At 41.2% G+C, this 288,358-nt stretch overlaps 2 protein-coding genes across 6 annotated transcripts in view; one reads left to right on the plus strand and one right to left on the minus strand.

The window, feature by feature from the left end:
- The window catches only part of LOC118821421 (transmembrane protein 114), a 22,701-nt gene extending 14,275 nt beyond the window's left edge, over positions 1–8,426 (plus strand). The window contains exons 3-4 of the mRNA XM_036590011.1: positions 3,539–3,676; positions 7,616–8,426. Coding sequence (XP_036445904.1) covers positions 3,539–3,676; positions 7,616–7,857 — 380 coding nt within the window. The 3' untranslated portion in view covers positions 7,858–8,426. The remainder of the gene's footprint in view (positions 1–3,538; positions 3,677–7,615) is intronic.
- Positions 8,427–40,000: 31,574 nt separating this feature from the next.
- On the minus strand, positions 40,001–173,013 carry rbfox1 (RNA binding fox-1 homolog 1). 5 transcript variants are annotated; one of them, XM_036589392.1, is made up of 13 exons: positions 136,769–136,912; positions 126,910–127,149; positions 108,314–108,457; positions 105,068–105,121; positions 102,475–102,567; positions 97,928–97,988; positions 95,909–95,962; positions 79,516–79,648; positions 75,714–75,753; positions 67,885–67,949; positions 51,905–51,957; positions 44,916–44,991; positions 40,001–42,141 (listed from the first exon to the last, which is right to left on the minus strand). In XM_036589392.1, coding segments are annotated over exons 1-13 (1,047 nt in total). In that variant the 5' UTR covers positions 136,802–136,912; the 3' UTR covers positions 40,001–42,140. The 5 variants fall into 5 exon arrangements, with proteins under 5 accessions (XP_036445285.1, XP_036445284.1, XP_036445283.1 ...); XM_036589391.1 differs by lacking the exons at positions 51,905–51,957; positions 136,769–136,912 and adding an exon at positions 172,860–173,013; XM_036589390.1 differs by lacking the exon at positions 51,905–51,957 and having other exon boundaries at positions 108,314–108,454.
- Positions 173,014–288,358: the final 115,345 nt, after the last annotated feature.

The raw sequence follows: 288,358 nt of genomic DNA on the forward strand, positions 1-288,358 counted from the left end.
TTGCAACTGCCTAGTAACAAAATAGCAACCATCTAGGATAACCTAGCAACACCAACCAGCAGGGATACCATAGCAATGGCCTGGCAACACCCTAGCAACCTCTGTGGATAACATAGCAACAGCCTAGCAACATATTAGCCACCATCTGGGATAACATAGCAATGCTCTAACAACACCTTAGCAACCACCTGGGATAACATAGTGATGCTCTAGCAACACCTTAACAACCGCCTGAGATACCACAGTAATGACATAACAACACTTTAGCGACCATCTGAGATACCACAATAATGGCTCAACAACACCTGAGCAACCACCTGGGATAACATAGCAAAGGCCTAGCAACACCTTAACGACCGCCTGAAATACCACAGTAATGGCCTAACAACACCTTAACAACCACCTGGGATGCCATTGACATGGCTTGGCAACAATTTAGCGACCACCTAGGATATCATAGCAAAGTTCAACCACCAAACCACTCTGAATCACTCTGTTTACATCTCAAACACTCAAACAACCACCTGGACATAACATAGCAACAGCCTAGCAACACCTTAACAACCACCTGGGATAACATAGCAACAGCCTAGCAACACCTTAGCAATCACCTAGGATACCACAGTAATGGCCTAATAACACCTTAGCAACCACCTGGGATACCATAGCAATGGCCTAGCAACACCTTAACAATCACCTAATATACCCCAGTAATGGTCTAACAACACCTTAGCAACCACCTGGGATACCATAGCAATGTTCTAGCAACACCTTAGCAGTCACCTAGGATACCATAGCAATGGTCTAGCAACACCTTAGCAACCACCTGGGATATCATAGCACTGTAAAGTATCATAGCAAAGTTCCTATCACCACCACTGTAAAGAAATCTAACCCATTTCACACCTAACCACTCTGAATCACTCTGTTTACATCTCAACCACTGAATTATGCAGAAATCTAGAGAAATCTGTCTCCCATGTCAGTAAGAGGGGAATTGGGAAGTTTGCTTTATAATTGCTTTATTTGCTCAGCCAGCTGCTGCAGAGCTGTGAGGGCGGCTGGGGAAATGTAAGTTTGCAGTGAGAGAGATGGAGGAGATAGATGTGAAGCTCCAGCTATGTGCATTCTCCTCCTGAAGCTTAGCAACTGTTGCTATCTGCCATTGAATCAGTTTGTTATCAGCGTACCACCAGTGTTTAAATTTGAAGCTCCAGTTGTACCTGGGGGACATGTAAAAGTGAGGCCCATGCCTGATAGGGTTATATTATGTTATTTTCTATCTGTTTCAAAAGACAAAAAAAAAATATTGAAAAAAAAATTAATTTGACATTTGTAGTGCTCTTTCGTTACGAAAGCTAAGAGTCAAAATGTCAAATCAAATATCTACTGCAATGCAACCAGTCATCAAAGGTAAGACATACATGATCCATACATTTTTCATGCCCGTCGAGGCAGTATGCTTTAGCCTAGGAAAAATTTGGAAAATGTATCTACCAAGTTGGCTTACTCATTTTTTACAGGCCTACTTACAAATTTCTATCTTTTGGAGCAACACATGAACAAAAGCCATCAGATCAAGAATTGTTCAACAGCCAAAGGATGCTCCTTTAAGATGTGAAGGATGTGGGGATGCAGGCATGTTAATATGGAAAACGAGTTCTTATAGATAGATGGATAGATAGATAGATAGATAGATAGATAGATCTGGAGCAGCCACACATGAGCCTAAGGCCACCACACCCGTCTAGAGGGGTATAAAGCCCCATTGGGCTGTGGAGCAGTGGAACTGCGTTCTCTGGAGTGATGGAGCTCCATCCAATACCTTTGGGATGAGTTGAAGCAATCCAGAACTGACCATCCAACATCAGTGCCTGACCTTACTAATGCTCTTGTAGCTGAATGCAATCAAATCCTCTTCCCAGCAATGTTCCAAAGTCCAGTGTTAAGCCTTCCCAGAAGAGTAGAGGCTGATAAGAGCGGGAGAAATTCACTATTAATAGCCAAGAAACGTTGAATAAACAGGTGTCTACAAACCTTTGGACATGATAGTGCAGATAAATAGGTAGATATGATATTGTTCACTGTGGAAATCTGTCTTTGGCTACTAATAGTATACAAAAACATATAAAAGCATGAAAGGTTTCCCTTTTAATAAGCAAACCTGTAGAAAGAGTAGTTGGATACACCCTGTTGACGTGGGTATCTGAGATGTTTTTGTGCAGGACTGATGTTGGAGTTTTCTGTTATTTTTCTAAGGTATTTCCTTTCAATTTGGTTTCCTCAGTGAAAGCAATCAGACATGTTGGGTGTTGTTAATAAACCTTTGAATGCATGGTCACAGTGTTTTGGGAATGCATTATGCACAGTATGATATGCAGATTTTTGTGCTGTAGCAGCCTAAAATTTTTGGTTAGTGGTGTCGGTGTGGTTAGAATCACTAATTGATGTGATATGATAGTATGTAGGCAGTTGAATTTACTTTAAGCAAGCTTTAAGTGCTGTTTATCTAATGGAGACAGTTTTGGAGTCTACCAGGTCTTCCAGGTGGTTGTTAGGAGACTCGTTTTCTCTGGAGCTTTTAATCAGTTTTTGAATTCCAGTTTGGAAACTCCTGTCTTTTTACATTTACTTTCTCCTTCCTTATGCAAATTAAATACAACCCCATTTCCAAAAAAGTTGGGACGCTGTGCAGCTTCAACATTTGATATGGTTCACATGATTCACATATCATTGCATTCTATTTTTATTTATATTCTTTATTTATATTCTGTCCCAACTTTTTTGTAAATGAATTTGCACAATGCGTTTTTTCTGTTATTTTAAAAAAGAGAGATCACATCAGTCCCGTTTTGAAAGAGCTGCACTGGCTGCCTGTATCATTCAGGATAGATTTCAAGGTTCTGCTACCAGTCTTTAAAGCTCACCTTAAACCTTAAAGCACCGCTTACATCACAGAGTGTCTGTCTGTTTATGTTCCAGCACGCAATCTAAGATCTGCAGATAGTGGCCTTCTACAGATACGCTCTGTAAAATACAGAAAACATGGAGAGGCTCTTTCAGTTATTCTGCTTCTAAACTGTGGAGCTCAGTTCACCTTTTATTAGACAGTCAAGCTCAGTGCTCACTTTTAAGAAGCACCTAAAAACGTCTCTCTTTAAATCAGCATTTAACTGAAACTGAATGTCTCGTGGTTTTTATCTTGTAATTTAATCTTCTTCATTTTCTTCTGATTCTAATTAAGTACTAATGATCTTTTCTATAACTATGTTTTATCACCTGTCTGTAAAGCACTTTGAGCTGCCACCGGCATGAAAAGTGCTATATAAATAAAATTATTATTATTATTGTTATTATTATTTTGCATGCCTCTTGTATATTTGCAGCATTATACTATCTAAATGTCTTAATTAATAAAATGCCGTTTGTGTTACCTGTGTATAAAAACAATGTTGTTTCGTAGAATGTACAAACAAAACCCTCCCATTTGTGGTCAGCTGGAGCTGGTAAGCCTAACCCTCACTGTGTCTCTCCACAGACATGCAGGGGGCATTCATGGTGCTGCTGCCCCTCAGCGTGATCGTGTTGTTTGTCGGGGGGATGCTGGGGGTCATGAGCATGCTGGCCCGGGCCCACCCGCTGCTACTAGCGACGGGACTGCTGCTGATGTGTGGCGGTGAGTCTCCTCACCCTCAGTAACTTAGACATGCACTCACACTCTTGCGTACTCTCAGAGACGCCTGCCTATTAGTCGCTCGATGGAAAAGATTCTCATCAAAACTTAACAAATTATACAAATTCAATACATTTTAAATGGTTGACGCCTTTAGAGGGCGGCGCTGAGCGACGTTTGTTTATTCGATGTTCGTTAATGACGCCTTTAGAGGGCGGCGCTGAGCGACGTTTGTTTATTCGATGTTCGTTAATGACGCCTTTAGAGGGCGGCGCTGAGCGACGTTTGTTTATTCGATGTTTGTTAATGACGCCTTTAGAGGGCGGCGCTGAGCGACGTTTGTTTATTCGATGTTCGTTGATGACGCCTTTAGAGGGCGGCGCTGAGCGACGTTTGTTTATTCGATGTTTGTTAATGACGCCTTTAGAGGGCGGCGCTGAGCGACGTTTGTTTATTTGGTGTTCGTTAATGACGCCTTTAGAGGGCGGCGCTGAGCGACGTTTGTTTATTTGATGTTCGTTGATGACGCCTTTAGAGGGCGGCGCTGAGCGACGTTTGTTTATTCGATGTTTGTTAATGACGCCTTTAGAGGGCGGCGCTGAGCGACGTTTGTTTATTTGGTGTTCATTAATGACGCCTTTAGAGGGCGGCGCTAAGCGACGTTTGTTTATTTGATGTTTGTTAGTGACGCCTTTAGAGGGCGGCGCTGAGCGACGTTTGTTTATTTGGTGTTTGTTATTTACGCCTTTAGAGGGCGGCGCTGAGCGACGTTTGTTTATTCGGTGTTTGTTATTTACGCCTTTAGAGGGCGGCGCTGAACGACGTTTGTTTATTCGGTGTTTGTTAATGACGCCTTTAGAGGGCGGCGCTGAGCGACGTTTGTTTATTCGATGTTTGTTAATGACGCCTTTAGAGGGCGGCGCTGAGCGACGTTTGTTTATTTGGTGTTTGTTAATGACGCCTTTAGAGGGCAGCGCTGAGCGACATTAGTTTATTCGATGTTTGTTAATGACGCCTTTAGACGTCGACGCTGAGCGACATTAGTTTATTCGATGTTTGTTAATGACGCCTTTAGACGTCGACGCTGAGCGACATTAGTTTATTCGATGTTTGTTAATGACGCCTTTAGAGGGCGGTATAAAGTTTATTTGCGCTTGAGCTGTTTCTGTCTTATTTAAAAGAAAAAGGTTGCTTTAAGGTGGAGCTGGCAACCACACCACATATTGATTTTAGCCACTCCACGCCTGAGAAAACCTCAATCCCCCCATCTCAACTGTGACTAGTGAAGCGAATTATTTACACATGGACATAAAGTGATAACAGCTTCAGTGGTGGTGGTGGGGGGGTGGAAAGATACAAATTGGCCATCAGTTTCTCAACTCATGGTGGGTGAGGGGTGCAAAACAACGACAGGCTGCCAATGACAATGTCAGTGTTCAAATTATTTATAGAGCACATTAAAAAACCACAGCTGTTGACCAAAGTGCTGTACAATCAATGTAGGAAAACTCACAAATTAGGCAATAAAACACAGAACCAGTTAAATCACAAAAAGACAATAAATACAAATGTAAAATTGTAACAACAACATGAAATACGAGCAACTCTCAACACTGAATCAGAAGCCGACAAATAAAAACGTGTTTTAAGACAGGGTTTAAAAACAGGCAGTATAGGGGCCGGCCTAACATGCAAAGACAACTCATTCCAGAGTTTGTGGGTGACTACTGAAAAAGCACTCTCCCCTGTGCTTAGCCTTGACTTAGGGACAATAAAAAGGAAATGATCAGCGGACCTAAGTGCCCTTGATGGAGCATATGGTTGTTATCACTCAGACTATAAGATAGATTGGAGCCAGCCCATTTCACAATTTATAAGCAAACAATAGAATCTTAAAATCAATCCTAAAACGTACAGGGCGCCAATGAAGAGAGGCCAGTGCAGGGGAAATATGCTCACACTTGTGTGTTCCTGTTAAAGATGAGCTGCATTCTAGACCAACTTTAAGTGTGAAAGGGAGGCCTGACTAACGCCAACATAAAGATTTCAGTTTTGTTCTCATTAAAGTTTAAAAAATGTAACGCCATCCAGACTTTAATGCCCTCAAGACAGTCCAGCAGTAGTTTTAAAGAGATTGTATTTTTCTGTTTCAAGGGCAAGTAAATTTAAGTATCATCTGCATATCTAAGGAAACGCCATATTTTATAAGGATATAGGGGAATAAAATTGGCCCGAACATAGAGCCCTGGGGAACTCCACAAGAGAGAGGCACTGAGGACGATACAAAATCTCCAAGGTTGACAGGAAAAGTTCTGTCAGACAAGTAAGATCATAACCACTCCAAAGCAGTACCTGTAATACCAACACAACCGATGTAAGTGTGCTATCAGCGCTGAGATGCAGAACCAATTCACCCGAAAAGCCTCTTCAGACAGGAGCTTCACACTGTTAGGGACGTTCTATACATCGTTACCATCCAAGGAGTCCTTTGATTTATAATGGTTAATATTAGTAGAACATGAATGAATGGTGGCATCATAAATGTAGCCATATTTTGTGTTTAGTCAGGTAAAAGCAAGTAAAATAAAATGAATATATGGGCCGACATCATATCAGCTATTTGTTGCTATGCTGTTTTTTCAGTTACTGTACGCTGGTCTGTCTTTTTTTATGAACAATGCAGTTGTTCAGTGTTGTGGAAGAACTGACCAAACACTGACCTTTCACCAAACACAGGATAAATCAGCCATGCGTCACAACAGAAACTTGCGTCCAAATGAGTAATGCTGGCAGTGCTGCTCTGGTACAAAAGGATTTTGTACTAATCCTGAGAATGATTAAACTGAGATACTGGAAAAACAGGAAACTTTCAGTGATCTCAAAATACCCCATCATTGCCTACGTCTAAATGTTTACAGTTTAAAAAACTAGATATTCCTAAAGTTGTTGTTGATATGTTGAAGCTTGTATGCTACTACAGCTGTTATGACCATATTTGGCTATGGTTTTTAAACTGATCTTCCCAGTTTGACAATTTCCTAATAAATACATACATCATCTAAACCGCTTATCCTTCTGGGTCGCGGTGGGGTGCTGGAGCCTATCCCAGCTGTCATTGGGCGAAAGGCAGGATACACCTTGGACAGGTCGCCAGTCTATCGCAGGGCAGACAGACAGACATACATACACATTCACACAGGGGCAATTTAGCGAGTCCAATTAGCTTAACTGCATGTTTTTGGACTGTGGGAGGAAACCGGAGTACCCGGAGGAAACCCACGCAGACACGGGGAGAACAGGCAGACTCCACACAGAAAGGACCCTGGACACCCGGCCGGGAATCGAACCCAAGCCATTCTTGCTGTGAGGCGACAGCGCTACCCACTGTGCCACCGTGCCGCCCAATTTCCTAATATTGTGTGATTAAATGAATTAAATGAATATTTCATTGGGTTTAATGAAGTAGCATTCACACACACACAAACACACACACACATTTTCTAAACCGCTTATCCTCCTGGGTCACGAGGGGGGGGGTGGAGCCTATCCCAGCGGTCACTGGGCGGAAGGCAGGACACACCCTGGACAGGTTATCAGTCCATCACAGGGCAGACATACAGACATATACACTCACACCTAGGGTCAATTTAGCATCTCCAGTTGGCTTGACTGCATGTCTTTGGACTGTGGGAGGAAACCCACACAGACACTGGGGAGAACATACAACCTCCACACAGAAAGGACCCTGGCCTCCTGGCCGGGAATCAAACCCAGGCCCTTCTTTACATCTGAGTAGACTTCCATACTGACTCCACCTAGGAGTCAACCTCAGAACAGAGTACTGTGATGTAATTTACCACAATAATGAAAACATTCTGTCCACCAACCTGCTCCATGCATTTGTAAGGCTACCAACTTTCTCTTTATCATGTGTTTGTCCAGCTGTCTTCACGCTGGCTGGCCTCTGCGTGTACGTGGCCTACTCCGCGGCGGCCTTCAAAGAAGCCGTGTGCATCTCTGGACACAAAACCCTGGAGGACATCAACATCTACTTCGGCTGGTCGCTGGTACTCGCTGCCATCTCCTTCATCAGCGAGCTCCTCACAGCCATCGCTTTCCTGGTGGCCTCGGCGCGTGTGGGTCAGCTCACGCAACAAGACGAGGACAGCTATCCGGGAGAGTGAGAAACGCTGGAGGAACCAGACTAAAACCATGTTAAAGCACATCTGCTTTCAGACCAGAACAGCTTTACAGCAGGTTTTTACTGTTTACATCTGATTGTGCAGTTAATCCTCTTCACACGGTCAGAGGTGAGGTGTTCTACTCGTGTTGTTGTATCGAATAACAGCACATTTTATCATCATACCTGTATCGTTCCACTGGCCAACAGTTGCTAAGTAACGACAATGGTCACTGTTTAAGCTGCTGGAACTACTTTCTTGGTGGAAAACATTGTAAATATTAAGAACGTACATTTGAAACAGAGCTTCTTTGCTGTATTGTCCTTACTTGTTAGTATAAAAGCTGTTGTGTAAATGCAAAAGAACACGAGGTTCTTTGTTATTGCAAATAACATCACAGCTGGGTGATGCGACCAAATCACAGCCAAGATGTTACTCTGCCTCGCGTGTTCTGTAGACCTCTGCATAATATTAAAGACTCTCTGTTTTTGCCTATGGAAAAAATGAACGATGTACATTTTAACCCTGAATCCTCTGAATTATAAGTAGTCAAAATACAGTAACACTTTACTGTAGGGTGCTGTTCATAAGGCTACATAAGCTTGTCATGAAAACTGACATAACCCTACATAAATGTCTATTAAAGCTTATTTCGATAGCCGTCATCCGTCATAAAGGCTACTTTAGCTAACTTTGATCAAAATTGGCAAATGTAACCTTTATAGCGAATGACGACTATTGGATTAAGCTTTTATAAACATTTGTGTAGGGCTATGTCAGTTGTCATGACAAGCTTATGTAGGTTTCATGTAGCCTTATGAACAGCACCCTACAGTAAAGTGTTACCCAAAACATGAATATCCTACATGTGGTACTGTGCAAAAGTCAAAGACCACCCTTTATTTATTCATTTTCCAGTCAAAACAGCCACTGAGTACACATTTTTCATTTTTCAGTGTCAGAAAAAAGCAGAGAAGCTTCAACAACTAAATATAACCACTTTTTTGATATTAAACCTCCAAAGGTTTCATCACGATCCAAGCAGCACAGTGGTGTTGAGGTCTGGACTCTGGGGTGGTCAGTCCATTGTTCAGCTTCTTTGTTTGATGTGTCCGTCTCCTTTTCTCAGTGAGGCTTCTTGACAGCTCCTTTAAGGCCTAACCCAGGTCTATCCTTTGTTTCAGTGGAGGTAACTTTTCAGCTACTTTACTCCATTCTCAGACTTTTTTTCTGCTTTTCCTACTTTTTTCTTTCTGACTGAGACTGCGTGAGGCTGGGCGGGGACTGGGTATGGAGTTATCACATTCCAGGCAATCAAATCTTTGCCTTTTAGGCCCTTTTCACATTTCTGCTGGAAGTTCTCATCGCAGGGTAACACTGCTTCCGCTAAAGCAACGACAATAATAACGAGGATGAGTAGAGCGTGTACAGCTTACTCAAGTGTTCGAGTTTGAGGCAAACTAATCTCAACTGATGATGAGCAGAGGAACAATGAGTTTGTGCAATTAATAAAGGAATAAACTTTGTCATATGGAGTAAAAGAACGTGAGCATAGCAATAGCGGAACGTGTTTTACCCAGCATTTACACACTTCCGTTTTTTGAGAAAAGGGCCTATTGGTGGCGTCAAACTCAAGGCGGTTTTACTCCCTTCTTACCAGAGACAGTTTAACATGACTTTTGAACAGTTTCAATTCCCTGATGCAAAGCTAACCAGTTGCTGTCACAACATTCGCCTCAAATTTTCCCATTCCACCTTAAGAGGTCCACGCACAATGCTGTGTGGGCGGTCACTGTCTGGGGAGGGCAAAACAAAACATGTGGAGGGCAAAGTTTTCACAGGGTGGGACTAACATGCAGAAGTTACCGGACCAGCTACGAAAACAAAAACAGAGAAGCTCAGATTACACACACACACACAGAGGGGGCGTGGCTTCATTCTCTGATCAGGATGTCGTTACTGCGCTACGTCTTTACATAGAAAACAGCTGTTTGCTGCTACATTCATGTTTAAAATGTTGTATATCTCACCTTAAATATAGACTCAGGATATAGCATTAAAAAAAACATAACAGAGAAAACAGATAATTTAAGAACAGAAAGAAGGAGGCAGTAAATAAAGGCTGTATGGAACTCTGCCTTGACATTATTATCTTCAGACATTATTTTTGATGTGGCAGCTGCACAAGTTCCATAATGGAACATAGATTTGTAAATAGATTTCATCAAACTTCAAAAAAAAGTTTCTCAAAGTTCATCAGGTCACTGAAAAGCCGACTCAGTGAAAAGAATGTTTGTGGGGGTTTTATGACTGATAGATAAGCAAAGAGAGGGTCTGGAAATCCCTTTGGGATTCATAAGTTATTTAAGGTCTCTAAAGAGGGAACCAGACTTAACCCTTTTAGTACACAAATGTCCATCACCCGTACGGTCTGAACGTAGGCTACTTAACTAAGGCTGGCTTTTGAGAAAAACCAGACAGCTGCAACATTTACTGCACTGTTCTCCACATCATCCACTTGGACTTATGAGGTTCTATTCGACATTTTTGTCAAAGTTGACTTATTCATATATTCTTATTCTGTGAGAACTTCTTAAAATTATGTGAGATGGTTTTTCAAGTTGCGTGCATTTTTGGACTCTTTATCTGAAAAACAAAAGGTTCTATCTCCAAAGTCAAACTCTAATTTGGGTCTATAAGGTTCTATTCGCGAGCCAATCAGCATTTCGAATACACACAAGCGGACCAATCAGGTTGTGCTTCTTTGTCATGTCGCCGCTCTGCTCAGTGACTGCGGGAAGAGTTTATAAAACTTTATGAAACATGAAACATAAAACTTCTTACAGCTCTTTAAAAAGTCTTATTGTCCTAAATATTATAAATATTAAGCCTTAAAGGCAATTAAATAGTGAACATTTGAATTGATGGGTTTTAATTACAACATACACATTAATTTCCTTCATTCGTCCATCTTTTCTTTTCTTCTTTCTCCCAAAATAAGACAATTTGGCTCATTAGAGTCTGATATAAAACAAAACCTCACACGATCTTTAGACTGACCTGTTGGGACAGTTTATAACAGTAGCTGGTTTCTGTCTAACCTAAAGAAAACTAATATAAACTCATAGTTCCTACCTAAAACTGACCTCTGCACTGGACTAAATATTTAGCACTGACCTTCAAACTTAATGTATCAATGAATTTTTTTTTGAATAGGAAAATGATTACTTGTCCAAAAACAATAGATAATTGTTATTAAAAGTAAATAAATAATAAAAATAAATGTCATAAAAATGTCAAAAAAACATTAAATTAACTTACTGATAATGTAGTCGCTCTGTTACACTAATTTTATGTTTTAAAACAAATTATGAGTATAAATCGTTTGTGTTTGTTGAAAATCGTTGTTTCTTCTCATGTTTTGTCAGACAGAACCTTATAACTCCAAGCAGAAAGTGAGAATTTGACCTGTTCTGAAAAAAACTCATTTACAAATCTGATAGGATTTTGATATCGTACATTTAGAATACATTTAGAGTGTCTGTCATTGTCATGTATGAAAGAAATGTGTTCCGCATATCAGCTCTGCTGTTTGAAATGCAAAATCTTTGAAGTTTAATATCTCAAAACTGCTCAGAACACAGATAGAACCGTATAATTCTAAGGGGACGACATATTCACTCACTCAAATGCCTACGTGTGAAGAATGGAGCAAAGTTATGTGTGAAAATATGAGCAAAAAAACTCTAGCTTTAGCATTAGCTTCTTAATTAGTTTGTATGCCACTTTATAGTGAACATTTTACAACATAATAATTCTAAAATAGCGATGATCACATTTTAGTTCACATTCTGGAGCTCTTATTGGGGATGTAATAGTTTTCAGTGACTTTATCTTCACCGGGGAGAGTAAATGATTCATTGTTAACTTCAGCTTCACAGAGGATCCCTCAGTGGGGTTAATACTGCTTATACCTGCTTTTAAAAGGTTGTTTTGACTGGAAATTCTAAATGTTAAATGAAGGGTGGTCTCTGAGTTCATATTGGACAAATATGCATAATATATGGATCATACATATATGTCTGATACATCCCAGTACTGTTATAATTGTGACTGTTATCTGTTTGCTTTTAAATATTAAATTGTTTAAATGTAAAAGGTTTTAATGATTTTATTGCATTATTATTATTATTATTATTATTAGCAATAGTAGTAGTAGCTGTAGTAGCTGTGCTTTGTGGTAACAAATTTTGCTCATAAACATTGACTAAGATGCACTTAAATGAGTGTATATGTTTTGTAGTTAAAATTCATATGTTGATAATGTTAGATAAACATTAGATGAAAAACTTTATGCAGTTATAATTCATATTTGAACAAAATAGGCCCTTTTATTCTCTGTATTTTTTCAATCAGCCCACCTTGAGAAGACCACCTGGCTAGTGGTCACCAGGTAACCACAGCATCAAAGCTACAAAGTCACTTTTCTACATTTAATCTTATCAAATTCCTCAGTAACTGTTCCCAGATCAGTCATGATAAGCTGAACTGATGACCTTGAACACTCCTGACATCTGTGTGTAAAAATCAGCCTGTTAGCTCATTCTCAGGATGTGATTACGTGCCTGTCGTGTTTTGACAGCCACTTGAAAACGCACTGCCTGGTTCCATCTTGATTAGAAGTACAGAAGTACCAGGTTTAGAAGCTACTTAAGATGAGTTCCCTATAGAACTGGAGTGGAACCTGTGAGCCCGTACAGCCTTCCTCAAATTAGCACCTGAAGGCGCCATTCTTCTCTTTGTATTTATTTTTGGTCTATAATAAAGCACTGAGATGAGAGGAGTGAGCAACAGTAAACCAGGCCAGGATCTGATCCAACACCACAGAATGAAATAAAACCCCAGAAAAAGGAATTAGGGATTAAACGTACAGCCCCTTTTCCAAAAAGGTTCTGTGCAAATTGTAAATAAAAAAAAGAATGCAATGATGAGCAAATCATCTAAATCCTATATTTAATTGAAAATAAAGTACAGGGTAAGTGCAAAAACATATCAAATGTATAAAACTAAGAAATTTTAAAATTTCAAAATTAAAAAAAAAAGTTTCTCAGTCTCAACCTTTGATATGTTGTCTTTGTACTTTTTTCACTTAAATATAGAGTATGAATGATTTACATTCTGTATTTATTTATATTTTATATACAGCATCCCAACTTTTTTGGAAACGAGGTCGTACATTTACACAATTGGCAAACACTCTTAACCAGAGTGGCTTACAATTTAATCATGTGACAGAGGAAGGCGAATGTAGTGTTAGGAGTCTTGTCCAAGGATTTTTTTATTGGCATAGCGTGGTGTTTTTGCCTAAGCAGGGAATTAAACCCACCTGACTACAGCTTGGGTTACCCTCACCGCTAAACTAACCACTATACCAGATATTAAGGTAAAAAAAAGTCCCAGGGAACAGGGTACTAATTACTAAAAATATTTGTGTAATACTAAAATTGAGTGTTATATTAAACATCTAGCAAAGTCTGATTGAAAAAAGAAGATACAACAGGCTTAAAAATCACTTATCAGTCCTACCTGAGAATCTAGAATCCTAGAGTCCTATGTTAGTCCTAATATTCTAATGAGCAGAAGTGACTGATAGCCCTCAGACTGTACAGCTTAAAAGGGAATACTGCACAAATGGTTTTCCTCCAGCGTTTAAAAATGATTTTTTTCCCATAGGAAGTGGATGGCGGAATGTTGAAAAAATTCCAATCTAACAATTGATGTCACAAAGGACATCCCTCACACTGACCCTCAAAGACGTTCCATACAGACTCACATACATACTAGCACATGTACACACACATTAGCAACCATCTGGGATACCACCGCAACAGTCGAACAACATCTTAGAAACCACCTGGGTGAACATAGCAATGACCTTAGCAACCACCTAGGATTCCATAGCAAAGGCCTAGCAACATCTCAGCAACCACCTTTTATAACACAGCAACATCTCAGCAACCACCTGGGATTCCATAGCAACAGCCTGGCAACATCATAGCAACCACCTGGGATTCCATAGCAACAGCCTGGCAACATCATAGCAGCCACCTGGGATTCCATAGCAACCGTCTAGCAAAAACTTAGCAACCACTTGGGATACCATAGCAGTTACTTTAGCGACCACCTAGGATTCCATAGCAAAGGCTTAGCAACATCTCAGCAGCCACCTTGGATAACATAGCAACACCTTAGCAACCACCTGGGATACCACAGAAATCACCTTAGCGACCACCTAGGATTCCATAGCAAAGGCCTAGCAACATCTCAGCAACCACCTTGTATAACATAGCAACATCTCAGCAACCACCTGGGATTTTATAGCAATAGCCTGGCAACATCATAGCAACCACCTGGGATTCCATAGCAACAGCCTCGCAACATCATAGCAACCACCTGGGATTCCATAGCAACCGTCTAGCAAAAACTTAGCAACCACCTGGGATACCATAGCAGTTACTTTAGCGACCACCTAGGATTCCATAGCAAAAGCCTAGCAACATCTCAGCAACCACCTTGGATAATATAGCAACACCTTAGCAACCACCTGGGATTTTATAGCAACAGCCTGGCAACATCATAGCAACCACCTGGGATTTTATAGCAATAGCCTGGCAACACCTTAGCAACCACCTGGGATTTTATAGCAATAGCCTGGCAACATCATAGCAACCACCTGGGATTTTATAGCAATAGCCTGGCAACATCATAGCAACCACCTGGGATTTTATAGCAACAGCCTGGCAACATCATAGCAACCACCTGGGATTTTATAGCAATAGCCTGGCAACATCATAGCAACCACCTGGGATTTCACAGCAACAGCTTTGCCGAGTAAACTTAAAGTTCACAAACTTTCCCCTTCTAGTTCACTTTATGTGTACCAAGGGCGAGGCTGAGTGACCGAACGAATGGACAAATGCTTGCTCGCTTAGTTACGTATACACTACTCAAGATTAGGACTTCCCAATTTACATCTGGAGAGAGGAGAACGTTATCAGAAATTAATGACCATTTGGTGGACATTGGAAAGTTATTCCCAGGGCATACTTTTTACAATATACATGCACATTGTGCACCAAGTAAGATGGACCTATGAGTTCATGAACCTATGTTCCATGAGGCTTTAAGCAAAAACTAGATTGTCCTTCTCACATACACACTTGAGCACAAGTGACAGTATCTGAAAATACTCAGGACAGTCCAAATCCACGCTAAATTTTACATGCGTACACGAAGCTCAGTAAATCGAACCAGTTATGACCCATTTCTGGTGCACCTTGGGGTCGATTTGCGTAAACCTGTAACATTAAAGCGAGGTCTAAACCTGCGAGGCTCCACACAGACCCGACTGAGTCTATAACTGACGAGCCGCAGCACCAGCAGCTCAGACACTTCCTCCCTGCAGATCACGACAGAAAGCATCCAGCCAATGGCTTCTCCTCTCTCTACAAAGAAACAAAGACAGATGACTCACTCGCTCAGCAGATGGCTAATAATCCTCCCTCATGAATTGCTTACTGCAAGTCTACTGATGCCGTTTAACAGGAAGGCCTCATTATTGTCGTTCTGAACTTCGAGCTCTGCTCTCAGAGACCTGACACTGCAGTCATTGTCCTTAAACCGTTTAGCAGTTTATTGCTCAGTGCAGAAATATTCAGTCAAACACTGAACTGACATGTCACACATACCGAAGTGATTACAGTCTGCGTGAGCGGCGAGGAAATCAAAATGCATAATTCATAACTTTCGTATTGTGACATGTGAGTGAATCATAGTATCAGGGAGGGTCTCTGAGCTCGATGATTGATAGGGGTGAGAGGGGGAGGTGAAACATGACATTACTGGTTAACCTCTTAAAATCCCAGGCTTATTACATACTAAGGCTTATTATTCAGTAACTACAGGGACTTCTATGCTATTTATAAACTGGCTCAGCTATTCTTAGATTATAGAAGCGTGTAATAAAACTTTGGGCCTGTCGGTGGGCCCTGGCCATTTAAGGGGTCAATATTATTTTGCCCCACCCTCTGGTGCGCAATGACGTCATAAAAAAGCAGATGTTTTTAGAAAACAAACAAAAAAAAAGATAGAAATGGTGTGATATGATGAATTGTGCTTAATATGCTTATGCTAAGGATGAATAAAACAATGCCTTTCAGCTTGATTTTATTTCAGCTGCTCTAAACTCCAACAGGTCGATCAGGTGGAAATTGCACTGGTTTGGAACCACAATCACCTTTTTTTCTCCAATTATGTTCTACATACAAGGAATTAATCTTGGTGAGTCACACATGTATGACATGTAACATACTGAACAGCAACAAGCATTAAGAGACAAATAAAAATACCATAAATACACTTTTAGAAATAAAGGTTCTGTTCAGGTACATTTTACGTTCATCAAGGTACAAACAGTGTAAATGTTCCCTCAAAGCTCCAACAGTGGTTTTAAGGTCTGATTGTGAACCTTAAATAAGTTTTTCCAGGTGAAAAGTTTGTATTTGTACCTTTTCATAACCGAATGTTTTAAACAGAACAGTAAAATAAAAGCCTGGAGACGAGACGGGGTGTGTGGAGTCAGTACAGCTTAGAACATATCATTTCAGTGGACTATGGTTCAGTTATGTTCCCTGACTAAAGGTACTGAGATGGACCCTTGAGGGAACCACCCCAGTGACAAGAGGGGTCCTGCACCAGTGACCGTTTACTCCCTTTATTTCTGAGTGTAGAATAAAGAATAATAGAGCCAAAGTGAAAGGAGCTTAAGAGATGTGTGAATATCTGTACATATGCAGATATGAATATCTATACATATGATGGTCTGAGAAGACATAATATAATATAATATATAATATAGTAAGGTATTATAGGATTGTATGAACATGTTCAAAACGTTATGTTACAGAGGAGTTATACTCCTGTTCTTTACACTCTGTAGGTTCTCTCACACCACAGCAGCCTCCCTGCTAATTGAAATCTATGGGTGGCAGAGCTTTCTCCTGTAGAGCGGCCTGATTATGAAGTGCCCTGCCTGATGTCATTAAGAATGCTTTAAAAAGATACTGAACACTCATCTTTTCAGATGAACTCTTACAGGCACTTGAGATTTTGATATATGAATGTATATGTATGTGCATGTGTAGATGTAGCTGTGTGTCTGTATGCATGTGTCGTCGCTGTCCAAACAATAACATGAATCTCCGTTTTTGGTGATTTTTAGCTTTCTGCATAATTTGAGCTCGACAGCTGTCCTTACACTGTGTGAACATTTCACGATTATTGGATCAAATGTAGTCATGGCGACCCCTGGTTCCTATCACCACCATTGTAAGGAAATCCGAACCATTTCACACCAAACCTCTCTGGATCACTCTGTTTACATCTCAGCCAGAAATTTTGAAAACTTAGTGGAATTCCCCTTTAAGCATCTTCACAGAAAATCGATCACAGCTTACCCCTCAAAGCTCCCAGCTAATTTCATCTGATTGGGTGAAGCAGGCTGCTAATGTCAAAATGTTTAAAGGCTGTACCGCTATACTCTTCACTCGAGCAGATGGTAGAATAATTGACCCCAAAGGCGATTTTACTGCAAGTGTGAAAACGGAGGTCAAATCAATACTTTCTACTTCTGTTTCAGGTCCTGACAATGATGGAGATTGATAGGTTTAACCAATGACATTATGACTGCTGATGGAGGGATATTGATTTTGCAGTGACACGTCCTGAGCAGAGAGAGAGAGAGAGAGAGAGAGAGAGAGAGAGAGAAAGAGAGAGAGAGAGACACACAGAGAGAGAGAGAGAGAGAGAGAGAGAGTACTTTCTACAATATAATTGTTAAGACACATGAATCAGGTCATTTAACTCATCATCAAACCCTATAATAAGCCATAAACCTACACCTGGCATGAAAACAGTATATCTTGGTGTGGTAGGTGCTGGTGTTGTTTTGGTAAAACATGACTGTGGATATACAAATATGAGTGGAAACAGTGCTGTACAACACCAAATAACCTCCTACATGTAAAGTTTGGCCTGCAGGCAGCATCTAAAACCAATAACATCACATATTCCACAGAGATAAACTCCATTCTGAAGTTAAGGATGGAGTAAGCCTGCCACCCAGTGGCTAAAGTGGGAACAACACCCTCAAAAGAGAAAGCACAGTGGACAAAAATATAAGTGCAATACTCAAATAGTTCAATATCTGTATTGAAAATAAATATAAATGGCAAATGAATTGATTAGGATCTTATCTACTGATTTCAGCTGATTTGATACACATATGCTTCTCTTGCTCACATACACCCCTAAATATCAGGGTGGGCTTTGCCAAATTCCCAAATTACTTATTACAAAAAAATAGGTTCAGGTGTAGGTTCAATGGTGGTTTTGATAGTAAATTAAATGTCTATATCTGTGTTGTAGTCATGGCGACCCCTGGTTCCTATCACCACCACTGTAAAGACGTCTGAACCATTTCACACCAAACCACTCTGAATCACTCTGTTTACATCTCACATACTTAACTGATCACAAATTTTGAAAAAATGGTGGGATTCCCCTTTAAGCTATTCTAACTTTTCTATCATGTCCTTGCTATTTAGATTTTTACTGTAATTTTTTCATATTTTTCCTTTTTTTTTAATTGCTTTAAAAAATTATTCTCTCTGTGTTCGTTTTTATATCGTTTACAATATGCAAGTGAGCCTAGCCAGACGAGGGGGCCCTCCAGTTTAGGACCCCCAAAAGGCTTGAGCCGACCTTGGTTGCCAGTAGGATGAGCCTGCCCAAACCATACCACGCCACCAACACTGACCCCTCTGTTCACAACGCTGATATCAGAGAAACGCTCACCCACACGACGGCGTACACACTGCCTGCCGTCAGCCAGGAAATCAGGATTCATCTATGCAGAGAACCGTTCTCCAACAGCATCTCCATCTCATCAGCTGTTTTTAGATGCTCTCAGACGAACCCGCAGGTGAAGCAGCCTGGTATGGCTGTCCTGATTGTGAGGCCTGAAGCACTGAAACAGCACAGAGGGCAGCTAAATGTAGAAAAGCTGACGTTTCTTCAGCAGGCATGCTGAAAAACTAGTCCAGGGGTCGCAACCCAAATGTTAACAAGAGCTGTTTTATCCTTTCAATAAAAATCAAACCACTTTGGGAGCCACATTTTACCATCTTGGCTGTAAATACATCTCTGTATGTGTTAATGAACTAGTATAGGCTGAAAAACATAATATAAACAAAAAGACAGACTTACTTTGCTCTGCTTTAAGCTTTAGCTCAGCTATAGCTGCTTTTCTCGCATCTCCATCAGGAAACTTTTCCTCAAAAGTAGAACAGCCTTGTGTTGCCGACCCCTGAACTACAGTCATCTGGAGCATTGCATTCCTCAGCACAACTGCACATCTGAGAGAGCCCTTTTAATGCCCCCTTAATTACTTAAAACACCTGTGCACTAATCTTGCCACCTAACAGACGTGCTGATATGGCACACCTGAGCAGTAGACGGTTGTCTTTCTAGAAAAATTCCTGTATTATTATCAAACTGCTGCAAAATGGAAGCAAAATTAGAAGCGTTTTTTTATTTTTGTTCAGTATAAATTCACATATTGAAGCTTTTTTGTACTGAAAGTGTTTATAATATGTATCTGATCCTTTGTTTCTTGTTTATTGAACTCCACTGTTGCAGAGGTGATGTAAATGATCATTATCCACAACGTGCAGCAGTGAGCCGCGTTTTCTGAACAGAGGCCTAATTGTCCGCAATGCGGAACTATTTTACGGTGGATTGTGAAAGTCCCACTGCAAACATCCTAACATAGCTCTAATGCAACAGCAAGACTCGTCTTCAATCTCCCAAAGTTCAGCCACGTCTCCCCACTGCTGCGCTCCCTTCACTGGCTTCCTGTAGCTGCACGCATCAGATTTAAAACCCTTATGCTTGCCTACAAAGCCAAAAATGGACCAGCCCCTCCCTACTTGATGGCAATGGTCAAATCTCGAACTGTACCACGAGCCCTTCGAGCTTTGAGTACAGCTCGGCTTGACCCGCCATCCTTCAAGGCGTGCGGAAGGCAAGCATCTAGACTGTTCTCTGTGCTGGAGCCCAGGTGGTGGAACGAACTCCCACTGGCTGTCCGTACAGCAGAGTCTCTCGCGGTCTTCAAACGCAGACTGAAGACACGTCTGTTTATTCAGCACTTAAATGAGCACTGAATTAAGTATTGATTGGAATGTATTGTACAGCACTTATGTATTGTATTGTATTGCACTGTTCTGTGTTTAACTCTGTTCCTTTTTCTCTAGGTGTCAATGACCTTCTGATTCTAGCAGTATCTGAGCTCAGGACTGGCTTTCTCTCTAACCTATTGGTAGCCAGCGAAGATTCTTTCACTACCATCACAAAACCTCTCTAAAATTGTAATTCTTCACAGAAGGAAAAACAGTCTTAACTTTCAATGTGAGTTAATGTAAAGAGATTTTTTCAAGTCATTTTAGAGCATTTCTTTTGGTCTACTACTAAAAAAGGGCAAATTATGTTTTCAAAAGAAGTCATGAATGGAGACACATGGCTCTATTCCAACATGGCCGATATGTCGAGAGAGAAAATTCCTGGATAACTGAGTGTTTGAGGTGTAATCAGAGTGATTCAGAGTGGTTTGGTGTGAAATGGTTCCGATGTCTTTACAGTGGTGGTGATAGGAACCAGGGGTCGCCATGACTACAACACAGATATAGACATTTTATTTACTATCCAGAACCACCAGTGAACCTACACGAGTCTTCTGAGTTTATATGGAATGTTGATGATGGGAAAATAGTGGAAAATCTCAACCCTTCTCAGAACGATCATAAAACAATATCTCAGATATCAGGCAGTGAATTCATAACCATTTCATGTAGTAACTTTCTGTGAGGGAGCTTTTAGAGGTGGACGTCTGGTTCCTATCACCACCACTGTGAACAATTCCACCTCTGGTCTTATATGAGGAAACACACAACACAATGACACAGAGAAACACAGAGACTTCCCTGTATATACAGAGAGTTCCCATTTCAAGTCCTGATGACTCTGCACAATTGTGTGGTTTCGCTCTATACAGCTGACCTGCCACATGAGAGCTTGTTAATTAGTTAATGAGTTGAAACAGATGAGTGTGGAGGCAGCAGGACTGAGATTGGGAACCTCTGATACAGTCATATTTCCACAATTTCAGTCATATTTTCCAAATGACATGTTTTACTGATTTTCAAAGTGGAAATAAGTTAAAATATCCTCTACAGAGAAAAGAGTTACATATGGCATTAGCAAATTCTGCAAATTTAAATGTACAATTTCTATTTATTTGATGAGTTTAACATACTGGAAAAAAGATAAAACATAATAAATATTTAAAATTTTAAACTTTCGCACATGTAAATGTTTCTCAATATGTTAAATTCAGTAAATAAACAGTAACTGTGTATTCAACTGCCAGAAGTGTGTCTCTGTAGAGGATGTGCTAATTTATAACTTAGAAAATCAACAAATCATGTAATTAGACCAGGGGTGCTGAAACTTTTGCATATGACTGTATATACGAATAAAAAAAAGACACAATTGAAACATTTATTTAATAAAGGACGGGGCAGTGCCAGGGCTTCTATTTGTTAAATAAAAATAATAATGACGTTTTATTTAAAGCTGCACTTTGTAAGATTGGGGGATTTGGAGGCCTCTCTGGTGGAAATGTGTAACTGCATGCAAACAAGTGGAAAAACATTCGGTTAGCATCTTTGGTTGGGTTTCCCAAAAGCATCTTAGCACAAAGATGATTCTTAAATGGTAGAGCGAGCATCACCCTAAACACTCTCTCTACCAGTTAAGATAATGTGAACACTTAAGAAGCTTTTCCACCGCATGGTACCGGCTCAAGTCAACTTGTTCCTACTCGCCTTTTTTGGTTTTCCATTAGGCAAACCTGGAACCTGGGATCTGGTACTGTTTTTGGTATCACAGACAGAGAATCACCCTAAACACATATGCTAACATTAGCTACCAGGTTAGCGTACCCTCTAGAGTTGCCTGTAAGCAACCAGAATTGTCTCGTCTGAGCTCTGATGTAGTTTTTCCCAAACTCTCCTGTTTTTTTCTCAGCTTGCTGCCATCAGCCTCTCATAAACAAAGTTTGTCTCCTTCACATCACAGCAGTTTCATGGGATGTCGCTATGACGACCAGCCACAATGAGTGAATAATATATTTGCGGAGGAAAACGAAGTAGCTGGTACCAAAAGTGAGTAGAGTCGAGTCGAGTTGATCCATACCATGCGGTGGACAAGCGCCAAAAGATGTTTTTTGTAAAAAGAGACCCTCTAGACCATCAATGTAGCACAGGGGTCGGCAACATGTGGCTCCAACAGTGCATGCAGCTCTTTCACTGCCCTGTTGTGGCTCCACAGCTGAATCAGATTTGTAGGTAAAAATAAAATAATCCTCCTTTACAGTAAAATAAAGCTCTGCTGATCATTCAACACAGTTTAACAATAAATGGTCTTAAACTCTGGAGTTAATGTAGAACTGCTAATTCACCCTTTAACCCTGAAGATCAGCTCAGACTGCTGGTCACCATAGCAACACAGACAACAGTCTCACCTAGCTAGTAGCTAACGAAACGGCAGAGAGAGATTTAAGACGAACATCGATAATTTAGAGACGAATGGCTGGTTTCTTGAAACTGACCAACACTAAAAAGTCGTGAAGCTGAAGTTAGCTTCTTGTTCGCCAGTGTCTTGTTCGAATTCTCCTGTTCCACCTGAAATGGTGCAGCAGTTACATTCCGGCGCCTCGGGCGCCATTTAAGGTGGAACGGGAAATTTCGGGAAAGAGGCTGGTGAATGAGAAGCGACTTCAGCCTTGTGACAAATCAAACGCTGAGAGACGTTTTACAAGAAACTGTTCTACTTTTGAGGAAAAGTTTCCTGCTGGAGATGTGAGAAAAGTGGCTATAGCTGAGCTAAAGCTTTAAACAGAGTTTTCGTTTATATTATAGTTTTTATCCTATACTAGTACATCAGCACATACTGAGACATATTTACAGCCAAGATGGTAAAATGGAAAATGTTGTGGCTCCTACGGTGGTTTGATTTTTGTTAAAAGGACAAAATGGCTGTTCTTAACATTTGGGTTGCGACCCCTGGTATAGCACAATGTGCACGTTTTATATTATGAATTATGTAATGTACTGTAAACTATAGCACTTTTTATTTCTTTTCTTGAGAGTCACAATAAAGAGCGCATGCATAACTTTCATGAGACCTTCATCAATCACTGTTTCACACAAACATAGAGGAGAATGCTGTGACAAAAGGAGAGGCAGCAAGTAAATGCTCCTATTTTAGAGGGCCTCATTCCATGAGCAAAATGATTTCCTCATTTCATGCCCAAATCCATAGCTGACCAAATAATTCCCCAAAAGACGGTGTAATTTCACATAAACACTATGATTAGAACTGAAACAGGCGTAAGATTAACCGTATCACTGAAAATAAGCCAAACAGCATTAGAGCGGTGGTTCTCAGGCCCAGGCTGCACTGTGCGTCTTTATGTTTTCCCTGCTGTCTGTGATTAAGCTCAGCAGGTAATGATCAAGGCCTTAGTGAGCTGAGTCAGGTGTTCGGTAAGTCAGGTGCAGCGTGAGGGGTTTCCAGCTGGGACCGAGAGCCGCTGTGTAAGATTACTGCATTAACAGAATGCTGCCGTTAAAGCAATACGTCAGTGAAAGATCAACATTTGACCTCTTTCACCAAATGCAGTCGGTCAGCCAAGATATGTTTGGGCTCTGAGGTTTGCACTACTTTCTTGGTTGTAGTGCTGGAGCTTGCAGGCTAATGCAGCTAAGAAGTGACATACACCAATCAGGCATAACATCATGACCACCTCCTTGTTTCTACACTCATTGTCCAATTTATCAGCTCCACTTACTATATAGGTGCACTTTGTAGTTCTACAGTTACAGACTGTAGTCCATCTGTTTCTCTGATACTTTGTTAGCCCCCTTTTACCCTGTTCTTCAGTGGTCAGGACCCCCATGGACCCTCACAGAGCAGGTACTGTTGTGTGGTGGTGGTGTGTTAGTGTGTGTTGTGCTGGTCTGAGTGGATCAGACACAGCAGTGCTGCTGGAGTTTTTAAACACCTCAGTGTCACTGCTGGACTGAGAAAAGTCCACCCATCAAAAATATCCAGCCAACAGCGTCCTGTGACCACTGATGAAGGACTAGAGGATGACCAACACAAACTGTGCAGCAGCAGATGAGCTATCGTCTCTGACTTTACATCTACAAGGTGGACTGACAAGGTAAGAGTGTCTAATAGAGTGGACAGTGAGTGGACAGTGTTTAAAACTCCAGCAGCACTGCTGTGTCTGATCCACTCAGACCAGCACAACACACACTAACACACCACCACCACACAACAGTACCTGCTCTGTGAGGGTCCATGGGGGTCCTGACCACTGAAGAACAGGGTAAAAGGGGGCTAACAAAGTATCAGAGAAACAGATGGACTACAGTCTGTAACTGTAGAACTACAAAGTGCACCTATATAGTAAGTGGAGCTGATAAAATGGACAATGAGCGTAGAAACAAGGAGGTGGTCAGAATGTTATGCCTGATCGGTGTTATAAGTTTATACCCAATTTTTTCCCCAGTTAGTCATCAATTTCACCCACCAGGTTGGTTCACTAGCTCTTCACAATGTGCTGCCAAGCTGGGAGGGTGAAGGTTGGCACATGCTTCCTCTGAGACATGAGAAGCTCAACCATGTTTTTAAACTGCCACTAAGAAACGACAGTGGGCAGCTTAGCACGCTTGGAGAGCAATAACTGCTAATTCTGTCACGTCAGCTTAGTGATGGGAGGAGAGGGGGTCCATCCTACCCACCCAGAGAGAATTTCTAGAAGTAAACTCACTCAACAGTGTCTTCCAGGTGTGTCAGACACTCCCAAGTGAGTCGAAAATGAATGGGTTCCTATAGAGCTTTTGTGCAAACTGTAGTTTATAAATGGTTCATCATGTTTATAGAACAACACACTAATTTTCTCAAACACAGAACAGCATAAAACATTTTAACCCTGCTATCATATTTTTGAGTGCTTTTAAACTCCAGTTGTAGAACTTTCTAAAAGTGTCTTATGTACATTCATGACATCAGTGAGTGCAAACCGCTCCATTCAGCCAATGAGCCGATCAGCTCACCAGCCAGTCAGCACTCAGTATCAGTAACATCAACCAGTCGGCACTCAGCAGCAGTAAAACAAAAACTTTTGTCAGTTTTCATGTTATCACTATCCAGCCACCTTGCTTATCTCAGCATAGCATACAAGTAATAATTAAGAGATGAGTAAGAAAAGAACAAGCTCCACTCCCGCCCTGCACTTAATTGAGAAACTGCTTTTGAATGCCCACAGCCGGTTTATGAGACTGGCCACGTCTTGTTTAACTCATTAGATCAAAAGCAGAGCTACAAAACAGCAGAGGGCGCCCGTGAGCGAGTCCTCAATGAATGGCAGTGAATGGAGCTCAACACTCTAAAAACAAAAAGTTTAAATAGCTTCTACTCACTTGCTGAGAACTTTCCTTTAATTTTAGAAAGTAGAAGGATGAGTTTCACTAAAAAAACAAAGTAAACTCACCTGTATGTTTCCTTTTTTCTACAGCAAGTAGGTTTTGGGCAGCAGAACGCTGGCATTTCTGCTAGTGAGTGCTGATTGGCTGGTGAGCGGATCAGCTCATTGGCTGTTCATCATCATTGACGGTATGAACATACATGAGGCGCCGTTTAAACCCCTATAACTCGACTTTAAAAGCTCACAAAAATATAACAACGATATTAAAATGTTTTATGCTGCTCTGTGTTCAGGAAATGAATGTACTCTTTTACATTAAAAATGTTTAAGCATTTATAAACTAAGATGTTGCTCAAATGATCCATCTTAACCCATTTTGGACTCGGGAGCGCCCTCTAGCGTTTAAGAAACCCTGAAGACATTACAGAGTGGAAATTCCAGAGCCGGTTTATGAGGAGCCTGACCACTTCCTATTTCCCTCGTTATATCAAAAGCATGACGACAAAACAGCAGAGGGCGCCTGCGAGCGAGTCCTTAATGAAAGGGGGTAAAAGGAGCTAAAAGGCTAAAAACGGAAAGTTTCACTTGTCCAGAACTTTCCTTTAATTTGAGAAAGTAGAAGGATGTATTTTATTAAAAAAGCAAAGAAAACTTCTTTTAAATGTTTCCTGTTTTCTTCAGGGTTTTAGGCAGCAGGACGCTGGCATTACTGCTACTGAGTGCTGATTGGTTAGCATTACTGCTACTGAGTGCTGATTGGTTGGCGAGCGAAGCAGCTCATTGGCTGTTCGGCTCACAGATGTCATAGATGTACATGAGGCGCCGTTTTAAACTCCTATAACTCGAGTTTAGAAGCTCTTAAAAATAAAACAGCGGTGTTAAAATGTTTAATGCTGTTCAATGTTCAGAATATGAATGTATTATTTTACATTAAAAATGTTTAAGCATTTATAAACTAAGATGTTGCTCACATGCTCCATCTTAACCCATTCAGTTTGGACTCGGGAGCGCCCTCTAGCGTTTGAGAAACCCAGAAGACCTTACAGAGTGGTACAAGTTCTCTGGAATGCATTCTGAGGTTGTAGTGCACCTTCAGCTCCACTAGATGACGCCGCAGCCGCCGTCACACACTCGGCCTGCCCTTTTCTCTGCATTCTGATCAGTCGGTGTGAACGTGTTCGGAGCGGCGGCGACTCCGCCTGTTAAACACGGCCGCGCGAGGGAGAGGGCGTGTTTACCGAGTCCCGCCGCTGCAGAGCTGCCGCTCACACTGCTCGCGAGCGCCGTCGTAAAAGGAGAAGAAGTGAGAAAAAAGGACGGAAAAGCGAAGAGTGTCTGCGCGCGAGGGCCGTAAGCGCCTTCTCTTCACGGCGGCATCAATTACGGAGAGTCGCGCGCAAATAAACAGCGGCGCTTCCAGCGCTCGTAAATCCCCTGCGTAATTACGCAGCGCAGAGGCGCGCGCGGGGAGGGCACGCGCACACAGACAGCCCTTATTTATCCCGCCAGGACTGTGGCGCTGCAGACAAGGTGGAGCTGATTAAATATTAAAGAGGAGCATATGGAGAGAGAGAGAGAGAGAGAGAAACAGAGAGAGAGAGACAAACAGAGAGAGAGAGAGAGAGAGAGAGAAAGAGAGAAACAGAGAGAGAGAGAGAGAGGGGAATAATGAGAAGAGAAAGGTAGAAAAAGGCAGAGAAAGAACAAAAAGAAGGAGGAAGAAGACAGTGGGAGACACACACACAGAGAGAGAGAGAGAGAGAGAGAGAGAGAGGTAGAAAAGAGATAAAGCAAAAAGAGGGAGAAAGGAGGAACAAACGAAGAAGAAAGACAGGAGAGAGAGCAAAAAGAGGGAGAGAATAAGAAAGAAAAGTGAAAGAGATGGGAGGGGAGAGAGAAGTGAGAAGAGAAAGACAGAGAGAGAGAGAGAGAGAGAGAGAGAGAGATAGGTGGGATGAAAGAGTGAGAGACAGAAAAGAGAAAGGAAGAGAGGAGAGAGAAACAGAAAAAGAGAGGTGGGTAGAGAGGAAGTGAGAGAGAAACAATGAGAGAGAGATAGAGATGGGAAGAAGGCAAAATAAGAGAAACAGAGAGAGAGAGAGAGAGCAAAAAGAGGAAAAAGATCAAAAACAGAGAGGTGGAAGAAAGATAAAGAGAAAAGAGAAAGAGTGGGAATGGTGAGAGACAGAAAAATGAGAAGAAAAAAAAGACAAACAGGTGGAGAAAAAGAGGGAGAGAAGAGGATGAAAACAGAAAAGAAAGGGAGAGATAGGTGAGAAGAAGAGAGATGGGGAGAAAAAGGGCAAGAGATAAAAAAGAAGAGAATGAGAGAGAAAGAGATAAGGAGAGAGACAGAGATGAAGAGAGGTGGGAAGAGAAAGAGAGAAGTAGAGATGAACAGGTGAAAGAGGAGGAGAAGAAACAGGAAAGATGCGGGAAGAGAGAGAAGGAGAAAAAAGTGAGAGGGAGGTGGGAAGAGAGACAGAGGAGAGAGAGAGAGAGAGAGAGAGAGAGATCTGGAGGCGCTTTAGACTGAGCAGTGAGTGTTCAGATGTACACTCTTAAAAAAGATGGAAAAGATGTTCTTTAAGGGTTCTTTAGTATTGAAAATGGTTCTATATAGAACCATGAACACTCAAAGAACCCCTTCTCGTCTCTCAAACCACAATTAAACACTACCTATACAACCACAAGCTGTTTGAGGAGGTTTCCAGAAAAAAGCCTGTGAAGGACCAACAAACTCAGGCTCCTCCAGTTTGCCAAACACCACTGGAAATCCTGTGGGACCGTGTTCTGTGGCCAAAATAGAGGTTTTGGCAACAAATGGCAGAGGTGAGTTTGGTGTGGACACAAAGACAGCCATGCAGAGAAGTACCCCATCCCCACGGTGAAGTATGGTGGTGGATCCGTAATACTGTGGAGCTGTTTTAAGTACCAGCAGAAAGAAAAACCCTGGCAGCCTCAGTCAGGAAGCTTAAACTGGGCCATAGTTGGGATCTTCCAGCAGGACAATGATCCAAGGCACGCCTCAAAATCAACACAAAAACGGTTCACTGACCACAGACTCAAGGTTTTGCCTTGGTCACCCCAGCCCCCTGACCTCAACCCCATAGAAGAACCTGTGGGATGAGCTGAAGAGGAGAGTCCACAGTGTGGAGCTTGGAATCTGAAGGATCTGGAGAGGTTCTGTTTGGAGGAATGATCTCAGATTCTTTGCCAGGTGTTCTCCAGTCTCATTTTGTGAGTTCAGACCATGCTTTCAACATGGTGGTGGTAGTATGAGGGAAGACGGATTGAGGGGGAGATCTCTGAGAACTCGGGCTGGAGTTCTGGGCATCATCTGCCTGTAGCTAGAAGGCCGGACCCCCTCAAAGCTGTAGTAGGACTGAGGACCAGGGAGGAGATGGGGTGGCGGTGGGGATTGCGAACACTTTGTCACGGGAACGGGAGGTGAGGTTGTGAATTTATAGGGTGTTGGATTGGAAGAAGGAGGGGTTTCAGACATGCTCCTCCCCCCAAACGTCAGTTATAACTACATTAAGCATTATAGAATACAAGAGCTGTTATCTTTGCAAGTGTTAAACGAAGGGGTGCCAATAATTGTGGCGCACACAGATTTGAGAAAAATGTTTCCTGATAAGTTTTAGGTTGTTTTCCATCATTGTACTTCAAAAAAAGGGTAGGATTTTGTTAATATTTTAAATAAAAGATCAAAAGGATAAGCAATAAAAGATTTTGTCTTTTCTGAATCCACTCTTTCTTGTATGTGCTCTGTTGAACCAGCAGGTGGAAGTACAACATCAGGAATGAAAGCCTTTATCGACCAATCAAAGGCGCAGGAGAATCCGCAGCGTGGAGCAGCGTATGCGGGGTTGCCTGGGAAATCCCTGCAAAAACAGCAAGCTTAAAAATACAGACTCCAGCAAAAGCAATAGACTCGTACTGCGGGTGCTAAAAATAATACAAATACAGAGCACAGACTGCGGCAAGTGCTGCAGCTCCGCTCGGTCTACACACAACAGCATTTCTCAAGCGTCTGATGGGTGAATTGTACAGCGTTGTGCTGCGGTGTGAAGCCGAAAGGTGCAGAGCGCAGAAACATACTGTAAAACAAACCGAGGCAAAATTATCCTCCTTATTTTATCAACACTGTCAACAGAAAGTGCCTCATAAATATCGCACCAACCGTAAAAGTGGGAAAAACATAAATCTCTGCTTTGTATCACGCTAAATGAACTGTTCACGTGAATCTTAATACGCATGACGTCTGTGTGGCTTTAAATACTCTGAATCAAACAATACAGACACGAATCTTCAACTGTGATTCTGCTTGCAGCAGAGCAGGCATGAGCACCACATTGCTGAGTCCGATCACATCTTAGAGGGTTCTGTAAAACTACTGCAGTGGTTTAAGCTTCAATCAGTGAATCGCTGCAGCTGGAAGACCAGTTTTCAGTCCAGAGGCTTCCAAATAACAGCCTGCACTCACTGGCCACTTTATTGGGTACACTGTCTACACTCTTCGTCCATTTTATCAGGTCTACTTGGCATATAGGTGCACCTTGTAGTTCTACAATTATAGATTGATAGCTTCATCAATGGTCAGGACCCCACAGGACACCCCACAGAGCAGGTATTATTTGGGTGGTGGGTCATTCTCAGCACTGCAGTGACACTGACGTGGTGGTGGATCAGACACAGCCGTGCAGCTGGAGATTTATCTTTATGAATTAGACGCAAAGCTTAGAGAGCTTCTGAATGAAAAGCAAGCCAGGTCTGTTTGGGTGAGGTTCTCTTCTTCAGGATGGAGATCTTTATCCATTTATCCAGGAAACTGATGTTTTTAAAAGCATCACACATAATTAAAGAGTAATTTGTAAGATTTTTTGTTTAACACATTCAAAATTTAACTAAAATTATCAACAGAATGTGGAGAAATAACATTTTTTTTGTTGTGTCACAGACATCTATGTAACATGTTGCAGAGATATCTACTGAAGTCAGCATGCTAACCTTCTAGCCCCAGCCTGTTCTGTCTCATAATACCACTTTGTACCTCAAGAGGCGATAGTGAGTCACTGGAGCGTTGAGTCTGCCATCAGTCCAACATGAGAGGATGAAGAAAGTAGCCTCTCCCAGCAAGAAACCACAAAGAAAAGAAGTGGCATCAATAGAAGAAAAACAAGAGCTAACATTAGCATTGCTTTCCACCACTGGAGCTCTTGGCGAGTAAAGGGATGAACTCTGATGCTGAACATGCAACATTTCTTCTGGACTGGTACATAAACAGAGGGAGTGAAGAGGGAAGAGGAGGGACTGTGTTGAGTATGAATTCGAGCAGGTCAACTTACATATTGCTCCTTTAACGTTGTTCTAAGGCAAGTAACCAAATAAAGCTGCACTGCGTTTGTTTCAGGGATTTGGAGACCTCTCTGGTGGAAATATGTAATTGCATGCAACATTTTTTAATGCCGGCTGTGCGTCGGATCCCTTTCCTTTCCTGAATCTGATGTTTGCAAGCGTGTTTGAAGAGAGTCAGAACTTGGTGAAGGCGTGTCTTATGAGGATGAGAGTGAATTATCTACTTTAAGACGTAAAGACGCACGACGTACGTGTGAAAAATGACAACTTTGACTTTCAAATGGATATTTCAGGCTTTGTAGGCCGACTTGCAGCAGCGCATGCTCACTGTATTTTAACTTCTTTCAATTTTAACCAAAAATATCTAACAAATAAATATATATCTAATATCTAACAGTATCTATCATATTAGTGGAGCTTTAAGTCAGTTACAGTGATACAGGTAGGTATACAGTAGTCAGGTACATTTACTATTTTGTCTACTAGTGAAATAATTAGTTGTTTGGAACAGTTTCTCAGTTATTTTCTACCAACGTGTTCCAATATAGCATACATGGCCAAAGTTATGGTCACTGCTGTCGTCTGCTTCCATTACAGGCAGGCAAATTCAAAGCTTACAGCCTGAACCAGCCCCAGAACTCTGGTCCTAGAGGGCTGGTGTCCTGCACAGTTTGGTGATTGTCCAGCTCAAACACACCTGCCTTAACTCATCTGTTAATTGCAATCTGAAATCACCAACCTGTGCTGGACTATGGGCCTCCAGGCCGCTGCTGTATACTAAACCTTACTATCCCACATCTTATCTACGCAATAAAACAGACACTACACGTTTTCTCCACCATCTTCTCAGTTGAGCACAATATATCACATAACATTTACGCTACCGTGTAGCTTTTATCGCCCACTCAGGATCTCATCACACAAGCACAGTTTCATAAGAGATGAGAATATTCCCCGGTATAAGAATGAAGCGCGCATCTCTGAGGGAAGCTTTCCGACAATCAGAAGCTCCTTATGGCAGTTAGTCTATTAAACAGTGCTGTGTTCTGTTCAGGCTTAGGAAAGCAGCTCCCATGCGAACAAACTTGGCCTCTTATTAACACTGCAAACTGAGCATAATAGTAAATAGTGCGGATGAAATACTGTCTCCATGGTACTTTTTCCCCTCCTTTCTGATTCATAATGCATTTCACTGCTTTCCTATATGCACAGTGTTACGCTGCATATATCAAGATACTCTTGAGTATGCGCCACTGAGCACTCTTGATTGGTGATTCTGCTAATCTAGTCGCATTATCGGCTGCTTTAATAGCGAGCGCTGGTATTATAATCTCATTTTCTCCATTACAGCTATAGGCCAACATTAGCATGTCCGCCCACAAATATTATGATTGGGCCTTAATTCATTCTCGGATCTTTTCTATACGTGCATTAAACACAGGAAGGTATCTCCCTAAAGGTGGTAACATTTTCACTGTGGGTCAGGTGCTCTTTAAGATATGTACCAATTACTAGAGCTCTTAAACTAGAAGAGGGGGCTGTAAAACATGGAGCTTTAACTGCTGCAGTGAAGCTCAGCTCTTTTCTTAAAGCTACAGGACTCTGGGTAACTCTGCTCTGAAGCACTCAGATCAAGAGTGTTATTTTTCCCAATATTCTGACAAGTCCTGACTCTTACGCCTCATCCTATGTTAGGATGGGTTAACAATGAGTGTGTTTACATGCACTGAATAATCCTCATCATAATCGGATTTCTGCATTTATCTGATTATTCAAACGGTCATGTAAACAGCACACTCTGATTTCTTAGATCAGAGTAAGGTCTAGAAAACCGATTAAGAAATCTGATAAAAAGAGCTGGATTTTAGCTCAGTAATCAGATTTCTCAGTGCATGTGGGCTCTTACTCTGATTTCTTTCGGACTTCTAAGTCTCGGTATCGGATAATAAGTGAGCAACGTTGTCGCGAGACGCAGCAAAACACTTTTGGAGCGACGCTGAAACCAAATACACGCTTAACGAAATGAAGGATTTAAATATTCTTCACCTTCTAGATGATGTATGTTCATATTTTCAGATGTTTTTTTAAAAAAGCTGCAGCATGAAGTTTGAGTTTTATGTTACGTTTACGTCACAGCATCTTCTGTTTATTGGCTGATTGTAAAGCAGAAATCTGACTCATGTATATCTGGAGTTTCCCCACTATCTGTTTACTCGAGTGCATGTAAATGTATTGATCAGATTACTGGCAAAATCTGCAGTTATCAGATTATTAAGTGCATGTAAACACACTCAGTATTTGGTCTCTGGGTTCTTGAATTGGGTGGTAGTTTGGTGTTGTGTTATGACTAACTAGTAAAATCCTGCCTCCTACACTGGGATTTGCAAGTAGTTTACATTCCTGCACTAGCATTGGTTAGTAGTGTCCAGGTTTGGGCAAAATACTTTGAAAAAGTAGTGGCTGAATACTGAATACACAGTCCTAAATGTGTAAAGTAATGCATTCTGTTACGTACCGTAAAAAAGTAACATATTCAGAATACATTTAGAGTACATATAAAAAATTACTCTGTTAATGTTTTACGGAAAATTTGTTTATCATTTAAATTCAGTCCGTGGCTGGTCCCACAATCCCCTGAGCAAGAATCCAGTACAACACCAATGCTACACTTACCACTCACGTCAATGCATGGGAGATTATCAGTTCGATCATCCCTCTAACGAGTTCATTAACACTGAGATTGATGACTCATCACACTGATTTATCAGTCTACTCAGGCTTTAGCAGGAGGCTGTTAATTGAGTTGAAATTTATTGAGGTTTATTTAGTGGGTAACTATTATAAAAGTATTCCAAAATGTCAAATTTAACTGTAAAAAGTAACTGTATTCTGAATATGTACTCCCAACACTTGTATTCTGTTACATCCCAACCCTGGTAGTATCCCACCTCCAGCGATAGGGCTGGCTAGCAGCTGGTGCATCTCAGCCTGTGTGTCTCTTCTAGGATTGGCTTGTAGTTCCCCCTGTGCCAGGACGAAGTCTTTAAAGGAAAGTCTGTCCACTTAGTGGCAGTTATTTCCAGTCATACAAGACCAGACTCCTGTCTCTTCGAATGGGAGGAGATCTATAAACCTGAAACTAAAAGACATGTTAAGGTTTCAAAAGTGTATCTGAAATCAAATAAATAGTTTGTTTTGTTTGGCTCAAATTAATGCATATGAAACATTATTTCATCTTGCTCTGACTAAGCACACATGTCCACTATGAGGGAGGGCTTTTTCTTGCTTGTGGCTTATCCAGCAAGTCGACTGGCATTACAAGCATTAAAAACTCCCCTTCATTTTTCAAACAGTGAACTTTGTGATGTCTCTGGCTTTGATTGGCTAATTGCATCCTGTCTTAATTTTTACCAGCCAATGCTAGAACAAGTGATGAGATAGCACTAGCCAGTCCTAGCACAGTGAAGTGAAATACCATTAGTCAATTCTGGTGCGTACTACTAGCCAATCACTGTGCAGGAAATATCAACAGCCATTCCATGTGTGTACCACTAGGCAAAGCAGGCACAAGAGATGAGATAGCACTAGTCAGTCCTAGTACAGGAGGTGAAATACCATTAGCCAATCACAGCGTACGAGATGGAATACCTTTTGCTATCTCAGGAGGTGAGAATTAGCCAATCTCAGCACAGGAAGTGAGACACCCATAGCCAGTACTAGCTACAGACTCAAAATATGGGTGAAAGAAAAATCATATTTAGACAGACAGCTACACTGTGAATATAATTCATCTGTTAGATGAAGGAAGACCAGATTTGGCCTGACTCAGGCCTCTATGAGTCACTCAGCAGCTTGGCAAAGGGCCATGCGGGAGGAAGAGGAGGCAAGGAAGCAGTGCGTTGGAGCAGCAGCGCTGGCAGCCGAGTGAGACACCCCCCCTTTGCTCCCTCCAGATCAGTGTTTAGAGGCCTGGTGCCTAATCTCTGATGAAACGTGTCCATTATCAGAGACTCAGCAGGAGAAAGTGGAGCAGAACAGATACGATGGAGAGCCGATTAGCTTCTGCCCCGCTGCCTCATGCTAACCCCTGCAGCTAGCATTAATGTGCACCTCCTATTGGACACGAGCACTGAAAAGTCCCCCCCCCAACCTCCGGGAAAAAAAAAAAAGTTTGCATGAAATCTTACTAACCCGTGAGAAAGTGAATGCAGAACTGCAGAGCTGGAATGAGATCAGCTGAAAGCAGCAGAGCTCTACAGCCTGCAGCAAGGTGCACTCCAAGACTCTCCGAGATGGCAGTGACTCATGAGAGCCATATTTGTGACAAATAAGTATGAAAACATGTCTAATGTCTGGATGTAAACAGCAGCAGCGCTGGAGTCTGCGGAAGGAGGGAAATAGGGCAGACTCAAAGCTCTTTCAGCCATCAGTGCTGACGTGATGCATTTTTTTATCCTAGATTTCTCTCTATATATGACTATAGTCATATTTAAAGGGGACTTCTGTTGTTTTTTATTCAAAATTCCTGCCTAATTAAATGGTTAAGATGTCATTCAGATTGGCTTGATGTAAAACATCTGATCTAGTGAAACCTGCTGAGTCAGAATTGTTCACAATGGCGGTGATAGGAACCAGACGTCTCCCTCAAAAAACTCCCTCATAGAAAGCCGTTATGTGAAGTTGCTGCCTGATGTCTGAGACATTGTTTTATGATAGTTCTGACATAAAGTTTTGGCCTAAAACAAATCCATTCATGACTGAGAGGGTGTTGTAATTCAAAATAGGCAAAATAGTCCCCAAACAAAATACATTTTTTCAGGTTTTCCACTATCAGCATTCCATATAAAAGCTCAGAAGACTCGTGTAGGTTCACTGGTGGTTTTGGATAGTAAATAAAACGGCCTTATTTGAGTAGAAGACATGGCGACCTCTGGTTCCTATCACCACCATTTGGCTAGTTGGCCATTTTATGGCTATCCACACAATAGAAAATGGGTCTTGGTCGATGTGACTGATGTGAAAGCGTGAAGGAACCCAGAAAATGAGAAATGTTTTGAGCTTTTGTGAACGTGAAGGCTAGTGACATGTCTGATTTGTAAGTGTGCGAGGCCCCGGAGGCAGAAAAGGCGACGGCTGGACAAGCACGAGAAAGCAACCGTCCACATACTCGCCGCAATTTCCATGATAATCAATCCAGCCTCATTCAGTGAATCAAACTGAGCAAAGAGACCCAAATTACTTCATTTAATACTTGATTTAATTCAGAAACATATATCATATTATTACTGACAGGTCTCGGGGAGCTGGAGGGAGGGAGGGAGGGAGCAGCGCAGAACATGTGAGCAGAGGGTGCATTAAGGACTGGAGAAGCAGAAAGAGAGGAGAGAAACTGAATTAAAGAACATCAGGCCTCTCCCCAAGGACCCGGCTGCAGAATCTGGAGAGAAAGTCCTTTTTTTTTCCCTTTCCTTATATAATGGAATTAATAACCAATTTTAAATTATGTCCCTGACATGTGACCCAAGATACGTTAATTATTGATCACCCATTTCTGTGAAGACGAGTTGTAATTACCTAGCATAATGTGACTCCTTCATCACATTTAAACATTTATATTGCTTATCTTTCCATGTAACCGCTGGCTAAGTTTTTCTAATTACGCTGATCAAATGGAGAATGTGAGGTAATTCGTCTTTTCTTCAGTTAGGACTATCTGCGGCGCGCATAATTTATGAAGTTCCAGTACACCTTGATGATATGAGAGCATGATAATAGTTACTATTCTTTATAGTTATGGGGGAAAGACATGTCCCTTCTTCGTCTTGGTTGTGCTGATTTTCTAAGCGTAAATAAGAGAACGCTTCCTCCACAGAGAACACGCTTCACATTTTAATGCACAGTTACTGTGTATTTGCTGAATTTAACATATTGGGGGAAAATATGGCCTGTGCAAGAGTTGGGCATATTTCATGATGTAGTTTTTTTTTCAATATGTAAGAAAATAAATGGACACTGTACACTAAAATTTGCAGAATAATGCTTCTGTAGACATGTCATTCCAGGGGAGCTCAAACTTTTGCACATGCCTGTATGCGCTGCAGGACACTACAGCTATGAGTATCCATATAGCCTTTCTTATGAGTGAATTCAGTACTTTAAGGTGCAGCCATTGAGCCTAATGTCACCATATTGAATTCAATGGGCTAGAGGGGTATAAAGCCCCCCAGCATTGGGCTGTGGAGCAGTGGAACTGTGCTCTCTGGAGTGATGGCGCTCCATCCAATACCTTTGGGATGAGTTGAAGTGATCCAGAACTGACCATCCAACACCAGTACCTGACCTCACTAATGCTCTTGTGGCTCAATGCAATCAAACCCTCACAGCGAATCCTGTTTTGACGGAACTGCAGCAAAAGGGGACAAAATCCATATCAGTACCTTTGATTTCAGAAGGTGAGCTGGTGTCTACAAACCTTTGCACAGACACTGACTGACCGACTCATTTAACAAACTTCTGCATAGTTAAATGTTTGAGTCATTCAGAGTGATTTGATATGAAATCGTTTGGGTGTTTGACCCCCCAGTTAAAGTACTGGGGCGATACCCCACTACTTTTCGCTTGAATTCAGGACATTTCCATCGAAAAAATCTCCACTCTTGGTATGGACCGCTGACCAATAGGCATGAACAGACTCAGCAGCAGGACCAATCCAAATCTCTGTATCAGCGGGGGGGCGGGGCATGTCCCAAACAGTGAAAACTTCATAATTTTGTGTTATTATCCAGTAAAAAAGTTTGGGACATTTAGTTCATATCCATGCAATCTGAATGCAATCACACACTCCGCTGTTCTGCGGTTGTCGAATTGATCCCTACTACAAAAGGGGGTGATGACTTATCTAATGTACTGTTATCGCTGCTGTCAGAACAAGACCTAGCATCTCCAAAATGGTAACTTTACAGGAGAAGCAAAAAACATACTTTACTTTTAATGTAAGTCAATGTAATCAGACTTTTTCCAAGTAATTTTGGGACGTTTCAACAAAAATGGAGATATGAGGTTTTGTTCAGACAGCGGCGATACATATATATACTAACTCCCTCGGTCACAGTTTAGGTTCCAACACAATGTGAAATGGAATATGTCTTATTTGCTAAATTAATATTTAATGTTTTTTTCTGAGATATTAGCTAGCACAGTTTGCTATCTGAGTGGAACCAAGTCAACTATAATATTATGGCCATGAATTTTTGCCCCACCGCTTTCAGAGGCTTTTTGGCACCACCCCTGGTGATAGGAACCAGACGTCTGAACAGTTAAGATAAACTTTATTGTTATTAAATTTACATAAAATGGAAATTTGGCACATAAATACATAGAAACATAGACAGATGCTTAAAACACTTACTGCAGCAATGCACACTGACTGTGGGGAGGTTATTTATTAAGTCCTTGTTCAGCATGGTCACATGATTTTTTGTACCCATTGTTTTACACTAGTGGTCAAGTCTTATTTGGGCTAGTTTAATGCAATGGTCTCCAACCCTGGTCCTGGAGAGCTGCCTTCCTGCAGGGCCTACTTCCACACACCTGCTCCAGCTAACCAACCTTTTCCCAATTCGCTGATTGGCTGGATCAGACGTATTTAGAGTTAAATAAGGGGTGGGGCAACTTATTGGATACAGGTTGGAACTAAAGCAAAGTAGCTCTCCAGGACCAGAGTTGGTGACCACTGGTGTAACGCCAGTGAATTCAATAAGGTCCAATTAGAGAAAATATCCTCAAGCAAAGGTCCAGAACATCATAATGTCTAACTTGCATCATGATTCAGTGCCATATACTGTTTACTGAAGTAGCCTAGTAGGTATATCAGCATCTTATACAGTCAACAACTGAATGTCAGATCAAATAAAGTACAATTCAGTCATATTTCAACAATATTTATTGTCGGTTTTCTCTTTTTAGAGCACGACGTGAAATAACTTCCCTCCGACTCACTTTCTTCTCCGACACCTCGTCCCTCCGCTGTGTGTGCATCACTCACTCGAGTCTCAGTGCTCATCGTAATGCACAGATCTGATTGGCTGAGTAGCGTCACGTGTGATATTTACAACGCATGCGATCGGTCTGTGAGCCTCCCTGGTTGCTAAAGCTACCGTAAAGGCTAGAAATGCTACACCGATTAAAATAGGACCACCCCGTCAAAATTAAATAATTCTCCATAGTTTATCGGTTATAGGGTTCAGCTCCGCATAGGACAGAGTCTGGGTCCGGACTTGGACCGCGGTCCGCCTATTAGTGACCTCTGCTCTAAAAGCTTCCTCACAGAAAGGTATTACATTAAATGGCTATGAATACTGCCTGTTAAGCTTATTCAGGTCATTGTAAGACAATTCTTTCTTTTTTTCCAGATTTATCACATTTTATCATCATCATCATTCCATATATAAACTCAGAAGACTCGTGTAGGTTCACTGGTGGTTCTGGATAGTAAATAAAATGTCTATATTTGTGTTGTAGTCATGGCGACCCCTGGTTCCTATCACCACCACTGTAAAGACATCGTAACCATTTCACACCAAACCACTCTGAATCTCTCTGTTTACATCTCACACACTGAATTATGCAAACATTTTGAAAAAACCTTTTCCACAAACGATCACAGTTCCGAGGCAGTATATTTCATTCACGTCACAAAAAAAATCCTCTCTATTTAAGTACTCAAATAGGCCGAAATCACATCCCACCCATCGGATGGCTGTTTTTATGAGCTTTCTCATTCTCAAACTATATCTGGCTGGAGATATGTTTCATAACCTTTGTGTGCTGGAAGTTTATCAGATTGTGGGGTTTCTTCTCGCCTCCACATCCTCGCCGTGGAGGCAGCGCGTTTGAACCTGAGGGATGAGCGCCTCAGTCCTGGAGGCATCAATTTTATTCCGGCTCCTCGGAGATGATCGCTTCCCCTTTGCCTCGTGCCTTTAAACGCAATTTAACTCAGGTAAATCAAATCAGAGGGAAAAACGCACTCCATCACTGGGAAACACGATCCACTCGGCAACATATACCACTTTATGAGAATAGCGAAGGAATTAAAATAGGCCACCACAATTTCTCCTTATCTTGAGAAACTTTATTGATGGTTACTGTTATGCGGATCATAGTGCATGCACATACAATGACAAGGAGAAGGCCTGTTCACAACACCTACTGGAAGCAGAAAGTATAGCAGAGTTACAGCAGTGGATACGATATTTTTGCCCAGTTGTGTGGTAGGACACACAGTACACAAGAGGATATTTGCAGCTGGATAAATTTAAGCTGCTGTTTTTGTTGTATTTTATGTATTTTAACATTTTTTATAAATACAAAAAAGGAACCCAAAAAAAAAAAGAAACAAAAATGAGATATGTGACAAACACCTCTAAGTAGGTATACTGTAAACAACATGAAGGGAAGTTCTTCGCGAATGCACAGCACAAGCCGCCACTCTTCAAGGACACCTGGACGGCTTGTTTGTGTAGCACTTGTAAATGACATATTTATCATTATTCATATTTACATATAGATATCTTTTTCACAAGTCCTATATTTCTCAGTTTCTCGATAATCAAACAGTTTCAAAGTGTAAAGGCTGTGTTTCTAGAAAATAATATTACAAAGGATGTCACATTAAAAATGATATCAAAACTAAAACGAGGCAAAGCAAATAAACAAAAAAACAAAACAAAACAAAACAAAACAAAAAAAAATCAAAAAAGCAAACAACAGACGATGTAATGTCCCACGAGCTGAGAAGTGATGAAAAAACTGCAGGTCGTGTGTGCAAAATAGTACAGTTGACAAAAATACTATGATCATATCTACATAATGATTGCATTACTTGTAAAGTGTTGATATAAATCTGAGTATGATTCCATAAAAAATGAGACACCTTTCTCTAACAGTTGGTCTACCACACTAATTCTAAAACATTACACAGCTGTGTATTTCGTATAAGAGAACATTTCCACTGAACAGATCAAATTTAATACACTGTTGGTTTATTATTATTATTTTTTTTTTTCACTTTCATCCGGTACAAATAATCATAGTTTTCATTACTTTCGAAAAAAAAAAATGAAATAAAAGAAAGGAAAACAAAAAAAACAGAAAATATAAACGGCGCCACTTTCGCCGTCTTTTTAATTTTTTTTATTTTTATTTTTTTACTTATTCATCTCTCCCGTAATATAAAAGTCAGCAATTATATCAATCGATATACTGGAAGTACCGTAATATAAAAAGAACATCTTGTGGTTGGCATCAACTAGTTAAGGGCCTGACCTACGTACTAGATAATAGGTAAACAGTAAAATACTGTCACGGTGAAGTTTTGTGGAGTTTTTCTAAGAGCCGCTATGTAAAATTCCGAACACGTAGAACATCCCAGGAACGTAAACTTTGGCTTTGAGTGATGACTGATATCAGACGGCTGAAATAATCAATGCCTCAGTGGTTTCTTTCCTGTCTTCGCACCACCACGGTGCGCTGGCTTCCCTCGGGCCCACCTCTGCTGCCCGCCGCTGAGATGCGGGCGTCTACACTCACCTACCGTCTACCTTCCTGTCCCTCTCTCTCTCTCTCTCTCTCTCTCTTTCTTTCTTTCAGGCATGGAAACCACAAACGACCCAAAAAAACCCCCAGAAATCAAAAAAGCACCAACAAAAAAAACGAACAAAAAAAGCACTTGTAGTCACTTACACTCTTACAAAATATGATAACCCCAAGGGACTTAATATTTATCATACATAATTCATTTACATGATAAAGCCCTAACAATTTGTATCTTTAAGTGTTTTTTTTTCTTCTTTTTAAAATCTAGCAGCTCTCTAGATCACCACAGAAACCTCTACAGCCAACAATCTATGTAATCTTTAGAAATTAAAAACCCACAATATTAAAATACACAGCACAAAATATCTGAGGTATAAGATGAAAAATATCCATTTTTGTCCTCTCTCTTAAGAGATGCCAAAATGATGCACTACTGCATGTATTGCAATACCCAGGCCTCTGAATTATTCTCTCTTTACCCCACAGGAAGATTCTCATTAGTGTTTTTTGTTGGTTTTGTGTTGTTTTTTTTCTTAGTATGGAGCGAAACGACTGTATCCACCTCGGTATATACTAGCCTGCAATGAAGAAAGAACAAGACCCACATCGTCCGCGTGACTCCTGGTCTTGGCATCGGTCAGGGGCGCGAAAGCGTTCTGCGGAGGGAGAGAAGTCACGGGTGCAAACGCTTTTAATCGTCGTAGTTCGAACGACACACGCTAACTTCCTTCTCATTTCCTGTACATACCCCCAGACGGAACCAATCACCATCCTCATGCAGCAAGCACACCAAGACGCCGCATGCCAGGAGAAATGAATTTAGCTACTTAAAAAAAAAAAGCAAAACAAGTGAGCGAGGAGGCAGAAGACAACACAGATGAGCTTTTTAACCCTTAGAAGTCGAGTTATTAGGGGCACTGATGGAGGGAAGGCTTTGGTGACCTGAAATAAAGCTGTGTTAACGCTGTAGCCACGGAAACCAAAGTCACTAAGCAACAGCTGTACCAGGAAGATGGAAATACCTTTGCTCACTTGATGACTTCAGAGAAAAAAATGGAAAAATGGAATAAATTCAGAGGAGAAGCTTCTTCAGAGAAGGCCTAACGATTTCTGAGACAGAGTCCTGCTCATATTTAAACTCGTCCCATTGTTAAGTTTTGGATAAAAATGAAAGGGTTAAATTCCTGAAATTCCCAGTAGAAAATTGGCCAACCAGGAATTGCTTTTGTCTGTGGTATCTAGATAGGTACAGCTCTCCTACTGGTTAGGGACTTCAGGAGCTGAAGAGAAGTCCTAACACATTAGATTAACTATCAGTGTAGTTTTGTAGTCACAGAAAATCAACCGATCACGTTTTGGATATAATTGGATCAATTTCCAGAGAGAAATCTATAGCAGAGATGGGTTTTTTCCTCATGTTTTCACCGATTTTTGATATTTATGGTCTGATTTGAAGCCCTAGCTAACAGTCACGGTTCACCACTGATTAAATTAAGTGTCTTTGAAAACTTTCCATTGTATTCACTGAAGGAATAGTGTTGTTATCTACTGTTAATAACATTTGAATGCAACACATAATAAAAACATGGAACTAACTGACTTAAGCCTCGCGTTTTAGTGACTATGGCGAGTAAGGGTAGCACTATAACAATTTATATGTAAACAATGACACATTTTATTATATAGTTATAATTATTTACATTTACATTTGATTTACACTATACTATTCAAACGTTTGTAACCGCTTAGTAATTGTTATTCAATGAATTCAGTAGACTGAAATGTTATAAACTAGATACCAAGATTTTGGTACAACTGTACCAAACAACTGTAAATATCTATTTACAGTAATTTCTTGCCATAAAACAACTATGAATAACTGTTTGGTCAGTGAGATTTGGTCACCGCTATTTAAATATGAGTCTAAATATTAATTTCATTTTAAGTTCTTAAGCCTGAAGCTCTACAGATTTCTGAAGTATTACAGCTTCACCTACAGCTCTGCGCATTTCATACGAAAATATCCCTTTTACAGATTCCCACAAACTGAAATCTATAGAACAGTACCGTGTTCCACGTTCAAAGTCATGCTGCATGGGCGATCGTGCTTTTAGTATATTGGGTCCATGATTAGGGAACGAGCTTTCTGAGTCTCTAAGAAATTCTGCTTCTTTATCTCCTTTTAAAAAGAATCTTAAGACTTTTCTTTTCAGACGTGTTTCTATAAATTCAGTCTTGTTTTTGTTTTAAGTAATTCTGGGTCTCTTATCATAATAAGAATTTTAAGACTTTTCTTTTTAGACGTGTTTTCATGAATTATTCTGCTTTGTTTGTGAACTCTGGATCTTTTATGTATAATTTTGTGAAATTTTCTTTTAAATGTGTTTTATGGATTTTGTTTTGTTTTAAGACATTCTGTGCCTTTTTAGGTAGAATCTTAAGTGTCTCCGTTTTAGATCTGTTTTATGAATTTTGTTTTATTTTTCTGTAAAGCACCATGAGTTGATGTTGTCATGAAAAGTGTGCTATATAAATAAAATGCATTATTATTATTATTATTAATATTAGTATTATTACCATCATATTAGAATCATTTTATACATGTACCCGAAAACAAAACTGGTTTAGTATTATTGAAAACAGTGATTCCAAACTTGAATAGTGATGTATGTCTGCACTTCTGACCTTTTTCTGTTTGCTTTGATATAAAAAAATGAACTTGCTCTAGATTCACATCTTCCATACTTTTTTTGCTTGTTTTAATGAGCTACAAGTATAATTAACACCAAATTACAACACACAGGCAATAACTGTGACTCCCAAGGGTTAAAGAGTACAAAAAGTCCCAGAGATCATTCTGCATTTCACATTTATTTATGGCATCCATGCATCACGATGGTCTGTGCTTAATAAAAGGCATTATAAATCTCCTCATGATGGACTTGCAGGCTGCTAGCTGGTACCGCTGCCACCGTTCGGAGCCTCTGGCCCTCAGCCGGCCTTCCTCGTGCTCCTTTCTCTCTACCCTCTCTCCTGCTCTTTCCCCCTTTTAGCTGTTGCTACAGCACCACTTAGGTGATGGATTTAATTATCAAAATGACTAATTATTCCATTAAGGGGAGCGCTCGGCTAGGTGATATTCACAAAATTAGAAATATAATAACTAACATGCACTACACTGCCAAGAAATTAAGACATTTATCACGTTTACTGGGAGGATTAATGTGGCATTTCAGCTGCCGTTAGCACAAGAGACAAATTCAATTACGTTTAACTGAGGAGATGTCAGCTGTGCTAAAAACCATGCGCAGGGAAAAGGAAGGCAGCACATGACGAGTGCACACAGGGACCGGGGAGGGATAAATAAGGGGATGCGACGGGAAGAGGCAGAGAAACAGACAGAGAAAGAAAAGAGGGTCCGTTTGCTCACCATGGCACCAACGCTGTATGTGGCTGCTGGAGCAAGTGCGTGGTTGTAGGGGTCGGCAGCATAAACTCGTCCGTAACTGTGGAAACAAAGAAAAACCGCGTCACGCTGGAGAAAACAATGCATCTCTGGCTGTTCTTTACATAAACAGAACACCCCCCACCCCCCCACCCCACCCCCCGAGCCATACAAAATCAATAGACCACCACAGAAACAGAAGCAAATACATGGTAATGATTTTAGTGTTTCAGAATGACATTCAGATGAAGTCACAGAAGAGGAAACCACAAGGCTTTTCGCTGTCATGCTGTAACAGGCGGAGGGGCACATTACTATTCGAGATCTGAAGGGTCGCTTGGGCTAAAAAAAATAAAATAAATAAAAAATTATAATAAATGATAAGATGCTCTGGAGCAAAAAAGAAAAAAAAAAGGTCACTGCTTGTTCTAATAATGTCCCAGTAATTGATGTGCAGTCGTTTGACTATGGGATGTAGTCACATTCATCTGTCTGTACAGGCTTTACTCAGTTAATGCCTTCCAAACATACTGCACACACACTAAACATACAGTTTACTACGAGGGGGTGGATGAACGAGTGGAGAAAATAAACTTGTGGGTTTTTGTAATTAATGGCTCATTAAAAAAGCAAAACTGTGCTTTACAGAAAAAATCAACAGTATTTCATTAGGATAACATGAATGTAATGTTAAATAAGTTCACATATTTTTGGACAATCTGCCTTTAAAGAGTGAAATATCATTATTATTATTATTGAATGCATGTTAGTCTTACTCAGTTTTTTATTCTGGCTTCCTGTGAAGTTCTGCATTGACACTGCTAGGTTTTGGTTATGGCATTTAAAACTCTTAACGGCATATCTTACTGATCTGTTTGAGCGTTCTAGCTCGGCCAGGCCACTTCGTGCTATCGTTTAGGATCTCTTACAGCTCAGATGGTGGAAGATCATCCTTGAAAATATCTAAGTTCCGAATTCTTAATTGTTTTCGTATTTTTACTTTGGGGTGCAGCTTGGACTAATACGGTACAACAGACCATACAACTCCTAAACTCTGGAAGAGCATAGAAAGCAAGCTTGACATGTTTTTAAATTTAGATTAAAGGCATCTGTTCAGGCTGGAATATGCTTAGAAGTACTGTGACTCATTTTCTCCTGTTTGTGCTGTTAGTTTTAATATTATATTTACATTTCTGTGTAAAACGATTTCAGATTTTGTAACAAAAATAAAAAAGTACCCTGTAAATAAAGACTTACTGCTATTATTATGATGATCATGCTGTCCACCCCTATCACAACAATCAAACAAAAATAACACAATAATTGTGCGTCTTAGGTGCGTGATCTGCCTGAAGAGGTCTGATTGAGCGAGTGCGGAGGCTCTTGGGGTCTGGCTAGTAAAATAACCGGGATTATCTGCTCCTTTGAGCCTTGTTATGCATGCATGGTGTTTTTGGACCTGATAAGGGCCAATCAGGAGGCAGGGCACAGCCTGTAAATGAGGTAATTTACATATTCACTCACTCTTTGCGATTAAGAAGTTAATCCACTACAGATTAGTATGGACATTGTTATTCGCTATACAGTCGCCCTGTCTTCATATTTCATTGCCCTGCCAAGCGTTTTGTTTGACCTGTGTTATCTCTGTTTACAGGGGCTACTTTTAATGAGTATGCACTCGACTGTTCAACCCAGGACTTCCCACACTCTATTGGCCCTGAGATTGAAAAGGTGACCCTTAGGACCCTGTGCCTGGCAAATTATCCTTTCGAGCAGTCAGTAATGAAACGGCGATTGAAGTGACACTCCGAATGTTTAGGTTTATGTTTTGCTTTTGTTAAAAAGGACCATCGGTGCAATCGCCAGAACCTCCACCAATGAAAGGGAAACGTGAAAAATATAGAAGGGCTGCACGATATGGACCAAATACTAATCCCTAAAAAGAGTTCCCAGGAGTGACGACATAACAGAGCCACCTTTGGTTAAAGGGTTCAGTTCCAAAAGGTAAATGAGATGTGAAGAACCATGTTTGAACAACCTCCACAAACTATGAAGGTTGTTATTTTTCTATACAGAATAATTTAAAATGTTCTTTAATACAACAGCATTTTCATCATAAACATGAGCCAATAAACAATGCAAAGAACCACGTATGGATTCACATGGTTCTTTAAGTTGTTACAGTTCAATATACACTGACCAGGCATAACATTGTTTCTACGCTCATTGTCCATTTTATCAGCTCCACTTACTATATAGGTGCACTTTGTAGTTCTACAGTTACAGACTGTAGTCCATCTGTTTCTCTGATACTTTGTTAGCCCCCTTTTACCCTGTTCTTCAGTGGTCAGGAGCCCCATGGACCCTCACAGAGCAGGTACTATTTGGGTGGTGGATCATTCTCAGCACTGCAGTAACACTGACATGTTGGTGGTGTGTTAGTGTGTGTTGTGCTGGTCTGAGTGGATCAGACACAGCAGTGCTGCTGGAGTTGTTAAACACCTCAGTGTCACTGCTGGACTGAGAATAGTCCACCAACCAAAAATATCCAGCCAACAGCATCCTGTGGGCAGCGTCCTGTGACCACTGATGAAGGACTGGAGGATGACCAACACAAACTGTGCAGCAGCAGATGAGCTATCGTCTCTGACTTTACATCTACAAGGTGGACCGACAAGGTAGGAGTGTCTAATAGAGTGGACAGTGAGTGGACACAGTGTTTTAAAACTCCAGCAGCACTGCTGTGTCTGATCCACTCAGACCAGCACAACACACACTAACACACCACCACCACGTCAGTGTTACTGCAGTGCTGAGAATGATCCACCACCCAAATAGTACCTGCTCTGTGAGGGTCCATGGGGGTCCTGACCACTGAAGAACAGGGTAAAAGAGGGCTAACAAAGTATCAGAGAAACAGATGGACTACAGTCTGTAACTGTAGAACTACAAAGTGCACCTATATAGTAAGTGGAGCTGATAAAATGGACAATGAGCGTAGAAACAAGGAGGTGGTCAGAATGTTATGCCCGATCGGTGTATAACCATTGCCTTTTTTCAGTGTACTACTGTAATTATATTGCTACATTTTGCAATTGTGCTGTGTCTCGCAATATATTAAAAGCACATCGGTGAACTAATAATGTGGCACGGTTAAAGACTAGCCTGCCTTATTTTGACCAAAATAATACTTTTATTGCATTACACGAACACCTTGATTCATAAAAACACCCACAGATACACTCAACTGCCTGCAGCCCTCTGTGATATCAGCACTGCGAAGGCTGTTATTGCAGTAATGATTGACTAATGATACATTGTGCAGCCCTAATATATAGACATCATGCATGCAAGCTGTTCAATTGGGCGCTATGTCGAAAGTGCCTAGACGTCCTCCAAATGTTCTACAGATCTCAGCAAAAACATATGCATTATGAGAGAGCTGAGTCTCTGACAGTTCATCTCATGCTGCCACAGCAGACTTGGCGACTTTTCCCGCAGTCTATTGAGACCCGTCGAAGGCAAAGCAGATTTATGAGCCTGGTAGGCTGTATGTTGGCTAATGAACAACAGCTACTCTAACATAGAACTAAATTAGATCTGGGTCTTGAGATACAGCTTAATAAATCTCCAATGGGTGGAGGGGCATATCTGCATTATTGACTATGCGCTCGTTATTTTGGAAAATGTGCAGCAATGGTGCAATTTCTCTACATGTATCGACTTTTTCCTCGCAGGAAGCTCATTTCTATGCTCCCTTCAACAATGTATGGCTATCCTCCAGTCGCTTAGCGCAAGGTTCTATGCGTAAAAGGCGCTGATGATTGTACCTGCAGTCGTATGAAACACTCGGTCAAATGACACGTCTTACTGATCTGTGAAAAGAAGTTCTCCTCTACAGGGAGCAAACTTCAAACAAGGCAAATGTCTGCTATTTTTAGTGCACTATTTCTATTTATTTGCTGAGTTTAACATGCTGAAAAAAATATACCATAACCTTTCCACAGTCCACATTTTATCATATGTTAAATTCAGCAAATAAACTGCAAATGTACATTAAAATGTGCAGACGTGTCTCTGTAGAGGACGTGTTCACTTATTTACACTTACAATATCAACATAACCTGTCATTTAATCAGGGGTGCCAAATCATTTGCATACAATTGTATTAGGGGTGCAAGATCAGAGTCAGAAGCACATCAGCCTGGGTTAATTTTGCTACTCTGGCTATTAAGAAGGACTTCGAATTAGAGAATTTTTGCTAATGTCTGAATTTTTTATCTAGTACAGCCTGTACAAACATTAATAAAGCATTAAATCTTCCAGTAAGTTCAGGACTTTTGATTTTTTTTTTCATGTAATTGCAAACATTTCATTAAACAGCTGCATTTAATGCAGAAGCATTCCACTTTTTTGCTGCGAACATAATGCTAATTTCTGCAATGGGGATTTTCTGTTATGTTAGTGCCAAGATAACAGTAATGTACCCAGACTGTATTTAATATTACTTATGACAGGTTTAACATTTGAAGCTTGAAAGACATATAATTAGGAATTATATGCCTTAAGATTAAGATTAATTGATTAAAGTTAACCAACAAAAACAATTATTCAATTGTTTCAAACAGTTACTTTAATTTTATCTCATTTCTAATAAAAAAAAAAACAGCTCCTATTTGAATAGTTGGTCATTCAAGTTCATGAATGTTTTTGAATGGAACACATGAGAGCGCAATGCGCCATCAGTTCCACTAGATTCAACCTAAAAATGAAGAATGTAGCTAAAACTATAGTGTTCAAAGACCACCTTTCAAGCCCAACTATGCACCATATTTAAAGTAAACATCTGAAAATGATGAGGCAGATGACTGTTTGGTCCGTGTTCTCCTAGAGAATGTGTGATCAACGGCGGTAAGGATGTTCATTTAACTGGAGTTAATAATCAGTGATTTTAGAACTTTAGAATATAGAATTTTAGAAGAACATCAAGATATTTTCCAGTCATTTTATCAGCTTTTATATTAGTTTTTGGTCATATCTTGAACATATTCAGAACTGGGTTCTTATATATGGTATGTTTAATACACTTCAGGGCCATTTACTATTTATTATTTATGTTCAGAATTCAGCTGATATGCTTACAAGTGTGTATATCAGGTATTTTACAATGAGGTCGAACATGCCTTGGCCAATCAGCTTTTAGATTTGGACATTTCTGTTTTATAACTGCTGTTTTGATGGGTCATGTCCTTGATTTTAGGCATAATCACTGACTCATTGCCTTTTGGTCAAAAGAATTCACTGAAATTTGCAGTCCTACATACATTTGTTCTTTACTTCATACGTTGCAGTTTTATAGTGAGTCATTCAGTAAATACAGCTCAGATATACAGTTAAATACAGTTAAAACCTATATAATAGTCTATTAAGGCCTGTTAAGCTGATAAGTTTACTATGGTCATGGGACATTCAGTTCATATCCATGCAATCTGAACGCAATCACACATGCATTAATGCATTCTCCGTTTTGCGGTGTCGACTTATTCAAAAACTGATCCCTACTACAAAAGGGGGTAATGACTCATCTAATGTACTATTATCACTGATGTCGGAAGAAAACCTTGTATCTCCAAAATGGTAACTTTACAGGAAAAGGAAAAAACCTACTTTCATTTTAATGTAAGTCAATGGAACCAGAATTTTTTACAAGTCGTTTTGGGCCGTTTCTTTCAGTTCAATCATCATGAAATTTACATATAATATAAAGGGCAACAGGTATTTTCGAATTATGTCAAAAACTGAAAAACATCAAAAATGGAGATACGAGGTTTTCTTCCGACAGCAGCGATATATATTATTATTATAACCACTGTGACAAAGTATGCTAATCTGAATGCTTCATCTGACGTGCACACACATCTGTGCTTCTGTTAGGACTGTGTTTCATAGCAGCCTGCAAAGTGCCAGCTTTGGGTTAAACGAATATTAGTAATTATAAAAAAACTGGCTAATAATAATCAACCACTGGCCATTTTGTCTGTAAAGTAATCGTAATTGTAACTGCCCATAAAAATTCATGACCTATGTATGCAAGCCACAAAGCCAGTTGGCTTACCAGCAATTATTGAAGTAGAACAATTAGTCAACAATATGCAAGTCCAAATTACACATTCTGCTCATGTTTTTATTGAAAACAGCTGACGTCTTCAAAAAGAAGCCTTCGGCCTAAACTACAGACTTGTTAGCATATTCATTTTCCCCTGGTGGAAAAAAAAAAATAAAAAGAGTCGCAAAATCAATACGTGGATGGACAGATTCAATTCCCTTTCAATAAGCTGCCTCTGAAGCCAGCCGCTCACATACTAACATCATTCCAGAGATCTAGCCCCCTACAGCCAGTGTGCAAAACATGGCAAACCAAGCGAGCATCCTGAAAAACACCAACCACTGACACCACACGCCCATGAAAAAACAAACAGAGCACACGTATAATCGGATGGAGATGCTCTTAAAGGACAGAACTCAAATGAATGATCACATGGAGAAGAACAGGGACGAAAAGAAAAAGCACACAGACACAAACCACACAGGATCCAAGCTTGCGACAGCGTGTTCATTTCACTCTTCAAGGGACACATGCCTGTTGGAAGCAGCGCCAATGGCGAGGGAAACAGAGGATGAGCAAAAAGGGGTGCAAATGCCTGCCAGCTATCCTCATGCAATGTTCTAAAAAAGCCTGTTCCACTCTGAAGAAGAGCATTCAGAATCATAATAAAAATAACAAAAAAAGAGGAAAAATAAACCAACAAAAGAAGTAAAAAATCTACTAATTAAGGGGCAGAAATAAGAAGAGAGGCGAGCAATAAAAGCACTCACTGTCGAGGTGCATAAAAAAAGGATATGCCTGCTCCCTCGTGGGTGCATCAAGAAAGTGAGGGTGATCTGTTATTCATTTTCATATTTATTTATTTTACCTGAAGAGGTGTTACAAGAAATTTCATCGGCTGCAACGAGGACGAAATGATTTCTGCAAGAGAAGATAAAATTCACAATACCGCTTGCTGACTGGCTGTATGGGCGTATGGTTGGGGGGGTGGGGTGGGATTGTGAGTGAGGGGGGGTGGTAAAGGAGGGGGGTTGCTTTACAGTAAATGGATTCAGTTCACAAGCAGAGCTCTCAGTGCAGTCCCACACTCGACATGGAAGAGTAACACACATGCTGGGAGGGGGGTTGGAGATGTATAATGTGGGGGGGGGGAATGCTATAAATATATATATATATATATATATATATATATATATATATATATATATAAATACGTATGAGAGATGAGATTAAATTAGAAGTGAGGCACAGCACAGCACACACGGGTAAAGCTCGATCCACTCCTCTGACCGGGGCCGATTCAATAGGAAAGTGGAAGATACGCTGTCGTCTAAGCACTCGAACGCTCCCTCTATTCTTTAAAGCAGCCCTGCGTACCTCGCTGTTCCCCACGAGTCAAGGAGCAGCAGGCTGGAATGGCCTTGTTCTGTGAGAGCCTATTCTGCCTATTCTCAACCTTACACTACAGCGGATACAGACATAATGGCACAAATCAAAGCATACCGCAGATAAAACTACTCTGTGCTATGTTATGCAGCATAAACTGGCCTGGTTGAGTATGATAGACATTAAAGTGCTGTATGCCACAAAACAAACCAAAGGTGATGCATAAGTTTACTTATTAAAATGTGTACACAATTTCTACACATATAAAATATATTAACAAGATTTAGTCATGTTGAAGTGTGTTCTATACTAGTGCAAATTTTAGTGGAAAATGGGGCACAACCTCACCATAAAACCTATTTTTTCATCGTAAGCATTTTTGATTGCTGAATTCTATGCATAAGTCACAGAATTCGCTCCTAATTTACCTTAATCTCTCTCTCTGTGACTATAAGCACTGTTTTAAAGCATATAAAATACCCACAGTGACAGCAACCAGGAAAAAGTACAGCCTCCGCAGCTCGGGGTTAGTCCATATCGCCCCACATACACTCAAAAAATTGCTGATCTTTTATAATTTTTATGCAGATTCAACGCACTATACATGCAATATGAATAAAATACAGTCAGTTCTATTGTGCTGATATTAGCTGTTCTACTTTAAAAATAAATTTACCATGTTTGACACGGCCTTGTTTTACTAATCATATCTAATGCAGATATTTTTTATGTATTTAGGTTGGAAAACCAATCTAGCTCAAATAAGACAGAATTGAATTGAATTAAATGGGTTTGCATCTATTTACCAGACATTTTAGCAACTGTTACAGTCTGTTATAGTCAATTTCTGCCTGTAGGGTCAGTTGTAACATTTGTACATTTGGCTAAAATGTTTACAAACAGTAGGTGCTGGAAAGAAAATGGTAGTTTTTACTCGTAGAGGAGATGTGCAGGTTGCTTATATATATAAGAATTATTGCTGACACTTTTAAATTATTAAGCAAAAACCAAAATGTGCTAGGTTATGCCCCGCAGTGTGAATCAAAACAATTCAGTTCACTTTTTTATTGTATGTACACTACACTTTGAATGTTTGGAGCCACACGCCATATTAACAATTTTTGCTATTTCATACACAGTAGTAATGTATCACTGCTGTCGGAACAAATATTAGTTTTTCAGTTTTGACATGATTTGAAAATGCCTGTTGTCCTTTACATTGTGTGTAAATTTCATGATGAAAGGACAAACAGAAACGATCCAAAATGACTTAATATGTCTGGTTCCATTGACTTACATTAAAAGTAAAGTAGGTTTTTTCCTTCCCCTGTAAAATTTGGAGATACGAGATTTTTTTCCGACTGCAGCGATACACAATATTGATTTGAATATCACAAACTATTCACCAAAAGTACTTTGAAAAAGTGAATAAAATGATAACATACTGTAATAATCTATTTACATCAATTTTGTCGAGATATCTGGCTCTGAAATTTGATCTCCACTTCTGAAACATCATGAATTCTGGATATTAATCTTATCGTAACTTAATTCTCAGTGTTGTACAGCTTTTAGAATCATCTACAGCTCTGTTCATCGTTCTAGACACATCTTATTTTTATTTACACCTTCACGTTTCTTACCAGTGATTTGGAACCTGTGAAGTTCATGCTAAACATATTATGTCTAACCATTTTATAGAATTATCTGAACCTACATTTCTTTCATATCATTGAAAATATTATTTTAAACTTTTGATCGGTAGTGTATTTTAGTAAACATCAAACTGTTAAACAATTAATGCACTATAACACACTATAATACACAAACCTGGACGAATTACTGTTTTAAATGAGTCAAAATAAATAGAAATAGAATAAACAGAAAACATCCCTAAATAGAAAACATCCCTGATAGACAGTGCTGCAGTCTACAGGCCTGAGTTTGTGCTAGCAGGGTCTCTGAACGCCACGTAAACAAACATGACGAGCGTGAACCGTATCATTTGCTGCATTACCCAGTCTCCATGACTCACTGCACAGGTGTGACAAACGATGTGTCACGGCCCAATCTTACGTCTAATTAGAGACATAGGTTGGCAGCCATCTTGCCTGGCCCCCTTTTAATTGCCGCTCGCAGCTATATTTAATAACTTAATGAATCATTCATTCCCACTAAGCATTCAGATTGAATCGGCCCTCTTAATCACGTTAGGTGGCTTGTTTTGAATACAGACTCCAATTCGACATGACACTATTGACCAGCGTGACGCGGTCTACTCTAGAGAAGGGGAAAGGAAAAACAGCTCAGTGCACACATGCAAGAGAACCCATGCAACTAGAGTGACACGTCCGCAGCACTTTACATCATCGTAACGGAAAGAAGACCATCCACAGCATACTCAAAACACACAATCGTTCCAAAACCTGAGACGAGTGTTGGCTTCAGACAGCGCTAGTTATGTGCACTTTAAAGAGGCCACAGATTCCACATTTCTCCTGTCCTCCTGAGGTCCACTTAAGAAGTTTGTTTGGTTTTATGGGCCAAAAACAGTCGAAATTCATTTTTACATGATATTTTCCAACCTCTCTTTATCCCTTAGTACTCAACAGGCTGTTTCTGTTGCTATGTCTTTAAGATATATGTAAATGAGCTCTGTTCTGATTGGCTGTGCCTCACTCAAAAAGCAGTCTCAGCTGAAACGCTCCTTATAACCTCAAGGTGAATATACACCGATCAGGCATGACACTATGACCACCTCCTTGTTTCTACGCTCATTGTCCATTTTATCAGCTCCACTTACTATATAGGTGCACTTTGTAGTTCTACAGTTACAGACTGTAGTCCATCTGTTTCTCTGATACTTTGTTAGCCCCCTTTTACCCTGTTCTTCAGTGGTCAGGACCCCCATGGACCCTCACAGAGCAGGTACTATTTGGGTGGTGGGTCATTCTCAGCACCGCAGTAACACTGACGTGGTGGTGGTGTGTTAGTGTGTGTTGCGCTGGTCTGAGTGGATCAGACAGCAGTGCTGCTGGAGTTTTTAAACACCTCAGTGTCACTGCTGGACTGAGAATAGTCCACCAACCAAAAATATCCAGCCAACAGCGTCCTGTGGGCAGCGTCCTGTGACCACTGATGAAGGACTAGAGGATGACCAACACAAACTGTGCAGCAGCAGATGAGCTATCTGACTTCACATCTACAAGGTGGACTGACAAGGTAGGAGTGTCTAATAGAGTGGACAGTGAGTGGACACAGTGTTTAAAAACTCCAGCAGCACTGCTGTGTCTGATCCACTCAGACCAGCACAATTTTTCTATTTTGCCTTGCATGCACCTCTCCAACATCAATAGATTAAAAAAATGTTTTAGGCCAAAATTTCTGAAAAAAAAAACTGTCTCAGACATCAGGCAGTGTTTAACCATAATAACTTACTGTGAGGGAGCTTTTAGAGCTGGACATCTCGTTCCTATCACGAAAAGTTTCTCTAGAATGGAGCGTTTCACACCAAACCAGGCTGACCGACTCTGTTTACATCTTAACCATTTGATTATGCAGAAATTTTGAAACAAAATAACTGAATAATCTTACAGCACTTCTGCAACAATCTTATACTGAGAGATATTACATCTCACTTGCACTGTTCGGCTACCTGGCTAAGCTGTGTTAGCGCGGCATCACCTGCGTTCCTCCTGAACACACAGGCTCGGCGGAGCGGAGGAAGGCAGTGGTGCTACTGGCGCAAAAACACAGCTGGTGTGTTAGCCTGAGGGCCCCCGCGCGATCCAGAGAGCAGCCGAGAGCCTGCATATGGTCCGCCTCAGCCCGGGCCTGAACGTGCCTGACTGGGACACAGGTCGGCAGGCTAATGCAGGCGCCGGGGCAGGGCTGCAGGGCTCTGTGGGGGCAGTAAGGCCACTGCGCTTTCCTGACCATTTGCCCCAGCCTGCAGCAGTACAGATGGGACCGACAAAGCTGTGGGCAGCAACAGTGACGCAAACAGTAGAGCTGCACGATACGAACAAAAACACTGGCTGAACACTGTATTGTGATTAAACCTACTCATATATTAAAACTATAACGTTGAATCAAGAATAACTGACATTATCATCGTAACAGCAAAATCCCATTTGAACTAATGAGAAACTGTAGCAGGACAACTGAGTTTCTGCCAAAATATAGATTTAGAGTGTTTTTTATTTCAAATTTGTATGTATGTGAACGGCCACACTGTTAAGATGAGATGTAGGTTCTTTTACTGTGTAGTGCGGCTATCATAGGAAATTTGCTGCTGTGGTTCAAATCATCTTAGATTTGATCAGCTACAACAACACAGTCCAGCTTGGTAGCATAGCATCTAAAACCCAACGTTATTAGGTGACTTTAAGAAAAGAATGCTACGGTTTTTACTAGGTGAAATGCTATTTTTTCCAGTGTCCTGTAAAGCGTGTCCAACCTTGTAAAAGTAGTTTTCGAAAAGAACGCAAGTGTGGACGGTGCACGGACAGGTCAACCGCACACCTGAAAATACTGAAGCCCTAAGCCTAAATGCATAAATCTAGACAAACTCCAGTTTTTACTTATTTTGTATTAGAGAGTTCAGGTTTTACATGTATATATTGAGTCCTAGCACCCATAAATCAATTCAAAGATTTCTCAAAATTTCTGCATAATTCAGTGTTTGAGATGTAAACAGAGTCATTCTGAGTGGTTTGGTGTGAAATGGATCAGATGTCTTTACAGTGGTGGTGATAGGAATCAGGGGTCACCATGACTACAACACAAATATAGGCCTTTTATTTACCATCCAAAACCTCCAATGAACCTACACTAGGGCTGAAAGATAAACCATTTTTATATCAAAATTGCAAGAGCAGCAAATTTTTATTATAGTCTTACAGTCTATTATCAACAACACTGACACAATGCAAGTTTAAAGTATGGAAATTTTACCCAATAACATGGAGCTTGTGAACTGCTCTGACATCACAACCACAAATAACTGACACTGTGTTAACAGTTCAAGCCAGAAACAATAATATCGCTGTTGTCGGAACAAAACCTCATATCTCCAAAATGATAACTACAGGAGAAGGAAAAAACCTACTTTACTTTTAATGTAAGTCAATGGAACCAGAATTTTTTCCACAATGTAAAGAACAACAGGCATTTCGAATGTCCAAGACTGAAAAACGAGGTTTTGTCAGGACAGCAGCGATATGTTGGTCTTCTTAGCCAAAAAAGGTCCATACCTCAATAATACCTCAATAATAAAAAATACAATTGCGATTTAAATCATAATCACAATATTGGTCAGAAAAATCACAATTAGATATTTTCGCCAAATCATTCAGAGGTTTATATGAAATGTTAATGATGGTAAAAAGTAGGTCTGAAAAAAAAAAAACGTTCTGTAAGGCCAAAACCTTCTCAAAAATATGTTAAAACCTTTTGGGAATCAGGCAATGTATTCATAACTACATAACTATCAATAAATTTCTGTGAGGGAGCTTCTAGAGCCTCTTCACACATCTGGTTTCCATCGCCACCACTGCAAACAACCAGGACTAAGAAAGTTTGGTGTACATTTATCTAGAACAGTGGTTCTCAAACTGGTCCTCAGGGCCACCCAGAGGGTTAACACTGCTAAATCTTTCTCATCAAACCACTCTGAATGACCTTGTTTATATCTTAATGACTTATTTATGCAGAGAATTTGGTGGAATTCCTCTCTATGTTAGAGAGTAGCCCGTTTCCCTCCCCTTTTACAATGAAAAAGCATCATTGTTAAAGATCAGTCGGCATTATTCTTACTATGACAAACACTTTGATCCATCTAAACACCCACAGAAACTCATCTGGAACCATGATAGGTCAAGATGCTCACAGTACACAGTAAAAAAGACACTGTGATTGGTCAGAGACTCATCTGCGTTCTGCATATTTTGCAGCCTTCTGCTATATTATTATTACAAGAGCCTGTATCACAATGATCATTAAAAAAGAGATATATTGTGCAGCCCTAGCAGAGAGAGAGAGAGAGAGAGAGAGAGAGAGAGAGAGAGAGAGAGAGAGAGAGAGAGTGAGAGAGAGAGAGAGAGAGAGTTGAGCCTAGCTCCTCAGCTCCTCTAGACGTGGAGCATGCCTCTGAGAGACGCTTCTTCTTTCACTGACCACCAGGTGCCAGATGGTGGCAGCTACCAGCTTAAAGGGGAATTCCACCAATTTTTCAAAAATTTCTGGATAATTCTGTGGTTGATATATAAATAAATTCATTCAGAGAGCTTTGATGTGAAATTGTTCATTTACAGAGAAACTTACAGACTCAGACTTCTTTACAGTGGTGGTGATAGGAACCAGGAGTCCCGATGTCCACAATGCAAATATAGTCATTTTATTTACTATCCAAAACCAACACTTGTGTTCTGAGAGTTTTTAGTAACGTTGATGATGGTACAATAATGGTCAATCTGAAAAAATAAGTTTTCTTTGGGGACTATTTTGCCTTAGAACACCCCTCTTGTATCCCTCCACCATGAAAGGATTAAAAATAAATTGATCAAAATACGTTTTTTAGACCCAAACGTTATCACAAAACTACTGTAAATCAATGTCTCAGACATCAGGCAGTGAATTCATAACCTTTTTACGTGATAACTTCCTGTGAGGGAGCTTTAAGAGGCGGACATCTGATTTCTATCACCACTGCTGTGAACAGTTCTGATTCTCTAAAACAAAGCATTTCACACCAAACCACCCTGACTGATTTTGTTGACATGCTAACCATGTAATTAAGTAGAAATTCTGAAAAATCAGTGGCGTTCCTCTTTAAGGATGGTGGAAAGTATACGAATGGGTCAATAAATACACAGACCTATGGACTTAAGGTCACTCAGAAAGGGAAAAAAGGCCGTCAACACACTGAGAAGACTCTGCGAAGGTTAGAATCAATAAAGCATAACGTCTAATTATGCCAGCAATTTCACTTGCATTTCACTGAAAGGTTCATTTTAACTTCTCTAAACGTTACCCAGCGGAACATAAATCATTCATTCTGAAAGATGGAAGAAAAATTCCAGCGCTAACAAATTTGTTTATATTATTTAACACCTATTTGTACATATTATACTTAATAAACTTATTCTGAGTTTTTTTTTATTACAACAATCTATTTCAATCATTTTTTGCTGAAATGTTGCACTGAGACAAACTAATCTTGCAGCAATTTATTGCTATTTCTTAACACTCATGGCTCGAGATCCTGTGGCAGTTTCATTTTCTAAAAACTATTCTTATTCACAACCAGCGTCCACAGAAATACACAAACAGTATAACCCGATTGTTATTGAGAGCCTCAGCATTTGCATAATGAGTGTGAGCACAGGGCTTTGGTTTTACAGAAAGATGCAGAGTCTCAGGCCTTCCATACTAAATCCCGGGCAGTCGTGTGGGTGCTTGGGGGCTGGGGGGGGGCATACACTACTGCACAAAAGCCTTCGAAGGGTTTGAGTAGCGAGGTATATTTTTCTATTGTTTTAAATGGGAGACACGTGTTGCGCGCTGTTCTTGTTCACCAGACACCTCCTGTTTGATGCACTTTGCACTGCTGTCTACAGTGCCTATTTTTTTGACCTGGCCAATCAGATCAAGGGGAAGGCGGGCCTTTGGTGACATTTATAATTAAGGGGGAATTAGAGGCTGCAGTCCTTCACAGATCAATACCACAACAAACAAAAGCAGCTTTTTCTGTGTAGTTTGAAGCATAAGCAGGAGTGATTGTACAAAAAATCTGGGACAAAAGGAAAAACGTAAATAAAAACAGACAGGAATGATTCGCAAAGTCCTTCTTGATCTGTATTCAACTGAAAACAGTACAAAGACAAGATATTTAGTGTTTCAACTAACTAACTTTACTGTTTTTTGCATATCTACGCTTATTGTAAACCTGACGCCTGCAACTTGCTCCAAAAAAGTTGGGACAGGGGCGCTTTTACCACCGTGTTACATCACCTTTCCTTTTAACAACATTCAGTAATCAATGCCAACTGCTGTACTTGTGAAAGTGGAATTTTAATAGAGTCTTAACTTGAATTTGTAGATGCATCACCAAACCGACAAGGCTGCGTTTACACAGCAGGTAAAAGTGGCCTAAATCTGATTTTCTCACCAAATCCGATTTTTTTGTTTGGCTGTATGTAATATGTATAGAATTTTCGGTAACACTTTACTGTAGGGTACAGTTCATAAGGCTACATACAACTCACATAAGCTTGTCATGACGACTGACATAGACCTACATAAATGTATATAAATGCTTATTCCAATAGGCGTCATCTGTCATAAAAGCTACTTTAACTAGCTTTGATCAAAATTGGCAAATGTAACCTTCATAGCGAATTATGCCTATTGGAATAAGCATTTCTAAACATTTATGTAGGTCTATGTTGGTTGTCATGACAAGCTTATGTAGGTGTCATGTAGCCTTATGAACTATACCCTACAGTAAAGTGTTACTGAGTTTTCTCAGATGGCCTGAGACGTCTGCACAGTACTGTATATTTCCTGTAGTTTGGAAATATCAAGGACAGTTTCAGTAAATCACACTGAAGCAGGTGGAAACCAGGCTGGTGACCCAGTCAACAATCACTTTTAACTGGGAACAATTTGACCGTTGGAAGAAACTTTTTCCCAAATATTCTCAGAAATAACTGATATTTGAAAAAAAGTACTGAAGTTCTAAAGTATACATACTTTGCATTACTTTAAAGTGTATGTGTACTAAAAAATACATACGTATTAATATAAACTAATCAGTTTTAAAGTTACGTAAGTTACAATTTGAACAGGGAGTCATAGTCCCTTTCCCAAAGTTATGGTCTAGATCCCACTGATCAGCCAATACTGATGACATACAGTTTTATCTTTATTGGCAAATTTATTGCAGATAATTATAGTTTTTGGTAGCAACATTGCTGGGATTCAAACTCGCCATCTCTCGACCAAACGGCAAAACTTTAAAGAATTGTAAAACTGGGGAACTCAACCCAATTTAACTACATGACATGAGAGTAACATAACAAAAATCAAAAACAAAAAAACATTTTCTTTGAAAAGAACTGATGAAAACGACAAAATGAGAGGTATCTAACAGAAAATAAACCTGCAAAGTATTCTGGGTAAGTTAGCCCCCTGTTATATAATATTTACATATTTTAAGAGTGAGTTTTATGCTGTTTATTTGAGTTTTAAAAAATGTGGCAGTTTGAAATCTAAAATATAAGTGGGTCATTCTACAGAAACATCCATTTTTGGGTCCCTTGCGTTTACAGATATATTACACTTAAAAAACATGTTAGGGTTACAATTTATTTATATTTTTAAATAAAACAATAAGCTATTTTAACAATTAAACCTTCTTGAGCCTCAATTTACCAATAATGGTTTTTAAATCAATAATATAGAATTCCAAGCACCACAGAAGAGCTCGTCCCCACAGTCATGTGTGAAGGCTGAGGCCATATTTTGAAGAAAAAAACACATTTTTCTGCTATTTTAACTACAATAATCTATACATGACTACGAAATATACAAATTAAATGACATAAAGAAACAAAAGCCAAATAAATATCATAAAATATATAATGAAAGTCGTTGTCCCCAGGAGTCGTGTCACTGGTGTTACTGCGTAACAAAAATCTCTTATTCTGAAATAAAAGTCACACTGATGACATCACTCGACTTCCTTTTACCTGTTTTCTGAGGATCTATGGAGAAAAGCACATGGTGAGTCCACTGTGTCTTTCAGTTATCAGAGATTTTCTCATTTAGCTCATGATTTCATATGAAGCTTTTAGCTGAAGTCACTGGTGTGACCGACTTTATTCTGAGGTAGTTGTGAAAAAATAGAATACAAATGGATTAAATTACATATTTTAGTGGATATTCCATGATTGACAACATGTGGTTTGATGCTCTGTAGCAGCCGTTTAGTAAAATGTATTTTTCATTAAAAATGTCTCTGGTGTTCCTTTATTATGTGTAACACAGATGAGGATCAGTAACACCAGTGACTCCTATGGACAGATAGAAAAGTGGACGTTTCTGTAAAATGACCCAAATATATAATTACTCAGGTATCCAAGTATATTTTTAGCCTCTTAAATCTGCATCACTCACAACATTTTCATATCTATGGAGCCCTATTTAAGACATTTCAGCCCTGCCAGGGCCTAGTACAATCTTTATGAACTGCGATCGTGACAATACAAGTAACAGGCATACTGGTATGTTCTAGATAAACACAGAAGTTTAATTATCTCCTCTGACGTGAATTCTATAGAAAATGTCTCACTTCCATGTAAAGAAAGCTACAGTTCTGTCTTTCCATGCTATGCCTTTCTTACAATAAACGACAACAGCAGTTGCATAATTTCCAAAAAGCAATCAACTGCTAAACATATTTATAAGATCAATTCCGCCTGATCTTTGGAGACAATCTACTGTCTTCGTGCTACAGTGCATTCACCCAAAGAAGCCACAGAGCACACAAAGGGAAAACGTACAACAAATGACTTAATCGCTAAATTACTCAGATCTCACACCTGACGAGATTCGTGCCATTGCTGCCTCTGGAGAGTGTGAACACGTTAGAAAGTGTGTGTTGTGAAAAAGACAGGAAACAGAAGAGTGGGAACAGTTCTCAATCCAAACCAATGAGCTGTCTTTGATGTGTACTGAAGGCAACACGCTACAACGGCCCACGATGCTCACAGAAAGGTGACGTAAAGATGGCGCGACACCATTCACAATTAGTCAGCACGACGTTTCACAGCACAGCACAGACTTGTCAGTGGCATGCAGAGAAAAAAAAAAATATATAAATAACATTGACAGATTATGACAGAGCTCCTAGGATGACAGGATAATAGAGTTGCTTTGTCTTGCGAATGTTTTTGCAGGATAATATCAATTGTCACATGTTTGATGACATTGTTATGAGGTTAGCCATTAGCTGTCAAGAGGACGCTTGCGCTCTCATGTCATGCTTGGGGTTTCACACTGCAAACGATGATCTCTCAGCAAGCGAAAGCATCTTAAACGTAGGCACGATAGATAATATGTCTGATTGAGATTGTAAGAACGTTATGAGAATTTTTCAACTTATTAGCTCAGGTAACAGGCTAAGAGGCTCCTTTAATAATATTCAAAGTGAGGCTTTAGGCTGAAATATTTATTGAAGAATTCACTAAAAAACAAAGTAAAGAATATGTAACACAGACGTCTTACAAGGTTCAAAGGTCCTTGTTTATGCACAGTTGCCATAATTATTATTAACCCATTAAAATCCCAGGTTTATTGTTCTCTAAGGATTATTATTCAGAAAATAAAGGGACTTCAATGCAAACAAACTTTGGGCCTATTGACAGGTCCTGCCAATGTAGGGGGATAAATCAGGCATGACCTCAGTTAGCTTGGTGCTAACATAATATAATAATTCCCAAAGAGGCACTAGTGAAAATTAACATTATGTTAGTTATAGAAAACGGAACAAAACGAAAGCTTTTTGAAAGAGAAGAGCAGATTTTTTTCAGAAAACAAAAAAATACACTTAATTCTGATAAATATCTTAAAGAAAAAGACTTAAAAATCTGTGAAAATCAATAAAAGTCTATGAGGAACACTTCCTTTGAGTATGAAGCACTGGAGTGTTGGCAATAGATATATATATATATATATATACACTGATGAGCCAAACACTATGACCACTGCCTAATATGCAGTTGATCCTCTTGTGACACCAAAAGAACTCCAACCTGCCAAAGCATGGCCTCTACAAGATCTCTGAAGGTGTCCAGCAGAACTTTGCCCAGAACATGACATTCCTTTACCGGCTTGTCTTCTTCCCACAGTGCATCCTGGTGCCATCACTTCCCCAGGTAAATGGTGCAAATGCACCCAGCCGTCCACGTGATATAAGAAAATAGGACTCGTCGGATCAGGTAACCTTCTTCCATCGCTCCCAGTTCCAATTCCGACACTCGCATGCCCATTGTAGGAGCTCTCAACTGTCGACAGGGGTCAGCATGAGCACTCTGACCGGTCTGTGGCTATGCAGCCTCAACTCAGCAGGGTGCGATGCACTGCCATGACCATCATTAAAGATTTCTGTGACTTGTGCCACAGTAGCCATTCTGTTGGTTCAGACCAGATGGGGTAGCCTTTGTTGCCTCGTGCATCAGTGAGCCTTATGGCAGCACCCTATGGCTGGTTTGTAGCTTGTCCCTCCTCTGACCACTGTCGGTACTCACCACTGCTGACCAGGAGCACCTGACAAGCTCAGCTTTTCAGAGATGCTCCGACCCAGCCGTCTACCGGGTCGCTCAGGTCTTCATACCTGCCCATTTCTCCTGCATCCTACACGTCGACTACGGTTCACTCACTGTCTTATATCCCAGACCTCGACATGGGCCATTGTTACGATATTCAACGTTTTTCGCTTCATCTGTGAGTGGTCAGAACGTATTGGCTCATCACTGTATTTACTTATGGATGGGAAGTGTAAGTGCTATCCAGCCATGCTACTGTTATTAAGATTCACTGCAAACTATTTTTATTGATTTAGGCAATTTGTTGACGCAGCTGAACAGACTATATTCTTATAACAGTCTTACAATGAGAAATCTGAGATATATCGACTAGATTTAAGATGCCTTCACTTGCCAGGATGTCATTTTTTGCAGTGCAAAAACATGGCAATGCGCTGATGCACGTCTTTGAGGGGCGTGCTATCTACGGTAATGTAATGTGCAATCATGGTTAAAAAAGAGGACAAAAAAGGAGTCAAAATCAGCCGATTCCCTCTCGTCTGACAAAGAGCCCTCGCCTCTGATCTCTTGAGGACTGTCAAGCCTATCCCACTTAATTCTCCAGTTACAGTCCACCATTCCAGCACGGACGCCTCTTACCATTACGTTTGCAGTGACATCTCATTTGATTTAATTTGCCAATTACTGCGCCGGCCGCCATCCACGCAGGAGGAGGGAATTAGACTAATAAATCTGCGTGGCCTTTTCCGAGGCTGCCTCTGCTCGTGTGGAAGGGAGGGAGTTTGACCTCAGAGAAGTAAGTGTGAGCGGAGGCGGCGGTCTGGTGGAGTGCTATGTCAATGTACAGGGCTGTGCAGAAGTCAGAGACCACACTTTGTTCGTTTACTTCTAAGTCAAAATGGCCATTAAGTACAAGTTATTCATTTTTCAGTCAGGAAAAAAAGCAGAAAACATATCACTGCTGTCAGAACCTCATCTCCAAAATGGTAACTTAACAGGGGAAGGACAAAACATACTTCACTTTTAATGTAAATCAATGGAGTTTTTTCAAAGTCATTTTGATCCGTTCATCTTGAGGGCAACAGGCATTTTCAAATTATGTTAAAAACTGAAAAACAACAAAAATAGAGATATTCCAACAGCAGTGATATTTAATATAATGCAGAAGCCTCAAGAACCAAATATAATACCCCATTTTTCAGTAGCGTGTCTACTCTTTGCCTTTCATTCTTTCTTTGTTTGAGAATTTGTTTTTTTTTAAGAAATCTACAGGACTGTTTTTCCAACAAAGTTCAGTCTTAGAAGTTGCATTTCTATTTCTCACAATCCAGGAAATCCACACATTCAGTGGTGTTGAGGTCTGGACTCTGGGGTGGTCAGTCCATTGTTCAGCTTCTTTGTTTGATGTGTCCGTCTCCTTTTCTCAGTGAGGTTCTTCTTGACAGCTACACATCCTTTCAGACCCATAGCGCTGAGTTTGCATGCTCAGACTATACCTGCAGCATGTGGGTGCAATATGAGAAGACACTGTATGACTGAATGAGGGTGAAGAACCTGGGCTGGAGTTATTGGGGGGGCTTCTGCTTTAAGCTAAAAGACTGAAGCTGCTCTTTTTGATAAACATAAGTAGGACTGTTAGATAGAACTAAGGAACAGGGAAGCGATGCAAAAACTTCAAAGGAGGCAGATGGTAAAGATGGGAAATTTTTAGGACGTTAGATGGAAGGAGGAGCTTTAAGCCTTGGGTTCACTACACGACTTAGTGTCTTAACAGATTATAAAAGACTGGACGTCTCACACTACACGACTGAAATATTGGGGATCACAGTAAACAATTAGGGATCACACACTACTTTTAAGCTGTTGCAGAACCAAACGGAACTCACTGTACTCTCGCATTCTCCCGTTACTAAGAGAACCAAATAAACAAATGTGTTGCTGCTGCAGCTGTTTTCTCTGTCCCGACAGTAAAGAAGCAGCAGGTAAACTTGTTTAAATGGATCATGGATTTAAAAATGTGATTAGTTTGGTATTTTTAGAGTTTTAAATGTACATAAACTCGATTGTGTCTTAAACTCAGCTCATTAAAAAGCTTCGCTCCACATGTGAGAGACTTTTTCTTTGTTTACTTGCTGTATGTTCTTCTTTTGCGCTCTCCGTTTTCAGTGGCTGTTGCAGGAGTCCGTTCAGATTGAGTCTTTGATCAGTTTACACTGGATTTTGCTCAGAATCGGGTCGAAAAAATCAAACGTTCGATAAACTCCAACTGGTCTGAAACGCGATTTGGAGGCCAAAAATCTGAGTCTGCGCCCCTCAAACATGACTCAACTCTCTCTCCAACTGTCGACTCCGACTGACCCAAACATCTGCAGACTAGAGCCGACCAGCTCAGACTCAGCCAGACTGAGAATCGGGGCTGAAGTTGGTGAATTAGTAAAAGTCGTGTAGTGTAACCCCGGCTTTAGACATGGTTCTCCTCCCAAATTCAGTCATTCCATAACTCCATTTGTCTTCAGTGGAAGGATGGACAGAAACACCTGTGTATTGTTTCAGATCTGAAGCAGCTTCGTTTTCTCCTCTCTCTCAAAGATGACAGCTTTAAGCTTTTCCATATTAAGGAAAACCAAATTTATTTGCTTTATTTTTTTAATAATTGGAGTAGTAGTTGTGAACATTGTTAGTGTTTTAAAACATTCACTTTCCAGTCCATACAGTCCATTTATTCCCCCCAATTTTCTCCCCAATTTATTTGTATCCAATTCCACCCACTAGTTAGGACTCCCCCAATCGCACAATACCAAGCGAAGGCTAGCACAGGCTTCCTCTGAGACCTGTGAAGCGCTCGGAGGAAAGCGCCAACTGCAAAATGGGGCCCAAGTCATTCTACCCACCCAGAAAGCGAGGCCAACTGGGCTCTCTTGGACTCGCAGCCATGGAGGTCCTCTGCAGCTTTTCATCATTCTTTGATTCAGTTTATTATCTAACATCCAATCTTCTCAGCAATTTCTCCTGAAAAACGAATAACTCGTGTTTAACGGCCATGTTGTCTGGAAGTTAAACAACCGAAGGGTGGTCTCTGACTTTTGCACGGCCCTGCGATGTGCCTGCGTGAAGGCAGCAGAGCGTGTCTTACCTGTCACTGTAGGCAGCGGCGGTGGCGGTGGCAGGCTGGGCGTATCGGTAGGCAGCGTATCCGCCCTAGAACACAGCACACGCACACAGAAACACAGATAGGGACGATTGCAAGGGGCTGCTTCACTCCCGCTACTCACTGTGCAACAACATCTGTTTGGACTTGTTTGTTTATTTATTTATTTATTTATTTACTTGTTTTCCAAAGGGTTGTTTTGATTTTGGGGTTTATGCGCAGCGACAGATGATGGAGGCTCATGGAGCTGAAAAAGTCATGGAGTGGCTGTGCAGATACTCGCACAATGAGACGTGACAACTGCTCTCGTCGCTGCGTTCATTTCCTCGCAATGACTTTACAATGTAAACACAGCTTAATTCACTGAATGAGTGTTGCACTTAAGCCATGCTCGATAAGAGTGGAAATGCATATCATAATCACTGTTATTAAATATGCATGATCTAATTACCAGCGGCAGCATTGTATGGCTGCTCCATGAAAGCTAACCCACTTCCTCATTCTGCTCATGCGCTCGTCGGAGGATTAATTATGTATCGCTGTCATACTACATGGGACTGCTCTCTCTCTCTCTCTCTCTCTCTCTCTCTTTTTTTCCTAAACAACAACAAAATGCTAATTCGAACATGCGGAACAGAAACATCCCGAAACATCAGCTGTTCAATTAAGCAAACGGACCAGACGAACGCGTCCTGGCAGCGGCCCATGTGCACTGATGCACTCAATCTCAAACTGGGCGGACGGCGGGGGTCCATGTGAAATGAACCGGGGCGTGAGAAAACTACAGCTTCCCCCGCGCCCGTCCGCACGCCCCGCAAAAAATAGAGCCATCTGCCCTTCTGCTGCTCCGTCTCTCTACTCATCTCCCTCATGTGCTCTCCTTCTCTTTCTCCTTCGCTTCTGTCTTTCTCTCTCTCTCCCTTCTGCTCTCTCTCCTTTTTCTTCTCTTTTCTGTCTCTATATACTTCTGCTTGCTTTCTCTCTCCACCCTTCTGCTCTATCTCTCTTTCTCCATCATGCGCTCTTTTCTCTTTTCCCTCCTTCGTGCACCTTTTTTCTCTCTTCGTGTTATCTCTCTATCCGTTCTCTCTCTTTTTTAGTCTCTATCTTCTTCTGCTTCCTTTCTCTCTCCACCCTTCTGCTCTATCTCTCTTTCTCCATCAGGCGCTCTTTTCTCTTTTTTCCTCCTTTGTGCACCTTTTTTCTCTCTTCAGGTTATCTCTCTATTCGTTCTCTCTTTTTTTTTAGTCTCTATCTTCTTCTGCTTGCTTTCTCTCTCCACCCTTCTGCTCTCCCTTTCCCTCTTGCCCTTCTGTCCTCTCCTCTTTCTCCTTCGCTTCTATCTTTCTCTCTCTCTCTCTCTTCTGCTCTCTCTCCTTTTTCTTCTTTTTTTGTCTCTATATACCTCTGCTTCCTTCCTCTCTCCACCCTTCTGCTCTCCCTCTCTCTTTCTCCATCATGCGCTCTTTTCTCTTTTCCCTCCTTCGTGCACCTTTTTTCTCTCTTCACGTTCTCTCTCTATCCTTTCTCTCTCTTTTAGTCTCTATCTTCTTCTGCTTCCTTCCTCTCTCCACCCTTCTGCTCTCCCTCTCTTTCTCTAATATGTGCTCTTTTCTCTTTTCCCTCCTTCGTGCACTTTTTTTCTCTCTTCACGTTATCTCTCTATTCGTTCTCTCTTTTTTTTAGTCTCTATCTTCTTCTGCTTGCTTTCTCTCTCCACCCTTCTGCTCTACCTCTCTTTTTCCGTCATGCGCTCTTTTCTTTTCCCTCCTTCGTTCACCTTTTTTCTCTCTTCACGTTATCTCTATCCTTTCTCTCTCTCTTTTAGTCTCTATCTTCTGCTTCCTTTCTCTCTCCACCCTTCTGCTCTCCCTTTCCCTCTTGCCCTTCTGTCCTCTCCTCTTTCTCCTTCGCTTCTATCTTTCTCTCTCTCTCCCTTCTGCTCTCTCTCCTTTTTCTTCTCTTTTTGTCTCTATATACTTCTGCTTCCTTCCTCTCTCCACCCTTCTGCTCTCCCTCTCTCTTTCTCCATCATGCGCTCTTTTCTCTTTTCCCTCCTTCGTGCACCTTTTTTCTCTCTTTCTCTTTTTTCTCTCTCCCTTCTGTCCTCTCCCTTTATCTTTTTCTCTCTCTTCTGCTCTCCCTCTCTCTCTCTTCCTCATGTGCTCTCCTTCGATTTCTCTTTCTCTCCCTCTCCCTTCTGCTCTTTCCTTTTCTTTTTCTTCTTCTTTGTCTCTATCTTCTTCTGCTTCCTTTCTCTCCACCCTTCTGCTCTCTCTCTCTCTCTCTCTCTCCCTTACGGGCAACAATGAAAAGAACTGCGCTTGAGAAAGTCTGAAAAGGTGTTGTTTGAACGCTCCCTTAGTAGAGTCCAGATGTTCTGTATGGATTCGTGTGACGTCACACTTTATAGTGGCTGCCATTTTGAGGACCGACTCAGGGAGTGACTTTGCTACCGTGATGCCTTTAGTTTGCTGTGCTTTGTGAATGATTCACCTGTAAGATGCGACAGAAGCCGAGAGACGAGAGACACACAGACCTTTCATTCACTGTTTTTATTCCAGGCTTGGATCTTCTGCACTGTATAGTTCAGTGTTTCTCTCTGCTGTTCACCTCGTTCAGCTAAAGAAGGGATTAATTAGCTAATAATATCAGGTATTTTAACCAGGAAACCACAGTTATGCAGTGCAGGGGTTTCAGGACTGGAGCTGAACTCTGAACTAACTGCACTAGCAAACTTACAGAATCTCGTCTGTCGAAACACGACGTCGTTTTCAGACCCACGACGTTCAGTCTGATATTTAACGTTTATGTTTCTCCATTCAAACGTCATTTAAATCAGAAACAGAGAGTAAAGTTATACCGGCGGTCTGCAGCTCCGTTAGGGGGCGACTGTTCATCTCTCGGCTGATAACATCAGCTAAAGTTATCTAAAGGCTAGCATTGATCTCATCTGTGTTAATTAGCTGATGTCATTACCCTCCTATGATGACAAAGAGTGTTTCTGCTCTTTATGAACACCATGGGATCCTTTACCCACCCTGACATGAAGAGCCGGTGGGCTTGTGTTCTTTTAAATGCTGTGAGAGACTCTCCAGAATAGGGAGAGGGGCTGAGCATGATATATATATATATATATATATATATATATATATATATATATATATATCAGGAAAACACTAATTTGGTAGCTTTTTCGCCAATTTAAGCGGGACCAGGAGTTCAAGGGGGGGCTGTATAAGGATCACAGCCTATTTTATCGACTTTGTTGATGTAACGTTTTTTGTCTTCCAAAGTAAGTTGAGTCATTTTAGCCATATTCGCCTCTAGTTATGTTCGTGTGGAGCAGCGAAGCCAGAAATTCGGTCCCAAATATGTCGGCCACAACAGAAAAATCACATGATTGAAAGCATAGGATAGGCGGAGCATCTAAAGCTGAGACTAGCTAAAGCTTAGCATTGGGCATGGTGACCTTATGCTTGTGAGGCTCCAGAGTATCCCCTCCTATTGGTCAGTATTTCTCCACTGAGATTAAATGAGCTGTACGTGCACACAGCAACGGGTGCACAGTAAAGTACCTGAAATTAGTCGTTACCCTGGATACTTTCACACATACAGCGTATGGAATTAAAAAGGGCTCATATAGTTACAATTAAGTAGTATAGCAAAACGACAACAACAACTATCGACGTCTAAGGGTTAAAGCTCCCTTTAGCGCTCCCGGCCAGTTGGAAGGAAACTGCGTGCATCTGCATGGACCCCTGCCTCCATCAGGCTCGGTCAACTAAGCTCTGGAGAAGACTGACAGCTTGCAGCACGGTGTGTGAACAGTGGTCAGGAGTTTAATACTGAGCCACGCAGCTGGAGGGAGGCCATCATTTATCTTTATGACTCTCGGCAAGGAGAGAGAGAGGGAGAGGGCGAGAGAGTGACAGAGAGTGAGTGAGGAGGCCTGTGTGTGTATGTGAGAGGAGCAGAGGAAGAAGAAGGGCTCCACTGGTTCTGTTTCTACCCCGACTGCTCCCATCTATCTGCAGCGAGTGTGGACACAGGACGCTTATCAGGCCCACTGAAGCGCACGGCTCGGCTCGAGCGCTCCTGCGTGGGTGCGCGTTTGTCTGCCCGCTCGGCGCTGGGTGCTACTTGCTCACAGAACGCCTGTAAAAGAGACAATAATTGATGCGAGCGCTACTGTCTTCCTCTTCGAGCGCTCGTTATAGCTTTTATAGCAGCCGTTCTCGCTATGCTCAACAAAGCCATTTATTAGCGGCTGTATGAGCGAGAAAGCAACACCGTGTTCTGGTTGCGGCGCTGCTTTTTAATTGAAACCTCTTATTTGGAGGCAAATGTTTTGATTTCCCTAATGGATTTGACAGTTACGTATTAAAGCATCTCTGGAATCTCCCGAAATGCATTTTTTACCCGGCGTATTTAGCCGAATTACGCTCGTTTCTGACGGGTGGGTTGTTGCCAGTTTAATTTCCCGGCTCTTTCCCCTATGGTAGACGCTGGGTTATTGCAGCAGCGTCGCGTGTGGCTTTGCACTCCCTCGCTTTGTTTAACTGGCACATCTCAGCGCCTTGGCACAGGCTGGTCTATTTTATGCTAGTGCGGATTCATTCCGCACTCCTCACCGTCCAACATTCCCTGAATTTTCCACTGCACTCTGCAAACGATGCTGAGTGATAAACACAAATACAGTTCTCGGCTAGTTTCTAATGAATATCAAATGAACTTATCGCGGCGGTGTAATCAATCGGAGGCGCAGTGGCGCTCTGGCTAATGGCAGGGGAGCAGAGGGTGCGTTAGTGCAGCCCTCACGCCATTTCCACACACATTTGTCACCCTGCACAATTTGTTCGGTTCCAGAGAAGGGCAAACTGGGCAGGTCCATCAGACTGCCAGGGCTGCACTGGGCGACAGTTTTGCTTGCATTTGTGGAAAAATATTCGCTGTGAAGATGAACAGAAATGCACTTAAACATGCGCAATCCTTTGCATTGATATCGCTGAGTTTTACTCAAATCAGCAAAAGAAACAGTTCTAGGCCAGGGGTTGGCAACACACGGCTCTGGAGCTGCATGCGGCTCTTCTACTGCCCTGTTGTGCTCCACAGCAGAATCAGTTTTGTAGGTAAAACTAAAATAATCCTCCTTTACAGTAAAATAAAGCTCTGCTGATCGTTCAACACAGTTTAACAATAAATGGTCTTAAACTCTGGAGTTAATGTAGAACTGCTAATTCACCCTTTAACCCTGAAGATCAGCGCAGACTGATGGTCGCCATAGCAACATAGACAACAATCTCGCCTAGCTAGTAGCTAACGAAACGGCAGAGAGAGAGATTTAAGACGAACATTGATAATTTGGAGACGAATGGACTTAATTACATTCATAATCACTCCAGCTGGTTTCCTGATACGTTTAATCTGCAGTGAGAAACTGACAAACACTAAAAAGTGACTAAAAGTCAGTTTCTCGTTTCGCCTGCTCTTTGTTCGAACTGTCCCGTTCCATCTTAAATGTTGCAGCAGTTACATTCTGGTGCTTCAGGCACCATTTAAAGTGGAACGGGGAAATTAGAAAAGAAGTTGGCAAAAGAGAAGCGACTTCAGCCTTCAGTCGAACACTGAGAGACATTTTACAAGAAAGCTGTTCTACTTTTGCGGAAAAGTTTCCTGCTGGAGATGCGAGAAAAGCGGCTATAGCTAAGCTAAAGCTTAAAACAGAGCAAAGTAAGTCTGTGTTTTCGTTTATATTATATTTTTTAGTCTATACTAGTACATCAGCACACACTGATACATATTTACAGCCAAGCTGGTTAAATGGACATAAAATGTTGTGGCTCCCGAGGTGATTTGATTTTTGTTGACATCTTCTTGACATTCGGGCTGCGACCCCTGCTCTAGGTGGATCACTCCAACTACTGTATATCATTTGTGTTAGCTATGATATATGATAGCTGGCGTTAACTAAAACCAAAAACAATGCAAAGATGTTTATTTTGCTGTGTTACCAAACAAGGCATCATCACTGAGGAGAAAACATCCTGAAGACCACGACCTACCATCTAAGCGTTAGCTCTGTCGTTAGCTGTATCATTAGCTTTAGATTTAGCTCATCCGAAAGGGCAGCTGTGGTCATTCAAGTCTCCTCCTTATCCCCAAAACATAAACATAATAGTTTAACTCACAGCGGCTAAAAAGATTTGTTTTTAATGCCCCTTCATTGTTAGCCTGCTGGCAGCAGCGCTACTGCCTATAACAGTAAGTGTGCAGCCCTGAACTCTATCAGGCTTGATGAGAGATCCAGTTCGAACTCCTTTTTTCTGCTGACCATCCATTCCAGAGACATCTGTTCATACTCAGTTCACAGCACAGAGCTCTGCTGCTCAACTGCTTCTACTGCTCTCTCTCTTGCACCTCTCTCTCTCTCTTTGCCCTCCCTTTCTCTCTCTTGTTCTCTCCCTCCTTCTCTCTATTTCTCTCTCCCTCTTTCTTACTGTCTCCCTCTCTCCCTCTAGCTCTCTCTATTTCCCATTTCCCTCGATCTCTTTATTACCTTTCCTCTTTCACTCCCTCTTTCCTTTCATCTTTCATTTCTCCTTTAGTCCCTCCCTTTGTCTCTCACTTGCTCTTTCTTTCTCCCGCCCTCTCTTATTCTCTTTCTAGCTTTTCTCCATCTCTCTTTCTATCACTTGTCCTCTTTCCTTTCTCTTTGTTGCTCTTTTTCTTCCTCTCTCTTTTCTGCCCACCCTTTCTCTTTGTCTTCTTTTCTCCTCTCCCTCCCTTTCTCTCTCTTGTTCTCTCCCCATTCTCTCTATTTCTCTCTACCCTCTTTCTCTTATTGTCTCTCTCCCTCTCTCTTGCTCTCTCCATCCCCCATTTTTCTCCCTTTCTTCCTCTCCATCTCTCTATTACCTTTCATCTTTCATCCCCTCTCTGCTTTCATCTCTTTTTCTATTTCTACTAAGTCCCTCTCTTTCTCTCACCCTCCCTCTCTTATTCTCTTCCTAGCTTTTCTCCCTCTCTCTTTCTCTTCCTCTCTCTCTCCTCGTCCTCTCTCTTCCTTTCCCTCACTCTCTTCCTCTCTCTCTCTCTCACTCGTCCTCTCTCTTCCTTTCCCTCACTCTCTCTTTCTCTCCTCATCCTCTCTTTCCTTCTTCTCCCTCTCTTTCTCTTTTCCTCTCTTTGCCTTACTCCTCTCTCTCTCACTTGTCCTCTCTCTTCCTTTCCCTCACTCTTTCTTTCGCCCTTGTTTTTCTGTCTTTCTCCCTCCCTCTCTCATTCTCTTCCTAGCTTTTCTCCCTCTCTCTTTCTCTTCCTCTCTTTCTCTTCCTTGTCCTCCCCCTTCCTTTCCTTCTCTCTCTCTCTTTTTCCCTCCTTTTTCTGTCTTTCTATCTCTCTCTCTCCCTCCCTCTGTCTCTTTCACACTACTGCCAAACTTGCTCTGCACTCTCTTTTTTTAAACTGGCTCAGGTAGCTGTTTGCCCTGCAGCCAGGGGAGCGAGAGAGAGAGAGAGAGAGAGAGAGAGGCTCACTCAGCACGTCGCTGTCCCCTCTGCTGAATAATGGCATATTGTGCCTACGGCTGTTTGGCTCTGCTGTTTGGTAAAAACATCTCGGACTCTAGTCCCAGGGTCACTTGACATAATGACTAATCTAACAGATAAAAGCTTAAATTAAGATACAGTCGATAACCCCTGAATAAGAGATGAGGTGAGAACGTGTCGCTATGAATCAGGCTGCTGTGTTTACAGTCAGAAGGATGGGGCATGGACACTTAAGGACAGCATGCAGTATCAGTTTATACTTACATAAATATCTGCACCATAAAATCCGTCCTGGTACACAACGCTGGGGGAGAAACACAGAAAACACACACAGTCATGTTAGTTCATGTGTATTTACAAAATAATGATTTTTAATTCATGTGCAACTGATTAACACCTTTAAATCACACACAGGACTGCAGAAAAGTCAGAGAGCACCCTTCGTTTATTTAATTTACACTCAACATGTCTATGAAGCACAAAGTGTTGAGTGAGTCTCTCTTTCCCTTCATTCCAGCTTCCATTCTGTTCAGGAGACTCACTTTCAGTTCCTCAAAGAATCTGCAGACACACCTCCAAAGTTCAGTCTTAGAAGCTGGTTGATCATTTTCTGAAGTAATCAAACACATTCAGTGGTGTTGAGGTCTGGACTCTGGGGTGGTCAGTCCATCGTTCAGCTTCTTTGTTTGATGTGTCCGTCTCCTTTTCTCAGTGAGGTTGTTCTTGACAGCTACACCTCCTTTCAGACCCACAGCGCTGAGTCGTCTTCTCACAGTGGAAGGATGGACAGAAACACCTGTGGATGTTTTCAGATCTGAAGCAGCTTGATTTTCTCCTCTCTCTCAGAGATGAAAGCTTTAAGTGCTGTTTATCTGATGGGGGCAGTTTTGGGGTCGACCAGCTCTTCCAGGTGGTTGTTAGGAGCCACATTTTCTCTGTAGCTGTTAATCAGTTTTTGAACTGCAGTCTTGGCAACTCAAGTGAATTATCTTATACTTCACCTCCTCAGTAATATCCCCTGAAAAGTTGTGCTTAATGGCTGTTTTGACTGGATGTTTAATAAATGAAGGGTCTCTGACTTTTGCACAGTACTGTACATTAGGCAAAGCTAGCATAACATGAGTTATGCATACACTCCTGTCCAAAACTTTGGAATGACCTGTCAGATGTTTGCAATCATTATTTCCAATTATATATCATGCTGATTTTGTTACAGATACATTTATATGATCTTTTTAATGTGTTCATACTCCACAGCTTTATGATGAACAAAGAGTCTAAAATGACAGCTGCATAACATCCACTGAGGAAAATTAATATCCAGAATGATGCTAAATAAAATTAATATTCAGACTGAAATTCTAATACAATTTACATTCAGAATTGAGTTATAATAAAGGTAATATCCAAATTAATACATTATAGTGAAATACATTTCTAGAATTAAGTTCTAATATAATTAATATCCAGAAGCCAAACTAAAATGAATATTCAGACTGAAATTCTAATAAAATTAATATTCAGAATTGAGTTCTAATAAAGATAATATCCAAAACAGTTCATTATAGTGAAATTAATTTCTAGAATGAAGTTCTACTACAACATTCAAAATGAATCTAAAATAAAATTAATATCCAGAATGATGCTAAATAATATGAATATTCAGACTGAAATTCTAATAAAATTAACATCCATAATTAAGTTATAATAAATATCCAAAATATTTTATTATAGTGAAATTAATTTCTAGAATGAAGTTCTAATACAATTAATATTCAAAATGAATCTATAATAAAATTGTACTATCTTTGAACTTAATATCCAGAATGATGCTAAAATTAAATGTTAAATATTCCAACTGAAATTCTAATCGAATTAAAATTCAGAATTAAGTTATAATAAAAATAATATCCAAAATAGTCCACTATAGTGAAATTAATTTCTAGAATGAAGTTCTAATACAATTAATATTCAAAATGAATCTATAATAAAATTAATATCCAGAATGGATACATTCATAATCAATTACCATTAATAGTACATTGTTAAACAAGTTCTTGTTGTTCCCAAAATACAAACGACTTTCTGATGTTTTGAATAAAAGACATCAACAATATAATTTGTTGTCAGGTTTGCATTGAAAACAAATCCACACCGTGGAAGTTATTAATAATAAAACACTATTAATATGACAAGTGATTGTAATATGTGAGTATAAGTGAATATGTGAACAAGAAGACACTGAGGAATTACTAGCAGTCCTTATTTTAGGGCAGGAAGGTTGAGATGTAGGGCTGGACGATACAGACACAATTCTAGTATTGCGATTATATTGCTGAGTATTGTGTTGCAATATATTAAAGGGACATCAATCGATCCTCTGTGTGGTTAAAAAGTGGTCTAGATTGGTCAGGATGCTCACACTACAAAGTAAAACAAGTTAGCGATTTATCAGAGCTCATTTGCATATTGCAGAGGGCTCATTTGCATATTGCGGCCTTCTACAATATCAGTATATTAAAGGACAATATCACGATTAGCAATTGATGTATTGTGCAGCTCTATTCAGCACCCATGGCTGAGTGGACGGGTCACTCATCCAGCCTACAAAACGAAACAGAATAAATCTGACACAAATAATACAAGTACATTAATAAACGCACCTCTAAAAAGAAGTTCTCATTTACAGCGATTCATTCAAACAGATGACTCTCACGCTGAATCGTGCTCTTTTAAAATGAAGACGCTTAATGAGAATTAGAACAGGTACTGATAAACATATCACCACATGACTGTGGAGCAACACTTCATCAAAGAAAAGGAAAGGCTTTTTAAAACGTCCTGAAATTGAATTAAGGGATTTATTACGTTTATGTTTGGTATTCGTTCGGACTCATTTCAATCATTAAACATATTGATTTAGTGACTGCTGCATGTATTTTTCAGAAACCCGCTCTTCTGGAGAACCTCGCTGGAAATCACCTCACTCCAGACTGCAGCCGCCTCTCATAACCCACAATAAGTTCAAATCAGTAATTTAAGGTAGAGCCTCATACAGGATAACCCTATTACTAGAATGACGTTAGTGAAAACAGGTTTTGGAAGGTCGTGCATCTCCATAATCGTCTCTGTCAGTTTATAAAAGTAACGGAGAAGATCAGTCGGCTGGAGGGTTTGTGGTTACTGAGCCTCATGAGATTTCTGCACTTTCACACATTTTCTCCTAGAGCTTCAGACACTTACAGCCACACAGAGAAACAGGTCGAAATGATCAGTCATCTGACTGCACACTGATGCCGTCTTATCAAAAACCTCATAACTCCATTTAAAACGCCAGCTGCCTTTTGCATTGTGTAAACATTTTCATGATGAATGGACCACAAATCTTGTTACATTAGCTTATCTCCGTTGTCTGAACAAAACCTCGTATCTCCAAAATGGTAACTTTACAGGAGAAGGAAAAAACCTACTTTACTTTTAATGTAAGTCAATGGAACCAGACATCTTCCCGAGTCATTTTGGGCCGTTTCTTTTGGTCCATTCATCATGAAATTTACACACAATGTAAAGAGCAACAGGCTGTTTTCAAATTATGTCAAAAACCGAAAAACGACAACAGCGATGTGTTAAAATTTGAGAATGTTTTATGCTGCTTTAAGGTATCATTTTGGAGATGTGTGGTTTTGTTCTGATAGAGCTGATACCCTTTTATCAGAGAATAAAGCACTATTATGTAACAATTTGCAACAACTTACAATAACAACAGCTTTAAAATCGTTTTATGAGTTATAATAGTGAGAATGGCATCTCCGTCATGGAAGTATTGGGGATGTATTTATGGAAATGATTTGGGTGACTATTAACTTCTAGTGTTTGTTAGCAACTATTAGCAACTAAAGAAGCAAACTTTGGTCACCAAACGTGTCTTGGCTGATGAACTACATCTGCAGTGGAAAACGGTGCCCGTTTGGTCCTCTGTGAATCACTAAGATTTTTTCATCCAGAATGATGTGATATAATGCAGTACTGAGTTTTTTCCTCCCACCCGTAGCGTGTCTGGACTCACCCTCCGTACGCTGGGATGTGCGGTGGAGGAGCAGCTGCCCGGAACGTGTTGTAGACGGTGCGTCCTCTCCCTCTTAAGTGCGCCCCTCTGTATGCTGCAGCCGCCGTGGCAGCTGGGTATGGAAAACCTGGCACTGTCCACACAGAGAGAGAGAGGGAGGAGAGAGAGAGAGAGAGAGAGAGAGAGAGAGAAACACAGAGTCAGACATCAACAAATGGCACTGCAGCTGAGTGTTTATAGATCTACCTACCTACCTACCTACCTACCTACCTCGTAGGTCCAAAATGGTAACTTTAGAGGAGACAGAACATGTTGACTTTATTTTTAATGTAAGTGAATGGAACCAGACTTTTTTCAAGCAATTTTGGTATTTGGTAATTTTTGGTAATTATGGCAATTTTGGCATTTTCGAATTATGTCAAAAACTGAAAAACGACAAAAATGGACATAAGAGGTTTTGTTCCGACAGCAGCGATACACACACACATATATATATATATATATATATATATATATATATTCAATGTTTTTAGAAGTATTAAATTATTCAGACGTCTGGTTCCTATCACCACCACTGAAAAGTTCTGACCACTCTGAGTGATTCTGTTTAAATCTTAACCATTTAACTAAGCAAAAATTTTAAAAAACTGGTGGAATTCCCCTTTACGACTACACATTTTTAGATCTACTGCTCAAACAAAATGGGAAATTTTTGTTGGCAAACTCAATGTTTCAGAGCGTCGAACTACTGTGAAAGATGATTCAATCCCATTTATATTTATGAGAATATTTTATTTTTATTTATTTTTATCAACAACAACACAAAGCGATAAATCCGACGCGAAAGTGTCTGGCAGGCATCTTCAGGAGTAAATACATGTAGTGTGTGATCGCGTCCCAAACGGCCGCATACAGCGAAAAAGAACGAGGCACATATAGCCTCCAATTAAACTCACAATTAAGCCCAAATCTCAGCGCTGAGAGGCGCTCAGAGCGTAAGAGGGCTTTGTGAGGGAGACTATTGTTTTTATCATTAATCTTAATAGGTCGATGACTGTGGAAATGACTTGGAAGAGGTGTAATTTGAAATGGTGGGGAGAGCAGGCTGTGGAGGAGGAGACGCCGTTTCGTTCTTTAATTATGCAGTTTTTTAAAAATGAGATCTAATAAAAGTGTAATAGAAACATTGAATCATTCATTTGGCTTATGAAAAATTGAGAATGGGAAGAAAAGAGGGCCGTGGTAAGGTGAACACAATAATTGTTCTATTTCATCCTCTGTCACCTCGTCATCAACCCTCAGGCGAGGCCCCAGAGCTACACATGCCTGTCTTTTCGTTTGACGGAGAGAGACAGTTCCTGTCATTTCAATTAGCAACACATTCAGGAACAAAGGAAAAAAGGGTAAAAACACACGTGGCTTTTTTATTGTTTTGGCTGGACGCTGAAGAAGGTCTTTGATGACTCAAATATGTGTACATCATTACACACTTTTTATTTTAAGAGATTTTTTTTTGACTGAACTTCACGGGAGTTTGCACTTTGCAAAATACTCAAAAAACTAATTCACAATGATTTATAACACTTAAAGGGGAACTCCACCGATTTTGCAAAATTACTTAAACATTCAGTCGTTCAGCGGTTATTATAATCTTTCAGAGTGGTTCGGTGTGAAATGCGCCTTTCCAGAGAAATTTACTGAGTCAGAATTATTCACCATTATGGTACTAGGAACCAGACGTCTACATCCTGTTAAGTTATTACATAAAACGGTCACAAATGCATTGCTTGATGCCTGAGTCAGTGTTTTGTGATACAACCCCATTTCCAAAAAAGTTGGGACGCTGTGCAGAATGTAAATAAAAACAGAATGCAGTGATATGCAAACCATGTAAACCACATTTTTTTATTTCAAATGTTGAAACTGAGAAATTTTATAGTTTTTTGAAAAATATATGCCCATTTTGAATTTGATGCCAACAACATGTTCCAAAAAAGTTGGGACGGGGGCCTGTTTACCACTGTGTTTCATCACCTCTTCTTTTAACAACACTCTGTAAGTGTTTGGGAACTGAGTAGTTTTGAAAGTGAAATGTTTTCCCTGTTTTGTTTGATACAGGATTTCAGCTGCTCATCAGTTCATATTTTTCATTTCATAACCCTCCAAATGTTTTCAGTGGTGACAGGTCTGGACTGCAGGTAGGCCAGTTTAGCACCAGGACTCTTTTAATATGGAGCAATGCTGTTGTGATACAGGCAGAATGTGGTTTGGCATCGTCTTGCTGAAACAATCATGGCCTTCCCTGAAAAAGACATGTTGATCTGTTGTGTTTGCACTTTTTTCAATTAAGTATCGGGTTTAAAAAATGATTTGCACATCATTGCATTTTGTTTTTATTTACATTTTGCACAGCGTCCCAACTTTTTTGGAAATGGGGTTGTAGTTTTATTATAAAATTTTGTCCTAAAATGTATTTTGAGTAAAAAATATTACTTACGGATTATTTCCATGTTACCTGTCAAAACCACATCTCAACTGATATCAATGCGCCAGCTAATGTGCCTTTGTAGTTACAAGCCTGTAGCTACAGCCATTCAACACGCCTAACGCCAGTGTTGTATCCGATTCAGTTCCCCCTCAAATTCACGTTCCCTTGGACAAATCAGGACAGCTACTCTGCTCACCAGTTTATGGGACAGGACAGCGAGGTGCAACTGTGATCTATAGCAGCTCCTCTGATAAATACTCATATAGGCTCTGAGTTTTGCTGACCGTGTGACACAATGCTGCCAACCAAACAACACAAAAGGCGTGCAGGGTGGAGAGGTAGATGCGGGGCGCTGTGAGGAAAAAATAGTACCCAAAAAAAAATTTAAGCACTACTTTACCCATATCAGCGTGACATATAAAACCTTATAAGACACATGTAAGTTCACTGGTCATTTTGAATAGCAGATAAAATGGTGATATGTGTAGTATAGACATTCAGACGTCTGGTTCATAGTACTATAATGTTGAACAACTCTGACTCTGTAAATTTCTCTAGAAAGGCGCGTTTCACACCGAACTACTCTGAATGACTTTGTTTACATCTTAACAGTTGATTGATTAAGTAATTTTGCAAAATCGGTGGAGTTCCCCTTTACAACACATACCTGTGTTGGAAAAATGGGGGTCATACATATACTATATGTCTAATTCTACAATGGGCATGATAAAAACTCAGCGTTCAGTGCCACTTTCAAGCAGAAAAAGGATGCAGAATATGAAGAATGCGCCTCCTTTCCTCGTGCATATAATCACTGTCCAAAAGAAACGTCTCTCCAAATTGGTAACTTTACAGAAGAAGGCAAAAATGTTCTTAACGTTCAATGCAAGTGAATGTAAAGAGATTTCATTCCTAGTAATTCCTTCCTTTATCAATGGCCGTATCCAGACAGCCCTTCTAATGAGTGAATTCAGCTACTTTAAGCTGTACCCACTGCTGCCAGTTTGTATCTCCATAGAAAAACACTGATCATTAGAATGGGACACTCTGGAGGTCATCATGTCCAATGCCAAGTGTGAGCTAGAGGGGTATAAAGCCCCCCAGCACTGGACTGTGGAGCAGTGGAACTGTGCTCTCTGGAGTGATGGAGCTCCATCCAATACCTTTGGGATGAGTTGGAGTGATCCAGAACTGACCATCCAACATCAGCACCTGACCTCACTAACGCTCAGTCAAATCCTCACAGCAATGTTCCAACATCTAGTGTAAAGCCTTCCCGGAAGAGTAGAGGCTGTTACGGCAGCATAAACTCACTATTAACACCTTTCGTTTCAGAAGAAACTCCAGATAAGCAGGTGTCTACAAACTCCCACAGTGTAGACATCATTCAGTTTACTATACGTTATTCTTATTTTATTTTAATTTATATAAATATGAAAACCAGCCTGAATGAAATCCAAGAAACTACAGTCTCACCCACCGCTGAACAAAAATCTGAACATACAGTAAGCGGATGGAGGAAGACGAAAGCCTTTATAAAACACCTCTGAAACGGCGACTCTGTGACTGTAAAGCAGAATTTGAGCGCGAGGCTCTTTTTTCTTCCAGCCGTCTGACAGCCGTGTCTGAACCGTGGTGCGTGTGCATGTTTGTGTATTCGCTGCAGTTTTGCTTTTATGTAGAGCTGGTCTGGAGGAAAGTACATGTGTGATATATTTAGCATGCATATTTACAGGATAAACAACTTACATTATGCTCTTTCATTTAGAATGATAAAGGGAGGGGGGCGAGCGAGAGAGAGAATGAACAAGAGAGTGAGTACTAGAAACTCAGTGAAAGGGGGCAGAGAGAGAGAGAGCCATTAAAAGCAAAAAAGTGAGAGAGGGAGAGAGAAGAAAGAGAGGGAGAGAGAGAGATAGAGAGGGAGAGAGAAAAAAGAGATATAGAGAGAGGGACAAACAAAACAAAACAGATTGACAGAGTGTGTAAAGGGAATGATGATAACAGAGAAAGAAAGAAAGCAAGAGAGAGGGAGAGAGAGAGGGAGAGAGAGAGAGAGAGAGAGAAGAGAGATAGCGAGAGAGAGTGAAAAGGGATGACAGCAACAGAGAGAAAGAGAAAGCGAGAGAGAGAGAGAGGGAGAGAGGGAGAGAGAGAAAAAAGAGAGATAGAGAGAGAGTGAAAGGGAATGATGGCAACAGAGAGAAAGAGAAAGAGAAAGCAAGAGAGAGAGAGAGAGAGACAAAGAGAGAAAAAAGAGAGAGGGAGTGAAAGGGAATGATGGCAACAGAGAGAAAGAGAAAGAGAAAGCAAGAGAGAGAGAGAGAGAGACAAAGAGAGAAAAAAGAGAGAGGGAGTGAAAGGGAATGATGGCAACAGAGAGAAAGAGAGAAAGATGAAGCAAGACAGAGAAGGAGAGAGAGAGAGAAAGAGAGGAAGAGAGAGAGAGAGAGAGTCAGTAAAAGCAAAAAAACATGAGAGTAAAGAAGAAAGAGAGGGACAGAGAAGAGAGAGAGAGAGAGAAACTGAGAGAGAGACACTAAGTGGTACTGCAGCAGATGCTCACACAGGCAGGAGGCAGCTCCTCATCAGAGCCATAGAAATGTACAACTGCTTCATAGTGTAATTATTCCTCTCGTTAGCTTTTGCGTGGGAAGCGTTTTTTGTGTTCGAGGGGAGGGTGCAAAATAGCATGGAATGTATGGAAAGCAAAACAAACAGAAACGCAGCTCTCATGATCTTTGTGTGTATTACACAAAATCTACTGAATATGAACAGGGCACATTTTCAATAGGAGTTAAAAACAATCACCAACATTCAATCTGCTTTTTACTTTGGGTGAAAGTCCAATCACTGCGTCACCTGCATCACAAGTACGATGAAGACAAAGCCAATTAAAAAAAACAAATACATTTTAAAATACACAAAGTGTTAATGGTTTTGTTTGCAGCAGAGGGGACACTTTTTATCCGATCCTGTATCGGTATCGGGGCCGATATTGACGTAATTCACTCATCGGACATCAGACAGGGCCGATCCAGTCCGCAGCTTGCGCTGGACCATGAACCCGCCGTAACGTAACATAACAGACCTGTCACCAACCCAGATTCTATTCCACATCTTACCATGAACCCACAGCAACTTCAGTCTGTAACTGAGTGAGCAAATAACTTTAGCTGTTGGTTTGACTAAAATGTAGTTTGTTTGGAGATATGTGTGTAAAGCCAGCGTGCTGAGGGGTGGAAGTACGGCTGCATCGTATATTACAACCAGTTTAATCACCTGCAGAGGTTTCATGTGAAAGAGTAGAAGAAGTTCATGCTAACAGACAGGAAGACACCGCCAGGCAGCGACTCTCGCTGATGCTTTCCATAAACTTCCATCACACAACTTCGATGACCAACCGCTATCTGTAGTGGAAAATGTTGGAATTCGCAGCCTGTTGGAGCATTTAGAGCCCAGGAATGATCTGCCATCTAGAATACATTTCAGAGATTCGTCATCATCATCATCATCATCAGCATCATCATCATCAACCGCTTAGTCCAGATAGGGTCGAGGTAGCAGATGGGAGAGCAGAGAATCCCAGACGACCCTGTCCCCCACAACTCCTCCAGCTCATTCCCAGGGACCCCAAGTCGCTCCCAGGCCAACTTGGAGATAAAATCCCTCCAGCGGGTCCCAGGACGACCCCAGGGTCTTGTCCCAGTAGGCTATGCCTGGTACACTCCCACCGGGGGCATCCGGATCAGATGCCCGAACCACCTCAGCTGGCTCCTCTCAATGCGGAGGAGTAGCGGCTCTACTCTGAGCTCCTCCCGGATGGCCGAGCTCCTCACCCTATCAAGTAGAGTGTAGCTCACCACCCTGCGAAGAAAGCTCATTTCCGCCGCTTGTATTCGCGATCTCATTCTTTCGGTCATTACCTCGATCCAAAAACCCTCCATGAAAAAAGGACACAGAAGACCGTGTACCCTGCCCAGAAGAGGGTTACCGGGATCAACCCCAGGAGCCAGGCCTGGTGGCCGGGCAGCCCACGTAACCGGGCTGGGCTCAGCCCGAAGAAGCAACGTCGGGGGACCATGTGGGCCCACCACCTGCAAGGTCCAGCATGGGGGATTGGTGCAGTGCCGTATAGGCAGTGGGAGATGGCGGGGCGGCCCTTGGCGGCATGGACCCCTGTGGCAGTTTTTTTTAAATAAGTAAATAAAGATGTAAAAATGAGAAATCGCAACAAATACAAAAAAAAGAAATGGAATCTGAAAGACCTCCTGTTTTATTTCCTTCACTTAGAGGCTACTTGTAATTTGCTTCCTAAGCTTAAGACAATGGGGGCGGATCCATCCAACACAAACTTCTCCCACCCACCCACCCCGCTCTTCTGTCATTAGTGGCTTTGTAATCCAAATGGTGTTTTATCTCAAAGTGAGCACACTGTTCAAATGCATTTACAAAAAGAGACTTAATTAATGTACATGTTTAATCATCCCATTACACATGTCAGGGTCATTCTCCATTGTTCCTCCCCGCCAAGCAATCTCCTGCTTTCACCGCCCAATAATGAAACAGCCAAGCGGCGCACTTCCATCCCCAACAGTCCCCCATTCTCTCCACCAAAAGCTGCACGCTGTCTTCTGTGATAGCGTATCTGCATTAAGTAATTCTGTTTCAGTGGTAGGTTGCGTGTTTTCTTGTTTCTTTGAACGTTCTGCGGTTCTTTTTACGTTGCTACACACAGTTTAGTTCCTCAGCATTCACAGCGTCTTTAAAAAGCGAAGTGTGGATGGTCAAATTTGGCTGGTAGCATAGAGGTAAGAGAGGTCGAACCACAAGGTCGCAGGCTCAAATCCCAGGACTGACTAGGCACTCCTAATCCTAATGCCCAATCCCATTTCTTATTTTTACCCCTATCCTTTGCTTTCGAGTGTCACCTTGTCCCTTAGAACTGAGTTACAAGGGGTAGTGGTTTAAATCTTCCCTATGAAGTGGGACAACCCTTCAAGAACCCAACACGTCATCAGTAGTCGTTGGTGGTTTTTATGTAAACAGATGTGACGGGTTTTGCCGGACATTTTCAATACGCCAATAAGCATCTTTTTGCAGTTGTCCGCAGCAAATCAGAAAAATGTTAGAAAACTAAGATGTTTTCAATGCCTCGTAATGCTGGTGGACTGGTTTGTGGTTTGCTGGATATGCTGCAAACTAGTTCGTTGTAGTCAGCCTAGCTACATGTATAACAGGTATGTCCAGAGTCCAGCCCCAGGGCCAAATGTGGCCTGCGGATTGATTTTCATCGGTCCTCCAGCCTATAAGTTGCCATTTTTCCTTTCACTTGACGGTGGCAGCAGTACTGTCAACCTACAATTAATTTACAATTAAGCTGCAAATTAATTTAGTGAATGACATTTAGTTATTATACACACAAGCAGCTCAGCTGACAGTAACAACCAGCAATTTCAAGAGTGATGGAATACTTTTTCATTGAGTGCCATAACAAACGTGTGCGTCATGTCAAGAGAATGTAATGAGTTTAATATTAAAATACGTTAAGAAAACTAGCATTACAATAAATATTCGGGAAAGCAAAAAAAAGCTTTTTATGAGAACAAATGTAGTAGTTTGTACAATAAATATTTCTATATGTTTGTGTTTTTCATATTTTAAACACAGAATATTTTAAATCATTTATGAATAATATTTTGGCGAAGAATGACCGGCCCTCAGGTAATCTGATAGGGTCCATTCTGGCCCCCTTTGAAAAAAGTTTGGACATCTCTGGTGTATAATGTTAGTGACTATGGATTTTGTTAATATTTCATGAACCTGTTTGTGGTACACACGTACGTTATGTACTTTATTGGTTCTACAAGGGAAAGTTGTCATTTTGCAGCCTAACTATGCCCAACCTGGGAGCAGCAGACATGTTTACTTTATTGATTTGTGTGTTGATTTCTCATAACACTCTGTTTGGAGTGAGCCTCTGAAAAACCTCCACTCGAAGGGCCACGTAGCCCTAACACTTCGCCCCACCCCTCTATCTCAACAGAAATTGGGCCAGCCTAACCCTAGGCTTGAACACGCAAAATGAAGGGGTAGGGCTAAGTGGTAGGGGCAAGGGGTGAAATGAGATTGGGCCCTGGTCTTTACCCAAGACACTTAACCCTTGCTGCTTCCAGATTGGGCATGGTTGCAAAAGTGACCAAACGACCATAATGACCAATTCCCTTGTAATGGGGTCAATAAAGTATAACCTAACTTAAAATGTTCGTATGTATGTAGATCCAAAAAGTGCACACAATCAAAGTAGAGCGCACGCGTGAGCGTTCAAAGTTCAAGAAGCGTGCATGTTTGAAGTTGGCCAGTAGCCTAGTGGTGAGCTGGCAACCAGAAGGTCGTAGGTTCAAAACCCATGACTGACTGGATACTCCTGGTTGTGCCATTGGGCACATGATCCACAAGGCACTTAACTCCTGCTGCTCCTAGACTGGGCATGGTTATGACTGATTCCCTTTGTAAAAGAATGAATAACTTAGAAAGTATGCCTGTCAGGAGTTCAAAAATAGTGCACGTTTAAAGCACAAAGTGAACAAGTTACATGTTTTCTTGCTCTTTGAAAGTTCTGCAGTTCTTGTATGCTGAATATGCTTGTTGCAAACTTGGTTCAGTTCAGTGTAACAGGTGAGGAAGTTGGAAAAGTGTGGACAATCAAAGTTCAGAAAGTCTGCATCTTCAAAAAGCTAAGTGTGCATGTTCAAAGTTGGCTGGTAGCCTGGTGGTAAGAGAGGTCGAACCAGAAGAGCTGCAGGCTCAAATCCCAGGACTGACTGGGCACTCCTGGTCTTAACCCAAGACACTTAACCCCTGCTGCTCCCAGGATGGGTATGGTTCAAAGCTTCAAAAGTGTGAATGTTTAAAGCTCAAAAAGAATTTATGTTCAAAGCTTTAAAGTGTTTCTGTTCAAAGCTGAAAAAGGGTTAAAAAAGGTTCAAAAAGACTGCACATTTGCAGTTAAAAACATTGTATAAAAGGTGAGCATATTCAAAGTTCATAAAAAGTGCATGTTTGAAGCTCAAAAGTCATGCCTGCTTCAAGCATGAAAGCAAAGCAAACTAGACAGCAAAGTGGCCCTGTCATAAATAGCACCCTAAGCCCTGCGGTCCTCCTCAAAGTCTGCATTTTGGTGACAAAAACAACATGCGATCTTGGAGGGTGAGACGCTTTGGGGGTGCTGGGTTTATAAGGGTGCATTTGGAACAGATTCATGCATCACACAAGCTCTACGTGTTCTGTATCCAGTGAAATTATGTCATCAGTCGCACTTGTTTTTATTAAAATGAGCTAATTTGCTTATCTACTGTGGCTCAATGCAGATTACAAGCATAATGCAGCTCAATGACACGTTAAATTAATAAACAAATGCAACTCACATCTTCTAGTCCGCCATGTTGGTCAGACTGTAAACAATACCGCCCACTCTGATTGCTTCTCGCCTGTATATCCAGAAACTCTGGGTAAGAGGCTGCTGTTGAGTCTGCAATGATGAGACCACCCTAAGGGCGCCACTGAGTGCCCTTCTGAATGGCAAAATGAGAAATGGGACCCCCAATGACCTTACATGCATGCGCAAATGAGGACTGTAAGACTTCAAAGAAAAAGCAAAGACAAATGACAAACCTGTCACTGAACAAAAATGACCCTCTGAATCAGTTGGAGGTGCTGAAATTTTACGCAGGACACAGTAACATCATGTAAAATGATACAACAATGTTCGTTTCCCGTTTGATTTAGAAAATTTACATTAAATGTAAAATAGAGTGGACAGTGAGTGGACACAGTGTTTAAAAACTCCAGCAGCACTGCTGTGTCTGATCCACTCAGACCAGCACAACACACACTAACACACCACCACCACGTCAGTGTTACTGCAGTGCTGAGAATGATCCACCACCCAAATAGTACCTGCTCTGTGAGGGTCCATGGGGGTCCTGACCACTGAAGAACAGGGTAAAAGGGGGCTAACAAAGTATCAGAGAAACAGATGGACTACAGTCTGTAACTGTAGAACTACAAAGTGCACCTATATAGTAAGTGGAGCTGATAAAATGGACAATGAGTGTAGAAACAAGGAGGTGGTCATAATGTTATGCCTGATTGGTATAAAACCTCTGATGCACACCCTGCTCAATTTATGCAATAGTGTGCAGGCATTATGAGTGGCAACCAATCAGATTGCTGATATTTGGTGCTGTAAGCTGTCGAGTCATGCCTATAGTCAAGCTACATGCTGAGGTTTAACGATCGAATGAAGACTGAGCATTAGATATTCTAAAACGTGTATTTAAAACATCAAAAGTTATAACTTTTAATATTTTTTAAAAACTGCTTTATTTTATAGGTTGTCTTGTGTTGCCACATGTACTTTCATGTACTGTATAATTTTGTGAGTGCATTTGTCCTTTTGTATCTGCTCAGGGACTACAGTTGAAAATTAGCCAAATTGGCACATGATTGTAATGATTACAAAGAAATGATTATTAATATGAATTGTCCCAGTAAATCTCAATCGAATAAACCAAATTAGACTAAAGTCATTTTGCTAAGCGCCTAACAGCTGGTGAGGGAAGGGACTATGTTTGCTGATGAACCAAACAATATAAATAAAACAAATAAAACCAAACAAGACCATATTTGTCTTTACTACACTGTTAAAAATGATTCATCACTTCAACATAAAGAAATGACTTTATTTGGTAACAATCAACTGAAACATTCGATCAAAGTTTAGGTTATTTTTTTAGATTGAACTGACAAATTTTGTACAGTGTACTATTTTTAAACGTTCAACTCTTTTTTTCTACTGATCACAGATAAACAATTCTGAAATCTGAGAATGAAGGAGCCCCCTCAGACCCCCCCCCCAAATTCCCAGATCCCTTCTCTGAGCCAAAACTGTCCTGTAACTCCCTTCTGTCACCTGATTTGACACCTCATCAGCTAATAACCAAGCCCTTTGTGAGCTGTACTGGCAGAACACAACCAACACTGAACATCAGTGCTCTCAATAAAAAACTTAGGCTTTAACTTATATGATTTTCAAGACACTATTCTACTGAATTTGCTTCAAAGAATAAGATACACGCTGGGCTGCTGGCTTCTACACAGCCACCCTTCGTTTTCCTCCAGGCCTTCGTCCCTCTTAACCTTGCGAGCCGGAAAGAACGTGTGTGAAAATGAAAGGTGTGTGTTGAGGTGAAAGAGCTTAAGTTTCCTTCGCTCACAGAGGTGGACTACGTTTGTATAATCTCAGGGAGCGAATTGGTGAAAGTCTAATTTTCAGGCGGAAGCTTAATCTCGCTCAGACGTAACACTTAATCAGCGATCGCGGCAGCAGACTAGCGGGGTCCCGCTCACTGGCCGTCTCCGCGCCTCCTCCTGATCAGCTTTCACACCCCCCGCCCCCTCACACACGAGCTGCTAATGAGAATCAAAGCCGCCATAAACCAACAGCCACGCCCCAGGTTAGCTCTGGTTCAAGTGGCGGCCGAGCTAGCCTCGTTTGACACCGTGCTCGCTCCGCATCGCGCGGCAGCCCATGAATCAAAGGCCTTCAAAAGAAACCTGCTCCGCTGCAGAACTCATTTATTTGGCCAGCTTGCTTTCTAGCTCGACTGAAGTCTGCAGCTCTAGACGGAGCTTAGTTACCTCCATGTGCTCGCCAGCACCCCCTGCAGCGCCCAGCTTTCCATCTGCAAAGCCTGCAACAGTGCGCCAGCTCCTATTTTTAGCTCCAAACAAAACGATCGGAGGCATTTCCCAGCCTCAGCACAATCATGGCATATTAATGACATACTGATTATAATTAAAACAAGAGGTGGAAAAAAAGTGGCGCGGTGTTTGATGGGCCTGAACGTGTGCGCTCTAATGGGACGCGAGACTGTTCGGAGACTTTGAAAGGTGAGGCGAAAGCAAATCGATTTTTGAGCCATTTCGTAATTAACGGAATGTGCACTGAATTAGGGTAAACGACTGTCTAGAGAAATTGAAAATATTGATTTTAATTTACAAAACATATTTCAGCCCCTCGGTGCCCTCACCAAAGACAGACCATTTAGGTCTCGCCACCACCTATGGTTTCCTTTTTTCTGTCTCGCGTTGGTCCTATCATCATAAAATCACGCTATTCTTTATCGTAATGGTGACAGGAAGGTCAAGGCCGGGACAGGCGAGGCTGATGACGACTGGGAAAAGGAAGTGAAAGAGTTCTGTTTTCTCCTCCTCCAGTGCCCTGCTCGGTTTCAAGGCCTATAAAATGAAAGCGGGCCCCCGAGGCCTGCAGCCTTGCTTGATCACACTGTTTTCATAGATGCGCTCTGTGTTTGTGCTCGTGACAACGGAGTCTACAAGCCCCTCGCCATTGGGGTAACACGCGCAGACACACACGGTGTGAGCCGGGCTCTTTGGGCGGCTGGAATAATGGCTCTCCGTCGGCTCTGCCAGCGCTCTGAGACTGTGCCAAGGCCCGTCCCACAGAAGCCCACAGATTAAGGTCACTCTTTATACACTCCGAAACCACTGAAGCCGACAAATGGCAACCTTTTCATCTAGTGCTTTTTTTTAAGTTTCAAATAATACAGCAGTTTAAAGGCAAACCTTATTCTGTATTCCCCTCGTTTTTTTCTTTGTTCAGGCACTGTATTTTCATGGTTTGTGTCTACGCGACTGAAGTGCTTAGTCCTGGAGTACACTCAAATAAATGAACCAGAAGGGCTGTTTGACTAACCGACTCCAAATATGTCAACATTAATTGCAATTGCATTGTGTGTTGAGGTAGAAAGTCTAAGGCCTGCAGTACACAGTACTTTATGCATGTTTTTTTGGGGCAAAGCAATAGTTTGAGTTCACACTGGCGGCCTTCCCTGCTGAGCCCCCCCCCCCATGCCATCTAATCTAGAATATGTCATAAGGTACTGTTTACCCTGTTGAAAAAACATCACAGACCAGCTTGAATTCAATTCTGCTCTGGTGCTGGTTTAGCTTGTCACCCAGCATCCTCATGCTGGTTGACCAGCATCCAAAATACAACATATCGCTGGTGTAGGAACACCTCGCATCTCTATTTTTGTAGTTTTTCAGTTATTGACATAATTATTGTCATAAAATATCATTAAAATAATAAAATTGTCATAAAAAATGCTTGTTGCCCTTTACATGGTGTATACATTTCATGATGAATGGTCCAAAATTACTTGGAAAAAAGTCAGGTTCCACTGACTTACATTAAAATTAAGGTATGTTTTTTCTTTCTCCTGTAAAGTTACCATTTTGGAGATATGAGATTTTGTTCCGACAGCAGCGATATGCTGTTTATGCTGGTGACCAGCTATGCTGGTCTATGCTGGTTTTTCTAGTAGGGTAGTTACTACAGTGACAGCCTCTCGGTTTAACACCAGCTTATTTAAAACATTATTTATTTAAGACCTGGTTTCACAGAGTGATATGAAATGTGGTCTAAAAGTGGTATAACATGATATTAGCTAGCTAGCTAATACCTGAACTGTGCTTTACCCAAACAGCTCCCCAAGAATCTGACATTTGAGTAAGCTATCTACCTACATAGCAGCATTTTGGCGAGCAAACAAGCACATTTTGAATAATGACTAAAAATGTTTTTCGAACTCTGACTTTCACATGAGTAATGTACGTTGGTCGGAGCGGGTTTCTTGTGATTCTGCGTGTCAGAAAGACATGCTCTGAGTTACATAGTATTAGGAAAATAGTATTTTCAGTGGTAGTTCAGTTCTTTCATCATTTGAAGTATTCTACTGACTCAGAAGTGGGTAATACAGCAAAAACATAGCAACATTATACTTATGTCCATAATACATTACAATATTTTCAATTTCTGAGGTTGGTGAACAACTTTGGAACAAACAAAATGCACCAATAAAACAGTGTTACGGGGTTATGAAAGGATCAGTACTCTGAGTTACAGTTAACTGGCTGTTGTTGTTTACAGGTTCTCTATAATTGGTCTAAATCTGTCATTTTTATGATCCGTGCCGTTGCTCAGTGTTCTAGAAGTACTCACAAAACACATACACCCAGAAAAGCACATTGTGAAGGAATTTATCACAATAACGACAATGTACGATCATGTCACACAGCCCTTTTACTCTGTTTGACTGGATGATAATGTGTGGCATAATCATAAACATCCATACAGTGATTTAACCTTTCAGTGCATAGAATGCAAAAATGTGGCTGGACCTGAGAAACACCATAATACAACAACAGAACAGCATCACGTGGTGTGATACACTTTCTAGAAGAACAAAATAACCTCCTGTTATAAAGAGGACACAACTTTGCAGCCTCCACAGTTCACAGACACTAAATGTGGGCAGATACAAACTGCGAACATGACTGTTCTTGTCTGATGGAAGATATTTTTTACAAAAAAAGTGCAATACAGATGGTGACAGATCAAAAACAAATAATAAAAGTAAGTTAGTTCAGCTCTCACACTCAAAAAATTAACCAAGTGGTTGTTTGACTTAAAGTGTATCGACATTTATTGCGGTTGCATTTACGCTGAGGTAATAAAATCTGTATAGAGTCTGCTGACTCGGCTCTGTTTGACTGAACATGTGGCACAGTTAAATGAATACTTTCTTATCACCGCTCACTGATTAATTACCCTGTTTCCACCTTGTGTGTGACATATGTGAACAAGATAAATTTCCCTGTCCAAGCTCCGCCCACAAATGTGTTCTGCTGTTGTGAGGCTGGACAAGCTTTACAGAACGCTGGTTAAAATCCCATTCAGCCTATCACTCAGCAGAGACCAGCTCTAACCACGGATGTTCACAGGTCTTCACAAAAATCTCGGTTTAGTTTAATCATTGGCTTCATTTGAATGTACTAAAAAACCTGTTGGGGTCAACATAGCAAATAACAAGTCTTTCCTTACAGAAACACTTTCAGTCTGAAGGACAGAATTGAAGTACAACACACATTAAATGCAGTGTTTAAAGGAAAAAGGCTAAATAACTTGAAACGACTAGCTACTCTGCTATCTAGCAAGCAGTTAGCTAATCCAGCTGAAGTTACATACGTTTTAAAGGAATGCAAAACTTCAGCTGGATTAGCTAGTGCGCTAGCTAGCTAGGACACGCTATATAAACTACAGACTAATCGTTTAGGCAAACTGTGCTAGCCAGTCGTTTCAAGCTGTTTTGCCTCTTTCCTTTACACCCTGCATTTACTGTGTGTAGAGCTCCAGTGCTGTCCATCAGGCTGAGTGTTGTTCAATAATAAAAGGCTAGTTTGAAGCCGTATTGAACCTGACGTGCGAGAGAACGGCACTGCGACATACCGTAGACAGGCAAAGACACACGTGTAAGGTTGGAACCGTAATACTTTACTCACTAACAGCATTAAGGTTGGCCTAATTTAATCAGTTTTGTTTGCTGTTTCTTTCTCAGGCTGAGCCATAAGTCTCAAGTTCAAGTTCAACAGTGCACAAACTATCACAGCACCTACGGCTTCTTTTATACCAGGCACGTCAAACTGGGGGCCTTCCGGGCCAAAACGCTGCCTTGCTAATTAGCCGATGAGCTGAATCAGGTGTGTTTAATGAGGCAGCGTGCTGAAGTCCGCAGTATTTCGGCCTGTGAGGACTGGAGTCTGACGTGTTTCATACAGTGATAGAAAACACGGTAGCTCGCAGAAAGCTTCAGTTCCACATGCTGATCCATTTTACTGACCAACGTGGACATGTCTGCTCAACGACTACTCCAGGGGCAGATTTGAAATCAATTAAAGCGGACCAAGATAAATGCTCTGAATCGATCGTCCACCGTATGCTGGGTAAGAGAGGATTAAGTTCAGTTAACGTACACTCACCTGCATAGAATTCTGGGCTGTAGACTGCACCCACAACAGGATTTAACTTCCAGCCTAAACGAAGAGAGTGAGAGAGAGAGAGAGAGAGAGACAGATAAGTGACATCAGTGTGTTGTGAGACCTTTCCGGATATCTGTTTGATCCCGCGCGGGAGAAGAAGAGGCGAGTCCTGGTTAACTAGAAGCGGCGAGGCGGGTGCTGGGTGCTGTTTTAATGATGCCAGTGGAGGGTCTACTGCAGCGGCCTGCTGCTGTCATGCGGAGCTGCGGTCGGACACTCAGCCTGACAGAACTCTCTCAGCCTCTAAGTCCTACAAATGGGCTGTCAGTGGAAAACCGCCGCAAGAAAAAAAAACTGACATCTCAGAGGTCGTCTCGGGTTTCGTCTTCCACTCAAACTTTGAAAAGAGGTTGGCTTCGTCATGTGAATGAGCCAGAATGCTTCATCTACTATTCTTTTCTTTTTAACCCCCTGAGCTCTGTGCTTATGTTTAGTAACTACATATACTACATGTTATAGAATTTGTAATTCTTAAGTTAAAGAAACGTATGATAGAAGACTCGCTGGAAGGTCCTGGCTATTTACTGATTCAACTGAAGGGTCGATATGATGGAAAATGTCCTCACTTTTTTAAATAAAACAGTTTTTATGGAGTTAAAAGTACCAAAACATCCCATTTACGTCATACAGTCCACACATAGAAACTAATCTGCCAAAACCTGTTTTGAGAACATTTCTCTTGTGCTGTCACAAAAATCAACACTTTGGCTGAAGTTATAAGGAGTGACTCACCCCAGACTGCTTTTCGAACAAGGCGCGATACAGGGCAGCCAATCAGAACAGATGTCATTTACATATATCAGCCTTAAAGGCACAGCAACTCTAATTGTAGGGCATAAAGAAAGGTTGGAAAATAGTCATGTAAAAAAGAATTATGACTGTTTTTGGCACATATAAACACAAAAATGCGCTAAGTGCACCTCAGGGAAAAACACAGGAAATTACACCCATCATGTACACTAACCCAAATGACACCCATTCATTATGTTTGCAGTGAACAGATGCAAAAAGTAACATGAAAAATATCTTCTCGCACATAAATATAAAGAACTTGCAGTATGATGGCAGAAGCAACCCTGCAAATGTTGTTGAAAGTGTTGCTTTTTGACATTACAGTTGTTTTATTCTCTACATATTTACGTATAATTTTATGCTCCTGACTCCCTTTGTGTTTCATGCAGTTAGCTGTTGTAAAATCATACTTTTATATGCATTTGCATATATGTGTTTTAATCAAAGCTTAACTTGCACTGTAAAAAAACTCACTGCAAAATTACTGTGAATTACTGGCTACTAGTCGCATTACTTATGTTAATACAATGGAATATTTTAGTATACTATATAAATAGTAGATAACAGTAAAATAGCAACTATATACTGTGACTTTACAGTTACAAGATTACTGCTGTAAAGGTTTTTTTATTTGAATGAAATCAAAGAAAAAAAAAACTAAAAAACTAAAATCAAAAAGTTTCACTGAACATACTTATTCACCATGTTTTGCATTGCATATGCACAGATTATTTACATTTATATTATAGTGTTATAGTGTTATATATTATAGTGTTATTACAGAATATATTACAGGAGGAGTTGATTTCACAATAAAATGGTGAATACAATTTTTACATTGTGAAAAATTAATTAACAGTGTGGGTTAACAGAGAAAGTTTACCATCGTAAAAATTAATCATAGTTGAATTTGTCAGGTTTTGTGCTGCTGAAACTTAGTCAGGAACTCTTCGCGAGTCAGTCTCTAAGTACCACCCGATCTGCACCAGAAAGCAGCATTAAAGGATGATTTGAATCATGTGTGCACCATGTGTGATGGGAAAACACTGGAAACTGTCTTTGCTCTCCTGGAGAAACATTCGTTGAATGTTATTTCATGTTACAACAAAAAAATAAAAGCGACTCGCTTGCAGATTTTACCGAAAAGTGGCTAAATGAGGCTCTTACCGTTTGCATATGGGTTGACCGTCTTTTTGTTTGTCATTACTCGTGCTGTTGCATTGTTAACCTGAGCACAAAGAGGGCAAAGTCAGCACGACTGACAGTGAAGCGACCGGCTTAAATATTTAAAAATGTTTAAAATTTATTGGCATGCATTATAGTAAGTATATGAACATTGTCCAAATAATTACAGTTGTCATAACAGACAGTTGACTTAAAGAAATCTCATTCGTCAATACTAGAAAAAGGACATACAAAGCAAATCAAAAATATTTACAATAGTTTCATCATAAAGAGAATCTTCGGCATGCGTCATCAAAATTACGACCGAGTTGAAAGAAAATGTGGAAAAGAAACACACAAAATGCACTCAACAAACAAAACGCTTATCTTACATGAAAGGACATGCAGTGGAAAGGGGAGGAACGACTGGGTTAAAGGAAAAGAGGAGGATGTCAGAAGGAAAAAAAAAAAGAAAGAAAAAGAGAAGGACAAACAAGTTAGGCATTGTGCAACATACACTAAACCTTGAGAGTAGGTAGGTATCATTGGAAAATAAATAAATAAATAAAGCAACATTTAGCATTCAAACACTCGGGCCAAGAGCCTTTCGTTTCATCGCAAGAAGAAGAACCGAAAAGAAAAGGAAGAACGAAAGAATAAAAGTCATTCCAGCTTGAACGACAGCTAACAAAAGGATAAAAAACAGGGTGCATTGTTTAACACAATAATGGAGTTAACAATCTGAGTAAGATGTGCACGAGTCAGTCCAGTCCAATCAGTGCCTCGCACGCAGCTGAATGTACACTCAAGTACACGTGTACCAAGAGAAAATAGCATCAAGGAACTCAATAACAAGTCAAAAAAAAGGTCACGTGGTTTCAGCGCGGAGTACGTGAGATGGCAGATGGATCTCTCCACTTACCATTCGGAATCACCGCCCCGCGCGAGAGTGTATTGTTACCATGGTTATTGAGAGTTTGGTGAGGGCTCTACGAGCTACCGTAGGAGAAGGAGGGGGGGAAATGAGAAGCAAAATATGCAATATCTTACTAAAAGGCGACACCACGTCATATCGGAATTTTTTTACAAAAAGAAATCAATATATCAACAAAGAAATTAACAAAATAAAAACAAAAACAAAAACAAAAAGAGAGAGTCTTTAAAAGTGGAGACAGTGTTGAGTGGGAATCAGTGGCGACAATACTCATTGTTTCTTCACAGTTGCATTTACGCAGTTCCTCTCTTAACCCATTCATGTCTGACCCAATTTAGTACGATCCCACAGAATCCGACTGGTCTAGAGTAATGACACCTTTGTCAGTTCAGCTTATACTTTGGATGAATCTATCACAACCTAACAGTATCCATTTGGACTGGATTAATTACTAAAATTGGTAATACTTTATAATAACCTGCCCTTTTAAATAGCAACCTATTCATTAGCTAACAGTTTGTAAACAATAGTTAATAATTAGAGCTGCATATGCATGAATATGACCTGAATATGTAAGCATATTCTTATTGGCGTACAGGCCAAGGCAAAAGCTCGAACAAATCGCAGTCCAACTACATTTTGTTGATTTTCTTAATAAAATAAATCAACGCATCCTCTACAGAGAACCCACCTAAATATGACATTAATTAAGTTATAATTCAATTTAATAAGTTATAATTATAATTTTAGTGCACAATTTCTACAACCCCATTTTCAAAAAAGTTGGGACACTGTGCAAAATGTAAATAAAAACAGAAGGCAATGATGTGCAAATCATTAAAACCCTGAATTTTATTGAAAATAGTACTAAGACAACATATCCAATGTTGAAACAGAGAAGTTTTTTTTTGAAAAATTAATGCCCTTTTTGAATATGATGCCAGCAACACATTTCAAGGTTGGGACGGGGGCCTGTTTACCAGTGTGCTGCATCACCTCTTCTTTTAACAGCACTCTGTAAGTGTTTGGGAACTGAGGAGGCACTGCTGTAGTTTTGAAAGTGAAATGTTTTCTTGTTCTTGATTGATTTAGGATTTCAGCTGCTGAACAGTTGGGTCATTTCATATTGCACTAAATGTTTTTAAAGGGTGACAGGTCTGACCAGTTTAGCACCCAAACACTATTACTGTGGAGTAATTCTGTTGTAATGTGTGCAGAATGTGGTTTGGTACTCTCTTGCTAAAATAAGCAAGACCTTCCCTGAAAAAGACGTCGTCTGGATGGCAGCATATGTTACTACAAAACATGTATATGTTGTTCAACATTAATGATGCCTTCACCGATGTGCACGTCACCCATGCCATGTGCAGTAATACACCCCTGTAACACTTCTCCACTTCCCTTCAGTCCATCTTAAATGAGCTTGAGCCCAGAGAAGGTGGCAGCATTTCTGGGTCCTGTTTGTATGCGTTTTTTTTTGTGCATGGTTTTGCATGAGTTTTAACTTGCATTTGTGGATGCAGTGATGAACTGTGTACACAGACAGTGGCTTTCAGATGTGTTTCCGAGCCCATGCAGTGATTTTCACTACAGAATCGTGTCTGTTTTTAATGCAGTGCCGCCTGAGAGCCTGAAGATCACGGCCAGCCAATATTGCTTTTTTCGGTGTTGCCCCTTGCATAAAGAGATTATTTCCGGATTCTCTGAATCTTTTAATGATATTATGTACCTTAGATGATGAAATCCCCAACTTCTTTTATAATGAGAAATGTATTCTTGAATTGTTGCAATATTTGCCCCGGCAGTCTTTCACAGAGTTGTGACCCCTCCCCATTTTTACTTCTGAAAAACTCAGCCTTACTATACTCTTTTTTCAGCCAATTAACTTAATTAGTTGTGAGATGTTCCACCAGGTGTTTTTTTAGCATTCCACAACTTTACCAGTCTTTTGTTGCCCCAGTCCCAACTTTTCAGAAATGTGCTGCTGGCATCAAATTCAATATTTGGAACATTGTCTTTGTACCATTTTCAGTTAAATATAGCATTTAAATGATTTGTACATCAATGCATTCTGTTTTTTATGTACATTTTGCACAGCGTCCCAACTTTTTCGGAAACAGGGTTGTATATATTTGAGTTTAACATAATGTAAAAAATGACTATGACTAAAGTCATAGTTTATGTTTTATTTGTTCCCTAATACGTTAAATTTAGCAAATAAACAGTAAATGTGAATTAAGTGCAGAAGTGTGTTCTCCGTAGAGGATGTGAGAGAAGCTCATTTTCACTAAGAAAATCAACAAAAACATGTCATTTCACTGGGGCGTCCAAACTTTTGCATACGACTGTAAATACAATTAACAATTATTTTAAAATCTAATTATTAATAACGGCTTGTTGACAATGCTTTAGTTATTTTATACTCATACAATACATTGAACACAACACAACAATCACATAATCATTAAAAATAATAGACAGTCTATTAGATGATGACTTAGTTGCTGTTTATTAGGGCCGGTTATCATAACGTGTTACGTAATGTATTGTAATATCTAGTATGTTGTCACTGTCTGAACCTCAGCTGTTCCTTTCTTTTTTTGACCTAATTTGAATATAACAGCTGTCATTATACATTGCGTCAAAATTTAATGATGTAAAGGCCAATAGAAATGGTCCGAATTGATTTACTGTTACGTTCACTTCCGATGAAAGTTGAGAATGTTATGTATGTTATGTATGTAAGGTTTTGTTCAGACAACGACAATATTAAAAAAAAATTATATTTTTTTAGCCAATTTTCTTCATTTTCACACTCAGAACATATGAACCAATGGAAATGGAACATTTTCAGATACAGACATTAATGGGTTAAGTTGTTTTTGTCTCATTTTGTTCTTTTTTTTAAATGTCTGTCTTGCGGTTGTAAAATGAGTGGAACGGGGAGTTGAGCTAGAGGAGGCTGGAGCAGCTGTAGGGGCCTTAATCACCTCCTCCTCCTCTGCGAGGCCGTAGCAGCCCAATTAGGGCTTGTGCTGGATTTAGCCTGCTTAGTTTCAAGCCACCATGTATCCCTCATCAACCCTGCAATAAGGTCTCATCACACAATAGCTGTCTGCTCTCTGCCTGACGACTTACTGCACCCATTTGCTTGTTAAGCCAACATATGTTCTTAAGGGAAAGGACGAAAAGAAAGAAAACAAGAAAGAAAGAGAGAGATAAATTGATAACACAAGTGAATGCCAACTTAAGGAAACTAATTAGGTAATAGAGAGGGACCATATGCACTGACTGCAGGTTTTGACAGTAACTGAAATATATTACAGCGATACAACTGTCAGAGTTCAATGAGTGTAGAACGTGAGGTGAAACCAAACAGGGCAGGGAGGGAGGGGAGGGGTTTGGGGTGGGGTGGGGAGTGAGGGAGGGGGCACACACATACGAAAAGAGGAGCGATGCGTCATGACACAGTGAGATGAGAGTGAAGCAGACCCAGAAAAAACACAGAAACAGGAACAGAACAACAGAGAAGAGAAAAAAAAAAACAGAAAAGCAACGTAAGAGCGAAAGAAACAAGAGTTGTTGTTTCGAGAAGGGAAATATTTGTTACATGCACCTCTATTTTACGGCCTTCTACCACCGTGCCGTGTAATTTCTCCCTCGCCCTGTCCGCATCAGCACTACTTTCGAAAGTTACGAAACCAAAACCCTGCATGCAGGTGGGAGAAGGGGGGAGAACAACATGCACATCATTAATTCAGTCAGAAAAAACGCCCCAGGACAAAAAAAAATAATAATAATAATAAAAGCCACTTGAGCTCTACCTCACTCCCATTCTCTTACACATTACTGCTGTTGCTGCTCTCTTTTACAGAGCTCCCTGCTCCTTTTATTTGCCCCTGCACCATGCAAGCATTGAGATGGGCAACCATTAAGCCAAAGGCGTGAACAGTATTATTTAAAATAAAATAAAATAAAATAAATAAAAAATTCAGTTAGAACCTCTAAGGAACACACGAAAAATGAAATGTCATCTCCAAAAACAAACCAAAACAGAAGCGGAAATAAAAGAGAGAATACCTTTATAACAGTTCATAACAGAGGAAATTAAACGTACTGAAAGAAAACAATAAAATAAAGGCTGTAAATCAACCAAACGTCATAGGACAAATGATAAAGTGAACTACAGCACTTGTTAGCATGCATCATTATCATTATCTCCCCCAGCTGGAACAGGAGAACATAATTCATATTCGAATAAAGAAAACAGTTTCTGGCGCTAAATGCCAAAACTCTGTCGATTAAGCCGTTCATTAGGGGATGCTCTTCGTGCTGCACTGGGGATACGTGACTTATGATTTCAGAGAACATTTCAGATGTAATTTTTTAACTGCTCAGCCTCTGATTCATCAAACACTAGAGGAATGACGTATGTGTATGTGTTTGAAGAGGGAGTTAACAGCAGACCTACAGCAGCTGATGTGCAATAAAGCTACTCAGATAAAAACACACTGAACATTGCAGTCATTTTAATGAATTTAGAGATATATAGCTTTCATAATAGACAGATAAATAACACACTCTTAATTTTATTCTCATCAATACAGCATTTTAATAGTAGGGGAGAGCTGGGCACAACCCAAAGTGGGGTAAAATGTAGTTAAACAGGCTAAACGGAGACTGTATTTGTATCATACAAGTAGATTTTCGCTGCTGTCTGGACAAAAACCCATATCTCTGTTTTTGTTGTTTTTCAGTTTTTGACATAATTCGAAAATGCCTGTTGCCCTTTAAATTGTGTGCAAATTTCATGATGAATAGACGAAAAGAAACGGCCAAAAATGACTTGGAAAAAAGTCTGGTTCCATTGACTTACATTAAAAGTAAAGAAGGATTTTTCCTTTTCCATCTTGGAGATTTTTGTTCCGACAGCAGCTTTTTTTATTGTAAGCTTTTTCAGTCACACTTTTTTTGGATGGTCCTCTATAAATGCTCTACAGATACTCAAACTTCATGTTCAATTGATTATCAACAACATTATGGGTAGGGTTAGGGTTAGGAGTGGATGCAGGTTTTGCCTTGAGGTTAAGTTTAGGTTTAGTGTTAAGATAGATTTCACACTGAACTTGAAGTTCAGTTGCATTTAATGGATATTTAGTTGAATGTTACTTAACTCTTAAGTGGTGTTGATGTGTTTGTTACTCAGTGGTCTGCTGGACCCACTGCATTATTGTTTTTTGAATCAATACAGCCATAACAGTTTATGTAAAAATACCAGATGTTTAAAATATCAGAAGGGTTCTCCTTTAGCAGCTGTAGCCAGTCAGCAGTCCATGTTGTCTACCCTCACACACACACACACACACACACTAAATGTGTGGGGGGTGAACAGAGTGAAGACACTGAAAATGGGCTATTTTATATGGTCTTCACAGAAAATCAGCAAAGACCAAGAATCTGAGGTTGAAATAATAATAAATCACAACATTTTTTCTTTTGGTAAACATTGAAAATGGGGCCCACAGACCTGAACACCACACAAGGGTTAAAGACAGACTCAGCATTTACAAAGCGTCTACAGTTGACCATCCAAATGAAGTGTTACCGCTTTTTCTATTACTGAATTGTGTGTAAAAGTCACAGAATTCACTCCTATACTTTTTTAATCTCCCACTCAGTGGCTGTAATTATTACAACCAAGAACTCCAAAGAAAACAATGAAAAAACTGCATCTCCCAATATCGACTCAGTTTTTAGATTCTTTTATGTGCAAATTCAGCAAAAATATACTGTTGATGCATTTTAAATAAAACATATTTACGTTTTATTATTGCTGTTAATATATTTATGTGTTTAGATTGTAAACCTCATTCAAAAAATATAAAATTATAACGAATTAATTGTGTTAGTCTCAATAAACCCTGCTTACGGGATAAATGATAACATTTTCACTCGCGCCACTTTTGGCCGAATTGTTCATAAACGACAGGAGCTTGAAACAGCCAAAAGTTTACGTTCTCATTTGTATTAGAGACGTGTAGGTTGCTTGCGTAGAGCATTAATAACTGTGCTCAAATGCTTTTCACATACTTGATTAAGCAAAAAACGATGTGTTAGGTTGTGCCCTGTTCTCTCCTACTGTGCATTTAACTATATATGATATCATATATATGAGAAGACATGCAGAGGAAAGAGATTTGTGTACATACCTTAGATCCTCTCTCATTAAAAATGATCTCAACATCTAAGATTTTACCAAATTGCTGGAAAGAAAACAGAAACATGAGTCAGAATTAGCATTTCTGTTTTATAGTTAAAACAGAAGCTAAAATTCAAAGCTGTTCAAAGGGCCACATTAAAAAATCTCGACAAAGCTGTGGGCCAGAGAACGGCTATGTTTTTATTTCATATTTAATTAAATGGCATATAGTGCTGAACTGGCCATTGTTTATTCAAAATACGCAATAACTTCAACAGTAAAACACAGACACTTGTAGTAGACCTTGAAATATTACATGAATACTTGAAATATTCAAAATTTAAATTCTGGATTTAAAGGAGCTCAGTCTTTTAAAGCTACCTATCTGCTTGAACTAGTCACCCGTCTTTCTTTCTTTGCTCCAAGTTCATTAATTCTTGGGCTCAATTTCTGAGCTGCTGAGCTGACGTTCAGTGTTTATACTGGCTGAAATGCAGCTAGTGTGTTTGGTGATATGACCGGTGTGGAATTGCGTATACTTGTGGTGGAACTGCCATCCAATAGATTGTTATTGTGTTAGGAGAGTCGGAGTGTGCATTACGCTGCAGTGCATGCTGGGGACTGTAGTGCAGCGCATTGTGAAACGGGCTAATATTAATAGTGTTTGACACAAATAATTATGATTATAATATTATAATCAATAATTATGTAATGTATATCACGTATAGCAACACAGCAATCATAAACCCCAGACTTTTACGGGTTAATTAAGTATCTAAGTTGCTCTTTATAAAAGGGGTCAATCAGTGTTAGTGCTAGGCAATGTATTGCTTATACCAGCACTGCTCTAAAAATAATATTTTTTTAATTTTAATGGATGCAAGGGACAGTTATAGGATTATGTCATGGGCCTTGTGTTTGACACATGGGCTGTAGCATATCATCAAAACTGCACAGAACACATATGAAAAGCTCCAATCAGGAAAACCAGAAACGAGCTTGCTAACATGATAAATGTACACTTGCAGAAACCTTTCTGGATACAAACGCTGTCACTGAGGTGGTATGTTTTCAGTGCCTTTAGATTCAGTCTCATATTCCATTGTGATTAAGTTTTATTCACTCCATACATCTTGTACTGACTCCAGGCTTTTTATTTATTTATTTTTATAAAGTTAAGATATGAAAATCTATAAATATGACCCTTTTCTTTAGGAAAGCGAATGTAGTGGAGCTTTAAAAGTCATTTAAGGTACATAATTGGACCTAAATGACCATTTTGTACATTTACATTGCTTCTGGGGACTAAAGTGTCCCTGTCCAGTGCCCTGTTATCTGTATGGTCTTGTGGTCAGTGTTATTTGAAAGCTTATGTTGCTGGAGTGCCAGGAAACAGCCTGCATGTGGCAGCAATATTCTTTTTTTTATTGTTGTTGTTACAGCATGTCAACCGTAACACAACTTAGATCGCTTATCTGAGGGTAAAAGTCTCTGAACTTCACATCCATTTTCAGACCAGCGCTTTTTTTCCCACTAAATAAGCCTCCACATCTTCTCTGGTGCAGCGATGGCACAGCAGCGTAGCCTCGCAGTACACAGGTGTACTAGATAACAGCTGCATTCAGGGACAGAGGGAGTGGAGGAGCTGACGCTTAAATAATAATAATAATATGAAATTTAGATTAAAACATACTGAGTGTGGTATAGACCAATGTGTGCTTGTTGTTTGGTATGGTTTGCATTTTTACTGTACACTCTTAAAAAAAGATGGTTCTTTAGTAAAGAAAACGGTTCTATATAGAACCATGAACACTCAAAGAACCCTTCGCATGATTAAAGGCTTCTTTGCATCATGGAAGGGTCCCTCAGATTGATGGTAAATGTGCTGTATACGGTTCTAAATAGAACCTTCTTGAAAAAAGGTTTTCCCTAGAACTTCCCTTTTCCCCTATTTTCAGCCTATTTTACTCGTTTTAGAATAATAGTGAAGAATAAAGCAAATCAATATGCAGCGATCATGAAAAATCAAGATGATTTGCCTTGAAATTTATGCCCCCTCTGCATTCTCTAGAACACTTCATGAAGGTCCACCTGGGTTCTTTTCCAACAGAGACTCTGCTGGCTGCTGAAAACTACGTTTTGGGGGGACAAAAATAATAACTGAAAACAATTAATTTTATAAGTAAATTCATACACAGGCATTGCCTGCACTATTTATATTTGTTCAGATCACAACTTCTCAAGCATTTATGCATAATGTTGGGTTTATGTTATCATGGAAGACGATGTCGGCAAACTAGATATTCCATGTTTCTGAATGGAGCCCTGCTGTGGTGAAGCCAGTACTGCAGCCGTCTAAACGTCTATAAAATAATGAAAAGCATAAATAAAGAGTGGCTAAAGTTTTGACTGATGGTGTATATCCTCAGATCTGTTGCTTGAACCAAATTTGAAGCATTTGGATCTCTATAAGTGGCATCTGTTTAATCCAGTGTAAATCTCGGAACAGAGAATGTGGGCACTTTGTAAACGGCCAATCACAATCGTGTTCACTTTTTTTTTCAGTTGTCGAATCAGAATTTAAGTCAGTCTCTTTTTTCCAATGACAGTTGGACCATTTTGTGTCCATTCCTGTTTGAAGAATTTAGGCTATGTTCACACTAAGCTAGTGAGCTTTTAGTGCTCATATAAACAAATTAAAAAAAAAAAAAAACTTTTTTTTTTTGAGCACACAAAAGTTTTTCCAACTCTTTACAACTTTCGAAAGCGGTCCACTCCGATGAAATATAAATGGCAGTGCTTTTTTGGGCTGCTTACCACAGGATTACAAGAACACGGCCTTATTTAGGTGCACACTTGGACATCAGCGCACATTCTCAGCATGTAATGGATTCAGTTTGGGGCGATTACTCTAATCAGAAATACTATCAATTCTATCTCAATATTTAATTATGTGCACAACTCTGAGTTTTTGCCATAAAGGAGTAGTGTTATGCTGTCACATATATATATATATATATATATATATATATATATATATATATATATATATACATAAATTAGTCTGTGTAAAATTTATATGCCAACCAGTTTCTGGCTGGGCCTATCAACGTATCTGGGCAGGCATGGCCCCCTGAGGCCCACCCAGAGACCCAGAGCCAGGGGCCTGTATATTCAGCTCAAATCTTCAGCACCCACAATTCCTGCGTCCCTGCCTGCACTGAGACATGTACAAGGTGGAAGAGCAGATACTCACGCCAAACATTTGCCTGAGGTCTGGATCTCTGAACCTGAAAGGGATGTTGGAGACGTGAAGCCGCTTCGGCTGCGTCTTGTTTTCCGTGTTTTCGGATGACTGTGTCTGTTGCTGGCTGTCTGTCTGTGCTGCGTCGTCTGTCTGCTGAGGGAAAGAGAGAGAGAGAGGGAGAGAGAGGGAGAGAGAGAGAGAGGGAGAGAGAATATATGAATATTCCATTTGAAACCTGTTTTGAAAATATGAATCTCTCAGAAATATTTTAATCGATTTGAAAAACAGATACATAACTTCAGGACGCTGGGAGACAAAGAGAAATGACTGATTATATTGGGAGAAGGTCCATTAGCGTCCACTGCAGCAAGATATGTCATAGACTCTGGAACAGTGAGTGACCACCACACTACAACCTTTTCTTTTACTCACTGTTATGTATGTATATATGTAATATAAATGTGTTGTTTTTCCTTTTCTTCCTTCTCTTCTTAATTACAGAAATATGTTTGATGATTAACTTTTTTCTCTTTTATTATATACTGCATACACATATCAAACAGGCTTTGTTTTATTATTGTATATACTTTTATATTATTCACTAATAATTAACACTTTCTCTTCTTAATTATTGTATTGTTATACATTAATCTTGTTTTGTATTTTGTTTTTTATTAACATTTAATATATAGATCATTTTTGAAGTGCTTTGACAAAACAAATGTAAATATGTCATGTCAATAAAGAAAACTTGAAATAGACTGAGAGAGAGAGAGAGAGAAAGAGAGAGAGAGAGAGAGAGAGAGAGAGAGAGAGAGAGAGACAGAGAGAGACAGAGCTGAACTCCACAGACTCAATCGTACTCCGTCTTCTGTGCTCATGCCTTCTGAGTCGGTGCTGTTTTGAGTCAGATCCCGCATGGTGTTTACACCCTGAAACAACTCCTACATTTAGCTCTTTCTGACTCGTAGCTCATTGAAACGAGTGGAGAAATTGTGCAGAAAGCGCAGATTCTAAACTTTCAATTCATACCACAATTGTGTCTGTAAGGTGAAACTTTCATGCAACCAGTAGCACGCTCCTTTTCGAGCATCTTCTGTTTTCTTTTCTTGTCCACTGATCTGGTAAAATGAACAGTTTGTATGTGGTTCACGATGTGTTACTGCAGTTGTAATTGGCTGTTTCATGAAACTTGTTTCACAAAGTTGAGACGCTTGCAACCGTTGCGGAAGAGTTTCAAGTGAGTTGCAGGATGTTTTACATCATGCAACTCGGGTGCAATTTAGTTTCACGCAGGTTTCAAGCAATTAAAATTGCATGACTGTTTCGGCATGTACAGCGAGCATAAGCCAGGGAAGAGATATTGTATTATGATTTGAATTTGATGAAAAAGTTACTGTGTTTACATAAAATGTCTTGTTTTTCATTTAAAAAATTACATTTTTTCCACGTTTTGGTCATTTTTAAACACGAAAAGAAACAGGAAAAGTCAGAAGCGCAGACTCGAAACCTGTCGATACAGAACGAAAGTCGAATAAAAATGTAGTTCACACAATTATGTAATTATATAGATTAATTTCAACAATTATCTATTGTATATCACACGTATAGCAACACAGCAATCATAAACCCAGACCTTTAAGGGTTAATTAAGCATCTAAGTTGCTCTTTATAAAAGGGGTCAATCAGTGTTAGCGCCAGGCAACGTATTGCTTATACCAGTACTGCTCTAAAAATAATATTGTAAAAATTTGAATGGGATTCAAGGGACAGTTATTTAGTAAAACCTAAATAAATCATATGTTTCCTTTTCTCTGAGTGTCTGCAGGCATCCCCAAATTAAATGTACTGCTTTTAAAGCTTTAACACTGCTATAAATATAATTTAAGTGACCATATACCAAATGAAAACACCCACTTTCTGTATTATAAATAAAACACATCTGTATTCTAAAATCTGAGACCAGTTTAACAGATATTAAGGCACTTAATCTGTAGGATGTAATTTCAGACAAATTAAGGCCTTCTGAGCTCCTCGTAAGTGCCGCCTGGTTTCTGCAAATGTGCTTTCTGTCTAATTTGACCTTTACAGTTCCGTGCGAGGTTCCCTTCGGTGTCATTTCTAGAGAAGAAAATGGAACAAAACAGTCCAATCAGAAATAAGCCGTGTCAGCTTTGTAGGACGTTCTTTTAACAGAGCCTCAGCGCTCAGGAAGCTTCCGCTCATTAACTGTAAGACTTAAATATCCCCTCTTATAGGTGTACGTTTGGAAAATACTGGAATACTGAATTTTATCAACAGCACTCCAGTCAGTTCCAGTCAGTGTTGTAGAGTAAGTCCTCCCTGTGCCTTTCCCTCCATGAGGCCCAGTGGAGCCCGGCTCCATTCTAACACTACAGTCAGTGGAAGTTTCTCTTTACCACCTGCTCGATCTGCTGCTCCTGAGTCCTGAGTCCCTCCACACACACACAGCAATATGAAAAACACATGTAGAACACACACACACACACACACACACACACACACACACACTGAAAGTACACTGTGTGCGTCTATGGTAGCGTGTGTGTGTGTGATGGCGGGGCTGGGACAACAGAGGGAGGCTGCGGGGGAAAATTGACATAACTACCTCCATCTCAACCATAACTACCCCTCTCTCTCTCTCTCTCTCTATCTCTCTCTCCCTGCATCTCTTTCTCACTCTGCATCTGTCTCCTACTTTCCCACTCAGACTCTTCTCCATCTCTGTACTCTGTACTCTCTCTCTCTCTCTCTCTCTCTCTCTCTCACACTTCCTTCTCTCTGACTGTATTCTCTCTTTCTGACTCTCTCTCTCTCTCGCTCTTTCTCACTAAGACTCTCAGTCCTCTCTCTCTCACTACCCTTATGTCTCTCTCACTCTCTGTCTCTCACTAAGACTTTCACTTGCTCTTCACTCTGTCCTCACTCACTCTTTTCTCTCTCTCTCTCTCTCTCTCTCTCTCTATCTCTCTCTCACACTCTCTCTCTCCCTCCAAGACAATTCAAATCAAATCAAATATGCTTTATTGGCACGACAGGATATGAGAGCTATGTTGCCAAAGCTGTAAAATACATGTTAAATTGAATTATTATTAAAATATAAATGAATAAAAATAAATTAATGAATAACACTACTACTACTACTAATAATAATACTAATACTACTAACAATAATAATAATAATACATTAATTAAACAAAAGTGCATATGGATAAATGATTTAAACAAAGCTATAAAGTTTGAAATATAAATATGTTAGTACACATAAGCATAGAATGAATACGGACATGCCAAACGTAATAAAATCAAATCAAATCAAATAAAATAGAATAAAGTAAAATACTACCACTACTACTATTAATAATAATAAAAATAAAACAAACAATAAAGTTCATATGAAAAATGTAATACATTTGAACATCGGGAATTAGAAATATTAATTACATAACTAAAGATATGCTGTGTTATGTTTTCTCTGATCTTTTCGCAGTTCTGAATTAATTGTCCTGCTTAGAAACTTATTGTTTCTACATTTTCTCCCAGCAAATTCTTTCTCTCTCACTGAGACTCCTGTCTATCTATCTATGACTCTTTACTCTCTCTCTCTCTCAGCCTTTTCTCTCACACTATCATTGTCTCTCTCTCACACTAAGCCTCCTCTTTCTCTCACTCTTCACTCTCTCTCGCTCAGTCTCTTCTCTCTCTCTCACTCAGTCTCTTCTCTCTCTCTGTCCCTCTTACTCATTATCCTTCTCTCTCTCTCTCTCTCTCTCTCAGTAAGACTCTCTCTCACACTCAGTCCCCTCTCTCTGTCTCTCTCTCACTAAGACTCTTCTCTCTCTCTCTCTCAGTCCCCTCTCTCTGTCTCTCTTTCACTAAGACTCTTTTCTCTCTCTCTCTCAGTCCCTCTCTCTCACTATCCTTATATCTCTCTGTCTCACTAAGACTCTTGCGTGGATCAGGTGGACCAGCTCAGCAGGACAGGAGGGACCACCATGGTCATGGTTAACAACTTGTGACAAAATCTGATTTGTCTGATTAGTTACATATGGGGCCAGTGGACTCTCAATCCACAGGTTCAGCAACTTTAATGGCCAAAATAAGAAATGGTGTGTCTAGCCCAGGGGTCGCAACCCAAATGTTAAGGAGAGCCATTTGGTCCTTTCAACAAAAATCAAACCATCTTGGGAAGCCTCAACATTTATGTCCATTTTACCATCTTGGCTGTAAATATGTTTCAGTATGTGCTGATGTGCCACTATAGACTAAAAAATATAATATAAACGAAAACTCAGACTTATTTTGCTCTGCTTTAATCTTCAGCTCAGCTGTAGCCACTTTTCTCGCATCTTCAGTAGGAAATTTTTCTGCAAAAGTAGAACAGTTTCTTGTAAAATGTCACTGAGTGTTTTTTTTTTTGCAAAGCTGAAGTCGCTTCTCACTCACCAGCTTCTTGTTTGAATTTTCCCGCTTCACCTTAAAAGGTGCCTAATGTAACTGCTGCGCCATTTAAGGTGGAACGGGAAAATTCGAACAAAAGGCTGGCGAAAGAGAAGCGACTTCAGCTTTGTACCTTCAGTGACATTTTACAAGAAATTATTCTACTTTTGCAGAAATATTTCCTGTTTTGTGTGCGCTGCTATGGTGACCAGCAGTGCGTGTGCCGATCTTCAGGGTTAAAGGGTGAATTAGCAGTTCTACATTAACTCCAGAGTTTAAGACCATTTATTGTTAAACTGTGTTGAACGATCAGCAGAGCTTTATTTTACTGTAAAGGAGGATTATTTTATTTTTACCTACAAATCTAATTCTGCTGTGGAGCCACAACAGGGCAGTAGAAGAGCCGCATGCTGGCAACCCCTGATCTAGAGGCACCGGCCTATAGTTAACCCTCCGTGTCGAATCCTGCATGCATGCAGTTCTGCATTAAAACAAGCAGCCAAGGAGCTGAGAGTGTGAGCGTGTGGTCTGTGCATGTGTTGGTATGCGAGTGCGAGTGTGTGGTATTATCACGGGGAGCGCTCTGGGCGATTCTGACAACAGCCACAACAGCGTCATTCATATAGCCGCGCTGGAACGGAGAAAAAATGACTGGCTGCCTGCTTGAATATGTAGATCACGTCATCATAATGATTACACAAGCCACGCCGTAAAACCCACCAGCTAAAAATGAGAAAAAGAGAGAGAGGGGGCTTGAAGAATTGCTCCGGTAGTCTTTCAAGACATGAAAGGCGTGGGGGAAGAAAAAAAAGAGAAAAAGCTGTCGTGTGTTATTACAAGTCATAAACAAAAGAACGCCCACTCCCAAACGCAAAGCACGGAGAACAAAGGGAGATAAAACACCAAAGCAGCGCAGTAAACTATCAAATGTAAAAGTGACAAGATGGGCTTTTATTGCGTTCGCAAAATTGCACTTTTTCCCATCGCAGAGCCTCGGTTTTAATGACGGCGAGAGAAGCCCTCCGGAAGAGACGATGGTGGGATTATAATTGGAAATATGTGCTTTCTGCTTTATAGCTCTTCCAATAAAACAGTGGGGAAGGAATGCAGAGGGTCTTTAGGTGAGCCTCATAATGCAGTCCGCCGCAATACGTCTCATCTTAAATATCTCATTTCATGCCCCGTGCGTGCAGCCGCCATAATGGCTCAATTAATTGATTTCGGAATCAATTAATTGATCGGGCCGTGAGCGGGGCGCATGGCGAGCGCCGGGGGGGCGGTGACTGATCCGTGGGAGATGAGATGAGACAGAGAGGCGGAGGAGAAATCTATAGGGCTTCAAAATAAGGTCCCTTTGTGTCGCCGTGGGCTGCTAGACGCTCGCCGACGAAGAAAAGTTTCTCGGAGCGACCGAAACCGAAGCTCTGTGCTTCATATATAAATATACATACATATATTTTTAACAGCACACGTTTTTATCTCTCTCCAGGGAGAAACACGGCACGATCAACCATCTCTCCCTTCTCCAGATAGCTATGGCTCGAGCCGAGGAGCCGACACTTCCAGTGTCCAAACGCTCTCATATTTCATTTCGGTGGAAAACGTGCAGGACAATCCTACTAATCACGATAAACCGTGACTGATTCTAAAAAAAATGCCTGATGGATGCATGTTAGGAGAAAAACGTCAGAGAAAACATGAGTGGAAGAGAGAGAGAGAGAGAGAGAGAGAGAGAGAGAGAGAGAGGAGGTAAAGAGAGAGAGAGAGCATGTAGAGGTAAATGGCATATGAAGACAGAGAGAAAGAAAGAGAGAAGAGAGAGAGCAATTAGAGGTAGAGAGACAGTGAGAGCAGGTATAGGTGAAGAGGGAGAGGGAGAGAAGGTAAAAGAGAGAGAGGTAGAGAGAGAGATGGAGGTAAAGAGAGAGATAGAGAGAGAGTGGCGATGAGAAAGTGAGAGAGTGGAGAGAGAGAGGAGGTAAATAGATAGAGAGAGAGGTAGAGAGAGTGGAGGGAGAGAGAGAGTGGAGGGAGAGAGAGAGGTAGAGAGAGTGGAGGGAGAGAGAGAGTGGAGGGAGAGAGAGAGGTAGAGAGTGGAGGGAGAGAGAGAGCGGAGGGAGAGAGAGAGGTAGAGAGAGATAAGGACAGTGTCTCTGACAGGACAGAGGGGATCAGTCTAAGAGAGCTACTCAATTACTGATGGGGGACGTTGGAGTCGAGAGTGTTTACCATTCATTGATCTCATGCTGAGCGCTAAACGGTACACACACACACACACACACACACACACCCACACACACACACACACATTGTGCTCAGTGCTACAGGGACAAGAGAGCCTCACACACAGAGTAAAGAGAGACAGCGACAGGGATTTTCACACTACAGCTTCAATTATTTGTCCAATCATGACAGAACCCGACCGCTCACTTCAGGTTTAGACACCATTTCTCAAATACGTGTCAGTCAGGTTCAAATTGCATTCGGGTTCTTACAGCCCGACTCACACTTTCATCGTCCTGCACCCTGCATTTCTTCTGCTTCCGGTTTACTCCTTACTTTAGGAATATCATTAGAAATATCAGGCTATGTTCAGCATTTTGGGTGGCAAAACTTGGGCTGTGAGTCGTTGTGGTTGTATCGCAACAGGTCTGGACAGAACTTTGTTGGACTCAGGTAACACTCCAAACGTGATGATGCGGTTTGGATCAGGTTCTGGCCAAATTTTGCGGGGCTTGAGTCAGGTTTGGACTCCAAACTTGAGGGAGTAGTTTGGGTCAGATTTGGGCAAAATTTAGAAGGGCTCAGGTCGGGTTTGGGACGAAAACTTGATGCTGAGGTTCAAGTTGGGTCGGGTTAAGTCCAGAGTTAAAAGTTGAAAACTTGGTGCTGTGGGTTCAGGTCGGATTGGCTCTAGCAGTTTTGCTGGCTTCAGGTCAGGTTTGGAAGTAAAAGTTGGTGCGGTTGGTCGGGCTGGGTCGGGTCGAGTTTGGATAAAAACTACATCGGGTTCAGGTCAGGTCTGGACTGAAAACTTAGTGCTGTGGGTCAGCACTAAGGGTTCTGACAAAATCAGGTTCTGACAACATTTTTGCTGGCCTTATGATAGGTTTGGACTTAAAAAAGAAAGATCAGGTTGGGTTCTGACAGAAATTTGTTGGGCTCAAGTCGAGTTCGGATTGGTAACTTGGTGTTGTGAGTCAGGTTCTGACAAAATTTTGCCAGCCTTGGGTTAGGTTTGGATTCAAAAGTTGGTGCTGTGGGTTGGGCTGGATCAGGTTTGGTTGGGGGGAAAAAATGTCAGGCTCAAGTCGGGTTCAGACTGAAAACTTAGTGCCATGTTTTGGGTCAGGTTGAGTTGGACTGGGTCGGATTTAGACACAAAACTTGGTGCTGTGGGTCAAGCCCGTTTCGGGTCGGACTGGGTTGGATTCAGACTCAAAACTTGGTGATGTGGGTCGGGTCAAACTGGGTCGGATTCAGACTAAAAACTTGGTGATGTGGGTCAGGTCAAGTCGGGCCGGACTGGGTGAGGTTCAGACTGAAAACTTGGTGCCATGTATCGCATCAGGTCGAGCTGGACTGCATCGGATTCAGACTCAAAACTTGGTGCTATGGGTTGAGTCAGGTTGGGTCGGACTGGGTCAGATTCAGAATGAAAACTTGGTGCTGTGGGTCGGGTCAAACTGGGTCGGATTCAGACTAAAAACTCGGTGCTGTGGGTCAGGTCGGGTCGGATTGGACTGGATCCGATTCACACTCCAAACTTGGTGCTGTGGGTCGGTGTGGGACTCGGGTTGTATTCGGCTTCGGACCAACATTTCAGGCCTGATTAAAGTTCTGGTTCAGACAAACACAGAGCAGACCCGAATGGAAAATAGCTGTAGATCACACAGCCGCAGAGGCTGCATTCGCTATTAAACACTACACTTCCCAGCGGACTGAGAGGTGAAAGGAAACGCGGCCTAATTAAATTTCTCCCAGATGATTGGTCTGTTTTGTTTAATCAGCCGATTGGTCTGTTTTTTGTTTAATCACGGCTTTCGAATCAGGGAGCTGCTGTAAGCTGATCCACAACAGAGGGAAGACGTGAACGCTGCTGATCCACTAAATATACATTTTAGCTCCTTCATATCGAGCAGGGAAAAAAAAGACGACTCCTGCCAAGGACGACAGAATACTGCCAGGACCGTAAATCCAGCTCCAGTTCGATACTTAACCTAGTTAAAAGCGAAGGAATATCTCTCGTTCCTTTCTCAAACAATCCCGGGCCGCGTGCCAAGTTAAAATACAGTCTGTGTGTACATAGCATGCAAACAGCTGACACTTCATACCGCATGCCATCTGTGTTGCATTTTTTTCCCACTGGCAAAGGACTCTGCCACTTCAAACGTGACAATAAACAAATACAAAAAAAAGGAACAAAAAAAAACAAAAACACTCACTTCCAATTGCTTTTTTTTGCATCAAAGACTCATCTAACAGGCGCTGAGTGAAACAGATATGTATTTTGTTGCATTTGCTCATCCTGCGCAGGCTGGAAAAAAAAAAGCTAAATCAAAAGATTTGTGGAAAATAAGCCTGTGTGCTCAAAACGCCTCACACACACACACACAGACATGCGCACGCACACACGAGTCCACAACACAATCTGCTTCTCGCTCGAACTGGCCACCCAACAACCATAACAACATCGAATGACAGCGAGAGAGAGGGAGAGCGAGAGACAGACAGAGAGAGAGAGAGAGAGAGAGAGAGAGAGAGAGAGAGAGAGAGAGCCAGCTCGAACACACAGCATTTCTTGAGTGTGTATAAAAGCCCAGTCTTGAAGGCTCACCATAATGTTATATTATTACTATTATAAGACGAACATATACACTATATGGACAAAAGTATTGGGACACCCCTCCTCATTATTGAGTTCAGGTGTTTCAGCTACACCCACTGCTAACAGAATTAAGCACATAGCCTTGCAGCCTTGATAGACATATACTGGCAGTAGAGGGTCGTACTGATGAGCTCAGTGACTTTAAACATGCCTCTGTCATAGGATGCCACCTTTGCCACAAGTCAGTTTGTGAAATTTCTGTCCTGCTAGATCTGCCCCAGCCAACCGCAAGTGCCATTATTGTGAAATGGAAGAGTCTAGGAGCAACAACAGCTCAGCCATGGAGCGGTAGACCACGCAAACTCTGCAATCCTCTGTTGAATCAATCACTTAAGATTTCCAAATTGCCTCTGGAAGCAACATCAGCAAAAGAACTGCACATTAGGAGCTTCACGAAATGGGTTTCCATAGTTGAGCAGCTGCACACAAGCCTAAGATCAAAATGCACAATGCCAAGCGTTGGATGGAGTGGTGTAAAGCGCCGTCACTGGACTCTGGAGCAGACGAAACGTATTTGGTATAGTGACGAATCAGCTTCTCTATCTGTCAGTCTGATGGACGAGTCTGGGTTTGGCGAATGCCAGGAGAACGTTACCTGCCTGACTGCACTGTGCCAGCTGTAACGTTTGGTGGAGGAGGGATGATGATACGGGGCTGTTTTTCAGGGGTTGGTCTAGAACCCTTAGTTCCAGTGAAGGGAAATCTTAATGCTTCAGCACCAAGACATTTTGGGCAGTTGTACACTTCCAACTTTGTGGGAACAGTTTGGGGAAGAACCTTTTCTGTTCCAGCATGACTGAGCCCCAGACCACAAAGCAGCTCCATAAAGGCCTGACTGGGTGAGTTTGGTGTGGAAGAACTTGACTGGCCCTCACAGAGCCCTGACCTCAACCCCATCCAACACCTTTGGGATGAACTAGAAAGGAGATTGTGAACCAGACCCTCTTGTCCAACATCAGTGTCTGACCTCACAAATGCTCTTCTGGATGAATGGGCAGAAATTCCCACAGACTCTCCAACATCCTGTAGAAGCTTCCCAGGAGAGTGGAAGCTGTTAGAGCTGCAAAGGGGGACCAACTCAATATTAATGCCTATGGATTTAGAATGGGAATTATGAAAGATCCTGTAGGTGTAATGTGTAGGTGTCCTAATACTTCTGTCCATATACCTAGTAAAACCTCATATCACCATTTTTGGTGTTTTACATTTTTTGCAATAATTTGAAAAAGGCAGTTGCCCTTTACGATGTGTCAAAATTTCATGATGAACGAACCAACAGACATGGTCCAAAATTACTTGAAAAAAATATTTATCCATTTACTCTCATTAAAAGCTAAGAACGTTTTTCCTTGTCGTGTAATGTTACCTTTTTGGAGATACCAGGTTTTGTCCGGACAGCAGCGAACAGCCTTTAAGGCAACCAAAAGAGCAGCTATTTCCACTTTTTAATCCATTCTTCACTATTAATACCATCATTTTTCAATGAAACTCAAAGGTTTTGGGTTCAAATCCCTGGGCTGACTGGATATTCCTGGTCGGGCCCTTAGGCGAGGCACTTAACCCCCCACTGCCTCAGGTGGCGCTGCTCTGCTGGTGATGCTGTGCTGCTCCCAGCAACATCACAAATTTCCCTTGTAAGATACATAAGTACATAATAATTTTAACATTAATTTGGTATGTAAGTAATGTGTATATTCTCCCAAATTTAATTTGCGGCCTATTCCACTCTCATTTTGAACTGCTCAACATGCTTGAAGGTGAACGCTATGTGCCAACTCTGTTGTTTCAGAGCTTTATTTTATTTCTTATTTTCTTTAAATTCAGCTCCAGGCCTTTTTGGTAAAGAAATCCAGTCCAGCCATTTGTTCAAACTTGAACCATGAATGCTAAATGTAGTTTGCCAGACTACTAGTTCAAGAGCTCTGCATTTTTAGGTTAAATTTAATTACTTTTTTTACTTTTTAAAAACTTTTTAAGGCAACTGTAGGATATAAGGGGGGTGGCGCAGTGGCTAGCGCTATCGCCTCACAGCAAGAATGGCCTGGGTTTGATTCCCGGCCGGGATGACCTGGGTCATTTCTGTGTGGAGTTTGCCTGTTCTCCCCGAGCGTGGGTTTCCTCCGGGTACTCCGGTTTCCTCCCACAGTCCAAAGACATGCAGTCAGGCCAACTGGACATGCTAAAATTGCCCCTAGGTGTGAGTGAGTGTGTGAATGTGTATGTCTGTCTGTCTGCCCTGTGATGGACTGGCAACCTGTCCAGGGTGTATCCTGCCTTCCGCCCAATGACAGCTGGGATAGGCTCCAGCACCCCACCGCGACCCAGAAGGATAAGCGGTTTAGATGATGTATGTATGTATGTAGGATATAATTAAGATCACAGCTCGTCAAAAATTTAACTCCTTCAAATTGAGAATTTGATAATAAAATGATAAATCGTTTACCCCTACAGCTAACTGATGCCCCTATTTTCTTGTTTAAAATGGTAATATCTGAGGCAAACAAATAAAAAATCTACATAAAATTCAAATAAATACATTTATTTAAAATTTATCACAAAGGGAAATAATGTTATCCTATTAAAGGAGAAGAATACATTAAACAGACACTGTTGTCTTTTGTCAGACACTTTTAGGCATTAAAGGGTTTATAACTGAATAATAAGCCTATGGTTCAAAGGGGTTAACAAGTTAAGATGAAATACTTGATCTTCAGCACGTCAGAGAACCAGCAACCATCAGTTCCAACCTGCGTCTACAGTGGCCTTCCAGAACTAAAACTGAGGTGAGCTGGACGAAGCTCCACTGGCCTGTTTTGGTGATCCGGATTGTCGAGCCAGGCCGATACAGGCCGAGCAGATGAGCCGCATGTGTGTGCGTGTGCTCCCTGCGGAAAACACGAGTCTCGCTCTCCCAGGACGAGGATGAGTATGGCAGAGGCGTTTCTCTTGAGAGCGCGCAGTGTGGAAGGCCAGTGGAGCGAGACTGCCAGCAGGCCAGCATACAAACACACTGACCTCCAGACAGGCCAGTCCAGCGGCGCTGGGAGCAGATGAGCTTTATTCAGTCACTGACCAATGAAGCCAGAGAAACGGGCCAACGCTAAAGCCTGTCTTCATCCTAAAGCAGTACAGGTGTACATCTCTGACCCCAAAATAGATCATGACTCTTTAGGAAACGATTCAGTGCATCAATCTCAAATTTCACAACCATTCAGTTCTATTACAAAACTGCAGGAAGTGTCAGGGAGAGTCTCGAGTCTTCGGCTGATAGTTTAGATTCTTTATTAGCTGCAGGCACTGCATTGTGCAAAAGTTCACACCTACTAAAAACCCGTCAGGTTCAACACGGCTTCAAATAACAAGCCTTTCATCATAGAAAAACCTGCCGTCTGAACAATAGAACTGAAGCGCTACACGCAGTAAATGCGCCATTAATGGAAAGAGGCGCAACAACTTGAAACAGGCTGTAGTTTGTGTAGTACGCAGGCTAGCTATCTAGCATAACAGCTAATCCAAGTTTTAGTATGTTTTAAAGGAATGTGATCTGTAACTTACTAAAACTTCAGCTGGTCTGGCTGTCAGCTGTAATAGCAGCAACACTTTATTTGGAGTGGTCCTTTGTAGATGATTAATAAACTCTTAACAGATTATCAGTAACACATCAACAACATATCAGTGAAGTAGCAGTAGTGAAGCATCTGAATACACTGAGGTAAATATCTTGTAGATGCTTTAAGTAGATGTGTTGTTAATATGTTACTTTCATTACGCAAATCTAACCAATCTTACCCAAAACTTAAGGAAAAATTCTCCTTTCCAATAAATTTTGGAAGTTTCTCTTAAAATTATTCATAATTGTTATCCAGTAAACCATAAACTAGCTAAATTTAATCCTGCTTTTGTCACCATTATGATGAAACCATTGGGCTGTCATTGGGCGGAAGGCAGGATACACCCTGGACAGGTCGCCAGTCCATCACAGGGCAGACAGACAGACATACACAGTCACACACACATCTGACTGCGATGGACTGGCGACCTGTCCAGGGTGTATCCTGCCTTCCGCCTAATGACAGCTGGGATAGGCTCCAGCACCCCACCGCGACCCAGAAGGATGAGCGGTTTAGATGATGTATGTATGTATGTATGTATGATGAAACCACTGACCATCCCTTTTGGGAACGTAAGTTTTCTGGAATGAATTTTCGAATTTTCTTAGAAAGAAAGTTTCTTGTGACTTCAGCTTTACTCAGAAAATGTTTTTTTTTGGTGTATCCATTTGAGATGAAAAAAAAACTTTATTGTGAATTTGTTGTTGTATTTAGCAGAATTCTGTATACACAAACGTAAATTTTTGAAAAGAAGTCCTATGTTTTTTTTAAAAAGGACCTTGAAATGTATATTCACTCCTTAATTCATTCCAAAAACCTTTTAACAATCATTACTTTTGAACATTTTACCGCTTATAAACTAATATAATGTCCTTTTTCATGGCTCATGTGCCCTAAGTGGTTATTAAATCATCAATCCCTTTGTATGCACATTAAATACTGTTCAATAAAGCATAAAAAAAATACCCTAATCCTAACCCTAACCTTAACGTCAACCCAAAACCTAATCATAATCCTTATATGTTTACTGAGTGTTTCGTTTCAGCTAAAAAGACCACTCAAAATAAAGCATCACCATAATAGTTAGTGCACTAGCTAGCACACTTGCTATTCAAACTACACCAACCGTTTCAAGTTGCCTCTTTCCTTTAAACACAGCATTTACTGCATGCAGCACTTCAGCTCTGTCCATCAGTCTGAAGGGTTTTCTTTAATGAAAGGCCTATTTTGTTGAGCTGTATCAATCCTGACACTGTCACAGGCTGAGAGAGAACGGCACTGCAATGACTGTGCTTGATGGTCGCAAAACCGACCGGCAAAGTCACACAAATATAGTTAGAAACAAACGTTTTTATTCATTTACTGCGTCAATGTTGGCACTTTTTCTCAGCCGAAATTGCACAAGTTGCAAGCCAGTCAACATGTGACTCAAGCATGAGTCCCAGTGTATCTCGCATTTCACCACCACTGGATTTTTCTTCACAATCGACTCAAAGCATCATAACATCTAACATGATTCAGTTTGATAGTGAGTCACTAGGAAATGATTTGATGCATCATAAAATCTCAAATTTCACTACAATTTCACAAATACACTGAACGCACAAACATGACCGGACAAATGAATCACACAGCTGTGGAATCTACATAATGAAACGATACACCAAGCTTTTGGTGATTTTTATCTCTAAAATAGGCCAAGAATTTTACTTTGGCCAGAAAAGGGAAAAATTATTACAGCTGAACTGCCACGTTCACCACTTACTGTTCAGAAATGTTGCCAAAGTACGTCCGTTCTTAAGTCAACAGGATGCCGAGAAGCTCATTCATGCTTTTGTTTTGAGTGGACTGTAATGCTCTGTTCACTGGTCTTCCAAAAAAGTCAATTGAGAGACTACAGCTATTTCAGAATCTGCTGCCAGACTGTTATCGAAAGCTAGGAAGAGAGAGCGCATTACACCTGCTCTAGCTACACTGCACTGGCTCCCTGTATCTTTTAGAACTGATTTTATATACTTTTACTTGTATATAAAGCTCTTGACGGTTTAGCACCTTCTTACATCACTGAATCTCTGTCACTTTATGTCTCTACTCGAGCTCTCAGGCCCCTCACAGCGTGTCTGGTAGACATTCCGATAGTCCCCCGAAATAAATTTGGGAAAGCAGCCTTTGTCTACTATGCACCCAAACCAAAAAGTATTAGAGAGGCTCAGTGGACATTTTTAAATGACAACTTAAGACATTCCCTTTGAATCAAGCTTACAATCGACAAAATGCTTTTTTTTTTTTTTTGCATATATTAATTTTATCTTTCTATTTATTTATTTTATTAAATTTGTTTAGATTTTTATATCTTATTTTTTTCGTTTTAAAAATTGATTCCTTGTTTAAAAGGCTTTGTTGTTTTATTCGTACGACTTCCACTGTTCTATGCATTTTGTGCCCTGTTTCTATTATAACTTGTAACTGTTGGATTCTTTTTTTTTCTTTTTAATTGTTCGATTTTTGATGATCTTCTATCTATTCCTACTGTTGTTTACTTATCTTTCTCTGTGTTTTTATTTCTCTCTGTTGCTTTTACTGTAAAGCACTTTGAGCTGCATTTAATGTACGAAATGTGCTATATAAATACTTATTATTATAAATCATTAATGAGCACTTCCATTTCATGTTTGCTCAGAAACTTCTTTTCCACAGTGATAGAAAACACAGCAGCACACAGAAGAAAAGAATCCACATGCTGATCCATTTTACTGACCAACTTGGACACGCTCGCCAACTTCTCTCAGGCAAGATTTAAAGGAGATGAACACGAACACTGTGAATGGGTCACCTAAGATAGGGTGAATATAACCCAAACAAACACAGAGTTTGGATATCTGTATATTAGAATAACCCCATCCAGGACTAGGCTTGTCCTAAAGCACCTCCACTCAGACTGCATGACCGCAGAAAGGACAGAAAGAGATGTAAACTGTGAAACGTGTCGAGACTTCTGTGGCAGATAGGAGGAACGCTAGTGAGAAAAGACATCGCTCTAAAAACAACTCCAGCAAGATGAGATCATAGCTTTGGATGGTGGTGTCGTTTAGCCTTCTCCACATAACCGTACAGGCTGGGAGTGAGGGGAAAAAGTAGAGAGGGGGAGAGAGGGAAAAGAAAAGGGAGAGGAAGGAGGAGGGGAGTGTAATGACTTTTCCAGATGTGGTTTTGCTCCCTTTCTGCCTGCCACCAAAAAGAAACCCAAAGGTAGAATATGCAGGCACATCTGGCCCTAAAACCTCACATTTTCCCGCCTAATAAAACACAGGAGTTTGAAAGTTTTATCTGTTTGAGGAATTTACTTCAATAATCTGCAGTTCTAGCATAAAGGGGTTCTATATAGGACTGAAAAAGGGCACTTTAGAACACATCTGGCAGTAATAGTGACTTGTGAAACCCTTTCTAGCTGTTAATAAACTCAAATAAGGCAACAAACATTATTAAGAATCTATAGGAATCAAATGCTGCTAAACATAAAATTATATGTAATTTTAACAAATTACTTCAAATTACATCCCATAATGAATAAAGCTTAATGCATAGTGTATAAACAGAGAACAAGACCTCAATATGCTCTTTAAAATGACTTGGTGCTGTATGAACTACACCAGGGGTGTCAAACTCAACCGCTAAAAAAGGCCATATTAAAAAATCTCAAGAAATCTGTGGGACAGCTGTGTTTTTATTTTATTTTCACTTAACGTTTTGCCGTGACCCCAACTGGCCAATGTTCAAAATAAGTCAAAACTTCAACGGCGAAAAATAGGCACTGAATATGTGAATGATTAAAAAATCATGTTAAATAAAAACAAATTGTTTTATATAAAACAATAGACTACATTAGCAGCAGATCACTGTTAAACCTTGTTAAATGTCCCCAGTGGACAGCAGTATTTTTTAAAACTGCCCATGCACTTGAACTAGACATCTGGCATCTTTATTTTTCTTTTATTGTTTTGTTTTTATGGTGCAGACCCATAGTTGTGGGAGAGGGGGTGGGGGCACACATTACTTTGCAGTGCATGCTGGGAACTGTAGTGCGGCTCATGGTGAAACGGGCTAAAATTAATAGAAAATTTAAATTATTCTGCGGGCCGAATGGGATTGCTGCCACGGGCCGGATTGGCCTGCGGGCCTTGTGTTGTGGAGATAAACACAATAAACACATAATTATAATAACTGCAACAATAATAAACCATAAAAAAACACAGAGAACCATTTATGTTATCAAATAATGGTTTTATACCATTGTGTCTATTAAAGAACCCTTAAAGAACCTCTGGTCCTGAGCGTACTTTTAAGTTTGGTTTATGCATTTACACTGCAAAAACACTGCAGGTATGCATTTTCTCTAAGCTATAAAAAGGTGAAATCGCTTGTCGCGTCTCTGTTAAAATGCACTGTGCTCTAGAAGAAGTGATATTCTTTGAAAATAGATCCAAAAATATTGAAGGGCGCTCCCTTCCTCCCCTCCTCCCCTCCTCCCCTCCTCCCCCCCAAATCTGTGCGAGACTTTGTACTTCAGTTAGTGAAAGAACACCCAGACATTCAATTATTAAAGGCAATGCCCTAAAACATATGAAAGATTCAGACAGTGTGGGCCAGTGACGCACTAAGGAGAGAAGATCTGAGAGAGAGACTCAATTATACTGCATGAGAGAGAGAGAGAGAGAGAGAGAGAGAGACAGAGAGGGAGAGACAGAGAGAGGGAAAGAGACAGTCAAAAAGGCAGAATGATGGAAAGAGAAAGAGAGAAAGACAAATAGGCAGAGAGAGAGACAGAGAGAGGCAAAAACACACAAAAGACAACACAGATTGTTGTGTTCTTACTGTGGCTGTGCCGGAGACGGTCTGTACGCCGGTGTGTTGTGTTCTGTGCTGTGTTCTTACTGTGGCTGTGCCGGAGACGGTCTGTACACTGGTGTGTGGTGTTCTGTGTTGTGTTCCTACTGTGGCTGTGCCGGAGACGGTCTGTACACTGGTGTGTTGTGTTCTGTGTTGTGTTCTTACTGTGGCTGTGCCGGAGACGGTCTGTCTGCTGGTGTGTGGTGTTCTGTGCTGTGTTCTTACTCTGGCTGTGCCGGAGACGGTCTGTACGCCGGTGTGTTGGGTTCTGTGTTGTGTTCTTACTGTGGCTGTGCCGAAGACAGTCTGTACACTGGTGTGTTGTGTTCTGTGTTGTGTTCTTACTCTGGCTGTGCCGGAGACGGTCTGTACACTGGTGTGTTGTGTTCTGTGTTGTGTTCTTACTGTGGCTGTGCCGGAGACGGTCTGTACACTGGTGTGTTGTGTTCTGTGTTGTGTTCTTACTCTGGCTGTGCCGGAGACAGTCTGTACACTGGTGTGTTGTGTTCTGTGCTGTGTTCTTACTCTGGCTGTGCCGGAGACGGTCTGTACACTGGTGTGTTGTGTTCTGTGTTGTGTTCTTACTCTGGCTGTGCCGGAGACGGTCTGTCTGCTGGTGTGTTGTGTTCTGTTCTTACTGTGGCTGTGCCGGAGACGGTCTGTCTGCTGGTGTGTTGTGTTCTGTGTTGTGTTCTTACTCTGGCTGTGCCGGAGACGGTCTGTACACTGTTGTGTTGTGTTCTGTGTTGTGTTCTTACTGTGGCTGTGCCGGAGACGGTCTGTACGCTGGTGTCTGCGCTGGGCTCGCTGTGTGTCTGCGCCGGGGGGTACATGTTCAGCGTGTGGTCGGGTACAGCGGTCTGGCCCGGGTACTCTGGAGCCGGGTGGGGGTGTGAAGCCGGGTACTCGGTGGGGATTCCGTTCTGAGGGGGGGCGAACTGGGCGGAGGGGTAAGGCTGGGCCATGGGCTCTGGGGGTGCTGGGGCGTCCTGATTACCCTACACAACAAACAGAAAGAGAGAGAGAGAGAGAGATTACAGCTACATCCTACTGGAGGTGTAGAGGATATCGGAGAAATTCCTTATTCATTTCAGTCACAAATGACCCAGTGGTTCGTTTGACTTAACTGAAATATGTCAACATTAACTGCCCCTGACCTAGTCATGCTCTACAAACCATTAACACATTCTTGTATTGCTATCAGCAGTATTTCAAATCTTCGAGTTAGTATTTCAAAATAATGCCTTTCTTCCTTGAAATTCTGACTTACAATGTCAAAATTTTGACTTGTTTTCTCTAAATATTAACTTACTATGGTGAAATCACAAAATAATTCCTTATTTTTTTAATTTGATAACTTACTGTTTTGACAGAGTAAGTCAAAAGTGTCGTAGTTACTCATATTCTCCAGAAAATAAGTTATAATTTTAAGATACTACGCCAGCATATTTTGATAAAATTGTTCATAACGCTCCATCTATAAATGCATTCTTTCATAGATACTGTTACGAGGCCGGACCCACATTTTCAGAACATTGATAAAAATCTCATTCAGTCTAATGAGAAACTGCAGAGCGGCTCAGTTTTTGTCAAACCACAGTAATACAACTTTAATACTTTTACTTCAAAGTAACACCTTCAACAGAGTTTAGTTCAGAGCGACAACTAACAAGCTGCCACTGCTTTTCTTACTAATTCACCTGATTTTCAGCCCATCGAGGACGTCTGAGATGTTAATTAGCCAGAGCAGGTGTGGCAGATCACGGCTGGACCTAGACCAGAGTAGACTGAACCATGGTTGGTGACCACTAAGTCATAGCTATGTTCTGCATTCTCACATTAGATCAATAAATAAATAACAGAATTTTGAAGGCCACAATGTTATTGATGGTGTTAAATAATCAGTTATAACAGAACCGGAAGGCTAAACTGAATAAACACAGCTGCTAGGACATGTTTTGAAAGCTTTTCTTAATGTATAAGATGTTTTTGCTCTTCTCTTGAGTTTGGCAAAAGCTTAATTTACCAACTAGCCAGCTGTAGATGCCCATATGCACAGATATGGTCGGTGCCAGACGGAAGGCTGAATCTGTGGAGCAGACTCGCCAGGGTATCCAATTCCAACTTAGCCAGCATCAGTCCTGCTTTCAGGCCAATGCAGAAACAAAAGTTTCACAGCTTCAAACTCTGGCTCCCAGGGACGATCTGGAGAATCGAATTACACTGCTGGTACGTGTAGCGGCGCTAACAAATGAACAAGCACGTCTGGCGAGAAACGCATTCCGTACACAACATCTGCAACCTTTATTTCAGGCGGAGCTTTCTTATTCGATCAGGCCTCATTCGGCCGCCGCCGAAGCACCTGGATTATCCACTTAGGCATGGAGGCGTCTCCCCCACCTCGCTCCAGGTGGACGGCAAATCCATCGCAAATTTCCACTTTGCATGCTGAGACAGAAAGGCTACAACAGCTCTGCATTAGCGCGTCCTGTCGACAAACAAAGCTGTATTAGATGAGTGAGAACCCACCACGGGCTCAAGCTGCATGTCCTGCTGCTGCAAAACGAGCGCTAAAAAAGCGCCGTGCGCATGCAAATCGATGACACCGGCACAGGCTGCTTTATGCAGATGGCGCACTCGATACGTTATCCATTTTAAAGAGGGGGCTGCTTTACACTTTCATACGTTTTCCTCTGAGTTTTTATGCAGTCATGCAGGCCAGCTTGTGTCCCTGCGGTGTTGTGTACCAGCAAAAGTGGATTACTTACTGCTGAAAGTACACTTAATGTAAAACGCCACATTAAAAAAATTTATCTGCAGGGGGGGCCACAAGCTGTGACATCATCGTCTGGCCATTTGCATCTCTCAACCTTGGAAAGGGAACATTCAGATCCAGCACCTGACACACGTACTCGCGCTCCATCACATGAACACATACCCTGGCACATGCACACAGCAGCTCTCTTCTCTTCAACCCCATCACTGTGAGGGCACAATGAAAAAGCCACATCTTGCACTTGTTTAAATAACTTCCATACCATTTTTGGTGGGGGTGTGCCAGATATACTGGATCAAGCATAAACTTACACAAAACGAAACAAAGAAAACTGAACTGAAAATTTAAAATGAACCCCTTAAATAACCAGGGCCCAAAGTTTTACACACTTCTATAAAAGTTTTACACACTTCTATTACCTACAAATAGCTCAGCCAGTTTGCACTGAAGTCCCTGTAGTTACTGAATAATAAGCCTTAGTAGGTAATAAGCCTGGGATTTTAATGGGTTTACTAACACTGCAAGTCAGCAGTCACCCAAATGTTTTCCACAAATACATGGCAAAGTCTTTGCTTCGATGAGCTGTGCAGACAATTTGGTAAAATGGCATAGAATGGAAAAACTTTTTTACTACATTTATGTAACTAGAACTACACTATCATCTGCATAACGTCTCTCTTTCCGGTACTATTCCGCCTTCGAACTCTGTGTTGTGAAGCCCCATCTTTGGTTGCCTTTCATGGAATGATACTCAACTGAGCATTCAACTAAATATCCATTAATGCAACTGAACTTCAAGTTCAGTGTGAAAGAGTTTAATAAATCTGTCTTAACCCTAAACCTAACCTCAAGGCTAAACCTGCATCTATTCCCACCCTAAACTTAACCAAAATATTGCTGATAATCAACTGAGGATCACCAGAAAGTTTGCTAATGATTCAAAGCATCTGTAGAGCATCTATAGTGGACCATCCAAATAAAGTGTGACCGACTTGTCTGTGCGACCTGAATCAAGACCCCGGTGCAGTCTTGCGGACTGCTTCCCTCAATCCGCAGAGTTCTAGACATTTACAGAAGCGGTATTTAAGGGTTCTTCAATAAAGACAATGGGTCTATATAAAAGTGTGAACACTCAAAGAAAAGAACAAAGAACTATTTGTATGCTTAAATGGTTCTCTGCATGGTGAAATAGTTCTTCAGACTGACGGACAAGGTGTTGTAAATGCTTCTGTATAGAACCTTTTTGAAAAAAAAGGTTCTACATAGCACCAAAAAGGGTTCTTCTATTGTTATGATGTCAAGCTTGTTATCATAGAAGAACCCTTTTTTGGTGCTATAGAGAACTATTTTCAAATATATACAACACACTCTTCATTAATCTGAAGGACGATTTCACCACGCAAAGAATTTACCCATGCAGATGGTTCTTCAAGTGTTCACGGTTCTATATACCATTATCTTTACTAAGGAACCCCTGAAGAACTTTCTTTTTTAAGAGTCAAGCGCTAAACTAAAGAAGCACAATTTGGACACCAAACATGTCTTGGCTGATCGACTGTATTTGCGGTAAGTGAAAATTATGTAAATTAGATTTCCCTTTGAAGACTTCCTTTAATTCCAACAGATTTCAGTAGCTCTCCACACATGGGGCAGTAAAAAAGAACAGACAGAAAGAAGGCGGCAGCTGAAGAAGATAAACTCAAGAAAACGAGGCCCACAACAGTCACAGCGTGGTGCATTACACGATATACAAAGGCAGATGTAGCAGTTCACAGCAGCACTACAGCGATGCACAAACCAAACGAAACAAAAACTCCCAAGTTATAAAGCGATCTCTGCTCCCGCTGATAGTGGGTAAGTGATATCATTAATTAGCCTATTTATTCGTTTTATTATTTTATTTATATATTAATCAGCATTAATTAGTGGCTAAGGTCAGCTCAGTAAGAGTAACATTACACTACATGTTGGAAAACAACGTCTCATACAAGACAGGAACAGTTCAGTGAGGGCGTTTACATGCAACCAAATACTTAGATCAGAGTAAAGTGTAGAAATCCGATTAAGAAATCTGATAAAGAGAGCTGGATTTTAGCTCAGTAATCAGATTTCTCATACATACATCCATCATCTAAACCGCTTATCCTTCTGGGTCGCGGTGGGGTGCTGGAGCCTATCCCAGCTGTCATTGGGCGGAAGGCAGGATACACCCTGGACAGGTCGCCAGTCCATCGCAGTCAGATTTCTCAGTGCATGTGAACTCTTACTCTGATTTCTTTCGGATTTCTCAGTCTGCGCATGTGTGAAAACAGACAGCGGTACTGGAAATAAGCGAGTAGCGTCGCCACGAGACGCAGCAAAACACTTTTGGAGAAACCAAATACATGCTTGACAAAATGAAGGATTTAAATATTCTTCATTTTCTAGATGATGTATGTTCATATTTTCAGGTAACGTGGTGCGATGTTTTAAAAAAAAAAGCCACGTCTACTTCTGTGAGTTTATTGGCTGGTTGTAAAGTAGAAATCCGATTACTGTCTAACCCTTGTAGACCCAGAGTTTCCCCATTATCTGATTACTCAAGAGCAGGTGAACACGTTGATCAGATCACTGACAAAATCTGATTTAATCGGATTATTAAGTGCACGTAAACACACTTGGTGATCTTTAGTTCAGTTTAGTAAAATTAATGGCAATTCTCAAATTTGTTTTAGGATGCTTTCAGGGTGATGTTCATGTAAAATCTGTACAATATATCACAAACACGTCAGCCACAATCACAGTAATGTTTAATGCAGAAACCTTTAGCTAATGATGTATGAGATCTGGTCTAAGACGATATTCTCAACTAAAAATCATATAAACGGTGACAAAAAAAGGGAAATAGATCAATGATTAGAATCTAGAATTGAGAAAACAGGTTAAAAGTCTAAGAGTGAGTGGATGATACATTATGAAGTAAGATAAAGTTTTTATATTTATTTTATTAACGGTCTGGATACTTTAATAAACAAATCAAATCAAATCTATAAAATATGAATTTCCTGTATAATTGATTTCTTCATGAAGCAGGAACCATAAGGAATCATAAGCCTATTAATTTAAAAAGATGATAGATTAACCAAATTATGGAAGTAATCGTCAGTAGCAGCAAAATCGTGTGGGTGATGACTGAACCTCACTGGGTTAACACACAGGTGTGCGTCTGTGAAGCTGGAGGAGGGCTGTGAATCCCACACACTGAGTAGTTTGATGCTAAGTGCACACATGAGTAGCTCCTCATACACCATAAACAAAACACACGTTCCTCTCTTCTCTCCTTCTCTTCTCTATTCTCCTCTTTCTTTTCCTTTTATCCTTTGCTCTCTTTCCTCCCCCATCCCCCTTTCCAGTCTGCCCTCTCCTCTTTTCTCCTCTCCACCTCCAGATCACTGAAAGAGCAGGTAGTGAAGAAGCTCCTCTCTCCTGAAGCCTGAGGGAGTGGAGGGGAGCTCAGAGGAGGCGCTGTGAGGTGCTTCTCTCTAAACGACTCCTTGTGAAAAAACTCTCCCTGCTGCTCGTGAAGCAGATGTTACACGCATCACACTGTTTGCTATTAACGCCATCAGCACTTTCCACGGCACCTTCACTTAGATCCGAAAGCAGACGCCTCGCGCCCGTAATTAGGATATCATCTGATTAGGAGTGCTAAACTCTTTAGGAACAAGTGTCAAAAATACAGGGAAGGGGAGGGTGAGGGGGCAGAGCGGGAGACAGAAAGAAAGAATGAATGAAAGGCAAAGAAAGAGAGAAAGGAAAAAAAGCAAAGAACGAAAGAAAAAAAGAAAATGACAGAAAGAAAATGACAGGCAAAAATAAAAGAAAAAAGCAACAAAATGAAAGAATGAGAAACAAAGACAGAAAAAAGAAACAAAAGAAATAAAAAGAAGCTTAAAAAATAATGAATTGAAGAAAAAGATGGAAAGAATGAATGAGAATCACAAACACGAAAGAAAGAAAGAAAGAAAGAAAGAAGGGAACAAAATCACAGGCGGAAAGCAAGAATCAGAATCATTGAGAAGAAAGAAAGAAAGAAAGTAAATCACGGACTGAAAGAAAGAAAGAATGAAAATCACTGAGAAGAAAGAAAGAAAGAATGAAAATCACTGAGAAGAAAGAAAGAAAATCACAGACAGAAAGAAAGAAAGAACAAACATCACTGAGAAGAAAGAAAGAATGAAAATCACTGAGAAGAAAGAAAATCACACAGAAAGAAAGAAAGAACAAACATCACTGAGAAGAAAGAAAGAATGAAAATCACTGAGAAGAAAGAATGAAAATCACTGAGAAGAAAGAATGAAAATCACAGACAGACAGAAAGAAAGAATGAAAATCACTGAGAAGAAAGAATGAAAATCACAGACAGACAGAAAGAAAGAATGAAAATCACTGAGAAGAAAGAATGAAAATCACTGAGAAGAAAGTAAGAAAGAATGAAAATCACTGAGAAGAAAGAAAGAAAGAATGAAAATCACTGAGAAGACAGAAAGAATAGCAAAGAAAGAAAGAAAGAAAAAGAAAAGCAGGCAAGAAAGGAAGAAGGAAAAAAGAAAGAAAGAAATAAAGAAAGAAAGAAAGAAAGAAAGGAAGAGAAACGGTAAAAGGAGTAATGCACTACACAATGAATGCACTGAACTGACTTGCTTTAAATATGTACATAAATTCCAGATGAATAAAACATTTTCCATCATACTGTAATACGTTTTGTTCACGCGTAAACAATTTATACATTAAAATCAAGTCAATTCAGTTCATGACATTTTTCAGTAAAGGAAGAGAGAGATAGAAGGTAAGAAAGAAGAATGGAAGAAGAAAAAAGAAAGAAAGACAATGCAAAAGTAATGCACTGAATTAAGTTCAATTCGAATGTGTTCATCATTTCCATATAAATAAAATATTAAATCTTATTGTATGTTTGCTTGTTAACATATAAACAATGTACACATTTAAATCAAGTAACCTCAGTAAATCGCTGTCTCCTGTATTCAGTAAAGAAAGAAGGAGCGAAGGAAAGAAAGGTAAAGTAGGAGGCTGAAGTGTGCGAGGGGGCGTGGAGGCTGCAGACGCCGCGGTTAGCTGAGGCTTCTGGGATTCGGGCTGCAGCCGGCCTGCTACCTCCAGTCTGTGGGAGCTCAGCGGAGGCCTTTTGTGAAATCGCTGTTGGCCAGCGGAGGCAAAGAGAAAAGAGATGGCAGACAGTCAGGCTTAGCTAAACGCTCCGGCCTCCTCCCTAATGAGAACCACATTTGGAGGCTGAAATATGTTTTACGTGGCAGTGCAGCAGATCCATCACCGCGCGGCTCTCGGCTCTCGGGCGAACGCTTGGAAAACAGACGCGGGGCTATAAAACACGAGCGAAAGGTCTTTTCACGACAATGCGCAATTATAATCTCACGCGAAGAGGAGGCTGTCTGCTGCCATCCTGCTCCTTATGAGGATGACTTTAATGGAGGCATATAAAGCCCTTTATAAAAGCTTTATTTTGGACCGTAAAGGGACACAGCTTGGCTACATCACACAAACACTTCATCTAGTTCATCTCAAACACTTAGTGGAACGCTGCCTCCAGAACGCTGCGACTGCTGATTTTAACCCTAACGCAGGGGCCGCAACCCAAATGTCAAGAAGAGCCATTTTGTCAAGTTTCAACAAAAATTTAACCACCTTGGGAGCCACAACGTTTCACCATCTTGGCCGTAAATTTGTCTCAGTATGTGCTGATGTCCTAGTACAGGCTAAAAAATATAAACGAAAGCAGACTTACTTTGCTCTGCTTTAAGCTTTGGCTCAACTACAGCTGCTTATCTCGCATCTCCAGCAGGAAACCATTCCGCAAAAGTAGAACTGCTTCATGTTGTTTCTTAACATTCGATTTTTTACGAGGCTGAAGTCGCTCCTCATTCGCCAGCTTCTCGTTCGAATTTTCCCCGTTCCACCTTAAATGGCGCCTCAGCGGCAGAATGTAACTGCGGCACCATTTAAGGTGGAATGGGAACATTCGAACAAGAAGCTGGCGAATGAGAAACACAGCCTCGTGACTTTTTAGTGTTCGACAGTTGCAGATTAAACATGTGAAACCAGCTGGAGTGATTATAAATGTAAATAAGTTTACTCGTCTCCAAACCATCAATGTTCGTCTTAAATCTCTCTCTTTGTCGTTTCGTTAGCTGCTAGCTAGGTGACATTGTTGTCTGTGTTGCTATGGTGACCAGCAGTCTGCGCTGATCTACAGGGATAAGGGTGAATTAGCAGTTCTACATTAACTCCAGAGTTTAAGACCATTTACTGTTAAACTGTGTTGAACGATCAGCAGAGCTTTATTTTAAATCTAATTCAGTAGGCAGTAAAAGAGCCGCATGGGCGTCCAGTATTCGCCTTTGTCCTACTAGAATCGTTCAAGCTGCCTCCAGAGAAGACGTGAATGTCCACTTTGGTCAGTAAAATGGATCAGCATGTGGAATTTTGGAGCTTTCTGAGTGGCAGTCTGTTTTCTATCACTGTAAAAAAGTAGCTGCCTCTATTGGATGCACTGTGATAGTTTCAAAACACAGGTCAGCTACGGAAATGCCCATTACTGATTTAATTTTTGTCAGAAGAAAAAAACAAAACAGCAACTTTGCAGGAGAAGGCGAAAACGTTCTTAACTCTCACCGTAAGCTGATCCAAAGAGATTTGATTCCAAGTTATTTTGGAGCATTTCTATTACTCCAATCACTGCAAAATTTTCACACAATTTAAAAAGATATTTTTTTGAAAAGGAGATTTTTTTGTTTCATGAGTGAAATCTGAAGTACATTCACACTCTTATTGTAAGTGACATGAAATAAACACTCAGCATTGCTAGATCACATTGTTTACACATCAAAATAAATGCAGCTTTGTGAAATCACATTATTAAAAAGGGGAAAATTGAGAGGCTGAACGATTTGGCAAAAATGTCTAATTGTGACTGTGATTTAAATGAGATTAATTTCTATAATCGAAGCTCCAGGCCTGTGTTTTATTTTGCCAAGAAGAAATACAACCACTTTTTCAGGCTTGAGATTAAACGCTGAGTGCAGTGTGCCAGACTGCCAGCTCATGAGCTCTGCATTCTTAGACTAAATACCCCACTTAGGACCAAACTTACGACAACAGTGAATAATGTAGGACATAATTAAAACTGCAGCACTTGCGGTTTGAAAATCGCACTCTTCCAAACTACGATATAAAACTGGTTGACTGAAGTTGCCTTTTTTGCCTCGCTATTAAATAGTTAACGCGAGTAGAAGCCGTTTGGCCGCGCTGGCTCTCAAAGTGCTGCTCTGGACGGCGGTGTTTCTTTTCCACGCTCTGCCAAAGCGAAGCGTTTGAAGCTGAAAACGCCTCTCGCTGGCTCTGCTGCTAACTGCACAGCCTGGCTGCTTGAAATGACTGTCGCTGCAGCTGGCTGCTAAATTTGTAATTTCAGCCACCGACACGAACCTGGAGAACGACTAGAAAAGGAGAGAAACAGAAACAGAGAGAGAGAGAGAGAGAGAGAGAGAGAGGGAGGGAGGGAGAGAGAACAGTGCAGGCTGGAAGAAAGCAAACCAGCTGCTGAGACTAAGACAGCCTGAAAAGAGTAGCTGAAGGGGGCTCCCTCTTTCTTTAAGGCACACTTTCTCTCTCTCTCTCCCCGACTCTCTCTCTCTCTCTCTCAGACACACTCGCCGACCGCTTTAGTCTGCAGCCACAGCACAAAAGGGAAACGCAGAGGGGGGAAAAAAGAGAAAAAAACTACAGGAATACGCTTGGTAAGCAAAATAAAAGGGAAAAAATACCTGCTCCACCATCTTGCTCCCTTTTTCCTCCATAAACTAAGCAGCTGCCTCAGTCCCGAGCCCTGCAGCATCGGCCCAGAGCAAGCATCAATTATAGATGAGGGCGTGTGTGTGTGTGTGTGTGTAGTGAGAGTGAAAGTGTGTAAATGTGTGTGTGTGTGTGTGTGTGTGTGTGAGGGAGAGAGAAAGAGAGAGAGAGAGTAGGAGGGAAAGGGAGGGGTGGTGAAGGAGGAGGGAGCTAATGCAAGCAAAAGCTATGCTCTGATTTTTTTTCCTTTTTAACTCCTTCTCTTGTTTTCCTTTCCCCTTTAACTCTTTTCCTCTTTCTCCCTTTCCCTCTCTCTCTCTAGCTCCCCCAAGCATTCTTCTGAAGTGTATAGGAATCTATGAAGTGATCTATCTATCTATCTATCTATCTATCTATCTAACTGTCTATCTATCTATCTATCTATCTAGCTCACACATATATAAATGTGTGTCTATGTATATAAGTATAAATAGGTATATATACTCACTTCATACTTATAGATATATATATATGTATATATATATATATAGAGAGAGAGACACATACATATATATGTACATACATATAAACATATATATATATATATATATATATGCACACACACACAAATATGTGTGCGTGTCTATGTATATAAGTATAAATGTGTATATATACTCATTTCATTCTTCATACATTTATATATATGTACATACATATGTGTGTGTGTCTACATATGTCTATAATCATGAAATTTACACACAATGTAAAGGGCAACAGACCATTTCAAATTATGTCAAAAAAAGAAATACGAAAAATGGAGATATGAGGTTTTGTTCTGATGGAGGTGAGATCTGGAACAAAACCTGTTTCCAAACTAGCTCACAAGACATCAGTCTCTTTTTTGAAAAGAAGTTCTGGTTACTTTTTACTGTATTTAAGTTTATTCACTTTATTTTATTTTTATGATATATGGTGGCAGAAGTCAGAGCGTACCCTCATTTATTTAATCATCAGTCAAAACAAGTTGTTCATTTTTAGAAGATCATTCTGAGGAGATTAGGTATTACATAATAACTTGCATAACTTACATAAGGAAGGAGGAGGTCTAAAGAAAACAGGTGAAAAAAAGGAGTTTCCAAAACTGGAGTTTCAAAAAATGATTAAAAGCTACAGAGAAAACCAGCCTGCTAACAACCACCTGGAAGAGCTGGTAGACAGTAAAACTGCCCCCATCAGATAAACAGCACTTAAAGCTTTCATCTCTGAGAGAGAGGAGAAAATCAAGCTGCTTCAGATCTGAAAACATCCACAGGTGTTTCTGTCCATCCTTCCACTGTGAGAAGACGACTCACGCTGTGGGTCTGAAAGGATGTGTAGCTGTCAAGAAGAACCTCACTGAGAAAAGGAAGTAAGATGTAGATGTAGCTAGCGTGCACACACATTCACACGCAATTCAGATTGTTATGGAAATGCTTACTGTTGCTTTGTTTCATCAGAGTTAAGGCCGTTACACTCCGAGCTTGAATTTGTGGTTTATTTTGGATGTCAATTAATTAATCAAACACGTGTGACTGATGATGTCTTAGACGCCAGATATGAACTTTCAAATGGAGAAAATGAGACATTATTTTATTCACCCTCTGTTTGATTTCACAGGCAAAATAAACTCACTCTACCAATCACTGTTGTCTCTGGTGTTGGCATGGCCACAACCAAGCTGACGGATCAACTGTACCCCAGCAACCAGACCTTTCTGACAAACGTCAGAAGCATTAGTTTGTCTTCTGCTTCTTGGTGTATGGCGCACTGTTAGAATAAAGGTTCTGTGCTGGTACATTTTTCAGTGGTTTTAAGGTCCAGTTGTGTATCTTAAATAAGTTATTCCTAGTCAAAAATTGTATATTTGTACCTTTTCATAATGTTTTAAAACAGAACAGTAAAATAAAAGCCTGGAGACGAGACAGGGTGTGTGGAGTCAGTACAGCTTAGAAAATATCATTTCAATGAATTATGGTTCAGTTATGTTCCCTGACTAAAGGTACTGAGATGTACCCTTGAAGGAACCTCCCCAGTGATAAGAGGGGTCCTGTCCCAGTGACAGTTCAGTACCTTTATTTCTGAGAGTGCGCAGTCATCTCCAAAAGCAGCTCAAAGTGAATTATGGACATCAGCACTGAATTCAAAAGCAGTTATTAAGTTTCAGCAAAACTAAAATCTACACATTTTTGGCTTTTTAGATCATGTTCTTTACATATCAATATAAATATAATGACAGCAGAGTATATTAAGAGGTAGGAACAGTCCCTGAATCAGTCCAAAGTCTGTAAGCTGTGCTAACTTATGCATTTCACACACTCCAGAAGCCACATCAAGAGAAACTCAAGCATGTCTTCATCCAAATCCTGGTAAAAGCTTTTCTTACTCCGTCCACTTATGTGAATACTGAAGCTGCGTCAAAACTGACCAGCAGCTCTTAACAGCAGACGTGTTACTCAGCACAACTGAAGCCCGGCTGTCCGCGCGTGAAGACTGATCACCTGTGATATTCAAGCCATCCTGGTTGATTTAGTAAAGCCATAAAGCATGTGGCCCTCTCGTATATCAAACACCGCCACTGCTGCCGCACCAAGCCACCGTCATTTCCAGTACTGTGCTGAAAGTGCATTACGCTGAAAAAAAGTCAGGCACTGAATTTGCTTGCTTGGTTCACATGCGTCATTTCTACACTAATAAAAATATTTCAATAGAATTTGTGTGGAAATTAAGTAAACATATCTGAATCAAGTAAATTCAAAGCGGCACCTTTTACAGGGCATCTCAATAAGGCAAAATGAGTCGTAAGATATGGATCTGGCAGATATATTATTGGTATTTTTGTCATCATCAATGCAGCACAATTATAAAAGTAGGGGCTTTTATTCTCCTTAAATTTAAGGCTTTAATTAGACTAAACTATTTATGCTGACGAGGGTGACATAAATACTCTACAGCTTTTTTAGGTCTTTGCATGAGGAGCACGAAAATAACCAAAGTTCAGGTTTGAATGTGTACAGGGGTTCAAGTACTTAATTAACCTACTGAAATCACTTATTTCTTAGGATTGTTACATTTTATCACAGGAAGAAAGTATCTGCAATTAAGTGTGTAACGCTTTGCTACTACGAAACACAAGTGCCTTAATGTGAGTGCACTACAAAGGATTATTAAGGATAAGGACTGAGAAGGCAGAGACAGTGCAGCTTTGGACTAGTTTAACTACTTTAGCTGACGTTAGCTGGATCCAGAAACAGTGAGTGTGTTCACATGCACTTAATAATCCTATACAACTGATATAACTGCAGAAAATCAGATTCTGTCAGTAATCCAATGAATGTGTTTACATGCAGTTGAGTAATCAGATAAATGGGAAACTCCAGGTCTACATGAGTCAGACAGTAAGATTTATGCTTTACAACCAGCCAATAAACTCACAGAAGAAGACGTGATGTAAACGTAACATAAAACTCAAACTTTATGATGCTGTTTTTAAATATTGTGCCACTTTACCTAAAATTATGAACATACATCATCTAGAAGATGAAGAATAATTAAACCCTTCATTTCGTCAAGCATGAAGTCGGTTTCAGGCTGCTCGCTTATTTCCAGTACTGCCGTCTGTTTTCGCACATGCACAGACTGAGAAAAACGAAAGAAATCAGAGTAAGAGTTTACAGCACTGAGAGATCTGATTACTGAGCAAAAATCCAGCCTCTTTATCAGATTTCCTAATCAGATTTCTAGACTTTACTCTGATCTAAGAAATCAGAGTGTGCTGTTTACATGACCGTTTGAATAATCAGATAAATGCAGAAGTCTGATTATGATCGGATTATTGACTGCATGTAAACACACTCAATGAAAATATATCTCTCTGACAAACTAACATGTTGACACATCACCCACTGCCGGGAAAGGACCACCTGAAGTAGATGACGAGTCCTCAGTCCTCAGTCCTCTGTTAGCTCACTAGCTCATCTGAAGAGGCAGCCTCTACTACTCACCTAATGAATATTAGCCTTTGTTTTGCTGTTGTCGAGGACTGTTTTGTCTCCAAATGCCGAACAGCTTCATAGCCTCATTTGTTAGCTTCTCCCTGCGTGTCACACACAGTGGCAGTTTTATCACCTGTCGGTAAACCACTCTGAGTTGCCACCAGTACAAAAAGTGCTCTATAAACATTTTTTATGGCATTGGCATGTGGCATACTCTCTTATCCAGAGCGACTTGATTATTTTACACAGGTAGGCAAAGGTAGTGTCAGGAGTCTTGCCCAAGGACTACTGGTACAGTGTAGGGTGCTTACCCAGGAAGGGGACTGAACCCCAGTCTACAGCGTACCGACCACAGCTGATCATTTTAAATAGCTTATCATTTTTTTTTTAAATAATATAAATAATATTTTTATTCTCCTTATTATTAGCATCCCAAGCACCAATGAATCTGTATTTTAATTAGCTGTCATATTTTCGACTGAATGATTTATCTTCTTGGTATCACTTTCATTCTTGTGTTTGATGTTCTTTCTGATATAAATGGCCCCAATAAAACTTTGCTAACGTTGTCAGCCGTATTTCTGACTTAGGCTATCCAGTAAGTGGCTACAACCTACACGCACACTCGAGAGAAACCATGCAAAGACGTGACGTGGGCCGATATATTTAAAATTCGATTAAATTAGTTTATGAACATCTTAACGGCAATAATTAAGTCTTATGTAAAAAGAACAGTATAATAATATGAACTACATTAATAATGATATAATATAATTATAATATAAAAATAGTGAAGTTAGGCTACTAACTCCTCTCCTGCTGCTGCACAGTTCCGGCCCGGTATTAAACATTCCCCGTCCCAGTTTTCGGGAACCTCTGCTCTCGTGGACACATACGGTCTCTTCAGTGGCTGCTTAAACTGTGCTAAGATGAGCGGGAGAGTTCCTGAGAGAGGTTTTAGCATTTCAGAGAGAGATTTGAAGATTAGGATGAGAAAGGTGAAGGCACAATGTCCTTACTCTCCCCTCTCTCTCTCACGCACACTCTGGTCTGCACAGCGAAATCCCGGGCCAAGTCTGGGCGGAAAATCGGCCCCCGCTGGCTCCGGCCTTTTCTCTCCTATAGCTCGGATGTTCGATCGACCTTCACCTGAGTCTTCTCCTCTCGCTCTCTGCAGGCACAAAGCGCGTATGTGTGTATGTGTGTGTGTGAGAGAGGACCGCCGGGCTGCCCCTCACTCTAGACACGGAGCTGGCTCCTGTCCAGGTCCACAGGGTGCCACTTCGCTCGCTCTTGCTCTGCGGCTTTAGAGGGCAAATTGCTCCCCCATCGCCTCCTGGTGACACGGGCGGACAGCGGGGCCACCTCCGCTCCACCGGCCCCAGGCCCCGGGCCCCACGCACACTCATTATTTCAGCCTGCGAGCCGCACGTCACCCCCCGATGACTTCACCGCGCCCCAGCACAACGACTCTCGCTCCAGAGCACGCTAACGAACGAGGACTGTGGAACAGAGGGAGGATCTATTTTTTAAGGAACAGATCTGCAGAAAATCTAATTTACAGTCGTCCTCCTCGACAAAAATGTAGGCGATGTAAACTAAGAAATATTTAGTGCCTGAAGCATCTTCAGTTTTACTATTATATATAATTATATAATATAATCATAGCTGTAATGAGCTGTAATACATAAGTTACAGAGGCCTATTGTACTTCATGCCTAAATCATCACACCTCAAACCGTGTCCAGTTGCTAAACAACCTCAACCACACTTGCTTATGTGGCTTCTGACACTGAAAATCACTGAAATTTAGAAATTTCAGCAAAATACTGCTTTTACATTGGTCACTTGCCTATCATCATATAAAATCCATGTATATTCTTGGTATGAACTTCTTGTCCTACTTATTCTATTGGATAAAAAATGGTGAAAAGTCTCTCATGTGTGGAGCGAAGCTTTTTAATGAGCTGAGTTTACGGCATAATCGATTTTATGTACATTTAAAACTCTAAAAATACCAAACTGATCACATTTTTTAATCCATGATCCTCACTTAAGCATGTTTACCTGCTGCTTCTATACTGTGTCAGTGCAAACAGCAGAGAAAACAGCAGCAGCAGCTCCACGTTTGATTATTTGGTTCTCTTGGTAACGGGAGAACGTGTGAGTTAGTGTGAGTTCACGCGAGTTCTGTGAGTTCCGTTCGGTTCTGCAACAGCTCAACCCTTATTCTCCTGAGTATATTTAGCCTGTTTCCGTCTGAATTTACATGCCCAAATCGTAAGGCAAATTATTCAGTAACTGCATGAAATAAATGTAAATTTTTGTTTATTTTTTTGTAAAAGTTCCCTCAAATGAACAAAAAATGTGTTTTATGGTCACACATATTGCTACATGCTTACAATGTACTGCTGAAAGCCAAAAATCTTAGACGCTCTTTGTATTTTTTTTATAAAAATAATTTTTACAGAGCAGATCACTGAAGAGACGCCATCTGAGATCCAGTTTGTAGCTCAGATTTGTGGAAAAATGGTTCGACTTTCAGTAGAAAAAAAGTTGTGAGTTCAGCTTCTTTTATTCTAAAGCTTTTTAAACCACATTATCCATCTATTTGACTGGAAAGAAGACAGTTACAGCTCTCATACGACCCCCACCTTTTATGTTCTTTCTGATATAAATGGCCCCAATAAAACTTTGCTAACGTTGTCAGCCGTATTTCTGACTTAGGCTATCCAGTAAGTGGCTACAACCTACACGCACACTCGAGAGAAACCATGCAAAGACGTGACGTGGGCCGATATATTTAAAATTCGATTAAATTAGTTTATGAACATCTTAACGGCAATAATTAAGTCTTATGTAAAAAGAACAGTATAATAATATGAACTACATTAATAATGATATAATATAATTATAATATAAAAATAGTGAAGTTAGGCTACTAACTCCTCTCCTGCTGCTGCACAGTTCCGGCCCGGTATTAAACATTCCCCGTCCCAGTTTTCGGGAACCTCTGCTCTCGTGGACACATACGGTCTCTTCAGTGGCTGCTTAAACTGTGCTAAGATGAGCGGGAGAGTTCCTGAGAGAGGTTTTAGCATTTCAGAGAGAGATTTGAAGATTAGGATGAGAAAGGTGAAGGCACAATGTCCTTACTCTCCCCTCTCTCTCTCACGCACACTCTGGTCTGCACAGCGAAATCCCGGGCCAAGTCTGGGCGGAAAATCGGCCCCCGCTGGCTCCGGCCTTTTCTCTCCTATAGCTCGGATGTTCGATCGACCTTCACCTGAGTCTTCTCCTCTCGCTCTCTGCAGGCACAAAGCGCGTATGTGTGTATGTGTGTGTGTGAGAGAGGACCGCCGGGCTGCCCCTCACTCTAGACACGGAGCTGGCTCCTGTCCAGGTCCACAGGGTGCCACTTCGCTCGCTCTTGCTCTGCGGCTTTAGAGGGCAAATTGCTCCCCCATCGCCTCCTGGTGACACGGGCGGACAGCGGGGCCACCTCCGCTCCACCGGCCCCAGGCCCCGGGCCCCACGCACACTCATTATTTCAGCCTGCGAGCCGCACGTCACCCCCCGATGACTTCACCGCGCCCCAGCACAACGACTCTCGCTCCAGAGCACGCTAACGAACGAGGACTGTGGAACAGAGGGAGGATCTATTTTTTAAGGAACAGATCTGCAGAAAATCTAATTTACAGTCGTCCTCCTCGACAAAAATGTAGGCGATGTAAACTAAGAAATATTTAGTGCCTGAAGCATCTTCAGTTTTACTATTATATATAATTATATAATATAATCATAGCTGTAATGAGCTGTAATATATAAGTTACAGAGGCCTATTGTACTTCATGCCTAAATCATCACACCTCAAACCGTGTCCAGTTGCTAAACAACCTCAACTACACTTGCTTATGTGGCTTCTGACACTGAAAATCACTGAAATTTAGAAATTTCAGCAAAATACTGCTTATACATTGGTCACTTGCCTATCATCGTATAAAATCCATGTATATTCTTGGTATGAACTTCTTGTCCTACTTATTCTATTGGATAAAAACAGATGTGCGTATTGTTGGTAGCTTTAAAGAACGCGAAGTGTTTACAGATTATTTTACATTTAATTAGCAAGTTCAAATAAACATTGTATGTATTTTGGGCAGGAATTTCTTATAATACACGGCGCTAAGATGTGATATATAACTATTCTTAATCATTTTGTGCTTTTTCTGTATTTCTTCATCTTTACAGGTACTGATTTCGAATGCAGTCAAATATGGTGGAGTTGTCTGTAGGCCTACATTTTAGTTTGACCCTCTAATAGGTCTAAGAAAAAAATATTTCAGTTTAATATTTACACACATTGGATAAATATTTGCCCACAGAGTTTATTTTTCATCAGAATTGTTTGGTATTATTGACATTTTACAATTTATTTTGCAAGTATTTTCCTTTAAAGGATACGTACTTATGTTGTTTTGCACACCGTGCAGGGTTTGTCAATACATCTATGAATTGTTTATTTTTCCCACCCCTAGTTTGGTGGTTGGGGTGATGCGATCCACGCTAACAAACACGCCTAATGGTTTTTTCCAGTGTAGAGAGCTGAGAGCCGGAGAGCTGGGAAGCTCAACGTCAGCTTGCTCTCCCCACGTCTCACAGTAAACAAATTAATAATGCAGGAGGTTTTGTAACACGTTGGTGTGAACTATTTCGAATGTAACCCATTTCCCAGCAGCGGGCTACCTTTTAAAATACGCAAGCCCAAACACGCCAGGTCTGGACAAACGCCGCTCTGATGTAAGTGTGCATTTTAGCTTTAGATTTGACCCACTGATAGGAGACTGCTGATTCTCAGTCTGGCTGAGTCTGAGCTGGCCGGCTATAGTCTGCAGATGTTTGGGTCAGACGCAGTCGACAGTTGGAGAGAGAGCGGAGTCGTGTTTGAGGGGCGCAGACTCCGATTTCTGGCCTCCTGATCGCGTTTCAGACAAGTCAGAGTTTATCAAACGTTTGATTTCGTTGACCCGACTCTGAGTGTAATCTAGTGTAAATCTGAACGGATGACAGCGCGAAAGAAGAAAATACAGCAAGTAAACAAAGAAAAATGGTGAAAAGTCTCTCATGTGTGGAGCGAAGCTTTTTAATGAGCTGAGTTTACGGCATAATCGATTTTATGTACATTTAAAACTCTAAAAATACCAAACTGATCACATTTTTTAATCCATGATCCTCACTTAAGCATGTTTACCTGCTGCTTCTATACTGTGTCAGTGCAAACAGCAGAGAAAACAGCAGCAGCAGCTCCACGTTTGATTATTTGGTTCTCTTGGTAACGGGAGAACATGTGAGTTTGTGTGAGTTCACGCGAGTTCTGTGAGTTCCGTTCGGTTCTGCAACAGCTCAACTCTTATTCTCCTGAGTATATTTAGCCTGTTTCCGTCTGAATTTACATGCCCAAATCGTAAGGCAAATTATTCAGTAACTGCATGAAATAAATGTAAATTTTTGTTTATTTTTTTGTAAAAGTTCCCTCAAATGAACAAAAAATGTGTTTTATGGTCACACATATTGCTACATGCTTACAATGTACTGCTGAAAGCCAAAAATCTTAGACGCTCTTTGTATTTTTTTTATAAAAATCATTTTTACAGAGCGGATCACTGAAGAGACGCCATCTGAGATCCAGTTTGTAGCTCAGATTTGTGGAAAAATGGGTCGACTTTCAGTAGAAAAAAAGTTGTGAGTTCAGCTTCTTTTATTCTAAAGCTTTTTAAACCACATTATCCATCTATTTGACTGGAAAGAAGACAGTTACAGCTCTCATACGACCCCCACCTTTTAAATGAAGCTCATGAAATATGAAAGTTATGGAGTAAAGAATATGACGAAGTGCGTTTTGGAACCACTGGTGGTCCCAAGGAGTGAAAAAGGTTAAAAGTTGAGTAGTGTGTGATCCTTAATCGTTTAGTGCATGACCCCCAATATTTCAGTCCCCCAAAAACTCTGGCCAGTCTTTTTATGATCTGTTAAGACTTTAAAAGTCGTGTAGTGAACCGTAGTGAAGTAACTGCAGGGAGCCCCACCTGCTTGCTTGTGACGGTTTAAAAGGAGCTGTCAGCAAGCTCGAGACAAAACGCAATTTTTTTAAGTGTTCAGTGATGAAGAGATTAATAAATGTTGATAAATGAGGATCTATCTCATCTGCGTCATTCTACCCTGTGTAAGAAAACAGTTTGTGAAACGATAACTTGGACTGAGCGCACATATTGCGGCCTCATCATGGCATATTTTGCACTGCGTCTTCTCACATCTGATCCAGCACTGTTATTCTGATGCTTAACATTCTTTAAGCATGTGTTCGAGGCTTGTTCCTCCTTCTAACTGCAGTGTGTTCTGCTGTCGCTATGAGAAATCGCTCAGGCTTGTTTAAAAAAGAAAGGAGACTACATTCGATTTTTTCTATCACATACTACATACAGCAGGAGTGCTCAATCCCGGTCCTGAATATCTACCACCCTGGCGAGTTCAGATCCAACACACCTGGCTTGAATATTCAGAAGCTCCTGAAGGCCTTTGTTACCTCGACCAGCTGTGTTAGATTAGGGCTGCAGCTGAATTCTGCAGGGTGGCAGATTACCAGGGCCAGGACTGGGCCTCGTTGGCACCCAGTGTAACTCACAGAGCCATTTATCTAGACAAGGATTAAGCCTAGACCTGGTCTACACAGCATTCTTAATGGAGATACTCCACTGAAAGGACAAATCCCAAATACAGTCCAAGACTAGGTTTAATCCGTCCAGGAAACCGACCCATAATGTTTATCATCAGAAACATTGGGCTACCATGAAAGCAAGTGCTAGCAGAGCAACTCTCATCTCTCATTCTCTCCATTTTTCTCTTTTGTCTACTGTCTCTAATCCTTTTCACTCTCACTCTTCCTCCAACCAGTCGTCTCTCTCACTCTCTCACCCTCGAATCTCTCTCTCCCTTCCTTTTATATCTCTCATCCTCACTCCTGCCTTCTCTTTCCTCCTCATCTCCTTCTGCTCTGCTTTTCTGTCTCTCTCTTTCTGATAATTTTCCCTCCCTCAGCCTCTGCACCCGTGTGGGGTGAGGCACGCTCTGTGCAAATGAAGACGTAAAGTGGAATCAGTTCATCAATCACGCCCGCATGGGGATAGCGCAGCGCGGGAAGAGGATTAGCCCGCGTCCTCTCCGGACCCCACGCAGGTCTCCCTCCTGTCACACACCGTCTTTAATTAAACATCTTAAAGCGCTCGCCACCAGCCATCGCTGCCAAAGTGAGGCTGCGCCCTGCCTTCGTCACGTGATGTGTGGAATGAGATCCCTCGCTCCAGGACCACCCCAGATTGAAACCAAGACCCTGTCTTTGGTACCTGATGCCTACAGACTAAGGATGTGACTATCCAAAGTCATCGTAGTATTCATTTACTTAAATTCTTGCACTGCAATAATGCCTGTATACTTCTGAACTAAAAAGCCATACATGTTTATAAATGTATATATATTTTGTTTTAATTAAAATTGGCCTCGCTCTCTGGGTGGGTAGGGTGCCCCGCCCCCTTCCCCCACCACCAAACGCGATACTAGTCAGCGCAGGCGTCTGTTAGCTGATGTAACAGATCTGGCGGTTGGCGCTTTCCTCCATGCGTTCAGCTGTCCAGTGACGACGTGTGAGTAGCAGTTCGACAAGATGTGGTGGCGCTTCACAGGTCTTGGAGGAAGCCTGTGTTTGCTTTCACCCTCCTAGCGCTGGTGGTATCGTGTGATCGGGGGTGTCCTAACCAGTGGGTGGGATTGAAAAACGACTAATATGGGGAGAAAATTAGGGAAAAAATAAAAAAATAAATACAAAAATAAAAAAACAAATCTCGCAGTTTCTGACTGAACACGTGACAGCATGTGGATAGATGTGATTTAAGGAATAGGGATCAAATTTGCAGATGTTTGTATCATCTTAGCATCTGTTTACTGAATTAGGTATTCAAATAAGACAGTTTGGAAAAAAACTGAAGATAAATTGATCATTTGTACGGTGTAAGTTTTCATTCTGTAGATCAGCTGGTCATGTGATTAATCGTATATATATCTAAAACATAAAATAAAACCACTAAATCCATGTTATAACCTTCCATTTCATTCACAACAATATTAAATATCTCTTTATTGTGATATCTGACTGTTGTTTGTTTAAAATGCAGACATACGAACAGCAAAAATGGTTAAAAACTCCCATCTCTATTTATGAGGAAGATGGCCTTTAGATGCTCTGGCTCGCCCTCAGAACTAAACACAAGCACCCTTCCACTCCCAGTTCATATTTTATCAGCCAGCATTGGCCTCCGTTTGATTTCCAGGTCAAACGGTTTGAGACAGCGTGGCTGGAGGCAGACGCGGCCCCGGACGTGACTTGCCAAGGCAGCAAAGTGCGTCCCCGAGCAGTTTAATTAGAATTAAGGACTGATCTGGATTAAGTGGCGCACCGCGACAGACGCAAATCCTGTCAAGTCGATACCAATAACAGAAGAAATCTCCATAGGATCACAAAGGAAAGCAGCATGGCCGCCGAACGCGAGGCCCGCCCCCGAGGCACTTCTCCCCAAACAAAAACACTCATCTGCTATTCCGGCCATGCTTCCCCCCTCCGCAAAGCCGCAGCAGCTCGGGCCTCTGGTGGATACTCACACACAATTAAGCACCTGCCCGTCATTCAGCAAGCCCTGCCGGCGGCACTGACATTTCAATACTTTCCAGGCCCAGAAGAAATACTCTTCCAACTGTCCGTGCTTGAGAAGTTGGCTGTTTCCTTCGGACTGTCATTTACGTACGCCATAAGGCTACACGGCCTGGTTATATAATCTTAAAATGCATCTGGCGAGATTGAGCATGACTGGGGAGATGACAAAAAACCCTGCAAACACTGTACTGTAAATATTATGTTTACCCTTTTTAGAGTTCAAATATACAATTTCCCTGCTGGCTCTTGGCCAAGTGAGCGCTTTTGTTCCAAGCTGGGGGAAAGCTGCAAACTGCTCATCTGCCCAACCGCACACAACTCCACGCCACGGCGACCGTTTTGGAACCAGAGAATACCAATTTGAGGTATGGTCTGACCGAGCCTGGGCCTTTTCTTTGGTGTAACGATGTTACAAAGACGCAAAAAATAGCATCTCAAGAGCAGGCTTTCACGAGACTCGGCGGTGGGTGTATTTTGAGCACAAAAGCCATGCAATCATAACCGAGTTCCTGTTTCAAACGTGGCTGGCTGAACTCCTCTGGCTTGTCTGCTGGGAGTTCTCAAGACTATGCACAGCTTGCGCTGTATGGAGAGGCAGTAATGATGTCTCCAAGCCTGGGCCACACGGGCTCCTCCGCCTCATTATCTCAGACGCAGTCCGCTGGACAGGCCGACGCAGAGAAAAACCAGCCGACTGGTCATCGCAGCCCCCTCCCCCCCTCCCCTGCCTTCCCATCAGCCCTTCCATGCGAGCGCGCTCAGATGAGGCGCAGATACTGTATGTCCGGTCGCCTTTATCTTTACGTTGGATTTCTGCTGATGCCTTTTTTTTCCTTTTCCGTCTCATCTGATTCCACCAGACATATGCACTGACGAATGTGCTGAACGCAGCATCTCTAAGGGCGGGACAGTCTGAGGGGCCAACTTTACACTGTACACTTGACTTCATATATATAATAGGGACACTAATCAACATTATTATTTCAGAATGTAAATGTGCCAGATTTATAAACATGGCTAATTTTCAGCTGCTGTTCATAAGCAATGGTTGGCTGCTACCAGTGGGTACTGACCGGAGCTTATGAGTAGTGTGGAGTGATTTCTCCCAGAGCGCAGAAAGCCTTTTCAGGAAAAAGCGTCTGTGTTCTTTCTCACTCCAAAATCGCTCCGATACCGCTCCATCCCACAAGCCGGTGCTTTTTTCAAACCTATATCTGTGTGACATGAGTGACGTGGCAGTGTGACAGCTACAGCTCACACACGACGCCCTTCCATATGTTTAAGTCTGAACACTCCAGGTCAAATGATATATTTTGTTGACGTTCTAAGCCACGATAAGTTACATATTCTCTACAGAGAACACACTTCTGCACCCAGCAATGCATGATTACTGTGCTATTTGCTGAATTTAACATATTGGGAAAAAAAGCATAAATTGCAGCCTGTGTAAAAATGACGGCACATTTTATATTTTAAGGTTTTAAATTTTATTTATTTATTTTTGCCAACTTATTTTCACTTAGAAAATCAACAAAATGTGTAAATTTACTGAGGGTGTTCACAACTGTATCACCATATTTTCCACTATCTGAACAAAAATGATACAATATATAATATCATACACGCACACACATTATCTAAGCCGCTTATCCTTCTGGGATCCCAACAGTCATTAGACAGAAGGCAGGAAACACTCTGGACAGGTTGCCTGTCCATCACAGGGCATATAATATCATGATATACAAATATAATTATGTAAATAAATACATAAACTACACAATATTTACAGTGAAAACGGAAGTGTATTCCCCATTAAAAATGTGCACCCAGATTGTAACTATAAACTGCATGTTCTGCTTTTTGTTGAGTTTATAAGAATAAACTGAGTGATAATAATAATAATAATAATAATAAACGTTATATATAAATAATAAAAGTTACTGTTATTATTTTGAGCATGTAGTGTTAGTGCAAGCCACACCAATAAGAGCCTAACCCGGCATTTGCCTACCACCATAATACGATTAAACTAAGTTTGCCACAAATGAAACACTTGTTTGATGTGTGGGTGTTGTTTGATGTGGGGTGTGGCTGTTTATGATTCACTCTTTTTGATCTTTTCACGGCATCCAATATGGTAAAACCCTTAGTGAGGTACAACTGCCAGCACTACTTGACGAACAGCTAACACTGAGAAAAAGAAGCAGCTGGTATGCATACAGGAGGGTTATGCCGATGACATCATGCCCAGAGGAAAGTGAATATGCATGTGGGAGAGGAGAGCAAGAGAGAGAGAGAGAGGGAGAGGGAGAGTGAGAGAGAGAGGGAATGTCCTCTCTGCAGCTGTTCTTTTCCCGCCAGCTCTCCTCTGATACACATCAATCTTGACCAGCGTGGTCCAGGCTGGTCTCTGCTCCACATGAGGAGCGCATATACATTTCTTGAGCACAGGCCCGTAGCCTTTCCCCCGGCCGCTGCGCTGGAACAAATCTGCTTTCTATTCCAGGCTGCAAATCTCATGTTCTAGTGTGGCCGAACTTGGAGGAACTCAGCCGGCTGTGTCCACCCTGCGCGCTCCCTCGCTCTCTTTTTCCTCTCATCCCTCCATCGCCCCCTCCTCCGCCCCCCCAGTTCCATTCTGCTCTCTGTGGGCCTCCAGCCCCTGCAGGGCTCTTTGGCACGCTGCAGCAGGAGAAGCCCGGCTCAGCATGCTGGCTAAACATTGCCGCTGCCGCTAATAAAGCAAGGTCATTAGCGAGCCATGTTTTGGGTTAATTTACTAATCAGCCAGGCAGGGTCGCCACCCGGAAGCCTGCTCGGCTCGTGCCGGGGACGGGCGTGACTCTAACGCGAACTCACAAATGCATGCACACACACACACACACATCTGTAATTATTCGCTGTGGCTTTCAGGTGGGTGAAGTGGGCAGTAACAGGCAGGCAGGCTGGCCATATGGAGCCAGCCTGGAACCTGTCAGGCTCGCTTAATAGATTTTATCACGCTGTAGCGAGGCAGACAGTTTCAAGAGATACAAAAAACGCGCTCGCTAACGTCCTCGGGCTAAGCTCGACGCGGGGCGCGCACCCCTCCCTGAGCTACCTTTTCAACTCCTCGCTCCTTCTATCTCTCTCTTTCTTGTATTCTTCCCTCGCTCCTCCCTCTGAAGCCTCTCATTAGGGGAGCTGTAGACTCCTTTGTCACATTTGGGGCATGAGAGCGTGAAAGAGATGGGGCAGAATGGAGGGAGTGCTCAGCGAATTTATCCCGCTCAAGGCTAGCGCACGCAACGCTCAAAGAGCTGCGGCTTACGTAACAGAAAGCCTCTTTGGACGCGAGGGCCGAGAACGCAGGAACCCGGCACAAAGTACAACAAAAAAGCATCGCCGGCGCTACAGGCCTGCGCTGAGGTTATCTAAGCAAGCCTCTGACACCTTAATTACAACTTAGCACTGTGGCGATTTCTTTTTTAGCTGCGTGTGAATAATTCCATTAGGAGATCACAGGCAGCCGGCTTTGTTCAAAGGAATGCCTGCTTGTCTCCTTTCGGTTCCTTCATTGCAGCGATTGCAGATGAGACCCCGGATTGATGGCTTGTTTATGTGCACAGGGGTGTTTTTCTTTGTCTGTGTGGATTGGAGCACGCCAAAGACGGCGGAAACGCTAATGCACGCTAACGGTTCAGGCCTGAGTCATCATCGCCCCAGCCCCTCGCACTGGAGCGAGAGCAGGAGGAGACAACGGCACAGAATGAAAGACACGCTCACCTCTTTGAGCCAACACACATATAAAGAGACACACACAGACCTATTAAAAGACTTTCCTCTGATTAGCTCAAGCAATCAGACGTACAAAGGCCAGCTCTCTACTGTCAGGATGTCAGGGGTTTTTTTCTGTATGCACCCTTCTTGCAAATGCATGCTACTACAGTGTGCATGCATGGAAACGTGGGTGCTTGACTAGGCATACGATCCTGTGCATGTATGTAAAGGGTCCAGTGTAAAACCCAATGCATAATCAGTGTAGGGCTCCCAGTATCATTTATATTAATAATTGGGTACCAATTATTCTGACAACGAATCAAGTAATCAGAGTTTATGAAACACCAAACAATAAAAATGGAGCTAAAACAAACCATGACCTTACAAAGATTTTAGTCTTATGCTGTGTTTACATTATGATGGTCGATGGTCGAGCAAACTGGTTATTTCATTGCTTTTCAATGGAGCAGCTACGGAAAGTTCCACCACTGCCAGCAGCAATGGCAGCGTACTGTAGCGGTCAGGGGAAAGTTCCGTCAAATTACCCAACTTTTGCCATCAACTGCAGCAGTGGAATAAATCGAATGCTGATTTTTTTTGGCTGCACGCCGTCGGTGGTCATGAAAATTATTATTTTTTTCAATGCCAACATTTAAAAGCAGCATCAAGCAGCAATGAACATGGTTTAAAACTATTGTGGTAGTGCATTTTTCCAGCAAAACATTTTAGAACATCAGAGTAAATAAGCTTACCGGACAAAAAAATTAGTCACCTGTGACTGAAATGTACTGTAATACCTCCACGAACACGAATAACAGCTGGTTGTGAAGGACCTGTGCTGACTTCTAGAAGCAATTCTTGCCTGGAAGCCAATCGATTTTTATTCACAAGCTGTAAAACGTGGGGTGTCAGCTGTCCTTCTTCATCAGTTTCGTCTTTCGGCCACAACTCTGACGAGAACGTCCTGCAGACTGGGGTTTCTGCCACTGCTGGTCGACCTGTATGACTGTACGCTTTGATGCACCTGCAAATTCAGCTGCTTCCTTCACACTGTGGACTTTGGCGCCAAAATGCAATCAGCCTTTATTGCCTAACATTAACATCTGCTTTGCGACCCATTTTCCCCACATCAAACGAGACATTCACTGCACTGTACCACCTTTTCTCAATCTATGAATCCCGTCACACACCCTGCAGGTATTTATAGCCCAATCATCCTCGTGCAATGCCATCTGCCGAAGCCTGAAGTTACTACCCCCTTAAATATGCAAGGTGACAAATTTTTTGTCCTTGCAAATAAACATTTTTTCAACCCTGTCAAACCAAACACCTCATCAGCGTCCATGTTGGCCATAGTAAAACGTATCGTCGTGTAGAATTGGAGTTTTCTGAGTGCTACTGTGTTTTCTATCACTGTTAAAATTATGCACAAGGCTTGCTTTGTTATTGGATGTGTTGCGTTATTTCCAAGAGCATATTTTGTAACAGTAGCTCGTTACTGATTTGTTCATTGATCCATTAAAGAAGCAATAAAATGCAACTGAAATGTGAGGTATGTTCCTTTTCATTTGCTCGTCCAAATGGTAGTTAGTGACGCGAATCTTACAAAAATATAAGAATATTCAGGTTTGTTAGATCACGTTCTGTATATACCGAATGTATGCATAAATATGTATTCTGAATGGCGAAAAATGAACATAAATGGGTGTCCAGGCTTTCTAAAAGTGAGCAGTCCTAATCGCTGCTGATTCATCAAGAAGGTTCACATTTCGATTACTCATTTTAGTCACGTAATCGCGTCAGCCCTAAGTCAGTTCACTGGGATATTTAGCTCGAGCTGGCACAGAACTCAACGTGATGGCTTGCGGCTCGGCGCTCTCTCACATACAGCGTGCAATATGGCTGCTGTCACAGCTGCGAACGCGGCGGCAGCCTGAACACAAAGCGCTCATCAGGCCGGCGCATCTCCGCCGCCGCCGCCGCCCTCCAACACTTGTCAGGTACAGGTGATGTTAATTACAGGCATTATTTACACAGCTGAAACAAAGTGGCGAGGTGGCTCTCCACCGGGCTGTCATGCATCGACACAAACACACTGGCTGCAGAACGCTCGTTCCCAACCCCCCCCAACGCCGCGCTCCCTCGTTCTCTCTCTCACTCACTCTCTCTCTCTCTGGCTGAAAAGAACACGCTGAAAGAACATTAATCACGCATCATGTTTAACCTTGAAATCATGTCATTTAGTCTGGCTCTGGCTGTCTGCACTGTATCTTATGAACTGCAGGGCTCGCAGCTTTAATATACGCTGCACCCTCCCAACACAGATTCCTGCATTATTTAAGCAGAGCGGGCAACATGATGATGCTATCATTGTGGTGATAAATTCCATCACAATACGCTTTTCTGAGTATGTGATGGGTTTGGTCAGTACACTGAACAACTGCATGGATAAAAAAACAGATTTAGACTGATTATGGAGAGGCTGTAAACAACAACACTGTCATATATACCACACAACAGTGTACAGTAACTGTATAAACTGCACCTAACGAGAAGCTGCCTGGACGGCTGGATGTTACTTTATACGTTTATTTATTTTTCCTTCATAAATAGTATCTTTGTAAATTAACTTCATGCAAATACTTTCTCATTTCTCATTTTTTGACTATTTTGACTTTTTCGCAAACCTCAGATAACTGAACATCAAAATAAATACGTGAAAATGTTTGATGAGGTTGTATTTTTGCCATATCGGTCAGACGGAAGCAGAAACGTCTTCTACTCTGAAGCTGAACTACGTCTTAAATACTTTCCACTTCCTGTGAATAGCTGTAAATAGCTCAGGCTGCATTTTACTGTGGATGAGCAAGGACGGAGAGAGAGAGAGAGAGGAAGAGAGAGAGAGAGATGCAGAAAGGCAGAAAGAAAAAGATAAATAGAAACAGAAAGAGAGTGAGAGAAAGACAAACTGAAAAAGAGAAGAGACAAAAAAGAGATAGACAATGAGAGAGAGAGATGAAGAGAGAGAAAGAGAGAGAGAGAAAGATAGGCAGAATGAAAGACAAAAAAGAAAGAGAGAGAGAAATAAAGAAACAGAAAGAGAAAAAGGAGAGAACGAGAAATAGAAAGACAGAGAGAGACAAGTTGAAATTGAAAGTGTGGGAAGAAAGAGTGGGAAAAAGAAAGAAGCAGACAGAAAAAGAGAGACTGAAAGAAAGACAAAGAGAGAGGCAGACAAAAAGAGAGACAGAGAGAGACAAAGAAAGAGAGAAAGAGATGCAGAGAGAAAGAGAGTGAGAACAGAGGGTGTGGGAGAGATAGAGAGCGAGAGAAAGAAAATGAGAGAGAGAGCGACAGAAAGAAAAACAAAAAGAAAAAAGAAAGAAAGAAAGAAAGAAAGACAAAGAGAAGAGGCAGAGAGAAACAGAGAGAGACAGAGCAAGAGAGAGAGAGTGGCAGAAAAAAAGACAAAAAAGAAAGGGAAAGAAAGAGAGGGAGACATAACGAGCAAGAGTCAGACAGAAACAGAAAGAGACAGAAAAAGAGAGAAGGAGAGCGAGAAGAGAAGAGGAGAGACAGAAAGAGAAATAGAAAGACAGAGAGAGACAGAGAAAGAGAAAAAGGGGGAAAGAGTGAGAACAGAGTGAGAGAGACAAACTGAAAAAGAGAGACAAAAAGAAAGAGAGACAAAGAGAATGAGAGAGAGAGAGACAGACAGGCAGACTGGCAGCCAGGAACAAAGGCTGAGGTGTGGAGGCAGATGTTGGGGGTCTCTGATGGCTGTGTCGTGGCAGATGTTATGACGCGGAGCTGGGAGAGGTATGACCAGCCGTAATGATTTCTGGACCAGGCGCGCAGGTACACTAAGAGCAGAACTAATCAGCCACAGATGGACACACACAGCGAGCCGCTGGAGCAGGCCAGGACACACAGATGTGCGCGCCAGTCCCGCAAACCCGGCCTTCCGGGAGGCCCCTGCCATCCAGACCCATCTCCAATCAATTATTTTAATCACAACAATTACGAACCTCGCCGCTGAGCTGGGGGAGCGTTAAAACTAGTCAGGGCGACATGTCTATCAGCGGCAGGCGCGCAGCTCGGGACGCGGCTCGAAACCGGGTTTGTGTTTCGGATTTAACTCCGAACACAAAGCAGAGATGTTTCAGATTTGAAGCGATTCAAACTTGAAGACAGTCGCGGATTAAATAAAGGACATTTCTCACTTTTCCTAAGCCAATTTTACAGCCTCAGTTTACCAACATCAACAAGAATATCGTCCTTTTTTTTTGTTTACTTAAATCAATCAGTCCTCGGGCTTATTAAACGGCAGAATGGAGCTCCGGCGTCACACATGTTTCTCCGCGAGTGAATATGGAGGACTGGCATCTGTCATAATTACGCTCACTTTTAAGACAAGCCTCGCCGTCTAACAAGATACATCCCATTATTGCCAGATGTTTTAAAATTACCATTATAAATGTTTACACTGTGTAGTAACTGAAGCTATTAATTTTGACTTGTAGCAAAAAAAAAAAATTACTCCAAAAGCCAGCATAAAAACATTAGTGTCAGCTGTAGCAGAAGTTGTGCTATTAATTTTAGCCGAGGATGCAACATCTCTGAATACGGCCCATCTGTTACGCTTCCAAATGACCCAAATTGCTTCACAAACCTGCTACATGGAATTATTTTCAGCACGACAGAACGTTTCATGTTACTGCTGGCGTCGTCTACTGTAAACGTCTCACTAACACAGCTTCGGGAGGAATACAGTCCTGACCGCATTTGTTCACATGCATGTCATCTGCATGCATATGCATCAGCTAGAGGCCTTTTAAGAGACTATATCAGTGTTGCTGAGTAACAGCAGCGCCGTACCGTCCGCGGGGGGCACAGTGTGGGTTAAAGGAGAAGATCAAGCTGAGCTATACATTAAACGTGTGACTTGTGGATGCCCCAGGGTTTAAAGCAGGGTTACTGAAGGTTTACACCTATCAGCTTCCCCGCCACACGTCAGATGCTTCCTGTGAAGAGCCACAAACTGTCAGAAACGTTCTCAGCTCCTTTCTCCTCGGGGCTCCTGGGGGCGGGGGACTCCTTCGATAAGGAATGATGTTGTTTTGCTTCTCTTCTCCTCTTTTGTTTATTATTACGTGGCTGCCTCACTCGCTTCTCTATCCTCAGGACCTTTACTCCTAGCTGAACCGAGCATGGGATCAAACCCTTCTCCTTCTTTCAGCACGGGCTGCTGGGAAATGTAGTCTTCATGGGTCTCTAAAGTGCTAGGTGACACATAATCCATACTGGTATACTGGTATTGATTGATTGTTGGACCGCAAAAACTTGTTAATGGAAGTGTAATTGACTATAAAACTAATAATGAAAGTATGCAATTATGTTTTAATAATTCTGTAACATTTCTAGGGGTTCATTTATGTTATATACTGTTATAGGTGATTTTTATAATCTATACTGGTATACTGGTGTTGGTGGAGAAGATAGATACCGAAGAAACGGTGAATTTTCGCTGCATATTCAGAAACAAGAAGTGAACCAAATAGGAACCTCCTTTAGAGACTTTATGGCTGTACCTGCCATAATAACTGTGATTAACAATGTGAGTGTCCTTTGGTCACTTTATTCAAGTCCAAAGCGTCTAATTAGCTGCCTTGCTTACTAGGTTGCTTAGCTTATCATCACATTAATACATTAATGTTAGCTTCCTGACTAGCTTATGTCACCTCAGCAAACTCTCTGCCAAGTAATAATTCTAAAAATAGCAATTCTGGTGCTCTTACTGGCGATGCAGTAGTGCTTGGTGAGCCTGAACGAGCAAAGGATTTGCTAAACTGCTGTTAGATTCAGCTGCAACCGTTACCAAACAGAGGAGAACACTGTCAAGACCAATTAGGTAGCAATCTTGAGCAGATATCAAAAACCAAAAAACTGAAACCTTCAGTGCTGGACAGACGGCCAATGGACAAGAACAGTTAGAGGTTTTCTGGTGCGAAAGGAAAACACTGTGCAGTGGACAATGCCCATAGTTAACTGCAATCTACTGTCTGCTACTTGCTGGGTGGTCCAGACTATTTTGATACACAAAATAAACGAAACAAAATAAATAATGTGCTTTTTGTCTGGTTAACATTTAAGGCGTAAGGTTCCCAATTAAGAAGTGAACCAAATAGGAACCTCCTTTAGAGACTTTATGGCTGTACCTGCCATAATAACCGTGATTAACAATGCGAGTGTCCTTGGTCATTTAATTCAAGTCTAAAGCGTCTAATTATCTGCCTTGCTTACTAGGTTGCTTAGCTTATCACATGCATGCTAATACATTAATGTTAGCTTCCTGACTAGCTTATGTCACCTCAGCAAACTCTTCGCTAAGTAATAATTCTAAAAATAGCAATTAAGACATACCATTCTGGTGCTCTTACTGGCGATGCAGTAGTGCTTGGTGAGCCTGGACGAGCAAAGGATTTGCTAAACTGCTGTTAGATTCAGCTGCAACTGTTACCAAACAGAGGGGAACACTGTCGAGAACAATTAGGTAGCAATCTTGAGCAGATATCAAAAAACCGTAAGACTGAAACTGTTGGTACTGGACAGACGGCCGATGGAAAGAACAGTCAGAGGTTTTCTGGAGCCAAAGGAGTGGAAAAACAGCCATAGTTAAGTGCAACCTACTGTTTGCTACTTGCTGGGTGCACCAGATTATTTTAATACATAAAATAAATAGTAAAACTAAATAAATAATGAGCTTTTGTTGGCTAACATTTAAGGTGTAAGGTTCCCAATCATATGTCAGATTTGTAAGACATTGTTTTAGCTTAGAGTATCAGCACTCAGACTTTTATTAACTGAAATATCATGATACGTTTGGAAAATATTGCATATAATTATCAACATCGGCGAGCGCTAGGCATCACCAGGCGAGCAGAGGTGCATCGGAGCGGCTGAGGTAGATCTGTTGGGTTTGTTGTGCGGCGGCAGGCGAGGAAATCCGTGGCTTTAGGAGCTTTGGGGATCTGCTCGCGGCTCTGCTGAAGCTTGGATAGACCCAACTGCGAAAGCACAGGTCACCGTGAGCCAGCGAGGACCGCGTTTTCCGTTTTTTTTCCCGTGAAGAGTAGCGGAGGTGACAGACGGGGCTGACGGGGCCGACCTCTGCGCTGTGTAATAGACAGACGGGGGGGACGAGAAATCACGAACTGTCACCGAGAACGTCCCCGTAAACACTGCCACTCCGTCAGCGCCCCCACCACACATACACGCTGCTGACAAAACACATTAGCATTAGGGATCTCAGCAGCAACCTCTTCGCTTTTAGTGGCAGTGGATCTGCATACATACACACACACCCACCCACGAGAGCACCACGCTCCGCACATGTGTCTGTGCAGCACTGTGGGACTGCGGGGCTCGTCTCTAATTGCTGCTTTAATTGTGGCGGTGAGTCTCGCGAGCCGCTGATACGTATGACGGGGCCGGCTTGACTTATTGACAGATCCACGAAGCGAGCGCGGCGACCTGACAAAAACACATTGATTAATTACAAGCCATCCAAGACAATTAGCTGGAACGGAATGCAAAACAAGCCAGCGAGCAAACTTCCACGCGCTCACATGCACACACGCACACACGCACACCAACCTAGCCTCATTTAAACCCGCCGAGGATACATCAAACAATTTCTTTCCCCGCGTTTCCAAGGCAACGCTAATATGTTAGCTCGCCAGTTTTACTGGAAAGCATTTCACTTGACAGTTTTAAAAATGATTTAAAAGCCGGCTTAGTGTGTGTGCCTCATCTGGCCTATAGTAAATCAGCTCGTAGATGAAACTCTCCCCAGCTGTCAGCGGGGGGAGGCAGACGGCTCGCTCGCGGTTTGGCCTGGAAAGGCTAGTTTCAGTGAAATATCTCCGGGTTACTCCACTCCTCACCCCGCCAGACACGTGGCCATTTGTTTTCGGCGAACCCCACATCATCCTTGATATTTCATCATGCCCAAACCCTCTTTATTAGCATGTTTAGAGGCAGGCGGTGGGAGGGCACAGTGCTGGGAGAGACTGGAGGAGAATTTTTGCATTCACACATCCGCTGTTCACTAGTGGTGCACCGATCCGATACGCTGGCATCAGCATCGATACTGACCTTATTAAATGATGCACATTCAATACAAGTTAAGCTTCTTATAAAAATGCTAGAAAATTATCCAGTAGTAGTACTTGTAGTACTAATTATCCAGTAGAGTAGCGTATTGATGCAGAATGATATCGGAATCATGTTGGTATCGGCAGATATCAGCATAGGACAGACATTAAGATATGATTGATATGTAATCAGCAAATGACTGTTGATGATTCAACAGTGTGCATTTTGTTCATTTTACCACATTTGTACCAGTGTTGTATATCCCTATTATGCTAATCCAAGTCTAAATTTGTATATTTTGTGAATATTTATATATCAACAGCACATACAAGAAAAATATCAGCTAATGGAATCAGCCCAGAATTCCCACATCTGTGCATCCCAACCACTTTGTCATAAACTTCATTTATTTCTTACATATTCCTTTTTCTTGTTCATCGTTATGAAGTGATGTGTAGTTAAAGCCTCGTGTTGTGTTACACATAGAAGAATGACCCGTACGCCGATTTAAAACTGAAGAAGAAAAAGAGCTGCACTGATATCTAGGATCAGGAATCATTTATAAACCAGTATCACCCTGACTTGATACTTTCTTCATAAATACAAACCAAGCCCTATATACATAGTAAAAATAAAGTTTCACAAAAATAAAATTTTATGATACAAACTATTTTTACATATTCCAAAAGTTCCGGTCACATGGTTTGTACCCAGCTGCCTCAGACATTGTAGACGGTGAAGCACGAGTGTTCATAGATAGTGTTGTTTTGGTAGTCTACTTGTATTCGTTCAACAGGCTGCAGATGTTAATAACATGCGTATCAGCAGTGGCGGAAAATGCTAAAGTAATTGTGTTATTTTGGACTGTGTATTTTTATTAAAACACCCAACTACAATTAGAAAACTGTACAATGAAACTATGCTAAATAGTCTTTGTGCGATTAATAGTTCCACCGATAAGCCACGGCACCAGCACCAAAATTTCTCAAAACTTTTTCCACCACTGCTTATCAGCCAATCAGCAGTATAGATGACAGAACAAGCAAGCTTACTGGCTCACACAGATAAGACTGATTACTTTTATGGTACTGACTGGATTACTTCAATGCCATAATTATCAAAAAAAAATATTTAATATTTCAGTATTTCAGTACCAAAGCAGTCAGCAGTATTGACTTCGAACAAGCAGCTTATTGGCTCACTGTCACTGATGAGACCGACTTCTTTGGTACTGAGATTCGGTGCTGTAATTGCTGTATTAAATAACAGACCTTTTTTTAATCATGGTATTGAAGTAATCCAGTCAGTACCATAAAAGTACCGAATTTCGATAGCCTACAAATATCGTAACGGTGCTCAGCATCTCGGAATCAGTATCGCAGAATCGGTATATTCCAAAGAGACACTGTGGAATCGGCGCCTCCCTCCTGTTCACACTCGCCCCTCTCTCTTTGGCCACCAACACAGAATTCCCTGTTACGGAATCCCACTTTCTCTCTTTTTCTTTTTTTTGCCAGTGAATCCCGTTAGCTCTTTTTATCTCACAATGTCTGTTTCCCTTCGCTATCTCTTTCCCTCCACCTCCATCTTCCTGTCTCACAGAACTCCCCCTACCTTTTTCTCTCCCACGCCTCCCTCTCTCTCTACATCCTCGTGTTTCCATGCTCCCCGTTGACCGATCCCAATCTGCCTCCCCCCCCCACCCCCGACGGCACAGGTTTGCTACTAGCGCATATAACAATCTCGCCAGAGGAGAGCTCCCAGCACTTACAGTAAATGAAGCTCCGGCAGCCGCCCAGCGAGATGCATTAGATTAGGTAATGGCGAGATGAGTGATGGAGGTGGCCAGCCCCTGCCGCAGAGGTCCTGGAAATAAGCATCCGCCGCGGCCCGCATATTACAGCCTCAGATTATACAGGCCACTGATAGAATAATGTCAGCTGAACGCTGGGGCTAAAATTGAACTGTCAAGAACTGTCAAATACACAATAATATGCTCGGCAAACCTAAGTCATTGCAAAGCTCTGAATGGGCTCGCACTTGTGTTCTGAAAGTCTGCTGCTGGTCGTCCACCGGCACTTAGAGGCGCTGCCGGACAGAGGCAGAGTAGCATAAACCCATACTCGAATAAAAGTATTGCTACTTTGGTTAAGTAATGACTCAGGTAAAAGGTAAATGTCAAGCATCTACTCTTAGCTTGTGTTTATATATGTAGTTCCGCCCCCTCAGTCAGGAGCAGAGCAGAAAATGATACGTTCTCACATGTAAACAAAAGTCAAATGGGGACAAAAATCACACCTGACTAGCCAGATTCTGTGACAATATCTGGGACAATAGCCACCAAACTCTCTGAACCACACTGGACTCTGGCTTGTGGGTTTTATATGTCTTGTTTTATGTATGTCTTTTATAAAAGGTCAAAAACTTGCATTAATATAATGTAATTGATGTGTGCAGTGATCCGTGCGTATTGTACATCGAGTGTTTGTGTTTTGAAATGCTCAAAAGTGCGCCAGCCTTGTTCTGTTCTACAATTCTGAGCTCATAAAGAGATGGTAAATTCATCCTCATGCCAAAACAGCTTAAGAAACTCAGTTGGCGCAGAAACCAACAAGGAAATTATGGCTCATTCTACATTTGGTCCGTTTCTTTGGTCCATATTGTGTTTATACTTCACGCAAAACGCACCAGAGTTCGTTTGAAGTGGGACCGAAACCCCCTGGCGGCTTTCCTGGTTTACAAGGCTATGCTCTGACTTATTCTACAAATGGAGCAAAAGACCCAGGGCTCATTTTAATCCAGCCAAACCTACCAAATGTGAACACAAATGGTTCTTGGCTTGTATATATGGTTCTGGAAATCTTTTAAATGGTGTAGACGTTTTACGTTATGTGGAGGATCTTTAAACTTCAAAAAGGTCCTTCACACTCTCAAAATATTTCTTTAAAGAACCATCCATCGAGTGGTTGCTCCAAACAATCCGTTCAGACTCCATTTGGCATGTTTATTGTTAGAAGTACAGAAGAGTTAACCTCAGTTAACTTTAATGCTAACATGTACTCATTGAAGCAACTCAAGACGCTAATGTTTTTAAGTAGAACCAAAAGGAAAGGCGGCACAGCAAGAAGGGTCTGGGTTCGATTCCCGGCCGGGTGACCAGGGTCATTTCTGTGTGGAGTTTGTATGTTCTCCCCGTGTCTGTGTGGGTTTCCTCCGGGTACTCCGGTTTCCTCCCACGGTCCAAAAACATGCAGTCAGGCCAGTTGGACGTGCTAAATTGCCCCTAGGAGTGAATGTGTATGTCTGTCTGTCTGCCCTGTGATGGACTGGCAACCTGTCCAGGGTGTATCCTGCCTTCCGCCCAATGACAGCTGGGATAGGCTCCAGCACCCCACCATGACCCAGAAGGATAAGCGGTTTAGATGACGGATGGATGGCAAAAAGGACAAGCTTTTGCTGCAATGCAGTAATTATTGTTAAAAACAGCCGGCTCATCTCTGAATGTGCCATATTTTCTTGTTTATATGATCACCTCCATGAAGATAATTGCTTTATATGCTGCAGATATAAAACTCAGGCGGTGCGAATCTGTAGGAACGTCCACAGCTCCGCCCACAGCCTGCAAAAGCTGGGACAGTTCAATTCATTTAAGCCTTGGCAACTCTCACACTTCATGCTTTAAACTGCTTGGCTTCGGTCAAGCACGTTTCTCCATCACAGAATTAAAAAAAAAAAAAACACCACGCTTGCAGCTATTCATGAATATTCATGCATGTGCCTATTTCCTTCTGCTAAAAGAGTTTAGCCCTTAAGTGAACCTTGTGCAAGCGAACTGTATTATCACCAAATGTATAATTAATTTGTAAATCATCCGAGCGCATGATAAATTTAAAATGCTACTCTTGAGCTGTTTTTTTTTTCCTTTTTTTCCCCCGGTGGATTAAAGATGGAGATATCATCACTTCGAATAAGCCACAAATCAATAGCTGTGTGTTAGCGTGGAGCTCGTCCACTTCTCTGATGGCACAGGTTCATTTAGGTAATGGTCTAAAGAGGCAGTGGAGAAAGAGGGGAAAAAAAGAGCCTAATAGAGAAAAGCTCCAGACAGCCCACTTAGAGCAGAGCAGGGCGGATCAGGGCCAATTAGTGATGGTGTGGTCGTGCAGTACCAGGGCTGAGTCTGGGGGCAGAGGGGCATGGGGGACAGGCCTGCAGGCTGGTTTCAAATGCAGTAAAATGGAGGCGGTTGTAGAAAAGGATTCTGTGAAGGAGTATTCAGGGAGAAAAAGCCTGCAGATCTCAAGCAGAGCAAAGCAATGAGAACGACCTGGTTGAATCCTTAGAGTTTTTACTGTTGTTTTGCTATATTATTTAGAAATACTTAAGTACACACGCCACTAGAAATGACACTGATCCGATACCAGGTATTGGTATTAAAGCGATGTCAGCCAAAAATGCTGGATTGGATAAAGGAGGGAGATTGTGTTATGTCATATTGTTAGCTATGTATTTCTTCTTGGTAGAGAAGGTGCAGCGTTGCGCTAGTATGCTTTAGATGCTTATCTTAAGGGAAGCGCTCCAAAATAAAAATTAGATTATATTAGAAAATTAGATTAGATCATTTTAAAAGCTTATTAGTTTTTAAAGCTGCGCTATGTAAGATTCAGAGATTTGGAGACCTCTCTGGTGGAAACGTGGAATTGCACCCAATGTGTGGAAGAAAATTTTGTAACGTGGGTTGTGCTTCGGACCCCTTGCTCGAATGGATGGATGTGATGTTTGCGAGGGCGTTGAAAGAGTATTCAGCTTGGTGAAGAACATTCTGAGGATGTGAGTAATATATCTACTGGTGTCATCATATCTTCATCAGTATAATGCTGATTTTGCGTTTGAGACCTAAACATCAAGCGAGACCTTCTTTTCGAGCCTGTCTGTGTGACGTTAATACAGATAGACGCATGATGTGGTCACAAAATCCGACCAAATCTCTGACTTCTAAATGATTATTTCGGGCAACACAGGGCAGCAGCGCACACACAACATATTACAGCCTGTTTTTATTCTCCTGACTCAACAATGAGACTTCCTTCAATTTTAACAAAAAATATTACGTAGTGCAGCTTTTAAGAAAAAATAAAGGATCGGTAGAGATCGGTTTGTTTGTTTGCTTCGATGTCAAGAAATGACAAAAAATGGCAAATGTATAAAAGATGTTTTTTCATTCCGCAAAAACGAAACTTCACTTGTCATCAAATTTAAATCCTAATAAGAAATCTTCTCTTCTTCAAACACAGATTCAGGTACTGATTTAAAGTTTAGAATCTGCACTCTCACACAATTTCTCCACTTGTTTGAATGAGCTGCGAGTGCAAAGTAATTCATCTCAAAATTCACCATCCGCCCTTTTTCTAATGTAGTGAGCTGGAGTTACAGCTGCTTAAACAACAAGCAAACGTCTTGGACTGAAACATCTGACAGCTATGAGCCCAGGTACCTGTACGCACACATACCCAGACAAAAACATACACTCGGCCTAAACAGTCCATCTACAGCACATACTGAAAGACTCTTCATACTCATAAAGCACCTGTCTTCTCTCTTTCAAATACGTAATGCAACATTAATTCACAGAAAATTCCCCTGTCGCTCCAGCACTAGCCTTTAAAATATGCTAAATCAAAGTCTCCCATAAAACATAACTTACGCTGACAATGCCATCTGCAAGGCAATCCCAGTGCGACTGTCTCCGGCAGACATTTTGAGATGGATGATTAGATGTTCTAGCAGATAGTCCATTACCTTAGCGGCGGAACCAACCTTAGCACTACGCAGCTCGCTAATCTGTATTGGTCTTAGGGGTGGGAATCTCTGGGCACGTTACGATTCGACTTCAATTCAGAGGGCTCGGATACAATTATGGAACTATGTTCCGTGCATCTTGCTTTTCATTTCTTTTGGCCTACAATTTGATTTTTCCTGTATGTGTCCATTTTCATAAATAGCTTTAGCTTAGCTGAATTTGAATGTACCTGAATGCACTTGCTACGTCTTTGTTTCACCTTGTAATGGGTTCAAACTTAAAACTGAAAGCTAAAAAACGATTGAGCTACATTATTGTTTGATCTGTTTGTTCTTTTCAAGTAACTTGTTCATGTCCTACAGCAAAATGTAGAACGATGATATATGAAAAAATGCCACGGATCTTGTTTTGATAGGTCTATAGTGCTGAAATTGGATACATACTGGATGGATATCTGACATTTGAATTTTGTCAATTACATGTTGTTTTTATTCTTTAATTCATAAACAAATATCTCTGCTGTCGGGACAAAACCTTGTATCTCTATTTTTGTAGTTTTTCAGTTTTTGACATCGTTTGAAAATTTACATTATGTATAAATTTCATGATGAATGGACCAAAAGAAACGGCAAAAATGATTTGGAAAAAGTCTTGGTTCCATTGACTTACATTAAAAGTAAAGTAGGTTTTCTCCTGTAAAGTTACCATTTTGGAGATATGAGGTTTGGTCCAACAACAGCGATATGGATTTTCTACCTCTTTGTTAACAATCACTAGTGCAATATATACTAATACAGCAAAAGACTAAATTTAACATGATTTAACTCGATTCTTAGCCTTTCAGTTTGATTGATTAGAAAAATTTCAGATTTCAGCTCAGGCAAGCCGAGAAAACACTGACAAAAGAAAACGAATGTGTTAAAAATTATGCACAAACCTACGTATAAGGGAACTGGGAATCGTTCGCATGAGAACCATTTATTTCGACTATTTTCCCCACCACTAACTGCTAATAAGACGCCTCCAGAGCAGAACTACTAAAGGTATCTTAAGGACAGAGAGAGTCTACAGTGTTGCGCTGGTGATCAATCTGAGTGTATTATTCATCACAGTGTATCTCCCACCTTCCAGCCACCATAAACACCCACGGCAGCTCCTCCACTGCTCGAGCGCCCACTGTTTCAACCTGCAAATTCTTGGGGCTCATTGTGAAGGCATAAGCGGCCCGTTTTGTCAATGTCACTGCGGATATCCATATATACAATGCAATTAAAGATAAGCCTAATCTCGCACACCCACACCAGATCTTCATTTTCTGTCCTATCAAAGCCTACAGTATGTACAAACCAGAGGATTAGCTGCAGACTTCTGTGCTTTAGAATAAACTCAAGCACAGCAAATGCAGCAAGGACAAAAAAACACACACACACACACACAAATATTGCACGCTGAACATAAAAACGAGGAATCAATACATAACGCAGGATAAAACAACATATTTTTATGTATGTACCAACTACTGGTTAGTGCCTGCATAGAAACAGTAATGCAAGATAAACTATAGTAATTCATCTTACAGTTTATTAGCAACATGCATTTGAATAAAATTATGTAGGCAAGGCGGTTAAAGATATCTGCATGCATGATTCAAGAACTACAGCGCGTTCTAGACGGCATTCGTGTTTGCATATGTGCGAGAAATCAATTAAACTGCAGTTCCGTGCAGCTCAGAGGTAGAACATAATATAATGCAAATAACCGCGCACCTGCAGCTTTTTGGGAAACAGTCTGGAAGTACAGATGTAGGCTCCACTGGGAGGCCACCACATCGCAGATTAAAAAATATTGATAAATCATGCAAAAATACCTGCGTCTCTCCCACAATATGTCTTTCTCGTTCTGGCAACATATGCAAATTTCCGGATTTGAGTTTATTTATTTCATTTCATCACATCTGCGGAAGGTATTAATTCTGCTCTCTTATTTTAATACGCGGGCTTTACGGCTTGTAATTGCATGATTTGCATTTTTTTGCGCCCATTATAAATAATCCATGCAATACACGGTCTCGCTGCCAAGCTGGCGTTCGGCTCACTTTTTAATCTGGTGAAACAGTCGCTTTATCTTCTTGTTCAACCTGGGGTTTATCGTTTGTGTTTGTGGCACTGCACTGCTCATGTGGAAATGTTTACAAAGCAATAGACTCGCCCTTCGCCCGCTAATGCTGGAGTTTAAAGTATTAAGACAATCACTTTGCCACCCTCGGTAAGCATCGTTCTCAACTGCGTGCACTTCATAACCCTAGTCTGTTTCTTTTAATGAACAGCATGCCGGGGACTCGCTTCTTTTATGGCGGCGTGAAAGATAGGAAGGGTGCGTTTGTTTTTATCTGCCGTGTTTTTTCCCTCCTTAGTCTTTTGGCCTTGCTATTCTCCTCCACCTCCCCGAGGGGGCTGAGGCTCCACCAAAGAGACGAGCACATCTGCATTTGCTGCATTATCATTTCAATACCAGTACGACTCAGACGCCATGTTCCGCAGCCAATGAGCGACACCGACTCCCCGAAGTGAGGTTTCCCTGCACCCCCACCTCCCCACCCGCTTATGACCAGCTAGCAACTACCGTAAAGCGGCAGTAGCAAATAACATCCAGATAAGCTAAGACTACAGCAATTACATAACCCTGGAATAAACCCGGAATAAATGAATGAATAGTGCACGCGGCACAGCACTTAACTCCCGCAGAAAATGACAGAGCACGCTGCTACCCCGCCAGCCTCGGAGGAAAATATAAGAGCGAGAAAAAAAATGGATGGTGGAGTTCATCTAAAGCCACACACGCCATGCTTACTGCACATTTTGCAAAAACATCACGCATGGATATGTGCAGTCTAATTAACTGTGGGGCAATCAGAGAGAAACATGACCAACACAGGAGTGTATATAACTTACATATATATACAGTTCTGTGCAAACATTTAATTTACTCAATTTCCAGTCAAAACAGCCATTAAGTTATTCATGTTTGAGCATCAGAAAAAGTAGAAAACATATATTTAACAGAAAATTACACAGAAGCCTCAACACCTAAATATAATATCAGGCGTTTGAGTGTTCAGTGGTCACTCTTTACCTTATTCCAGCTTCCATTCTTTTCAGGAGACTCACTTTCAGTTCCTCAAAGAATCTGCAGACACACCTCCAAAGTTCAGTCTTAGAAGCTGGTTGATCATTTTCTGAAGTAATCAAACACATTCAGTGGTGTTGAGGTCTGGACTCTGGGGTGGTCAGTCCATTGTTCAGCTTCGTTTGATGTGTCCGTCTCCTTTTCTCAGTGAGGTTCTTCTTGACAGCTACACATCCTTTCAGACCCACAGCGCTGAGTCGTCTTCTCACAGTGGAAGGATGGACAGAAACACCTGTGGATGTTTTCAGATCTGAAGCAGCTTGATTTTCTCCTCTCTCTCAGAGATGAAAGCTTTAAGTGCTGTTTATCTGATGGGGGCAGTTTTGGGGTCGACCAGGTCTTCCACTTGTACTTAATGACCATCTTGACTGGGAATTAAATAAATGAAGGGTGGTCTCTGACTTTTGCACAGTACTGTATATATAAATATACACATTTTTCTTAAAAACGATGAATACACTGCAGTTCTGATGGATCTTTTTAACTAAGCGTCCATTCTTTTAGAATGAAAGAATAAGAATGAATGGCTCATTGGAATGAGCACTAAGCCTTAGCATGTGGAAATAAAAAGGAGTTAAAAACAGGCATAAACTGGTTTCAGAGTCATGAATGCAAAATTCATATTTTATCGACACATTCTAACCACGAGGCTTTGGAAACCTTGCTGCGAATGCTGGCTCCATTTTCAAACAGAAAATCATATGGCAAACCAAAAACCGGCATCACTTTGATTATACATTCTCCTCTCTAACTTCTGTCAAGTAGAGCGGAATTTCAAATGAGAGGACTGGGCGAAATCTGCATGATGTATTCCAGATCTAATGAGTGCTAAAGTAGATTGCAGGCACAGGGCATATGCAGTATTCCTGCGAATATCCCCACTCTAGTACGCTAGCATAATTTGCCCTGATGTGCCAGCGTTGCTTCCTCCATTCAGGCAAACCCACAGGATTCACCCATCCAAAATCGCCCACTGGGGTTTAGAAAGGAAAAAAAGAGCAGCGGCCTTCTCCAGCAGGGCTGGCTGCTCTGAGATGATTCTTTCCCCACACACTCTCTGCAGGGGACGGCCACGCACTGATACCGGGGGGCATTCGTGTGCGTGCGCCTCGTAGGTGCTGTGTAGACGGGCAATTATTCAAAGCACAATCCACAAACTTGCATAATGCCCAGCGCACCCACATCATGAGTCACTAAATTATATAAACTGGATATGGGGCTATTTTGCCGCTCGGAAATAGTTTTCGACTGGAGAGGAGGCTCGCTGCGTGGCGATGACACAAAAATGGATGGTTTGTATGGAGAATGATTTGTGTTTACTTTGTAAAGGCGAGCTATATTCTCATATTCTTTCATCAGCTCCAAACACTGGAGAGTTATGAGTCTCCAGCAGTGAATTTTGTGAAATAAGGGTATTTCTTTTATGACAAAAATGCCATATTTATTTGATAAAACCATCAACTGTTAGAAAATTGTTAATCATATATTAAACCGGTGTTGAATATATGTTTAACAATATGTTTAAACAACAGGTTAATTCTTCATGCCTCTCTCCAGTGACGTACTACATGTTGATCCTATCAAAACAAAGCCACGTGGTTGGCTGTAACAGGGTGGAAGTGGAAGCAGAAGTGGAAGTGAGCAATTATTCCCATACTTTATTAAAAAAAAATAATAATAAAATGCATTCAGAAGCAATTACTCTCCGCCATTCTTATCACAACAAATAATTTACCACCTAAGCAGGTCACATAAATTGTTAAGTATTCAATTATAAGTTATTATTGCTCCCATAACTAATTTCCAATGCAAATGTCATTACCGTCATTATTGTTTCTGCAGCCTGAGAGAGTCATCAATATTTTAACATAGTGAGCAACAAGTTTAGAGAGAGAGAGAGAGAGAAAGAGAAAGAGAAAGAGGGAGGGGAAAAAAAGAGGAATCAACAAAACAAACCATAATTCCCAGCTATTTCAATTACCCATCATTATCTCCCATTTCCCCCACGATTGCCATTTTCCCTCTACAATCAAGGTCTTACGCACCAATCTCCATCAGCGGGGATTAAAGCAGGCTTGATGTTTAACAACAAAGCGACTCTATTGCTCCGTTAGCTGGGTGACACTTTGAGACCAAAGCGCTCTCCCACAATCGGAGGTGCGCCGGCACGCACTGTGACTCGGGTCCTCGGCAGAAATTCCCTTTGCTTTATAGGTCAGTCTCAGTTCCAGGCACAGTCAGCTCCAACATTTCATTATTTCATTATAAAACACTCCCCGACACACACACACACCTCTCCTCCTTCTGTTCTGCCCCCCCCACCCCCCACCCCCCCCCACTTACTCCACCGCCCCCGGCCCGAATATTGATTTTAATATATACCAACTCACCCCAGTGTGATGCGAGCTCTCGGAAGGATGAATAGCTACCAGGCGGTGTTAGCGTTAGCGTTAGCGCAGACTGAGCGGCTCCATGTAGCACACGCTCATGCACTCTCACACTTGAGGAAAAGGATCATTTCAAAAAGAGAGGCAAGAAACAGAAAAGAGAGCTGAGCGTACGCACAACAGAGCGAGAGAGTGAGGGAAGGAGGAGAGAGAGAGAGTGAGGGAGAGAGATGGGGAGGGGAGTGGGGGAGCAGGGAGAATGAGAGAGAGGGGGAGAAAAGAGAGAGAAAGAGAGAAGGGAAAGAGGAGGGAGAGAGTGAGAAAGAGAGAGAGAGAGACAGTGAGAGAGCGAGAGAGAGAGAGAGAGTGAGAGAGGGTAGAGAGTAAGGAAAGGGAAGGAGGGGGAGTGAGAGAGAGAGAGAGAGAGGGAGAAACAGAGAGAGACAGAGAGAGAGAGAGAGAGAGAGAGAGAGAGATGGGAAATTAATAATCCCAGAGACAAGTCCCCTCTATGTTATTCATCAGCCTGCCTCTTGCGAAGCTGCAGCGGAGCTGAGATATGCAGATGGGAGGGGCCAGCGGCACACTCCATTGGTTCGCTCGCCTCATTCCTATACATTGCGGCCAATCCACTCGTTTTTTCATTTTTTTTCCCCCCTTTTCTTCTCTGCCTGGAGGTACAAATATACAGTAGCAGCTCAGCGCCTTTGGAAGAGGCGAGAGAGGAGAGGAAGAAAGACAAATGAGTGGACGAGAGAGGTTGGGGGAGAGAGAAGGGAGAAAAAAGAGAGAGAGAGAGAGAGAGAGAGAGAGAGTGGGAATCAGCGAGGCAAGCCGCTGTATAAGAAATAAGCGCTCACGGGCTCAGCGATGCTGGGTCCGGTTAATGCACTATTAACTTTATTTGAGCTGACTTCTCATTTGATTCGCTGCGATGGGGTCAGTGAATGGTGAGCAATTTCCCCCTCCCAAATCACACCGTAATGAAATTGCTGCCCATTTCCCAAACCTATAATAATAAAAAAAAAAACACAAGCGAAATAATGCAGGTGATGTTGGCTGGTTGCCCTCCCTGTCAGACATTACAGGCAATTCCTTGCCTCCATTTTCCATGTTACAATGAATACATTTCACAGCTCGCTTGCTCTAAAGTGTGGGTGGCACAGCATAACATCCTACACCGTGTGAGAGAATATCTAACACTTGAGCCACTCACTCTCTCTCTCTCTCTCTCTCTCTCTCTCTCTCTTGCTGCGGTGCGACGCGGCGCTGCAGCCAAGAGGAGCCCATCTCCAAAGCGCCACACTCCGCCGAGCTCATCAATTATTGACGCCACGCATCGGCCCCGCAAACTCTCATGCATTAAATGTAGTTTCGTGTTGCGGGCTGTGCGAGTCGCCGCAGAAGAAAGACTCCCTCCTAGATATCTGTCATGGAAAAAACATATATTTCTGCACTACCATCTAAAATCATACGTAAGGTTATTCTATATAAACACGAGAGCGTGAGCAACGGGACAGTGTGCTTGTTAGGCCTGCACAATCCACTCAAAAGTGAACTAATTAAATTTTACTCAACTAACAGAATGTCCAGTCAATATTTTATATAAAAATAAATTATGCAATCCGAAACTTTACTGCGACAAAGTAACACGTCTTTATGTATTCTCATAACCAGCCTTGAGGCTAAAGCTTTAGCATTAGCTAGAAAACAGCAGTTAGTTGTGCTAAATCATAAGTTACAGACTGTTTAGGAGCAGTACAGACCAGTGATATGCAACTGAGTCCCCACAACATATCATTTCTGTCCAGAAAAATATGTTTCCATTTATGTCTGTTTTTATTTTTGTGCATCATGTGCATCATGTGAACACGACGGTTGACCAATAGAAATGCTCCAGAAACGCCTCTTTACCATTTTTGTCTTTTCCTGTGAAGTTACTATTTAGAAGATGAATGTTTTTTCAACAATATGCTCATTGTGCCTGTGAAATCACATAAAAACTGATCTTTACTTTTTTAATTACTTTTTTCTACAAGTAAGAAATATTCTGATTAATAACAAATTATGGCAGCCAAAACTCGGTCATGACTAAGTTTCCATACGTCTCTAAAGCCCTATTTGAGCTGAATTAGCTTTACCAGAGGAGGCCTGGTAACGTAATTTGTGCGTGATTTGATTGGACGATTCGTAATTTCCCCAAACATCATCATGCGGATGTTTACCTCAGCGACAGGCACCACACTTACGAACAGTAACAATATGTGCAGCTAAATGGCAAATATGCATGAAAATACATGCAAAATGCAATATCAAATAAAACTAATACACAATGGCCTATTAAAGACTATAAAGACGAACAATAAAAAGCCCATTGCTTCTTGACCACCGGTACAGATGCACACTGGGTAAGTTCACGTCAGGTGAATCCCAGCACTTCACGTCGCGCCTGCATGTAGAGCAACCCGACCTCAGTGTCACCGATAGAGCTGATTGGTGCATTGTTTACCATGCAGATGGGTTTACCCCAGTTTCAGAGCAGAACCAGGGCTGCTCTGTTCACCACTTAAACACTCCATAATCATTTCCCGCTTTGGCAGGGGCTTCAGAGGGAGCCGTAGAAAAAAAAACGGCCCCCGCGGGGGTCTCTGAATAGTGGGTGGGTGGCGTGATAAGGGAGGTGTCGCGTGAAAAACGTCGGGATTGCGCGCGCAAGAGAGCGCCGAGGCCAATCCTGCCTCGTTATAATCAGCTAATTAAGCACTTCAGTCGGGCCTGCAAACATGGCCACGTTTTCCCTTTGTAATCAAATGCATTATTCGAGGCGAAAAACAGAAGAAGATGGAAGGGAGAGAGAAAAAAAAGGCGATGCAGCACAGTACGATGGAGAGACAGACAGAGAAAGAGGGGAAAAGGAAAGTGTGAGGGGAATACGGGGATGTGACGTGGTTTTCTCCTTTTTTTTCCTTTTATTTGAGGCCAGATTTGGAATTCGATACACTGTGAATGCAAACACAAGCTGTCGAGCTGATCTGGGGGGATAACGCGAGACTGGAAGCAGTGCAGTGGCGATGACTGCGCCAGAGAAACAGACGGTAATTACCATTGCCCTCTCTCTCACACCTTCAGCACGCACACACACAGGAAATGGAAAATGGGTTTGGGCAACAGCGAGCCACCTAGCCTCACCGCCTCATTCCCGACCAATTCAAACTAATCTGCTCCTTGATTTCAGAGGGAAATCAACAAACATTCATACCGCTGAATCCTCGGCGCGGCGTGCGGGCAGAGAGCTCACAGGGAGAAAACGGAGCAGTGGGAGCCCATTGAAAATGATTGTCTCATTCAGCCAAGGCACAGGCAGAGGCCTTTATCCAAACCTGGTTTGAAGCTCATCCAAAACTTTTTATCACATTACAAACATTCAGTAGCAGCCTGGCTCGTGCTAATCACAGGGTAAATACACGTTTGTGTCCGTTGCGTACACCGATAACAAGCAGGAGGCCCGAAGAAAGCATCATAATTAACTACGGCCAGAATGTCCTGTGATGTTCTGGTTCAGACACATTCGGTGGAGAAAAATGAAAAAAAAAAACAGCGCAATAAAAAAGGGTTTTGAATTTAAAGGGGAATTCCACTCATTTTTCAAAATTTCTGCATAATGAAATCATGAAAAGTCATGCAAAGGGTTTGACATGAAATGCTCCAAACTTACAGTGGTGGTGATAGGAACCTGACGTCTGAAGAGTTTAAAGCTCCCTCACAGAAAGGTATTACATGAAAAGTTCATGAATATGCTGCCTGATATCTTATTATCGACATTAACGATAGTTTTGAGAAGGTTTTGGTCTAAAATCCATTCATGGTGGAGGGATACAGGGTGTTGTTAGGCACAATAGTCCCTAAATAATTTTTTTTTAGATTTACCACTATCCTACCATCATCAACATTACATAAGACACATGTAGGTTCACTGGTGGTTCTGGAGAGTAAATACAATGGCTATATTTGTACTGTAGGCATCGTGACCCCTGTAAATCACCACCACGGTAAAGAAATACTTCAGTTTCTCTACAATGACCTGTTTTACATTAAACCACTCTAAATGACTTGAATAAACCACAAAATCATTGGAATTCTCCACAATAAAGACAAAGCAGTATCACTGAGGAAAAATGTTAAATACTTTGTGAATAAAAATGACAGGTATGATAATACTGTTCTTCATTAAGAGGGATACTGCATGAAAAAGTGCTGCAGTTACATAAATTCTTTGGTTAACTTGTTCTTCAAAATTGACGTTATTAAAATGTTATTTCATAACATTACGCTACATCTTGTTTTACCAAAAGCACCTTGAAATGCATTAGAATAAGAAGTTAAATGTGTACTGATGAACATGCAGGTTGGGGCTTTGGCCCACAAGCTCCACCTTTCTCTAGTGGCAGCTGGAGCAAATATAGATAATACACAATATATTGTCATTTACTATCATGATATTGGTCCCTATGATGTCACAACATACAACACACTCAGATTTAAAAACTACTCTACTCCTTTACAAAGTATCAGGTGTCATATATCTTACCATACTGCAGATCTTTAGGCTAAAACTTAGTCTTTAATCAGTCAGTTCTCATACTGTGAAAGTCTACTAACCTTGTTAATGTTATAATTGAACTGTAATATGTATCATATGTCATCTACAGCTTAAAGTAAAACAGAACCACTTTCCTTCATCAATATTTAAATCCCCCTTTCAGTCATAAAAGACTGTAATTCCTTAAGCTTGATTTCGCATGTAAGGCATAAGAAGTTGACTGAGGCTGATTTTCTCCGCGCCTGGCCTCTCTTCCATCTCAGCGGGCTTGAGCAGATCCGATAGCTTTTATTTTCTGTCATTAAACTCAATGATAGAATTAAGGATAAGCGCGGCCGGGTAGTACATCAATAGAAAATCAATTATGTTGTCAGAGTTTAGATGTATGGCCTGCAATTTTTCATCTGTAGTGGGAGAAAAAAAATAATAAATGCGGCAAATTTTTTGCAGCGCACGCAAGTCTAATCTCATTTTTTGATCTGATTTCGGAAAGCTGTTTATCCAGTTCAGTTCTGTGGCATTCATATTTCTGACAACCGTATCATACAATTCTGAGATAAACAAAATAAACACTGGCTGGGCTGCGGCTCATACATTTAAACCACTTTCCTAAGGCCATCTCCCATCGCTCTCTGGTCTGGCTCCTCTAAACGAAACTCAGGATCCCTTCTCCTAGGAGAACGGCGCCTTCATCTTTCCCGCCGCGCCATGCCAGAGCACATCGGTTTTAATTGCGCTGATTAAGCGAACATATTGAGAATTCCCTGCTCCCTTGTCGCGTTAACACTCGAGAGCGTCTCTGAAGCGCCGTTGGCTGCGGCGTGAAGGACTGCTCAAGTCCTCTTTAAAATAATTTGAGGGTGAAGTTCTGACCTCTAGTACCTCAAGCACCCTTTCAATCTACTGCCGTGAGCGCAGCGCAAACAATATCAGGCTCAAGGCATTAATCTCTGCTCCCAATCATAGGGGTTTTGCAGTGGTGCTCTTTTTGTCAATGTACAGAGACCTGGGGTCAGCGGAGCCCCACACAGACCTGGCCAGTAGACTGTACTAGTACTGGGAAGGGCTATTACTGTTAACAAAAACCAGCACTAAAACAAAAACTAAAAATGCGCTCGTTAATTGCAATAAAAATAAAAACTTAAGTTTTGTAAATGTTAACAAAATAAAAACCACATTTCTGGAAATGAAATCTATCATTAATTTAGTTTTATTTAAATCAAACTGTCCTTCCAAAACAATCTAAAGTAGAGCTGGGCGATAGGGCAAAAATATAATATTGTGGTACTTCAAGAAATTTTCACGATACATGATACGTTACGATATTTATTATTTCAGAAATCTGATCAGAGAAAAAATAACATTTTAAAAAACACAATCAAAAACTGTGAACACAATGATGTTTATTCAATATTTGACACTCTTTGTTGTACTAAATCCAGCCAAACAGGACTAATTTTGCATTCTTTCTAATAAAGCATGCAGTTGGTCAGTTTTCTAAAAGTACTGACGATATTCACGATATGTTCAGAAAAGCATGTTGTATTCTGACATAATTTACACAGTAACGATACATATTGTCACATTGCCCTAATCTAAAGCACCCAAAAAAGTGACATTAATTGCAGTTAACTTTGTTTTTGTTAGCTATAAATACCTCTAAAGAAAACAATACTGTTATGTGCAGAGGTGGGCAAATCCTGTACTTGAGTGAAAAATAAAAACCCTTGGTAAAATACTACTTTGGTGAATGTACAGTTGCACTACTTATATTTTTACTTAAAGTACAAAAGTATTAGCTTTAAAATGTACTTAAGTATGGAATGTAAAAGTATTGTGAGATATTCTAACAATCCAAAATTTCTCAACCATCCAAACTTCTGCGATATCAAGAATCTGCAATGTTACAGCATTTCCTCTCATTCTGAAAGCTTGTTAGCGGTGCCTGGGCCTAGTTCCAGTTGCTAAGCTATCACTGAACACTCAGTATTTAGTTGAGGGATTTATTGAAAGTTTGATTTATTTGTGAAAGTGCATCACATTCTTTCAGATGTTATGGAGAATTCTGTTTCTACTTCACAGTAGCCACGTTTACATGCAGACTGACAATCCATTAATAATCCAACTAATAGCTCGATCGACATAGAACACGTCTATGTATACACATCAGTCACAATAGTCTAGTCCGATTGAGGCCATTCGGAATACAATTTCTATCTGACTGATCGAGGTGGGTGATCCTGTAAATAATCTGTTAAATAGAAGAATAATATCCGTGTAAACGCCTGTATCTGATTACATTCCCTATCGGAACGTGTAAGTACATTCCGTTCGTGTGTTTTCGAGACATAGCAAAAGTTTATACCGTTCAACATGGCGGAGCAGAAACTGGTCTGCAGAGGAGACGAAGTTTATGCTCTGATCTTTGAAAGACGGCGGTGGGACGGACGTCCAGCTTATGTGTCTCAGAACACGACGTCTTCCTCTCGGCCTTCTTTAATAAGGACATGTGAAGGACGTTTTCCTGAGTCTGACATCATTTTAAAGCAATTAAAAACACAAGCACTGCTCACTGCTGCTCATCTCACTCTGACTGGACTCATGTGATGCTGGTTGTCACGGTAACATCTACAGTAAGTGGTTCTGTACATACGCACGTAATTTTGGATCTGATTACTTGTAGTGAGCATGTAAACAGAGATTTTCATCAGATTGTTGAGTAGAGTGAGCACAAACACCTCAGTCTGAATCTATAATCAGAATGTATTCATTCAGATTGGCAACAATCTTTGCATGTAAACACAGCCAGTATCTTGCAGAGATTATTGAGTAAAGCGTGAGATATTTTATGTTGAAATGTAGTGGGGTGGAAGTAAAAGTCGCAAAAAATAAAATACTTTAAGTACAATAACGAAGTACACGTCCACCACTAGTTGTGTTGGTAATGTCAGTATCATCCAGCACTAGCCTGCACACCCGCATGCTCACTTCACCTTTTCACACAAGCCTCCGTTTCGTCGTCGGCATGTCTGAAACGCTCTCAAACTAAACTATGGCATTTGAGAGTGTGTTTTGCACCCCCACCTTCCTCTATCTGCTCCCTGTTGGAGCTGTAATTGACTTTATGCTCCACTCCCGATATCTTCGACATAGCTGATGGGAGCTCTCAGCGGAGGCTAGAGATATGTCATACAATCCAATCTCCTGCTCGGCTCCGATCACATCGACGATTTAATTAAAGGCAACAATGAACACTTTATTTAATGGCTCTGCCCCCCTCGCAACACCCCTCCATCACCCCCACTGCCACCTTTGCAGCACCTTCCAGAGAGCATCCACACAAGCGCTGAACCCCCAGCCCAAGATTTCTCCTCTCTCTGCGACACATTCTGCTTCTATCTGCCTAAAAACAAAAGGGGAGACGCACTGGGCCGAAACACCATTATATCTTTTTACAATTGCAACTTCAATACAAAAGGCTGGGAACTGGCAGCTCTCCTGGAGTACGATACGTATCCTGATACAGGAGTCACGACGCAATATATAACGGCAAAATTAACTCAAATATCGGAGCTGAAGTTTGGGAGCAGCTCGCAGCTGTTCTGTTGTGTTTGATGTAGCGCCACAGGCTGCTGTGAATATTGGATTTTTTTTGCGTTAGTGGACTTTCAGTGAAGGCTGGAGCTCACACACAAATTCATGAATGCATGTATGAGATAAAAAAGAAATCTGAATTATTCTGAAAATGAATTATTCTGATAAAATCCAACATTATGATATTTTGTAAATGTATCTCTATATCACGGTATCATATAATACTACTATTTATAAAGTAAGTAAGTTAGAATTAATGAAGCGTACAAAGCGCTGCAGCTCCATGCTAAAACAAATCTGACATAGCTTGTTTGGATTGGACTGATGTCTTTCCATCTATAGAATATATTGCTAAAAATCATAAAAACTGAAAAGTACTTTTACACCATATCAGTATCACAATATACCGATATAAATGATATATCGCCCAGCCCTACATATAACAGTACTGACAAACTGAACAGTGACAATGTAGGCTACCTAGTCCAACACATAGTCCAACATTTGAAAAAAAGAAGCACCTACTGTTTGGTATCCATAGATATTAATCATCCTTCATATTTTGCTACACTAGATATAAGTAACGTGTGTCAACATAACAATCATGAGACACTATACTGAAAAAAAAAATGATGCCAGAATTTACTTCAATACTTCAAATTTCCACATACTATGAAGAGTCAGAGACCCTATATTTGCATTAAGTGCAAGTTATTAATGTTTTTGAGATATTAAGATATTTCTGAGCATAAGGAAAGAGGAGGTCAAAGCGAAAAAGTGAAAAAACAGGAGTTTACAAAACTGCAGTTCAAAAAATGATTAAACACTACAGAGAAAATGGGCCTCCTAACAACCACCTGGAAGACCTGTAGACCCCAAAACTGCCCCCATCAGATAAACAGCACTTAAAGCTTTCATCTCTGAGAGAGAGGAGAAAATCAAGCTGCTTCAGATCTGAAAACATCCACAGGTGTTTCTGTCCATCCTTCCACTGTGAGAAGACGACTCAGCACTGTGGGTCTGAAAGGATGTGTAGCTGATCAAGAAGAACCTCACTGAGAAAAGGAGACGGACACATCAAACAAAGAAGCTGAATGATGGACTGACCACCCCAGAGTCCAGACCTCAACACCACTGAATGTGTTTGATTACTTCAGAAAATCATCAACCAGCTTCTAAGACTGAACTTTGGAGGTGTGTCTGCAGATTCTTTGAGGAACTGAAAGCGAGTCTCCTGAAAAGAATGGAAGCGGGAATTAAGGGAAAGAGTGACTCACTGAACGCTGAAAAAATGATATTCAGTTGTTGAGGCTTCTGTGTGATTTGCTTATTTTTCTGACATTGAAAAATGAAAACGTACTTAAATGACTTTTTGACTATGAAGTAAATACATGGCTATACAAGGGTGATATTAACACTACATCAACAGGGTTATGTAAGAAAGCTAAAATACCAAATTGTGTTGTGGAAATATGCGAATGAGACATTGATACATTTCAATCAAGTAAATTCCAGCATCACATTTTTTCAGCATATACAGCTTCATACTGTCTTGAAATTCGCCACTAAAGCAACACATTCCTTAATGCACACACAAACACACATCCATAGACTCAATATATGTCCCCCATCCCCCAGCCTAGACTGTTCCTCCACTATTTAATAACAGAGAAGCCCACTTTGATCAAATTAGTCTGACAAAGATCAATAGAGAGGGCTACATTGTTGGGGGCCCTTGCAGTGCTCTGGAAGGCCATACTGTAATGTGCATGCACGGAGTAATATCTGTTTCTTGGGCAGCGAGATTATCCCTTAGTGAATCTGTCACTTCTCATTTCAGTTAACACACTGTTGAGTAGGGTTCATCACATCCTGAAAAAAAAGAAAGAAAGAAAATGATCCAGCCCAACCGACTACAAAACAAACTCAAAGCCCTGCCTGCCCTGGACCCAAAGAGCAGGCGATCAGAGGAGCCCAACGCAACACAAAAGATAGTGGTGTTCGGCCCCGCGGTCACCGTTTCAGAATGTGGGGTAATGCAGTATATAAACAAGTGCCTTTTATTCCAGGGATGGCGAACAGAAACACAATGGCGCTCCAGGTCCTTTGCTTTTGTGTCAAAGGGGGGATGGGGGTTAACTGGCTTTTGAGCAATGTGGGCACTTGGGTCCATGTCATTTTGAAGGGGTTGCAGTTCACTCGATATCTATCATCTAAGGCTGTCCTCTCCGAAGATGCGGATCAGCGCACAGTATATTTGATTTGACAGGGTCAGAAGGTGGTGCCTGGAGACATTAATAAACTCGCCAAGTCCTCAAGTCTGCAGACTCACTTGACCCAAGCGCTCCCCTACTGATCCAAACAAACCCACCAACGAAATGAAAGCCCAACACATATGGAGCCACAGTTACAGTCTGGTGCTGCAGTCCGAAGTCTGATGTCTAGGGCTGTTTCTATCGATTCTATTAGCGATCGAGCAATCTACCAATTGTTTTGACGAACAGTCGAGCCGTCAGTATTAAAAAAGGAAATTATAAAAACGAATGAAGCAAAATGAAAGAACAACACGTAAGAAGCCACATATACATTCTGGTAATCTACTGATTATTAGGAATAATCAAGTCATCAGCTTTAAAAAAGGGGAAATTACAAAAATCGACCTCAAAGAATGAAAAGAAATGAAAGCCACAGTTACATTCCGGACTGTGCAGAAAAAGATGGTTCTCCGAGGGTTCTTTAGTAAAGAAAATGGTTCTAAATTAAAACATGAAGACTCAAAGAACCCATCATTAATGGGTTCTTTGCACCATGAAATAATTCTACAGATAGATGGCAAAAGCACCGTAGATGGTTCTATATGGAAATTTTTGGAAAATGGTTCTATATAGCACCAAAAAAGGGGTTCTTCTATTGTTATGATGCCAAACATGTAACAATAGAAGAACCAATTTTGGTGCTATATAGAACCCTTTTCAAAAAGGTTCTACAAATAACCATCTATAGCACATTCTCACCAAAGATCCCTTTCATCATGCAAAGGGTTCTCTGAGTGTTTATGGCTCTATACAGAACCATTTTCTTTACTAAAGAAACCTTGAAGAACCATCTTTTTAATTGTGTAGTTTAACATTTAGCTGTCACTATCAATTATATTAGTAATCGAGTAATTTGCAGATTAATCAAACCATCGTTTTTTTTTAAAAAGGTGAAAATGATAAAAGCAAGATGAAACATAATGGAAGTCCAAGGCATATTGAGCCACAGACACAGTCTGGCGCTGCAGTCTGTAGTCTGATCCCTAGGGTCGTCAGTATCGATTATATTAGCAATCGAGCAATCTACCCATTATTCTGACAAATAATCAAGCCACTAGTATTAAAAAAGGAAATAATAAAAATGGACTTAAATGAATGAAACAAAATAAAAGAACAACACATATGGGGCCACCTACACGTGCTCGTGCTTCAGCCTGACATCTAGGGCTGTTACTATTTATTACAATTACATCAATAATCAAGTGATTATTTTGAGGAACAATCAAGTCATCAGCTTTAAAAAAGGGGCAAATTGTAAAAACGTAGTTCAAAGAATGCACAGAAAGCAATGCCACAGTTACATTCTGGACTCTACATTCATTGAAATTGAATTGAACTGGTTAATCATGACAGTCCTACTGATTTCCTTCGCCTGAACCTGGGTTTGATTTATTAGAAAGCCAAATGCATAAATTTGGCTCAGACACAGTTTAAATCAACAGCATCATAGTAACAATAAAAGCTGGTTATTTTCAGAAGCTTACAGAGATCAAAGGCACATTTTGTTGCAAGAGTTAAAGTATCCAATGTTCTGTGCACTCTTCTGGCGGCAGGTCAGAAAAAAAATTGCTCAGAAAATTGTCCCAATTTATAAAATTGAATCTTATCAGTTTTATCCACGCTATTTCATCTAAGTGATTGCTTGGCAAGTCCCATTTCAAAGAGATGAGACTAAGGCGAAATCTCCTGTTCCAGAACTGCAGTAAGACATGCCCGCTGGCCATGCACACACAATAGTCCTCACCTCAGCCAAGCACTGCCCTGTTCTTACAAACGACTTTGTGCCTTTAAAAACAGACTCCATAATAAAAGACCGGATTTTCACGGAAGGAGTGCTTCTTACGCGCTGTTTGCTTATTCATATATTTTTTGTGTCACGTTAATTAAAGAAGGGATGAGAGAGAGAGAGATATCAAGTGGTGGGGGGGGGTATTATGTGAAGCACTCTGGGAGTTTCTTCTTCCAAGCAACTGCAATATGACCAAAGGGATTGTGCTAACCCACTTTTAGCACCTAACTACGGAGCTGCGCTTCAAATAAAAGGAGTCCAGATCTAATGTTGTGAAACATTTGAAACCCACAGAGCAGCGCTGAGGATGTTTTGGCCGGAAACGAATCGAAATTAGACCCACATCACTTAACAGTATATTAGTTACAGGTAGAGACGGGCGATATGATGATATGCTACTCTTAGAATGATAATTTACAACAAGCTTTTTTGATTATATCACAGGTATTGGTACTTGTAGAACACTGAACAACTGCATGGATCAGAACAGGACAGACTTAGCCAAATTATAGAGAGTCTGTAAACAACAACAACCAGTGTATATAGTAACTAAATAAACTGCAGCACAACAAGTAGCATTTCAGAGCAATATGCCATCAACCAATTTTAATTATTTAACTGTTTTATTTTTCACCAACTCCTTGAAAATGAGGCAGTACTGTTTTGCTGGTGCATTCTGTCTGTTCCAAACGTTTTTTTAGCACCTCTAGCTCTAAAATCTGATTGGCTGAGCCACATTTGAAGCTCTATATCACTGCATATTTCTTTGAAAATAATATAAGCTGTAATAAAGGTAAATGGACACATTTAATACTGAAAAATCTGATATTACCTTTAGTCGTTGAGGCTTTTGTGTAATTTTCTGTTAAATCGCTGCTGTCAGAACAAAACCGTTTTTCAGTTTTTGACATAATTTGAAAATGCCCGTCGCCCTTTACAATGTGTGTAAATTTCATTTCAAAGAAAATTACTTGGACAAAAAGTCTGGTTCCATTGACTTACATTAAAAATAAAGTAGTTTTTTTCCTTCTCATGTAAAGTTATCATTTTAGAGATACGAGGTTTTCTTCCGACAACAGCGATATGTACATTGTCTGATTTCTTAAAAATGCTGAAAATGAATAACTTGAACTTAATGGCTGTTTTTGATTGGAAATTAAATATATGAAGGGTGATTTCACAACATACCGTGATACTATATTTCTGCCATTTCACCCAGCCTTAGTTACAGGCCTGAGCGTCTTATCATATGCTTCTGTGTTTGGTAGACTGCAGCAGAAAAGAGCAGCTTCAAATTCCAGATTCATCCTCTCAAAAAACACTATGCAGCATGATCTAAAATGAGGTCTAATCTACTACTAATCTACAGATTCTTCATGAGACATCACGCTATAAAAAGGTGTCAGTGGAAAGAAACCCCAGTGAACTTGCACTGGCAGCCTGTTCAGCCCTGTAAACAATGCACTCTGGCAGCATCTGCTGGAGCTGGCGGAAATTACAGACACGCTACACACACACCGCAAGACATGAAACAAAACGGAGGGTTAGCATGCCGAACTGCAACACGGATGCGGACGCATGCGGCAGAGCATGCACCTTGCGTCTTCAGCGTCAGATAATTGAATAATAATCTAATTTGTATTTTCAGACTGTTTTGTGCCAAACTGGCAGGGATTCTCGACTTTTTGCAGATAAAGACATTTATCTCCGTTTCCTTTAATGTTTTAATTTTCAGCAGGCGCCATTATGTGGGAACAGATAGGGTGAAGTGATGATTAAAATAGCAACCTGTGTTGGGTTCGGAGCTTTGAAATGGCTGGTCCTATCAGAGAGAATGCACATGGGGAGCGTCCCTCTCCATCCCGCTAAATCCCCAGTGCTTAGCATATTGTATGCCCATGGCTGGTAAATTAGTCACATCTGAAATAGCCTAATTAACAGATAGGAGCTTAACCTACTTATCAGAGCAAGGCACTTGGATTTTTTTTCTTTCTCTCTCTCTCTTTTTTTTTTTAGGATGGTGAGAGTTTGGAAGGGTTTGTGCATGTTAGGGGTATCATATTAATATTCATCCTTATTGCAATACCCCTTTTATACAGTGCACCCGTGAATTTAATACAGCTATAGACAGTATTAGTGAGGCATCCATTGGGCAAAAATTGGAACGGGTTCCACTGCTGTATTAAAAATAGTGATACAACTATGAAAGTAAAACCAAGCCAAAGCAAATGAAACCATTCGCATTTTGTTTAAATTTATTTTCTAAGAAAATGAACAGGAACAGTTTGCATTAACCAGATGATGCAGTCTTGCTTTGGCGATTAGACTTGGCCGAAAATAAAAGGAAAATGAATGTCAATGTTTCATTTTTGACTCCTGTATCACAAATGTATTATATCATAGTACAAACACTACTGTGCATATCATACTGGTGGGTTTAATGACACAGATCTAGTTGTTTTTGTGTCTTAAATGTTGTTTTTGTGTATTGAAATGTTGATTATGTATTGAAATGTTGATAATCTGATAGACAGATTGGTTTGACTCAAAAAAAACACTAATATTATTTCAAAACAAAAGCAAAGTAGCATGTGTTTGTGCAAAATAAAGATCTTCAAGTAGTGTAGATAAGCTATAAACAGTTTATAAACAGGTAGGAACCACCCATATACCTATTTTTGATCACTGACAGTGGTTTCCATGATTGGTATTGAATGAGATGATCAGAAGAGAGCGAGCGACGCAGTATTGGTGCTGCAGTTTTAAATTTCAAAACAAACACATTTTTTTGGATTTTTGATATTGTACTCTAAATACGGAGGAGAGGGGAGGCGACGAGCTGCCGAATTGGTCTCGTCTTTTTTCCCAGTCAAAGGGAAATTGGAGCTTGGTATGTTCTCATTCTGCTGATAATGGTCTTGTGTTTTTTAAGTGAGTCTCGCTCTCCCTCTCTTTTCCTCTCCCTTCTCCCTCTCTCTCCCCCGCCCACTCATGTGTTTCACACTGACTCACTTCCACAGCTAAAAGCACACAGATGATGTCAAGGTGTCAAGAAGCGTGGCTGACAGCCCAACATTACCAAACAATCAGCCGAGGTCACACTAAAAACAACACGCCGCTCTCATACCCTCCATTAGAGAAATGGAAAAATTCTGTCAGCCCTGGATTTAATGTTATTTGCAAATGATACAGTACTTAACTACCCCTCCCCCCACCCCTCCGTTCCATCTCTCCTCTTTTCTGCTTCTCTTCTTTCCCATTTAAAGGTAAATAGGTAGTAAAGGGGATTGATTCAAGAATTAATGAAAGCTGAAACGCATGAGTATAATTCTGGCAGATGCGGTAACGGTATACACAGTTTTCTGTCTCCCACTCCAGACTGATGTAATTAAATTGCTCATGCAGTAACAGCCACTGAAAGCTCTGGCAGTGCATCCCTAAAACAAAAGGAATGGGTTGTATACTTTAAAATGAGTTTTATAAACTGGCCAGCTCTGGTTCTAAAATCTGATTGGCCGAGCCATGAAGCTCTACGTATACGCATATGATCGCACACATCAACTGAATCCTACATCAACGCACCATGTTAGTAAATTGATTGTGCTGTTCATGCAATAAATTCTGACCATTATGTTGCTTGGCAAACATAGTCCACTGTTAACAAGTGAGAGGTTGAAGAATTGCTGTTTTAACAATTGGCACTCGTCTGATACCTCGCATTCGTACTGGCAATCTTAGCAGATAATGCAAGATAGCTTGAATGAATCCAATCGAATTCTGTAACAAATCTAGCCTGAAACGGCACGTCAGGTTATCTGTGTAGTTCTTCAAGCGGGGTAGAAGAGTATTTGAGTAGTTTGAGCTTGAATTAAAGAAAAATTGCTCATTTCAAAGCCTTAACGCTTTCAAAATAAGAAATATCAGACTAGTATCAGCCTATACTCAAGGTTTTATATCAGTATTGGTTTTGGAAAAGAAAAATTGATCTTGTGCCAGCTCTATTTTTTTGCAGTTATTATTCATAATAAATTATTTACTAAACATTGATGTTTTTATTGTGCTGTATTTTGTCATCCTTTTATAAAAGCAATCTACTCGTAAACACACTGACAGGTTCTAGATATTACCTGAGTAAGTGTGGTAAAACTTCAAAGTACTAGGTAATTATTTTAGATGAAGTGGGGGTAAGTGGCCTAACAGTCTTACTAAACTACACTGAAACGCTTAATAGGTTCTAAATATTAAGGTGAGGAAGGACGTGATAAAATATCTCATCACTAGACAATTATTTGGAGTAACACGGCTGTAAGTACAAGAACTGACACTATAATGTTTAAGCAGGAAAGTAAATCAGAAAAATCTGTGGGTGAATTGTAAGGAAACAGTAAAACTATAGTAAAAATCATTGCTTTATTTTATAGTTCAGATTCAGTTTCATTTCTTTGTAATGGACAGATACATATGACACAGGAGTTTTATATCTTTGCATTGCCCCATAAAACATTACTCCATAAACATGACATTACAGACTGTTTAGTTACATACTATTGTTTCAATCTAAATAATTACCTAGTACTGGTGCAGTTTGTACGTCACACTTGCCCAGCTAATACCCAGAACCCACTGGGTGTAATATAGCTAGACTGTCTTTAGTCAGGCCATCATTTTACCCAAAATGATTACCTAGTACTTTTGTAGTTTGTACCTCACACTTACCCAGCTAATACCTAGAACCCATTGGGTGTAATTTAGTAAAAAGGTCTTTATTCAGACCATTATTTTACCTAAAATAATTACCTAGTACTTTTGTAGTTTGTACCTCACACTTACCCAGCTAATATCTAGAATCCATTGGGTGTAATTTAGTAAAAAGGTCTTTAGTCAGGCCATCATTTTACCCAAAATAATTACCTAGTACTTTTGTAGTTTGTACCCCACACTTACCCAGCTAATACCTAGAACCTATTGGGTGTAATTTAGTAAAAAGGTCTTTATTCAGACCATTATTTTACCTAAAATAATTACCTAGTACTTTTGTAGTTTGTACCTCACACTTACTCAGCTAATACCTAGAACCTGTTGGGTGTAATATAGTTAAGACTGTCTTTAGTCAGGCCATCATTTTACCCAAAATAATTACCTAGTACTGGTGCAGTTTGTACCTCACACTTACCCAGCTAATACCTAGAACCCATTGGGTGGAATATAGCTAGACTGTCTTTAGTCAGGCCATAATTTTACCCAAAATAATTACCTAGTACTTTTGTAGTTTGTACCCCACACTTACCCAGCTAATACCTAGAACCCATTGGGTGTAATTTAGTAAAAACGTCTTTAGTCAGGCCATCATTTTACCCAAAATGATTACCTAGTACTGGTGCAGTTTGTACCTCACACATACCCAGCTAATATCTAGAACCTATTGGGTATAATTTAGTAAAAAGGTCTTTATTCAGACCATCATTTTACCTAAAATAATTACCTAGTACTTTTGTAGTTTGTACCTCACACTTACCCAGCTAATACCTAGAACCTATTGGGTGTAATTTAGTAAAAAGGTCTTTATTCAGACCATTATTTTACCTAAAATAATTACCTAGTACTGGTGCAGTTTGTACCTCACACTTACCCAGCTAATATCTAGAACCCATTGGGTTCAATTTAGTAAAAATGTCTTTAGTCAGGCCATAATTTTACCCAAAATAATTACCTAGTACTGGTGCAGCTTGTACCTCACACTTACCCAGCTAATACCTAGAACCCATTGGGTGTAATATAGCTAGACTGTCTTTAGTCAGGCCATAATTTTACCCAAAATGATTACCTAGTACTGTTGCACTTTGTACCTCACACTTACCCAGCTAATATCTAGAACCCATTGGGTGTAATTTAGTAAAAAGGTCTTTAGTGAGACCATCATTTTACCCAAAATAATTACCTAGTACTTTTGTAGTTTGTACCTCACACTTACCCAGCTAATATCTAGAACCCATTGGGTGTAATTTAGTAAAAAGGTCTTTATTCAGACCATCATTTTACCTAAAATAATTACCTAGTACTTTTGGAGTTTATACCTGGTTCATACCAGGAACTTAAGACACTATAAAAAACAACATTACTGATAACTGCTTAATGTTTCCACCTCACAAAGCACAGCATCTCAGACAACATGATAAAAATCATTCATCCCCTACGACAGTGTTACGTTCTTTAACCTTCAATAAAACCGTCGTTGATTTGTGCTAATTAATCATCCGCGGGCCTTTATGTGCTGCTGAGGCGACGCGGCTGAACTCTGCAGTAAATTTGACAAATACTATCTGAGTGTAGATGCAGCGTCTAAGTCCGCGGAGACGTTTTCAATCCCCTTTGTGTGAGTCTGCCTTTCTTAAAAAAAAAGAAAAGAAAAAAACACTTCCACAGCTAGTAGCCAAGCATATTAGAAAATAAAATACAATTCTGCCACCTGACACTTCAATTTAGCCTTCCCCCGGCTGCGAGAACCATCAGCTTCCTGGCCTGCCTGCAGTGATGGAGGATACCCCAAATATCATTTAACTGATCTGAGCTGCAAGGGTAATGCACATACACTCTCCCCTACTGCATTACACACACACACACACACACACACACACACACACACGGCACGGAGCGGTGCTTCGCTCCACTCTCACACACAATCTCATTTTAATTGACTGCATTGTCTGGGCTCTGGCTGCGGGGGGAGTGCCTCCACCCACCTCTCTCCACCCGGCCGCTTTGAGGAGTATTTACAATCCGATAATCTTCCAGCTCCTAACCGCATCCATTACACTGCAAAAGGAACAGCCACCGAGACACTGGCTTTAAAGGCTTTAAAGAGCCCATATCCGACACTCTTCTTCTGTTTTATTTGTCCCCCCTGAGGTCCACTTACGACATTTGTGTGGTTTTATGACCCAAAAACATCACTCATTTTTACACGTCCATTTACCAACCTCTCCTATTCCTCCATAATTAATCAGGCTCTTTTTGGTTACTGCACTTTTAAGACTAATATATGTAAATGATATATGCAAATCATTTTTGGACTCTGGCAGTTTACAAGTTACACTTAAAACTAGTTAAGACTAGGGAGGCACCAATACCATTTTTGCAGACCGAGAACAAGTACACGCTTTTAATACTCGCCGATGCCCAGCCCGATCCCATAACAAACCACCATCAAACCATTAAAATCTAGCTGATTTTAAATATTAGCTAGTTATGCTACATTAGTTACTTTGGATCGAGTAGCACTGCAGTGGAGAAGAGAGGCTTTTATTCCTCATCAGAAAATCAGCGCTTCTGTACAGCTGTACGTAAAGTATGTTTCATAGTTTTGATCCTTATCTGTTTCTTTCAATAGTTTCTGTACCTCACCGACTGCAGGAATCACATCCGACGTATCCGAGGAGCTCACAGCATCAGAAACACCTCCCTGTCTGAGCAGACCCTCATTCACTGCCTGCTTGAGATGCTTGTTTACTAGTGCAGCAGGGTACACTCGGCTGATGCCGCACGGTATCAGCGGGTATCGGAATGTTGATATCAGAGAATTTTTATGAGTGCGAGTAAATGAGCATTTTACCACTATCAGTATTAATTCATCCCTAGTTAAGATTACATTAAATTATGTAAGATATAATTAAAGGGACCATATCCTACATTTATCTTTTATTTTATTTTTTCCCCCGATTGCCGTGTATTGTTTCAGCAAGCGGGCTGAAACACTCCTTACAACTTAAGCGTGGATGGCCGGGGCTAAACTGCTGTAAGCTGAATAGGTGGATATGCGTGACATCACAAAAACAATTCATTTAAAATGGGCTGTTTTTGCAGCTTATTTTCCATATGTAGACTGTATGGACTGGTGAGTGAACAGCACATTGCAAAACCGTACAAAATCCTTTTATTTCAAAAAATGTCCTTTAAAATTGCAGCTCTTGCGATTTGAGAACTGCACTCAAATTGCGATTTCGATATAAAAATGAGTAATTGTTCAACAATAGCAAGCGGTAAGGGTGTAACAATACACTCAACCACCATTCGATTCATGATACTGGGTTCACAAATCAATTCCGACGATATTTTGACCAACATCTGAACTAAATTTTGACCATATTCATGTTGTTGACCAACTTACTATCTCACTACACCCTTGAATATGGGTTCCACAAGGGCTCTTTAGTGAAGGCAAGCACTATAGAACCGTGAACACTTCTCTACGATGGAAAATCTGTTGTAAGTGTTTATTTAAAAAACCTTTTTAGCGGCAAAAAGGGTTCCGCCATTGGTACAAGTCAAAAAAACATGATTTTTGGACCATTTTTCTGTATAGAACCCTTTTTGCTAAGAGTGTAGAGCTGTGAGGCAGGAGGAGTGCTTGAGTAAGCTGTAGAGTTTCAATGCAATTGTATTAGATGGGATAATTAATACAACGTCCATGAATTTAAATGCACATTGTCAGTTTTGCACTGCAATATAATGATATCATGAGGCACTGTTGCACCTAGACTTCCTGTAGTGTGCCTTCCAGCTTCAGCTTGAATAGGTGGGGCTAAAATGATATGATCTGAATATGAGGATATACATAAATGTAACATCACAAAAACAATGCATTCAAAATGGGCTGAGGCAGAGGTAGCAGCAGCACAACAGCCTCCAGTCTGTCTCTCTTTCTCCCTCTTTTCTATCTCTTTTCTCTGTCTTCCCTAAATTTTCTCTCCAATGTCTACTTTCTCTAGTTTCTATCCCACTTTTTCTGTTTCTCTCTCCATTCTCACTTTCTTTCTCTATCTGACTGTGTCTCTCCCCTCCTACATACAACATCGCTCCTTTCTCCTACACTTTTTCTACCAGTTCACTCTGCCTTTCTCTCGTTCCCTCATTACTGCTTTTCTTTCAGCTCTGTTGATTTCTCTCTCCACTGTCTCTCTCCCATCCCACCTTTTTCTCTCTGACTTGCTTTTCTCACTCCCATCCTGATCTTTCTTCTGCATTTTTTCAACCAATCAACTCTCCTCTCTCTCTCTCTTTCTCCCACTTTCATCCCCAAACTCTCTATCTCTCCATCAGATCTCTCTGGCCTCATCCCTTCCTCTCAGTTCTCTCTTCCTCTCTCCAGTGTCTCCCTTTCTGCTTTCTCTCTCCCATCCCACTCACTCACATCCTCACTCCCATCCTGATCTCTGTCCTTCTCTTTTTCTCCCAATTCACTCTCCCCATCTCTCTCTTTCTCTCTCCAATGTCTCTCTTTCAGGCTCTTTCTTCTATCTCACTTTCTTTCTCTCTAATTCTTTTTCTCCCACCCTGCATTTTGGAAACATTTCTTTTTCACTCAGTCTCTTTTTTCTCTCTCTTCCATCGTTTTCTCCCTCACTACCCTCTGAATCTCTTTTCTCTCTCCCATTCTGATCTCTCTTCAGCACTTTTTCAACTAATCAACTCTCCTCTCTATTTCTTTATCTCCCTTCCTTCCCAAACTCTCTCTCCACTTACTCTCTTTGCCAATTCTCTTCCTCTCAGTTCTCTCTTCCTCTCTCCAGTGTCTCCCATCCTGCTTTCTTTCTCTGTTTTTCTCCCATCCTACTCCCCACACCCGTCTCTCCATTCATGTTCTTTCTCCTATCTCACTTTCTTTCTCTCTAATTCTTTTCCATCCTACATCCTGGAACTTTCTTTCTTTTTTTCATGTAATCTCTTTCTCTTGCACGCTCTAACCCGTTCACTCTCCTCATCTCTTTCTTCCATCGCTTTTCTCCCTTGCTAACCTCGCTATCTCTCTTCTCCCACTCAAATTATAACCACTCTCCTTTGCACTTTTTCAACCAATCAATTCTGTCTCCATCTTTAAACTAGTTTTCTTTCATCTGTTTTCTGACTTTCAGTTCTCTCCAGTGTCTTTCTTCCACTTTCTCTTTCTCATTCCACTTTCTACACCCCAAATCTCTCTCTCTCCCCGACAGTGCTGAGGTAAGGGGGTACAGCAATCTCCCAGCGTCTCCATCCCTCACCACATCAAATGGTCATTTAGCACGGCCCCCCTCCTCATGATTGATTGACTCGGGCCACGTCTAAATCACCGTCATAAAACTGGTATTGTGACAACACTGGGAGGGTGACAGCTTAAGGAATCGAACTGATTCACAGCTGCGGGGACTAGAGGAGAAAAGGAGAGAAGAAGAGGGTGACACTGTGGGCCAAGGTGACAGCAACACACACACAGCAGCCCTGGGACAAACACACCACCATTACCCTCCCGCGCTGAGTGTAGAGGTGAAACCTGGAGCTACACTTGAAAAAAATAACCAAAGGGGTTGTTTGACTTACAAACTGAAAATATGTCAATATTAACTGAAATTGTTCAAGCTATGCTCCGTTCACAAATCTGTTCCATTGCAACAGCTGCTGGGAAACTGGATAAGCTTTACAGCTGGAAAAAATCCATTCAGCCAAATTAATTTAGTCTGGAGTTTAGAGTTACTACATACTGTTGAGTTTCCATTTTAAAGGCTAGACTGTGTTGCAGCTAATTGACATCAATCAAATGACAACAAACAAGTTAAGTGACCCTTATTAGTCCCACAATGTGGAAATTTCACCTCTGCATTTAACCCATCCGTGCAATGAAACACCACATACACGTTACTGAACACACACACTAGGGGGCAGTGAGCACACTTGCCCGGAGCGGTGGGCAGCCCTATCCATGGCGCCCAGGAAGCAGTTGGGGGTTAGGTGCCTTGCTCAAGGGCACTTCGGTCACGTACTGTCGGCTCAGGGGATCGAACCGCAACCTTCCGGTCACAGGGCTGGTTCCCTAACCTCCAGCCCATGACTGCCCCCTAGCAGTCTAGTGAGCACACTAACATTCACTCCACAGATCAGGTGAGATTCATCCTGTATTTATGACGTTCATGGGAACAAAGCCTGCTTTGAGATCAGAACTCCTCCTCCTCAAGTGGTTTGTAAACACAGACCAGTGACGGGCAATAAGATAACATCATAAATTACATCAAAATTCGCTTTTCTGACATCATCAGTCCTTAAAGACTCCAGCCAGCTGCATGTTTGATTACAAAAAGACCATAATTAGTCGTGTTTAACTGGATTTAATGTAGAACTGAATGTAAAATGTTTTTGATAATATTGGTTAAACATGGCACTGCTGGGCCTTTTTTAACAAAGGTAAAATGATATGATGTAAGAATATAACATATCATTGGTATCACACTGTATCACAGCATGCCATGTTGTATTGCTGTATCATGACGGACTTATTAGGCTAGAGCGCTACATCGTCACACTACAAAGCACAGCTCTTTGAGTTATTTTGTTGAATTCTCGAATAAACTGAAAATGCAAACATTAACATATGAACATAAGGCACAATTTCAGCCATGACTTATTTTTGCTGTATCAAAAAATGCATCGAATGGAGACGTCACTGTATCGTACTGAATCTAATTCTGAATTTTGTGTATCGTTACATAACGTGGAAATGTTGCCTGTATAATGATGTTTGGGCCAGAAATTAATCCTCTAGATTTTGGTATTTTTTAAGAACACTGATGGTTCTTTATGCATTCATACCTCTGTATAATGCATTTATGTATCTGTATAATAGCCTACGTCAATACTTTTGCTACCTATCTATTTCTATCTATCCATCTTTAAAGAGCTATTTCTGTAAATGAGATGTGTGTGAAGGAAGAACCTTCACAAGTAAATAATGTAAAGGTTCTACACCAATTTAAGGTTTTCCCAGAATCCCACCCCCAAGCCGAGAACCATTTAGGAAGCCTTATTTTTAGTGTGGAGGAAGCTGTGCTTTTGAATCATCCTCGCTGACTCTTCATATGTCAGCGTTTCTCTGCAGTTAAGGAAGCAGCACGGCGGAATAAGAGGGCCTGGGGTGTGCCTGAGCAAAAAAGTCAGCCATCTCCTCACATCCTGGCGAATAAAAGGGGAGAATTAGCCAGCCGTCCAGAAATGCTCTTTGTTTTGGCTATTTTACGGCGCTGACATGTCCCGCGTCATTCCTCGCAAATCGACAGCGGGCTCCAGACAAATCACAGGCGGGCGAGGCAATATACGAGGCTTCAGTCGTCGGCGCAGGACTGCTGATATCAGCAACTCCGCAGGGTCAGGGCTCATACCTCCTCACGCACATTCGCGCTCACTCTCATTCTCTCTCCCTCTTTTTTTCTCTTGCCTCACCACAGAGACACCAAAGCAATCAATCTTAACTAGAGCCATTCCTTCTGTGGACTGAAGGGTGCCATTTGTTTTCTGCCTTGGGGATGCTGCCTTTTCCTCCTATCCCTGTTTTTTTTCTCCATTGCTGCATTTTTACATATTCCCTCTTTATTGGTTTATGATAGCAATAATAACCCTAATGGCACTGATGCGTGGTCTTCTGTTCAGGCCCAAGCGCTGTTCTCCCACTCTTTGTGCTCTGCTTTTGAGCAAAATAGAGGTGGATTCCTTTTTCTTTCTCAGAATGAATTCTTGCATAAAAAAAATATCTCTTCATTTCTTACCTGTGTGGGTAAACGGTAATGGTAATATACGAGCCCGGGCGCGGACCAAGACTAATTCCTGGTTCAATTCCGCGACGTAATTTCGTCAAATTTACAACAAAAGATTACTCCACGGCATGAAAGGATGTTCATGAAAGAAAAAAAAATTCCAGACTTGAACCTTGAAGCTCTCTCTGTTTGTCAAATTGAGTTCTGATGTTTTCCATAATCAATTCATAAGCGTAAGCTATTTCTGAACGCTTCTCAGCACTCTAAAGCACATTCTTTAGAGATACCACACCAGGCTCTTTGAAAAATCTACATAATGAAATTAAACAAGACCGCACTACTTGAAGGAAGGACACACTATTTGTCAAACACTCGCACACCCAAGGAAAACAGCGACAGAGAGAGAGGGAGAGAGGGAGAGAGGGAGAGAGGCCATGCTTTCATTAATCCATGAATGTAATTACTGTTTAAACAGGCCTCCCCCTGATTGATGTCCTTCAGCCATGTTTCATTTACTTGAACATGTTCTGATATTTGAGTGAAATAAATAAGCAGATTCCCCAGGGAGTCACTTACAATCTCACGCTTCTCATCAACTACACTGACAAAAAAAAAACCCTCTTCCATTTACAGCACATTTCCAGCATGCCCATAAGACTCAGGACACGGAGGAGGCACATCCGAAGACAGAAAGACTGCTCGCGAAATGGGCCATAGATTATACATTACATAAAAAAAAAGATGATGGATGCTGAGGGAAGGCATTTAAACCCACCCTTCAGCGGCTGATGGTGTAGAGATACCCGGAGAGCTTCAATCATTTTGGCAATTCCACAAATAGCTCCTCACTCAGTGGAGCGGACCGGAGTTGGGCCTTGTTTCACAATACAAATAGTTCTGGAGGAACACAATGACTCGGTATGGTTTATGTGCTGCGTGCATGCTTAACACTCTCCAATCGCTTTGCAACTCAGCATCCATTTACTGTAGGGCACATACTGCTATGAAAATGGCTGGTATAGTGTAGTGGGTAACTCTGCCTTCCCCATCGTAGACTGGGGTTCAATCCCCTGCCTGGGCAAGCACCCTACACTATGCCAATACGAGTCCTTGGGCAAGACTCCTAACACTACCTTCGCCCACCTGTGCAAAATAATCTGAATAAGAGTGTCTGCCAAATGCCATAAATGTAAAAAACCTATTTTGAGACATAAACATAACACACCTTGATTACTGAACACTACCTTCCTATTGTAGAAATGATTAACTGATGGACTGTTAACCCACAATAAACAGTTGTTCGACTGATCTTTGTAACAATTTTATGAGGTAAATGAGTTAAATATACGTGCCCTGCAACTGAATGTTGTGTTTTCACACCCCTGCCTGTGTTACACCCACCCAATCCTCTGGTCCGAGTGCTTATATCAGTGTATTCAGCACACAAATGCAAGCTTTACAACATTGCTTTAAAAACCCCTATTAGTCAATGAAAACCAGCCACCAGCTGATCTGCCTGTAAAGAAATAAGAACTGAAATTGTCCATAAAAATTCATCTGTTAGCCCTATCATGTTAGTGATTGCCATTAATTGTCTTTTTTTGTATGCAATTATTAACGTTCAAGCCTAAACTGACCAAATGGGCAGACTGCTTCCCAGCTGTCGATACTCAGTAGCTCCCAACTAACAAACATTACTCACTGCTGCTGCCTTCTGGAGGTGTTAAAGCACCAGTCGGAAGTTTAATCTTTTTTGTTTTCGTACGACCCATAACATGCATTTTCTGCCTCAACAAAAATACAGTCACACATCCCTCCAGCTCTGACGTTCTCAAAGACTCCATTTCCCAGAACTCTTTAGGAGATCGCATGACCGATGAACCTCCACAATCCACCTATCACTGAGCACTGTTTCACCTGTTATGTGTATCATACGACTAGATCTAGCTTAGTATTTAAGCCCAGGCTTTAGTATAGGTTCTTTGTGAGGTATTGCTTCTCCCCATAGAGCTACTGACTGGTTTTGTCTGTTATATTGCCTTCATGTTTTCCTGACCGTATTTTTTTGTGTTTGCCCTTTTGGATCTGGTTGCTTGTTTTGTTATGTCTGTCATTCTCAGTATTTTGGCCTTTTTGGATTCGAACACCACCTGTTGGTCCACTGACTATGAGTATTGTCAAACCTTTTACAAGTAAAGCCTCATTTCAGGTTTTTTTTTACCTCGAGCGTCTGGCCGCTGCTGTCTCGTTTACAGCACATTCTGTTTTTTGCCATTTAAACGTCTGAAAGTGAAAGCTAACAACTGTGGAAAATAATTGCGGTCAACTTAAATATCTGTGACTCAAGCAACTGCAATCAGATGATTATGTAGTAATTCTGACAGGCCTATGATCAGTAATAGCAAATACTGGCAAATCCATGACAAAACCAAACCAAACCAACAATTACATGTTCCAGATGCAATTATTTTTCAAAGATTGAATCACATGACACGATGAATAAACAATAAATCAAACATGAAAATCCAATTATCCTGGGCTAGTTTCATCTCAGACACAAAAAGTGATGTCATCTGGCGATGTTAATCTGTAGTTCACCCAGGGACGCACTAGCTGAACTCAATCAGCACCACGGACAGCTCCTCCACTATACTTCACGATCAGTCTGGGTTTTTCTGGCCTTTAGGCCAGCCAGGGCCTTCCCTGGTTTATCTGGAGCGTAAAAAGGTTATTTCCACCAGGCCGACAAGTCTCTGTCATAAATCCTCCCCATGCAACAGGCCAGGGCTCCAACTACATGCTCTCATATTCAGACATCATATTTGACTTAAATCCCACTGCTATTTGTTTGGTTTGACACTGGTGACACTTTGATTAATCTAATTTGCTCGGCTGCGTTTACAGCTCCAGTGGCAATGAATCTCTATTTTATATGGTCAAGCACTGGCATTTCCCCTCAGACTGAACTCTCAGGAAGAAAGAGAAGGATAGGAGAGACAGAATGAGAGAGAGGGATTGAGAGAGAGGAGGCAGGCTCATCTCGCCTGAGACACAGCCTTCTGTCCATTTTATCCAGCTTAAATTATGAAGCACTCTAATTAAATTAAACTCGGCTGCACTTACATCAGCTGGCAACAGCGAAGTTGCAAAGCTGGCTAATTTTTTTCCCCCTTCCAAAGCAGTATATCAAAACATGCTCCCAATCCTTCTTCTTCTTCTTCCTCTTCCATGCACTACCCTGATGTGGGTCACTCTCACATCCTCACCATCTGTAAAATATTTACTCGAGACGCGGAAATAAAAACCGGTGAGTCAGAGCGCGAGCCGCTCTGTGACTTATTTAGAGAAGCGAGTCGGCTGTTTCCCGCTGATGCAGGCGCGCTTACATATGGTGGCCACATCGGGCTGTCTGCTACAATATCGTTGCGTGTGTCTGAAAGAAGCCGTTGCCTCAACTCGAGCTGTTGTTGTTTCCTTCGCCGCGGGCCGACGCCAAGAACAGGTTGCAGCGTTTTTCTTCTTCTCGACAGTAATACTTTGTGACACCTGATGACTGGCTGCCGCTCATTTTGGGCAATGTACGGGTTGCCAGCATAATAAGAAGCAGGGGCTCATAAAATGCTTGTCCAAAGTAGTGCTGGGTGATGAATTGCCTTTACTGGAATACTGGAAATGGTGTCATTAAACAACACTGATTTTTAGTTACTGACTAATAAAAATGTGGTTACTAATTTATTCAATTTGGTGCTTCAAATTTTGAAAGAATACTACATAAGATCACTGTTAATAATAGTGTCCATTTGACGTCACTTTAAAAGAAGGAAAAAGAACAAAACAGTCCAACCAAAACAAACTACAGACACATTTACATGCAGCCTAATAATCTGATACTAATCCGACTAATAGCTCAATCAGAATAGTCCATGTATACACCTCAATCGGAATAGGCTAATCTGATTGAGGCCATATGGAATACAGTTTCTATCTGATTGATCGAGGTGGGTAATCCTGTAAATAATCAGTTAAATAGAAGAATAATATCCGTGTAAACGTCTGTATCTGATTATATTCCCTATCGGAAAGTTTGAGTCCGTTCTGATCATGTTCGTCGCATCATAGTGAAAGTTTATACTGTTCAACATGGCGGAGCAGAAACTGGTCTGCAGAGGAGACGAAGTTTATGCTCTGATCTTTAAAAGACGGCGGTGGGACGGACGTCCAGCTTATGTGTCTCAGAACACGACGTCTTCCTCTCGGCCTTCTTTAATAAGGACGTGTGAAGGACGTTTTACTGAGTCTGACATCATTTTAAAGGAATTAAAAACACAAGCACTGCTCACTGCTGCTCATCTCACTCTGACTGGACTCACGTGATGCTGGTTGTCATGGTAACGTCTACACTAAGTGGTTCTCTTCGCATGCACGTAATTTTGGATCTGATTACTTGTAGTGAGCATGTAAATGAAGATTTTCCATCAGATTGTTGAGTAGAGTGAGCACAAACACCTCAGTCTGAATCTGTAATCGGAATGTATTCAACTGGACTATAAATACAGCCAATGTCAGGTCTGTAAGACATAACACCTTCCTGAAGGGTGAGCCTTTCATGACAACTGACATAAACCTACAGAAACATTTATAAAGGCTTATTCCAACAAGTATCAGCCACTGTTATGACAACTGATGGAATAAGCCTTTATGAATGACTATACAGATTTATGTCAGTTGTCACGAAAGGCTTGTTCATGTAAGTGTTGTGCAGCCTTACGAACGCTGCCCTTCAGTAAATCGTCACCGCTATTCTTTTGGCACAGAGTATCAGTGCTGACGCTCACTGCCATCTGGTGCTGCGATACTGTGGAAGATTTGAAAATCATCATGATATTGCATTTTATCAGTACCTCCTAGCTTTCATCCAAAGTGCCATCCATCCATCTGAACGATCAGACTGGCTCTCCTCGGGCCACTCTCCTGACCTGGCAAAAATAAACACCCCCACTAACCCCCTCCACCCCGAAATCCCTCCCCCCCTTCCCCCCAGCTCTCACTGTCGGCGGAATAAATGGAGGCATTAAGCTTGATAACCAAAACCGCACATTTGATCCTGCCGTCATCAGCATTTTTTCCCCTCCCCGCACATTCTTCTGGGCAGTTTGAAAAGCATTTTGCGAAAGCTGCCGAGCTTTGCAATTCTCACTCCGGGGCCTCGCCACAGATAACAAGCTGGTCAATATTCAAAACCGGCACTTTAATTGGCTGTCGCCCCCTCCTCCCCCTGGAGCCTCTACCTGCCCGAGATGGTGTCAAGAGGGCTCACGGAGGAACGTATTAAGTGTGCCTCTCCATTAGAACGGAGGGTATTAAGAAGCACTGCTTTTCAAACAACGATGCTCATTTGCTCGGCTATTTCTCTCATTTTTCCTTTTAGATGTGTCACATTTCTGTTTAGATCATAATCAAAAAACACGCTCTTAAAAAAAGGGTCCTTATGTAAAGGAAACGCTGATACATAGACAACTCAAAGGAGCATCTGAACGCTTAAATTCGGCAGGTTTAAAGGTAAATGATGGAGAGAACCTGGTTTATATGGTTCTACAAAGACACTTTTTAAAAAATGGCACCAAAAAAGGTTTCACTAAACCTTTTTCTGGTACTAGAGAGAACTCTAAGAGTGGCTCTTTCAGGAAAAATAATACTAAAATACTGAGATTAGATTACAACACATTGCACCTATATTAAAAATGCATTGGTGCATCAATGTGGCAGAAAGAAAGACTGAATTATTTTACCAAATAATTAGCTCATGTTGGATCGCATGAATACTTTGTCTCGTCTAAACATCTATAATATTAACCGATTTCATAACTATGGGCTGAAGATGCTGCATTGTATCAGAAATATACTATTATTTTCAGGTCCCTGGTGCAAAAAAGCTTATGCAGTAAAACAGTCTCTTGCGAGACAGGCATGACTCACAGGATTTAAAATAACTCCACTCACCCAGGCACTCACCGTGCCACTCACTGTAACAATAATATTTCTATATCTATGCCCCAAATCATCATTTCATTAGACGGAGGAATGAAAGTCTCCCTCAGTGGCTGCTATCAATAGCTATTAACGTTTTTAACTGGGGGGGATGATTCCGCTGTGCGCAGCGGCTCACTGAGGCAGCGCGAGGTTAAGTCACAGCGAGACGTCGTTGTCTGGCAGCCACCTTTGGCCTTGAGTGGCTTTTCATCTCTGGGTGAGCTCCTGGAATCCCTGAAGTGCATTATCTACCCCCGCATCGCAATTACCCCCAGGTATCTCCCTCCCTTTTTCCCCCCTCCCCACCACTCGCATCACTCGCCGCTTTTTTACCATGTCATTTAGCCCAGAGGATCAGCTCTGCTTCTCAAAGACCAGCCTGTACACAGTAAAAAATGAAACGATGGGAAGAATCACATTTAATATAGTCAATATTTCATATTTCTCAACATGGGATTGTTATTAGTATTATAAGAGTATTTTTTATTTGTTTTGAGGAACTGTGCTAATGGAATAAGGGGATTTCAGTAGATGAAATGACAAAACAAATAAAAAATGTCTAGAAATAGGTTAAATAATCTTGTAATATTATTAAAACAAGGTCAATCAGAAATATTAGATATACAGACATGACTTAAGTCATTTTACTTAAAAGATATTGTTTTGCATTTTTTATTTGTTTTGAGTAACTGTATCTAGTGAAATGATCTGCATTACAAATATAAATGGAATGGAATGGAATATAATAGAATAAGGGAATTTCACTAGATAAAATGACTTAAAACAAATAAAACATCTTGTAATGTTATTAAAACAAGGTCAATCAGAAATATTAGATATATAGACATGACTTAAGTTATTTTACTTAAGATTTTTGGGTGCCTGTACAAATGTCTCTCTAAAGTCAAGCAGTTGGGTTCAAAGTTTAAAAATAGGATTTTTGCAATCCCTTTTTTCATTAGATTTTATTTCTAATTCAAATTTCAAACTTTGATTTCACAGACTTTTGTGATAACTTTATATGATCTCAGAACTGCTACGTAGCTTTTGCTGGATCACATGAATACTTTGGCTCATCAAAACATCTATAATCTTAACTTATTTCATAACTATGGACTGTAGATGCTGCATTTTATCAGATATGTACTATTACTAAACATGCAAATCATTCTTTAACAACTATTCCTTGTAAAAATCTTTGAGAAACGAGTCTGATTTACTAAAGAATCGCGCAACCCTACCGTCCAGACATCACAGCACATATAACGCTTTCAACATCTCTCCTGCTTATGTAACAGCACCCCTTTGATCTGCTTTTATTGAATCTCCGAATCAGGAAATATTGCCGTCAAACGCATTTGAGAAACGTTCTTGAGTGAAAAGACGTCCGTGCCTGTTTGCCTGTTCGATTCTGCAATTTTCTTTAGGTCCTGCGCAGAAATAAACACCATTCATGGTATTATTAAGGAGGAATTTAACCTTCGCTCTTACAAAAGCAGGGTTTGAAATCACTCATCATTTGCTCTTTCACTGTCCTGTATATTCATCCACTAAATGGGAACATAATAAAAGGCTTTCAGACACCATTCTGTTTCACTCTGCTTCACTGATTACTCAGCAACTAAACTGACAATGTCCATATTAGTTACTGGCGACCGGCACTGAAGAGGTCAGCCCGGTAAAGTTTCTCCTAACCAGAGAAATTTCTAGAGTACTCGAAGTTGATTTTTTGTCGTGTACAATTACTCCACATTGTGTTTCAGGAGTAAAATGTGCGTGTGTAGTATTCTCCGCTCCATAATTTCTGATGGCTCTTCAACAAACTCCAGCGCACAAGCAGTCAGTCTGTCCACTGCTCAATTCAGGTCTAAATGGCTGACACTCAAAAAAGTGCAGTTCATGAGGAAAAGGGAGAGATTCACTGCACCTATGGGATTTCTATCAGGAAAAGTGAGGACGGTGGCTTCAGGAGCTCTGTGGACGTGGCCGAAATTCTCTGAACCATTGAGCAATAGTGGTGGGAGGCCTACAGTGCAATGCCTTATACTTCTGGTCAGCTATAGAGCAAATGTCATAATGTGTACTGACTTTCTTTGACATGGTGCAATTTCCCATAACCCTGTCAGGGCAATTACACCGGGCATGAGCATGGCTGCTCATGGACACCTTCCATTTTCAGAGCATTGGCAGAGAGAGAGAGGGAGAGAGAGAGAGAGAGAGAGAGAGAGAGAGAGAGACAGAGATGGTGAGATAGAGAAGGGGGAAAGAGAAAAGGGGTAAACACAGAGGGAGAAAGAGAGAGAGAGAGAGAGAGAGAGAGAGACATAGTGAGAGAGAGAAGGAAGAAAAAGAGAAAAGGGGCAAATAGAGAGAGAGAGAGAGAAAGTGAGAGAAAGATGGTGAGAGAGAGATAGTGAGAGAGAAGAGGAAAGAGAAAAGGGGCAAAGAGAGAGAGAGAGAGAGAGAGAGAGAGAGAGTGAGAGAGAGAAAGATGGTGAGAGAGAGAAGGAGGAAAGAGAAAAGGGGTAAACACAGAAGGAGGGAGGGAGAGAGAGAGAGAGACATAGTGAGAGAAAGAAGGAGGAAAGAGAAAAGGGGCAAAGAGAGAGAGAGCGAGAGAGAGAGAGAGAGAGAGAGAGAGAGAGAAAGAGATGGTGAGAGAGAGAAGGGGGAAAGAGAAAAGGGGTAAACACAGAGGGAGGGAGGGAGAAAGAGAGAGAAGGAGAGGGAGAGTGAGAGGGAGAAAGGGGGAAGAGAGAGAGAGAGAGAGAGAGAGATGCTAAGACAAAGAAGGAGGAAAGAGAAAAGGGGTAAAGACAGAGGGAGGAAGAGAGAAAGACAGAAAGATGGTAAGAGAGAAGGGGAAGAGAAATGGGGGTGAAGACAGCGTGTCAGAGTATCATTTCATTGACAAAAAATTAGCACACTACCGGATTACTAATGTAATCGATGGTGGCAGCCATACTTCTTGCTCTCTCTCTGCTTCACTCTTCACCAAACTGCACCCCCCTTCCGCCTCCCCCACTGCAGCACCTGGGAGTGGGGGGCTTTCCTATCCAGGCCAGGAGAAAGGCCCACAGAGACCCAACAGCTGGAGCATGTCTACTGCGAATGAGCCCAAGAGCTGGATTCTGAGGTGCTTGGCCCCACAGGCCCTTTTCTCCTTTAGCACTCTGATTCTCTCTCCGTTACTCTCTCTCTCTCTGATGTGATGGAGAACATGGAGATTGACGTGACCCAGAGGACTGATCACGACACACTGATGTGACAAAATAAAAGAGGGGAAAAAAAGTGTGAAAAAGTCTGTGAGGTGAACAACGAGAACACAGAGAGTGACACGGGGCCTTTTTTCTCACGACAGCGATGAACTTTTTGCTTGCAGAGACAGGCTCGGCTCTTTACCATACTGATTGTTGCTCTTAACGGAATTTCATCAGTATTCATGGGTTTGAAGTGTGCGAATTTCAGAGATTAGCCTGTGCGGCTCCCCTCGCCTCTCCAACCAGTTAAACAAGATTAATGACAGACGGTGTAACACGACTCCGAATGCACGCAGTAAATTAGACCGACTTAGGAATTCAGGAGGTGTTCCTCTGCTTAACTACTGACTAGTTACTTGGTAATTTGTTTTTTTCTAGCACAGCATCGCCGTGTTATTAAATTACCTCATATTAGCCAATATTTAAGCGTGCTCCCTCAAGCAATTTGCAGGAATCAGAAAAGAGGGGGTGCGGGCGCCCTAATCAAGGCTGGATAAATAAATGCTAATTCTGAGGTTGAACTATGGCTAGGTGTAAGCCAAGCAAGCATCTGTTAACACGTCTAATTTGTGGGCATATTAAAGAGGCAGAGTATCATCGAGCACAATTCATCATGTTGGCAACGTACAAATGTTTACTCAATTAAATCGGTTCGTCTGAACGCGCAGCAGGCCAAGTGCAAAAAAAAATCCCCGCACATTTTGGTCAGAAAGACGAAGATGAAGATACCAACACTTGGACGATTACACAGGCCAGAAAGTGTGATCAGAATCTCCTTTGGGCTTTGGGCTGCTGGTCAAATGTGTATCCAAATAAAATAAAATACTGAGCACAAACAAATGAAGGCTTCAAAAGGCAGCTTTGAGGCTTGCATTTTCTGAGGCCACACAGGTTGTCACATTTAAATAAGAATTCTACAGATTTTTCCAAATTTCCACATAATTAAAGGGTTTAGATGCAAACAACATCATTCAGAGTGGTCTGAAACGAATTGTTCACAATGGGGGTGATAGGAACCAGACGTCCACCTCTAAAATCTCCCTCACAGCAAGTTATTCCATTCAATGTTTTGAAATATGGTGCCTGATTCACGGTGGAGAGATAGATGCAGGATGACTATGACTTTGTTTACATTTCAATGAATGAATTATGCAGAACATTTGAAAAGGATTTCCGCTTTTTCTGCTAACTGTAAATAATCAATCTGCATTTAACTGTCAAGTAGCAAAAAGGGAGATTCATATCGCTGTCTGAACAAAAGACTTCTATCTCCATTTTCATCGTTTTTCAGTTTTCGACATAATATGAAAATGCCTGAGGCCCTTTACATTGTGTCAACATTTCATGATGAATGGACCAAATGAAATGGCCCAAAATTACCTAGAACAAATTCTGGTTCCATTGACTTACATTAAAAGTCAAGCATGTTTTTCCCTTCTCCTGTAAAGGTATTATTTTGGAGATAAAAGGTTTTGTTCCAACAAAAGCTCATATCCCACAAACGGTAGCCCTACAGGAGAAAGAAACATGTTCATAACCTCAATGTATGTCAAAGCATCCAGATGATACATTGATTAGGTAACAGTTGCTGTTTTCAAGAAGTGTAGAAACACCAACACCAAGGTTTTGATATGACAGCGACAATCTGTAGGTTTCAGCCTGACAATAACTCACTGTCACTGCGATCATGGATTTAACTACCCACTTCATGCTTGTACTTCCTGTATGACTCTTCATACTGATACACCAGAATATTCCCACACTCTCCCTCTCTCTCTCTCCCTCCTTCGCTCTCTCATCAAACGTCCTGTAAAATACAGCGCGCAGGGAGAGATGCGGCTTGCCCCAGAAAACAGTTCCAAACAAGGCTAATCCATTGTGAGCGTTCGTGATCACTCAAAACAAAAGATCCAAGAATAAACTTTTTTTTAACTGGCAAGCATTTTATTCTGCATGGGAAGACGCCGGTCCTCTGGTGGAGCAGGGACGGGTGAAAATGACATTTCTGTGCCAAGCCTTTCATGTGTACTGTGCCCAAATCCCAATATTTGTTTTTAGCTAGCCTACTTTTTTATACGAGGGGAAAGAAAAGGTCAATAGTCTCTCATTAGATGCATCTGTAGAGAACGGTTGCATAATGTAGGACTACTGACAACACAAACAGCATCTCTGTCCACTGCTGGAGTCTAATCATCGTGTCCCGATAGACAATAATAATTGTCAAAGGAAAATAAATAGCGTGAAGATACACTGGCTGTGGGTCAGGAAAGCTTCTCTCTGCACAGTCTGCACGGAGGAAAAAGGAAGACTGCATTGCTGCACTTTCAGCAGGACTGAGAGTGGCCAATCACAGGCATGTAGCCAACTTACTCACAGCCTGGCTGGACTGGAGGTAGTGCTGATAAAACTCAATATTGTGATGAGTTGAAAAGCTTCACAATATTGAATTGATCACGGTATCAGAAGGTATTTAAGTCAGCAGTAGTAAAGGAGGTCGTAATAAAGGGCCATTAATAATGGAGCGCTGCTACTCTATGCTGAAAGAACGTCTTACAAACCTGACATAGCTTGTTTGGATTGGACTGTTTTGTTTTCTTTGCTTAAAATTGCGCCAAAGATTTGTAAATGTGAACTAGGCACAACACACATTTCCAGAAAGGAAATTTACTATTTATTTAGTTTTTGGCATTTTAAACTGTTCTTGCAAATCAATCGGAAACCAGTAAACGACATACATTACAGTTTAACTGTATCAGTAACTATTTTACAGAATACAGGGTTTTTCTTCATTTTATGTTTGCTATCCATTAATATCACAGTGTGAAATCAATAGTGGTATTGATGAATTATCGCCCAGTAGGGGTGCAAGAATTCACAAGTTATGATTTGATATTTTCATGATATTTTGGACAAAATTTAATGAAAAAATAATGACTATAATCATGTTTTTGACACTGGAGCTGGGGGGGGGGCAGCAGGACTGCTAAAGTGAGACTGACTGATTGCATTAGAGGGCACAATTAATTGAATGCATTGGTGAACTGTCACCATCAGAGCCAGGCCTTCAGTTTGGATCATAAATGTCCTAACTTGGTCAAAAAACAGGAAAAACACCTCTATAACGATGTTAATTTACACTAGCGCCCATATAGGATTCTAGTTGTAAGCTAACGGCAATTTATAGCTGTGGGCCACTTTAGATTAAACATAGATGTCTGAAGCTTGGAAAAGAAGTTTTATTTCAAGCTTATGTCATATATATTGACATATTTTTACCATATATTTTGCAGTTTTACAGTGACTTTTTCCTGTACAAATAAAGAGTCCTGGCATAGAGCTGGCACTGCTAACAACTAGCTGAAATGCATTGGTCAGGCTCTGGTCAGGCTATCACAGTCAACGATGTATCTAGAGATATTTTTTCTCACAAAATTAGTCGCCCCCTTTGAAAATCAAAACATGACTGGTTGATTCCTCTGTCACTTCCTACTTATCGCACGTCAAAAATGGAGATACGAGGTTTTTTTCTGACAACATGATGTGATATGTTGGTGGTTAATATAACACTTACAGCCTTCAGTTCAACGTCCTAACCAATGGGAGAGCTTGCTTGGATGTATCTACCGAGATACTGCAGAGAAAATAGTCCCGATTGGATCATTTTCCATTTCAAGAATCTGACCCTTTCTTTTCCAGCCAAAACTTAACAGTGAAATAAGAGAATTACAGCACTTGCAAAGTTTAAACACAGCAATCGTAATGACTACATGTACGCTTTTACTTCACAGAAACCATTAGCTAGAAGGCCCTCAGGGCATAATGTTCTTTTTCCTTGATGCACATTGTCACATTTTTGCATTGTGATATCATAATTTCGCATCGTCATGGCGCATTGTTACACCACTGTTGCCCAGAACCAGCTTCAAGTGTCCAATAAGCCACAGCGGTTTGACCCAAAAGAGTCATGATGAAGATGAAGTTGGGAAACAAATTCCCAACTGGGTCATAGCTGCTTCATCCGTCTGCATTTGGGCAAAACATGTAAACGCATTGGGAGCCTCTCAAAGGAGCAAGACTTCATTTTCATATCAAACCCGTTCAAGAGAGGAAGAAAAAAAACAAGAAATGCGGGGGAAAAAGAAAAGACAGGACAGAAAAATGTAAAGTGTGTCACGCGCACACGTCCGAGTGCGATTTAAATTAAATTAAACTGATTACACTGATAAGGCCAGTAGCTCATTGGTATGTTTGAGAAGGAGCTAAAGCTGTGGCGAGATAGAGAGAGAGAGCGAGAGAGCAGTGTTTGACTGTTCCAATGTTTTCAGCAGGGGAGGGATATCTCTGAAAGCTGAGGGGAGAAATCCCAGCAGCCTCTCTTCAGCTCAGTGTGAAGTGCTGTCACTGTCTCCGCCCGTGGTGCGAAGTGCTCCCAAATTACTCCGAAAGTGAGAAAAGTTGGGCCTTGCCTTCATTGTGCAAATGTTTGTCAGACTCTACAGTCTTCATCAAAGCACGGGAGCCGGTCTAAAGGCTCGAAGGTTAGCGCTGACTCTGCCTCTCCGCCACACTGACTACAAAGCTGCGGAGTGTCTTATGGAGTGTCACCGCGACTCGTACCAAAGTCACAGTCAAAAGGACACTTTTTTTTTCTGTTTCCAAAGCCCACTGCGTCCCACTGTGAAAAATATGGATCCGCCAGGATTTGGGATTATTACTGTTGAGGCAGTGGAGAGTCATGTGGGGAAATATACCACTGCTGAAAAGAGCAGCGATGGCACAGGCCTGCATGGCAATTACTGCCAACAACAATGACAAAGCATCGCAGCGGCTGCAGCCTCATCGGCTATTCTCATTTATATTAAGAGGCGAACCTCCACGGGGACGTTGCGCAGATGAAGAGCGCAATAAAAAGCCCTTTGTTTTCAATGTTTGTCTGCGTTGAATACATAGTCCTACACACTTTTTCCGGACCCTTGGGCTAAGATGAGGCGTCCTTGCAGGAACTCCCCATTTTCACTTCAAACAATCGCCACTCTCTCATTCCCACTGACTTCAGACAGAAAGAGGGAGAGAAAAGAAAGTACTCGGATAATCAGCATATTAAAGTCAATGCTAGAACCATATGTTAATTATGTAAATGATTCATTCTAATCAGCTAGAACCATGTAACGAGTTACTGGGAAGGCGAACGTAGGGAGTTATCAAAAACGTCATTAATATTCATCCGCGCGGCTCCTCGGCAGACGTACCCATCCGCACAGATGAATTAATAGTTTGATGAGGGATGAAAGTGCTGGAGGTGGTGTTTGTGGGGAACCATCTGTCTTACTTTGAGTCCTCTCCAGGTCCACTCTGCCCAGAGAGGGACGGCGAGAGCTATGCTAGCCTGAAGAGGTGTGAGGTGGAAGGGGCTCTCGTACACAAATGGCACAGGTAAACAGACAGTCTGGAGAAAAAAAAAAAAAAAGCCATTTCTTCTGAAAAGCTAATTAAAAAAAAAATCCATTTCCCCAACCGGGACTGACAGAGCAAAGACACACTCGTTACTGCAGAAATATTATTCATGGAAATACATGAGGCTTCCACCGTGTGCTAAATATGATTAGCCGTAATGCTATAAATATCAAAACTGTCAGCGTTTCTCAATGCATTTATTTAGCAAAGCCACTTATAAGAGCAGGGCTATGCATATAATTACATTAGCTAGGCACTTGTTGTTAATTCATAGCAAAGTATCCATATTTTCAATTTTTTTTTAAATACAGTCTATGTTTGGCAGCATCATCAGTGCATCCCGTGCATCTCATCCTTCAGGTACGTTGTGTTGTGCCGTGGCGTGGACTGTGAATGAGCCAGAAGAAGGCGGTGCAAGGTGCAGGCTAGCGTAAACAAGAGGACGGAGGAGTGGCCCCTGCGCTGCCCACGGAGCAGTAGGCCCTCCCCGCCGTCCGTCCGCCCCTGGCACTGCCCAGCTCCGCTCCATCTGGACCCATCATCTGTGCCGACCTGACGGGCTTCGCTTGCACCCCCACCCCACAACCCTGCCCCCACCCCAACGCCCGCTCTCGCAGCGCCCATCCGCCTGCTTCCGCTCACACTTCCCAAACACAGGCTGGCTCGGAACATGCCACTCACTTTAGTGCGTGTAAAGTATGTCTCTGAACCTGACTGGTTGGGTTTGCTCGAGTTTGGATATCGTCTCTCAAACCTTTATTTGGCTTCAGGTTGGGCTACAATTTCACGAACAGGTTTTTCTCACTTGGACAGATTTTGGTGTGCATTTATTTCAGCTTTAGGTTTTCTCTCTACTATATTCATCCTCCCTAATGTTATTACCTTACAGAATTTTGAATTGTGCTGTTGGCAGGTGCTATTATAAGAAAGGTGGATTTTTTATTTGCACTGTGGTTGGTGGTGAGTTAGGTTGGGACAGAATTTTGTTGGGTTACAGTCGGTTCAGAAACAGAATTTTGTTGGGTTACAGTCGGGTTAAGAAACAGAATTTTGTCTGGTTACAGTCGGGTTAAGATACAGAATTTTGTTGGGTTACAGTCGGGTTAAAAAACAGAATTTTGTTGAGTTACAGTCGGTTAAGAAACAGAATTTTGTTGGGTTACAGTCGGGTTTGGAAACAGAATTTTGTTGGGTTACAGTCAGTTAAGAAACAGAATTTTGTTGGGTTACAGTCGGTTTAGAAACAGAATTTTGTTGGGTTACAGTCGGTTTAGAAACAGAATTTTGTTGGGTTACAGTCGGTTAAGAAACAGAATTTTGTTGGGTTACAGTCGGGTTTGGAAACAGAATTTTGTTGGGTTACAGTCGGGTTAAGAAACAGAATTTTGTTGGGTTACAGTCGGGTTTGGAAACAGAATTTTGTTGGGTTACAGTCGGTTTAGAAACAGAATTTTGTCTGGTTACAGTCGGGTTAAGAAACAGAATTTTATCTGATTACAGTCGGGTTAAGAAACAGAATTTTGTTGGGTTACAGTCGGGTTTGGAAACAGAATTTTGTTGGGTTACAGTCGATTCAGAAACAGAATTTTGTTGGGTTACAGTCGGTTAAGAAACAGAATTTTGTTGGGTTACAGTCGATTCAGAAACAGAATTTTGTTGGGTTACAGTCGGTTAAGAAACAGAATTTTGTTGGGTTACAGTCGGTTTAGAAACAGAATTTTGTTGGGTTACAGTCGGTTAAGAAACAGAATTTTGTTGGGTTACAGTCGGGTTTGGAAACAGAATTTTGTTGGGTTACAGTCAATTCAGAAACAGAATTTTGTTGGGTTACAGTCGGTTTAGAAACAGAATTTTGTCTGGTTACAGTCGGGTTAAGAAACAGAATTTTGTTGGGTTACAGTCGGGTTAAGAAACAGAATTTTGTTGGGTTACAGTCGGGTTTGGAAACAGAATTTTGTTGGGTTACAGTCGGGTAAGAAACAGAATTTTATCTGGTTACAGTCGGGTTTGGAAACAGAATTTTGTTGGGTTACAGTCGGTTTAGAAACAGAATTTTGTTGGGTTACAGTCGGTTAAGAAACAGAATTTTGTTGGGTTACAGTCGGTTTAGAAACAGAATTTTGTTGGGTTACAGTCGGGTTTGGAAACAGAATTTTTTTGGGTTACAGTCGGTTCAGAAACAGAATTTTGTTGGGTTACAGTCGGTTTAGAAACAGAATTTTGTTGGGTTACAGTCGGGTTTGGAAACAGAATTTTGTTGGGTTACAGTCGGTTAAGAAACAGAATTTTGTTGGGTTACAGTCGGGTTTGGAAACAGAATTTTGTTGGGTTACAGTCGGGTTTGGAAACAGAATTTTGTTGGGTTACAGTTGGTTAAGAAACAGAATTTTGTTGGGTTACAGTCGGGTTTAGAAACAGAATTTTGTTGGGTTACAGTCGGGTTTGGAAACAGAATTTTGTTGGGTTACAGTCGGTTTAGAAACAGAATTTTGTTGGGTTACAGTCGGTTAAGAAACAGAATTTTGTTGGGTTACAGTCGGTTTGGAAACAGAATTTTGTTGGGTTACAGTCGGTTAAGAAACAGAATTTTGTTGGGTTACAGTCGGGTTAGAAACAGAATTTTGTTGGGTTACAGTCGGGTTAAGAAACAGAATTTTATCTGGTTACAGTCGGGTTAAGAAACAGAATTTTGTTGGGTTACAGTCGGGTTTGGAAACAGAATTTTGTTGGGTTACAGTCGGGTTAAGAAACAGAATTTTGTTGGGTTACAGTCGGTTAAGAAACAGAATTTTGTTGGGTTACAGTCGGGTTTAGAAACAGAATTTTGTTGGGTTACAGTCGGGTTAAGAAACAGAATTTTATCTGGTTACAGTCGGGTTAAGAAACAGAATTTTGTTGGGTTACAGTCGGGTTTAGAAACAGAATTTTGTTGAGTTACAGTCGGGTTAAGAAATAGAATTTTGTTGGGTTACAGTCGGGTTAAGAAACAGAATTTTGTTGGGTTACAGTCGGGTTAAGAAACAGAATTTTGTTGGGTTACAGTCGGGTTTAGAAACAGAATTTTGTTGGGTTACAGTCGGGTTAAGAAACAGAATTTTGTTGGGTTACAGTCGGGTTTAGAAACAGAATTTTGTTGAGTTACAGTCGGGTTAAGAAACAGAATTTTGTTGGGTTACAGTCGGGTTAAGAAACAGAATTTTATCTGGTTACAGTCGGGTTAAGAAACAGAATTTTATCTGGTTACAGTCGGGTTAAGAAACAGAATTTTGTTGGGTTACAGTCGGGTTAAGAAACAGAACTTTGTCGGGTTACAGTCGGGTTAAGAAACAGAACTTTATCTGGTTACAGTCGGGTTAAGAAACAGAATTTTGTTGGGTTACAGTCGGGTTAAGAAACAGAATTTTATCTGGTTACAGTCGGGTTAAGAAAGAATTTTGTCTGGTTACAGTCGGGTTAAGAAACAGAATTTTGTCGGGTTACAGTCGGATTAAGAAACAGAATTTTGTCAGGCTACAGTTGGGTTCAGAAAGAATTTTACCAGGTTACAACTGGGTTCAGAGAGAACTCTATTGTGCTACAATTCGCTTGGGACAATTTTGCTGTGCTACAGTTGCATTCAGACAGAGTTTTGTGTGGGTACAGTGGGGTTGGAACATTATTTTGTCAGTCTTCGGTAGAAAATGTTCTTGGGCTATATTCAGGTTCAGATAAACATTTTTCAGGCCCTTTTTCAAAGCTTCCATCTCTGAATCCACCGTGCTGGGGCAGAGACAGAAAAGCCATACAACCTACCCAGAGTCCCCCAATGAACCCAGCAACCACATACCACCTACTATCTCCTTCCAACATTCAGAGGAACAGCATCAGAAACCACTTCTCTCATAGCAGTCTCTAAAGAGTAAGGCAACACGATCCGCCCCCTTTCCAGTGATACTACTGCAGCCTTGGTTCTCTGAAGTCAAACTCAGAAGCACCACACGAAAGAGGTCCTTGCTACCTGACAGATTCGAGTCTCATATCTGAGTCTCTCTGTGTGAGAGAGCAGCACCCTGACATGCACCCTAATGGAGCTCCTCTGGTCCAGCCTACTCAGTTCGCAGGTTCAGGAGAAGCCCCCAGTACCTGACTAAATCTCTTTCACATCACATCTCCACCCAATCTTCCTCACAAGGTTCCTTCGTAGGAGAAATATCACAGCACAGATCTCATATCAAAGTTCAAACATTACACATCTACTTATGCTAAGAAATAATTTTCCGCAGCAGTAGGAAGACAACCTTGGAACGGCTATATATAGTTTGTGGCATATCTGGTGAGATCTATGAGGGAGATTAAAGCACGTTTCATTCTGTTTGATGACGAGTTTCGATGCAATTTTGAGTTTTGGAAAGTTCAGATGGCAGAATTTTGCACAGCTAAAATACACGGACAGATGTGTGTACAGTCGGTACTGTTAAACGCAGAAGGAGCCCACATTGGTTGCGCCTCAGAGCATTTTGATTGCACTGTTACTTGACTTAAGCCACGCTGCATGGTACACTGTACTTCATAAGCCTTAAAGGGAAGTCATTAATCATCCTCATCCTGCAAGTCCGGGATAAAAACAAAAGCAAGAAAACAAACAGAAAAACAGCACCGTGATTTACACGAATCACAAGGCTTCGTTTCATCAAAGAGCCAGAAGTGAGAAACAGTTTTAGAAAATGCTGAGCAGGAAAGGGCTCAAAATGAAATATCTCCAAATGTTCCTCTATTGTTCCTTCAGTTGATTGTTCTGTCAGGCTAAGCCTTCAGCTCTTGCTTACCGAGGATCAGGGTTTAGGCATTTGTTTTTTCTGGAGCATCAATGCAGCTTTTTAATGTCTCCTCAATATGGTGGGAGATTTGGGGTTTAAAAATAGATTAAAGGGATCACGTATCACTGATAATACAACCCATGCGGAGCCTCGGCGGTAGAGATAATGGGTTCATGAGGACTATCTATCTACTGCTAATCTATAATCTCTACGCTGGAATTTCCTTCAGCAGATGCCATTTCATGGTCATTTTTTTCTGTGAGTGAGGGGGGGGGGTTAAATACTAATGCTTTCCCTCAGCGCCGTTTGATGACCTCTGCAAGATATGCGGCTTTTCTTTTCCATATGTGATAACATTTAGCGATGGCAGCCACGGGTAATTTGACGGTGCCATAATTCTTTTCCTTTCTTTCGTTCTTCCTTTTTAAACACTGGAACCTCTTCTTTCGGTTCAAGAAAGGTTAAGCAGCTGCACACTTCTAATCTGCACAATTGACAAATTGAAGCCAGAGCATCAAGAACAATCAAGTTCCTGGGGGGGTTAATGCAATATACCCCAAAATAAAAAAAAAATAAAAAAAAGACTCTACATCAATACCATCTGCCTCACTGATGTGTGTGTAGTGGTGTTTGGTAATAACCGGAACATTCCAACAAATCAATGGTTATTTAATTCTCAGCGAGCTCCTGAGTCCATTAAACCTGATTACGTTCACCCATTTTCTTCTCGGTGCCGTTATTTTTCCGATGCAGGCACTTAATCTATACGGGGGACTTATGAGGACCTTCAAAGGCAATTTCAGCCTCTATTAACATAGCATGCTAGGTGCCATTTGGCTCTAATTATTTATTGGACAGAGGCATCTGGAACTGCCTGCACCCTGCTCTGACCCTGTCCTCCAAAATAGGATGAAAACATTGCCATTAAAACTGTGGACATTAGGCAATATGTTTGCAAAGGAAGAGAGCAACAGCAGCATCTGCGCCTCTGATGCTTTGTTACAGGGAGAACGTTAACCTCCCAGAGAAACGAAACGGGGTTGTATTTTGTGAAATACAGAGTGTTGACATAAACGGAGCAAAGATAACAAAGACTCATTAGTAGCTGCTGAATCTGTAACGATCAATCATCTTTTTGGTGATCCAAGCACTTTCGCATTCAGGTCAACAACAAGGGCCTGATTAATGTGGAATGTACGCTACCTGACCCACTTCTCATAGGAACACAACTCTGTGCGGCAGCGTGGCAAGCTGTGGATCAAGCAACACTGGTGCGATGCTACACGACCGCATGCTTAAGTGAGAGTCCAGCCTGAGCTAACCGACCAACGACTCTCTTAAATAAGTGGCCAGGCCAATAAAGTTAACCCCTTTAACGGCCAGAGCCTGAATTTTTATTACACGCTTCTAAAAATAGCTCAACCAGTTTGCACTGAAGTCCCTGTAGTTGCTGAATAACAAGACTTAATTTGTAAGAAGGATTTTAAGGGGTTAACTTGGAATAGTTAATGATAGGGCTAAAAGATTAATCGTTTTTATATCAAAATCGCAACTTAAATGAGTGCGATTTTCAAATCGCAAGAGCTGCAATTTTAATTATAGCTATTTTTATTAAGAATGTTGTCTTAATTGGGGAACATTAACCTAATAGAGCTTGTAAACTGCCTGTGGGTAAGTTAAACCAATCAGAAGCAACCAAACAACTATATGCTGTGACATCAACCACAACAACCACAACTAACTGGCAGTGTGGCAAGCTCAGTGTTCAAGTCTCACGCCAGAAAAATTGGGTTTTCTACTCTTCTTGGCCTTCGATTTACTGAAAATAACCACAATTTAAATCGCGGTCACAATAGTGGTCAGAAAAATCACATTTAGATATTTTTCCTGAATATTCCAGCACTAGTTAATGAGGCATGGAAACATGTCAGCTGGTGTGTTTACAACACCCATACAGTCACTATTCCTACAAGCACGAAACAGAAAAGAATGGCAATCCATTCTTAGGCAAATAAGTGCGGTCCGATTGATCCGGGTTGCCACGGTGTCAGAAAGTGGACAGGATCCCTGACCTTCAGTTCATCTGATAAGGACCGATATAGTATGTCCTCTTCCGGGCCATATGGTATTTCATTTACTTCTACCCAACACACTGCTTGATTTCCTTGTGTCTGTGTCCACTCGGCTAAGCAGAAAGGCGTAATAAGCGTCTCCTCATGCTGGTAGCCATTAAAAGCTCCAGAAAGTGCATTTGCATTTTGTCCCGTCAGCAGAATGGATGGCCATTAGTAATTGCCTATGAGACCTTACAAGGGACCACAAGAACAAAACAAGCCAAGTGCTCCGCAGAGAAGTGCGAGTCAGAGTCGGGCTCCGGACCTGAGCTGCATGCGTTCCCTTTTATTTCTATCCACCCATCATTGTGTTTACAGCTGCTCCCAATCAGGTCTGCTTTTGCGACTCACTGACTCATTCTACGTTACTCATATCACCATTCAACATGAGAGACTCGAGCCCACTATTGATTTATCTGTTAAATAGTCTCAGCACTCTAATTCTGTGGCTGTGGGGGATTATTTTTAGCAATTAGCACTACTTCAAGGTTGCTGGTTTCAAAAGAATTATAAACATGAGCGAATAGCATTAAAAGGGAATACTTATTTCACAACTGGCATCCATAAATAGCCATGCTGCATTTATTTATGCAAAAGCCCCTAAATGGTTTACAGTGTGAGGTCCAGACTTTATTGTTTGCCAGCTTGTACCATGTTTTAGTTTTAATACTTCTGCAAAATACTTGGGTTCTACTCATGCTGTATGCAACTGAGAGGTCCACATTTCCACAGCCTTAAAGAAAGCACACATGAAACTAATAAAGGATTGATAAACACTGTCTTCAAAAGCCAGATGCTTTATTTAGCTCATTCAGCTATATCTCTACATATAGCAACAAAGGAAATCTAACTGTAATGCACTGTAATTAGCGTTAAAAGGAGAATACGAGCAGGACGTTGCTAGTCAGCTGTGTGAATAGCTTATGAGTTACATGGCATCTGTATAGATTTTTGTTCTTAATGTAGAAAAAATGTTTGATTTATTTAAGACTACCAACTATACAAATGATGGCAGAGACTGTTGCTTGGAAGGTTTTCAAAGAAATTCACCAAGTTGGACATTTTAAATCTGTCTTTGACGTCCTTCCCACTGAAAATTTTGTCGAAGAGCTGCACAATTTCAAGAGTGAGTGGTAACACTGAGGTGTGTTCTGCTGAGAAACGTGTCACATGGATATTTGTCATTGTTAGAAAAGCACACCGAAATGCTTCCTTTGCTTTACCTCAGAGACCACCATGATAAGTTACTCCATGGCTGGTTTGAGCTACTCAAGGCTTGGGTCGGGGGGTGGGGGTTTGCTGAGTCTCAGGAAGGGCTGGACTGGTGTGTAAAGCAACTGCCCTGTGGTCAACCTCCAGGAGCAAGGGCATGAATGTTAAGCAGGCTGGGGATCAATACAGGCGAATATAGCTCAACTGCACCATTTGTTCAGCCATGAGAGATGTCAATACACAGATTAGGGTGATCCATCTTTTTGATTTCCCACTGTCTTCCACCCGGACTGCATGAGGGCTTTTGCCTGTATTAAAAGTGTTTGCTTTCTCAACCATAAAAATTCCAATTATTGCTCTAAGTGCAGCAGTACTGGGTTGCTTGCTGGAGAGCTGACCCACTATTACCTCAATTCTTCCCTTGGAGGGGACGGTGAGGAATGGTGGGGGGCGGGGGGGTGGATGCCGGAATCCAAAAGACCCCCTGGGGAAGCGAAAGGACTCTGTGAAACGGCGGCCCACTTTAGGGTTTTCTTCCCTCTTTAAAACAGCGCTCTCTTGATATATACATTTTAGCAAGAGCCATAAAAGGCAGAAGAAAAATGCAGGAATCAATGGCGGCCCGGTCGATGGTGTTGTGATGCCATCAGTTACTTGAGCCCCCTTGGCTTGTGTGCAGGTGTGGGGAGGAGGTGAGAAACGATAGAGTCAGCACTAGCTCACTCTTAAAAATTCTGTCACGACTCCTACGCAGGGATGCAGCAACAGCAGGGCTGACTGGACTGTGTAAGGGGGAGGTCTGGTGCAATTAGCCCTCACTATGTGATTCTAATTTCCAGGCAAGAAAAGGCCATTATTATTTTTTCTTTCCTTCTAAATGCGCTAATCGATCTAAATCTGCTAATCCTAATCACAGAACTCTTGCATCAATCAAATAAGGAGTAACTGAAAATAATCTTGCTTTACAGTTCTGTCAAGATGCATCTCTGTCTTGACTGGCTGCAGTAATTTGAGGAAGAGCATGTGCCCATGTCATCTGAGGGAAACAGTATTTCGCAGCACATAGGATGGCATATGCAGCCACGAAGCAAAGGAAAAAAAAAAATGCAAATGGCAAGTGTAAAATAATTTTCCCGGGAGGCGTCTGCATGTAAATGAAGAGGCAGAGGTTAGACATGTGGCCCACTGTAAAGGTTCAAAGGATGGAGGGCCTCACTAATTAGCAGGCATATTGCCCGTCTCCGAAACATGCCTTCACATTTCAGATCAGACGCCTTTGGGGCACTCCAGCTTCTCCTTTCAGCTTGTGTTAAGCTTAAGCAAGATGCTCTAAGAAATCTGACTATTAATCACACCTAATAATAAACTGTTTACAAAGCTGCATGCAGTCCAAAAGATGTACATTAAAAAAAAATGAAATAAACACTTTGGCTACCGACAGTTGAAACGTCTGATAATTAACCAGACGTACGAAGCCAAGAAGGATTACGTTGTTTGCTGATTCGTCTTCAAACTCTTCTTTCGAGAAGCACAACAATATCAATGCAAAGAGAATTCCGAGATGTCAGGCTGACTCGTTGACGAGTTAATTAGCCTGTGTTCTGGAGGACACGTTGAAGGTGCGCACAAACAACCTTTTTTTCACCACAAATGAAAAGAGTGTTACTTTGCAGAGGGGACCTAATTAGAGCTGGTGACTCTTAGAAGGGAGTCACTCTGACTCGTGAGTAGATGAAAATCATCAACATCTCTGAACTGAGTGCTGTAGATTTGCTTTCTGAAGGCTGACGCACAGTTTGGATTGTGATTAGTGACAGATTCTTGAACCAGCTGTCAAATTTATATGATTGGAAATTGATGAACATGCAGGACCTCAAGCACGAGTACACTTTCAACCTTGAAACCAGCCAAACCTCAAACATATTTTAGCACCAGCAGGAGCTCAGTAATGTTTATTTCTGCAGTAAGGAGCCTGAGTTGTATAATTCAACCTTTTGCTGGCGTTTGGTCATCTAAAACATTCATATTAGCATGGGAACATCGATTATTGGCATTCACCCCAGCATTTTCAGCAAAGTCCGTCCCCACTATTTTTAAAATAGCAGTAAAGAATCAACACTAGCAGTTATCTTGACTTCCTTAGAGGGCCAAAGGTAAACCTGTGCCTGTTATCAAACCAGCTGCACAGCAGCAAGACAGAGAAGATGGAAGAATGCTTGATGTTGTCACTTGACTGCGTTTAACGGACCTCTTCGCCTGAGGAAACCATCTTGTTGTTACACGTCCAAATGTGTGGGAGCTCCCCTGACAGAATGAGGCTCAGAGTGAAGACATGAATATGGCGATGATTCCACTCACGTGGTGTGCCCAGTGGGCAAATCCCGTACGCTTGAAGCTCAAACATATAAACAAAACTGTTAATGCTCTAAGCATTTCACAACGATCCAGTAACTCTATTAGGCCTCTGCTTCTAGACTATTAAAGGAATACTTTATCCAAAAATGCAAATGTTACTAATAAGCAATGAAAGTTAGAAGAGGCCGGTCAGCATTAACATTCCTTTACCTTGCTTAAAAGAGCATAAGAAGTATGACGGTGCCTTTTCGCCAGTCCCACTGCTTATATTCAGTGCACTTGCCCTGCGTATGAACATATGAAAGGCATAATGGCTGCGCGTCTCGAGCTCTCCGACTTCATACATCCCTTGTGCACTTGTAAACAAGAGGTGTGTACAATGGCACTCGTCCTTAAGCGTGCCCAATCAAAGCAAATTAGATCAGGAGAAGCCGGGAGCTCGCTTTGGCGCCTTCGCATGTCTGTCCGCGGACACGGCAGCCGTCTGCGTGTGTAAGTGAATTTCCATCCCATTAGGCCCACAGAGGACTGGCCCTGCCCACTGCAGAGCCACTCCAGAGAGCCTCTAATGAATCAAGTGGCCGCAAAGCGGCCCACTCCTCTCCCAGCCAAACAATGGCCGTTAAACGACTGCTTCGCTGGGCTTGAGACTAACAAAGTGTCCTTCTGAACCGAGGCCTGTCCTGCTGTTGGACATCAAAGCTAAGAAAAACACCAATGTTAAGTATGAAAGATGAATATGTTATTTGATCTGAATGGGCACAAGGAATGTTTGAAGTCAGAAATATATATATATATGGCTGCTGTCGGAAGAAAATCTTGTATCTCCAAAATGGTAACTTTACAGAAGAAGGAAAAAACCTACTTTACTTTTAATGTAAGTCAATGGAACCAGAATTTTTCCAAGTCATTTTGGGCCGTTTCTTTTAGTCCATTCATCGTGAAATTTACAAACAATATAAAGGGCAACAGACATTTTCAAATTATGTTAAAAACTGAAAAACGACAAAAATGGAGATACAATGTTTTCTTCCGACAGCAGCAATGTATATATATATATATATATATATATATATATATATATGCACATGACAAGAATGTTAACATGCTAATGGTAACAGTGTTAACACTGATGCATAATGCTAACTGGTCCCTGTTAACTTCAAAATAATATTGACAGTATTTACATACCCCTAACTACGTCCCCTGATATATACCCTGATCGTCTGATACCCCTAATCAAATTACACATTTTTTGCTTCAAGAAAAGTTAACACATCTGCAGAGAACAAACTTAATGTGGCACATTTTTGTACAGTTTCTATTTATTTGTTATAAGTTTACCCCAATAAAAAAATAAAACCTAAAAGGTAAAACATAAAATACAAAATGTGCCATAACGTTTGTACAGGCCACAATTTATGTTTTATTTTTTCCCTCAAATATGTTAAATTCAGCAAATAAACGGTCATTTTGCCTTATAATGTAAAGAAGTGTGTTCTATGTAGAGGATATATTAACTTAGTTCCACTTAGAAAACTAAATGAAACTTCAGCGGTGTAGCCAAACTTTTGCAGACAAGTGTACAGTTGTTTTGAGGTCAGATAAGAGGACAGTATAATGAATGTTTTAGTCTCATCCTGATGCATATAATCCTCAGTTTACCATCAGTGCCATATTGTATCGAGGTCTCCTACTGTTTGACAGAGTGGCAACCCTTGTTGGGCAAACGGCCCTCGATGCTCCTGGGAGAGATACTTCTTTGCTTTAAAATATTGCCAGCTGTACTTTAGCTCCTCCGAAAAGGTCATGCATTGAGCAAATAAATAAATAATCTGATGAGTCTCGGAGGCTGGGCTGGTTTACACAAACCAAAGATTTGTAACGGCTGTTGAAAATCCCCATCTAGGAGCCATCATTTCTCATAGAGCGCTGCGGTTTGATCAGCCCTGTGTAGGAAGCTATCCCCTATGAGAATGTGTGCCTGCTCTGACACATACACACGGTAGGGCTTCGGGATGCTGCAGGGATTTGGGGAGGGGGAGTGGAGGTGACGGTGCAGCGCTACATTGTGGGGGTGGGGGATTAGCCCAAATTATTTACAGTGTCTCGTATGCAGGCTTGCCTGTCTCTTAGCCCCAGCCCCATAAGGTTCTGCCGGGCTGCATTCTGGCATCTCTAAAAAGGTCTGCCCCACTAAATCTGGCACTTCATCAAATGTGATATTAATGACCTGGGATTCATCATGCAAATTCGCTGCGGAATACAAACTTCCGAGCTCAGCTCCTGCATGTACGGGAGTCGACGGTGATCACTCCCAAGGTCGCCATGAATCTTCTTCAACGGGACGTCATAAAGCATCTGCATACTTTGACGGAGCGGAAATGGATGGCTCCCTCGTCAAGCCGCTTTGCTCTCGCTCTCTCTCTCCTGTAGCGTGCAAAGTGGCGGCCAAGAGAGAAAGACCCTGCGCTTGGATTATGCGCATCAGATAAGTTCTTTATGACTATCCACTGAGCCAAAATCAATTTATTTACTGTTATCAGATTCAGCATTTAAAGTCATCCACTTTCACTGAGCCTCGCACTCGAAACTCAGATACTGGCGCCTCTTTCTTTTCGAGAGCAGTTAATCTCGGCCGAGTAAATGCCAGATAATTATTAATTTAAAATGATGAAAGGCCACAGGCTTTGTAAAACACCATAAAGTAAGCAAAATATGCTTCATACGTTTAATATTCATTCATCTATACACATATAAACATAAAAACGCACTGGATCAGTGTCCCCTCTCTGCCTCCCCGTGATTTTTATTTCCCACACCAGTCGTTCATCTTTTTCCACAGGTAGTTTAAGTCGGTGTTGGGGGTCTGTAGTGTTCCTTGTTCTTCCTCCGCACTCTCTTGCTGTTAGCCAAAGAATGAATTGTGCAGCGTATGCTGCATTGTGATCCAGGGCTTAAGACACCTACTGAGACCTGCACCTGTTTCTCCTCGAGCTCTCTAAGCCAGCGAACCTTTCTCTTAACTGTCCGGCATCACCTCCACATTTTTCTGACATTTACTTCCTAGAATTCGGCGTTCTAGGGCATGGGAGGAGGCGTGGGCATGTGGTTTGAGACTGTTTCCACTTGGCAGCCCCCACCTTCTTCTCTCTTCATATTAAGAAACGTAGCAGAGACATTCAAGCTCCACCTCAGCAAACAATTCTTAGATCATCGAGCCGGGGCCTCTCCACAGCGATGGTGAGAAGACGGGCTTTGACAACCCGCTGCTGCCTCCTGTCTGACGGCGAGAACAGTGTTAAATGTTAATACAGTTTTCTGCTTTTGCTGAGCTGCAGACCTGCCGGACAGCTCCCTCCGATAAGCCCACACTGGGATCAATTTACAGCGCTAGAGTGTTTACGGGAGTGATCACTCCAGCGGCTGCAGGGGAGCGAGCTAGAGCGGCAGCATGGCCTGCAGGTTGTGTGCTCGCATCCCGGCTGGAGAGCTGCTGCACTGTCCTTGAGGAGGTTATACGTATGTCTGGACAAGAGCAGCAGGTTCTTTGTGATACAAAACAGCAGTTACAAAACAATGCGTTATTCTGTTATTATGGTATGAGCTTCACCTACAAAGCCTTCGACTACAGAATGTATTGTGGTGGTTGATATAGCAACCAAGCACATGGTAGAAAAAGACTGAGAATAATGGCCTCCTACTAAATATTTACCAAACCACCCACTGGTACATCTTAAATAATAAAAAAAAGTCAACATGCCCACTTATCAAACGCATATGTTTGTTTGCAGGCTGCTCCTGGCCCGCTGTCCAGCTGCAGTGGTTAGCCGTGTGGGACTCATCCTTTCATGCCTGCCTATTATTCTCTCCCCTCTACCTACTGCAGCGTATAATCCCATACCGCAGCGGCTTGTGTGCAAACAGCAGAGACAAAGCCACAGCTGTCCCCACATTGCGCTACACCTTGTGGGCACGGCCACGCACTACGCCTCCCTCGTGCACCCACACATCCTCCAAGCCCTGTAGGCCAGCGACCTTTTTTTTTGCCTAGCCCTTTCCTTCACGGTCACTGTCCTCATCGCATCATGTAGGCCACACCTGGACTCCACGTCTTGCAGAGATCGTTTCTTCAGATCTCCCCGCATCTCTCAGCATGACGGCTGCAGAAACACACTTCACTGTCCTCATTTACCCAGCCTTACACAACTGCATGGTGCGGAGAAAGAAAAAAGAGAAGATGAAGTGAAGGGTGTGGGGGTGGAGGGGTGAGTCTGTAAGTGTCCAACAGTAAACCCCAAATAACAAAAAAGTGAACACAACGGTTTCTATTTCGGGCAGCGTGAAAAAAAAATTACAAGGGAAGCAAAATTATTTAAAGCCTTCCAACCCCGGCTTTGTCTCCGGCAGCACCTTCATAGCCTTTCGGCCTTTGATGAGGCTCTCGAGGCTGTTTGACCCAGATAAAATAAAGGATTTTGTGCATTTGGGAACCCGGTATTAAAGGCTTCTACCCTCTTCTCCAAAACATATTTCGCAGAAGAACAAAGAGGGGAGACGCGGTGCGGTGAAATGGTGTCAGGATTGAGTAGGCATCACGCACCCCATTGCCTCGCCTCTCACTTAATCATCAAAAGAAGTTAAAATGCCAGTAGACATAATGAGGTTGAATAGCAAGAGCACTGCAAGGCTTTTTTTTTCTCCACTCCATTCTCTTACCCTCTCCTTTGAGCGGGTTTTCTATTGTACAACAGAGATGCAAAACAAAATAATTAGGTCACCAAACGATCTGAAAAAACGACAAAAAAGGGAACCCAATTGTGCTTTTTCTCTTTTAATAGGATGGTCTTAGCACTGTGTCATTTTAAGTGGAATTAGTCTACTACTGTGCCCCGAACGCTGGCTTTGCCGTCTCTGCATATTCTGAGACTTGTAAAGACGCCAGTGCTTCAATTATTCAGCATACTATGTCTGAATATCAAAGACCCAGAAGTTCAAAATGGAGGGGCCCATGGAGGGCCCTTTGCTGGGCCCTGTGATAAGGCCATTCTATTGTTGCAGTGCTGTCTGTAGATATTGATCTGCACCCTCCCTGGGTGGGCTCTGGAGGGACAAACCTGTCTGCTGCCTAAAGCCCACACACTCATCCCATGCAAGAGAGGGAAATGAGTTGCCATGGACACGTGGACAACTGTCTGCCGCGAAAGCCTGTTTGATTGACGACACGCCAGAGCTTTGCCGCTGAAAAGCCCGTTTGTTTTCTGCACCTCCGCTGCTGATGAACTGTCCGTCACTGCACATGTACTACTGCAGTTGGGCTTGTTTCATCTGGCTGTATTCAACGGTAACCTTCCGCATGGTGTTTTAATTGCGTGTCTAGAATCTGAACGTTAATTATTTGCGTAACAGATTTCTAGATGTCATTTACACAACATAAACAAAATTTAAATGCATCCCACTCATCCTGGCATGACTGCATTCTTGAAGGGCTTAGCCAGTCGCTGGATACGGGCAATGCAATGATATCAGTGGCTTTGAATTATGTTTTTTTATTATTATTCATCTCCAGCAGCTAAGCAATGCATACTCATGAGAAGTGTATTGTGGACAGCACCAATGGCTCGGAAATCCAACAATGATTTTCTATATGACTGTATAGCGCACTCTGTCTAATGGCTACACAAAAACAGAGTTGTAAATAGGTGCTTACTTGGCATTGTGTGTTCCGGGGTCATCTATGTCAGCTACTACCTCATCCGAACCAAGAAATCAAGGACTGGAGTGTGATAGAAGCTGAATTAGACCAAAACTGTGAACTGGATTGGGAGTACTTAGGTACAGAATTATGCACAAATAAATATGTTGTACTGGGGAAATAAATATTCTAACTTCATCACAACACATTTCACAAAATAAAATTCAGCGAATCTTAATCTGAACTGCATTCGATCTGAACTGATTAACACAATATGCACAAGCATCAAAAAGGTGTCTTAAATTACACCGAGAACACAGAGAATAAAAGGGGTAAAGGACAAAATCCAAAGTAAATGTCAAAGCTGTATATGTTTGCAAAGGACAAGACTGAAAAAGCACTGAATTTGCTAAGTGTTGAAACTACTGGATTGGATCTATATGAAAGCAAACACCCAGCTGAGTGTTAGATCGGGATGGAGCGGCCTCTAACCAGGTTTGACTGAGCTTGCCAGTCTGATTCCTCTCTTCCCCGAAGCTGGGGTTTAATTAATCGAGGCAGCCGTGATACAACCTCGCTGCTTAAATTGCTAATACGCTCCTGCTATCTCTCCCACCCCATTCACTCTTCCATTCATATTTACACTCCCACCTCTTTCACGTCATACAAAATACATGACGCGTGCTCAGCTTGCACAAACAGCATGTATGAAACACAATCCGAGCAAGAGCGATCGAAGAGAGGCGACCGAGACCACACCTTCGTATGAGCAACCCCTCCACCAAATTACGAATGAAATATTAATTTATCCAGGCAGAGACGGACGCCTCACAGCATCGCTAAATTGTGCGTGCGCGTCCCGAGAGCTGAAGCAAGCTGTGGCCTAATAACTTCAACCATCCTTCAACCTGAGCTGCGAGTGAACACCTCAAACGTTACGAGGAAAAGAAGCTGACTGTCTGTACGATTCAGTCCTATGTGTTGATCAAAACGCGTCAAGGCACGCTGCACAGACGCAGAAAGAGAAACAGAGAGGGAAGAAGGGAAGAAATAGAGAAAACAAGGAGAAATATGGAGGGAGCTGAACTGTAAACACTGACAAACCACCACTGTTAAATTAATTAACTTCTATGCAGTTAAATATACAACTAAATTCGATTCATAACCTTGCAGGGGTGAATTGAGGATGAGTGTAAAGCGGTTTCGGTTCATTGTTAGTCTGGTTTAAACCCCACCACCCTGCTGGTGTGCTCAGCCCGGTTAACTGAGCCTCCTTCACTCCTGTTTTTTGGCCTTGCTCTGCATAATTCTGCGGATGCGCGAGGTCAGCAGACGAGAGAAACCTGGCCAATCAGAATGCGGGGAGATCTCGGCTCAGCTGGAGGCCTTTTTCTGACGGGGGGCTGCAGAACAGGCAGCCACTGCGGCGGTGCAAGTGCTCTCCCTCTAATTACTGGCACAGCCTGAGGCTGGGAAGGGGCCCGGCAACACCACCAGCCGACTCAACGATTCAGTCACAAGTCAAGGAGAAGGTAGGGAGGAACCTGCGCCGGACTGCAGAGGAACACTGACTCAATGCTCATTGAATTTGGGCATTGTGTGCATTTTTACATTATACAAAATGTACTATATTCTTACATTATATACTTTGTGCCAGATTATTACAGTATGAGGTACATATAAAATACAGGGCTGCAACAATCAGTCAACTGGATTGGTCTTTGATGATTTAGAAACAGAAGAACTATATTAAATAAAGCTGTATATCGCAGCTGTTGGAACAAAACCTTATACCTACAAAATGATAACTTTACAGGAGAAGGAAAAAACCTTCTCTACTTACAATGTAAGTCAATGGAACCAGACTTTTTTCCAAGTCATTTTTGGTCCGTTTCTTTTGGTCCGTTCATCATGAAATTTACACACAATGTAAAAAGCAACAGGGATTTTCAAATTATGGCATAAACTGAAAAACAATAAAAATGGAGATATGAGGTTTTGTCCCAACAGCAACTGACAGACTGCAGTACACTGCAGGAAGTGTAGGGGGCGATATGGCTTCTACTGTTTCACGGCGTCCCTTTGCAGCATAGACCAAACCCTGAAGGATATTGGTGTCGTGACAGGAGCAAAGTGAGGGGAAATGGTGGAAAATATCATTGATTACCTGAGCATTCAAATAATAGTTGATTATAATATAAATATAATTATTATGATATAAAATATTTTGGTATTTTCATCTCCAACTGCTAAACTTAATGTAAGTGACAAATTGATAATTGATAACCACTTTAAAAAAAATCTTTTGGTAAATTTCAACTGTACTAACCTCTGCAGTGGTGTAACTACTGTGGGGCGAAGAAGGGGGGAATTACACTGGGGCTCATGGTGCATGGGCTGGCCTGTGGTGACCATGCACCTTAAATTCTCTATTGAGCCCCTCATACACACCTCAACAGTTACCAGTGCCATCCACACAACCCAGACAGCCCTGATGTCTATTTACCTCCTTCTAATTCATAATGTATCCCATCAACGGTAACTGTTTTCAAATGGATCCTTCACAACCTGCTACATGATATATTCATTATTGATAACTCTAAAACCTTTAACTGGTATTAAACATTTAGGGTGACGTCAGATGCTAGTGGACACTTTGAGAGCATCGACTTGTTTGAGACATAACAACAGGAAGTACACTAGCTTAACTAGCTATATTGTCCTTTTTGAATTCACTGAAATTAATTTTTGCATTCATACTTTTGCACAGGAGACCACACGGTCCTAGTTACGCACATGGCCTAACCGCTCCTCCCCAGTTGGTAATATATGGCTGCCTTTGGCTGCTGAGTGCAAACAGTGCAATGTCCCACATTTCATTTTATCACAGAGTGCACTGAGAAGCATTAAACTCTGCAGCCCACAACTATCGCATGGACGATGGGGCTGAGGACGTTTGCCTGGACACGCTCTTAAACGTGCTCAGCTCACGGTACTCGTTGTCAAAAGTGAGCGGGTTCGCCCGGTAAAATATTGATGTGTGCTTATATTTGCATCGCATTCATGCGTCTGATTAAATATTGATGAGCATTAATGAGACAGTGCCCCCCCCTCCATCTTCTCCATTAAAACATGACCCACATTTTTTTTCTCCTGAAGATTCACATAATTGAACAACTGTTTCAAGCCCTGAGCACACGCGGCCTACGTGTGCCAGTCGGCGAGACAAGGTTTGCGTTTTTTTGTTTTTTCTGTATGCTCTCAGTGACTCACTTGATATGTTGGGGTTTGTTTCTAATGAGCTGCCTGCTAGCTGGCGTGCAGCTCCATCTCAGAGCAATTACGGTGGCCCTAATCTACGGCAAAGCCCCTCGCACACCCCTCCCCGTGCACGGCGCTGGCCTTTTTCGGCCCCTGCCGACCGTCCGGCGGAGAGGAAGAGCGGATGTTAGGCAGAGGCTGTCACAGCTGAGTGAAATCCCTGCCGGACAGCGCTCACCAAATCAACGGGAGTTGACATTTCTTCATTTGGACGTGTTAAACACAAGGCTCATAAAGCAGCGCTCGGACCCAATCTCTCAGCAGCAGGATAATTACTCTGAGGCAGCCAGAAGACACACATGAACAAGAGCGCATTACAGGCGTTGGCTCCATCTCCACACACATACCTACTGCTAGTCCTATCTTTGTGAGGACATTAGCGTAGCCTCAGTTGCTAAAAAGAAGTCTTTCTTGTGAGGATATGTGGCCATGTTTTCCTATCATCATAAGGGCACTTGGTCCTCACATGTGGCTTAATACAGGCACACCGAAACACGCACACGCATGCACAAAAACACCTCTCCTTTTTTGCTCTGTATGCTTTCTGCACTGCGTTCTACGGACTGTATTCATTCAATTGCAATTCATTCCTCCCTCCCTTTCTCCCTCTCTCTCTCTCTCCATCTTTGTCTCCATCCATGCACGCAGTGCTAGCGTGTCTACACGAAAAATGGCCATGAAGTTGCCAACAGCAAGACAAGCACTCATGCCACACCAGAAAAACAGTCGCACACCATCGCTGTTTAAGCTGCTTCCTCTTCACACAGACACACACCACAGATCAGTTTTGTCAGCTGTGCACATGACAGGCTTTTACTGTGGCAAGAACGGAGAGAGGAAATGCAAATGTACCTCGGCAAAAAATTAGGGGTGCGCAGTACATCTGTGACTGACCTGCTCTTCACTTAGAAATGTAATAATGTAAATGGGAACGGCCTGATATTGGAATTACAGCCAATAATTACAGCTGCTAATTTGGCAATACTTTTAGCTCATTCACACTCTGACACACGTATAATCACTAGTGATCATTTCCATTCTTTTAAAGGGCCCATTCACTAGTTTTGCTTAGGTTTTACACCTTTATCTATTAGTCCACACACTTGAAAAATGATGGTTCCTCAGGGTTCTTTAGTAAAGGTAATCATTCTATTTTGGACCATGACGACTCAAAGAAGCATTTGCCCGATTAGATGGTTCTTCAAGTGTTCTGTAGTGAAAGTAATCGTTCTATTTAGGACCATGAACATTCAAAGAAGCATTAGCATGATTAGATGGTTCTTTAAGGGTTCTTTAGTAAAGGTAATTGTTCTATTTAGGACCATGAACACTCAAAGGACCATTTGCCCGATTAGACGGTTCTTCAAGGGTTCTGTAGTAAAAGTAATCTTCTATTTAGGACCATGAACACTCAAAGAAGCATTTGCATGATTAGATGGTTCTTCAAGGGTTCTTTAGTAAAGGTAATTGTTCTATTTAGAACCATGAACACTCAAAGAAGCATTAGCATGATTAGATGGTTCTTTAAGGGTTCTGTAGTAAAGGTAATTGTTCTATTTAGGACCATGAACATGCAAAGAAGCATTTGCCCGATTAGACGGTTCTTCAAGGGTTCTGTAGTAAAAGTCATCTTCTATTTAGGACCATGAACACTCAAAGAAGCGTTAGCATGATTAGATGGTTCTTCAAGGGTTCTGTAGTAAGGGTAATCGTTCCATTTAGGACCATGAACACTCAAAGAAGCATAAGCATGATTAGACGGTTCTTCAAGGGTTCTGTAGTAAAAGTAATCGTTCTATTTAGGCCCATGAACACTCAAAGAACCATTTGCATGATTAAACGGTTCTTTGTATGGTGAAATCGTTCTTCAGATTGATGGAGAATGTGTTGCATATGGTTCTACATAGCACCAAAAAGGGTTCTGGGACTGTTATGATATGAGCATGTAACAACAGCACAACCCTTTTTGTTGCTATATAGAATCCTTTCCAAAACGGTCTTATACAGAACCGTACACAACACATTCTCCATCAATCTTGTAAGAACAAGATGTAAAGAACCCGTTAATCATGCAAAGGGTCCTTTGAGTGTTCACGGTTCTATATAGAACCATTTTCTTTAATAAGAACCCCTGCACTGGGGATGAATGGGTTCATTAACTTCATTGATGTTAACTTAAGTTTCATCTGATACTGTGATGTATTTGGAAAATATCATGATATTGAATTTTATCCATATCTCCCAGCTCTCGAGCCTGCCTGCAAAAATGACTCAAAAACGGCTGCTTTAAGGACAGGAGCGGTCTGTAGTGCAGACACGTAGAATGAGAAACGGAGAAGGGTGCTAAATAGCAGAACAGCTGCAAAAGCAAACAGACATTATCACAAATGCGAGAGACTAATCACTCACATACACGAACACACAGACACTAGAGCAGAGACACAAACTGGAACACATGTGCCCAGCGAGGCCTAGCAGATGGTCTCCGCCCCCATTTCCATACATACATCACCTTTCTCTCTCTCTCTCTCTCCCTCCTCGCTTTCTCTCTCTTCTCTCCCTCTCTCTGAGCTGATCGTTCAGGCACAGCACCGAGCAGGGACACCCACAGCCCTCGTGTTTGCAATCAAACAAAAAGCAGGCCCTATTAAGAGCTTGCAAACAGTCGAGACAAAAGACGCAATCCTTTAGAGCCATGGACCATGACACATGTAATAGGCCCGTCTCTCACTGCTTACTGAGGGTTACGGTGCCTCATCATCTCCTGATGACATACACCATCATTCATTTCATCGACTGTTGTACTGTTCTGAAACCTGAGAGCAGGATTTGATAGCGCACGAGCGTCCTGTAGAAAGGGTAGACAGCACCTAACACAATGCCTCCCACCAAACTCACTGCTATCTGATCATCTGAGCTGCCGGTACACAGATAAAGAAATCCCAGGCAATAATAGACAAGAAAACTCCTCTGTTGATTATAACTGCAAACATATAATGCACCGAATATTTTGACGTTTAATCGGGTAATCATATTTTTGTCTTGATAAAAGTTTAAACAATAAAGTAAGTGGGACCTGAAGGGAATTTAAAACATGCAATATCATCAAACAAATTGCTGATTTAATGAGTAGGCAAATCTTTTTTTTTGATAAAGTAAGCAATTTAACCGATCAATCAGCCATACCTGGTGCATACTTAAAAATAAGTGTTAAACTGTTGTGCATGGATTCATTAGCTTAAATAACATCTAATACTGTGATACTGTGATATGCTTGGAATATATTGTGATACTGAATTACCGTAATATCCCTTAATATACCACTCCCTTAATTATATCAGATATCAAGCATTCTGCTGATTTTTTTCTACAGATTTTGCAGATCAATCAAGTGTTTTGCAGATTAATTGAGTAATCGAGGTTTTTCTAAAGGCCAAACAAAAAAATGAAGAATACCAAATCATGCATGGCTTTTTTAAGATTTCAAAATGCTTTATTAGAAAAAGATAAACTAGAAAGAAATTAAAAACACTATGTGGGGGAAAAAATCACATATATATGTTTTTTTTATCCATGAGATTTTATTCCTTACTGGAACAGAGCGCAAATGGTGCAGGATGATCAAGCAAAATGAAACAAACCACTGCATAAAGAATGTAAATTTTAATCGATTTCTAAAAAATCTAACTGAATCGATTAATCGTGACAGCCCTACAGGGTGTGCAGTTAAGGCTAAGTGTTAAACTCACAGATTGTTTGAACACGCATATCAATCAGGCCCTGATGTTTGCTAATATAGACGTGCTCCACAGCAGCCTGAGACGCTTCACCCTTGCCGCCGAGGTGAAGGACTCGAGACTTTTAATCATCTCTAATTTCTCATTCTGACTGACGATTTGCTTTTGAAACACAACTTTGAGGGGAGCTGATCTGAGTCGTGCTGCTCCTCTTTTCGAGTCTAGCTGGGGGGGAAAACATCTCTTGTGGGTTAATAAGAAAAAAATCAGACAAACTCATAGCTTTAAAAAACTATTACAAACATATGCATTAAATATAAAGAGCCAATTTAGCAAAATGCCTACCAATATAAAAGAGGAAGATGTTTTAGTTAAGATGTAAACAAAAGAGAAATGTTACATCTCTTAAATCAAAAGAACACAAGACCCAAAAAATAATGATGAGAGCATTTTTAGTTCTAAAGTTTTTAAAAAGAAATGCTGCAGGACATACCGCGCATAACATTCCTGAGAAACTTACAGGAAATGTGCCTTTATCAATTTTATCACACACATTTCTTTATTCCATAAACCAGTTCTTTTCTAGATGCTTTAAGAGACACTTTCTTAGCCATTATGATAAATATGGATCAAGTAAACACTGCTATTAACACCAAAACAAGCCTTTTCAGGTTATTTGCATCAGAATCTGATGATGAAGAGGGCAACACAGCACATTTCTTTTAGATGTACAGTCACTTCTGTGGTGTTCCGAAAAAATTGCTGTGTATTTACCTGTAAAAGCAAAACATTATAGAACGTAATGAACTGTTATGTAAAAGGTGCTGTAAAAAAACACTGTTAAGGCACGTATGTCCTAAACGTAGATCAGTTTCTTCTTAAGGTGCTTCACAAGCACTTATCACAAATGAGGATAAAGTAAACAGTGTTATTAATGCCAAAAGCCACTTTACCTGTTTATTCGCTCCAGAATATGGGTTTGAATAGTGAAAGAGGGGAACATACAGCACTACGGATGCACCGATATGGGAACTGTGGGCCGATGCTGAGTGATTACCATTTATAAAATGTAGAAACTGGGACTTAATTTACCTGCATAAGCGTTAACACCAATTTTAGTGTTACACATGCAGGTAAAATGGATATACTACATAGCAGCCATCGCCCTGCTCTTCCAGAGAACTGAGTACATCATCAGTTTATTCTTATTATTACCAGTCTAAAATATTAGCCAAGTCTTTATCTGCCCAATGTTAAGATATTTTTAAGTAAATATCCACTGATACCAATATTTACATTGGTTTCACTGTGTACCCTAATGCAGCACCTTCAACACCTTTCTTTCAGCTGCATAATAAAAGTCATGACAATTATTTTAGAAAAAATTAGAAATTAAAAGCACGAAGTATGATGTGTTTCTGTTAATAAAGAGGAAAAGATGGGGTGCAAATGTGCCGTATGGGAAGTGTGAGAGATGCTGGGTAGTGAGGCTGCTGCTTCAATAAATGAGCAACACTGAGCAGATGTAATGGAGGGGAAGCAGAGAGGTAGAGCAGCTCCGCAGAGTCAGCACAGATGGGAACAGTCGAGGGTTGGGGAGGGCAGAGAGAGAAAAGGAGAGAGAGAGGAGGAGAGAGAGAGGTGTTGGGGGAGGGAGAGGAGAAAGGAAAGAAACAAGAAGGAGTGAAAGGGACATAAAGAGAGAAACACACACCAAATCTCTGACTCAACAATATTTTGATTTGATTACAATTCTTCATCTGAAATGTGATTATTTTTTTTAAATATACTGAATGCACAAATGTGACTGTATGAATTTTTTACACAGTGGTGGAATACAGACGAGAAAAACACACACCAGGTGCTTTTTTTTCTTTGTTCGTTTGAAAAAAGCCTTAATAGCCAAAATGTCCGAAAAACAGGAGTGCATACTTTACTGATTCTTTTTATCATAGTCGATTCCAAACTTGATGCAGTTGAACCGGCCCCTTCGGATCAATGCATTTTATGCCTGTAACACACAAACACGCACAGAAAAGATACGGGCGAGAGTGCTGAGATACTAATGACTGAAAGATGGAGTGAGACTGTGCGAAGGAGAGAGCAGAGCCACACGACAGAAGGCCAGAGAGGACAGATTGAGTTTGCCGCGGAGGCTGACCTGCCACGCCTCCCACACCGCCCACTCCGGGTCAGGAGAAGGTCCCGGGTCTGCAGGGCGGCAGAGGTGAAAGAGTGTGAGTGAATGACACTCCAGCTCACGTGGGTCAGGTGAGGGCTCCCAGGCCGCAGCTTAAGCCTGGCCTGCTGCTGCCACAATCTCTGCACTTGCGCCTGTATCCTGCGGCCGTGGCCGACCAGCTTACTGAACTGCGGTGCAGCTCGACTACCTCTGGCTTTTTGCACAGGCTATGCTTTTAAAGCAACAGTCTGGCTTGCTTATGTGGTTATGGTTGATCAGAGTTTAGATGGTGGAGTATCTTCTTCTTATGTACACTGTTAGAAATAAAGGTTCTGTTCAGGTACAATTTTCGCTCATCAAGGTACAAACGATGTAAATGTTCCCTCAAAGGGTTTTAAGGTCTGATTGTGAACCTTAAATAAGTTTTTCCAGGTGAAAAGTTTGTATTTGTTCCTTTTCATAACCGAATGTTTTAAACAGAACAATAAAATAAAAGCCTGGAGACGAGACGGGGCGTGTGGAGTCAGTACAGCTTACATAATATAATATACAAATATAATTTCAATGGATTATAGTACAATTACGTTCCCTGACTAAAGCTACTGAGATGTTCCCTTGAGGGTCCCACCCCAGTGACAGTACTGTACCTTTTTGCTGAGAGTGCAGCTCCTAAACTCTGGACTGGTATTCCAGAGGATATTAGGAATGCAAGCTCAGCAGGCATTTTAAAATCATTATCAACCACATATTTGTTTAGGCCTAGTGTATTGGGCTCACTTTCTTCCACTGTTTATAAAAAGCACCTTATTTAGACCATCGTTCCAATGTTTTACTGCATAAAACACTAAGATTTTGTAGGTAATATGAGAAGTGCTATAAATATAGATTTATTATTATTATTATTAGTAGTAGTAGTAGTGATAGTAGTAGAGTATATTGTTATCTATGAAATTCAGTCTATAAAGTGGTTTTTAACCTCTTTAGAGCACAGTTTTTAACTATGCATCAAATATTTATCCATTTTTATACAATAATATGACATACAGTGTCAGAAACCACATAAGCAAATCTATCAGAGATCACTTAACAGCTGAATGCACTTTAATACAAGCGTTATTTCTGCATGCAGTTGTAGTAGTAGTACATGCAGTAGTACATGTAGTAGTACATGTAGTAGTAGTAGTAGTAGAGTATATTATCTATGAAATTCAGTCTCTAAAGTGGTTTTTAAACATTTTAGAGCACAGTTTTTAACTATGCATCAAATATTTATCCATTTTGATAGACAATAGTATGACATACAGTGTCAGAAACCACATAAGCAAATCTATCAGAGATCACTTAACAGCTGAACGCACTTTAATACAAGCGTTATTTCTGCATGCAGTTTGCATTAGCTTTGTTAGCCTCATTAGTTAGCCTTGTAGCTCCAGTGTAAGACTAACTAAGGAAATTTCAGATACCAAATATGTCTTGGTCAGTCAACTAGCCTTTGAGTGAGGGGGGGAAACTGTGTACATTTGATTGACTACTTTTGTAATACTTAACTTACTGATATAACTGATCACTAACAGATCACTTCAGCATGTGTCTATACCAATTATGATGTTGGCAGAAAAGCTTTTCATTATGCTGTTCTGCTATAATGACAATAAATCTGAACTGATTTGACCTGAACACTTCAGCATCGGCCAAACTCAAACAGCCTCTTCACGCAAGATGCTTTAAAGTGCTGTCAATCCAGAAGCCAAACCCAAATATATGACAGTAGCACTGAAGCAGCATAGCACTCCAGCTTTCCACTGAGGAAAATGACAGCAAGGTACTTTCAATACGTAGGACGTCACCACACTTTAACGCTTTACTTTACATTTACATTTTAATGTGACACTGCTTTTAATGCAGTTGTCCATTAGTAGTCTGAGAGAAAATCACATCACATTATTAAATCAGTTTTATACTGACATTAAAAGGCCAATGCAGGCATTTTGGCAAATAAGCTCATGATTCAGTTGTTTGTTGTGCAATAAATACATGCAGATAACTGGAAATGTACCAGAGCGGATCATCTTTGTCTTGCAGCCAAGGAAACTGAATAAGTCGGCTTCCAACAAGTACGAAATAACTGTTCTCTAAAAATGCTAGATATCCAGAGTGCATTCACAATTTTTTGACATTATTCAGTTAATTCGCTTTAGAGCATAGGAGCTTACCTTTTACACTCACATATGAGCATCTCCACTCATTCACACCCGTAACTATTAACTAGACATGGCAAAATGATTGCAGTTTATCACAGCAACTTCAGTACAGAATCAACACGGCAGTGTGGAAATAAATAATAATAAATAATTAATAAATAGACAGTTCGACTTTAAGGATGCCACAGCCTCAGTGAAACAATATTCAAATGCACTCCTGTGCATATTGACAGCTTTATGTTTCCTCTGAGAGGTTTTCATGCGTCACTTTTGTGCTCTGCTTGAAACGAACGTTCGGCTCCCTTTGCTGCCACTAGAAATGGCTGGGGACGAATTGTGTTCTGCTGAGTTTTTCACAGAAAGACCCACTCATGCTGATATTTATTACGTGCCATTTAGGTGGAAGACAGGGCTATTTGTCCATATGTATGGACTGTCCTTTTTAACTGGCATTGTTTTAACTTAGACTAATTACAATGGAAAAGAAAAAAAGGAAGATTATGCAAGCAGGCAGCTTATTCCGTATCCCATTTGTACAGTTATACCTTGGACGAACATTTGAATATTTCCTTCTACTGCTTTTAATAATCAGTAGTTCCATGTGGCCAAAAGACATGATATGATAAATCTTTCTTCAGATTTCTCCAGAAAATGTAAAATTTCAGATATGGACCCTAATGGGTTAAATTGACAAAAGTACCACCCTAAACACCCCCCTAAACCTGACCACTGACACGCATTTTCTCGCAGGTACTCCCTCTCAGTCCCTCTACTGTAAATGTAAACGCAGGCGACGTTCTGTGAGGCCACACACACGACCTGAAACGCAAAAAAGCAGCTTTGCACGCCGGCCTGAATGAAACCCACAGCTGTAGTCACATATATTCAGAAATATTCAGAAAGTCTTACATCTCGGCTATAAATAGCCTCAAAGACCCAGATTCCTCAGCTCACTCAGTACACATGAAAACACACAAGCGCACCACACACAGTCTCTCATGCGCACACACACTTCAGTGTGAAAAATGTACACAAACAGACACAAGAACATATGCTATAATATTACAGCACACGCCTCGCCAGCTGTTAGAAAAGCTTTTCAATGTTACCATCTTATTAAACGTAGTTATTTTTGATTAAAAAAACTAAAATAATGCACTGACTATGGATATTTCAGAGATATATATATATATATATATATATATATATATATATATATATATTAACTTGCAAAAAGAGCACACACATATCTATCTATCTATATAAAATATATGTGTGTATATATATATATATATATATATATATGTTTAGTACATATATGTATATACATGTTTAGTAGTGCGTAACAGTTTTAGCTATTTAATTAACAGTAAGCATTAACTTGCTCAGAAAAGCACTAATATTACAATAAATGCAAATAATATTAATAAAATAAGTAGTTATTTTATATGTCAGTGTGTTCCCTTAACCATTTCCAAACCTCTCCTTGTGGCAGCCCATTATTATTTATAGGTATCATTCTATACATGGTTTGGCTAAGCTGTCTAACACTTGAACTATTTCTATATGTATATATTAAGTACATTAACACTGCGCTGATCATAAGTTCTTATGTCTCTTATATATGAAAACTCATTTAAATAACTCCAAATCAAACACAGTGCAGCACTGAAAGTAGGAGGTGATTGGCTATTTAGCACAATGAGTCTGCATAATTATGCTACAACATTCAAATACAACACAAGTGCTTACGTGCCTCACATTATTTACATCATGAAACTGCAACACAAATAGGTCAAATTACATTACTGACTGTATTTGAAGCAAAAATCTGCTGATTCCAAATCTCTTATCAGTATATGTAGTATGGAAACGCCCAGGTAAATTACATATTTTGTTGATTTTCTTTTGTTAACACGTTCTCTTCAGAGAACACATTTACACGTGGCATTTTTCAGCAAATCTGAACGCACAATTTCTATTCATTTGCTGTGAGTTCAACATGTTGCAAAAAATAAATTAAATAAAATATAAAATCATGCAGTAAAATGTGCAGATGTTTGTTTTCTGTAGATATCGCTGCTGTCGTAAGAAAACCTCCATTTTGGTCATTTTTTCAGTTTTTTACATAATTTAAAAATGTCTTTTGCCTTTTACATTGTATTTAAATTTTATGATGAATGGACCTAAAGAAATGGTCCAAAATAACTTGGAAAAAAAGTCTGGTTCTACTGACATTAAAAGTAAAGTAGGTGTGAGTAGTATGTGTATATATATATATATATACATATATATATATATATATATATATATGTTCTAAGATGTATTTGTAATTAAACTGATAAAGACAAAAGGTCACTACTAAAGGTTAGAGACGTCACTAAAGGTTAACGTCGGCCCAGTAGTTCGGATCAAATGAGGTGACTTATCTCCATTACACTCACACACGGCCACACCAGATCTGAAGACTGATCAATACGACAGATCCACTTCTGAGCCGATAAATCCTCTCCAGCTCATCTTCACCGGGCAAAAATTAAAACGCCAGTGAGAGTGAAAATACACAAATTAATAAATGATTTTTTTTTTTTTTCCTGCACAGACTAGACGCGCATACCTGCAGGAGTCTGCAGCCTCAGCACAGGGAAACTCTGACTCTGAATAGGCCTGCACGCATGTGCGCGCCACACACAAATAACTAAATAAATAAATAAATAACGGATAAAAACACGCTCTCGTGACAGGCACAGAAACGCACACACACAAGAGCTCGTGCAGCTGAGGCATCAACACAGCAGCGAGAGTGTGTGGTGAGAAAGTGCACCGTGTATAGTGCTGAGACTAAATGATACGCTGCAGTATCATAATATTTTCCCAATATATCACAGCGTCACAGTTATGAGGCGATATTTACGTTTACGTTACTACTTTAGTACTTTCAAAATAATGGGAACCACCCGAGTGACATGCACTGTAGTTACTCACAGAAAAGAAATGCAGGCAAAATGTATTTATCAAATACACTCTTAAAACCAGACGGGTCTTTAGTAAAGGGAACGGTTCTAGATAGAACCATTTGCATGCTTAAATGGTTCTCTGCATGGCGAAATGGTTCTCCAGATTGATGGAGAATGTTGTATATAAGGTTCTGTATACAACCTTTTAGAAAGAGGTTCTGAGGATTGTTCTATTATATTATTCTGTCTACAACTGAAGCATTTTCAAATACAACACGTTCTCCATCAGTCTGAAGAAACATCTTGCCATGCGGAGAACCATGAAAGTAGGCAAGTGATTCTAAACAGAACCATTCCCTTTACTAAAGAACCCTTGAAGAACCATCTTTTTTTAAGAGTGTGCATTTGAAAGTGCTAAAATAATGTTTTTTTATTGGCATTAAATACACAAAACATATAGAAATACATACAAAATAGCATATTTAAATTAAAATGTGTCTCACACCCACATTTATATATATATATATATATATATATATATATATATTTTCAGGTCCTGGATGCCACAAGTAAAAGTGTATGAAATATATTAAAATATACTTAAAAACACTCAAAACAAAGCTTTTGCCAGGAGGAATAACGCTATTTATCATGGTTGTATCGTTGATTACTTATCAGAAACTGCTAAAACTGAAAAAGCAACATCAGTCATGACGTATCGATATCGCGATATACCGCTACAGACGATATATCGCCAGCGCCGTTTTAACGTCTGGTCTTTCCTGAAGCTTTCTTGAAACGAACCAACGCAGAAACATGATGGAGAAGTTAAAGAACAAGAGCAGCATCTCTTTCTTCTCTCACTCTCTCTCTTTCTTTTCTCCTGTTCTGTTTCTCTCACACACACACACACACACCCCACCCACCCCCACAGCTCCCTGTTTCACGAGGCTGAAGTTTGCTTCCTTTTCGCCAGCTTCTTGTTTTTTTTTCCCGTTCCACCTTAAGTAACTGCTGCTTAAGTAAGTAACTGCTGCACCATTTAAGGTGGAACGGGATAATAAGAAACCGACTTCAGCTTCATCCTCTTCTCTCTCTCTCTCTCTCTCTCTCACTCACTCACTCCACTCACCTGCTGTAAGTACATGAACGTCAAGGCACAGGAGAGCTGCGGACACACGTCCACGCGGGGCAGAGCGACGCACGGGCCGCCCGCGAGGGGATGCTGCATGGCGCGAGGAGGGCGAGGAGCGGGATGGTGGAGCGCGTGGAGGCGGAGAAGCGCGTGAGTGTGTGCGTCTCGGCTCGCCGGCCGCGCGCGCTCGTCCTGGCTCGTCTGGAAAAACGGCTGCTAACGGTTACAACCGAACTTTTAGAGTCAGCTCCGCAACACAGCCGCCTCTGTGACTGAAAACGGGTCTGTGTTTACCTCAGAACCAGCCGTCCGAACGACCGAACCCGCTTTTAACCTCACGATCAGCCGCTGAACCGACAGAAACGGACCGTTGTTGTTGGTCTGACTCCGCCGCGTCCACACAGCCCAAACCTTCTGTTCTCCGCTTTCGGTCCGAACTCGGTCACCGCTCAGTCTTTATCTCTCTGCAGAACCGCACAGCTGGTGATGGACGGTCGACGGTTCGTCCGCTGAAAGTGACCCAATACCTGGCCGGCGCTCCGCTAACGGCTCTCCCCGCTCAGCGCCACTTTCGCGCGCGTGTGAAGCTCCGCGTGGAATGGAACGCTCGAGGCGGGAGAGGGAGGGGCTTCGGGGGAGAAAGAGCCAACCAGAGAGCCGCTCTCAGGCGTGGGGGCGGGGTAAACGCGAGATGTAGGGGGGCTGTATTGTTTTGTTTGTTTATTTATTTGTTTGTTGTTGTTTCCCTTCTTCCGCAAAACAACGAATCGCCCTAATGGTGTAATATGTACGCACAGCGAGCAGAGGCACTGTTTATTACTATTTATTACAGTTCAGCTCTCACTCTAAATAAAAATGACCATGAGAATGAATTAAAACCATTCATGCATGAACCACATGGCCCAACATCTAATACCTAACATTCTGACTCATACTGCCTCACCCTCTACCTATCTGTCTGTCTGTCTGTCTGTGTGACTGTCCGCCTATCTATCTATCTATCTATCTATCGGTCTGTCTGTATCGTCTTTCTATGTATCTGTCTGTCAATTTATATCTATACATCAGTCTGTCTGTCTATCTATCTATGTATCTGTCTGTCTATCTGTCTATTTATTTATTTATCTGTCGGTCTGTCTGTCTATCTGTCACTGTATCTGTCTATCTATTTATCAGTCTGTCTATCTATCAATGTATCTGTCTGTCTGTCTGTATGTCTATCTATCTATGTATCTGTCTGTATGTCTATCTATCTATGTATCTGTCTGTCTATCTATCAATGAATCTGTCTGTCTGTCTATCTATCTGTGTATCTGTCTGTCTGTCTATCTATCAATGTATCTGTCTGTCCATCTGTCTGTATGTCTATCTATCTATGTATCTGTCTGTCTGTCTATCTATCAATGTATCTGTCTGTCTGTCTATCTATCTGTGTATCTGTCTGTCTGTCTATCTATCAATGTATCTGTCGGTCCATCTGTCTGTCTGCCTGCCTATCTATCTATCTATCTATCTATATGTCTGTATGTCGGTCTATCTATGTATGATTCTGCCTATCTATCTATCTATCTATCTATCTATCTATCTATCTGTCTGTCTGTCTGTCTATGGGTCTTCACGTAATGGGGGACACATTAAAAGCTTTTATTTATTCCAATTATGTCTTATTTAAGCTGAAACATATGAGCGCATTACAGAAAGAAACACTGTCCCATTAACACATAATGTTGCATCAGATATAGCATCTATATATAGATATTTATATATAGAATACAGCAGTCTTTCCAGGATTGCTGTGCATGCAGTTTTAGCCTACATCTATACCATGTATCTACAACCACAGCACAATCATGCTGAACTGACCATAACAGCTGCAAAAATACAGCTAGACAGATGACTATAGGTTACATTCACAGCATAATATTCATAATATAACTGGTGGAGTTGTTTTTTTTTCTCAAGATAAAGGTCTGGTGCAAGAACGATAAGAAATAAAACAAATTATTTAGCAACAGAAGCATCATTAATTAAAGGCGCAAAGAGGATGTTATTCATAAAATACCAGTTTGACCAGAGAGAATGAGGCTCGAAGGTCCCTGTGGAAGCACTCAGCCTATTCACAGCTTTCAAAAAAGACCATTTACCTGAAGCCGGGTGGCACGCGAGGCAGTAAATAATTCATTATTAAAGCGTCACGTGACGCTTAGCATTCATAGTCCCGAGCTGTTTAGAGTCAAATCGTGTAAAATTGCCCACAACAACTCCTTGAAGATGCATAAATAGTGATAAAAACATGTTGTATTCAAAAAAAAATGTGGTATTCGATTCAAGCGCAGATCCAAGGTCTAACCAACAACAGCAAACATTACAGTATGGTGGTGGAGAGACTTTGAATTATTCATGTTCTCCTTCTTTAATCTTACTTATCTATTTCCCCCCCCAGCGCTACTTGCAAGCCAACATCGGCGGGACCTGGGAAGGAAGGCTTCAGACGCTTGTTACTATAATAGAACAAAGTCATAAAAATCGATGGCATTCCGTGTTGCACAAGGGTGCGTAATTAAAAAAGGGCTTCTTCGGCGGAGGCACACATGCATTATGGAGAGGGCAGCAGAGCGCTTTGCTCTATTTTACTCATGCTTCTCCTCCCTTCTCCATGCCTTTAGGCAAGGATGTTTTTTTTTCCCCTCCCTCTTGCACAACCACAGACGCCTTTTTCGGCCTCTCCTCGATGCCTGCCGGTGCAAAAATAGTCATTCTGACCACCGACCCGTGCACATGAATTGTCATCTGCACCAGGCTTTCCATGCCACGCATTTCTTCCCCTATAGCCGTGCTTATTTCTCTATCTGCTGCTGCGGCCTTGCCACGTGACGAGAGCACGGTTACCCTCTGCAGTGCATCTGTTGTCTTCGGCTTTTGCTGAATAAGTAAGCAGAGGCGCTGCGCTCGGCTCTGTTTGCTTCTGCGGCCTCGATCTCGCTCTCTCGCCCGGTTGTTTTGTACAGTATATCATGTTCGTGTGGGCAGAGCGGGCCGGTTAGATGATGGGTGAGTCAGGGAGGCGAGTCGAGGTTGCATGAAAGTTGCATGACACCGGTCACTAGCGCTGCACCGTCCATCTCAGCCCGAGCGTCAGCGAGAGCACGACGGCGATGACTGTCAAACACAATCTTCAGGTAAACAACTCCGAACGTTCTTGGTCACTTCTGACCCATCTATTCGTGATGGATAAGAAGACTAGCATGTTTTTTTCTTTCTCGTATGCAAAGTATTGACATTTTAACAAAGCAAATGTGATTCCAGTCAGTATGTAATTATGTGGGGTAATTATCACTTCATTAAAGGGTCTATATCCTACATTTTTCTTGTTCTTTTCATTTTTTTCACTTCACAACCGTAACTGTACTCATCGTTTTGAAACAAGTTTGATGTATTGTGAAGTATTGTGCCATCATTTCTCAGCCCACAGTCCGTATATGCAAACGCAGCCTGTACTGAATTTACTGCTTTTATGATGTCGACTGCATTTATGCATATCCGCCTATTCTGCCTGCAGCAGTTCAGCCCGTTTTTGTGATGTCACAAAACAAGTGTATTTACATATATCCGCCTATCCTACCTGCAGCAGTTCAGCCCCTGTTTTTGTGATGTCACAAAACTAGTGCATTTACATATATCTGCCTATCCTGCCCGCAGCAGTTTAGCCTGTTTTTGTGATGTCACAAAACAAGTGCATTTACATATATCCGTCTATTCTGCCTGCAGCAGTTCAGCCCGTTTTTGTGATGTCACAAAACAAGTGCATTTACATATATCTGCCTATCCTGCCTGCAGCAGTCCAGCCCCTGTTTTTGTGATGTCACAAAACTAGTGCATTTACATATATCCGTCTATTCTGCCTACAGCAGTTCAGCTCCTGTTTTTGTGATGTCACAAAACTAGTGCATTTACATATATCCGCCTATCCTGCCTGCAGCAGTTCAGCCCGTTTTTGTGATGTCACAAAACAAGTGTATTTACATATATCCGCCTATTCTGCCTGCAGCAGTTCAGCCCGTTTTTGTGATGTCACAAAACAAGTGTATTTACATATATCCGCCTATCCTGCCTGCAGCAGTTGAGCCTGTTTTTGTGATGTCACAAAACAAGTGCATTTACATATATCTGCCTATCCTGCCTGCAGCAGTTCAGCCCGTTTTTGTGATGTCACAAAACAAGTGTATTTACATATATCCGCCTATTCTGCCTGCAGCAGTGTAGCCACGCCCATTCACGCTGAAGTTATAAGGAGTGATTCAGCTTGGACTGCTTTTAGAATGAGTCAGCCAGTCAGAACAGAGATCATTTACATATATTAGTATTAAAGGCACAATAACTAAAACAGCCTCTGATAATGAAAGACTGGAAAATATAACAGTATGTTATTTTCTAAAATTAAACTGGCTGTTTTTGTTACTGTGCCCTTAAGGCAGTCTGCACTTGAGCTGTGTCCTGATTGGCTGATTCAAAAAGCATCCGGGCTGAAACCTTATAACTTTAGCATGAGTGGGTGGGGCTAAACTGCTGTAGGCTGAAAAGGTGAATACATGAACAGTGACCTGTTTTCGCTTTTATCAGCTCCACTTACTATATAGGTGCACTTTGTAGTTCTACAGTTACAGACTGTAGTCCATCTGTTTCTCTGATACTTTGTTAGCCCCCTTTTACCCTGTTCTTCAGTGGTCAGGACCCCCATGGACCCTCACAGAGCAGGTACTATTTGGGTGGTGGATCATTCTCAGCACTGCAGTAACACTGACGTGGTGGTGGTGTGTTAGTGTGTGTTGCGCTGGTACGAGTGGAAGAAACAAGCGTAGAAACAAGGAGGTGGCCATAATGTTATGCCAGTATATGGGCTATATGGACTGAAATGTATGTTTTGAGACTTTTTGGGTAACACATTGAAATCTTTGATTTAAAGTAATTAGAAAATGTAAGTTTTATGTCATACAGGCTCTTTAACATAAAATCAAATGGGTCAGATGTAACAGATTTTAAACAAGGGCAAATGCAAGATATAACATGATGAGACGTGTCTGAACAAGAAAGGATATTTTAAGGTAAGACTGTACATCCTATTCTGAAATAGAAAAAAAAGCTTAAGCTATGCCGAAATTCATAATCTCCTAAAAGCTTCAATTATTGGCGTATGAACAGAGTGGTTGGTAATAGCCGTTACTCTATGCCATGGAACGTGTAAATGATAATGAACAAGGCTTAGAGAATATGTACCTGGAGAAAGAGTATTATCAACGGGTAATCCTTATTACTATTGCTGCCTGCCGTTTTCTCATTTGCAAAATCAGTTTTGCTCTAATGGGTAGACACGAGAGAGCAGAATACAGCCTTTCCCCACAGACTGTTTCCCCAAGCAAAACACTTTCCACCGCAGCAAATCGAGGAACAGTGTTAAGAGGAACATGTTTGGTTGTTTCCATTATGCTGTTTCAATAATTAATGATGCAGACAGGCCGACATAAAAGATTTGGAACATAAAAATGAACAGAGAAGTGCATGAAGGACAGGCCGAGCGCCTTATGGTACAGATGACTCTGAGTTTGTGCTCATGATGCTGTAGAACAGGCAATGGAACTGCAGCTATTACAGCAGCTATTATTAAAATAGTTAATATACATTTAATGAAGGAATTTATATATATATATGTTGTTGTCACTGTCAGACCATACAGTGTGTATTATATATATATATATATAAATTGTTGCTTTTGGAACAAAACCTCATATCTCCAAAATGGTAACTTTAAAGAAGAATGAAAAAAGTTCTTTACTTTTAATGTAAGTCAATGGAACCAGATTTTTTCAAGTCATTTTGGGCCGTTTCTCTTGGTCCATTCATCATTAAATTATATATATATATATATATATATATATATATATATACACATATATACATATATATTTGCAGTACTGCTTGAAATGTGGAATCTCTACATAAATGTGACCTAAATATGATCAGACCTTCATTTAAGTCTCTAATTAGAACCCTATAAAAAAGAACACAAATAACTATATAATTTTTCATCCATTTATTGAACTAAGTGATCCAACGTTAAATGTCTTTGTTGACAAAAGTATGTGAACCTCTAGAACGACTGGTTTGGTATAGGTGATAATTAGGGTCAGGAGGTTCAATCAATTGGATGACAATCAGGTGTAAGTGTGGTTGACCCTATCCTGTTTAAAAACATCACCCTTCACCATCAAAGTCTGGTCTTTACAGCACACATTTGTTAATGCGGGCCGTGTCTCAGTCAGAAAATCACTTGCGGTTCTAAAACTATTTATTAGGAGTTCACAGATCCACTATTAGGCAGACAAATGGAGGAAATTCAACACCACTATTACCCTTCCCAGGAGTGGTCATGACTCAAAAATGACTCCCAAACTGAGGTGTAGAACAATGGTCTCCAACCCCGGTCCTGGAGAGCTGCCTTCCTGCAGAGCCTAGTTCCAACCACAATTTGCCACACCTGCTTGAACTAATCAACCTCTTCCCAAGTCCCTGATTGGCTGGATTAGATGTACTAGAGTAAAGTAAGGAGGGGGGCAGCTTATTGAATACAGGTTGGTACCTCTGCAGGACCAGGGTTGGAGACCACTGCTGTAGAATCTTCTGGGAGATCACAAAGAACCCCAGGGAAGCATCTAAGGATATGCAGGCCTCTCTTACACTGGCTAATGTTCATCAAAGCACAATCAGGCACACACCGAACAAGATGTATGGAATGACGGAATGGAGAAAGTCATTTCTCTCCAAGAAGAACATTTCTGCATGTTTCAAGTTTCCTAAAGACCAGCTGGACAAGACAGAAGACTACTGAAATGTACGCTATGTGGTTGGATATGGCAAAAAAGGATCTTTTTGGCTTAAACGAGATGATATGTTTGGCAAAACTGAAAATCGAACCTCATCCCTACTGTGAAACATGGTGGTGGCAGTATCACGATTTGGGGCTGTTTTGCTGTGATACGACCAGGACAGCTCGCCATCATTTGATGGAGCTATAAATTCTGGATTGTATCAGGAGAATTTTAGCGCATCCATTCATGAACTGAACCTCAACAGATGGTGGGTCCTGCAGGAAGACAATGGCCCTAAAAACATCAGTTAGTTTACAAAGAATGGTTAAAGCAGAAGAAATGTTACTTTTAGGAATGGCTGAATCAAAGTTCAGACCATAATCCAATAGAAACGTTGTGGCAGGACCGAAGACGTGGTGTTTATGCAAGAAAGCCCACCAACGTAACACAGCTGAAGCAGTTCTGTAAGGTGGAGTGTCCCAAGATTCCTCAAAAGTCTATGTGCAGGGCTGATCAACAGTTACAGGAACAGTTTGGTTGAAGTCATTGTTGCTCAAGGGGGATTAGTTTTTAGATTAATTAGTTCAATAAATGAATAAAAACTATGTATTTTGGGGTCATTTGTTTAGTTCTTGTTTGTTGTTATGAGTTAAATGAGCATCTGATTTTTTAGGTCACATTCATGTAAAAATTTACAAAATGATTAAGGATTCACTTAATTTTTAAGCACAACTTTTAAGCATGCATATATATATATATATATATATATATATATATATATATATATATATATATGTATGTATATATATATACACAGTACTATGCAAAAGTCTTAAGGCCCCTAAGCACATTGTTTAAAACCAATTATGTTGTAAATAAGTGTGCTTGTGCTTTTTAAAACATCGTACGTCATTAAAACAAATGCAGATAAAAATAAATATAGTAAAAATTAACAAGAATTTCTTGTTTTCAAAAAAGTAGCTGATATCTTGTGAGCTAGTTAGAAGAACAAAGTGTGGCTCCAGATTTCTCCTGGACACCTCCAGCCATCACATTGATTTGTCCAGTTCCATCATCAGCACATCTGACTTAACATAATGAAGTATTGATTAGATAAACCAGGTGTTGGATAGTACTACAAATAAAACTGGGCTTCTACAAGGAGAGGTTTGGAAATGGTTGAAACCATAAAGTCACTACTTATTAATAATTTCTGAGCAAAGGTGCTGACCAGTACTGTCCACACAGTACCATAAAAACGTCATAGACTTCACTTACTTAATTTGCAGTCAAAATGCCCTCGAATTTATTCATTTCTTCTGCATCAGAAAAAAAGCAGTAACCATATATTTATAACCAAAACCACAACTAAAACTATTTGTTTATATTTTTCAGCATTTAGTGAGTCACCCTTTACCTTTACCTCCATTCTTTTCAGGAGACTCACTTTCAGTTCCTCAAAGAATCTGCAGACACACCTCCAAAGTTCAGTCTTAGAAGCTGGTTGATCATTTTCTGAAGTAATCAAACACATTCAGTGGTGTTGAGGTCTGGACTCTGGGGTGGTCAGTCCATCGTTCAGCTTCTTTGTTTGATGTGTCCGTCTCCTTTTCTCAGTGAGGCTCTTCTTGATCAGCTACACATCCTTTCAGACCCACAGCGCTGAGTCGTCTTCTCACAGTGGAAGGATGGACAGAAACACCTGTGGATGTTTTCAGATCTGATCAGCTTGATTTTCTCCTCTCTCTCAGAGATGAAAGCTTTAAGTGCTGTTTATCTGATGGGGGCAGTTTTGGGGTCTACTAGGTCTTCCAGGTGGTTGTTAGGAGGCCCATTTTCTTGGCAGCTTTTAATCACTCCTGTTTTGGAAATTCATGGATTTTCACTTACAGCTTGTACTCAATGGCTGGAAATTAAATAAGTGAAGGGTGGTCTCTGATTTTTGCACAGCACTGTATGTATAGGTAAAAACTGAAGAACACAACACAAATAAGGTTCAGAAATAAATCAGTTTTTTTTCTCTTTTTCCTAGAAATTACAGTGGGATTTTGCAAGAAGTGAAGTAACTTTTGGCATGTTTAGATCCATCCAAAGTGTCTGAGTGAATAAGCTGTGGCAGTGCTCGCCACATTGTCATTTAGGATCAGGTTGTGTGTATTTCACAGTGCTGGGCTGGCGAGCCACAGGCCCGGGCTCCATTTCAGCCGGCGCACCCGATGTGAGCATCACCGGCGCTGACAGACTAATAAGGCAGGACTGGCTGCCTCCACCCCGTGTCAGGAAGTTGACAGGACTGCACCAGGTGCCGAACGTGTGGGGAAGATTGATGAAGTCGCATGGAGGTGGATCGCGGCGAGCCGGGTGAGCCATTGTTAGTGTTATTTTTCATTACGATCCGCCGCTCGCTTAATGTAAAACCTGACTCGGGATGATGGGCAACATCCTCAGCCACAGCAGGACGGGTTTGGTGGAGAACGAGTGAGGCGAAAAAAATCTAAATATAATAAAAAAATCAGCCATTATGGCGGCTGGGCTGAGCGGCGAGGAACAATGGGCCCGGCATTACAGCCATGACACGACAGCTGAGGCTCATCGTAAACAGCTACTGTTTGTTTCTCGCCAACAGAGACTTCCCAATCATTACTGATGGAGAGAGTCTAATGTATATTGAAACAGAGGGATATTTTTTTTTTTCTACGTCTGGGCTTTAAATAGAAGTCGGGGTAGAGGCTGGGAAAGGCGAGGCAGCCTCGGAGAGAGTGACATGTCAGCGTGGTCTCGGGCGGAATTCAAACCGTCTTCGAATATGTGACACTTTTTCCAAATCCGCGCCACCGTACCGGTGACGATCGGCGCCTGGAGGCTAATCAGAGCTCTCCCCGCGACTCTTTTTCGCTTTGCGTGATGCACAATTTGAGGAAAGTCAGTTTACATGACAGTAATTACGAAAACAGATGGGACCGGAGCTAAAATACGGCATTGCGGAGACAATGGGCCCAATGCATCAGGGACTTCAGGGCCAATGAGGAGTGTAGCCAGATTGTGTGGCAGCTGAGACTGCCTTTCATTAGCACTTGAGTGTGTGTTCGGAAGCACCAGAAATGCAAGTCGTTTGTTACCCCATTGCTGTCTGCGCTAGGGGCCTGCAAATTGATTACTGGGTGGGACGAGGCAAGCGATCCTTAGCACCTCCACACATCTGGCTCCGCAGTGCAGGAGCTCACCAAGCGCTGCCTGTCCACCCCCAGCTTTAGTCTGACAGCGCCTGCTGATTTGCACTCTTTTCAATGCATTAAGGCTCTGCTGTCCTTTTAATTGGTGACAAAAACAATCCTCATCGTGCCGTTAATCACCTCGGTGGGAAAAGGAGGGGAAAAAAACGTGCTGTGGAAAACAATCAGCGTTTTGTTTTAATTTATTTTTTGTAAAGGTTTGCGTGTGGAAATCCATGGAAACAAAGAACGTCTCTTAAATAGAACTCCCGCGTCTGGAGGAGGTGCAGGTCAATGGTAGATAGATAATTAGACGGCTGTGGGTGCATACATCACAACAAGTCACTGTGATGTATTTCCGACTAATTAATACCACAATTCACAGTTTCAGCCTTGGGAGTCCAGGCACATATACAGGAAGGGGGAAAAAAGCCCAGAAAGAGATACTAGAATGGACAGAACAGTGTGACGCTGTGTAGGAAAAGAGTGTTGCTACACAGGGGACAGTTGAAGGGTTGGTGAAGAGGCCAGGCGAGGGGAGGGCAATCTTTATGGCCAGACAGCGATTCGGAGCGACATCTTGGAGAGCCGGGGCAAATGCCGCGGATGACTTCTCGGTGCTTTCACCAGGCACTGCCATTAGAGTGCTTTAGCTTCCATTAACGTGTCACTTTCCTTTGCCGCAGAGTCGGCGAGGAGGGGCCGATTCGTTCTGACAGGACCAGGGGCTGTCACATGCAGTAACGGTTCAGCACCGACCAACAGGAAAAGCCTCGGAGCTGACGGATCCGCGATCCATCAGCGCTGACACGCGGGCCTCCACCACCACGGATCCGGCTGGGCCGCGTGGACAGGAGTCCATTAATTAACTGCTTAATATGTGCCGCTCTAACATTTCCCTGCTGCTGCGGCTGGCACTGCCTCGTTCTCAGCAAATGACGCGGCAAAGCGGGGAAAAAAAAATCATATAAAAACACACACGCGCAGATGCTGTGAGGGAGACGAACGCCAGCAATGCAGCAGAAATGAGCCAGAACAGTTCCCACTGACTTCAGCTACAAAAAAAAAAAGAATGCGACAGATAAAAAAGGATCTGAAAAGAATTTAACCTAAAGCATTACTGCATTACAATCAGAACGCGATGTGAAAAACACTGAACGATAGTGGCAACAATAAAAACTCAAGTATCTGATCTGATTCTTAGCATCGATTTGCTTATTGAGCGCTAGAGGGATTTTTCGTACGTTCTCCATTTCGTTCTCTTGTTTATTACTTATATACTACACTGAGGTAACCAAGGTGGAAAGCTGATGATAAACTGATAACTGACGAATGTGACATAATCATGACAGTCAATGTGCCACAAACTAATACTAGCTAATTAAGTAAGTTAAGGTCAGCATTTTTCACTGCCCACCTGCTCGGATATGTCCTCATCCTCCTTTTATGTAGCTTTTTTATTCTTGTCTTCTCTGTGCCACCTTGTGTATTTCTTGCTTCTGCTGTCCATCTTCACATGATTCACATACTGTCGCTGTCCAAAGAAAAACATCTCCATTTCTGTTGATTTTTATTCTTCTACATCATTTGAACATGGCAGTTCTCCTTTGCATTGCCTGAAAATTTCACGATGATTGGACCAATAGAAATGCCCCAAAATTACATAGAATGAAATCTGTTTACATTAACGTACATTATAAGTTAAGGGCATTTTTGCCCTCTCCTGTAAAGTTACTATTTTGGAAATGCTTGTTTTTCTTTGGACAGTAATGAAAAAAATTGCTATTAAAAACAGTAATGAACCTGTAGGGCCTGTATCACATGTTGTGTCAGTCAGTCCCAGATTCACACCATCGCAGTGAATTTGTTAATCTCTCAAGACCATTTTAGCTTCTTATTCAAATTTCCGCCTTAAATTGCACAATAGTTACACGCTCGCACCTGTACAGGTGTCTAAATGTAAGTGCTACATCATTTAAAGTGGAATGCTTCAGTTTTACCTCATCTCAACTGTACGAGACTCAGTTACAGTCAGTAAACTGGGGACGTACCTCTTTAGGTGCTGGTTTAACCCCTAAACTGCTACAGATATACACGTGGCTGTAACATTTATAGTTTGTCTGAACATTCTTGTGCTTATTTGTGTGAGTTTATGCCAGCCCAAAATGCTACCGGCCCACCAGGGATTCTCCCGACTCTCACAGCTACCCATTCCGGCACTGGCAGCAACCCAAGACTTCAGGGTAAGGCAGACGTATATTTTTTAATCCGCTAACATCTTACTCTGCATTGTAAAACGCTGTCTAGAATGTCCAAGTACATCAATATTGCGAAAGTCCTGCAAAGGGATGCTGCGTTAGAGCCATTAGCATATCATTAATTAGCTTCCCTCTTCCTCATGAAGATTAGCGGAGAGCAAAGGCCCTCCGAAGGGACCAGCCTTCATTTGAGAGGCGGCAGGAGGTGAGGAATAATCGCAGGAGTAGACTTCTCCGGAGACTCCTCCCCGTAATCATCGTCTGCCGCTCAGAAACATGTACGGCTGCATCGCCACGTTACGCTAAGCGATGCTAAGCCCACGCTCTGCAGCGTTCCGCCTCTAATGCACATACTAGGAGTCAGGCAGCTGGTGAATGATGGAAAAATGGATGTCGCTGGCTGAAAGTCAAAGCCGAGGACAGATGGAGACGCTACTTTTGGCGTGCACGGCTAAAAAACCGCAGCTCGATCGGTTCAGTAGCCGTTCGTGTCTAAACGAGGCCTTGATTCGGAGCTGACAGGATCGGCATATTCGAACAATCTATCTCTAATACTTTTCCTGACCAGAGTCCACACCATCCTATTACAAATAATAATGACCAAGCAGGTCACCGGTCTTAAAATCAATTGACAGATTGAGAAAAGTAAATCGACGGCTGAAAAAAGCGCTACCCGCTTCGTTCCAAGTGTACTATTCTTCAATAAGACTATCAATTACCTCCACCAGTTTAAATAACCAGTGATGTTTACACAATACTCTTTTTTTTCCAGCATATTCGTCCAACTCCCACAGCTCATTAAAAGTCCCTCCATTTATTTGCTGTGTGCTAAGGTCTTTAAATCTGCCACAACATACAAAAGCAGGCCAATTCCACTTCTCCCTGCGGTGTTAATAGAAGGCACATGCTGCTTCCTCATTAATTATATCAATGTATAAGAAACATCCGCTTTCTCCGCTGCGCGCTGCATCAAAGAGCTCGGAGGCTGAGTCTGAGAGCAAGTCTCTGAAGCGCAGCGTACGCAGTGGGACAAGCAAGGCTTAACTATTAGGCTGTAGATTACATCGGGACGTCACATAACAGTTCCATTACGACAGGCCTTGCTCCGAGATTTGAGCTCTCTGCCGCCCAGGGCAAAGTTCAACTCCTCTCGGATGCCGAGATAAATTCACCTCTCGAGTGGCGCAGTTTCTTCCATTATGGTGAACTCTGCACTCGATGTGTCGGGAGGTGTTTGCTGGAGGATGTGGAATGCTGATGCAGGTATCCGCTCTTGGGATGCTGTTGAGAGACGTGCTTGTGGAGCTACACTCTTACAAACGGGTTCTTAAATGGTTCTCGGATATCCTGATATTGGTTTAGAACATTTACATTTTGTTTGGCTTCTTTAAACTTACGAAACGGATAGTTTGGGTCCTAAAATATCACATATGCACCCTTTGGCCACCTCACAACAACTGAATTCTGTATTAAAGTGCCAAGTCACTATAAACCCACCGTGTTGTGAATGGAGTGGAGTCACATGGACCACCAAGTGAACTCATAGATGATGTAAGAACCTGGTTTTGTTTGCGGGGGGCAGTCGTGGGTTGGAGGCTAGGACACCAGCCCTGTGACCAGAAGGTCACCAGCTCGATCCCCTGAGCTGACAAGACACTGAAGTGCCCTTGAGCAAGGCACCTAACCCCCAACTGCTCCCTGGGCAAGGACAGGGCTGCCCACCACTCCGGGCAAGTGTGCTCACTGCCCCCCAGTGTGTGTGCATTCACTAGAGTGTATGTGGCGTTTCACTGCACAGATGGGTTAAATGTGGAGGTGAATTTCCTCATTGTGCGACTAATAATATACTGAAGTGCTGACAACTTATTTTCTTAACCATTAGGCTAAAATATATCTAACAGGCTCCTTTAATGTTCTGTGTTAAGCTTTGGACTTTGACTTTTCAACCCCTTTATTAAAGCATCATTGAGTAGAGATATTAGAGTAAGGAAAAAGCTAATAGTTATATTAATACAAATGAGGCTTTTAATTTGAAGTATTTACTAAAAGGCCATAAAACTGCTAAATAAACAGTAAAAATACAGAGGTCTTACATTTGAGGCTAATACAACACTGGAAATCCCATTGAGGCGCCAGTGGAAATTAGAATTATCGCTGATAGCAATTTAGTGAGCAAAAGTACATATAAGGCAAAGGATTCTGCATTAAAAACTTTATGATACTTCCATTATTATGTGACAAACATTTTAAAAAGTTCATGAAATGGCGGCTCTATAAAATGATGGGTGAGTGAAAGTTCTTATCTTCAGCAGTCCATAGCTGCTTGGGAATACTACTCAAAATGCACTCCATTTTTTGAGAGAAGAATTGTTTATTATGTTTATTATTAATTTAAACAAGTTATTTTGTTGAAAATGTGTGTTTTCTATTAAACTTTATGTTGTCGATGTTTAATAAAAGAAGTAAGTCCCAGGAAGCCATGTGTTACAATGATTTTAATGCCTCTTATCCATGATAAAATGAGAGTAATTCACGCTATCTCGAGGTTTACTGCCTTTTTTAAAGGGTGACTCACACATCTCATTTACTTCTTAAAAGAACCATCCATTGATAAGTTCTTTAGGGTTGTTCTCCTACGGTATCGCTCCAAAAAACTACATAAAATTTTAAATTGTTGCTGTTGTTCATGTGGTTAATAACATTCAAAATACAGTAATTCAAAGTAAGCTTTATAGCTACATTACATCGACAGAAGCGGTGCTGAGTAAAGGAACTGAAGATTCTAAGAGAAGATCTAGAGTCTGAGTTTCTGAGAGAGAGAAGAATGGTAGTTACTTGAAAAGAGGAAAAAAAAAACACATAGATGTGGATGATCTTAACGCTGGCTTGCAGTAATTATCCAGCTGCTGGAGCACCGTGGTGGCAAGAATGAAAATGAGCACCAATTATTAAATGCACCACAGAGAAGATATAACGCTACATGGGGTCTACAATAGGACCCATGTTGTTTCGCATCAACTCTATAAATGTTAAAACGATTGAAGCTGGGAATTAATACTCTGTCTCCCGCACACGATTAAAACGCTTTTTAAAAAAGAGCATTTATCATGTTATTTCTGTTAATCTAGTCCTCTGACCACAGGCTGAAAACAACAGAACAAAAATCAGGACTTTGATCCAATAATAATCCACTATTGTCAGCAGCACCCTCACGATATATATACACACATATCGTGACAGTCCTATATATATATATATATATATAGATATATATATATGTATGTATGTATGTTTGTATGTATATATATATATATATATATATATATATATATATATATATATATATGTTGCTTTTGTCGGAAGAAAACTTCATTTCTCCAAAATGGTAACTTGGTAATGGGAACAGGAGAAGGAAAAACCATACTTTACTTTTAATGTAAGTCAATGAAACCAGACATTTTTCCAAGTCGTTTTAGGATGTTTCTTTTGGTCCATTCATCATGAAATTTATAAACAATATAAAGGGCAACAGGCATTTTCAAATTATGTCAAAAACTGAAAAACGACAAAAATGGAGAGACAAGGTTTTCTTATATATACAGAGATACGAGGTATCTCGTTTTTACTCCATATATTATATATATGGAGATACGAGGTTTTCTTCCGACAGCAGCAATATATATATACATATATATATATATATATATATATACACACACACACACACAAACATATATATATATTATATATATTGTGACATTATATACATATACTGCATTGTGAGCAGTTTTGAGATACTGAGCTTCAAATTATAGGTGGAACGCACCTCTTTAATACATATTCTATGTATTCTACACATGCAAAATCAATATCAAATTTGTAAATAACATTTTTTGGAATGAGTCCAATGCAGATAGAACCTTCTAATCCTAAGAACTCACTTTCTGCCTGAAATGACAAAGTTCTATCTGACAAAACATGAAAAAAGCTGTGATTTCAAAGAAACACAAACAGGTTATGCTCGTAGTTTGTTTAAAATGTAAAATTGGTGTTGTAACGGAGAGTCTACATTATCAGGAAGTTAAATTAAATGCTTTCTATGACATTTTTATGGCATTTATTTTTATTATTTATTTTTTTATAACATTAATTTCTCATTTTAGGATAAATCAGCTTTTTCTTATTCAAAAAAGCACTGCAGATTAAGTATAAAGGTCAGTGCTACATATTTTGTCCAGTGCAGAGGTCAGTTTTAGGAAGGAACTATTAGTGTAAGCTTCCTTTAGGTTTCACAGAAACCAGCTACAGTAATAAACGGTCCCAGCTGGTCAGTGTAGCAGGTCAGTCTAAAGGCCGTGTGAGGTTTTGTTTTATATCAGAAATATGACTCTAATGAGCCGAAATGTCTTATTTCAGGAGAAAAAAGAAAAAGAAAAGACGGATGGATGAATGAAATTAATGCTTGTATTGTAATTAAAAGCCCATCAATTCAAATGTTCACTATTTAATTACCTTTAAGGCTTAATATTTATCAAATTTAAGATAATAAGACTTTTTAAAGAGCTTTAAGAAGACACAGAGTTTCAGCAACATGTTTTCATGTTTCATAAAGTTTCATAAACTCGTCCCGCCGTCACTGAGCAGAGCGGTGACATGACAGAGAAGCAGAACCTGATTGGTCCTCATGTGTATTTGAAGTGCTGATTGGCTCACAGATAGAACCTTACAGAACTAAGTTAGAGTTTGAATTTGGAGGTAGAACCTTTTCGTTTTCTAGATAAAGAGTCCAAAATGCACCCAACTTTATATAAATAACTAAATATATTAGTATTACTTCAGAAAATGATCAACCAACTTCTAAGACTATACTTTGGAGGTGTGTCTGCAGATTCTTTGAGGAACTGAAAGTGAGTCTCCTGAAAAGAAAACTGTATTTGATATTACATTTAGCTGTTGAGACATCTGTGTAGTTTTCTGTTAAATATATCATTTTCTGCCTTTTTACTGACATTGGAGACTAAATGAATGAAGGGAGGTGTGATTTTTCAGCTCTGTACATTTTGTGATTTAAAATATATATTTAAATGGCTTTCTAGTTTAAAGGTTATGAATGGTTTGTTATTGTTCATTTAAGATCTTTTGATCGTTAGGCCTTAATGAAATAACTCTTATTACTCACTTAAATGGGTAGATTACTCAATTACTATAGAAACTAATAGTCACAGCCACAGGAAAACAAAAGATCTTTATAAGCACCTCTCTGAGTGACTAAGCATGCGTTCACAGTGTGAGTACTGTAGGTTTGAAAGCGTGAGCACTATGAGCTGACCGTGGCTTTTTTCTCATTCCTCCCGACCAGAGGCTACTGCTCCCCTGGCCGTGTGCACTGTATTATCCCGGGACTTATTAGGTAGCTGTATCGTTCCAGGCACTCATACCGAAGATAACCCTCACCTAGTCTTATCACCCACACACAAAAGCATGGGATCCAATAGGCCTCCATGTAATCCATCTCTGTCAGCCGCATTACGGAAATTACCTGTCACAACCATCATGGTCGAGATTCCCGTGATTAAACACAAACTTTGGAAATAAATGCCCAAGGGTAGCAGAACACAGGTCTAGGCAAAGTATGTTTCAATTGAGTTTCGCTCTCTTCCACCCCCCCAAAACCCCTCCCCCCTCCCTCCGTATTAATTGCTCCGCTCTACACGGGGGAATTATAAATGACACAATGTTCTCGCTCGGAAAAAAGGAAGAGGAATCGGGCCGAGAGAATGTGGGAGATCATCGCAGACTATTGCTTGTAGCCGCAGAATGATCTTTCATTATCTTTAATTCAGATAGGCAGTGTTTTCTGTCATTCTGCTTGGCTCGTGACAGAGCGGGAATTGCTGTTTCTAAAATAGAGCAGAGAAGTTAAATGGATTTAAACCTTTTGTTCGCCATACTCTTGTGTGGCGCTCGGTCTTAATGGAATTGAGTCTCTGTGTCTGACAAGATCAGAGGTGCAAACTGTGACCAGTGTTCAAAGGAGGCCCGCTGTAATTCATAGTACAATTAATAGATATTGTCACGCGCTCCCGCCCCTCCGCAAGCCATCGGCCTGCTTTCTCAGAGACGCTCGGCAATTATACTAACAACACACATAAACACACAAACACATACACACACTTGGTTTTATACACAGTTATAACATGGGGGTCACACAATATGGCCCATACAACTATCTATATCACTGTTGTCGGAACAAAACCTCATATTTCGTTTTTCAGTTTTCGACGTAATATGAAAGTAACCGTTGTCCTATAAGTTGTGTATAAATTTCATGATGAATGGACCAAAATAAATGACCCAAAATTACTTGGAAAAAAGTCTGGTCCCATTGACTTACATTAAAAGTAGAATATGTCGGGCTCCCGAGTGGCGCAACCATCTAAGCGTTGGCCCGGTCATCAGGAGATCGCGAGTTCGATCCCTGGTGATGCTACAGCTGTCCGTAGCCGGGAGTCCGAGAGAGCACAATTGGCCTCGCTCTCTCTGGGTGGGTAGGATGGCCCCTCCTTCTCCCCCCATCACTCAGCGCGATGCTAGTCAGCTCAGGCGTCTGTTAGCTGATGTAACAGATCTGGCGGTTGGCGCTTTCCTCCGAGCGCGTTCGGCTGTCCAGTGACGTCGCGTGAGCGGCAGCTCGAAAAGATGCGGTAGCGCTTCACAGGTCTCGGAGGAAGCCTGTGTTAGCCTTCACCCTCCTAGCGTTGATAGCATCGTGTGTGATTGGGGGAGTCCTAACTAGCGGGTGGAGTTGAAGACGACTAAAATTGGGGAGAAAATCGGGTAAAAATAAAAAAAAAAAGTAGAATATGTTTTTCCTTCTCCTGTAAAGTTCTCATTTTGGAGATACGAGGTTTCGTTCTGACAACAGCGATATGCAATAATGATTATGTCCCACTTATGTAAGTGCCTGTATAACAAGAATACAGTACCGTGCGAAATTCAGAGATCACTAAGTACAAGTTATTCATTTTTCAGCATCAAGAAAAAAACGAAAACACATTTAACAGAAAATTACGTAGAAGCTTCAACAACTAAATCTAATATCAGACGTTTGAGTGTTCAGTGAGTCACTCTTCACCTTTATTCCAGCCTCCATTCTTTTCAGGAGACTCACTTTCAGTTCCTCAAAGAATCTGCAGACACACCTCCAAAGTTCAGTCTTAGAAGCTGGTTGATCATTTTCTGAAGTAATCAAACACATTCAGTGATGTTGAGGTCTGGACTCTGGGGTGGTCAGTCCATCGTTCAGCTTAGCGCTGAGTTGTCTTCCCCATTTATCTGATGGAGGCAGTTTTGGTGTCTACCAGGTCTTCCAAGTGGTTGTTAGGAGTCTCGTTTTCTCTGCCGCTTTTGAACCAGTTTTGTACACTCACTTATTTTCCTTTCTTTTTCTCCTTCCTTATCCTTATGAAAGATGGTCTCTGAGTTAGCACAGTACTGCATGCTCTATATGTGTTATATATACATATATGCAAGTGCCTATATGTAATAATAATATGTCCCAGATGTATTATGGAACAACCAGTAAATGTTCATGTTTTTATCATCCTGGAGGGATTTAGTCCTGACAAAGAGTGAAATACATGGCCACACATTCATACACCCACATACTGACTTGTTTTAGCACAGTGTAAAATAGAAACTCTACAATATCATAATGTTCCAGTGCAGCAAATGAGTTAATATATAAATCTTTGCCAGCGCTAATGACTCGCCTCAGAATAACAGCGTGTACCACTGAAATGCAATGTCAGAGTTCAAACTGCACCACAGAGTTCTGCCTCTTTTAGAATGACCATTTAACACATTGCACATACATAACACATTCCATAAATGACTATTTTGACTCTACTGTACACAGAGAATGAAGATGGTCAGAACTCTAAAAACCTTTGAAGTTATTTCTGGTTAACCTCCCTCATGAAAAGTCCTGCTGGCACCTTTTTAATGTATTAGGTGATAACGAAAGCATTCTGTTATTGTATATGTATTATTTCTGACTCGTAGCTCATTGGAACGAATGGTGAAAATGTGCGGAAAGTGCGGATTCTACAGTTTTAACTAGTTTCTAAGCAGGAGAGGAGATATTTTATTATGATTTGAATTTGGTGAAAAGTTATACATAAAAACTATTTTAAAAAAACTATTTTGTTTAGCAAGGTAGCAGTCAGAAATATTGAAACTGGGATTTATTAAGTTCACATAATGTAACATAAACTTGAATATAAGGTTTAGTTCATGTATCGCAGTAAAAACATTTGCATTGGATTAGTGCAGGGGTCAGCAACATGCGGCTCTTTTACTGCCCTGTTGTGGCTCCACAGCAGAATCAGATTTGTAGGTAATAATAAAATAATCCTCCTTTACAGTAAAATAAAGCTCTGCTGATCGTTCAACACAGTTTAACAATAAAGGGTCTTAAACGCTGGTTTCCTGATATGTTTAATCTACAACGAGAAACTGAAACACTAAAAAGTGGTGAAGCTGAAGTCAGTTTCTTGTTCGCCAGCTTCTCGTTCAAATTCTCCTGTTCCATCTTAATTGGTGCAGCAGTTACATTCTGGCGCCTCTTTAAGGTGGAACGGGAAAATTCGAACAAGAAGCTGGTGAATGAAGAGCGACTTCAGCCTCGTAACAAAGTTGAACGTTTTACAAGAAACTGTTCTACTTTTGTGGAAATGTTTCCTGCTGGAGATGTGAGAAAAGCGGCTATAGATGAGCTAAAACTTAAAGCAGAGCAAAGTGAGTCTGCGTTTTTGTTTATATTATAGTTTTTATCCTATACAAACACATCAGCACATACTGAGGCATATTTACAGCCAAGATGGTAAAATGGACATAAATGCTGTGGCTCCCAGGTTGATTTGATTTTTGTTGAGAGGACAAAATGGCTCTTCTTAAAGCTCAATCTTTCTGGCAGAACTGCAGCTCCTCTCACTGAATTCACCAAAGTTATTAATTCTTTTTTTTGCAGAAAAATGTACAATTTTGCATTTTATTGTCATTTTTTATGTCACAACTAACTCGCATCTGTCAACACAGAATGCAAATCAAACATAAATGTAAACGTAATTCATTACAGAATTGTGTACACTACAGCAAAGTGAGCGTATTAGTAAGGTTGAAAGCTGGCTGCCTCCAGTCGCTGTTATTTACTGCTGACAAAAATCATTTTTGAGTATTCAACAAGCGCAAACCTTCCGTTTTGTTGAGCTGTATTTATTTTCAAGCTACATTTACAAGGTTAGCTCAAAGGCTCCCTTTCTGTTCGGATGAAAGACCTTGCAGGATCGTGAAATGACCTCGTTCGCCGCAGTTTGCACTGACCTACAGGGAGGTAGTAAAAATATTCAAACCCTAATCCCAAGGATTCACCCTGACTCCAACACGAATAATTTGTCCTTTAAGAAGAATTTGCTGTCTAATTTATGTAATACGCGTGGCAATGAAAGTGATGGAAGGTTAGACGTTAGATATTGATATAATAACTTATTTAGTGTTATTCCTGTAATAGACTCGATTATGTCAAATTTAACATTTCCTTAATAAATTACGAGGCTGCCGAGAGTAAAAATGTCACCTCATCTTTATGGATCAAAGTTATATTCTATGCCTTTCCCCTGCTCTCATAATTCTGATTAATACCCCTTGTCCATTTCTAAGGAAAAATGTATTCATAGTCACACAGCCTTTTTGATATTTCCCTCTTTTTTCATCACGGCAGACAAATGTGACTTTAAAAAAGACAATGGTGAGCCAACAGAGGCTGATGAATATGGCCAGGCAGGGCCTACACAGCACATCGTGGTTTCACTCCAAGCGCCGAGCAGCGCTTTACCTCCAATTCGCTGAGGATCCCAGGCCGTCAGAGCACGATCGCTGACTTAACGTCCGAAAAAAGCGTGCGATAAAACCCATACGACACTAATGGAACCTTTATTGTTGCAGCGTTTGGTCTGGATCCTCGCCTTAACCGTATTTCATAAGTTCAGCACTGGGTAAATAAGAGCATTATGAAACATCGCTGTCAGCGAGCCGGACTGAGGGAGAGACTCTGACAGTAGCTGGGTTGGAGGTGGACAGCTCCCTACTAAATAATTTAAGGCAGAACATACTGTATATATTATTCCTTTCCTGTAGATCTCGCCATAACAATGCATTACAGCTGTTTACCTGTGCACACGCTCCACCTGCTCCATGGCACAACACATTAAAATCATGGCCCGGCGTAATAGCTGTAGGGCGAAATGGAACAAATGATCATTAACATGATGTCAGTTTTACAACGGCCAGAAAACGCTCCGCACACACACACAGCACAAACCGCTGCTGAGCAAAATGCTCTGTTTGGACCCTATACACACATATACACATATACAAGAACAACGGTGTGTGTATATATGGTGCATTATAAGGAATGAGCTCAAACTGAGCTCCCATAGTAAAACAGCATTCAAAAAACCAATGAAGTATTCAGAACTTATTTTTATAAGATATTTAGAACGATTCTGTTATTATTTATTTAAACCCAAGGCATTAATAGAGATAGTAATAAGCTGAATACATACACAATCATCATTTATAGGGTACTTTCTATTGGGAAGAGTCTGTCCTAAACCCTAACCCCTACACTTACATGTGAAAATATTATTTTGTTTTTTTTGTGTTTTTAAAGATCTTTATCCATTTATTAGACGCTTTGACAGACTGCTTGCTGGGTTTATGGCGCTTGTGTTGTGCTGCTCATATGCTGGTAGAACATGTACATAAATTATGCACAAGGAAAGGCAGATATAATCTATACAGAGGAAATGTATGATTATAAAATGGATAGTTTTGGGCCTATGAGTCACGTTGTAAAATATACACTTATGACATCCTTACAATAGCTGATTTCTGTATTACTGCGCCAAGTTATGAAAAATCATTATACTGTTACTGGAATGATCTCTAATTCTATAACTCTGCTCACATGGACCATCGTACTGAAGTAAGAAGCCGGTTTAAACTGTGCAGCTGACAACTTAAATTCTCAACCAGAACTAGGCTCATCAGCTAGCTAACTGGCTAAAAGGAACCAGAACTAGGCCGATCAGCTAGCTAACTGGCTAAAAGGAACCAGAACTAGGCCGATAAGATAGCTAACTGGCTAAAAGGAACCAAAACTAAGTTGATCAGCCAGCTAACAGGCTAAATGGAACCAGAACTAGGTCAATCGGCTAGCTAACTGACTAAAAGGAAGCAGAACTAGGCTAATCAGCTAGCTAACTGGCTAAAAGAAACCAGAACTAGGCTGATCAGCTAGTTAACTGGCTAAAAGGAACCAGAACTAGGCCGCTCAGATAGCTAACTGGCTAAAAGGAACCAGAACTAAGCCAATCAGCTTGCTAACTGGCTAAAAGGAACCAGGACTAAGCTGATCAGCTAGCTAACTGGCTAAAAGGAACCAGAACTAGGCCGCTCAGATAGCTAACTGGCTAAAAGGAACCAGAACTAAGCCAATCAGCTTGCTAACTGGCTAAAAGGAACCAGGACTAAGCTGATCAGCTAGCTAACTTGCTAAAAGGAACCAGAACTAGGCGATCAGCTAGCTAACAGGCTAAAAGGAACCAGAACTAGGTCCATCAGCTAGCTAACTGGCTAAAAGGAACCAGAACTAGGTTGACCAGCTAGCTAACTGTCTAAAAGGAACCAGAACCAGGTTGACCAGCTAGCTCACTGGCTAAAAGGAACCAGAACCAGGTTGACCAGCTAGCTAACTGGCTAAAAGGAACCAGAACCAGGTTGATCAGCTAGCTAACTGGTTGAAAGGAACCAGAACCAGGTTGATCAGCTAGCTAACTGGTTGAAAGGAACCAGAACCAGGTTGATCAGCTAGCTAACTTGCTAACAGGTACCTAACAAAGTAAACAACTCCTCTTTTGAAATCCCAGGCTTTAAATTAAAGTACTTATTATATGAGTTACTGTAAATGTAACATACAAAATAAAGAACGAGTCACTTAAATGTCTAACATACTGAGCAGAAATGCTCTATACACTCTGGATACAGATAGAGAGTCGGAGGCTTATGCTCCTAACACAAATAAGCCAATTTATCACTTTGACCTGTGTTGCAGGTAAATAACGTGGGGCAGGGAGGAGCACTAGTGCTGTATTTGAATGCTGCTGCCACACCTGCACCAAATTGTCACAGCATAATTATCATGCATTGTGCTAATATCTTTCAGTGGTTCAATGATTGTGAATGTTATCTAAACAGATTTATTAGGACATAAAAAGCCAGTTTGGTTCATTAAAAGAGCAAATAATGTTGTTTTGGCTAACAGAATGAACTGCTAATGTGTTAATTTGGCACACACAGTGAGCTTAGGGCTGAAAAAAAAACAATTAAAACCGGCCAAAATTCAGCCATTAGCCAATAGAAAGCTGTCAAGAAATAGAACTGGAAATCATGATAAATGCACTAGCACCTTATACTGAATACAAAAAGACTGGGGCCTTTTTTAGACCCTTAAATACCAAAAAAAAAGTACCAGCTGATTTGTTTGGGAAGTCTTTAAACACAGAGCACTGCAGATAATTTGACAATTTGTGTTTGATTGATGTTTCCTTTTCTTTCTTTTTCCTTTTCTTCTCTTCTGTTTTTATTTATATGATGATATTATACTGACAATAATGAAAAAAAAACATTCCCAGAGAATTTGTAAAGATTAGATGGAAATACAGCGGAGCCGATCTGCGGGGCGCGGCGGAGTGAATGGCGGCTTTGTTGTGGTAAATAGGCCGTTAATGTAAGGGCCTGCTAGCAGCGGGCTGCGGCGAACTGCGGGCCATTCTCGCTCGCTCCCCGGTGCCATCCCTTTTCACAGCACGTCAATAGAGTGCGAGGTGCAGGAACACTCCCCGTGGGCATCGCCTTTTCCATTTGGAGCATTTGACACAACACCCCTCGCTCCACTCGCTGCGCTGGGCTCTTCCAGTGAGCTAATGATGTTCCCTATTGTTTCAAAGGTTTCCGAGCAAATGCTATGTGTGTGTGTGTGTTTCTTGTGCGCCTGTGGATTTGTGTGTGAATTGTAGGGGGAATGAGGGGTGTCAGGACGAGCTGAGAGAGACAGGCGGAGTGAGAGAGCGAGAGCGAGAGAGCGTGTGCACGTGCCTGGGCACTTTGAGCTTTGTTCACCCCGTCAGCACAATTTTGCTAATATGCAAGCAAATACACGGCAATGGTGCAGAGCAGAGGTCACTGCTATAAATGGTGCCTTTTCCTCTGAATACACACAATTTTTTTCTGCTTACTACTACTCTACATTCCCAGCTCAGGTATTAATAGCTAAGCTGCACCGCCAGGACTATGCAGAGACCACCCTTCATTTATTAAACGTCCGGAGAAAACGGCCGTTAAGAACAAGTTATTCATTTTTCAGGAGGTTTTTTTTTAAAGAGATTAGATAGAAGATAATCCACACTACACTGAATTTTTCCAGTATACACTATTAGAAATAAAGGTTCTGTGCAGGTGCATTTTTCGCTTATTAAGGTACTAACAATGTAAATGTTCCCTCAAAGGTACAACAGTGGTTTTAAAGTCCAATTGTGAGTTTTTCCAGGTGAAAAGTTCGTATTTGTACCTTTTCATAACCGAATGTTTTAAACCAGAACAGTAAAATAAAAGCCTGGAGACGAAACGGGGTGTGTGGAGTCAGTACAGCTTAGAACATATCATTTCAGTGGATTATGGTTCAGTTATGTTCCCTGACTAAAGGTACTGAGATGTACCCTTGAGGGTCCCACCCCAGTGACCAGAGTGACAGTGCAATACCTTTATTTCTGAGTATAACAACCACCTGGAAGAGCTGGTCGACACCAAAACTGCCCCCCATCAGATAAACAGCACTTAAAGCTTTCATCTCTGAGAGAGAGGAGAAAATCAAGCTGCTTCAGATCTGAAAACATCCACAGGTGTTTCTGTCCATCCTTCCACTGTGAGAAGACGACTCAGCGCTGTGGGTCTGAAAGGATGTGTAGCTGTCAAGAAGAACCTCACTGAGAAAAGGAGACGGACACATCAAACAAAGAAGCTGAACGATGGACTGACCACCCCAGAGTCCAGACCTCAACATCACTGAATGGGTTTGATTACTGCAGAAAATGATCAACCAGCTTCTAAGACTGAACTTTGGAGGTGTGTCTGCAGATTCTTTGAGGAACTGAAAGTGAGTCTCCTGAAAAGAATGGAAGCTGGAATGAAGGGAAAGAGTATATGCTTTTTTTCTGAAGCTGAAAAGTGAATATCATGTGCGTAAAGAAATGAAATAAGAGAATGGGGATCTCTGACTTTTTCACAGTCTGTATGTGTGATTTTTTCCCTCTATTATTATTTCTTCACATTAATTACTTCAGTGCCCCAGGTACTTAACAGACCCCCTACCCTCCGCTCCCTCTCTAATTGCTAATTGAAGTGGTGATGATTTATTAGCGGCGTATGATTACTTTAGCTATAGAGGCTAATGCAGCCACAACAAAAATTACATTCAGCTCCACGCGCTCTGAATAGACTCTCATTGGGTACCAGCTCAATAGCAATCATCTGCAAGTCATGTGCCAGCGCCGACAGGTACAACAGCCGTTTAAGGCGCTAATATCGACCCGAGGTAGCGCGCCGAGCGGGGTGGCGTTAGCTGGGGTCACTCCAATCCGAGCGAAAGTTATTTTTCAGCCGACAGAGCAGCAATTATCACCTGCGCCATTAAAACTCTGGTGATCTGGCTTAAAAGCCGGCCAGGGCTGGCTGGAGCGTCCCTATAGGATTTCTATCACTTTGATGACCGTTTAAGCATGCCACAGTTTGAATGGTCACCTTTGCCGGTTTAATCTGCGCGGGCTACTGACAGCTCATTTGAAAGTACATCTCATTGACACGCCGCGCAGGGGCCGCCCACCGGTTGCACGAGCGCGACATCGAGACTTGCAAATTACACCCAGTTGACAGGGCTTGGGGTGGGAGAGGCCACGGGAAGAGAGAGAGAGAGATAAAAAAAAGACAACAGTATCTCTTGAACCTCGGTGAAAAAAAAAAGAAAGAAAAAACACAAAGATGAGTCAATTCCCATAATTAAGGCATCATTCTGCGACGCTGTGCTGTCAGAGGAGCCATGCTAGGCCCTGGATTTGGCTCTCATTATGGAGCATTTGGAAGTGATGTTTCTCTGACACAGAAGTGCCTTTACCTGCTCTCTCCCTCCAGTGTGCATAATGTCCAGCTCATTACGGGGGCCTGTAGACTGGTCAGCTTCGGCAGACACACGGCCCTAATGAGACTACGCGCTCCCCTCCTGCTCTCCGCTGCCTACACTCACTGCAATCTGGATCCACATGAAAGGAGAGCCTTTCTCAACAACCCCAGAAAAAGGCTTCTTTTCCCCCCATCTAAAGTCCTTTTAGGATATTCCCGCTTTGAAAGGGGCTACAAGTGACTTTTTACAAGGTTTTCGTTTAACGATCTCAGGAAGATCCTTACAAATCAGTTGCAAACGTTGAACGAGTAGCATTCGCCTACTTATTGCTGTCCTTTATCTACTCGGTCTTAGTCAGTCTTTTCTAGTCCTGGAAACCTGGCTAGGAAGCTAAACTCAGTGGAATGCAACTCGTCCTAATGTCAATGCACTCTTGAAGAAGGATGAATGTGAAGGTTCAAACATTCCGGTGCACGTATTGGGCAAGAATGGTTCATGTCAGTCCTTGTTTCCCACAGCCAGTTGCAGCAGCTGAATGTAAGTTCGACTGTAAGTTGGGGTGTGAAGTCCATCCTAAACCTCACAATGAGACACAGGATTTCGGCTGTACCACAGACACTAACGGTGCATCTTAACTAGTAGTGCGTAAAGTGATCGTAGACCAAAACACTTTTCACTCGGTGCAATCAGTAACGCTATTCAACATTAACAGGAACGCATGATCTCCACACGCAGAGAAATCACTTGCATTCCTCTCTTTCTGTGCTGCACTTACTTCGCTTAAGGCAGGGTGTCCAACTCAACCACTAAAGGTATGGGAGGCAAATCCAGCCAAAAAAGAAATTAAAATTAAAACCATAAAATGAAAATGCAAAGCTCTCTTTTGCCATTTCTTTTTCCAAACATCTGCGCAAATATCCTGCCAAAATTGAAAATGAAATAAAATGCCTACATTTGCAATTTCATTTTTCACATGAGCGCGAGCCATTTGTGACAAAAATAAAAATAAATGTAAAACAGCTATTTTTCGTTGCATTTTAGTCGTTATTCTAGTTTTTCATGGCCAGATCTAAAATGAAAAAGCTAATAGAGAAAAGAAAATCCAAGCTTCACTTTGGCTTTGGCTTTTCTCCATGAAGTGCAGAATACGAGTCAAAACTAAGATCAGAATGCAGTGTTTATGTTCTATTTCTTTTTCATAGCAATCGGCTGCATATCTGACAAAATGAAAATGAAAATGAAAACTGATAAATCAACAGCAAAGTGACAGTTTGGGATTCAGTTTTCGGCGCGGACGCGCTTTAGGTGTCAGAATGAAAAGGCAAATGCAAACAAACATGGGCGCCACCTGCTGGACATTTACTTTACATTTTCCACTTTTCGATTTCGTTTTCAAACTGACCAACATGCAAATATATGTTAATTAGCACTAGGCCGGGCTACGGGGTACATTTTAGGACATCCTCAGACCTCAGCGTCAGAACGGCATCATTCCTCAAGCTAAACGACTTCGAGTCTCGAGAAAATCCATCGTGATGACTCAGATCTGGTGAAACTGAACGTCAGAACAAACACCGTCAGACCAAACGGCCTCAGAGAAAAGGTGTCAGACCAAACGCAGGCCTGGTCGAGCACATAGTGGTTCGTTTAACTTAGAAAACTATTATGTATCTCGATATAAATGCCAGTATAACATTTCCAGTTTTTTCTGACGGTGTTTGTTCTGACGTTCAGTTTCGCCAGATCTGAGTCATCACGATGGTTTTTCTCGAGACTCGAAGTCGTTTAGCTTGAGGAATGATGCCGTTCTGACTCGGAGGTCTGAGGATGTCCTAAAATGTACCCCGTAGCCCCGCCTAGTGCTAATTAACATATATTTGCATGTTGGTCAGTTTGAAAACGAAATCGAAAAGTGGAAAATGTAAAGTAAATGTCCTGCAGGTGGCGCTGATGTTCGTTTGCATTTGCCTTTTCATTCTGACACCTAAAGCGCGTCCGCGCCGAAAACTGAATCACAAACTGTCACTTTGCTGTTGATTTATCAGTTTTCATTTTCATTTTCATTTTGTCTGATCTGCAGCCGATTGCTGTGAAAAAGAAATAGAACATAAACACTGCATTCTGAGTTTAGTTTTGACTCGTATTCTGCACTTCATGGAGAAAAGCCAAAGCCAAAGCGAAGCTTGGATTTTCTTTTCTCTATTAGCTTTTTCATTTTAGATTTGGCCATGAAAAACTAGAATAACGACTAAAATGAAATGAAAAAATAGCTGTTTTACATTTACTTTTTATTTTTGTCATAAATATTGTTGCGCAGATGTTTGAAAAAAGAAATGGCAAAAAGAGGTTTGCATTTTCATTTTATTGGGCCATATTGAAAAATCTCAACAAATCCGTGAGCCAGAGAAAAGAAAAAATATTTCATTTTTAATTAATTTTGTGCTGTAACCCAAACTTTTCATTCAAAATATGCAAAAATCTCAGCAGTAAAATATAGACACTTATAGTAGACCTTGAAATATTACATGAATACTTGAAATATTCATAATTTAAATGTCTCCAGGAGCTCAGTCTGTTAAACCTACCTATTTGCTTGAACTAAACACCTGACATTTTTTTTTAAGTTTATTGCTTCTGGGCTGACGTTAAGTGTTCGGGTGAACTGCAGCTGAAATGCAGCTAGTGTGTTTGGTGACATGACTGTGTGGAATTGCTTAGAATTTAGGTGTAACTACTGTCACACAGATTGTTGTTGGGGTAGGGGAGTCAGAGCGCACATTACATTGCAGTGCATGCTGGGGACTGTAGTGTATTGCATTGTGAAACGGGTTAATATTAATAAAAAATTAAAATAGTTAGAGGGCCGTTCACAGTGGTGGTGATAGGAACCAGACGTCCACCTCTAAAAGCTCCCTCACAGAAAGTTACTACATGAAATGGTAATAAATAGGAGGCCTGATGACTGAGACATTGTTTTGTCTTAAAATGTCTTGTTGATCCATTTTATTTCGATCCATTCGTGATGGAGGGATACATGCAGGGCAATGTGAGGCAAAATAGTCCCCAGAGAGAAACGTATTTTTTTCAGATTTTCTACTGTTTCACCGTCATAAACCTTCCATATAAAGCTCAGAAGACTCGTGTAGGTTCACTGGTGGTTTTGATAGTAAATATATTTGTGGCTATATCTGCATTGTAGTCATGGCGACCCCTGGTTCCTATCACCTCCACTGTAATGAAACCTGAACCATTTCACACCAAACCACTCGGAATCACTCTGTTTACATTGCAATGACAGAATTATGCAAAATTATTGAGAAATCAGTGGAATTCCCCTTTAACCTAAAGTGTGAGGTCCTCTATTCCGTTCAAAAACTCATGAAAGGCTGCACAAGAGCATACGAACTGTGACGTTATAAAGGAAGACACAGTTTACTGGCTGGAAAACAAGCTCGTATTGCTCAACATGGCATCTAATTATGGGGAAAGAACTTAAACTGCAAGTGGACAAACCTCTTCGTTGTGGACGTGTGCATGCGCAGTAGCCAGACCACATGTTTGTGCACTAATTGAGCCAAACACTTTGCTGTTTTAATGAGCTTTTACCACGGAAACATTAACCTGGCTTTTAGTTTGGGGATTACTCTCCTCATTCAAACAGAGAGGAGCCTTGTCCTGTATAACTGTCCAGTGGACCGTGTCTCCAATACGGACTTTGATAGAAATCATATCCTCACAGCTTATGGCCTATGACAGAGTACAGTGGTGATTAGAACCTACAGGCCTCTACCTGTAATCTTCTGTATTGGGTCTAGCACAATAGGATTCGAAACCATGGCCCAGCGTAACCACTGCATGCATCAAGAGGCACAATGTATAAGATAAACATTGCTCACCTCGAATAAACATGTGGGAGGGTTTCAGATTTGGGAGACATACATACAATTCAACCAGCATTAAGTCAGCGGAATGCGATGAATCACGCGGACAGGACAATTGCTTTTGGACCTATTTTTTGCGCTCCGAAATGTCAAACAGAAGCCCACATCAATAAAGGATTAGGCCCGCGGTAGCGACGGTGGGACGGCCGAGCAAATAAACAACAGTTTATTCTCAGCATTCTCTCGCTCCGCAGCCATCCGGACAATAACTCATACCTGCAGCCGTCTACGCTGGCATGTGACGTGGGCCGACGGAAAGCGCCGCTGACAGTGAGCCATGGAGCCAGCGGCAGCCCGGGCGAAAAAAACCCAGAAAAGCCACCATTTCCATTATCTACCCGCCGCGATAGGGCGCACCTTGAAGGAAAGCAGCGAATCTGAGGGCGATACGCGGCCTGCGCCGCTATCTGCTCTGATCCCGGCAAGTGCAGGACACGGAGGAAAACCGCCGAGTGTGAAATCAGTCACCTATCTCCAAAACACAAATCCCTCCATATTTGTCGGCCTCTTTATTCACGGGGCCTTCCGTCAATGGGGCCTACAAAAGGCTTTTTCGGCTCCGCGGCCCGTCCGCTGTATCTATTACCTCGCCGCTCGAGGTGTCGCTCTCTCTTTTAACTCTCGCCCCACAGCATATACGTTTCCACTACGCCGGTCTGATCTGATGAAATCAATATCTGCCCCTTTACAGACATTAAAAAAACCAGGCAGGCGGAGACGGCTGATACTGCGCCGTCTTATCAACCCCAAAACGCCTCCGCCGAGAGAAAAGGGGAGAAGTGCTGGCTTTTACACCGTCACTCTCTCCCGCTGACGTTAATGTGTGCCCCCCCACACAAGCCCTACATACACACTTTATCTGTTATCCGCACTTTCACACGCGCAACCAGCTGCACGGATTCATACTTCCAACAATATGTAAGGCAGGAAACAGGCAGAGAGTCCGCTAACGTAACGCTGACCACTGTGCATTTGGGCTAGTTTTGATATTTGAGTGTTTCTATGAGAGCTTTGGCTATTACTGCCACTTTATCTGCCGTTCTCTGTTAATAATGTGATTTCTCAATGTGGTCATTGCTTTTATTTGACATGTTTAGAGCATAATGAAGAAAAGATTCATTTTGGAAACATTTCCTATGAATCCAGTATTCATAATGCATTATAAATGCATTTATAAACTGTTATATGGCACGCATAACACCTTATGACATCTGGCTTAAGCATGTTTAATTGCTTTTAAATACATGCTTAACACTTTATAATGCAAGATTATACTGCTTCATAAAGTCAGGCTCCATAAAGCATTATAATTTCAGACCATTTAGCCAAACATAAATAATAATTACTCAAATAAATTCAGATTACATATAAAAAGTTGTTTTTTAATTAATTTTAGCTAAGTTGGTAACTGTTGTGGTGGGTCTGGATTCTATACAGAAAATACAACAGAACCTTGTTATACTGCATTACATTCATATTTACTTCATATTATAACATTACAACCATATTTTGTAAAGTGCTATGAAATTACAATCCATGAAATTATAACTACCTCTATGCAACTATATAGGCTTTTGCTAGGTATTATAAGGTATTACGCATGCCATACAATGTCTTAAGGATACATTAGTAAAGCATTGTGAATAATTTTTTTTTTCATTTGTTATGCAAAACAGGAATACAATTGTATGCAAAAGTTTTCATACCCTTTAGTATAATTAGTTTAGTTTTTGTTTGTTTAAGTAAAGAAAGAAGGTAATTCATCCTTACAGATTCTATTTAGAAATATAAAATGTGCCATAACTCCGCATTTTATGTATAATTTGCTTTTTTCAAAATGTTAATTTCAGCAAATAAACAGTAATTGTCCATTTAAATGTGCAGAAGTGTATCCTCTGTAGAAGATGTGTTCACTTATTACACTTCAAACATACAAAACCTTTATCCAGGGGCGCCCAAACTTTTGCACACCCACTTTTTATCAGTTGCGTTTATCATTACTCTGATTAAACAAAACAATTCTAAGTGCTTGCTGTTCCAAACTGCGCTCAGAATGATCTCAATAATAAAAAAACAGTGCATCCAACATTAAAGGAAGCCTTACGCATCTTTTACAGAGTGATAGGAAACACTGTAGCACGCAGAACGTTTCGGTTCTATGCGCTGATACATTTCTCTCAGGCTAAAGTAGACATGCCCAAGGTTTAATTACATCCTTCAGTACCTCTTTACAATAAGATTACCCTTATAAAGCATTTACGCATGATTTAATATTAGTTTGTTAATGGTTATTAGTCAGGTCGTAAACACTTTAAATACCATTAATAAGCAGTTATAACACATTAATAAATGTGATGGAGAAGACAAAATAAGATCAGTAAACATCAAAATCTGAGGTTTAACAGTATAAATGAATGTGGGTTAACCTTTAAGCAAACAGGTCACTGTTGCTCTTTTTTATGTTTTAACTGCTCATTAATGATTTTAAGGTCTTTATGACCAAATTAATAATCACTAATAAACACATTTTCAACCATTCATGAACATTTTATAAGGGTAATCTTGATTTAAAGTTGTATCCACACTATAATGTACAAATAGCTCAGCCAGTTTGCACCGAAATCCCTGTAGTTACTGAATAATAAGCCTTAGTATGTAATAAGCCTGGGGGTTAAAAAACAGATATTCGGCTACTAGTCATATACAAATCTAGTAAACTTAATTTAAAAAAGGTTAATTTAAAAAATATACAACCAAAGTTTCACTGAATTGCTGTAACTTAACTGCATAAGATACGTAACCTAACCAATATAACCATTAGCACTGCAGTAACACTGATGTGGTGGTGGTGTGTTAGTGTGTGTTGTGCTGGTCAGACACAGCAGTGCTGCTGGAGTTTTTAAACACCTCAGTGTCGCTGCTGGACTGAGAATAGTCCACCAACCAAAAATATCCAGCCAACATCGTCCTGTGGGCAGCGTCCTGTGACCACTGATGAGGGACTAGAGGATGACCAACACAAACTGTGCAGCAGCAGATGAGCTATCGTCTCTTACTTTACATCTACAAGGTGGACTGACAAGGTAGGCGTGTCTAATAGAGTGGACAGTGAGTGGACACAGTGTTTAGAAACTCCAGCAGCACTGCTGTGTCTGATCCACTCAGACCAGCACAAAACACACTAACACACCACCACCACGTCAGTGTTACTGCAGTGCTGAGAATGACCCACCACCCAAATAGTACCTGCTCTGTGAGGGTCCATGGGGGTCCTGACCACTGAAGAACAGGGTAAAAGGGGGCTAACAAAGTATCAGAGAAACAGATGGACTACAGTCTGTAACTGTAGAACTACAAAGTGCACCTATATAGTAAGTGGAGCTGATAAAATGGACAATGAGTGTAGAAACAAGGAGGTGGTCAGAATGTTACGCCTGATCACTGTGACATAAGGCTAAAGATGAGACTAGTGTGAATGTTATAAATGGTTAAATGAAAGTCACTTTACCCAAAGTCTACAGAAAATGCTCACTTTTGTCCATCCAGCCTGGTATCGAATCAGCACTATGTCACTGTGACATACACTGAGCTACAAAGTCACTCCAGACAATATCATTTCAAGATAACGTCAGAAAAAATGACACAGTCATTGTGGCATGTGTGCGCCTATTGGAATAAGCATTTATAAATGTTTATGTAGGTCTGTGTCAGTCGTCATGAAGGGCTTATGCAGGCCTTATGAACACAACAGTAAAGTGTTAGTTTTTGAATATGGCACTTGAACTTGCAGCGACAGCAGAGCTCTGAAAGCACAGTTGAAAAAGGCCGAGGGGGTGGGGCGGATCCATAAACGGGACGAAAGGAAGAGGACCCTGCCCCCTCGGAGGGCGCAGGCGGGTTGCCGGAGCGCGCGCTGCAATTACGCACTGCTAATTGAAAATGTTAATCTTGTCACATTCAGGGCCAGACAGGGTTAAACTGGTGAAACTGCAATTCACTTTAGGGCCATATCTTCAGGTTGAAATGAACTAGATGATTAATCCTTTATATTCTTTGGGGATTCATTGGGGGTGGGTGTATCAGCAATTAAATTAACAGCTACAAAGTGTATGCTCCCAGATGGAAGGGGGGAGGAAAAATCATGAAAGACACACTCATTTTTTTCCAAATCGTTACCTTAATTGTGTCTTTACCATCTCCAGATGCAAACAGCTGTAACTGAGGAAGAGCTTTAACCGGGCCTGAGATTTTGCTCCGAACCTGAATACAACCTGAGACACACAGCTTCGCGTTTCGAGTCCGAACTTGACCCAAGCCTGACAAACATGTCTGAAACTGACCTGACCCGAACCAGAGCGTCATGCTTGGGGTTTGAAACTGACCAGAACTGGTCCATCATCACCCAAGGTGCAGATTAAAACCTGAAACCTGACTGGACAGCATGGATACCACAAAATAATCAGCAGTCCACAATTAAGAAAAAATACTTTGTAAGCATATTTATTAACTCTAATAATGCTTCATAAGGCATTAATAATGAACTACAATGAATTCAGGTCACTTATAAACATGTAGTAGCAAGCGTTACTATTCATTATAATGCCTTTTAAAAAGATATTGATCTGTACCTGATTATAAAGCACCTATGATACTCAGTGATGGCTTTTTGAATGTTCATAATGTTTTTATGATTGTTGATATGCTTTATAGCTCCTTTATAATTATGCACAGGTCATTTTCTGTTTAAAACTCATTATAACAGATAGTGACACTTGTATTACAACATGTTTATAGACAATATGACTGTTAATGTTTTAAAGCTCATTTATAATTTTTTACAGATCATTTTTTATTTTAAAGGCATTATAACAGATAGTGACACTCGTGTTACAACATGTTTATAAGTAACGAAATGAGTTACAGTACAATATTGCAGCCTTGTGAGGCATTATTAGAGTTTATAAGCATTGTTACAGAGAGTTATAAGCACATACTTGAGCTATGACGTCCGAACTTGACATGCACTCTAAACTAAGCTCAGCATCAAGGCCTAGCATGTTTCATACCAACCAACAAACAAGTACACAAACAAATGCATTTTAATTAGAAATCTTGGTGTTTCTCAATGGATCGGCCTCAGCGGTGACATTTCGAGGGGCGCTGGGTCTTTACGTCATTCGATCGCACTCGGCGATCTCTGCATTAAGACGGCTTGAGCAACAGCACGTCAATTCAAAACACACGCGGTCATTACCGGGGCAGTAAACGATCTAGGTGTTTTTCCTTTCTGTGTTATTTTTTTTCCCGGTCAGGAGGAAGCATTCAATATTAAGCAGAACAACTGAACTGGTGCAGGCACTGGAGGCGAGAGAGCCGCAATTGGTCTGGCCAGCGCTGATATTTGTAGATAAATGCCACGTCCCCAGAGGTTCCCCTACAGTGAATTATTAGCAAAGCTTCATTGATCTCTCTCAAAATGACAATAATCTCCAGTTTCATCCAGGCCTTTACCGGGGCTTCCAAGTGCATTAGGCTACCCGGCCGCAATTGTTATCACAAAGGTGTTTTCCCGGCCTGTCCGTTTTTATCTCTGGGGGCGCGGAGCCGCCGGCTGCTAAAGTGATTTCCCCCTTCTCTGTGGTATGTGCTGCTGCGGCTGCTGGTGTATTGCGTTTTATAGGCTCAATAAAAGAAAAAAAGGAAAAAAAAGCTCTGCGCCATATGTGGATGGACTCAATTCTTTTATGGTGATGAATATACTGATATAATAAAGCCTGTTTATAGAAGAGCTGGTAGTGCCTTTGCTCCTTGGTTTTTATCCGCGGCAACAAATTTCATTACAGCGGCGGTCGTTCCGGCGTAACAGACCAGAACGCACACGCCACCGATCTTTCAGCCGGTCAGAAAGCCTGCACGAATTTTTTTTGAGGGGGTACGAACACAAACAACAAAATGGCAGAGCAACAAAAAGAGCCTTGATGATACAAAACATTAAACTCATAATGCTGGGCTTAGTGTTCTTCGATGACAACAGAAACTGTCAACAGGCTGGAAATGCTAATATCCATGTAGCGCCTTCAGATCAGGCGTCGTGCGTGCCATCTTACTATTCACATTAGAACTGCATAATGTTGAAAATAGAAAAAGCCCCAAAACAAAGCGGAATGCATTAGAAATCTGAGAAGATGAAAGCGAGCGAGGAATGCAGATGATGTTGAGAGGCCAACGGGGAACAGACAACTCCTGATCTTTGAAGAGGCTAACATGAAAGCATCCTGGTACCAGTTTGATACCTGTCAAAATCTGATCTGTCGTTATGACGACGCTGCTTTGATACTTTGCCATTTAATCCTTGAGCGTGGCCTGCTCTCTCGCCATCAGTCATCACTTTGCGATGGGAGCCAGAAAACGTCATTTGTGACAGCGGATGATCACTGACAGGACTCTCTGAGGTGAACGAACATCTAACAGGACATTCGGGCCTTGAAATCTAACCCTCAACATGGACACTGCCTTGGGGTCACAGAGAAAGCCCGAGGAATGGAATGAGGGCCTCATGTAGGGATGCCGGAGGAACCTGTCTGGGCCAGAGACAGGCCCGGATCATCCGAGGTTTTATGGGTGCGTGTCCAGGGGTCCGAGCTGCTAGGGGGCCCCCGTGAGCAATTATGGGTAAATCTGAACAGCTGTTTTGAGTTGCAGTGGAACTTTTATTAATGGCACAGTGGGAAAAACGACCAAACACCATGTCCTAACAGCAATCGACACAAATGACAACAGCAAAAATCCAATCTAATCAGTGAGGATGCCTACACCAGCAGAGTGTGGTGTGGTGCGCCGTTTTTTCGACACATGCCTCGTTTCTGTTTTTGACGTATCGCGTCGCTTTGCCATTCCACCTTAAAATGGAGGAGAAGGAAATCTTCCATGAAGTGGAGAAGAGAGGGATCTCTATGACCCTTACATTAAACAATTTGGAGTGAAGAAGCAAAAGTGCTGGAAGTTAGTTTGGTTCTATTACATACATGCTCCAATCTTTTGACAGGTCTGTAGTTTGTTTACATTTTGACTTGACGTTTCTGCTGTAGACATCCTGCAGGCCTTGCAACGTGAAGCGATACTACATTTCAACGCCAGCTTGCTGTTAGGACATGGCGGAATTTTGTGTTATGTTTTGTGTCATAATCCTGACGCTCTCCACATCTTTCTTAAACGACAGTTTATTTTTTTCTACATCTGCTTAGTAAGCATCACACTATCCCTCTTTATCTCGCTCTCGCTTTCAGGGTTTTAGCACTGAGCTAGCGTTCCTGTGAACACACCTTGAATGTGAAGCTCAACAATGTGCCTAAAGGGGTCTGTAAAAGCAAGATCTGAAACTTTGACAGAGTAGAACAGGGGTGCACAACTCCAGTCCTGGAGGGCCGGTGTCCTGAGCAGTTCGGTAGTTTCCCTACTCAAACACATCCTGCAAACCTACCAATTAACAGAGGAACCAGGTGTGTCTGCAGCAAGATCACCGAACTATGCTGGACCAAACTTTCCAGGCTAAGAAATGTGCACCCCTGGAGTAGAAGATGCCTAGTTCCAAAGCCAAATATAAAATGTCAACCACTCGAGTTAAAAAGTCGATTCGTCCTTGTCAGCAGAGATCTGTGTCATCAAAGGTAAGATATAAATGGAGAAAAATCAAAACCCTTCCATGCCTGCTGCAGCACTGTATACTTCAGCTAGGCTACTGGACTGTTTGTTTGCTGTTGTTTTCATTTTTATGCACATTTTCAGGTTATGTTGTCTTCATTGGGGTTAAAGTTTTGCTTGTCAAGAACGGATGCATGCTTTATAGAGAAGTTTTGCAGTGGTTGTTGGGTTTTTGCTAACCTGTGTTCTAATTATTGTGTGCATAATCATGCAACTGTTTTGTTTTGATTGGAAAAAAATGAGCTGGTGAAAAGCCAATACTGTGGTAAATATGCTACCACAGTGGTACTGCGTAGGCCTACTTTAACCTGCTGAAATCACTGAACACAAAAAAGGAAGCCAGGTAGGGGCCCACCAAACATTTGTGCCCAGGGTCCCATAACGTGATGAACCTGGCCTGGCCAGAGAGCCTCTCTCTCTCTCTCTTTCACTCTCTCTTTCGCAGTGGGCGAGGCTTAGCACAGCATAATGAAATACAACAGCCCTGCTTGTCACAGGTCAGCAACCCACCGTGCTCACGGACTGGCATTCCAAATGCCAAAGCCATTCGTTATGAAAATGCTATGCATTGATTTGTCATACGCTGTAAAGCTCTATCACGGGGGCAATTTTTAAATCTGCGCCGGCCCTGGCATTACCATTAATACCTTTCATCAGCCCTCCATGGCTAACATTAGAGGGTTGCGCACACGCGTGCACGCCTGCTGAGCCTCGGCGGGAATGAAAGACATGCTAAACACAGCGAACGGAATAAAACAGTTCTACATTAAACAAGGATCATAACGTACAGAGCGCCACAGCGTGACACCTATCTACCCCAACCAGAACTCATCCCAGAGTAACCGACACCGAGCCGCCCTCGCCTGAACCCCGCTGTTACTGCCAGGCCGAGAAACGAACACCCCAAATTCTAAGGTATATAAATACCATGTTGTGAGGTGAACTGTCATACTTTAATGTCAATTACAGCAGCCGCACGCGGTGCAGCCTACACCCAGAATCCCTCAGCCTAATTTTTTGTGGCTCTTTCTCTCAGTATTTATAGGAGTGTAATTTGACAGGTTCATGGTTAGAGGTCTGCCACAGATGGACCCTCACATTGGCCGTCTAGCAGGCTGGACTCCTACAGACTGCTCTGAATGTGATATAATTCCTGATATTGTTTACTCAGCACATGCAAATGTTGAACCAGTGCATCCTGGAAGAAGGCAAAACTTTTACCTCAAACTTTTTTATACTTTTTTTGCATCTGTTAAATACATTTCTTGCTTTTTTCTGACACTATAAAATTAATAACTTATACTGAAAGGCAGGTTTGCCAACAAGAAATATATTACATTATTATAACAGCAGATTATTAATGGGCATTTCCCATATACTGTTTAATGAAAAGTTTACGTATTTTCAATACACCAATACACCAAGTGTCTGGATGTTTCGTATGAGTTATAAAATTATAAAACTATAATACTTCATGGTTTCCCCAAAAGCATCTACAGATAAATTCGAGAGTGACTCTGATGTAATGACCAATTTTTTTTTATATGTAAAGCATGTGTATAACTAGTGTGCATTTGTGCATGTCATCTATAGAGAAGAAACAGCCATGAACCCACACCAGAAGGAGCTCATGCATGCATGAGTTTGCATATTTGCATAGTGACATAGTTTCCAAAATACGTTGAATTACTCAGTATTACATTATTTAATATGTGACTCTCATTATATCAGCTATCATGCTAATTATTTTGGTGACCTTGCCAAGTAAGAACAATGAAGTTTACCTCTGAGGCATCTGCAAAACCAGCACAAAGCATCGCAAAGCAGAAACCTCACGTGTTGTGTGTAAATTTAGTTTGGATGACAAACTAATAGCAAAGCCAGAATTGTACACACAATATATTTAAAAGGCCGTTAAACAAATCGACCCTCTTTTCATCCTTTATTAGTGTCGCATCATGGCTCAAATTGACCAAACAAGTCAGATTCGGAGCTTAAATTGGCCACAGTGTTCAGCAAGTTCAAAAACTGTACCATCAATCAAATGGATGAAAATTCACTTATGAGATGGAGCCAAAAATTCTCTTGAATGCTGATTCAGGGTCATGTTTTGCTTGCCACGGCACATCTAAACGAAAGACAAGACGCGGCCAACCTGAACCGAGAGCATCAAACTCTGATTTACTTGGCAAATAAGGGAGATGATGAGTGAACAGAAAAGTTGTGAAATTGCTGAAACAATGTAAAAGGCGCTTTTGAACACGGCGCACGGGCGACTCTGGCTTAGCTAGCGGTAAGCCAGGCTAAATTATCACACGACATGTCCGAGCATAGGTCACAAAGCTAAGGCACAAAACCGACAAGGCAAAGGCGGCTAACCTCGCTCCAGTGTCAGGCTCGCCATGTGGATTATAATCGAGGGCAACCTTTATCAATCAATTGAATAAACTGCTTTCAGAGCACTTATTGAAAGCCAACTCCGACAGGGGACAGGAGCTGCTACTGCAGCACTTTTCAGGCGGTAGGAGCCAGCGAAGATGAGAGTAGCCAATACCAGCCTGGCCCGCTCTGTGTGCCCTGGCCAGGGCTGCCTGAATGGCTTTTCTGCTGCATTGATTCGTTCAGCGTCTACATCTCAACTGGACCGTCTCCAACTGACAGCAGAGCATAACAGAGGACTAATGCAATGCAATGCATTTAAGCAAAGAGGGCAGTGCTGGTAAGCAGAAGACAGGGTATGAAAAGTTGGTATAAATGTGATGGGTGTTGTTGTTGTTGTGGCTCCATTGCAAGTCCCATAATTTATGGTTATTCTAAATGGCGCAAGTATTAGTGATCTTTCAGGCCCTGTGGCACAGAGAGCAGTCTGTAAAATGAATCTCAGCCCAATGCCATAAGTTACGTGGCTACAGTAATACTAGGACGCATAAAATGGAAGCTGAGCTGGCCTACTGTGGGCTGCGACTGGGCCAGCCAGCAGAGGCCCCTCAGCCAGGCAATATAGCAACCCATAGGCCTTATCCAAAACACTGTCCAGTACCCAGAGATGTTCACAAGTCAGTTCATGCGAGTGTGAATTGGGTCTTCACAGCTTCAAATAACAAGCCTTAAAACATTCAGTCTGAAACACAGAACTGAAGCGCTAAATGCAGTGAATGAGGCAAAACAACTTGAAATAGTTGGTTACGCTGCTAGAAAAACCAGCACAGACCAGTATGGTCAACACGTTGTGTTTTGGATGCTGGTTTGCTGGTCAGCAGCAATGGAAGTTGATATGCTGATCGCCAGCAAAAGCAGCATATGTTATGTTGCTGGTATGCTGGTCAACCAGCATGACCATGCTGGGGTGACCAGCTAAACCAGAACTAGACCAGCACTAGACCAACATTAGCCAGCATAGACCAGCAAGACGAGGCACTTTGAGAGTCTACATTGATCAAAAGCTGACAAGCTTTATGGCACTGTAAGTTAGTATTATTTTGCAGTTTGGCCAAATCATTCATAGTGAATGAACTACTATCATCACACAGTGCTTGTGCACAGTTTGGCTTCTGGAGTAACATAACGAATGAAACAGTAACATAAAGGTTGAATAAAGAGGTTAAATAAAACTACATTGTCACAGTAATTATTTGACAGGAAGTTTATTAGGGTTAGGTCTGTTTTTAGGTCTCCTGACTGTCTATTACGCTTCTATCACTAAAGGCTGATCTGCACACAGAAAACCACAATATTAGAATCATTTTGTCTGTTTTCTGTTCCTCTCTGGTACTAAACTGTCACTGGGGCAGGACCCCTCGACACCGAGGTGGTTCCCTCAAGGGTACATCTCACCTTTAGTCAGGGAACATATTGGACCATACTACACTGCTGTGTGGCAGTACTGAGGACCCAAAAAAGAGGAAGCGCAAATTATCAGGTTCTATCTTAGCAAATGGGTTAAAAAAAAATAATTTGGAATTTATGCCTAATCTGATGATATATATCGCTGTTTTCCAAAGAAAACCTTGTATCTACAAAATGGTAACTTAACAGGAGAAGGAAAAAAGATACTTTACTTTTAATGTAAGTCAATGGAACCAGAGTTTTTTCCAAGTCATTTTGGGTCGTTTCTTTTGGTCCATTCATCCTGAAACTTACAGACAATACAAAGTGTAAAAGGTATTTGCAAATTATGTCAAAAACTGGAAAACGGCAAAAAAAAACCAAAAAACCAAAATATATATATATATATATATATATATATATATATATATATATATATATATATGTATATATGTATATATGTATATATACATATATGTATATAATTTGTTTTTTTCATTATCATACACTGTAATGCCATCGCTTTGCAGTGGTGTCGTCTTGTAATGTTATGAGCCGATCACACTCTGGGAAAATAAAATGTGATCTGCTCCTAATATTTACTGATAGTATCGTTATTAAATGAAAAAATGTGCTAATTAAACTCTACTTCTTGCTTTTCATTTTGCCCTCGAGCTAACAGGTCAGAGATTTCACACAGGCTGCGCGAGCAGAGTGGGAGAGCGTTCCAGCCACTGCACTGAAGTGTGCGCGACTTACACTGAAACACTAAAATAAGCTATTAGAATAAATAAAAATGAAACAGAAAACCCAAGAAAAATGCTAATTCTCTCATTAATGACCATTATTAAGCGAACAGGTAATAACAGGTAAACATTCTGGGCTACACAAAGATCTCGCGGTTGGTCCATCGGGCATAAAACTGTCACCCAATCAGACGTCAGAACTCTATTGAAGGTACACAGATGTTTATGATCTATATTGTTATTGTGCAAAGTGGCTGATTTGGCTGTTTATCTGTCTGGTTAAATGATATCTTTAGAACTTTCTTGCTGTTCTGCTCAGCAACACAAACACTGAATGTGTGAATGTCCAGCAAGAGCAAGCTG

Source organism: Colossoma macropomum, unplaced genomic scaffold (assembly GCF_904425465.1).
Source record: "Colossoma macropomum unplaced genomic scaffold, Colossoma_macropomum, whole genome shotgun sequence".
NCBI lineage: Eukaryota > Metazoa > Chordata > Actinopteri > Characiformes > Serrasalmidae > Colossoma > Colossoma macropomum.

Bases quoted from the DNA above. Each gene is read 5' to 3' on its own strand.
- rbfox1 (XM_036589389.1), bottom strand. From the start codon at position 136,801: ATGGAGGAAAAAGGGAGCAAGATGGTGGAGCAG. The intron at 127,150-136,768 runs GTATTTTTTCCC...TTTGTTGTGTAG, and splicing joins GGAGCAAGATGGTGGAGCAG to GGTAATCAGGACGCCCCAGC. The intron at 42,142-44,915 runs GTGAGCAAACGG...CTCCCTCCGCAG, and splicing joins CATACAGCGTTGGTGCCATG to AACGCTTTCGCGCCCCTGAC.